A 288,358-nucleotide genomic window follows, 5' to 3' on the forward strand; every position below is an offset into this window, starting at 1 on the left:
TGGCAGCTTGGCACTGATCGCCATATTAGGCTGTTGGCTATTAATGTCCAGATGCCTGTGGTTTGAATTAACCTCCTTCTCCGAGCCCAGTCTTTGAAATAAAAAAGTAAATATTATAGTATTTTAAGTTACATTGTTAAATATATTTTTAGTAATATTAAACTACATTGTTTAATGATATTTAATCATATTTTATTATAGCTAATAGTATATCATATTATTACTTATATTTAAAATATTTGATTAAATTTTAAAATTTAAAATATTTAATGGTATAAATCTGTTAATAAGACTAAAATAATACAATAAATACTAATTATTTAAAATACAAAATTATATTATTATAAACTATTTTGGAGGAGCTTTGCAATCATTTTGTGTTGCAAAATGTCTTTCTAGCGAAAGATTCAGTTGGAATGTTTGTCTGAGGTATATGTTGCAATATTTGCAAATGCAGATCTGGTGATTAAACAAACAACCTTGCTAAGTCTGAAGTCACGGTTTCCTAGTTCATCATCTCTGAGTTTAAACATTGTGTCTGTCGTCCACAATAGCAATAAGAGCTTTTGAAATAAAGCACTTTGCTCTTGGCTCTAATCTTTGCTTGTAAGTGGTCAAAGTATTCTTGTTGAAAAATATATGAGAGGGATGGAGATGTCTTTTTACTAAACACAAATAGCTAAAGAAAATAATGTTTGTGCAAATGTTTTTAATTTGTGAGCAGATAACCTTGTTATATGGAATTAGTTCATATAATGGAACTAGTTCACTGTTTCAGTTAAAATCACAATCTTATATATCTTAAATAATAAACAAAATTATATAGAATTTCAGTTCAGTTCAGTTCAGTTGCTCAGTCGTGTCCGACCCTTTGTGACCCCTTGAATCGAAGCACGCCAGGCCTCCCTGTCCATCACCAGCTCCTGGAGTTTACCCAAACTCATGTCCATCGAGTCAGTGATGCCATCCAGCCATCCCATCCTCTGTTGTCCCTTTCTCGTCCTGCCCCCAATCCCTCCCAGCATCAGGGTCAGTGCTTACTCAGCGCTTACATCAGAGTTTTGCTATAATATCTAATATAGCAACCTACAAATTCAGCCCTCTATCCCCTTAAATCTGTTCTTTTTCCTCTTTAGAACTCATTAGCATATAATAACTTAGTATGAGTTTTACCTGTTTATGTCTACTGTGTCTTCTGGTCCCTACCCAAGTGATGACAGGGGTTTTGATCTTCTTGGCCCACTGGTGTCTTCATAGTTCTTTGCATGGTCTTTGGCGCATAGTGCCAAATAACTGTTCAAAGAGTCAATTCAGTAACTGTCAAAGTGTCAATGAACAAGTCATTAGAACTAATTTAACTTCAACTGGAACAACTTTTGTACCTAGAGTAACAAAATTCTTAAACGTGAAGAAATTGACCAAGATCATACCAAGTGGCAGGTACTAATACACTGTGATTGAATCTGTAATAATCTCCACCTACATATGAGGAAGTCAACTCAGACAGAACTGAAGTAACTCCAAAGCTCATAGGCGGAGCCAGGATCGGACACAGGCTAATATAGGAGTCCGTGCTCTAACTACTGTACTATTTCCAGAAGACCGGAAATGTGAGGGCTCTGACGTCAGAGACATGTTGGAGGTGGGGGACATAAGAGAAATAATGTGCTTTGAAATCTAATACCATGTCTACCATGATGGTAGTAATTGATCTTTCCATACCCGCTAAGGATGAAGAACTGTTTTCTGACATACCAAGAGCCTCTCTTTACCACTGCAGTAATTTCTGAAGCAAAGAAAAACCTGGAAGATTCCTTTTCTTCTCTTTCCTAGGTGACCTTTGGTGTATTCTTGGAAAGACATTGGTATTTAAAGCGAATTGGTTTTGTGCTCAGACTAAGTTGTAAATGGCAAACAACAATAAATGATGTAATAGAAACAGGAAGGAAGGGGGCAGGGCTCAACCATTAAAAGAATGACACAGCTATTTAGGACATAAGGAAAACTGGTTAGAATCTACTAGGCGCAAGACGCTGGAAGTTTGGACTTGCAGTAGACCCTGAGCCTCTCTGTACAGTCACTGCAGTACATCAGCAGGCTGAATGACACACGCACAGGCACCATGGCAGTTCTGAGGCTGAGCAGAAGAGGCCAAACAATGGGCAGTGCCCCTGTTCCTGGAAATCTCTACCCATTCTCAGAGATAGTTAGAATATTCCTCCTGCTCAGTAGCCTATGAAATTACCCAGCCCGTAAAAACTATTAACTACCACTACTGCACCCTGGGGCTGCTCTCACTTTCTGAGATGGACCTTATTGTGACTTGGGAATGTGTATCTCTCTAAATAAACTTGCTTCCATTTTACTATGGATCGCTCTTGAATTCTTTCCTGTGTGAAGCCAGGGACCCTCACTTTGTGGCCTGTCCCAGGAACTCGCTTAAGACCTGGGACAGGACCATGCTCTTGATCCCCATTTTCCTGCAACATAATTAGTTATTGGGTAAGTTTTCCTGTGTTCCCCCCTGTTTTATTTGTTTCTCAATATCTGTATTAAGGATGATGTTGAAGTTTTTCCCACATCACTCACAGCTTAATAATTACAGCTATAATCCCACATTTCTTAGGGTGTGCAACTTCATTACAAGATAAAAGTCCTGGGACTTGGTTCTCATGGGTCAGAGTCGCTGCCTCCCTCACCTGCTCCCATGTCCCATTGAGGTTCCCTGGCTCAGTGAGCTGCATCGGTGCTTTCCTGTCCTGTGACCACCTTCTGTCCTTTAGCAGTTGCTCTCTTTGTTCTGCTCATGTATTTCATGCCTGGAGTAGGGTTTGAAACAGCAGCGGTTGTTCCAGTGGGGTGCTGGTGCTGTGCATGGCGGTCTGCAAGGTGGTGCTGTGCGATACTGCGGGGTTCCTGGGCCCCAGTGCCACACTTAGAGATGCTTCATTAAGAACAAAGGTTGGGACTTCCCTGGCAGTCCAGTCCAGTCTTAACGACACCGCACCTCCACTGCAGAGAGCACAGGTTCTATCCCTGGTAGGGGAACTGGGATCCTGCATGCTGTGGGGTGTGGTCAAAAAGCAGAAAAAAAGGAAGCAAAAGTTGGGGGCACTTTTGTCAGAGGGGAACCATGAGAACCCTGCTGTAGATTCTGACTCCTCTGATCTGGAGGCTGGGAGAAGAGGGCCTGATTTGGCTTTTGAAAACCTCTCAACTTTATTACAAAAGCAGTTTTCACTTCAGGGCTGGCTGTAGGTAAAATGTTAAGTGGTCATCCAGTGTCTGGATTCAATCTCTGAAAGGATTTTCCATGAAAACGCAAGGCTTTTTAGTCTCAATTAGATTTAAAAGGCTCAAAAAGTGCAAATACTTTCAAAATAAAACCGAAAAAAAAATTGGTAGAAATATATCAGAATATTTTTTCTCTGAGTGGTGAAGAAAGAAAGGAGAAAGGTGTGAGGGAGGGTAGGAAAGATGGGCGAGGAAGGCAGAGAGGGAGCTAGTTTTACTTTACATACTTGAGACCAGTCTCAGAATACATACATAATTTTATACATTCCTTTCTACCTAATATTACAGCATTAATTTATTCAAGCCATTAAAAAACTCCTCCTGAGGCAGATTTTTAAGAACCATTAAGTACCTCATACAAAGAGCAACCACTTAAAAACCAGCCTCCTAGAACTTGATGAATCTGAGAAAGCTCCAAACTTGGAAGCAGCAGGTAAACAGGCTCTGAACAACAACAACAATAAAATCCCCTGAGCACTCAGAGGTAAATAAATGTATGAGAAGAGCTGGAAAAAAAAATGATGTCTTTCTATTGTGATTTTTATCTTTTGTTGTTCTGTGCAAAAGGGGTGGCGTAATTGATCCTATTTCCACCTTCAAGTCTCAGGGAAGGAGTGTGGAGGACACAAGTGTCTAATAACTCCTCACTTGTGCATTTCAGCCACTGAGGTCCCAGGCTAAAATACAACTTAAATTTGATAATAATGTAGCAAATCCAAATTGCAGAGCAGAAACTGAAATGTGTGTCTCTGGCCTCTGTTCCTCCTGGCGAGGACGTTGGCTGTTGAACCTGAAAAGCTAATAATTTAATACTTTCCTCCTTGGCATGCTGTAGCATCACCCCTTCCTTGAGGCATGGAGAGGAGATGCACTGGCTCTGATGAATGTCAGTGGGGGACCACACCCCCTCGATTGATACCCACCATAGGAATAATTATTGTCTTGGTGATGGCTAGTGTATCTGTCTTTTTAGCCAATTTCAAGGTTCAGCACATGTGCCATGGCAGACCGTGATCAGGCTTCTAGTGGGTCTGATAAAGTAGTAACGCAGGATGGCAAGGCCATGTGCTGGAGTAAGAATTTGCTTGCATGGCAAATTGTTAGGCCATGAATGTTGACATGGCCCTTCTCAAGCCTGGTAGTATGAAAGGTCCTTCTCTGGGGCTCCTTTAGAGGATTGTAAAATTTTATTTCCCTGTAAAATTTCATTCCCCATGTGGTACTGATAGACTGCAACTGAATTAGAGGATGTAGATTGTATATTTTCAGCATATATAATTTCAAAACTCAGATGTATTTGATCACATCAAATCTGTTGTTAACCATCTGTAAAGCTTATTCTAACGAAATAGGATTAGAATAAAGTAAAGTGAAAGTGAAGTTGCTCAGTTGTGTCTGACTCTTTGTGACCCCATGGACAGTAGCCTGCACCAGGCTCCTCTGTCCATGGGATTTTTCTAGGCAAGAGTACTAAAGTGGGTTGCCATTTCCTCCTCCAGGGAATCTTTCTGACCCAGGGATCGAACTCAGGTCTCCCATTGTAGACAGACGCTTTACCATCTGAGCCACCAGGGATTATAAAGGAACATTTTAACAATTTCTCCTCTCATAGTGCCACCTCACTGATTCAACTATGAACCAGGCCATTGTTTCAGAATGTGATCTGTTCATTGCAGAATTGATCCCATGGGAAAGTCAATTTATTCTAAGGGATTTGTGGGAGTTTTAAGTCTTATTTGTTAGGATAACATTTTTAATGCATGTACAAAAATTTTGTTCAAAGCCATCTTGGAGAAACTTGTTTGGTGTGAACTCTAGTCATGTGTTTCAAGTATCCTATTCTAACTTGAGATGAATTTGGAGCTTGCAATCGATGCTTTCAAATTCTCATTCAGAATATGTTAAAAAGTTATTAATTTTTTGAAGCTGTAGTGTGTACACATGGTACAAAACTCAGACATTACAAATAAATATTAACCTCTTGTCAGATATGTGATTTGCAAATATTTTCTCTCATTCTGTAGGTTGCTTTTTCATTTTGTTGATGAGTTCCTTAGCTATGCAGAAACTGCTTAGTTTGCTATAGTTCTTTTTGTTTATTTTTGCTTTTGTTGCCTTTGTTTTTGGTATCAAATCCTCCATTTACATTTGATTCAAATATCACTTCCAGTTTTATCAGTTCTTATTTCTCTGCTGCAATTTTATCTTTGTCGGCCAATTCCTTTTTTCAATTATCCATTTTTCTAAACATCATTTTGCAAAATGTCATGTGGGTTTATCACCGGGAGACAAGGAGGCAACATGCCGCCTTGCTTTGCTGTCTGTGTAAGAGCGGAATAACAGATATGCAGTGAGTGGCCAATCACTGATAAACTTTGAAAGAGGTGACGTGACTGATATCTGATCTTAATGTGCATCTGTTATATACATCTGATTTGTGGACTGCAGAGATAGCAGAGAAGTTTGTATTTAATGCACAATACTCACAGGTAATATATTGTGCTAACTGAAGTTTGAACTGTATTGTTAGTTAACTAAACTGTGGTAACTGAAACTTCTACATTCCAGTCATGACTGCCTACACGGTGGCAGATTTTATTCCAAAGATGGTGCAATAGTCTCTCCCATCCTACATGTTCTTCTAGGACTTTGCTATTCCCATCCCAAAAGGTAGGGTCTAACTCCCCTTTCCTTGAATCAGGGCAGTTTTGTGCCTTTCTGGTAACCAATAAAATGGGGAAAATAGCCTCATTTAAAAAAAATAGCTGAATGATTTCTAAAGATGAATCATGAAAGTCAATACACTTAACCCCAGCACACTTTTATCAAAGCTCTAAGTCACCATGCAAGCTACCCAATTGCTTGGTGACTATTGTGCTGTGAAGAAGTCCAAAGAAGTCTATTTGGAGAAATCACCTGGACAAGTTGTGTGAATTAATGGTTGATCCACTATTAGATTATAGATATTTTAGGTTAAGTCTTTTGCTAATATGATTAATTTTATAACAAACATCTTGGAACATACTTTATTTTTCACAAGTGCGAATCTATGTGCCAGTTAAATTTCTCAAATCAGAATAAGCACAAATCTTGATATTGAAAGGATATACCAAAAATTAGATTAAGTAAGAGTAAAGATTATATTTAGGTTTTCAAGGAAGTACTTAGTAGTCCACTTAGTGAAGTAACAGTTACAAATATTACTTGTGCTAATAAGACAGAAAGGGCTAGTGGCACCAGGAAAAGATACTTTTCTTTGGGAAGAGAAAATTCCATAGGCAATAAAGTTTATTCTCTAATTTAAACATGCTTTTGTAGAAAAATGGCTATATCCTCTGACCAAGTAATTGGAGAGTTGCATATTCTGTGATCTATGTTCTTTCAAATGCAGACAATGAACAAAAAATAGGCAGAGGGTGGGGAATTTTTTCAAGAGACCAGGTTTTAGGGGTCAATCTAGAGTCAGTTCATTCTTCTTCATGTTGGTCATCAGTTTGGTTAGCATTTACTAAAGGATGCTCAGCTCGAAACAAACCCTCAGGTGGGTGTTCCTCACAATGAGAACTTCATGTCATTAACACAAGGGTAAGTTACAACAGTATAATTTATTTAAGAAGACAAGGAAGTTGATTTGAAACTATAGATTGTCATGAGAAAAAATACCAACATGACAATATCTGGCCTTAAAGAGTTAACCCCTGGCGATCTAAAAAGTAGCTATCCAGAATGACTCACTTCTGTACGTTGCAAATATTTAAAATTCTTTGTTTTGGGCTTGAACTTTATCTCCATGCTGAGCAGATTGAAATTTGTACAATATTTCCTTTTCAAGACAATTACCCTCAGACATATCTTAAGTTTCTGTGGTGGCTAGTTCCAGTTCTCTGTCTCAATAGTCTTGATAAGGCAGTGTTTAGTTAATATGTAGTGAAGTTCTGAAAGTGCCTAACAAACTTCCTTGTCTTTAGCTGACCCTCAGAGTATCTGTCTATTAATTTCAGGCTTGTTTGCTTTTTTATTTTAAAGTATGTATGTTTGATTTCAAAGGGTTATGTTTTTCCTCTCTGCTGCATCATTTGATTTGGGTGCTTTGATTTTTTTTTTTTTTCTGATAATTCTTTATTAGAATAGTGTTACTGTTTGCTAAACATGCTTAAAATCCAGTTTCCTGCATAGCTGAACAAACCTCAAAGAAGTGAAGTGGTGGAGGGTCCACTGAGTCTGATCCGTCTCAGACTGTGCACGTGTCACATGCTTGCTGAAATGTAATTTGCCTTCTCCGCTTTGTTTACTTTCCTTGTGAAGCGCTCTCCTAAGACCTAACCTTTACTCTGTGGGTGACTTTCTTTATGAGAGTAAAAGGAAGCCTCGTTTTGAAATAGCTGTTATGGGAATGATACAAACTATCTAGTATTCAAAGTTCTGAACATTATTGAAAAGGCAAAGATATCCCAACACATCAAAACAAGACCAAAAAGTCCGCCAGCCACTCTTTCAACTCAAGTGATGAAACCCAAAGAATTCAGATAGCGAGATGGAGAAAATGAGAAGAAAGTTCATCTGAAAATCCGCCATCAGTGAAGTGATGAAGAACGTGTACTGGCTTAGTCTGAAACTTGTCAATTTTGCAACTCTTGGCTGCGTATGGATTTCTGTGGTCCAGTGTACAGTTTTAAACAGCTGTTTAAAGTCATGTGTAACTAACCTGGTAAGTTTTCCTGGTCTAATATTTGTCTTTATAGGAAGCAGAAGAGATAGAATTCAGCTTATTATATTGGTTGAATTATTTTCTCTTTATGAGAAGTTTTCTCATGAGAAATGATGGCAAGGCAAGAGTCCTTTTTCCAAAATAAGTTAGGAAAGTTAGTGATTATAGTAAGTAGGGCAGAGCTACTTTATTTCTTTCAAGTTGTCTGTTCATAGATTATTATTATTATTTTTGCAACAGGGGGCATGGGATTCGGGCAAAGGATGCGTAAATGAAATCAATTTGCACACCTTAAAAAATATCAGTTAAACTCATTTGTTACAAAATCATTTATATTTGTCTTGAAGCATGAAATAGGTTTGGCCACAGGGCAATACCTTGTCATTGCAGGCAAAAGTACTATTTATATTGTGGATAGACAATTGTATCGGGAGGGGGATGATGAGGGAAGCAGATGCGGATGCCATGTAGAACACTTTTTCTTATTATTAATCATTATGTATTTACATGTTATTTTATGTATTATATACTTATAAGATTATCATTATTAAATGATAGAATTGTTTGTAAATTCCTGTCTGTGCATTTATAATATTTTTGCTGAGTTTTTCTGGACGTTTATGATTTTCTCCTCATTTCTGGGTGTCATTCCTCCTAAATAGTGTTTCACATCTTTACAGTTATTGAGACTTATTTGTGCTTAAAACAGTCACTGAATCAACTTTAAAAGCCAAATACATTCTAGTCAGGGAAAGATACGCTCTTCTTATCTAAAGACCATGTGATAAGACTTATAGTCATATTTTTAAAATAAAAAAATACCAAATACGATTCATTATTAGGCTAAAGTATTAGAGATAGAAGTCTGTGGTAGAGTGAAAAAGGAAAGGTATTTGTGTTATACTCTTGGTTTAATTTAAACTATCATTTTAAACACTGCTTAAGCTTACTATTGTTTCAGCACTTTTTAAAAACATGGTTGAAAAAAAATAATAAAAATATGGTTGGTATTTTATAGAATTCTCTGCTGAAGACGTCACTACACGAATGTAGAAATATGTGCTTTAGGGTTTTATAAACCTAAATATCCAAATTTAAAAATGGAAAACTGGGACTATTAAATATTTTCTTTTTTATTACATTTTTTTCTCTGATTATAAGAACAATACATATTCACTGTAAAATGTTTATGATAGAGAAGAATAAAAGAAAAAATCCTGTACTTCCACAACTATTGACCTATAATTGTATTTTCTTTCAGTGACTTTTTTCCTCAAGTATGTATATAATTTTTCACACACTGTGCACCCAGCTCTTTCATTGAACATTACTTTGTGGATTTTCCTGTACACAGGAAAACAGTTTATTGCACTGTTTGAATGCTTGATGTTTTTATGGCAGTACAGTCCTTAATATATTGTAAATATTCCATCACATGAATGTGCCACTATACTTTATTTATTAATTTCCCGACTATCAAAACTGATGCTGGCTGTTTCTATTATTGGAGTCTCCATTTTGTGTTTTAGCTAAACTTAGTTTTATCTTATTTTTGTGTGTGGGCTCCTTGATTTCAGGGTTTGGCAGAAGGAGCAGACAGTCTGTTCCTTTGCTGAGTTGCCTTCCGTTCACCTCCTACAGAGAAAGGCACAGCTGATAGGGTGGCAACTGCAGAAGACACGGTCTGCCAGTTTGACTAGTGATTGTAATCATGTTCTCCATCTGTTCCTCCCACATCAGGGCAGGGGAGACAAAAGCTAGGTGAAGGAACAATGAATAGAGCCACGGATCAGAGGAACGACATGAAAAGTGCTGGAGTTTATTGCACTGTTTGAATTTTTTTTTTTTTCTATGCTATCATTTTTAGCTTGGACTTTGCTATGCAGGTCATCTTTGATGTCATTGGGTGGTTCTTTTTGTTAATTAATTTTTTGTTATCATGCTTGGTAAATAACGTACAACATACTCACTGTAACTGCCAATTCATGTATCTCAACATTTTTAGAAAATTATTAGTCATTATTTCTCAAAAGGTTGCCTCTACTATATCCTTTTCTTGCCTACTGATACTCTGTGCATGTTCAGTCACTCAGTCATATCTGTTTCTTTGGGCCCATGGATTGTAACCTGCCAGGCTCCTCTGGAATTTCCCAGGCAAGGTACGGGAGTGGGTTGCCATCTCCTCCAGCAATCTTCCCTACCCAGGGATCAAAACTGCGTCCCCTGCGTCTCTTACATTGGCGGGCAGATTCTTTACCACTGAACCACCTGGGAAGCCCTGAGACTCAGATTAGATGTATATTATATTATCATTCTCACTGGGTGATTCTTGATATTGAGGCATCTTTGCCTTTTAAAAAGAAACAAAAGTGTCTTGTAGAAAGGAATGTTAAAACTGCTGTCCCAAAATGCACAAATCATAGTTCTATGTTTGAGCGTGGGTTTTACACTAATGGAGGAATCTGTATGTATTAGTTGAATGTATTAACTGACCTGATATTTTAAGATTGTATGTGCCATGTGCTGCAGAGAACAAAAAAATAATTACTATTTTTCAGAACACTAGCATTGTGAGATCCTTTATGGAAAAAAAAAAGAGATTTATGGCCAAATAATCTATGGAAATGCTTTTTGCCCATACCCTCGTTTTGTACATTCAACAGGATACAACCTCATCTTGATGGCTTTGTTGAATCACAATTTTGTGATCTTCTTTGGCAATAAAACTTTTTTTTTTTTTTCGAGTAACAAATCCCAATAGTTGAGGACCTAGTGCTCAGAAGTGCTCTTTTAGAAGCCTCAAGTCAATTCAATATGATTGTCAGAAATAATGAGATTCAGAAGGTTGTCCTGTTTAAAAAAGTATATATATATGTATATATATAATACCTTTCTTATATATCAATATACAACTTTATAACATGTGGGCTAAGTTGCTTCAGTCGTGTCCAACTCTTTGTGACCCTATGGACTGTAGACCTCCAGGCTCCTCTGTCCATGGGGATTCTCCAGGCAAGAATAATGGGGTGGTTTGCCATGTCCTCCTCCGGGGACCTTCCCAACCCAGGGATCCAACCTGCGTCTCTTATGTCTCCTGCATTGACAAGTGGGTTCTTTACCACTAGTGCCACCAAACCGTAATTCCAAAATTCTATAAAATATCCAGAAATTAGTACAATATGTACCAATACAGGAATAGGCAAGCCAGTAAAACAGAATATGCTCCAGAAATTCTACTGTGTACATAAGGGAGTGTGGAATATGATAAAGATGATAATTGAAACCAAAGTGAAGCTATCCATTTAGAATGAAAAATAACTCCTTCCCTCAGTAGGTGAAAGAATAAGCAAACTGACAGTTCAGGTAAGGAAATATTATTCAAAGCTATTATAAAAAGAAATGAGCTATCAAGCCATGAAAGACATGGAGGAAACCTAAATGCCTAACTAAGTGAATGAAGCCAATCTGAAAAGGCTGTATGGCTCCAACTGTATGATGTTCTGGAGAGGGCAAAGCTACAGAGATACTGGAAAGATCCATGGTTGAGAGCGATGGCACTGGGCTGTGGGGAGATGAATGGGCAGAACACAGAGGATTGCCAGAGCAGTGAAAGTACTCTGTATGGTATTATATTATTATACTTTTGTCCAAATACCAAGACTGAACCCTAAGGTAAATTATGGACTTTGGGTGATTGTGATTATTCCACTGTAGGCTCATGCTTACTAAAAATGTGCTATTCTGGTGAATGGTGTTGATAATGGGAGAAGCTATGCATGTGTGGGAGCAGGGAGTTGATGGGAAATCTCTGTACCTTAAACTCAGTTCTGTCATACACCTTAAGCTAATCTAAACAAAATAAAGTAAAAAATAAAGTACTCCTTTCTTTGAAAAGAAAAGTGAAAAAAAAAAGATTCAAAAAGTTTCAACTCCTATTAACATATTACTACCAGATTAAAATAAATTCCATGAGGTATTTTAAAAAGATATAATTTAAATACAAACAGACAACAAAAACAGAACAAGACCTCATCCTATAAAATATTTTGATAAGTTAGGGAAGACTGTTTGTATAATCTTGGAGTGGGAAAGAAGTCTGTTTCAAAAACCTAGATTCACTAAAAGAAATTATTAATAAATTCAACTGCTTAGAAATTAACTATATGACAATAAACAGAAGACAATAAAAACAAAGTCAAAGAATGGAAAAAAGTTTTACATATGATAAACACAATTTTACCAACTCTTGTAAAGGAGAGTATTTAAATATTGTTCAGAACAAGGCGGCCTGCTTTTTAAAGAAAAGAAACATTAATGGCTAAAAAACACTAATGACTAAAAAATGTGATTGATGTTCAACCTCACAGCAACATAAAATTGCATAGGAAAAATGAATTATCAATTTTTATTCTATCAGATTTGCAGAGATAAAGACATCTTAAAAATTGGCCAAGTTTGGATAAGCTGGAACTTCCATGTGCTTTTCGTTAGGATGTAAGTTGATAGCATTCTAGAAAATAGTGGGTAAATAAATACCAAAATTAAAAGAGAAAGCTTACCTTTAACCCTGAACATCAAGAAATTTATCTGAAGAGATTATTGCATCACTAATGATATGTCTGCAAAAGGCTGTTTATAGCAAATTTGCACATAATATTAATAATAAATTTCTAAGTGCCTGGAACTGTACTATAATAATGAATGTATAATTTAATTTAATCCTCACAGAACTTTAAGCACTAATTATTATCCTACTGATGTTTCAGATGAAAATACCAAGTTTAAACAACGCAGCTAACTTTTAAAATGATCACATCAGGAGCAAATATATGTGGGATTAAAATGCAGATCATTCTGCTCTGTTTCATTAATAAGGTAGGAAGTGAAGAGTGAAGTTAGTTCTGCCTGAGGTGGGCAATATAAGGACACTTGTGCCAAGAAGTAGGAGTTGGGTTGAGGATTTAAGATCTGGGACTGGGACAGTGTCTTTCAAGCAGGTAATTGGAAGAGGTGAGCTCAGGTAAATGACGAGAACTCTCACTCCAAAGTGAGGAATTTGGTACAGATTAGAGGTGGCATCTGTGCTTTGGTTAAGGGCACAGGCTTTGGAGGCAACTAGGAGAAGGCGATGGCACCCCACTCCAGTACTCTTGCCTGGAAAATCCCATGGACGGAGGAGCCTGGTGGGCTGCAGTCCATGGGGTCGCGAAGAGTCAGACACGGAGCGACTTCACTTTCACTTTTCACTTTCATGCATTGGAGAAGGAAATGGCAACCCACTCCAGTGTTCTTGCCTGGAGAATCCCAGGGACGGGGGAGCCTGGTGGGCTGCTGTCTATGGGGTCACACAGAGTCGGACACGACTGAAGCGACTTAGCAGCAGCAGCAGCAGCAGTGCCCCATTAAAATCCTAACTCTTGGACAACTTACTAGACCTCCCTGTCTCTCAGCTGCAAAATGAAGTTAATAAAAGTATCTCCCAAATAGGGTTGTTGGGACGTTGAATGAGATTCAGTGTAGAACGCCAAGAAGAGTGCCTGGAACTTGAGACTCACTCACTAATGTTAGCTATGATTATGGGGAGGAGGGGGATGGAGAGGCAGTTGGAAATTAGGGAAGAGTGTTGACAAAATCATCTTCATCTGAACCCCCTAGACCTGACTCATGAAGCTACCTTGCCCAAGACCATTTGATGGGCACGCCATTAGGTTTATTAAACTTAATTTTGAGAACTGCCAACAGAAGGACTCAATACTATTACAGTGTGACTTAAAGGTCACCAAGAAACGTCTCTGCTGTTTCATTGTTTAAAAACTACCCAGGTATTCACCCTTTTGCTTTTATGAGCTAACACCAATTTTTGAAGGGATAGGAAAAAATTCAATTGCAGATTCACTCTCTTACATGTCATTGTATTTGGCTGTGTTTCAATCACATAAGGGGGAATCAAAAGCTTCATTTTGAACAAAATTATGAACACAAAGAACTAGGAAGCATTTGGTTGCACAATTAACCTAAAAGATACAGTTCTAACTCTCTATGTACTTAATTATCTAAAAACAAAAAATATTAAGCTTTCTTCTCCTTTCTCTACAAATATAAATGGTTAGGGAATGGAGATCAGAGGAATCTTTATTCACACACCAAATGAGAGGAAAAAAAGTCAACATTTGTCCTTTGGTTCCTATGTCTGATTACGTCTCAAGAAATGAGAGTAATCCCTCATGATCCTAGGCCACTGGGTGATGCTTCCAAGGTACTTCTGGACCTTTCCTGAATAGTAGGCCATCTTGAATTCTTGGATTTATTCCTTCAGCATATAGTTATGGAACACCATTATCTTTTTGGCATTGTTCTAGAGGTTGGAGAGAATGAGCAGCAAAGTGGATGGTGCTTACATGGAATGGAAAGAGAGGGCTCCATGAGCTCAGTGATGGTCTTCTTTTTGCTACCTTCTGAAAAGCACAGGATGTTCCAAAGGCCACAACAGATGCTTAAGCCACCTTCCAAGCCCTTTTAGATTTTCTGTTGTTTCTTGAAATGTATCTTGCTCGTAGTGCTGGGTCACACCAGGACAGATGGTGTGCTCCTTGCTAAACTAATCACCTCTCCAATTCAAAGGCTCAAATTCAGCAACTTTTAAGGAGAGGTTCTGGTCAGTACTGGACCTTCTAAGTGACTCAGTGGGAAAAGAATTTGCCTGCCAAGGCAGGAGTCACAGGAGGCACTGGTTCCATTCCTGGGTCAGGAAGATACCCTAGATGAAGAAATGGCTATCCACTCCAGTATTCTTGACTGGAAAGCCCATGGACAGAGGAGTCTGGCGGGCTACCATCCATAGCGTCCTAAAGAGTTGAACACAGCTGAGCGTAGGCTGGTGCTGGTTAGTGCCAGTTAGAGTTACTAAAAATATTCACTTAGTTTTCCTCTGCTTATAATTCTAAGTCAATGAGTAGGGCTGGTTGACAACAATATCATACTTATGTAAGGTCATTTGGGTGCATACCAGGTTATCATAGACTCAGCATTGCCATCTTTCATAAGCCTTCTGCTCATGAAGGACTCCACTCAAAAATGACCAGAGAGAGGATAAACAATTTATAGACTCTTCCTTCTTAGTTTCCACTTATTTTCCTTCAGCAAAAAAAAAGTTCTTAAAATTTGTGAAAATGTGAGAAATAAACAGAGGAATCTCTTGTTTCACTATATGCAATATTCTGAATTGGTATATTTCCCTTTGCTCTTAATAAGACTGCTTAAAAAAAAAATGCCATGTGCCATGAGATAGGGTTAGAAGATCTGACCCCTAATTTGTCACATGGCAGCTGTTGCACTTGCTTGCACACATGTATGCAGACACACTGCCTCTGTGTAAAGTCTCAAATGTGTTTGAAAACTAGGCTTTAAGAATGAATATCAATCTCATATCTATCTATGAGAAAAATGAGACTTTAGTTTTTGTTTTTTTTTTAAGAAAAGAACCCTGGGCTTCAATGAACCATCAGCAAAAAAGGTTGAGGCCATGACTATATGAATGAAAATAGGATGGTCTTCAATCAAAATGCTGTTAAACCTGCACCAAGCTTGACCTATTGTACTACTTGTGAACAATTTAGAAATTTCTGGGTTGTGATTGTATGCTAACTTGGTGATTCATGGGAAATCCAGATGGGAATCTAATAATTCTTTTTGCCCGGCATGTGGGATCTTAGTTCCCACAGCAGGGATTGAACCCATGCCCCCTACAGCAGAAGGGCGGAGTCCCAGGGGAGTCTGGTGGGAATCTAGTAACTCTTGACGACAATGGGTGGTATTCTGTTTCATTTTACAGTAACAGGCTCTAGTAGTCACGTACAAGTTGTTTTGTCTGTGAGATTTAAGCAATGTGAAGGAAGATGGATACAGATACTCAAAAGCTTAAATACTAAACAAGGTTGATGGCCCTTATATTTATGAGAAGCTGAGAAAGATGGAAAAAATGTTTATTTTTTTTTTAAGATTGGCATCCAAGTTATAGAGATATGAGTAGAGAAATCTTTTAAATAGGAGCACAATTTTAGACTCTGTGCCTTAAGTCTTCATGCAACTAGTTGAAAATGTAGCACTGCTCTTCATTTAACCATGGATAGTTGACATTTTAAAGGACTGGGTGGCAGAAAATTATGTTTATATAAAAATTGCTTCATCAAATGTGAACACTTTGCTAAGTGGCTTATCATGAAATTTGCCAAATCTCTGAAAAAGCAACAGTTCAAAATGAGGTTGAGAGTGTAATTTGAAACAGGATGTCCTGTTTTTTTGGTTTGGCCACTTTGATTAAAACCTTCTGTGAGGCAACTTTCATGATGGGCTGAGATGCAAGTTAACATGACAACAACATGTTGATCTAGAAAACAAAAAGCACAATGGCTCTGTAATCATGAACAGATACAGTTACTTCACTAATTAGTGAAAAGAGCACACCCTACCCCTTAAAAACCAGTTTCAGCAGTGGCTTCTTTTGGACATATATAAATCCCTTCATGGAAAAGTTACGAAACCCCAGGAAATCCCACTTGTGAATCATTGTAGATTTTGACCCAGAGGTTAGTTCCTATAATGCTCATTTCATGAAAAACTTCCCCCAACCCCCATTTTCAGTGGTTAGTTTGTATAAAAAAAGCTTAAGACTATAAACCTGAAAAACCATAATTTTCCCAAACAGGATTTTTAGCACTTAACAGGTTAAGCTCATTATTCAGACAAAGTCAAAGTCTCTGAGTATGATTGTATGTGTGTCTGTGCCTGCTTAGTCCCTTAGTCTTGTCTGACTCTTTGTGACCCCATGCACTCTAGCCAGCCAGGCTCCTCTGTCCGTGGAATTTTCCAGGCAAATATAATGGAGAGAGTTGCCAGGTCCTGCTACAGAGGATCTTCCTGACCCAGGGATCGAATCCATGTCTCTTGCGTCTCCTGCATTGGCAGGCAGCTTCTTTACCACTGAGCCACCTGGGAAGCCCCATGATGGTATAAGCCACAGATTAATGACTATGCTAATCACTATGCTAATCATGCATGTGATTATATATTGTTGTTGTTTAGTTGCTCAGTCGTGTCTCATTCTTTGCAACCCCATGGACTGTAGCACTCCAGGCATCCCTGTCCTCTGCCAACTCCAGGAGGTTGCTCAAACTCAAGTCCATTGAGTCAGTGATGCCATCCAACCATCTCATCCTCTGTCATCACCCCCCTCTCCTCCTGCCTTCAATCTTTCCCAGCATCAGGGTCTCTTCAAATGAGTCAGTTCTTCACATCAGGTGGCCAAAGTATTAGAGTTTCAGTTTCAACATCAGTCCTTCCAGTGAATATTCAGGACTGATTTCCTTTAGGATTGACTGAATTGATTTCTTTGCAGTCCAAGGGACTCTCAAAAGTCTTCTCCAACACAACAGTTCAAAAGCATCAATTCTTCAGCGTTCAGCTTTCTTTAGGGTCCAACTCTCACATCCATACGTGACTACTAGAAAAACCGTAACTTTGACTATATGGATCTTTGTTGGCAAAGTAATGTTTCTGCTTTTTAACATGCTGTCTAGGTTGGTCATAGCTTTTCTTCCAAGGAGCAAGTGTGTTTTAATTTCACAGCTGCAGTCACCATCAGCACTGATTTTGGAGCCCAAGAAAATAAAGTTTGTCACTGTTTCCATTGTTTCCCTATCTATTTGCCATGAAGTAGTGGATGCCATGATCTTCATTTTTTTGAATGTTGAGTTTTAAGCCAGCTTTTTCACTCTCCTCTTTCACCTTCATCAAGAGAATCTTTAGTTCCTCTTCATTTTCTGCCTTAAGGGTGGTATCATCTGCATATCTGAGGTTATTGATATTTCTCCCAGCAATCTTGATTCTAGCTTGTGCTTCATCCAGCCTGGCATTTTGCATGATATACTCTGCATATAAGTTAAATAAGCGGGGTGACAATATACAGCCTTGATGTACTCCTTTCCCAATTTAGAACTATGATTATATGTGTCATGTGGAAAAAATCATTCAAAGGACCCCCAAGGTGATGATGGAATAGGCCACCGAAACCTTGGGGTACTTTGAGTTTTTGCATGACACATATAATTGTATGTCTGATTAGCCTAGTCATTAATCTATTTCTGGTATGCATATTCTACATTTATGTTTCCCAATACCACCTTTGTCTCTGTTTGAGACAGTTTAAGTGACTTGTGTTATAAGGGCGTTGTGGCATTCTCCAAATCATGTGCTTGGCAATTTACTCAAGTAAAATTGAATACAATGTTTTTTCATTATTCCTCTTCTGGGGGGCTTCCAGGGCTTCCCAGGTGGCACTAGTGATAAAGAACCCACCTGCCAATACAGGAGACTTAAGAGATGTGGGTTCAATCAGGAAGATTCCTTGGAGAAGGAAATGGTCACCCACTCCAGTATTTTTGCCTGGAAAATCCCATGGACAGAGCAGCTTGACAGGATATGGTCCATAGGGTCGCAAACAACCCAGCATGACTGAAGTGACTTTGCACACAGACACTAATTTTTACACCATAGCTTTATACAAAACTGTTTAATCTGTCTTCTGGTTGTATAGTATTTACAACAGAAATGTTGTATGTTAAATGGTGTACTTTTCAAGCAACCCAAACACCTGGTTAGCATAAATCTTTTAGTGGTAATGCCATTCCATTAGCTCCTTTGTTTCCAGAACTTCTGAAAATCCCTTTGCTAAAGAGTTGGAGAGTGACTGGTCATATAAACCTCAAATATTGCATAGCCCAATGACTCAGCTGGTAAAGCACTTGCCTGCTAATGCAGGAGATGCAAAAGACGTGGATCTGATCCCTGGGTTCAGAAGATGCCCTGGAGAAGGAAATGGCAACCCACTCCAGTATTCTTGCCTGGAGAATCCCATGGACAGAGTAGCCCAGCAGGCTACAGTCTGTGGGGTCGCAAAGAGTCAGACATGACTGAGCATGCATGCACACACACACACATTGCCTAGCCATGAGAATTAAGAAACACTGTTCATATTAGTACATGAGACTTTATGAAGAACAAAATCAAGTGTTTCTGGGCTTCAGGTTATTAACCTCATGGTCAAATAGTCTGTTTAGCTTATGATTTTATTTTTCCATTTCTTAATTCTGGATGCAAGGGCACTAATGATATTTATATAGGAAGTACTTTCTTGGATGGAGGAAAATAGCTTTTCACATTATAAAAAAAAAATCCAAGATAATAAGCACAGAAACACGAGGAAGAAATACACCTTAAAAAAACCTTGCCTAGGGCAGCTGTTATTCACACTTTGACCTTGTGTGTCGTGAACAAAAATGTATACAGATTTAGGTTAGAATATGAATGCATTTTTTGTATGGTTTGTTATATAATGTTAATTAAATGCAGTCCATTGTTGTTTTAGTCTCTTTAAAAAAAAGAAAAATGCAAATGTAGTTCATCTCTAATCCAGGAGTCCTTGATTGACTAATGTCACAGGCTTATTTAATACTGTGTCTCCTCATTGGTCTTAACTACTTCTTTCGGCTACATGCTAACTCCCACTTTTATCATTTCTGCAGAATCTATAGGCATTGCATCTTATCCAGGCACACTTTGTTTTATTGCACTCTGCATATATTGTGGTTTTTTACAAATTGAAGATTTGTGATGACCTTGTGTTGTTTCATGATGGTTAGCATTTGTTAGCAATAAAACTTAAATTAAAGCATGTACTTTTTTAATAGTACATAATAGATTTTTTAATAGATCATAGTATAGTGTGAACGTACTTGTACACCCACTGGGAAGCCCCCAAATTTGTTGATTTCCTTTGTTTCAGTAGCCTGGAACCAAACTCATGGGATCTCCAAGGTATTCCTGTTAACTTGCAGAGGCATCTTGTCTGGTTTTATGACTGATTTAATGACTTTAAAACATTTGGCTCCTTAATTGACAGTTAGAAAACACTGGAGAGGCAAAAAAGGAAGCTCTTTTTTTCTTTTTTTAATGTTGTGGTGGTTACACCGTCCCTCCTTCTTCATTTCAGGGCAGACAGCTTGACGTCGGCACACCTCACAACCTGAGTGAACCGGTGAGTAATTGCTTCTACTGCCCGGGACTTTACAGTGTTTGCATTGATAAAAAAGGGACAAAAGTCAGGTTTGATTACTGTAATAATTCCTAAGTAAAAGCTCATTTAATTGTGCCCGATGGAGGAAGCTGGATGGAAAATAGAGAGAAGTCTGCATCACAGATTATTCAAACATGAGTTCAGGGACAGTGTGTTGAAGTGGAAAGAACATAGGACTAAGCCAAGACCATGATTTTGATTATACCTAGCTGTGTTCAGTTCAGGTCAGTTGCTCAGTCCTGTCTGACTCTCTGAGACCCCATGGACTGCAGAATGCCAGGCTTCCCTGTCCATCACCAACTCCCAGAGCTTGCTCAAACTCATGTCCATCGAATCAGTGATGTCATCCAACCATCTCATCCTCTGTTGTCCCCTTCTCCTGCCTTCAATCTTTCCCAACATCAGGGTCTTTTCTAATGAGTCAGTTCTTCGCATGAAGTGGCCAAAATATTGGAGCTTCAGCTTTAGCATCAGTCCTTCCAATGAATGTGGCTTTGGCCAAATTACTTAAAATTTCTGAGATGTAGTTAAAACTACTAAAATATGGGTATTCTAAGAGGGTTGGATTAGACAGTGTCTGCTCTTTTCTCTATCAGTTACATTTATAGTCTTCTTTCCTGAACCTGTATCCATTTACGCAATACGTGTTTGGTGACTCCAAGTATAGGTAAAAACCAGGCACTGTGCTGGGTAGTAGAGACTTAAGAATGAGTAAAATAGGGTCTCTGTTTCAAAGGACTCACAGTCTTGTAGGAGAGACAGACATGTACATAAAATCATAGCCAGACAGCATTGTGAGAGTCAGAACAGCGGTGGGTGGGAGGAGAAAGAATACACAGGAGGAAAAGCAGCTTGCTTGCCTGCAGGTCTTGCATGGCTAAAACTAGAAAGATGAAATGTTTTCTAGAAGGACTAGAGGGGAAAGGTACACTAATCAGAGGGAGCCCTTTGTATCCGGACCCAAAAGTTTGAGACAGCTGAGTTGTGCAGAAAAGGAGGGGTACTTCAGCTTGCTTGGAGTAAGCAAGTAAGGAGTGTGCGTGTGCAGAGACAGGAAGTAGAAGACTGGGCTGACAAGCTAGTTGGGCTAGATGGTGGAGAGCTCGGTATACCATGTTGGGAATATTTGGTTTCAATGACACATGGGGTTTTAGACAGGATAAGTATATGATTAGGTTTTGTTGTCCCCTATGAAGCTGTTAGCAAGCAGTGGTGGGCCCAGAAAAACAAGGACAGTGAGTGAGCAAGGAACCAAGACAGAGTCCAGGCAACAAAGAAGTGAATCCATAGAACTTGGTGATGGATTGTCTGTGAGGATGGCGTGGGAAGGCAGTGAAAGGAGGAGAAGCTGCCCTGACTCCTGGCTCAGGCAGCTCAGAAGACTGAAGCATGTTAATAGAAAACATAGGAGACAGCAAATTTGAGGGTACAAAGGGAGGAATTTGATGTTTCATCTGCTAAATTTGGGGCTTCCCAGGTGGCCCTAGTGGTGAAGAACCTGCTTGCCAATGCAGGAGTTGTAAGAGACACGAGTTCGATCCCTGGGTAGAGAAGATCCCCTGGAAGAGGAAATGGCAACTCACTCCAGTATCTGAGGTGTTTGTCAGGACTCAAATGGAACTGTTTAACAAACAATTGAAATCTGGGTCTGGAGCTCAGGAAGGGGTCTCCGCTGAAGTTCAGATTCGGATGGTTGATACTGAGAAGGGAGATGAACTCAGTCTTGGAGAACCTGAAGAGTGAAAAGAGAAAAAGTTGAGGATAGGACATAGACATGAAAGGAAAAAGGAGGAAAAAAAAATAGAGATGGCAGAGCAGAAGGAACTGAGGGAAGGGGAAGGCAATTGAGGTGTTATTGCAGCCTGGTCCACGCAATCACTGGCGCAGACAAACCAGGCAAGGAGGCACAAACTGCATCTGTCCAGTGGGAGGTCAGGGCAGCCGACTTCCCAGACTATCCACCTACCCCGGTTTTGATGTGCTGCTTCTGCTTGAGTCTCCAGCTTTAGGTTTTGCCTGTTGCGTGACACACCCCAAGGACCTATATAATGTGCTCGACACCACGCTGTCCTGGACTTCCCCTGCACCAGGTGCCCAGTGGACAGTGTGTTCCCAGACATTCTGTTGCTCCCTGGGATCTAGGCCTGCCCGCCCCAGGCTAGACTCCATTCAGCAACCCTGAGCCACTCCAAGCCCTCCTCTGTCTGTGAATACGACAGCTCTGCTTACAATCTCAAAAGTCCTGCTTGCTGCCAAGGCCACAGATTCCTTGGTAGATAGATTTCTACTTCGGGAACACTTTGTTACTATTTGCATTTTCAGGTGACTAGAAAAATCACACTTCTTCAGTCATCACTGTCTCTTACTCTCTCTTACAGTGCATCCAAGGATGTCATTTCTGGAATTCGGCAGATCAGGAAAACTGTGCCTTAAAGTGTGTAAGTATTAATTATGTTTCTGTTTTGATATTAATGTTTCCCTCAAGAGAGACATTCTCCACGAGGATTCCCATGTGAGTTTCCATTGGCTTTTAATTAGCTTGCTTGACTCTAAAGCAAAAGTATGAGAAATACATAATGGAAATGGAGTAATGGAGAAAATGAGATCACTTTTGTTTTTTTAATGAATTTGGCTTTGTGGGGTCTTAGTTGTGGCACATGGAGTCTTTGTTTGCATCATGGGAGATCTTTCATTGTGGTGCATAGACTCTTTGGTTGTGGAGTGAGCTCAGTAGTTGCAGTGTGAGGGCTTAGTTGCTCTGTGGCATGCGAGACTTTAATTTCCCAACCAGGGATTGAACATGCATCCTCTGCATTGCCAAGTGGACTCTTAACCCCTGGACCATCAGGGAAGTCCCAAAATCAACTTATTAATGCAACTGGTGAACTGGCAACCAAAAGAAGTTAATGCAAACCATGGAAGCCAGAATGACCAATTGCTCCAAACTATAGTGACCTTTTAGTAGAATGTTAAGTATTTGTTAAATGTCCTAGTCCTATACTTCTCAAATTTTAATATGCAAATATCTGGGATCTTGCTAAAATGCAGATTCTGATTCACTAGGTTTTGTGTGGGGACTAGAAATTCTGTGCTTATAACATGCGCCTAGGTGATGCAATGCTGGGTGTTTCCAGACCACACTTTGAAAGGACTTAGATCACATTCAAGGTTTCTCTGTGGGGAACATGGAAACAGTCTAACCCAGAGGGCACACACACCTAGGTTTACTTCACTTCGTGTAGGAAATACATTCCCTAATACTTTTTCATTTATCCTGGCTTTGCCAATTAGTGTGTGACTTCGTTAAGGTACTTGGTACTTTACTTTCCTAATAGGTAAATTAAGATAATAAGCAAATCCGTGCTAAGGATAGTGGTTGTTACACTATAATTAATTACTTCAATCTCATGGATAAGAGTTTTGTAATTTAAAAATGGGTTGCTTTATTCAGTTCAGAGATTAAATTAGGATCATGATAACTTAAGGTAATATCATTTTCTTGAACTTCCTTGGTGTCTGAGATGGTAAAGAATCCACTTGCAATACGGGAGACCTGGGTTCAGTCCCTGACTTGTGAAGATCCCCTGGAGGGGTGCATGGCAACCCACTCCAGTATTTTTGCCTGGAGAATCCCCACGGAGAGAGGAGCTTGATGGGGTAGAGTCCATGCAGTCGCAAAAGAGTTGGACACGACTGAGCTACTAAGCACACAGAATATCATTTTCTATTAAAGACTCAAATTACAGCATTGAGATTTAAATAAGGATATTAACGTCTTCTTGTGTATAGTCAGTCCTCACAGCTTTTCTTGTACAGGTGTCCTCACAGATCTCAGCTCCAGGAGTCACTAACACCCACTCTCCTGCTTGTGATGGTGTGCTTCATAGACTGGAAGTTACCAAAGGTTGGAGCAGGTGCTGTTTGGACTTGTGAACAATCACACACTCTACATACACTTTTCCAGGGACTTCCTGGGTGGCCTGGTGGCTGAGACTCCACACTCCCAGTGCAGAGGGCTGTAGTTTGATCCCTGGTTGGGAAACTAGATCCCACACGCTGCAACTAAGACCCAGTGCAGTCAAGCAAATACACAAGCGAAAAAATAAAAACACTGTTCCGTGTCCTTGGTAGCACATTGTCCAGATGGTAGTTTGAATCATTATTTGCCTAGTCATGTGTTTAATATCCTTTGCCGACATGTAGGGCCATCAGGGCAGGACGCTTTCTGTCTTGTTCACACTGTCCCCTGCATCAAACACAGTGAGGGGCACGTAGCTAGTGCTCAGACTGCACTGAACAAGTGAAGGAATGAGAAGTACCATTTGTTGGGGGAATCAGTCCAGCAAGCAGAGTGGATGCTGGAGTGGCCAGTTTGGGCAGAAGAATCTGCTGGCCTTTCCTAACCAGACCTATTGGTGGCTTTTCATTTCCGATTCTGTCGCCCTGGGCACCTACCAACATCCCTTCATTCTCTAACCTGGTCCATCGCCGATTACTGCTTATTTTGAAATTTTCTAGTAGACATCGTGTGTCCTTTTTTTTTCCCCAGTGATGCAAAGAGCATACTTTTTATAGCAGTTTGTACAGTGGCCTTCCTGCACAGAAGGCCCAGCTCTGGAATCTTTTGCTTTGGATTATTCTTTATTGATTATTTTGTCATGTGCTCATGCCCCATTGCTCAGCCTTATCCAACTCTTTGTGACCCTTTGGACCATAGCCCACCAGACTCCTTTGTCCAAGGGGTTTTTCAGGCAAGAATATTGGAATGGGTTGCCATATCCTCCTCCAGGTGGTCTTCCTAACCCAGGGATTGAAGCTGAGTCTCCTGTGTCTCCTGCATTGAAGGTGGATTCTTTTACCCACTGAACCACAGGGGAAGCATTTTGTCAATGGTGGGGCATAAATTAATTTGGTAGAAATGCCTAGCTAAGTGTCATTAAAATTATTTACAACTCTAAAGGTTTTAAGTAATTTTTCTTTCCTTTTTCCTCCATGCAGAATGAAACCTATGCTGCAGTTTGTGAGGTGAGTGCCAGTCACTTGCGAAAAAGATGTCATTAAACCCCACGTCCTTCTCTCTTATCCTTAAAACACGATTAAAATAAGGATGAAGAAGGCTGAGTCATCCTTGGTGCACAGAAATGTTCTTCCTAGGAGTGCTCTAACTCTGGGTGTAAAAATGACTGTGTTTCTATCTTTGATTCAGGTATTTGCTGTGCTCCACATATCTATGTGCATATATAAAATGCATATATGAACGTACATAGATGTGTGTATGCACTCATACACATTCACACGTGTACATATATATTACTCTAATCTGGTTTGAAAGGTTCTTCTGATTCCTGAAGCCTGGGTGGTGGGAAGAGAGGAAAAGGCACAGTGGGGATACCCTCATATCTGCTGATTTCACCTCTTCCCCCTAAAGCCTGTAGGTTATCATTAAATACAGTGCATTCGAAGATAACCTTTTATTTATTTGTTTATTTATTTTCTCTTTTGGCCACATTCCACAGCAGGGATTGAACCCATGCTATCTGCATAGGAAGTGCAGGAGCTTAACCACTTGACTACCAGGAAAGTCGCAGAAGAGTACTCTTGGGTTGCAATCTTCTTCCTTATTCAGCAAACTCCTTTGGCAACACAGCTTTTTAAAATTTAAATTTCAGTTAATTTACTTCTTGCTATGATAATAAGGGACCTCATACTGACTCTGGCTGCCCAGGTATCTTCCAATTACTCTCTCCTCTAGCCCCACGGGAGGTGTCTCCCCTGCACTTGACCTTCTTTTCCTTCAGTCTTCTTCAATTAAAATTTCCTGTCCAGGATTCTATACCCTGCAAAATTTATTTTAGTTTATTTGACAATAGGTACTTATGATGAAACTGCATTATTTCTCAGTTTCACATCTATGCTGTATTCTATTTAAAATGTCCTTGAAACCGGAAAACAGAACTATCCTATCATGCCTGAGGAAGAGATACAGATGAGCATTCATTAGTAAAATAGAAAAAATTCCTTCAAATAGAAAATAAAAGCCAAAAATTAAATTGGGATATTCTCTCAATAGTCTGTGGTGACCCTGTATCTGAGTGATTTTTCCTTGGGAGTGAATGGTGGTTGAGTTAGCTAAGAAGAAATAAAACAAAGAGGAAAAATTGCTCCTTATGTAAATAGACAATTAAAGCTCATTCCTGGATGAGATTTAAAAAAAACAAAAACAAAAAGACAAGCCTGAGAACTCTTTTATGTGACCAAAACAAAAGCAGCAGCCAAAATAACAGTCCCGTAGAGGATTGCGTTAGAAGCCAGAGAGAGCGAATGTGCCTGAAGCATCCAAGCAGTTCAGGACTGGGTTTCATTCTCTTTTTTTAAACTTTGTTAATGTAAAGCCTTTTTTTTTTTTCAGTTGGAGGATAATTGCTTTACACTGTTGTGTTAATTTCTGCTGTACAACAACGTGAATCTGCAGAATGTATACATATATCCCCTCCCTCTAAAGCCTCCCTCCCACTCCCTGCATTGCGCCCGTCTAGGTCATCACAGCGCACAGAGCTGAGCTCCCTGCGTTATACAGCAGCTTCCCACTAGCTATTTATGTTACATACGGCAGTGTATACTCATCAATGCTGTTTTCTCAATTCGCCCCACCCGGCTCCCGCCCTGTGTCCACACGTTCATTCTCTGCATTGGCATCTCTGTTCCTCGAGAACTCGGTCTCTAGTGTGATAGTTCACTGTTCATCACTATGCTGCCCCGTCCTGCTTATGTAATGTGTACCCTTGCTCTCTATCGTAACATGTAATCATTCTATTCTTTCCTATTATATTTTGATACTTTATACATTAAATAATGTAGACCTGAACAGTCATACATGCTCGATAGAGGTGGAGGTAAAGAGAGATACAGAGAGAGATATTTTTAACTCAGCTGCTCACACCTTTAGGAAATTTGAACTCCTTGACCATCTCAACGCTTCCACCTAGAAAGCTTGGGATTTGACCACACGTTTCTTGGAGGGAATAGTTTTAGAAGTGGTAGCTTGCAAGGTGTAATTCAGAAACTGATGTGAGCAAGTGAGATGGCTTATCCCTGATAATTTAGAACACAAATTAGATTATCCTGATCTAGAAGTTTCCAAAAACCTTTCTCATTGCCATTTAAGAAAAAGTACAAACTACCAGTGTTTGCTGGCTCATCCACCTCATCTTGCCTCCTGTTCCTTGTTCTCTGCACCAGCCATACTGGCTTTTCCCTCATCTCCGAGTCTATGTGGCATATTCCTCCCTCAAGGCATTTGCCCTTGTCCAGATTTTTTCAAGGCCAGCTCCTTCTAATCACTCAGGTCTTGTCTTTAAGGTCACCTCTGCGTGGTTCTTTCTGACCACCCTAACTAAAGTTAGCCCCCTTCCTGTCTGGTCATGCCTTATGTCTTTGACTTTTATATTCCTCATGGGTGCATGCTAAGTCTCCTCATTCATGTCCAGCTCTTTGTGACCTTTGGACCATAGCCCACCAGGCTCCTCTGTCCATGGGATTCCCCAGGCAAGAATACATTATCCAAGTGTACTTTATTTTTTAAGTTAGTTACTTTGTTATTGTGTATTTTCTTCTAAGAGAACATAAATTCCATGAAGTCAGGGAACTTACTGATCTTATACATTGCCGTAGCCTTAAAATCTAAAACAGTGCTTGGCATGTAAAAGGTATCAGTAAATATTTTTTGAATGAATGACTTTTTAGGAGATGAAGCCACAGTTCATATGGAGACTCTGCAATAGAGGCATCCAGGGAGGGTGGCGGGGCCTATCCTTGAGCTGCAGGAATAACAAAAGACAGCAGATGTGACAGTCAGGGAAACATAGGAGTGGAGCCAGAGGGATGATGATAAAAGTGATCTTACTGCCAGGAGAACAAAGACAGCAGATGGGTGTAGCCCCTGGGAAGGATGAACTTGGCTTTCACAGTGGGAATGGCAGCTCAGTAGCCTGGAATATGCTGTATAAATGCCCCATCCAGGGCTTTCGGCTCAGATTCTGTGGACTTCTTAAACCCAAATTCCTTTAAGTTCTCTCCAGGACAACTTGAGTTTGAGAAACACTGGATAACTTCATTTGAAGTCTAATGTTAGATTAGAGAGAGAGAGAGAGAGAGAAAGCGAGATAGAGGGAGGAACAAAAGAAGGAAATCCTATTCAATAGCTTTGCCTCCACTCGAGATAACATTTAAACTCTTTGGAGTACAAACTTCTAGTTATAAGATTAACAAGTTCTGGGAATCTAACGTACAACATGGTGATTACAGCTAATAACACTGTATTATGTTCTTGAATGCTGCTAAAGAGTTGATTTTAAGTATTCTCATCACAAAGCAGAAATGGTAATTATATGATGGAATGAAGGTGTCAGCTTATGGTGGTAATCATTTATCTTAATAAAGCTGGGAAAAAAAGGCAAGCTTCATTGAAGTAAACAAAACATTTAAGCTCCTGGATAGGTCAGAACTAGCTGTGTTACCACATACTCATTATTCCATTTCCTTCCTTCTTCCTCAGTTTTCTTTCTTGAAAAGAAAATCCCAGGTTAATGATAATTTTGCTGCCACTTGGTACATTTATTCTCTGCAGTTAATGAATGTGTTGAGTGTATTTTACTGCAACCTCAAAGAAGATGTGAAAAGTATACTAGACCCTTAAGTTAAATAATCCTGAGCCCAGACTGAAGTATTTAATCCTTAACTAAGCAAACCTGGGCTTATCAGGCTCCACTTCCTTGGAGAGCACAGATCAAATATGGGATAGTTGAATATTTGCAAATTAAACAGCCCTTCTCTACCTGGACATGCAGAGTAAATGCATTGAGTCATGGTTTCCCCTATTATCATGAGAAACAATAGAATGTTGTCCTAGGTATTATAAATATAAACTGAAAGAGAGAGAGAAGATTGATCATGATTGTGTTGTAGTTTTATGCTGTGCACCTCTTCTCCTTGTTTTTTCTCCTCCTAACTATTGTTAATGTTAAAAGTCGCAGGAAATTTGTGTCTCAGCCACCAAAATGTTTACTCTTTTTCAGTTAATGAGATGAGATGTTAATCACCATTAGGTTTTTGTAGATCTTAAAATTTAACTTTGGCCCTAAGTCATTCATTGAAATGTTCAGTTGCTCTAAAGTTTATAGTCCACTTTTAATTTTTCAAGGAAGGCATGGATACATAAAATAAATAGGCTTCATTTTAGGCTAGAGTTTTAAGTAACTCACTAAACCTTTGACTAAGATAGTAAACATATAATTGCATTGTTGAGCTCAGTATTTTGTCACCTTGTGGGGTGTCACCCGTTAGAAGGTTATGAAATTAACTTATTGAATAAAGAGTCACAATAAATAAAATGACATAGAATAGAACATATAAGATTGCATCATAGCTCAGGATTCCTTTTGGAGATAAAAATGTTCTAAATTCAGATTGTAATGATGACTTTACAATTCTTTGAATATTCTAAAAACCATTGAATTATGTGCTTTAAATGGTAGATTTTATGGTATGTAAAATATACTTCAATAAAACTGTTTAAAAAAGGGGAAAAACTACCATTTCAGCAATCTTTTTTCCCCAACTTGTATGTGTGTAAAAAGTTGTTTTGTTAAATGTATTTTGGAATTTGGGACATGGTCAAAAAAGATTGAAAGGTGTTGTTCTAATCCCACTAGCAAATGGGAACTTGAGTATTACAGTTCACATTCTTGATATACAGGTATAGTTATATATCAGGCATTCATATTTCAAAATTTGGTTGAAGCTTGTGAGCAAAAGCAGTACAAAGGCTGCGCTGACTGACACGTTATCTGTCTTCCATAGAGAGAATCCTGTGAAGTCGGCTGCAGCAGTGGGGAAGGCGCATATGAAGAGGAAGTGCTAGGTAAGCAGACTCACACAACTATTATTGAAAATAATCTACACCACTCCAGGGACCTGTCCTAATGTAGGGGCAATGAGCAAACTCTTAAAATATCTAGACTTCTATGTCTCAATATGATATATATATATATATATATATATATATATATATACACATATATATATATACATATATATAGAATCGAATATATATATTTTTAATTAACTTCAAATGTGTAATCCATATTTAGAGACTCAGCAAAAGTCTTCTTTCAGAGAAAAATAGGGGAAACAGCATATGCCGTGTTTAGAATTTGAGATTTTGCCCTCAGTTCAGTGGATGCAATCACTTTTCTCTTAATATGAGGGACAAATGTGAATCCTGAGCAACTTGATTATCAGGAAATGCCACTGTTTTAATGAACTGAAAGTGTAGAAATATTTTATTTAATGTGAATTTCATCACTCAGCTAACTGTTATTCAATTGAGTGCCTTCTATAGTTATGGCTCCTTATAACATAGTGGGAAATTTGCAGAATGTATAGAAGTTATGCTTCCCAGTGTTAGATTTGGAGTAAGGAACTTGACTGTATATGTTTCCAGTTCCCTCTGACTTATTTCAGAGCAGGTTGGGTGTCTTCAAGAGACTTTGCCTGAGTGTTTTAATTCTCTAGTCATTTCTGAAGGATCAGCACTTTGATAAACTATAGCCTATGTTAGCAGCTAGGTTTTCCAGAATTCCCCAGTTTTCCCTCCCACTGGAAGATAAACAGTTCCTTCCAGAACAAGAGATGATTGGCTTTTCCATAAGCTGCAGTCCTTGTTTCAATGGTTGATGAAAATTGGCAGGTGGATCTTGCCTTGCTCTCCTGATTTGCTTCTGAATCAGAGTGGTGAAGAAACCTTATCTTCTAAGTTCAGGAAAAGATGCCTGCTTTTGCCACTTCTATAATACTGGATGTCCAAGCCAAAGCAAGTAGGCAAGAAGAAGGCATCCAAATTTGAAAGGTGGAAATAAAATTATCTTTGTTTGCAGATGATATGATCTTATATGCAGAAAACCCCAAAGATACCACAAAATACCCTGTTAGAACTAATAAACAAATTTGGCAAAGTAGCAGGAAACAAAGTTAAAACTAGAAAATCAATTGCATTACTATGCACAAATAATGAACCATCTGAAAAGGAAATTATGATGAAAATTTCATTTAGAATAGCATCAATAAAATACTTAGAAGTTAACCAAGAAGGTGAATGATTTGTAAAGTGAAATGTTCACAAAACATTTCTGAAACAAATTAAAGAAGGCAAGTAAATGGAAAGACATCCCACATTCATGAATTAAAAAACTTGGTATATTGTCAAGATGTCAGTATTATCAGAGCAATCTACAGATTTAATGCAATCCCTATCAAAATTCCAAATACATTTTTGCAGATGTTTTACATAGGATAGAAAGACCGATTCTGCAATTTACGTGGAATCTCAAGTGACCCCAAATTCTGAAAAGAACAGAGTTGGAGGATTCATACTTCCTGATTTCAAACTTATTGCAAGCCTATAATAATCAAAACAGTATGGTTCTGGCATTCAGAATTCTAACACTTATACAGCGTCTGGGAAGTAGTACCAATGACTGCATGTACCAATTGTAATGTTGCTAATGCTTAAAAGTCATGAAATATTTCACAATAAAAAAGAGCAGACTATAGGATCCTTTGGAGCTCAAACAGTTACTTGCACATATAAAAATAATATGTTTGACACAATGGGCTATAGATGTATAGTGTAAAATTTAAAAATATCTTGAGATATGTGCCCTGGGTCAGTGGATGGTTCTGTTGCCCTACACATACCCTTGGCACCCACCCCTCTAAACTATATAGAAGTGGTATGATGAGAGAAAAGCAGTCTCAGAACACTCCATTTTGCTGGCCTGTAAGAAAAACTATCTTCAAAGATTAGATGGCTCAGTAGGTAAAGAACCTACCTGCAATGCTGGAGACACAGGATATGCAGGTTTGATCCCTGGGTCAGAAAGATCCCCTGGAGAAGGAAATGGCAACCCACTCCAATATTTTTGCTTGGAAAACCCCATGGACAGGGGAGCCTGGTGGGCTACATCCAAAGGGTCACAAAGAGTTGGACACGACTAAGCAGGTAGGCAGGATGAGGGGAAAAAAGCTGCCAGACCAACTGGTTGATTTAAAGAAATAAACCAACTGAATTATAGGCATAAGTTACTGTGCAGATGAATAACTGTGGGAAGATGTAGCAGGAGAGTGCTGAGATGAAGCAGGGACACACTGTCCTGCATCAACAGACATGGGATGTGGTGAATGAAATCTTGTTTTCTCCCCAGAAAACGCAGACCTCCCCACTGCACCCTTTGCTTCTTCCATTGGAAGCCATGGTATGACATTACGATGGAAATCGGCCAACATCTCTGGAGTAAAATACATCATTCAGTGGAAATACACACAACTTCCTGGAAGCTGGACTTACACTGAGGTATGAACCACTGCCCATGTACCTGCGTGCCCATTCAGTCATGCGACCGCATGGATTGTAGCCCTCCTGGCTCCTCTGCCCATGGGATTCTCCAGGCAAGAATACTGGAGTGGGTTGCCACTTCCTACTCCAGGGGATCCCAATCCATGGATCTAATCTGTGCCTCTTGTGTCTCCTGCATTGGTAGGTGGATGCTTTACCACCATTGAACTTCAATCTTTGCTACTCTTCATGTTAAACCTTTTATTTTTGAGGAAAATATATTATTGGATATAGATATTATTCCTTCAGCTCAGCATCACATAACCAACTACTCACATCATTGGTCATTATCTGTCCATCCCATTGAAAATGATGCCAACTAGGGTGGAGGTCAGGGAGGTCATCCAGGGGGGGTCCCTATTAAGACAGCAAAAGCAGGTTCAGAGAACAGTCCCAAGACACCAAGTATTTTAACACAGAAAATTAAAGGAAAGCCTTGAGGTAAATGCCAAATAATTGAATCCATAATTTTGCAGGTTTGAAGACGGAAGGAATTTCAGTGTGAATTGTGTGGACTGAGATCAGGGTATCTCAGCTCTGAGCTCCAGGCCTCCTTTCCAGCTGGCCTGGCAGGCCCTGTGCTGTGTGTGCTTAGTCGCTCAGTCCTGTCTGACTCTGTGTGACCCCATGGACTGTAGCCCTCCAGGCTCCTCTGTCCATGGGATTCTCCAGGCAAGAATATAGGAGTGGGTGGCCATTCCCTTCTCCAGGGGATCTTCCCGACCTAAGGGATTGAACCCAGGTCTCCTGCATTGCAGGTGGATTCTTTACTGTCTGAGCCACCAGGGAAGCCCTGGATCACTTCATATCCGGAAGGCCATGCATCATCTACAAATGAATCTGTATTCTTGAGTTACAATATACAGAAGCGATTCCATAAATACTGATGTTTGATCTCTCATTGATTAGGCCGTGTCCAAGCTCTCCTATGTGGTAGAGCCCCTGCACCCCTTCACTGAGTATGTTTTTCGAGTGGTTTGGATCTTCACAGCCCAGCTGCACCTGTATTCCCCTCCAAGTCCCAGTTACAGGACTCATCCTTATGGAGGTATGGCATGCATACCTTGCTCGAGAAATCAGGGGTCATTCCAAAGCTTTGTTTAGTTCGCTTTTATTTTAAATAGTGAAACAGATTTATTCCTTTGTTAATCAATCCATCTAACAATGGGGTACATAGCTGGGTGTCAACTCGTCTTCCAGGTGCTCACCATGAAAAGTGAAAGTGTTAGTTGCTCAGTCCTGTCTGACTTTTTGTGACCCTGTGGACTGTAGCCTACCAGGCTCCTCTCTCCATGGGATTTCCCAGGCAAGAACACCGGAGTGGGCTGCCATTTCCTTCTCCAAGGGATCTTCTTGACCCGGGGATTGAACCCAGGTCTCCCGCATTGCAGGCAGATTCTTTACCATCTGAGACACCAGGGAAGCCCAGGTGCCCACCATACCTTTGATCAAAAGAAAAATCTCTGCTCTAGTGAAGCTAGAGCAGAGAAAGGAAAGGAAAGGAAATTTTGGTGGAAAGGAAATTCCCTCGACAGTAAATCTAATAAATAAGGAAAGTATACTGTGAGTAGGAAGACATGGGTTGCTATGGTAAGAAAAATGCTTTGAGCAGGGTCTGTCCAGGAAAAATGGGGAGTGCATTAAAGCAGTTGGTCGGAATAAGCATCATTATGTGATTAGGAGTTATGGAAGGTTTTAAAGGAATAATTGCTTCAAATGCTCCTTAAAAAGATAATTGGCAAATACACATAGAATGCGTTGAATGACATTGAGTGATAGAGACTGGGAAGTACAGAGGTAGGAAGACCAGCTGGGAGGTTATTATTGTACTTCAACTTTTGGTTAGAGATGATTTAAAAAAACAGTCGATACGTTGGAACATTTTCTGATTTATTCTTTCAAAGATTTGACTTCCATACTGGGAAAAGGATTCAAGCCTAGAGCCTTTCAGGGAGATAAATGCCAGGGGAAGACATTCAGGGAGAGTTGCTGGTGTTCTCAACATCTGAGTTAGCCGAGGGGACTTGGGAGGGCTTATTCCAAGCCAGATGTTGGATGTCCCTACCCCTCAGTTCTGGAGAATCAGCTGCATGCAGAGACCCTCACACTGAACTAGGCCTTGGACCAAACCTCAGCAGGACAGCTGATGAAGCTGGTTGGGGCATTTTCCCTCTCCCCTGATTAATGCCTTCTTTTTGCTTATAGATTTTAGGGTACATGTGGTCCCTCTGCTGATTATTCCCTGACCATCCTCAGGACCTCAGATTAGACACGGGTCTGGGGTGATATTTGAAATGTTCCAGATCAGAGTAGAATACCTAGATCCTTTTTGTTCAGAGCAGTGCCTCATGGACTCCAACACTATGGGAACATTTTCCAGTACTGGAGACATACTGTGGTCCAGGGCAGATGGCTAGTTACATCAAAGTAGCGAAGAAGGCAAATTTTGCTTTCCATTTCTGAGTCTTTCTCTGGATATGCAAGCCCCCAAACCCTCCATATGTTTCAGTTCTCATACTGGGTATCCTTTCCATGGATAACATCTCATGCTTCAATTCTGTCTCACTTTTTTAGCCACATCAAAACTTACAGAGTTATCCATTTGTGTTCCGTCACCTTGTGGCCCTTTTCTCTTTCAGCTATGGGAAATATATGACTTTAGATGGTTATTATCGCCTTTTAATTGGGGACTTTATGAAGATAATTTCTTAATCAGATGGAATAATCACCTTGCCTAACCTGACCAGCCTTTTCAGAGACGACTTTTGTCAGAGAGATTTGGACTACTCACAACTGGCCACGGAGGTGGCATGGAATGTACTTGCAGCGGGGTAGATCATGCCTGTCTGGGTGTGGACTAAAGGGTTAGGTTTTCTGACATCCTAATTCCGATTGGCTAGGAGATGATTCCTTCTTCCCGGTCCACCTGAGTCACTTAGTGCAGGGAGCTGAGGAGTGAGGCAATGATATCTGTGTTTGCTCAAGCTCAGTCTGAGAGTTGGGGAGGTACCCTATCAGAGATCAGTTGAAGAGCCTTTTTAAAACAGCCAGCAGGAGGGCGGCTCTGTCTTCCCTCTCCCCACTCTAAGGGGACAGGGGTGATGCAGTGCACCTCCCAAAGCCTGCTGAAGAGGACAGGGGTGATGCAGTGCACCTCCCAAAAACTGTTCAGAGGGAGAGAGCCTGCTGAAGGGCAAAGTGGTATCAGTCTGCCTTTCTATGAACAGAGGAAATAAACGGGTGGGGCTACAGGCACAGGAGGTAAGGGAAGCAGGTGCGGACTGGCTGTCAGATCATTTGTTTTCCTTTCTGTTCTTTGCCACTGGGGCAGATCCTACAGTCTGTAGGTGAATGCTTGGTTAGCAAATGCATGCTCATTTTCGTCCTTCATGAGGGAAGGGATGCTGCTAAGGCACAGAAAACCTGGATTTGGGGAACCTTGAGAACTTTGGGGAGGAGAGTACTGTCTGGGTCAGCAGAGCTGATGCCAGCAAAAGGGAAGCAGGCTGTTCTAATTCAGGCTTATCTAAATCCCTATCTTTAGCTAGAACTGGTCCAGCCACAGGACCCTAATGAGGGAAAAGGCCTCAGGCCTTACTTCTTTCAACTCATGTTAATCATTGACTTCAGTTTTGTAATAGAGTCTCTTCTCCTTCCTAACCTGGTTCCATCCCGTTTTTTAACTCAGTCAGGTATCTGGAGATTTTTAACATTTTTTTTTTCCCCTACAGTATTATCCTATTTGTATACTTCCACATTTAATTTTATGGCATAAATTAGAAGTGAGGAAAATAACACTTTCTTTAAAGAGTCCCTTAGAAGAGTAGCTAACTGACATTGTTTAGGGATCAAGAATTGCAGTTCATATATTACCACCTCCTACCACTTATTGTGACTATTAAAGAAAATATTCATTTATGCTGTTTTCAAAAAACAAGACTTTGACTCTACGCTGTTTACGTTTTTCTCTGTATATTTTCTGCTCACCGTGTTACCATTATCTCTTCTAGTTCCTGAAACTGCTCCTTTCATTAGGAATATTGAAAGCTCAAGTCCCGACTCGGTGGAAGTCAGTTGGGCTCCACCTCAATTCCCAGGTGGACCTATTTTAGGCTATAACTTAAGGCTGATCAGCAAAAACCAGAAACTAGATTCAGGGACACAGAGAACCAGTTTCCAGTTTTACTCCACTCTACCAAATACCACCTACAGGTAAGAATTTAGTGGTGCATGGAGAATGTAACCAGCATGGGTGCATTCATGATAATTATCTAAGAAATATGGCTACAAAATAATTTAAAATGTATTTTGAGAAGTCTCATTGACTTTGTGCTGCTGGTTTGAAGTTGTGGTTTCCCTCAAGTTTGTATGCTTATTAGATTACACCATCCTAGGCAAAAGCATTTTCAAGCCTTTCTATTATATTCAGAGAAAAATACAAATGTGAGCTAATAAATATGGGCTAAAAAAGACAACATAAGCACCATCAATATCATTTCTTCATTTAATCCAACATGAAAAAAGTAAAGAGGTAGAATTATGTTAATGGTATTTTTACATTAACTGTTAAGGGAATTATTTTATTATTGTTAGCTTTTCTAGCATTTACTAAGATCTCTGTAAATTAGGGCATGAGGGTCATGCAGATAGCAGAGTTCTGTTTTTGACCTCTGTGACCCTGAACTATTCTGTGGGGAATGCAAACAAGGACATGATTGATGGTCATTTTAGTGCTGAGCAGCAGCACCAAGTAACTAGATACACGCATTGCTACCTTGTCCTTTAAATAGAAACGTTATTGCTCCTTCTATTTTTATCCTAAGTTCACACCATGCCATGTAAAACACATCTCTCCAAATTGTTTTTGGAATAGGTTTTCTATTGCAGCAGTAAATGAAGTTGGTGAGGGGCCGGAAGCAGAATCTAGTATTACCACTCCATCTCCAGCAGGTATAGACTGGGGGTGTGCCTCCTGTTACTGGGAAGTTGATGGGTGGAAGGGTGGATTCAGATCTTACAGGTCCTGTGTCATCCAGTGTTCCTTAAGCCCCTACTTGTCTGCCCAAATAACTGTCTTGTGAATACTTGATAAGTTTCGATTTTAAATGAGAAATCAGTCCCAGCTGACAAACAGGAGTAAGTTGTCAGAGCAAAGTTTTCACATTGAAATTTAAAAATTAAAAAAAGGAAAAAAAAAGGAATTAAAAAAATGGCCCCAAGTAAACTCTTGGTTTCAGTTAAAGTCACTAGTGATTATGACTTTCATTTACATACTTAGGGAATACATATATCCTACTCTAACCTCCGCTTTATGGGCCATCATTTAATAAAGATCAGATATCTTTTTCTTCCAGTTTCCTTTAGGTTTTCAAATCTATCTGGACTTAGTAAGTTACATTTTACTATTCTGATATTCAAACTACCAAATTAGCTTTTGTTATTAATTGGCAAGTATCTTTTTTTTTTTTTTTCCGGCTTCAGCATTTTAACGTTTGCCTTGGGAGACTAAATATTTACTGCATGATTCCCACGTAAGCAAAATCTTAATAAAATAAAATGCTGTCTAAGAAGCACCAGAAATATTTTGGGGAAAGTTAGTTCAAAATGTTTGGAATAACACGCGAAAACTCAAAATACTAGGAGTGTGTTTTCTGTCTTGGTGGCAACCCTGTTTGCTGACTTGACCTCCCATTCCCTGAATCTGCCCCCAGATATGCCGGTGGGTGTTTATTGAATGTCATCCATTACCAACCTTTAGTTTCTTTGGCTGTTACTAGACTCTAGGAAAGGAGAGGTATTTTTGTTATGCAAGAAGCATCCAAAGGACGAGTTAAATATAGAGCAGGTTTAAGGTTGTTATTACTATGATTACTGCATAACATTTATTAATTACCCTAAAAGTGTTGATCAAGGCACAATGCATCAGTCTCCAGTCAAATAGGACATCACGCAGAGTTCTGCAGTCCTCAAATTTCATTATTACAGGCCTTTCTCCTGCCTCAAAGGGAGAGATAATTGAAGACAAAACAGAGCAACCAAAGTCTGTCTATATGTGTGTGTTATGCAACCAGCCCCTCCAGCCTGGGCTGGACTACCTCCACCAAGCAGTCAGATTCCCAGGGTGGAGGATAATGAGCCGAGCTCCTATTTGGGCAAGGCTGTTGAGAACAGTGATACTGCATGTGGTGTGATTTTGAGGGCATTCAGGGGCACATACCCAGAAATCCTACTTGGTTGACACAGTACTTCCCACCCCAATCATAGAATTGTGATTTATACCACAGTTGAAATACCCCAGTATCTTCAGAGAATATCTGGCAAAGCTCTTCCGTGTCCCAGTCCCCTTGTTTTTAAGGGTGATATTGATCTTTTTTGTGTCAATATGTATATGATTGGTCTGTCTGTCTATAAAGTCGTGTTGTTCTTTTAGTTCAAGAAGAGGAACAGTGGCTCTTTTTATCCAGGAAAACTTCTCTAAGAAAGAGGTCTTTAAAACATTTAGTAGATGAAGCGCATTGCCTTCAGTCAGAGGCCACACACCATAATATTACAGGTCAGTGTAATAGAGAAAAATGTTTCCTTAGTGTGTAAGGAAAGATCCAGGTTGGCTTTAATACCTTTGCTAACGATTAAATAAATGAGTTCTCTGTAGTGTCAGTGTTTTGTCTGGTTGTTACATAGTAACACGTGTATTTGCATCACTTTTCCAGGAATATCGGTTAATGTCCACCAGCAAGCTGTTTATTTCTCTGAAGGAACTCTTATATGGGTGAAGGACGTTGCCAACATGTCTGATGTGTCTGGCCTGAGGATTTTTTACAGAGGCTCAGGATTAATTTCTTCCATCTCCATAGACTGGCTTTATCAGAAAATGTATTTCATCATGGATGAACTGGTTAGTCTGAGAATTTAAAGTGAACAACTAGATATTGAAAATCTAATACATATCTCGACATATTAATATTTATAAGTAAACATAATTCTTTCATTCAATAATTAATCATTGAGTGTTTACTATGTTTTAGATACTGGGTTAGCAATGAATCATACATAGAGTCTTATAGGAGGGTCTAGATTTTACCTAGTACTAAGTACTTTATTTAGTCCTGATATACCATTAAATCATCTTTCTTGTGATTTTTCAGAGCTGTGAGTTTTCACTAATGATAATTTGACTTCCATGAGACAGTGGTAACCTGAATTATCACTGGGTAACAACTGCCAATCATGATTAAAATCAGCTGTGAGCATTTTAAATTATGTAATAACCATGGATAACTTTAGTAGGTCTCTGAAAATATTGGTATTATCGAATCAAGTTTCCTTTTTTGAAAGAGAGGCTGGGCTCAGTCACTGTGGCTGGAAGCCCATAAGCTTCAGTTCAGTTCAGTTGCTCAGTTGTGTCCGACTCTTTGCCACCCCATGGACTGCAGAGCGCCGGGCTTCCCTGTCTATCACCAACTCCCAGAGTTTACTCACTCTTGTCCATGAGTTGGTGATGCCATCCAACCATCTCATCCTCTGTGGTCCCCTTCTTCTCCCGCCTTTAATCTTTCCCAGCATCAGGGTCTTTTCAAGTGAGTCAGCTCTTTGCCTCAGGTGGCCAAAGTATTGGAGTTTCAGCTTCAACATCAGTCCTTCCAATGAATATTCAGGACTGATTTCCTTTAGGATATACTGGTTGGATCTCCTTCCTGTTCAAGGGACTCTCAAGAATCTTCTCCAACACCAAAGTTCAAAAACTCAATTCTTCGGTGCTTAGATAGGCCCATAAGCTTAGATATAGCTAAAATATTAATAAAAGTAGTTGAGTGTCTCCACAAATATGAAAAATATGTACTTGTATTTCATGGATACCAATAGAATATGAACTCATTAGGATATAGGATATAAAACTGTCTTTTAAGGGCTTTTTTATGTTTTCAAAAAGTGCTCTGCGACTAGTGAAATTCTAAGCACAGAACAGTTGCTTAAGGAATATTTGTTGGCCAAGTTGACTAGAGACACTAATGCTACTGATGTACTTTTCTCTAGGTATGTGTCTGTGATTTAGAGAACTGCTCAAACATTGAGACAATTGCACCTCCCTCAATCATTGCACCTCAAAAAATTGTGGCTGATTCATACAATGGGTAAGTGTTAGCCTTGTAAATGTGAATTCTCTTCCTTTTGGCAAGAATCTTAGGGAAACTTGCTTGCTAATAATATCATAGTGCCAGATGAGCCAATCTGATTTCATATTTAATTAAATCCAGGCAAAGTTTTCATTCTTATAGAGCCAAGAGGAAATTTCTTTCAAACTTCACCCACAACTTTTCTAGGTAAGCAGGTTTTCCTTTCTCCTTTGCAGTAGCTTATGGGCATATGGGAAAAATCTCTTCTCTGGGACTCAGGGACCTGGCTTCTCTTCTTGGGTTTGTCATGATTTTATGCATGACTCAGAGTTTTATTCCCCCTCTGCTCTCCCCATGAGAAGCCCTTCCTGCCTATCTTCTTTTCATTACACCATTTTCTCTTGCTGAGCAGTTCAGTGCCTGTTTGTTTTTCTGGTCTGGTTATCATGGGTTTAGCATTCTTCCACTGACTCCTTTCTGCTGATTTTGGGTGGTTCTTCCCAGCTGTTTTTACTCAATTTTGGGGTACTTCATCATGATTTTGTAAAATGCTAACACTATTGCCTCACTTAATTGTAAATATTTTTAAAAGCTTGTTACTGTTGTTCAGTTCCTAAGTCGTATCTGACTCTTTGTGACCCCATGAACTGCAGCATGCCAGGCTTCCCTGTCCTTCACTTTCTCCAGGAGTTTGCTCAAACTCAAGTCCACTGAGTCAGTGATGCCATCCAACCATCTCATCCTCAGTTGCCCCCTTCTTCTCCTGCCCTTAATCTTCCCCAGCATCAGGGTCTTTTCCAATGAGTTGGCTTTTCGCATCAAGTGTCCAAAGTATTGGAGCTGCAGCTTCAGTACCAGTTCTTCCAATGAATATTTAGTGTTGATGTCCTATAGGATTGGCCTGTTTAATCTCCTTGCAGTCCAAGGGACTCTCAAGAGTCTTCTCCAACACCACAATTTGAAGGCATCAATTCTTCGGCACTCAGCCTTCTTTATGGTCCAGCTCTCACATCCATACTACTGGATAAACCATAGCTATGACTATATGGACCTTTGTCAGCAAAAAGCTTCAGTTCAGTTCAGTTCAGTTCAGTCGCTCAGTCGTGTCCAACTCCTTGCGACCCCATGAATCGCATCATGCCAGGCCTCCCTGTCCATCTGCAACTCCTGGAGTTCACTCAAACTCACGTCCATCGAGTTGGTGATACCATCCAGCCATCTCATTCTCTGTCATCCCCTTTTCCTCCTGCCCCTAATCCCTCCCAGCATCAGAGTCTTTTCCAATGAGGCAACTCTTCGCATGAGGTGGCCAAAGTACTGGAGTTTCAGCTTTAGCATCGTTCCTAGTCTAATACAAATGCAGGATTAGTATTGCTGGGTAGCAACTGTGCAAAATAATACCATGAAGTTTCAAAAAATGGCTTAAATGTTTATGTTTTCTTCCGTTTTGTCATTCACAACGCATGGGAATATTTATTGACAGATTTTGACTAAGAATTTCTGTGTATTGGAGAAAAATGTTTCATAATAAATGACAAGTTCAGTCATGTAAGTTTTACATAATATGCTTTCCTTTAAGAGTAGACGTCATTAGAAAACCTTTAAAGACCCCTATTGTCCTTAAATTCTGATTCCTTAAGAAGTCACATGTAATAATTAGGAGATTAAGATTATAAGAGAGGCTGACATTTTCCAGGATTCCAACTTCTAACTTAAATGAATAGAGCATTTGTAATAAATGCCTTTACCAGTTTGCATCTTGGGAAACCCTGTACTTCCCCACTCTGGAGATACTTGGTTCTGATTGCCCAGCAGGATAAGACAATGGTGCTCCTCCTTCACCTGTGCACTGACTCACACCAGGCTTCTTTTGCTCCTGTGTCAGGTATGTCTTTTATCTCCTGAGAGACGGCATTTATAGAGTCGATCTTCCTGTGCCTTCTGGTGGGGGCTCAGAAGCCATGCGTATTGTGCAGAGTGGTACTTTAAAGGACTTTGCAATCAAGCCACAGTCCAAGCGAATCATTTATTTCAATGACACTGCCCAAGTCTTCATGTCAACCTTTCTGGACGGCTCCGCATCCCACATCATCCTACCTCACGTCCCCTTCACTAATGTGAAGAGCTTCACTTGTGAAAACAACGACTTCCTGGTCACAGATGGCAAGGCCGTTTTCCAACAGGATTCTCTGTCTTTTAATGAATTCATCGTGGGATGTGACCTGAGTCACATAGAAGAATTTGGCTTTGGCAACTTGGTCATCTTTGGCTCATACACCCAGCCACACCCGCTGCCGGGTCGCCCGCAGCAGCTCTCCGTGCTGTTCGGCTCCCACCAGGCCCTGGTTCAGTGGAAGCCCCCCACGCTCGCCATTGGAGCCAGTGAGTTCCCTGTCCCCTGCCTGGAGGCTGGCCTTGTCAGAAGGAGAGGAAAACTTAATAGGCTTGGCATGGCAACTCAGCTTTGAGAGCCCTTATGTGATTATTTAGCCATTAACCCAAAGCGCTACTTAGCACTCTGTCTCCTCTCTCTCACACATACACACAGTGTTATTACGTTTGTTCTACATTTACCAGTTTTGATAAATAAAGAGAATTTCTATATTTTATCATGTACATCCCAACAGAAGGGTTGGAACATTTATTGAGTGTCTCCTTGGAGCCAGGCACTGACATTCTAGTTGGAGGGAATGCATTAGCCAGGGGAATGGAACACTTGGGTTGAGATTTTGTATCCAGGGAGACCTTGCATGAATTTGAGCCTAAAACTCTCGGGACTTGAATTTTCATCTCTGGAGAGGCAGCATGTGTGGTGGGTATGCAGGTGGGCTCTAGAGCCAGCCTGCATGGATTCAAAGGCTAGTCTCATCAATTATTAGCAGAATGACCTGGGCAAGTTACTTAGCCACTTCATGCATGTTTCCACTGCTGGAAATAAAAATATTAATTATATCCTTCTAAGGGATTGTCATATAGACCGAATTAAGATGTATAGGTAGAACCCAGAACAGCATCTAGCATAGCAGTTGGCAATTTTTTTTTTTTTAATAAAAGAAGGACCAGATAATAAATATTTTCTGTTTTGTGGGTCATACATTTTCTGGGATAGCTACTCAACTCTGTCTTTGTGGTATGTAAGCAGCCATAGATAATACGTAAATAAGTCACTGTGACTGTGTTCTGTTACAACTTTATTTATAAAAACAGGCAGTGGGCCAGATTTGTGGGCTGCAAACTGTGGGCTGCAGTTTGCCAGCCTCTGGTCCCCTAGCAAACATTGTCTGCTGCTGCTGCTGCTAAGTCACTTCAGTCGTGTCCGACTCTGTGCGACCCCATAGACGGCAGCCCTACTTTTACTTTAAGACCGAGTTAGTTATGCCTGTTTGTTGTATATATCAAAGATGGCTGAAAATGAATCAGCAAAATTTTTTAATTTTTATTTTTTGGGCTTCTAGGAAGTGATATTCTGCTGACACTGGAATAATACTAGAGATTTGTCATTAAACGTTTATTAGGAGCTTGTATAGTGTACCCTTCTGATAGTTCCACGCAGCCAGTGACACAGCACAGAGAGGGACAGTGGCCTCCCACTTGTTGGCAAGACGTCTCCTTTGATGAGACAAAATGAGTGGGTAGAATGGCCACTGTCCTAATCGTATCATCAGGTTAACCCTGGCGATTAAGGGGTAACAGGCCCAATTATCCTTCCACTCAAGGTGAAGCTGTAGATAAGTTTACTGAAAATCCTTTGTTTGCCCTTGCTGATGTCATCCTGGTGAGTAATATTGTTTAACTCTTCTGCGTAGGTCCTTCTGCCTGGCAGGACTGGACTTATGAGGTGAAAGTATCAACCCAAGACCTTCCTGAAACCACTCACGTGTTCTCTAATATAAGTGGGACCGTCCTTAATGTACATGACCTTCAGAGTGCTACAAAATATGAGGTTTCTGTGAGAGCGAGTTCTCCCAAGGGGCCAGGCCCTTGGTCAGAGCCCTCAGTGGGAACCACTCTGGTACCAGGTGAGAGAATGCTCCTGATTTAGGGAGTGATTCTGACAAAAAAGGCTTTCTCCCTGTCTTCTTTAAAATTTCTCACCTTAGGTGTGGTAAAGAAATGAGCATGAGGGTGCATTGACCCTTGAGCATGTTTATTGTCTGAGATTAGGAAAGCAAGTAAAGCACAGTGTAATATTAATGTTTCTAACGTTCTATTTTATACTGTCCAAGATGTTTTTGAACAAACAATATAATTTTCTTCTTCTTCGTGGTTTTCTCCTTTCTCATGGCTTATTAAGCTGTAGCACTGCTTGGATGCTGAAAGTCTCGACAAGAGAAGTTGAGGGGCTGTGAATTATGTTGAATTCTGTCCTCTTGGTTGAAAGAAAACGGAAAGAACTGACCCATTTATACTACTGTTGCTTCTGAATATCACCAATAGCTAAAGCAAAACAACAAAAAAATTTGCCATGATGTGACATTGCTGTAGTGGCAGCATCAATACACATTTCTCTTCACGTTCAATTACAAATATTTACATAAAAATCAAAGTGTGTTTAATATGATAGAGTATTCTTCTAAGCAGATATGATTATTCGTATACTTCCAGTGTATTTTTCAAAATGCTGATTTACTTTATAAAAGAAATCTAACAAACAAGATGTGTACCTAAAAATGTGTGTTTTCTGTGATATTTCTTTCAATTTTTTTTTTAAACCAAACAGCTGCAGAACCACCATTTATCATGGCCGTGAAAGAAGATGGACTTTGGAGTAAGCCATTAAATAGCTTTGGCCCAGGAGAATTCCTATCCTCTGATATAGGAAATGTGTCAGGTAAACACCAAGTTCCCTGTACACTTGGATGGCAGGTTTCTAGTTGTTAGACTTCCTGAGATATTCGACCAATCAGAAGAATTGAGTGTTTTAATATTAGGTCAATAAGGAAAGGAAAAAATATTGACTGAATTATACTGCCCGTGACATGATGAAGAAAATGTCTGTCCTCAAGGAGGAGGGCCATTTATTACTCCACAAAATGTGAGGTTATTTAATGATGTATGCCCATTTCAGGAAGGCTTTGATACACTTCTCGTGTATTTTAATCTCTCAGTGTCATCTCAAACTAACAGCCTATCCTGTTCCATGAAGATAGCTATAGTTAAGTGATTTGTTATGAGTTTGCTATAAGACTGGAGCACAGAACAGCTATATGAAGTTCTAAATAAAACATAAGAAAGAATTTCATGGCAAAGCAGATTATGTAATAAATGCCTAAGGCAAAACTACCCATTTATTACTTAATGGCATCTTCTGTAATTATCTAATTATTTGATTTCTTTATTTGGTCATTAAAAATTACCGTAGCACTTCTGACCAAAATGAGCTGGACTTAGGACGTAGTGTGGTACTAATGGAAAGAATGATACTTTGAAGTTGGTTCAAGTCTGGGTTCCTCCTCTTTTCATCTGTGAGACCTTGGGCAAAATAGATAATTTCACCTAGTCTTGGGTTTGCCATGTCAAAAAATGGAAATGATTTCTACTTTAGAGCTTTAAGAGTTGAGTGAGATACATAAAAGTGCCCAGGACGATGTTGGCGAAGAGTAGATGCTCAATGAATATTAGTTCCTGTGTCTAGTTCCAGGGCTTAAGATTTTAGAATAATGTTATTGAAGCATTCTTGACACATCTCTGAAGCTCTAGTGAATATCCATGTTATTGCTGAGGTGCATGTGTGATTTGCTGACACGCTGTGTTTACACTGGCATACACGAGAAAATAACTGCTACCAATTCACTTTGTTTTGAGACATGGATTGGTATAACAACAGCCTCTACTACAGCGACATGAAAGGTGATGTTTATGTATGGCTGCTGAATGGGACAGACGTCTCAGAGAATTATCACATACCCAACATTGCAGGAGCAGGGGCTTTAGCTTTTGAGTGGCTGGGTCACTTTCTCTACTGGGCTGGAAAGACCTATGTGGTAAGTTAAAGCCTGACATCCTACATGCTCTCAAACAATGCCTACCCACTTCAGTGACTGGAATGTCATTTTCATGATTTTTTTCATACTTGTGTTTCACCTATGTTATTATTTACTTAATATTTGTCTCTAAGCCTACTCACCTTTTAATTAAAATATTCATGTAGAAAGGAAAGTCTATATCACTATTTGATTAGTTATGTATTTTCAATAATATCTTGAAATAAATATATTAAAATGTTCACCGGTGGAGTAGTGTCCTGGGGAAGATGGCACACCCCAAAGGCATAATGAAAAGAAACTAAGGGAGGGGACTATTTTCAACAGCATGGACAGGGCTAAGGAAATGAGCATCGGATGGTGAAGCACGCTCTGGGCTAGCAAGTGTGGGAGGATATTACTGCCTCTAGGCAGAGAGGACAAGGGAAAGAAGGGAAAGAATGGTGAGGGCTGTAGCTTTAGCAGAGTTGCCAACATGAAAACCAGCCATTGTCAAAAGGTATAGTCCAGCAAGGAATGATACGATAGTACACATGTACCTCCATCCCTCTTTTCTTCTGCCCTCTGATCTTCTGCTACTGCTTCCATTGGCTGCACCTCCCTGGAAGCCAGAGAACAGGGAGCTAGGTTGGTGCAGGCCATCACTGTCAGGCTCAGGGGGCACTGAGGAGGGCAGACAGGGTGGGATTTGGGGGCCAGATGAAGACATCCTGTGCATTGTGCACACTGAAGAAAAGAACGGTTGATGATGAGATCAACGGTCTAATAGATCAAGAAAAAGATTGCTTCAGTTTTACGATACAGAAGAGTCATTTTGGTTTTATGGTACAAAATTGTTTCCTAATCAGGAGGGCACATATCCATTTGTTTATTTATTCATTATCTGTTACCAGTATGTTTAGAGCCTTGACAATTGGCATAGTAGAGAATATGAGGAAAATAGTAGTCATGTCCCTGCCCTTGAAAAAAATATATCAGCTTTGTTGAGATATAATTTATGTACCATAAAACTCAACCTTCGATTATATAAAATGCAGTGGTTTTTAGTGTGTTTGCTGCACAACCATCACCACTTGCCCCTGCTCTTTTCATGACATAAAAATAAATTCATGGGGACTTCCTTGGTGGTCTAGTGGGTAAGACATTCCCAATTCCTGGGGGGGCCTGGGTTCGATTCCTGGTTAGGAAACTAGATAGCACATGCCACAGCTAAGACCAGTGCCAAAAAAGAAAACATCGTGAATCATTAGAAGAAGCACACAGGGCATTGTTGTTGTGTGTGCTCAGTCGTGTCCGATTCTTTGTGACTCCATAGACTGTAGCCCACCAGGCTCCTCCGTCCATGGAATTTTCCAGGCAAGTATACTAGAGTGGGTTGCCATTTCTCCAGGGACAGAGCATTGTATTTAGAAGCAAAGTAATATGATATAGTCTGAATTCATAAGTGCCAATGACTTGAAGGCAGAATGGAGCTGAGTGGGGTTAATCAGAGAATGATTCCCAAAATGGATTAGTATGAAAATAGTTTTGACGGAGGAAGTGGTAGAGTAGTATAAAAACTGGTCTCAAGTATTTGCTCTGTTTCTTATAAAATGATTTAACTTCTTGAAAAATCACTTCACCTCTTTGAACCCAGCTTTACTTGTGAAAAAGTAGGAAATGGAAATTCTTTACAGGCTTAATGTGAGGGTTATAATAACTAATATTTTAAAGATAAAAAAGAAGTACGGTGCCTGGCATATAATAGGCACTTAATTATAGTAATTAATATTAGGGAGATTAAACAGAGAGGAGCAAGGAGAGACATCACTATTTGGAGTATACATCTTTGGGAATCTAATCAAATACATTCTTATGTTTTGATTATGTGTTGATTGTCTAGGTGTATGATTAGAAACAGCAAGTATTAACTCAAAATAAGTGTATCTCCTTTCTCTTTGGAGACATGAAAAGGAGTAAGCTTCCTTGTAATTACATTCCCCAAGCTAGGCGCATGACTCAGCACAGAGTGCCAGTAAATATTTATGGTTGGAGAAATGAATGGATGAATGCAGTAATTTACTAACAATTGCAATAAACTATTCAGAAATAATGATGCCATTTAAAAATCACTAAAACTGAGTTATGATTATTTCATAGATTCAAAGGCAGTCTGTGTTGACAGGACACACAGACATCGTGACTCACGTGAAGTTGCTGGTAAATGATATGGTGGTGGACTCGGTCGGTGGATATCTCTACTGGACCACGTTATATTCAGTTGAAAGTACCAGGCTAAATGGAGAAAGTCCACTTGTATTACAGGCACAGCCTTGGTTTTCTGGGAAAAAGGTGAAAGTTCAAAACATAAGATCTGATCATTTAATTATACTAAATAATGCTGTTGTATAGTTATAATAATACTATTTCCACTTGTTGTGAATACTTCAGGTAGAATCTGAAAGGAAATACTACTATGGTAAGATCTTGGTATAACCAAATTTCTCTAGGTCTTATTTGATTGTCATAATTGATTAAATAAAATATAATATGGAGATTTTTATATTTTGCTTTATCTTGAATGGACTCACACTTTAAGAGCATCTTAATTTGTCCATTTTTATAGTCTTTAGGAATTCTATCAGATATTTGAGAACGTCTTCTTGGGTGATTATTAGGTGTTTTATTATTTTTAGTCAATTTCTGGTACTGACTGCTCTAATAACTATGCAGCTCCTAGGAAAGTTATTTGACTTCTCTGTGACTGCTTCATTAACTGAGTAATGGGAATATTAACAATTGTCCTCCTTCTTAGGGTTGTTGTGATGATTAAATGAGATAATTCATGGGAAGTAGTGAGAACAACCACTCAATAGTTGTTATATTTTGTAACTCAATCTAAAAAATGCACTAATATATTAAGAGAAATGATTCTAAGGCAAATTTTTTTTTTACTTCCTCAACTTCTAGAAGCAATATCTATTTTTTTTTGATCCTGTTTAGGTTCCCTCTAGCTATCCATCTATATTTTGAAATTTTATTTTTTCTGATGATCTTAAGAATATGTCTACTGTAGAAATTTTAGAAATTACTGAAAAGTATGAGGAAGAAATAAATCATTCATACTATTTCTATCTATATAATATTTCTTAAAATTTTTATCCCTTTTTGTTGTCAGTAGAGATAAAACATACATAGTATAGGTATACCAGATCATTTATAAACAAACAAACAAATTGTTGAGTCATTTGATCCTCAATTCCAAAAGACATGCTGGTTATAATTCCTAAGATTTTCATATACAGATTATAATACAGGTATTTAAAAGAAATAGAAGTTTACACACCAGAGATTATTCATTTCTGTCAAATAATGAAAAGATCCCTTAATTGTATTTTGGGGCCACTTGAGTCTGAATACAAAGTATATTTTTTATGTTTCAATAAAAAAATTTTAGGGGAAAAACTCTTTTTTTAAAGGCATATTAAAGATAATAGTATCTCAAGAGTAACTTCCTATTCATCCCCTTGACTTCGTCTGCAATCACCCTGCTGTCCTGATCTCGTCCTTTGGGAAACATCTAATCAGGATTGCCCTGGAGTGGCCCTGGGAACTTTTCTATAAATGAGTGAATTTTTAGACATCTCAGCATGTTTGAGGAAATACATTTTTATTTAAAATCCACTCCAGATTTCTCTCTCAGGCTGGCTAATGGTGCTGCTGCTTGTGCCAATATGTGTTCTGGTTCCGCTGTTTGATGTTTTATTCATCTGTCTCTGTTACTGCTAGTGAGTGTTTTGAAGGTAATATGTTTTACACTGAGTAAAGCCTTCCCTCTCATTGTCATTCCTTTACATGTTACTCACAAATTTATCATGGAGTCATAAGATAACTTTGAAACCAACAGGTATAATAAAAGTCATTTATAGAAAGACTCATTTGTATGATGAAAAGGGAAAATGAAATGAGATATTCCTTTAAAGTGAAAAGATGTAGGACTCATAGTATATAGTACATTTTACCACAGGATTAAACTTCAAGGTTTTAATTTAGATCAAAGGGATTATTTCCAAGGGATGGGCTTTGTTAGACATAATGATGGTTTCCAAAGGTTTAAGGAACACCCTCTGACACTCTTTAACCATGGGCTCCAATGGCTTGTGTAAAGGAATGGGGTAATGACCCATCCCCTGAATTTGACTTATGGCTGACATAGTTTGTCGTATTTCAGCAAAGGGAGTCATAGAATCTTCTTTTTTAAGAGATAAAGTAGAGTTAATCTGTGATTTATAAAACTCGAGGGCATCTCATTATAGATAAAAAGCAATATTAACTTGGTTTCACTTTAACTGGAAAAATTATCAATAAATCTCTTTTAGCCTGAAGCAAGGACATAATTCAATTCCCCAAAGGCTGGGAATTGCTAGAATAGTTTTCTACCTTTTGGAAAAAGAGTAGGTTGAGTTTTCTTAAAGACAAAAGGCTGTGATTCATATGATGACTGAAGGTTCTGGCAGCCATGAAACTTGAGATTATTTCTTTATAGCAAGTCTTGGGTAACCAAGTACTTTTAGTTCTTGGATACTTCATTGCATTCTTTTTATATTTTTCCCTGATTGATGTTTTTGTTTATATGCTGTTATATCTTGCTAAAGGTATAGTCATCAACTTTATTTTATCTGATACCTCTTAGCCTCCAGGTCTGCTCTAGAAAGACTCCACTACTCTGAGGTCAGACTCCTTGTAATCTCAATACCTATAAAGCCAAAGAAAGCAAAAAAGATCCCTTGGATTGTAAATTCTATCTCTTGCACTCTATTTCATAGGAGACTCAGTCTTTCCACAGGTCTCACCTAATCAACTGGACTTAAGACACAAATTGTAACAAGAAGACAAAGAGAGAGTAATAAAAAGTGGTTGTAAGATGTCAGCTGGAAATGGGACTAAAGTTCCATATGTACACGACTCTATCCAATTGTATCACGTGAAAACCATGTCTATATTGTATTTTAGAAAATTATCAGCATGTTTTCAGTTGTAATTAACAGATATTAATATAATTTAAAATGGCTTGAATGGTTGGTTCTCAAACTTGGTGACACATTGGAATTATCTGGGGAATTTGAAGACACACTGGAGACTGGGTACCATCTCCAGAGATCAAAATTTAACAGAATGCCAGACTGGAAATTGATATATTTAAAGAATCACAGGTAATTCTAATCTGCAGCAATGTTTGAGAACAACTGATTTAAACAACGATCAGATTCACTGACTTATGTGGCTGAAGAGTCCAAAGTTGTGCTAGCTTTAGACAAGGCTTGGCACAGTGGTTCAAAGTTCCTCATTCAGTAGGACCTGGAGTGTGGTTGAAAATTTGTATTTGTAACAAGTTCCCAGGTGATGCTGATCCTGGTAGTCCAAAAATCAAACTTTGAGAACCACTAGAGATAAGTATATAGAAGTGAATAATAGATAGTTCCTGCCATTTGAGGATTTTTAGGAAACCAGTGCTTATATCCAAACTACATAGTAATAAGCATATATACATGATATTTATACTCAGTAAAAGGTAAAAATCACTAAGTTTATTATTCCAAAGAGGATGCTAAAGAGAAATCTGTAGCTTAAGCATGATGTAATCACAAAGATTAAACATGTATTTGATTTGTTTTCTTTCCTTATTTTCTATTTAGGTAATTGCTTTAACTTTAGACCTTAGTGATGGGTTCCTATATTGGTTGGTTCAAGACAGTCAGTGTATTCACCTGTATACAGCTGTTCTTCGGGGTCAAAGGTGAGTAATACTGAAGGTAATTGGTTGAAAAAGAGAAAGTAACTTGCCCCTTAGTTATAAATGATAGTGCTTAAGAATTCATTTATTCTTTCACTAAACATTCACTAATTATCCACTGTGTTTGCAGACATTGTGCTTGCAAGGAAAGATGAGTTTGTAAACAACTAATTAGTGTAGAACATGGTGAATATTCTATGGCTTTCCTCTTAGCTCAGTTGGTAAAGAATGTACCTGCAATGACAGAGACTTGGGTTCGATTCCTGGGTTGGAAAGATCTCCTGGAGAAGGAAATGGCACCCCACTCCAGTGTTCTTGCCTGGAGAATCCTATGGACAGAGGAACCTGGTGGGCTACAGACCATGAGATCGCAAGAGTGAGACATGACTTAGCTGACTAAACTGCCACCAGGGTGAATATGGCAATGGGGTATAAAGAGAGTCCAGTAGAGGCACTGAGGAGCATGCCCCTCAAGAGCCTAGGCAATGAGTGGATAGGTTTCTATGCTTCTTAACACAGCCTCTAACTATGATTATAGACAGGCCTGTAGACATCTTTTGGAGAAGGCAATGGCAACCCACTCCAGTGTTCTTGCCTGGAGAATCCCAGGGACGGCAGAGCCTGGTGGGCTGCCGTCTACGGGGTCGCACACAGTTGGACACGACTGAAGCGACTTAGCAGCAGCAGCAGCAGTAGACCTCTTTAGTTGATCAATTTGAATGCTTTGTGTTTAGTATTCTTATCTATATACTTGATTATATTTCCTTTTGTCACTATAAAATATTCTCATTAATCTATGGTAATACTCTTAATCTTAAAGACTATTTTGGTATTCAGTTCAGTTCAGTTCAGTCACTCAGTCATGTCCGACTCTTTGCACCCCATGAACTGTAGCATGCCAGGCCTCCCTGTCCATCACCAGCTCCTGGAGTACACCCAAACCCATGTCCATTGAGTCAGTGATGCCATCCAACCATCTCATCCTCTGTCACCCCCTTCTCCTCCTGCCCTCAATCTTTCCCAGGATTATGGTCTTTTGCAGTGAGTCAGCTCTTCGCATGAGGTGGCCAAAGTATTGGAGTTTCAGCTTCAACATCAGTCCTCCCAATGAACACCCAGGACTGATCTCCTTTAGGATGGACTGGTTGGATCTCCTTGCAGTCTAAGGGACTCTCAAGAGTCTTCTCCAACACCACAGTTCAAAAGCATCTTTTGCACTCAACCCTCTTTATAGTCCAAATCTCACATCCATACATGACCACTGGAAAAACCATAGCTTTGACTAGACGGACCTTTGTTGGCAAAGTAATGTCTCTACTTTTTAATATGCTATCTAGGATGGTCATAACTTTCTTTCTAAGGAGCAAGTGTCTTTTAATTTCATGGCTGCAATCACCATCTGCAATGATTTTGGAGCCCAGAAAAATAAAGTCAGCCACTGTTTCCACTCTTTCCCCATTTATTTGCCATGAAGAGATGAGACTGGATGCCATGACCTTAGTTTTCTGAATGTGAGCTTTAAGCCAACTTTTTCACTCTCCTCTTTCACTTTCATCAAGAGTTCTTCTTCACTTTCTGCCATAAGGGTGGTGTCATCTGTATATCTGAGGTTATAGATATTTCTCCCGGTAATCTTGATTCCAGCTTGTGCTTCTTCCAGCCCAGCATTTCTCATGATGTATTCTGCATATAAGTTAAATAAGCAGGGTGACAATATACAGCCTTGACATACTCATTTTCCTCTGTGGAACCACTCTGTTGTTCCATGTCCAGTTCTAACTGTTGCTTCCTGACCTGCATATAGGTTTCTCAAGAGGCAGGTCAGGTGTTCTGGTATTCCCATCCCTTTCAGAATTTTCCACAGTTTATTGTGATCCACACAGTCAAAGGCTTTGGCATAGTCAATAAAGCAGAAATAGATGTTTTTCTGGAACTCTCTTGCTTTTTTGATAATCCAGTGGATGTTGGCAATTTGATCTCTGGTTCCTCTGCCTTTTCTAAAACCAGCTTGAATATCTGGAAGTTCACAGTTCACGTATTGCTGAAGCCTGGCTTGGAGAATTTTGAGCATTACTTTACTAGCTTGTGAGATGAGTGCAATTGTGTGGTAGTTTGAGCATTCTTTGGCATTGCCTTTCTTTGGGATTGGAATGAAAACTGACCTTTTCCAGTCCTGTTACACTGCTGAGTTTTCCAAATTTGCTGGCATATTGAGAGCAGCACTTTCACCAGCATCATCTTTTAGGATTTGAAAGAGCTCAACTGGAATTCCATCATCTCCACTAGCTTTGTTCGTAGTGATGCTTTCTTTTTTATTTTTTTTTTAAATTTTATTTTATTTTTAAACTTTACAATATTGTATTAGTTTTGTGATGCTTTCTAAGGCCCACTTGACTTCACATTCCAGGATGTCTGGCTCTAGGTGAGTGATCACACCATTGTGATTATCTGGGTTGTGAAGATCTTTTTTGTACAGTTCTTCTGTGTGTTCTTGCACCTCTTCTTAATATCTTCTGCTTCTGTTAGGTCCCTATCATTTCTGTTCTTTATTGAGCCCATCTTTGCATAAAATGTTCCCTTGGTATCTCTAATTTTCTTGAAGAGATCTAGTCTTTCCCATTCTATTGTTTTCCTCTATTTCTTTGCATTGATCTCTGAAGAAGGCTTTCTTATCTCCCCTTGCTATTCTTTAGAACTCTGCATTCAAATGGTTATATCTTTCCTTTTCCCCTTTGCTTTTCACTTCCCTTCTTTTCACAGCTATTTGCAAGGCCTTTTCAGACAGCCATTTTGCTTTTTTGCATTTTTTTTCTTCGGGATTGTCCTAATTCCTGTCTCCTGTACAATGTCACGAACCTCCGTCCATAGTTCATCAGGGACTCTGTCTATCAGATCTAGTCCTTTAAATCTACTTCTCACTTCCACTGTATAATCATAAGGGATTTGATTTAGGTCTACCTGAATGGCCTAGTGGTTTTCTCCACTTTCTTCAATTTCAGTCTGAATTTGGCAATAAGGAGTTCATGATCTGAGCCACAGTCAGCTCCCGGTCTTGTTTTTGCTGACTATATAGAGTTTCTCTCTCTTTGGATGCAAAGAATATAATCAGTCTGATATCAGTGTTGACCATCTGGTGATGTCCATGTGTAGAGTCTTCTCTTGTGTTGTTGGAAGAGGGTGTTTGCTATGACCAGTGCATTCTCTTGGCAGAACTCTATTAGCCTTTGCCCTGCTTCATTCTGTACTCCAAGGCCAAATTTGCCTGTTACTCCAGGTGTTTATTGACTTTCTACTTTTGCATTCCAGTCCCCTATAATGAAAAGGACATCTTTTTTGGGTGTTAGTTCTAGAAGGTCTTGTAGGTCTTCATAGAACTGTTCAACTTCAGCTTCTTCAGCATTACTGGTCAGGGCATAGACTTGGATTACTGTGATATTGAATGGTTTGCCTTGGAAATGCAGAGATCATTCTGTAGTTTTTGAGATTGCATCCAAAAGATGCATTTGAGTACTGCATTTCGGACTCTCTTGTTGACCATGATGGCTACTCCATTTCTTCTAAGGGGTTCCTGTCCACAGTAGTAGATATAATGGTCATCTGAGTTAAATTCACCCATTCCAGTCCATCTTAGTTCGCTGATTCCTAGAATGTCGATGTTCACTCTTGCCATCTCCTGTTTGACCACTTCCAATTTGCCTTGATTCATGGACCTGACATTCCAGGTTCCTATGCAATATTGCTCTTTACAGCATCAGACCTTGCTTCTATCACCAGTCACATCCACAGCTGGGTATTGTTTTTGCTTTGGCTCCATCCCTTCATTCTTTCTGGAGTTATTTCTCCACTGATCTCCAGTAGCATATTGAGCACCTACTGACCTGGGGAGTTTCTCTTTCAGTGTCCTATTTTTGCCTTTTCATACTGTTCATGGGGTTCTCAAGGCAAGAATACTGAAGTGGTTTGCCATTCCCTTCTCCAGTGGACCACATTCTGTCAGGTCTCTCCACCATGACCCATCTGTCTTGGGTGGCCCCACACAGCATGGCTTAGTTTCACTGAGTTAGACAAGGCTGTGGTCCGTGTGATCAGATTGGCTAGCTGTCTGTGATTGTGGTTTCTGTCTGTCTGCCCTCTGATGCCCTCTCTCAGTGCCTACCATCTTACATGGGTTTCTCTTACCTTGGATGGGGTATCTCTTCACGGCTGCTCCAGCAAAGCACAGCCGCTGCTTTTTACCTTGGACATTAATATTTTTGATATTAGGACATTAAGAAAGTCATAGCAGCATTCTTATGCTTAGTTTGCAGGGCATAGCTCTTTATCTCTTTACTTTCAATTTTTGTCTTTACCCTTAAAGTGTGTTCCTTGTAAACAGCATATAAGTTTTTGCTTTTTTATGCAGTCTGACAGTTTCTGCCTTTTAATTGGGGTGTTTGGTTCATTTACATCTAATATAATTATTTATTGATATGCTTGAATTTAAGTCTACCATCTTGGTGTTTGACTTCAATTAGTCTCATCAGCTATTTATTCCTCTATTCTACTTTACGCCTTTTTGACAGTGAATAAAACACTATTTTAGTATTCCATTTTATCTCCTCTCATGACATTTAAATTATGTGTATTTATAATTTTCTTTAGATTGCTTTAGAGAGTAAAATAAGCACTTTTGTTTTTTTTTATTTATTTATTTTTAGTCTCTTTTATTTTATTTTATTTTTTTTATTGAAATGAATCCGCCCCAGATATACATGTGTTCCCCATCCTGAACCCTCCTCCCTCCTCCCTCCCCATACCATCCCTCTGGGTCGTCCCAGTGCACCAGCCCCAAGCATCCAGCATCGTGCATCGAACCTGGACTGGCGACTTGTTTCATACATGATATTATACATGTTTTAACAGTAAACATCTTCAATTTACCATTGTCATATTCAAAGTGTTCTTATTTCATAAATGATTTTATTTTATTATATTTTTTAGTTTTTATGTTGCACTTTTATTTTTTTATTTTTTTTATTTTTTACTTTACAATATTGTATTGGTTTTGCCATACATCAACATGAATCCACCATGGGTATACACGTGTTCCCCATCCTGAACCCCCCTCCCACCTCCCTCCCCGTACCATCCCTCTGGGTCATGCCAGTGCACCAGCCCCAAGCATCCTGTATAATACATCGAACCTGGACTGGCGATTTGTTTCATATATGATATTATACATGATTCAATGCCATTCTCCCAAATCATCCCACTCTCTCAGAGTCCAAAAGACTGTTCTATACATCTGTATCTCTTTTGCTGTCTCGCATACAGGGTTATCGTTACCATCTTTCTAAATTCTATATATATGTGTTAGTATACTGTTTTTCTTTCTGGCTTACTTCACTCTGTATAATAGGCTCCAGTTTCATCCACCTCATTAGAACTGATTCAAATGTATTCTTTTTAATGGCTGAATAATACTCCATTGTGTATATGTACCACAGCTTTCTTATCCATTCATCTGCTGATGGACATCTAGGTTGCTTCCATGTCCTGGCTATTATAAACAGTGCTGCGATGAACATTGGGGTACATGTGTCTCTCTCCCTTCTGGTTTCCTCAGTGTGTATGCCCAGCAGTGGGATTGCTGGGTCATAAGGCAGTTCTACTTCCAGTTTTTTAAGGAATCTCCACACTGTTCTCCATAGTGGCTGTACTAGTTTGCATTCCCACCAACAGTGTAAGAGGGTTCCCTTTTCTCCACACCCTCTCCAGCATTTATTGCTTGTAGACTTTTGGATCACAGCCATTCTGACTGGCATGAAATGGTACCTTATAGTGGTTTTGATTTGCATTTCTCTGATAATGAGTGATGTTGAGCATTTTTTCATGTGTTTGTTAGCCATTTGTATGTCTTCTTTGGAGAAATGTCTATTTAGTTCTTTGGCCCATTTTTTGATTGGGTCGTTTATTTTTCTGGAATTGAGCTGTAGGAGTTGCTTGTATATTTTTGAGATTAGTTGTTTGTCAGTTACTTCATTTGCTGTTATTTTCTCCCATTCTGAAGGCTGTCTTTTCACCTTACTTATAGTTTCCTTTGTTGTGCAGAAGCTTTTAATTTTAATTAGGTCCCATTTGTTTATTTTTGCTTTGATTTCCAATATTCTGGGAGGTGGGTCATAGAGGATCCTGCTGTGATGTATGTCGGAGAGTGTTTCGCCTATGTTCTCCTCTAGGAGTTTTATAGTTTCTGGTCTTACGTTTAGATCTTTAATCCATTTTGAGTTTATTTTTGTGTATGGTGTTAGAAAGTGTTCTAGTTTCATTCTTTTACAAGTGGTTGACCAGTTTTCCCAGCACCACTTGTTAAAGAGATGATTTAAAACTTTATAATGATATGTTTCCAATTATTACCCTCCACTCTTTGTGCTCTTATTGTCATATATTTTACTTTTACCTATACTATAAAATCCATGTTTATTACTATTTTTAGTTTAAACAGCCAATAGTTTTTAACTTCAAGGAAACAGTTACATATCTCAAATTAAAATAAGGACAAAAAGTCATTAGAGAACAGCAGTCAGAGGGAGAATTTAGAGGTCATATTATTTCATAGACGAGGACATTGAAACAGAGATGTGTATAAATTTGCTGACTGTCACACAGTAAATTGGAGAGGTAGTCAGGAAAAGGTTAAAGTAAAGCAAAAGGTCCTGCTCTAGGGCAGAGATTTCTAATGCTGGGTTCTTGGACCCCCATTCATGGCTGGCGTTAGGATGTGTGTGAGTGCTTGGAAGCTGAGCATCCATCATTTCATCAAATTTTCAAGAGTCTAATCTTACAAAGGCCAAAAGTTCCTGTTCTATGAATACAATTTCAAGATTACTTTTAGATTAAAAAATACTTTTGTTTGGCTTATGGAAAAATTCTTAATCATAGAGAATATGAAAAAGGAATATGTATACATATATAAACATATAATGGAGTGTATATGTGTATATATATATATATATGGTGTATGTATCCTCAGTCACTCAGTTGTGTAAAACTCTTTGTGACCCCATGGACTATAGCCTGCCAGGCTCCTCTGTCCTGGAATTCTCCAGGCAAGAATACTGGAGTGGGTAGCCATTCCCTTCTCCAGGGGATATTCCCAACTCAGGAATCGAACCCAGGTCTCCTGCATTGCAGGCAGATTTTTGCCATCTGAGCCACCAGGAAGCTATATATATATGTATACCTATAATGCATATAAGCATATACAGAGCAATCTGATTAATCATTTATTTTATATCAGCTATAACGTATAGCTCTAGCTAGTTTCCCAGTTGTGAACCATAGAAAACTGGCTGTTCCTTTTCCTAGAAATTGTGAAGTACTGGCAATCTGATTATCAAAAGAATCTGTCTGTGTGATACAGACAGTGCTCAAATGACAGTGTCCTGAAGGATCACGATTCTCTGTACGCGTCTGCACATCTCAGAGGACAGTCTAACTGGCGTTGTTTGACAGTCCTGCTCTCAAGTGTCCAGAAAATCAATAGTTGGATTCAGCAGATAAGAGAAGGGAGTTTCTCCTTTAAAAATGCATTTCTTTATCTCAAGGTTAATTTTCCGTGTATGCATGCCCAATGGAGTGCAGCAGATCTTGACAAGGTTATACAAATGACAGGCATTTTGCCCTCCAAGTAAGTGTTGCCTTTTTATAACACCAGAAAAAAGAGTGGTAGATAAAGATAGGAATTCCAGAACCATCTTACAAGCAGAAAATTTTCCCTAATTTAAAACCAAAATTCCTTCTTCTGCATTTCAAGTTCCTTACCTCTAGTCTAGATCATCACTGCCCAATACAAATAATGTGAGCTACATACATAATTATAAACTTCCTAATTGCTTCATTTAAAAAAGTAAAAACATAGGTAAATTATTAATGAGATATTTGCATTTTTTTCACATTAATTCTAATTAATAGCCTGGGTGTATTTTACAGACATAGCACATCTCAATTTGCACACTAAATTTTTATAGGAAATATTTGATCTGCAGTTAGATTTTATAAAATTTACAGTTGAAAAAGTTGATTTATGTACCCAAGTTTTTCCAAAATACTTAAAATTTTCTAGTAAATCATATATATGACTTATAATGTATAAATAAAATATTAGCTTAAAATTTTAACCTAGGTTAACTAAGATTAAATAACATAAAAATTCAGTTCCTTAATTTTGGTAGCTAAGGGCTCAGTAGTCACCTGTAGCCTACCTTATTGAACAGTGTAATTCTAGCATACAGTAGAGATGAGATTGGGCTTCCCTGGTGGCTCAGTGGTAAAGAATTCACCTGCCAATTCAGGAGACGCAGGTTTGATCTCTGGGTCAGAAAGATTGCCTGGAGAAGGAAATGGCAATCCACTCCAATATTCTTGCCTGGAGAAATCCCATGGACAGAGAAACCTGGTAGGCTGCAATACATGGAGTCACAAAGAGTCAGATGTGACTTAGTGACTAAGCAACAATAGAGATGAGATTAGCTGTTTACTGTTTTTCAGCATACTGTGAACTTGATGACAACTGTAAGTGGCTTTTCAGACTGTTCTTCCCTCTGCTATGTACAACCATTCCCTTTGGTTTATTAAATAATGAATCTATTATCAGTATAACACCATATCTGTCTTGGAGGTTAAAAAGAGTGCATCTGTCATAAAAGTTCAGGCATATTTAGTCATGTCAGAACTGAGTATATTGCTCTAAAGTTGCCTATTCCTTGCTGTTCTCTCTGAATAAAATGGTCCCCAAACTTGCTTCTCTTGGTTACTTTGTGTTCAGACTGCATGGCTCAGCTTAAACATGGTTTTCTCTAAGACAGGCTTTCTCTGACCAGACCAGCCCATTCTGCCTTTCCATTTAAAGTGTCATTCAGTGATGTAGTTATTTGCTTCTTACCTGCCTGTTCTACTAGGCTGTATATTCTAGGAGAGCAGGAATTGCATTTGTCTTATTTACCACTGTATTCCTAGTGGCCACCACAGAACTGGCACCCAACACTTGCTGAATAAACGAGTAAACCTCCAGTAGAGTAACCTCAGCTGACCTCTATACGTATCTCATGCTTCATGGAAGGATTTACCTTTTAGTGATTTTTTTTGTTGAGCTTAGATTTAAATCCAGCTTTACCTGTTGCTGTGGACTGAAGGGTTTGAGGTACTGACTTCCTGCAAGTGAGGAGGTTGTGCTGAAATTGTGATGAACACCAGATGTCAAGAATTTTTAGATTGGCCCAGAAGATACTCACAGAATAAAAGTCTTCAGCTGGGCATGAGGGGCAATCCCAGCCAATGACAATTAAGGGATTTCCAGTCTCAGCCTGCAGGGAAGTCTCTGTCCTGGAGACTGTTTTGGGAATGCTGAATAAACCACTTGTGAACAAGGCTAACAGGAACAGATCTGTAGGATCTAGGCTGCAGCAGCCCTGTGCACGGTCCAGAAGTGCCGGCCTTCTCAGGTCAAGTGCATCCTGCTTGGTGATTTTCCTTCCATATGGAATTTGGTTTTATATATTTCACCAAGAGATATACTGGAAAGGTCTCATGAGAAGTGGAAACAAGAAAGTGTAAAATTAGAAGAGGTGCAAGTCCAAAAGGCAAGCCAGGTGCTGTCTTCACATCTGAATCGGTATGAATAACGAATCTTTTACGAGAAAAAGAGCTATGGGAATAGTACGCGTGAATGTAGTTTCTCTTTATAAGGCTCACAACTCCCAGGTCCTCTGAGGGAATTTCGGTTTTCTCGAGGAGGTATTATGAAACTCTCAAAACAAAACTTGTATTTATTTTTATTTTAAGTGCCATATTTTTCTAAAAGGGGAGTGTCAACACTTTAAAAGATTTAGAGAAATCATTTTTTTTAAATGAAATGACTACTCTAAAAGGCTGAGAATCCCTGAGGTAGTTATTATTGAGTACTAGAAAAGCGGAGTAATTAATACTAGAAAACTGGAGTAAACCAAGCAGATTTTTAAAGTAAAAATCATTATAAAATTCCTCATCATTGAGAAAAAACTTTAAAAGCAGTTTTAAATGACATTCTGTTTACTTGAATTCCCTGGTCTGAAACAGAGCATTTGGACTAAACTGTGGAAATTGGTAAGTATCAATGAAGCAACAGACAGTTGTGAATAGTATAAAGCGAAGGATCAAACAGCTTAGAATAAAGATTGGTGAGTAAATAGTATGACTAACCAAGAACAAGAGGAAGGCAGTGAGGAGAAACCAATCAGTGGGCTGTGCCTTCGATGTGGGGTTATTACGAAAAATCATGAGGATTTATTAAGATCTGTGTAACACTTGCTATTGCAATATCACGTTCGTAAGGAAAGCCCTGGAAAATCTACTTTAGGAATACTTCCTGAAAAAAATGCAAAAAGTCAACTTTACATAGAATTAAGAATAACGAGAATTATTGTCGCAAAGTTTGTTCTCAAACACACACACTAAACAAACACACAGTCTCTCCTCTTGAATTCTCTACTTGAATGTACCAACCCTTATCCCACTCCAGACACACACGCTAATTGGTGTCCTGTTTCAGCAGTGCTGGGGATACCACCATCACAGAATTCGCAGCCTGGAGCACCTCCGACATTTCCCAGAATGCACTGATGTACTACAGTGGTCGGCTGTTCTGGATCAATGGTTTTCGGATTATCACAGCTCAGGAAATCGGTCAGAGGACCAGCGTCTCTGTTTTGGAACCAGCCAAATTTAATCAGTTCACAATTGTTCAGACATCCCTCAAGCCTCTGCCAGGTACGATATTTTATTCCTGCTTACCCTCTCTTCTCCATACTTTCTGTTAAATAAATTTTAAGGTTGGGTTTTTTTTTTTCCTTTAAAATTATGTTTTAAGAGGGAAAAAAGGCTTTAGTAGTTTCTGTTGATTTGCTTGCAATCCTTTTAACTCCTAACCCAAATTTACAGCCTGAAACAGTCAGAAAAGGATGATTTTCAGAGTATATTAAAGGAAGGAAAAATTTTATTTTGGTTCTAATTATCAGTGATTTTTATTAATATTCCATGTGTCTGCAATAATTGATAATCCCCCCCCTTTTTTTTCTCTCTGTTCTTTCTTTCATCCCATAGGGAACTTTTCCTTTACCCCTAAGGTTATCCCAGATGCCATTCCAGAGTCTTCATTTATGATTGAAGGAAATGCTTCGAGATTTCACATCCTCTGGAATGCTCCCCCAGCAGTGGATTGGGGCATCATTTTCTACAGTGTGGAATTTAGTGCTCATTCTAAGGTATGGCATTGGTTCTAGTAACTTCTAGTTTTCAAACAGACTGTACCATCTTCATCAGGCCTGCCTATACTGATTTGCACTTTCTTAGCTGAGTCCATCTCCCTCGCTGTTCTGTAGCATTTGGTTATAAAGATTACTCCTGAGCATTCTGTTTTACAGCTTGTCTCTGATTGCTGTATGGTTAGTGTTAACCATTCGTGTGTTACATACACTAGTGTTGTGGAACAACATGGACTGACCAACATTAGCATTTCCAAAACTGCAAGGTTAACTTTCATGTGGACCAAAGTTTAAAGATTGTAATTTGGAAAAAAAAAAGGTTATGATTCTTTTCCTAAGAAAATAATATTTGTGCTTCTATTTTAGCTCCTGGCTAGTGAACAACAATCTAAACCTGGATTTACTGTGGAAGGGCTGGAGCCCTACGCCTTATTTAATCTCTCTGTCATTCCATATACCTATTGGGGAAAGGGTCCCAAAACATCTCTATCACTCCGAACACCCGAAACAGGTACAGGGGCTAAAATCTCTTTTTAGAAAAGGTAAAATCTTGCTTTCCATGATCTAGAATGGATAATTAATCATTTTTAACAATAATTTTTAGTTTTGTGTAGATGTATTTAGATTCAATACTCTTTCAGTCACTTTTTGGGGATTAGAATAGCACAATTAAATCTGCATAATTCATTTCGAAATAATATTTCAGATTCCTTAAAGACTGTTTCACTTGACTGTGATGATGTATGTATGTAATGCAGAAATATTAAAATTTCAGGTTATTTGTAAAATGCTTCATAAGGACAAAGGGGATTTAAGAATGTAAAAATTTCCTGGAAGGCAGGTTTACCAGGAAGTGTTCTTACAGATGGTAATTCAGAATCTTCTGTAGGTGAACAACCGATGTCTAAACTTTTAAAAAAATGTTTTTCTTTGGAATATATTTTTAAAAAGAAAATTAGCTACATCTTTACATGTGTATATCACTTAAAAATGTACAAAGTACATTTATATGTATCATTTCTTTATTAAACATTTATTACATCCCTATCATGTGTCAGAAACATCATTGTATCATTTATTTGATCCTTACATAGCTCTGCTGTAGGTAGAACAGGTGTTATTATCTCCGTTATGCTAAGAGATAACAATCTCTTAGCAGGTTATTATGTTATGTTAAGCCTAGAAGTTGCCCCATGTAAGAGTTGGTAAGTGGCGGGGCTGGGGCTTACTCTGAACTTTTCACTCTAGTTTCTTCAAATCTCCATTCAGTCATTTTTGTAAACATTGGCAAATGATCATATCATGTTAATTTAATTTATATAAACTTCCCAGCATGGGACCTGGCAGGCAGTAAGAGCTCAATAAACATAGAAATACATTTGCCATTGCATTTTTTTTTAACTGTTAAGATTTTATCAGCAGTATTTATTCATGAGTCTCATAACAGGAGCATAGTGGAACCTGGGCAGGTTCTGGAGTAGTTAGTGTTTGGATCCAGGTGTGCACTCTTTGAGATTGTCTTGGGATGTTAGCTTTGGTAGAATTCTTCTGTGGAAATGGACTTGACTGCATCCATCAGGGGATGCACTGAGACCAACGGATCTTCAGTACTCAGGAATAAGGAAGAATGATACGATTTGGCACTTGCCTTGGGGGAAATTTATAATATAGTTGGAAATTATTCAAATTGACAAATATTTATTAAGGACTTACCATGTGCCGGTCCTCTACTAGATTTGGGGGGATTTAATAAGGATCAAGAAAAGGTGCTTTCTCTCTTTCTCTGATGAAGCTCATAAAACAGTTATGAGTTCTGGGGATCAATGTACATCATGGTAACTGTAGTCAACAATACTGTATCATATACCTGAAAGTTGCTAAGAGAGTAGATAGTAAATATTATTGCCACATCAAACAATTATAATTATGTAAGTTGATGTGTTAATTGACCTTAATCATTTTGCAATATATATGTGTGTATCACACCATCACACTGTACACCGTAAACCTAAACGTTATATGTCTATTGAAAGTATTAGTCACTCAGTCGTATACGACTCTTTGCAACCCCATGGACTCTAGCCTGCCAGGCTCTTCTGTCCATGCAATTCTCCAGGCAAGAATACTGCAGTGGGTGCCATTCCCTTCTCCAGGGGACTTTCCTGACTCAGGGATTGAATCTGGATCTCCTGTATTACAGGAGATTCTTTACCACCTAGGAAAGAATTCTTTGCCACTGTCTGAGCCACCAGGGAAGCCTGTATATCAATTATATCTTAATAAAGCTGGGGGAAAAAGTTAAAAAAGACACAGAGAGAAAAACACAGATACTGCTAATAATAATAGAAATGAGACAGTGACAGTTGACTAGCAATAGCATAGAGCGAATAAACAAGCCACAAAACCTTCACCTCTATCAAGTGAAGCATTCTTAAGAGAGGGCCGTGCTTGTGGACTGGTGTGGCCAGGGAAAGCCTTCCTTCGGGGAGTGGAGACTTTAGCTGGGTTCTAAGGGATGAAGCAAGAAGAGGTTTATCCCATGTACGTACAATCTAAGAAGGCCTGGGGATTGGATAATGATGTGAGGGCTGAACATTAAGGAGCAAGGGGATTGGAATGACAGAGAGAAGACCTTGTGGGGGAGTCCTGAGAAAGAAGAGGACTGTCTTGGATGGCACGACTTGGAAAACGGGCAGAAGAGTTTCTCTTGATTGGCATACACACAGAGAGAGAAATTAATTAAAGGACTGTGAGAGGCTCAGTTGCTTGGTTTGGCTCTAGAATAAATGGCAACAGTCAAGCCATACTCTTAGAGAGGGTTCAAGATGAGATGACCTGGACCCAGGATATGCTTTATTTTATACCCTGAACTGGCTAAAATCTAGGTAGAGATAGTGTCTTCCTTCCAATGGAGACTGCCATTTCCACCTCCAGAATGAGAGTAAATATTGTATTTTATAAGGAGAACTAGCCAGCTTCCATGTACACAAACACAGACTAGAAAGATGAGCCTCAATCATAGTAAGCAGGATTTGGGTTGGAGAAAAGGAAGACTAGCAGAAATATCAGGATAGGTTCCTGAAGAAATCTATGGCATATTCTCTCCAGAAGATCTTTAAGGACAAGATAGATGCACCTTAACTGTCTGGAATGAGAAATATTTATTACTGTGTTGCTCCGTACCCTCATCGTGAGTGATAGAAGTTGACCTTATACTCTTTTCTGCCCTGTATCTCTGCTTTTCAGTTCCATCAGCACCAGAGAATCCCAGAATATTTATATTACCAAGTGAAAAACACCGTAACAAGAATGTAGTTGTGGTGGAATTTAGGTGGAATAAGCCTCAGTATGAAAATGGTGTGTTGACAAGATTCGAAATTTTCTACCAAATATCCAACCAAAACGACACAAACAAAACAGTTGAAGACTGGATTGCTGTCAGTGTCACTCCCTCAGTGATGTCTTTTCAACTTGAGGGCATGAGTCCTGGGTACAGTGTTGCCTTCCAGGTACGAGAGTGAAAATGGGGATACGGGGGTCTTAGTGTAAACAGAGAGTGGATTAAAGGACCAGGTTAAGAAGTCTGCTCTGTTAATAACCTGATGTATGCTGTACTCACAGAGGTCAAGTGGGCAGCAAATATAAAGCAGGGAGAGGGTACAGCTAGGATAAAGGACATCCTGACACTTTCTTGCTTCCAGATTCAGAACAAATCATTATTTTTGGCTCCATCACTAAAGGCCATGTATCACGGTAGGTGCTTTTATATTGATTATCTCATTCGATCTTCACATCATCTGTGAAGAAAAAGCCATGTCCCTGGGTGCATCGGTGAGGTACCAGAGCTGTGTGGTTGGGAAGTAGTGTGCTGTTTGGTCTGGCTCCTAGAATCCTCTCCATCACATCACATCACATCAATTCCTGGGAGGCATCCAGCAAGTGGGGATGCCCTTACTTCCAGTTATCGAAGGAAATAAAAGCTGAGGGTCTAGGTAGTTGACATCTCACATTTTTCACCTGGCTGCTGAGAGAGAAGAAAGTGAAAGAGAGTAGGAGTCAAAAGGAAAAAGCTACTGCCACCTGTTTGGGCATTTTTAATTTAATATGACAAAGCTTTCCCCTTATGGTAGATGGCTTGATGATTTTTACATCCTCATTATGTATCAGACTAGTGACAAGGTTGTGCATATTTAGAGTTATTTTCCATCCTTTTGGGGAGAGTTTTAGAGATTTGTGATTTCCAGAAGATCTATTTAATTTTTATAAAATTTTAATTCAACAATTATTTTTATAATAGGTTAATATATACTAATAAAAATTATACATAAAAGTGAGAGATAATACACATTCTTATTTGTTAAGAATTATGTGTGTTCCAATTAAACAAATATTCTGGTTAAGTGTACTTGCCTCTATGGTTTGTTGATGTTGTTTAGCCTCACAGTTGTGTCCGACTCGCTTGTGACCCTGTGGACTGTATCTCACCAGGCTTCTCTGTCCATGGGATATCCCAGGCGAGAATGTTGGAGTGGCTTGCCATTTCCTCCTCCAGGGGCTCTTCCCACGTCTCCAGCATTGGCAGGGAGATTCTTTACTGCTGAGCTATATGGTTATAGTTGTTCAGATCTCAGCACAGAACTTTGCAAAGTGACACACATGCATAGGCATGAGTTTTACTTGAATAGTCCAGTACAAAAGTGAAGCCTGCTTGATATATATAAAAATATGTGTATATATACATGCACCACATTACACACACACACACACACACACCAGGGATAGATAGTAATAAATAGAATACAGTAGAATTGATTTAATAGAGGTATAATAAAAATGAACCAATATTTTGTTGATTGAGACAACCCTTGAGGATCTGTCTTTTCCAGGTCATCATTATGGACGGCAATTTTCTCATAGGCTATAGTACACAGGCAAGGTTTGGAAGTGGAAATAATTATTATATAATAAAAGACATTTAATAAAAATTGTTAAAAAATGTTGCTATTGGAATGCAATGTGGCGCAGTGGGAAGAAATGCACACAGGCCTCAGAAGACTTAGTTCTCATGCCAGTCCCTCCCTGTGTCCTTTTGGCTGGGTTACCTACCCTGATGAGGATCTTTGTCCAGTTTCTACTCTCAGTAGTTGTGGAGATGATCTATGTAAAAGTGGTTTGAAACACACTATTCATTTTCAAACATGAGGGTTAATTACTATTTTCTTTTCATAAATCCCCTTTTTAAAAAGTACAGGAAATTTAGTTATCTGAAACTTCATGTTGATTTCATGATAAGTGGAAGTTTACCATAATCTATATAGTTTTGTTTCTGTTAAATATTCCATGTAACTTAATTTTGGAAATAGCTAAAAACCTTTTTAAAAAACTTTAGATCTTCTGCAATAGGGATTTGTGCCATTACTTTGTACTTTTCTGGACAAAAAAGCCCTAGAAATCATAGTTTAGGACAATATTTTTCCTCATAGTTTATTGCTGTATACTTAGATGTGACTAACTGAAACTATTCATAACGTATCCCATAACTCTGAAATGAAGCATTCAATAATTTATCAGTCTCAGAACTCAATTATTGTCACTCAGGACACTTCTGAAGGCACTGCTTTATATTCTTTTCTTTCTTTAGGTTCGAGTCTTCACATCCAAAGGACCTGGACCATTTTCTGACATAGTAAAGTCCAAAACATCAGGTATTTATTATCTGAAACCTGTACAAATGTTAATAACAATTAGTGATTTAATTATAAAATATCAATATTAATTTTTATAAAAGTATTAATAGTATATTAATTTTATATAATATAAATTTGATTTGATTATCAAATATTAATAACAATTAGTGATTTAATTATCAGGAACTTCCCTAATAGCTCTGGGTTTGATCCCTAGGGTTGGGAAGATCACCTGGAGAAGGGAATGGTTACCCACTCCAGTATTCTGGCATGGAGAATTCCATGGACAGTCCATGGGGTCACAAAGAGTCAGGCATGACTGAGTGACTTTCACTTCACTCTCTCTCTAGTGATTTAAAAACATTTTGACCCTTAGTATTCTCAGGGATACCCACGTACTATCTCTGAGCTGAAATTAAAGTCAAACAAAGTAATCGACTTTTATCATCACCTAACCTGCTTATATAAACCTAGGCTTAGAGTGCCTGGGCAGTCTCCACTGAAACAGGTATAGGTGTAATCCATGAGCCCAGAGACTCATGGGTTTCAAAATGGTCTGATACAAGGGGTTTTGCTAAAGTTCTTTTTCTCATACATATTATCTACATGTTTGTTTTTAGAAATTAACCCATTTCCATACCTCATAACTCTTGTTGACAACAAGATAGCTTTGTTAGATATGGATCGAAATCAGGTCACATGGACGTTTTCGGCAGAAGGCGATGTCGGTGCCATGGGCTACACAGCTGATGATGCAGTGGGGTACTGTGCTCAGGGAGACTCCCTCTTCCTCCTCAGGATGGACAACCGGTCCAGCACTGAGGTATTTTGCTATGTAATTCCTTTGAACGAAAGTGGAGTATCTGCCTATCACACAAACCTGTGATTAAAATGACTGGCCAGTGGTTGAGACATTAAGATTAGAATGGCTGAAAAAGACAGGTGTTGTACAATTATTTAGTTACAAATGATTTCAGGTTATATTTGGGGCAAATGTGATTCAGGCTTAATTTAGCAAACAGTGGGTTTAAGGCACTGTGTTACCTGAGATAGAGGTAAAAAAAAAAAAATAGTCACTGTCTTTGAGCAAATCCAGTCTTGCATTAGTCTAAGATAAGGAAGACAGGGTTGCATAGTGGTTAAGAGGGTGAGCTTTGAAATCTGACAAGCTAGAGTTTAATTCTGACTCTATTACATGCTAGATCTGTGACCGTCAGCAGTTTCTTTAACCACTGTGGTTGCATAGTCCCTCATCTTAGGGTGAAGATTAATGAGCTAAGCCTTGGAAGGCACTTGGCACAATGCCTGGCCTGTGGTAGGCATTCACTGAATTTAGCTAGTGGAGGGGCTAGGCAGAAGACTGTAAGTGCTGTGCCGAGGGCAGGATGCAATGGGACTGCAGAGAACGGATACTTAACCCAGGGTGGAATGGTCGTGATAGTGGCAGAGTGGAAAGACATCTTGGGTACAAAGATGATGTATCAGGTGAAAGTGGGGCATGGCTGAGAGATCAGCAAAGTCTGGGAAACCAGAGAGTCACAGCCTGTTTGGGGAGCTGTAAATAGAAGGAGGTCTTCCCTGGTGGCTCAGCAGTAGAGAATCCGCCTGCAGTGCAGGAAACGGGTTTGATCCCTGGGTTGGGAAGATCCCCTGGAGAAGGAAATGGCAACCCACTCCTGTATTCTTGCCTGAGAAATCCCACAGACAGAGGAGCCTGGCGGGCTACAGCCCATGGGGTGGCAAAAGAATTGAACATGATTTGGTGACTGCACAACAAGTAGAAGGAACTTGGAGTGGAGATGGAGGTGAGGGGGCACAGTGAAAGGCAGGTGTTAAAGCTGAAGAGGTGGGCAGGGGCCTGAATGTAATGGGCCTTCTTTACTGTGCTAAGGAGTTGAGTGTCAATTTTAAAGCCAGCATTAAGCTGTTCAAGACATTTAGTGGATTATTAATGCAATCGACTAGTGTTTCAGGAAGACCTCTTTGTTACCTGTCTCAATAACCTTAAAGAAGGTTAAGTCGGAGGCAGTCAGGAGGCTATCACAGAAATCCAGATGGGAAATGTTAAGCAGGAAACGAGAGACAATGAGTGAGAGAGGAGAGGATAAACTTGGAAGATATTTAAAATAGGACTAATTCACTATGGGTAGTAATGGGAGGAAGAAGTCAAGGGTGAATGACAGTTGTCAAGATTGTTCCTCAGGTGAGTCTTGGAAATCCATAATAATATAAAATGCAGGAGAAAAGGAGATTTGGGGGTGGAGTGATGCACTCTGTTTCCTGGGATCATTCATTTGAAGATTTTCAGTAGGTAGTTTGATATTTGAATCAGTAACTCAATGAGCCATCTTGCCTGAAGATGTAGATTTGTAGCACTGGTCTGTGGATTACAGTTGAAGCCATGGTGATTGAAATTAACCACGTGTGAAAAGAGGTCCAGTGTTACAACGGTGCACAATCCAGAGTTACCAAGATTTGATATTACAAAAGAGAAGTGCAGTTAATAAGTAATATGAATGTTTAAAAAAAGTCATCAGATTTGAGGAAAATGACCACTATCTTCTTGATTGTGCTTACTACCTGTTGTTAAGATTTTCAGAGATGCACTGGTTTTCAATATCACATTTATTACAATTGACTGGATTTCAAGGCACCTCTACTTTGTGCTGAAAGAATCACAGAACAGAATGCAAATATTTGATATGGATCTTGAGAACAAGGTGAAATATCCCAGGAAGCTGAAAGTTTGCAACAGAAATTCAACAATAACTTCTTTTTCTGTGTATCCTTTTTTAAGGTATGTGAAGTGTATCTGTTTCTATCGTGATGAAATAGACATAAACATATTTAATGTGATATCTTTGGTTTAATATCAGAGTCAATGATGGGACAATAAGATGCTTAATGTTCTTGATGTTAACTTACAGTAAGTAATTCTATGTATGAATAATGAGCCCATAACCACCAATATATAAAATTAATCCATACTGAGAACTACCAGCAGGAAACTGGAGTGTATTTTTAATCCAGTGAATTTAATAAATACCCCCAGTTGGTAAGGACGGGAAGGGGATTGAGACAGTGGTAGGAAATGAGCAGGAGATAGGCAGTTTGTTTTGCACAGTAAATGATATTCTGGGCTCATTTGTCTTTAATTAATGTCTTCATTAGATGAATTTTAAGACCTCCATTCAGCACCCGAAGGGAAGTTTTTCAGGCTGCTTATGTTTGTGCCATTACCATGGTTATAGTCTGTCTTGAAACTAGATTGGTAACTAGTATTAAGAAGTAGAAACAAACTTAAGAGAGGAATGGCGATGGTGTTGATGCAAAGTATGCAAATGTATTTCATATTTAGAGCCTTTAACGAACCATTTAATACAATACCTAAGATCATTAAGGCTTCCTTGGTGACTCAGACCGTAAAGAATTCACCTGCAATTCAGAAGATACAGGTCCGATCCCTGGGAAGATCCCCTGGACAAGGGAATGGCTATTCACTGCAGTATTGTTGCCTGGAGAATTCCTTGGATGGAGGAGCCTGATAGGCTACAGTCCATGGGGCCACAAAGAGTCGGACACAAATGAGGGACTAACACACACTTATAAGGCCATTATAGTCCAAGGCTTTTGTTGTAAACACATTTATTGAGAAATTGTTGGAAAATGCTACATACTGGACTTCATGTGACCTTTTCCATCAGAAAGTTTTTGAGCACTGAGACATGTCCTCTCTAGAGGTGGCATTTGTTCCCACAGTCATTAGAAATGATTTCTCTTCATTAGAAAGTGATATGTGTGATGGTAGGTTTAACTGATTAAATTGGAGGGTCTTTTTTTCCCCCAATAGTCGCCTATATTGGACAGAAGTTTTTGATTCTGGATCTCAGATGTTCTACTACAGTATTATCAACAAGACTGTGCACCGAATTCTGCAACCCCCAGTCATAAACCATCCAAACGGAAGCCAATGTTCTTGCAACGTGACTGAATCTGAGTTGAGTGGAGCAATGACTATTGACACCTCTGACCTAAAGAAACCACAGATATACTTTGTCAAAGGTCTAGAGATGTGGGCAACAGATCTAGAAGCATGTCAGTGTTGGCAAGTTTTCATCCTGCCTGTTCCACTTGGTAAGACACTTGTGTGTATGTAGATCTTCACTGGCGATGGGAAACCTTCCTATCCCATTAAAAAGGGGTTACATTCAACATATACCCAAATGGATATATATATATATATATATATACACATACAAATAATAGAATGATGCTAAAGCTGAAACTCCAGTACTTTGGCCACCTCATGCGAAGAGTTGACTCATTGGAAAAGACTCTGATGCTGAGAGGGATTGGGGGCAGGAGGAGAAGGGGACGACAGAGGATGAGATGACTGGATGGCATCACTGACTTGATGGACGTGAGTCTGAGTGAACTCCGGGAGTTGGTGATGGACAGGGAGGCCTGGCGTGCTGCGATTCATGAGGTCGCAAAGAGTCGGACATGACTGATCTGATCTGATCTTATCTGATGGTATTTCCTCCAAACCATGCCAAATGTTTTTGTGGTCTTCAAGTTGTGTTCAGGCAAATTGTACATAGGCATTCGCATAATTTTCTGGACCGGTAGGAAACCTTTTTCTTCTTGTCATTTTACAGTTAACAGAACTATTAATACAACTTATTGAGCTCAATTACATATTCTAAACAGGTTACTAAATGCATTATTGCATTTGATCTTCAAAATACTTCAGTGAAGTAGATATTAATATATGCGTTTTACAGATAAGGAAACTGAGGCTGAGAAAGGTAATGTCACATGTCGGTAGGGTTACAATTAATACAGGAGCTGGTGTTTGAAACTGGGCTTAACTACAGCATCCCTGATCTTCCTACCAGTACTTCACTTCCATGTTGATGATCTCATTGCCTCCACATTTAGTGTGACTTGGTCAATATTTGACAGGTCTATTTGCTGAAATTCACAAGCTTATGGAGGAAATATTTTAAAGTCATTTGGTAGTCTCCTAATTAGGAGTACTTGTAAAATTTTAAAAAATACCCTAAACATCCCCATATATTCTTAAGGCTCTAGTCCTCACCATCCAATATAGTAATCGCTCATCACATGTGGTGATTTAAGTTTAAATTAATTAAAATTAAATTCTAAATTTAATTCCTCAGCCATACTAGTCACATTTTAAATGTTCAAAACCCATTAAGTGGCTAATGGTTACTGTATTGGGCAGCATAGATATAAAATATTTCCATCACCAAAAGTGCTATTGGGCATTTTGAAACTGCAAATGTGTGTGTGTGTCTGTGTGGTATAACTGAATGTATGGTTTTGTTGACATGCCCCAGAGCATTCTAGAAACAATTGCAATGTACTTTCAGTGGGCTTCAGATTAGAGATAATGTTTTGAACTTCTCTTACTAGGAGGATAACTACTTCTGTTGAGTCTGTGACAAAAGATTCACAAAGACACTCACAAAGACTCACAAAGATATAAAGACTCCTTGGTCAAACTTTAATTCCTTTTTTTCATCTGTGCCTCGTGACCTGCTGGACCTTAATTCCTGCACCAGGAGTCCAGCCAGTGCTTCATGCTGTAGAGCATGGAGTCCAGGATCTTAACCACCGGACCACCAGGGAAGTCCCTGATTAAACTTCAGTTCCACTCTTGTGAGGAGTGTGAATAAACTAAGCCTCACACTTGACCTAGCACGTCCATCCTTGCTGAGTCCAAGAAGCCTGCCAAATCAGTTTAGAGAGAATACCTCCCACTCAGTATCTGACTCAATTCTTTATCCCCCACTGTTGATGTTCTTGGCTTGCCTTTAGCAAAAATCCTAGTGGGCCAGTTTAGCAGGAATTCCCCGCCCCGGCCCCTTGATGCTTCCCCTCCTTGTTGGCCACTGCTCCCAGTCATCATTGTTGTATTTGAATTGTGCACATCTCCCTCCCCATTGCAATATTACAACAGCCTTGATTAAAGTCTTCCTGACCATTTAAACAAGTGTCAGAATAACTTTCCTTATCATCTGATACACAAGAATTATCTAACGGGCCTTTATCTTATAGAACTAGTCAGTCTTTCATGAAGCCACAATTGAAAGCCATAATCCCAAAACTGGAAAATTAGAATGACTTTAGAGATCATTTAGCTGACATAATATTGGAAGGAATCTCCTTTACAAAAACAGCCTTGAGCTCTTTTTTATAAAGCATTTACTACCTTATAAAGAGATCTGTTTAATTTTTGTGCAATTCTAAATATTATATATTTTTCTTATGTTTAACCAAAGTTTTCTCCCATTCCTCTATTCACTGACCTGAATTCTGACCTTTAAATTTACAAAGAATAAGTCAGTCACTTTCCACATGATAGCCACTTAACTGTACAAACAGCTGTCATAGCCCATGCTAAGCAGTTCCTTTAGAGGAAAAAATTCAAGTATCTATAAATACTCCTTAGGCAGTGTGGCTTCTAGATCTTTCTTTGCCCTGGTCACCCTCCTGAGATTTTACTCTAGCTGCTTAATCCTCTTAAATGTTGCCCCATAATAACTCACTGAACTTTGAATGTGTTTTGGTCAGCGCAGAGGACCTCTGACTACCCAGGTCTTCTTTTTGCTGCAGCTGAAAGTGACATTAGGCCTTTGAGCTGCCTGCCATTTGAAGAACTCATGGCCTTCTTTATGTTTTAATGATTATTAAGCCAGATTTCTTTCATTCCTAATTTACAGACTTAATTTTAACCTTGAATTTAGGATGTTTTATTTGTTATTAAATTAAATGCTATTAAATTTCCATCCATTTCATGATTCTGCTGTGATATTTTTGATTGGTAAGCCAAACACTGAATGCACTAGCAACAGTATGATTCATGTAATATCTGCAAACTTGATAAATATGTTTGTTCTGCATTCATTCTCAATTATTGATAAAAATATTGAGCAAGGCATTGAGTCCTGAGCCTCTTCTCTTACCTCCCTTCAGTCAGTGTTGTTTGATGTGAAATGACACAGTTCAGTTCAGTCACTCAGTCATGTCCCACTCTTTGCGACCCCATGAATCGCAGCACGCCAGGCCTCCCTGTCCATCACCAACTCCCGGAGTTCACTCAAACTCATGTCCATCAAGTCGGTGATGCCATCCAGCCATCTCATCCTCTGTCGTCCCCTTCTCCTCCTGCCCCTAATCCCTCCCAGCATCAGGGTCTTTTCCAATGAGTCAACTCTTTGCCATGAGGTGGCCAAAATATTGGAGTTTCAGCTTCAGCATCAGTCCTTCCAATGAACACCCAGGACTGATCTCCTTTAGCATGGACTGGTTGGATCTCCTTGCAGTCCAAGGGTCTGTCAAGAGTCCTCTCCAACACCACAGTTCAAAAGCATCAATTCTTCGGCACTCAGCTTTCTTCACAGTCCAGCTCTCACATCCATACATGACCACTGGAAAAACAATAGCCTTGACTAGATGGACCTCTGTTGGCAAAGTAATATCTCTGCTTTTCAATATGTTATCTAGGTTGGTCATAACTTTCCTTCCAAGGAGTAAGCATCTTTTAATTTCATGGCTGCAGTCACCATCTGTAGTGATTTTGGAGCCCCCCAAAATAAAGTCTGACACTGTTTCCACTGTTTCCCCATCTATTTCCCATGAAGTGATGGGACCAGATGCCATGATCTTCGTTTTCTGAATGTTGAGCTTTAAGCCAACTTTTTCACTCTCCACTTTCACTTTCATCAAGAGGCTTTTGAGTTCCTCTTCACTTTCTGCCATAAGGGTGGTGTCATCTGCATATCTGAGGTGATTGATATTTCTCCTGGCAATCTTGATTCCAGCTTGTGTTTCTTCCAGTCCAGCATTTCTCATGATGTACTCTGCATAGAAGTTAAATAAGCAAGGTGACAATATACAGCCTTGATGTACTCCTTTTCCTATTTGGAACCAATCTGTTGTTCCATGTCCAGTTCTAACTGTTACTTCCTGACCTGCATACAGGTTTCTCATGAGGCAGGTCAGGTGGTCTGGTATTCCCATCTCTTTCAGAATTTCCCACAGTTTCTTGTGATTGACACAGTCAAAGGCTTTGGCATAGTCAATAAAGCAGAAATAGATGTTTTTCTGGAACTCTCTTGCTTTTTCGATGATCCACAAGTGAGTTTTAAATACTGGTTCTGCCCTTGGATAACTTTGTAGCCTTGAGGGGATTATTTCCCCTCCAAGCCTCAGTTTCCTAATTACAAAATTAGACTAATAATAATAGTATTTGCTTTGATAGGGCTTGATATGGCAAGTTGGCTTGATATGGCACTACGATGAGAAAATATCTGGAAAATGCTTAGGCTAAAAACTCAAAATAAAATTATTTTTTATACTGAAATAATACTTTCAAAATTGATCAGAAAAAAGATTTTCATATATTGCTTAGAGCAGAAAATGTCAGCTATGTATTGTGTTCTTTACGTTCTTTCTTTCACTTATGTTTTTCATCAGCAGGAAAAATGCTTGTTAGCTTGACTGTGGATGGAGAATTTCTATATTGGATCTCCAAAGTAGAGGACAGCACACAGATTTATCAAGCAAAGAAAAGCAATGGGGCCATCCTTTCCCAGGTGGAAGCCCCAAGGAGTAAACATATTTTGGTTTACAGTTCAGTTCTACAGCCTTTTCCAGGTAGGAAAGTCACATTTTTTTATAAGCTTGTTCTCCCAGTTTAGGGTCAGGAAAATCTCATAATGTCTCCTCCTCCAGGGCAGTCCTTCCGGCTCATCACTGTGCTCTCAGCATTGCTCCAAATGGTCAGGGTTTGGTGCACACAGCAATCGCTATTTGCCTGGGTCACAGTTTATCTCTATGTGTACTCGTGGCTTGGGCTGTGGCAGACCACTTTAGATGTGGGAAATCCTTGGCCTGTCAATCTCTCTGTTCTCTTTCTCTTCTCAATCACATAACTTCCCTTCTTTTTGTCTTGTGTCTCCCCTGATGGTATTTTAGACTTCCCAGTGGTGTCAGAAAGCTTTGCATTTAATTTCAGGTCTTTTTCAAGGTGAAGTGACTTATGTATTATAGTATTATATATGTCAACTATTTAACGTGTGTACATGTGTGCTACTATTTTTATTGTTTCCATCTTGCTTATTTCATGTGTCACTCATGAAGTTTTCTAGTGTTGTGCTCCTAAATCTATTTTCCCCACAAACCTTCTGGATTTTGTTTAATGCAATGACTTTTAGGAATGTATGTATCAAATTATCCGGGCTAGACCCACGAAGCGGAGAAGGCAGTAGCACCCCACTCCAGTACTCTTGCCTGGAAAATCCCATGGATGGAGGAGCCTGGTAGGCTGCAGTCCATGGGGTTGCTAAGAGTCAGACACGACTGAGCGACTTCACTTTCATTTTTCACTTTCATGCATTGGAGAAGGAAATGGCAACCCACTCCAGTGTTCTTGCCTGGAGAATCCTAGGGATGGGGTTGCACAGAGTCGGACACGACTGAAGTGACTTAATGGCAGCAGTATCATATTATGGTGGAACTGACTATATTTCTTGCTGAGAGTCATAATAAAAAATGTTTGAAATATAAAAACCAACCAACCAAAAACAAAAACAGCATCATATAGCCTTATGGGTGACATTCAAATCTAAAGTGGTTTTCTCAAGTTCTCTCTTCCATTAAAGTCACAATGTCATTCTAAATTCAGTATCATTCCCTCTTAGAGACAGACAGAAATGAATAAAAGAAACTCTCCTTGCTTAAATGTATTCAGTTATAAAATATGTAAGTTATACAGTATGAAAAATGGGAGAATTCATAAATAAGCTGAATGTATATTTTGGTAAATAATTCATTAAGAGATTCAAAAGGCACGTGCAATATCTGGTTGAGGTTGAGCACACAGGCATATCTGTAGAATCAAAGTCCTAAAGGTGACACCAGTTTTCATCCTAGGAGTGCACTGAAAAATGTGATTGATAGAATACTCTCATTGCTTTATTCAAATAAAAAAGGGTCCATTTTGCTACTGTCTAGGTACATAATTAGGGATTCCCTGGAGGCTCAGTGGTAAAGAATCTACCTGTAATGCAGGAGACCCAGGTTCGATCCCTGGGTTGGGAAGATCCCCTGGAGAAGGGCGTGGCAACCCACTCCAGTACTCTTGCCTGGAAAATCCCATGGACAGAGGAGTCTGGCGAGCTACAAGCCATAGGGTCGCGCAGTCGGACACATCTGAAGTGACTAAGCAGCAGCAGGTACATGATTAAGCGTACTTTAGCTCCATCTGCTGGAAATTGTAAGCAATTACCAGTTACTTTGCTCTTTCCCCCAGGCGTTTATCATCTTCAAAATACATGGGAAAAAAAAGTGTCTTCCTGTCCAGAATAACATTTCCAACACTCTAATATATCATACCTTATCAGTTAAATAAAAATGAAATGCGACATTATCCTTGATGTTAGATAAATCTGCTATTTCTCTCTTATCCATGTGTGTATATGTTTAATCATTTTTATTATTATTTTAGATAGAGCATTTCTGTCTCTAGCTTCTGATATTGCAGAGCCAACTATACTTAACACCACTAACACCAGCCTCACAATCAGATTGCCACCTGCCCGGACAAAACTCACATGGGATGGCATCATCAGTCCCACTCCCACATACCTGGTTTATTACAAAGAAGTAATTGACATGAAGAACAGCTCTGAACTGAGAGAGAAAATGCTGGTAAGGCTGAAGCCAGTTGTCTTGTCTTTTCCCAAGGTGCCCTATTTTGATATAAAATCCTCAGCTGAAGTATTTTCTGCATAATGTTCTGAAATATGCTATTACTCTGATTTTTAGAGCTGAATCATCAAACCATTCTGGATTCTAGTCTCTTGCCTAGGAGTAAGTTAAGCTCTAAGGAAGTACATTAACTCTAACCAATGGTAGATTGCCTTATAGTAACCGTTCCCTGAGTGTCCTAAAAGAGCTGGGTTTGTTGGCTCTCTAATTTTATATAATTATATGCAGAAATTGATAGAGACCTGTTTTTGTGGCCATCCCAACAGATGGAAGGGTAAGAAGTAAATTGGACAGAAAGAACATTATTGTGTACCTCGTATATAGCTAGTATACAAATTGTACATTATATTTTTATTTTCTATATGTTGTGAAATGTGCGTTTAGGCAGGGACTACCTTTTTATCCAGGCTTCCCTGGTGGCTCAGAGTTTAAAGCATCTGGAGACCTGGGTTTGATCCCTGGGTTGGGAAGATCCCCTGGAGAAGGAAATGGCAACCCACTCCACTACTCTTGCCTGGAGAATCCCATGGACAGAGGAGCCTGGTGGGCTACAGTCCACAGGGTCGCAAAGAGTCCGACAAGACAGAGCGACTTCACTCACTCACTCACCTTTTGATCCATCATTGTATTCCTAGCATAATACTTGCCATTGTATAGGCATTTACTAGGTATTTCTTGAATGAAAGAATGGACACAATTCATTCCATCACTGATCAATGATGGAACCCAGTGATTCCATCACCAATGTTCCAATTCCATGTGATGGAATCATGTATTTCTAGTATTTTTCTTTGTACTTATATTTTGATCAAGTCAAAAGGTGAAATTGACCATCATCTATTGGAGGTAACAAGCACTGTACTCTTTGACAGAAAGTACATCTGATTCTTGTTACTTCATTTGTCTATTTTAAAAAAATACATTATTTATTTTTGAATTTTGTCTATTTTAATCTTCTTTACACATTTCTAAAAGGAGTTGTTTCAGAGAGAGATTAATCATTTGGCTGACTAAGACTGGCATTGGAATTTCTCTTATTAGAGCTAATCTATCATTTTGGCTTCACAGTGATTAATAAGGATCAAAGGCAGTGAGTGGTTCTCAACCTTGATGGTTCACTGGAGTTTGTAAAGTCTCTGAGCACATGCTTCACCTAAGACTAATGTGATCAGATCTCTAGGGGTGGGACCCAGGCCTCAGTGTTTTCTTAGAGTTCCCCAGATGATTCCAAAGTATAACCAAAATTGAGAACCATTGGTTTAAGGAGAGCCTTTTCAGTTTCTTAAGTTTTATTTCTAAGAATGATTAGGTAACGTAGCTTACTGTATTAACTTATGTGTCACATTCTCACAATACCTTCCTGCTGAATTTCTAATGCAACGCTAATAAGACAGTTTTGTCCTCTGGGAATTTAACATCCTACATGAAATAATTAAGTCACAATTGACTGAGGGCTGCCAATCATTTGGCATTTATTCCTGGAAACATTAAACAACTCAGGTCTGGGCAGATTAGGACAATGAAGACCGTCAGTCATGATCCAAGATTTAAAAATAAATTAAAAAATATGAGTCTTTTCCTTTTTCTCTCTTTGATTAAATAATTTCTCCCCATTTGTACAAAAAATAAGAATAAGATATTGATTTTTTAAAATTAATTACAGGAATTTCAGGGGAGTATAGCCCTTATTGAAGGTTTACAACCATTTTCAACATATATGATACAGATAGCTGTAAAGAATTATTATTCAGATCCTTTGGAACAAATACCTCTGGGAAAAGAGATTTGGGGAAAAACTAAAAGTGGAGGTGAGTTATGGGCATGGTGTGGGTTTCTAGAGTGGGATTTTGCAATTAATGTGATGTATGAGCTTATATTCGGTTTTTATCTGGATGTTAAGAAATCTTTCTTATGTGAGTTTTTTTAAACTTAGTAAGAAAAATGTGTTTGTAGAAGAATATTCTGATGACATCCTTCCTCTCTAACACCAGAAGATGATGGATAACATTCCATCGAAATGAAAAGCAACTATATAGCAAAACATCATAACCAATTCTGTGTTACTGGAAACACATTCTTTGGTCTCACCACACAGTGTCACTCTCTTCCTGTATGTTTACAGACCTCTGTACACGTGGTGAGACCCAGGAAAGTCAAACTTTTTCTCTATGTGAATTTTAAAATTTTTGTTTATTTTTTAATTGAAGTTTTAATTTAGTTGCTTTACAGAATTTTGTTGTTTTCTGTCAAACCTCAACATGAATCAGCCATAGATCTATGTGAATTTTACCAAGGGCTACTGAGATACAAAGTCATGGAACCTCATTGCCTTAAAAAAATGGATTTAGAGTCTGAAAATGTGTTGTAAGAGGTGACGATTATGATGAGGAAATGCCATTTCTTTCACATGTCTCCGATGGCGTTCACAAAACTCACCAGCATTGGCCAGATCCTTGAGCTGGAGTCAGAGAATGATTTAGTCATTAGTCAAAAATAAGCGAGAGCCTTTCAGGCAGCCTGGTAGCTTACCGTTATATAAGAGGCTGGCTTTCCCTTGGAACATCTGTCATTCATTCTGCTCACATGATACGCTTATTCCTCAACCAAGACCCTATGACTTCTTTCCATCTTGCAATGCTGTTGCAACATCCTTTATTGTGCACTGCTATTTATTTCAGTACCAGAGGCAGTTTGGCTCATTAACACAACCGTGCAGTCAGACACCAGCCTCGTTATATCCTGGCGGGAATCTCACAAGCCAAATGGACCAAGAGAGTCCGTCCGCTATCAGGTGGCAATCTCTCATCTGGCTCCCATTCCAGAGATTCCACTAAGGCAAAGTGAATATCCAGATGGAAGTCTCTCTCTCCTCGTTACTAGACTGTCTGGTAGAAAACTCTATGTGTTAAAGGTACGGCCAGTGGATTGGGTACTTTAATTACCACTCTCGAGAGCAAGGTTCGAGAAAGGTTAAGCAATTGTTCTCTTTTACTAAAAGGTTCTGGCCTGCCATGCCGAGGAAATGTGGTGTGCGGAGAGTCACCCTGTCAGTGTGGAAACATTTGACTCGCCAGAGAAACCTTACGCCTTTCTTCCAGAGAACACTAGTTTGCAGTTACATTGGAAGGCTCCATCAAATGTTCACCCCATCAGATTTTGGTTTGAACTCCAAAAGGTACATCTCAATGTACCCTTTTAATGCAAATCTTTGTTTTATGCTACAGAATAAATCAAAAGGCTTTTTCCAAAAAATATCTTGAGGGCATTCACTTGTATTAAATGAGTGATATATTTGACGACATTCATTGGTTCAGATTTTCCAGGTGGATGTGGTAAGCTATCTAGACTGATTTCTGATGGAAAAAATTCCCAGAGAGATTAATTTGCTCTTAAAAGGCTCCACATAAAAGAGTATAAATTACGGTTTACTGGTTTCATAATGTTTTACTTACTTTAGATGTTATCAGCATGGTTCTCTGGTTTGAAGTCCGTAGCAATTTGTTTTATTCTATGGAAAAAAAAATGGAAAAAACTGAACAAGCATAAACCTAAAATCTGTTTATAAATGTTCTTTCAACCATTTAAGGACTGTATAGCAACAGGAAAGAAGTAAGTGATAAACTAGTTTATTGTAAAGTAGTTGGATCTTGGCTTGAAAACTTTAAATAGTTCTTCATTCAAAAATCTTCATGCATTAACCAATGTAAAGAGATCCACTGAATTTAAGCATCAATTAATCTAATTAATTCACTTCTAAGGAAAATCTACACTGATTTTTATATTGACATACTTAATAGATTATTGAGTTTTTATAATTGTGACATTGCATTTTTCACTACTATATATTTGTGTGTCCGTGTTTATAAAGACTGGTTAGGAGTGTTTTGTAAAAACAAATCAATATGGTCATGACTTCATTTTTTTAAAAAATGAAGTTGCTCCCCAGAGGTTTTAAAATTTTACTATATAAAATATTTTTTAGAGTCTTGTACTTTTAGAATCTTTGTACTTTTAGATAAAAACTATGAAAAATAAGAAACAGCAGTGATAAGTTGCTCTAAGTATTAAGTTGATAAGACCAAGACCATAGTTTAATTTGATTTTTTCCATTGAGCATGTTTATGATGATTTGTTACCTATTTAGAAAATAGTCATTTCATAAAAATTCAGTTTTAAATTGGAAAAATTGAAGGATCATCTTTTTGGGGGACATCTATTTAAGTAAGAGACATTACTTTGCCAACAAAGGTCTGTCTAGTCAAGGCTATAGTTTTTTCAGTGGTCATGTATGGATGTGAGAGTTGGACTGGGAAGAAAGCTGAGCGCCAAAGAATTGATGCCTTTGAACTGTGGTGTTGGAGAAGACCCATGAGAGTCCCTTGGACTGCAGGGAGATCCAACCAGTCCATTCTGAAGGAGATCAGTCCTGGGTGTTCTTTGGAAGGACTGATGCTAAAGCTGAAACTCCAATACTTTGGCCACCTCATGAGAAGAGTTGACTCATTGGAAAAATCTTGATGCTGGGACGGATTGGGGGCAGGAGGAGAAGGGGATGACTGAGGATGAGATGGCTGGATGGCATCACCGACTTGATGGACATGAGTTTAAGTGAACTCCAGGAGTTGGTGATGGACAGGGAGGCCTGGCGTGCTGTGATTCATGGGGACGCAGAGTTGGACACGACTGAGCGACTGAACTGCACTGAACTGAATGCGGTTCAGCTTGAAGTCAAGGGGAGGGATGTAAAGTTCATTTCCCATATCAAAGGTGTGAACTGACGAAGGACCTTAGAGGTGATTCCAGCCTCTCGTGTTACTGATGAGAGGCTAGACACTCAGGCAGGTGGCCCAATGAGTCAGAATCACAGCTGGGCAGGGGAGGACCCTCTGCCTCATTGCTGACTCATCGGTACAGAGGCTTTCCTTAGTCCCTCTGCAGAAGGAACATGAGTCATCACCACCCACCCCACTTCTTAAAGTTTAGGAGAGGGGCAGCAGACAGGGGCCACCTGGTTCTGTCCTCATGAGTTTCATATGATGCTTTTGTGTCAAGACCTCCTCTACCCTTGCTCAGAACAGGTTTTTAGATAGACCGCTTGAGAAACCATGAAGCTGAAAATGTAAGATGGTAACTTCTACGTGCATGATCACCTACAAGTACTAATGTAGAAGGCTGTGTTCTGAGAGGGTTGGTGATGCCATCTAGTTGGAAGGTCTATTTCTTTTGAGCAAGTTGAACCTACCTTATCATGGTAGGAAGTTAGAAATAGTCTTGTAACTCCACACGGAAACTCTGAGGGGTGAGTGGCAAAGGTGAATATGCATATTTTAATTAATCTTTTTTGTTCCTTTCCACCTCCGCCCTTCTCCTTTCTGAAAAGGGAGAAAAAGATAAACTTCCAGTCTTCATCTTTTCCTTACATGGAAAAATGAGAGTCTTAGAGCACAAGGGCTAACCTTTTATCTTGGTCTTTAGATTTCATAGATGCTTTATTATAATAATGCACAGAAAAAGAACACATTCAATTTAAGATTGAGGAGGAATAAATAATTTTGCTTTGGTAAATTTTTTTCATGAAAATTCATTAAAATTGTCTTTTTTTAGCTGTCCAGGGGAATCCCTACCAGAACTGGACATTTCCGAAATTTCTGTCTCTGAGACATAGTCTGCACCATTTCCCTCACACCCTTGCTCAATAATTTGGAAATCCTCTCTGGTAGCCTTCCCCCCTGCACTTGTTGGCCTATGATGAATGAAGATCCCAACTCCCTTGAGGTTTACTGGGGTAGCCCATGGCATCTCTACAAGTTAGTGATCGGCCCAGAACATTCATTGCTGTGGTGAGGTCAATACTCTACAGTTTTCTAGCAAAACCCTTGGCCAAATATCTCCCTGACATTCCAAGGAGTTCTTATGATTTCTGAGTGGTGTGGGATATTGGGCCATCTAGACTACTCACTGAAGGAGGCATTAAGGAGGCAGGACCAAAAAGGGCTAAAATTTTTCAGCCAGGACTCAACATCTCCCTTCCTCCTTCCCCCTCACCCCCCTCAGAAGGTTCAGAATAAATATTATTCTGCATCTGCATTATTTCATTAGGCTATATGAATCAGTGAGACTGAGACACTTAGGAGTCTAACAGGAAATGTCTCTGACATCAGCATTTCTGGTTTTTCTTTTCGTTCCTTCTGTTCCTCTTTCTTTCTGTAATAAGGTGATCTACTTCCTGAAGGGGCTATACTGAATTATTTCTAACTGAATAGAAAACTAATATAAAGTGCCCATCCAATGAAATGGCATGACCTTGTGAATGCTAAATGAAAAAGGAGATGTAAAGTAAGGTTTATTTATGGAAACTGATCTTCTTAGGAAACTGTACTGGGGAAAATACATGAAGAACCCTTGACAGAATGCCGTATCCTCTGTCTTCTCCTATTTGTGTGTTGAAAAAAGTCATCGTTTTCATATAAGATATTAAGGATCTTGTATCTTATTTAAAATACACAGATATTTAAAAACACACAGATTCTTTAAAAGCAGTGCTTCAGAGAAAAAATTTTAATATAGCTATAATTACAGACCCAGTGAAATGAAAGTAACATTTCCTATATTTAACTTCTAACCTTGCTACTTAGTGATTGAGTGACAATAGGCAAAGATTTCCTTCTTTTAGGGAACTAGGCTTCCTATGTAGAAAAATAAGGAATGTTGCTTAGATGCCTGAAGAGGGTGTGGGGAGGAAAAATTAAATGTTTTCACTTATAAGTCACTGTGGACCTCTTCAGAATGTGAAATATTGTGAAAATATTACTACTTTGAAATCAGCAAATGTGTGCACTTGAAAATATCACAGTTTTAATCCATCATTTCCCTTCAGCTATGAATTTGCATCCTTAGCCATCCTGATTTGATAAAGAAGCCTATGATTAGGGATACCGAGAAGCCAAATAATCCTCCCGATGATAAACAGTCAGAGGTGCACATCTCACCTTGGACTTATCCTCGGGACCATTGTTCAAGTAACTTACAGCTTGTCATAAAAAATAAAATTGCTGTTGGTGGAAGGGAATACTATCTGGGACCTTGCAATAATAAAGAAGTTCTTATTTTAGTATAAACTTTAAGCTTTAATGCTTGCTATAGGCTTTTGAATTTCTATGTTTAAGAAGTTTTTCTTAAAGAAACAAAAATGTTAATTGAGACTTCTTTTCCTAGTGGAAGCACAGTGAGTTTTACCATGTTAAAGCTTCGTGCAGCCAAGGTCCTGCTTATGTCTGTAACATCACAGACCTACAGCCTTACGCGTCCTATAACGTCCGAGCAGTGGTGGTGTACAGGACAGGAGCAAACAGCACCTCGCTTCCGGGAAGTTTTAAGACTAAAGGTGAGTACTAACTTAGTCAACACTTGGGAAACTCTGGACATTTCTCAATTCTTTTCTCATCGCTTACTTTACTAATCCTAGAGGTTGAGATTTTTCTTAAAAGAGTAAATGACTATCTTTAGAGACTGACTGAAGAAATTGAGAAGGGGTAGGGGTTTCTTACAGGCAGTAATGAGATAATACTCTTCTGGTTTTGCAGGATCCTAAACTGGGAAAAATTATTTCACCTTTCATTATTCTGATTTTCTGTCTAGCTATGGTATTTTGTAGTAAGAAGTAAATGAAAACAGTGTCACTGGGTGTTCAAATATTTACGTATAGACTACTACAACCAGATGTTAAAAATAAAAAATCTAACAAGTATATTAAATTAACCAGTGTTTTAACAGCTATACCATAACTCCAAGTTGATCCCTGTAAGAATCAGTGGAAAATGCTCCAAATCTTACAATCATCTTTTTTACTTGCATCACTTATTTTGTGTCAGGCTAAGATCTATTGTTGCTGCTGCTAAGTCACTTCAGTCGTGTCTGACTCTGTGCAACCCCATAGACGGCAGCCCACTAGGCTCCCCCATCCCCGGGATTCTCCAGGCAAGAACACTGGAGTGGGTTGCCATTTCCTTCTCCAATGCATGAAAGTGGAAAGTGAAAGTGAAGTCGCTCAGTCGTGTCCGACTCTTCGCGACCCCATGGACTGCAGCCTACCAGGCTCCTCCATCCATGGGATTTTCCAGGCAAGAGTACTGGAGTGGGGTGCCATCACCTTCTCTGAAGATCTATTGTTACTCCTATCATAAATCTATCTAATCCGTCACTAATAAAAATCTTCACGTACTCAATTAAACATATGCAGTCATATGAACGTATTTATGAATATTTCTTTAATGTATTTGGCTTTTCTCTTAGTAAATGTTGTCTATAGAAAGATGTTATGCAGAATATTTTATACTTCTAACATATCAATCAAATTTTCTTTTGTTTCCAAAGCTGGACTCCCAAGTAAACCAGGGATTCCAAAATTATTAGAAGGGAGTAAAAATTCAATACAGTGGGAAAAATCTGATGATAATGGAAGCAGACTTATGTACTATATCCTTGAAATCAGGTATGTCTGTTTACAAAAGTGCTTTGTAAATTACAAAGACCTAAGCAGTTGATTGTAAGGTATTATTAGATCAAAATTAACAATATTTATGAATGTGTATTTATAAGTAAACATAAGGGATCTTTAGTTTAAGGGTCTTGCATGCCTCATTACATTCTTTGCACAATTCCTAGTGGTCAGCCTTGGCATTCAGTTACAAGGCAGATAGTCATTCTTCTCAGAAATCTGCAACAGCTTGTCAGTGGAAACAACTCAGTCTTTTGAGCATGCACCTAATATTTACTTGATATCGATTCTGTTTAAGAAGCTAAATTGATGTTTGATGTTAGATGATGGTATGTATATAAATTTCTGAGACTGATTTGTTTTAGAAAGATGAATAAGATCTAGTGAGAACTGACAATGAGCTGGTATATTTCAGAAGGTAAAGTCAAGTCAAGACCCGAAATGGTCTGTTGTGTACAGGCAACCCAGGATTCTCTCTCCATTTTCAAGGTTACAGTTTGTAGTGTGTTCCCAGGGACTAAAATTGTGCCTTCGATGAAAACCTGATGAACATATGCAACCTCAGATCCGGCCAGTATGGGGAGCTCTGTGAATCATAACTGGCTCAGATGAGCTGATTTCGTGCCAGCTTGAGGAGAGAATTCCAAATTCCACAGACACTCCCCTCACGGGACTATGAAACCATCTTTTAAGAAGCTCCAAGGACAAAAGTCACTTCCATAATTATAGTCCTGGCAACTTGAGCTTTAGATCTATTTTTGCTTCATCTTGCTCTGGCATTCCCATAACCTTAAAAAAATTTCCTGCTCACACTAGAGAATTATGTTTGCTTATTTCTAACTGAAAACTTCTTGAAATGTCTGGTACTTTTTAAAAACAAAATGCAGAGTGAAGTACATTCTGACCTGTAGAACTGTCTTGGTGGTCTATGACTGTAGTTATGTTCACCAACCAGGCCAAACCATAGCCTTGCTAGGAGCACTGCAGTGTATTCCCCTAAGTAACATGTTTAGTGCATAGCTCCGTAAATACTCTGCATTTCCTTGCCCCCAAGTCTCTACTCTCAGGAGAGGGACTGTAGAATAATATAAAGTGTCATCTATCTCAGAAGATCTCATAGTATCTCAGAGTAACTTCTTCAGTCAGGACATTTGTGTGTATTTGCTCATGGTGTACTGGTGGTCTTAGTGCAAAGTGCATGCACTTGGGAGCTGAGTAGATTGCATGAGTTTCCCAGGGCAGCCAGAACAAAGTACCACCAGCTAGGTGGCTTAAAACAACAGATATATATTCTCTCACAGTTCTGGAGACTGGAAGTCTTAAGTCAAGGTCTTGGCAGGATGGATTCTAGGGAAGCATCCTTCCTTGCCTCTTCTCAGCTTTCGGTGATGGGCCACAATCCTTGGCTTTCCTTGGTTTGTACATGCATCGCTCCAGTCTGGCTCTGTGGTCTCATGTGTTCTCCTTGTGTGTGTCTCTTCTTAAGAGGGCACTGGTCATTGGATTTAGGGCCCACCCTAAACTAGGACCATCTCATCTTGGCTTAATTACATCGGAAAAGACTCTGTTTCCAAGCAAGGTCACATTCACAAGGTCTGGGTGGCATGAATTTTGAGGGGGATTAGCCAACCCAGTACATAGACTATTTAAAATCCTTGCTCTATTTCTTTTTTGAACTTGAGCTTTCTCATCTGTAAAACGAGATGATGATATCTACCTCTTCAGGTTGTTGTGAAGATTCAGTGAAATGATACAGCATAGGAAAAGCCCCTGTATGATGTGTTGTGAATAGAAGGTACTCAACCAGTATAAAAAGTCTTCCTTCTCTTCCTTAGTGGCCAATGTCTGTGAAGAGCCACTTTATACGTTTAAAAAATGTATTTATTTTTAACTGAAGGATAATTGTTTTACCACTTTATACATGTTTAAAGGTCTTTCTTTTGGATCAGAGTTGTTTGGGTTGAAAATTGAAATTGCCAGTTCCCAACATGAGGCTTCACATGATGCAGGAGAAACAATGTCCCACAGCTTTACTTAGGATGGTCCCAAGGACACTTAGCTGCTGGTCACAGTTGTAACCATCGCTGCTGTCTTGGTCCTCCTGATGTCCTAGCTCATCCTCTGTCCCTTGGAGGCTCAGCTCTTGCTGTCCTTGGTACTCTTTCAGGACACTCATTCAGTTAGTGGGAGCAGAACTGGCTTCCATTATTTATCTTCAAGCTGACTGTGGGTTGGTACCATGCCCTAAAACTGCTGTGGTCTGAAAAGTTTTAGACCTTCTCAGACTTGAAAAGGTCATTGTCAGAAAAGACATAATGGGAAGGCCTTGAGCTTACCTTCAGTCTATGATTCTGTTAAAAGTCATTTTAGTATGTCTTTTGAACCCAGCTCTGTTCTCTTCCCATGTTTCATTAGGGAGAGTAATGAGGACTGATACTGAGGTAGGGTGTAGGCTAATTGGAAGCAATGAGGCTCAGAATCTCAGATACAATGATAATTTTGGTAGCCGAACTATTTTATTTTCTTTTTCAATTTTATGTTCTGTATTTTATCCAGATATGGTATCAGTAAATGATAGGTAGCATAAGAGACTGAAAATTAAGAAAAATTTAAAAATTTCCAGTTAAAAAGTATGAAATCATTGTCTTATGTGTTTGGAGTTCTGAAGAAAGTTTGCACGCTCCAGTAGTAAGAAGAGGCTCTTCAGCTGTCTCTCAGCCATTGATTATTCGTCATTTTCCAGATGGGCTGAGTTGGTTGGCTCCAGGCATTGCTGGGATGACTTTATAAGACTCTGCTATGTTCTGTAGCCAAACCATGTGAGAGGAATGAGATCAAGGGCAAAGTGTGCAACAGGAGACGCTCTGGAGTTCTGTCATTAAAATGATATATGAGCATCTAGAAATAACACATATATTGTCTTGTATATTTCCTGTATTTATGATTCTGCTCTTTTTTTTTTTTTTTGCAGAAAGAGCACTTCAAATGATTCAAGGAACCAGAATTTAACATGGAAGATGGCATTTAATGGCTCATGTAATAGCATTTGCACATGGAAGTCCAAAAACCTGAAAGGAACATTTCAGTTCAGAGTAGCAGCTGTAAATCATCTGGGGTTTGGTGAATATAGTGGAATCAGTGAGGATATTACATTAGTTGGAGGTATGTTACCATGTCTGTCTACATACTAACTTACAAGGATTCAGAGATAAAGATAAATGTATTCTCAGCATTAGCAGTAATTGAGTGACTATATAACTTCACCAAACTACCATAGAAACTATTGAACTATTCATTTTATGTGATGAGAGCTTCCTGAAACATCAATATCAACATGTCCTTTTTCTCCTCAGTAACCGTCAGCTGATCTTTAATGCCTACTGCATGAAGTCCATGCTCCTAGATGGACTTCCAAGGTTGTTCGCAGTCTGGTTTTTATCCCGCCTTATTTTCTGTTCCTGGTTCTCTCATCTGCTACACAACACACCTGAAACTCAACTTTGTCTCTTCCCCAATATCTACATCTTCCACTGGGTAGCCTATTTTTGTTTATAATGCATCGTCTTTCTGATCACATAGGTTAGAAATCTCAGTACCATGTTTGATTTTCCCCTCTATTCAGTCACCAAGTTCTGTTGACTTTATTATCTTGATTTCTATCTACTAAGTTCCCTTCTTCCTGTTTCTACTTTGGCTTTCCTAACTTAAGCTACCACTTCTTGCCCGTGCTCTTGGCTTAACCCCACTCCTGACAGCTAATCCAGCTGAAGCACAAGCTGGATCACTGCACCGCTCTCTGAAAATCTTGAAATGGCTCTCCATTCACTGCCTTCAGAAGCTAGTACAAACTTTTCTGTGGCATTTAAGGCCTTCCATGATTTGCCCTTCGATTGTGGTTCCTCTTTCCCAATATTTATCCTTACGGCTATAGCCATACCAAACTGGTAAACAAACAAACAAACAAACAAACAAACAAACTTCCATGAAGTATGTTCCCTCAGCCTCAAATGCAGGCTTGTACCACCTACCACTTGCCCTTAACTGGGATTTTCTTTCCCTTACTTTGTCAATTGAAATTCTTCTCATCCATCAGTACCCATTGTGATGCTTATCTGCTGCTCCTTAGACACACACAGCACATTACTCTATGCAAAACTGAAGTCATTCTTATTTGTATTATAGTTAGTTACCTGGAGAAGAGCTCCACAAACCTTTTCCGAAAGAACCAAATAGTAAATATTTTAAGCTTTTCAGGCTACATTCGGTCTCTGTAGCATCTTCTTTTTTTCCTGATCATATTTTTAAAATGTAAAAATTATTCTTGGTTCATGAGTAGTGCAAAATCAGGTTACTATGGCCACATGTGGCCTGCATGCCATAGATTGCCTAGCCCTGGTCCCCAAGTCTTCTTTTCTCAGTGAAACTAAGAGCAGGTGCCATGTTTTCACCAGGTGGCGCTAGTGGCAAAGAAGCCGCCTGCCAGCGCAGGAGATGTGAGAGGTGTCGGTTTGATCCCTGGCTCGGAAGATCCCTTGGAGGAGGGCACATCAATCCACTCCAGTATTCTTGCCTCAAGAATCCCGTGGACAGAGGAGCCTGGCAGTCTGCAGTACATAGGGTCCCACAGAGTCAGCCATGAGACAAAAGTGACTTAGCAAGCACACACACACACACACACATCATGTTTTCATGTTTATATTCTTCGGTTAAATACTCATGGAATTAAATGTATATGAAGACGTTATAGAGGAAATGATATTCCCAACTATATGATAAATGAAAGTTGAGACTTCTTTGTCCCAAATTCATTAAAAAGATTATTCATGTTTTATCAACCATTTTAAAGTAGAAAATAGGGTGGGTATATCCCAATGATATATTGGAAACCAGATCACTGGAAATGAAAAAAGAGAAAAAAACCCTTGACTTTGATTACTCACAGTGTAAATATACTCTCTCCATGGATGATTTCAAGCTACTGATGGTTTAACTATTGGCTTGCAAAAATTCAGTAGGGGCTAACTTTGGCATATTCTGGCATAATACTGAGGCAGTCGAGTTTTACTCTTTGAATTATGTTCTTTTTCTCATTTATTTTATTAGATGGTTTTTGGATACCAGAAACAAGCTTTATACTTACTATTATAATTGGAATATTTCTGGTTATTACAATCCCATTAATCTTTGGTAAGTATAATAGATTTAAAAATACATCAATAGGTAATAAACTGCTTACTTGATCGTATTAATTGATTTATCTGAGTTTAATTTATATCTGATTAACTTTCTACATGAAATAGATTCATGAAATTCACAATGTTACCTTTGGCTATGCTTCAATAACCACTAAACCCTGTGAATTTTTTTTTTCTAATCTGGGGTAACCATTTTATGAAAAGTATATCCATATTTATACTTCACAGTATTCTTTAGGTAAAACCACTTGCTAAGGCACCAACTTCTAGCCTTTTTTAAAACAGAATTACAGATTGGCTATATAACAAGTGTTTGTAACTTATAGTTTGAAAAAAGTAAAAGAAAAATAACTCTGGGTATAAAAAAAGTGGAGGATTAAAGGGAGACCAGTGATACCCTTGTTCAGGATAGTCTGGGTCTCCAAGCAGACAGCCCAGTTTAAAATGAACAGGGCCTCTTGCAGAAGATCCATTTCTGGCTTGTAGCATTCACTCTCACTTTTGGATGTCTGGTCTATTTGTTTCAAATCTCTGCTCATTTGTAAATAACCAGGAAAGTAGAGCAGTTTGGCTAGATTGATAGAAAGCTAGCTATTTCTCATCACTAATTTTATACTAATACGTTAGTCTTAAAAGTCTTTATTTAAACATTTAATAATGAGAAAATACAGGGACAAGCCCCCAAAAGGTGATTAAACATTAGACCTATCAGGTTATCATACATCAGGCTTCCCTGGTAACTCAGTTGGTAAAGAATCTGCCTGCAATGCAGGAGACCCTGGTTCGATTCCTGGGTTGGGAAGATCTGCTGAAGAAGGGATAGGCTACTCACTCTAGTATTCTTGGGCTTCCCCTGTGGCTCAGCTGGTAAAGAATCCGCCTGCAATTCAGGAGACCTGGGTTTGATCCCTGGGTTGGGAAGATCCCCTGTAGAAGGAAAATGCTATCCAGTGTTCTGGCCTGGAGAATTCCATGGACTATATAGTCCATGGGGTCACAAAGAGTCGGACATGACCGAGAGACTTTCACTCTCAGGTTATCATAGTTGATTATACATCCTGCTTTATCCCCATCATTCCATTATAGTCATTACTACTACTTTCTTTCAGTCTCCTAAAATGTCCTGATTTGGATTATAAGATACACAGTCACTCTGTCATTAACATATGAGCCTCTGACATGCTGAAGCATTACAAAAAAGACATGATATTTACCAGAAACCAACACTCAAGCATATAGTCAGGAAATTGGGACTTCTTCTTTTTTTTTTTTTAATAAATAGGGAAAAGTTTAAGGAAAAGTTACAAACATAAAGTTGAACCCTCAGGATAAAGAAAGTTAATATTTCACTCCATGTCCTAAATCTGTATTATTTCCCCAAACTGATTAGAGTCATAGCTATTAGCATGTTGAAACTTGAATTGAGATTTCTTTTCAAACATTCCACAGCAGACAATATATGGAATATATGATTCCTTCAGCTAACTTGGAAAGCTAAAAATTTCATCTGACCCTGCCAGGATTTTAACCTGTGGTTCCAGGGAGTCTAAGTACTGCACAGCTGATGTTTGTGCCACTAAGCCAGCCCCTCCAGAATTATGCATATGACTGTAGTATATTTGGCAGTTGGCATATAGGCTTGACTATTTGTCTGCTTTCCTACTGGGAAGGAGTATTATGTGAAGGATCCTTCATCTGACCTTTGCCTGCCTACTTGTACATCATTGTCTAAACTCATGACTCTAGTGGATGAACGTGAGATAATTTCAGACAACCTATTGTGCTTTCAAGACACTTCATGGATATCTGACTTTCTCAGGACTTAAAGGTCTTTATTCTACGTGGAACTCATGCATTTTTGAGTAGAGCTAAGCTAATCTGGTTCTTTTGCTTTTAGTCATAGTGCATGTGGTTTTACTGGTAGAATTGTGTGAGTGCATGAGGAAAGATTGAGTTATTCAAATAATGAAAATACCAATTGTTTAAAAATTTTAATTGTGCTGAGGGTTCTCGTAAATACTTATAAATACAAAATTGAAACAAAGATTTTAAAATAAGCATCAACAGCCTACTCTTTGGTGAGTGGTTGTATCTACTGTGCAACATGAGCCTTACACTGGGAGCAAAGGAAAATAAGCTGTAATGGTGCTCTGTGATAACCTAGAGGAGTGTGATGGGGAGTGGGAGGAAAGTTCAAGAGGGAAGGGATATATGTATATTTATGGCTGATTCATGTTGTTGAATGGCAGAAACCAACACAACATTATAAAGCAAATATCCTCCAATTAAAAATAAATTAAAAAGTATAATTGCTGACCTCAGGAGCTTGTCGTTTAATGGGGGAGGTAAGACATATTGGTTTCCCTTGTGGCTCAGCTGGTAAAGAATCCACCTGGGTGGTAAAGAACCCAGGGAGACCTGGGTTTGATCCCTGGGTTGGGAAGATCCCCTGGAGAAGGGAAAGGCTACCCACTCCAGTATTCTGGCCTGGAGAATTCCGTGGACTGTATAGTCCATGGGGTCACAAAGAGTTGTACATGACTGAGTGACTTTCACTTTCACTTTCAAGATATATCCTGTGCAGAAAGTAAAATAAGACAGATGTGTTAAACAGCAATAAAAGGAAGTAGTAAATGGAATGTAGAAGACAGTGACACAGCCATTCTGACTGAGAACCACAGTTGGTCTTATAAGTTCAGAGATGAGATATCAACAGAGGTTGCAGAGGTCTTGGACAGCATCCCTGAGGATATGGAGTCTTGAGCTGGGTCTTTAAAAATGAAAGATGGGTGGTAAGAGCATTTCAGGTTTAGAAAAATTATATTAGCATAAGTACTTAAGATCTTTTCCTGTGTGGTCCCTCAGATGAAATTTCACTTGCGTAAAACTCTCACCTGTTGGGTACAGAAGCTACTGTGGAATAAAGTTCAAATTTTAAGCATCATCTTGCAAAGCATCCTTACTGTTTTCAACTTTTGTGTCAATATTCTAGTATAGATGGGCAATCTTAATGACATATGTATTTTAATCTTTGAAAAATATAACATGTTTTATGGTTATAAAATAATATTTGCCTGTTGTATGAAGAAAACAATACAAATCACCCATGATTCCACACCTAGGGAGGACCATTGCTAATACTTGGTAGATTTCATTCTAATAATCTTTCTATATACGTGAGTATGTGTATTATGAAAAACAATGAATATACACTCTGTACTCTGCATTTTAAAATAAAGCATGCCGTTATATAGAAAGCATCCTTTAGGTCTGCTGAGGAGAATAACCTGGATGTATCTGGATTCAAAAATGAATTTGTTCACTAACAATTATAATGCAGATTTGCTTTGGTTTATTTTGATTCTAGACTATGAGTGATTTTGTGAAATAAGTTCTGATAGTAAGATACTTCCACGTGTTTATAACAGCAATCGGAAATATATTAAGATTTACACTGAGAAGTGAGATAAAATGTGATGTGGTATAAATTATACTTTTTCATATGACTTTTTACCTGGATTTAGTTAGTTTTTCTATTATGGGCCTATTTTTTTCAATCAAATTTGGTTATTCTATCAATAATGTTGTTCAGTATAAACTTTAAAAATGTATTGTTAGCAGCCTTTTCTAAAGAAAAAGAAAGCAATATTTCATTTGGTAAATTATGCTTTTTTTTCTTGATAGTCTGGCATAGATTAAAGAATCAAAGCACTCCCAAGGAAGGGCTGACGGTTCTCATAAACGAAGACAAAGAATTGGCTGAACTTCGAAGCCTGGCCACTGGAGTGGGGCTGGCAAACGCCTGCTATGCGATACAGTATGTAACCTGTGCTGGCATTACGGGACACCTAGATGAAGAGTGTGTGCATGCTAGGGCGCTTCAGTCGTGTTGGACTCTGTGATCCTATTGTGGGCTACTCTAAAAAGAGTGTTCATGAGTGCCACGTTGCCCAGGACTGTCCTGGTTTATGCTCATTTTTCTGGCATATTCAAAAATAACATCCCCTTTCATTCTCAAATGTGACCTGGGATGGATGGCAAATTATGTTGTTATCCTATCCTAAGAAGCATGAACAAAAATCAAATGTTTCCTAGTGTTTTAGCACATAATTTAAAAATAAGTAAAACAAAGAGATAAATACTATGTGGAAGGGAGTAGATGGTAATATGGTTGATTCAATAAGAAGAGACGGATTCTCTTGTGTGTGCTATTAAGTCAATTTTTTTCTGTTTTCAGAAATTGTATGGTGATTGTCTACAAAACTTCTCTAAAATATATGAGGTTTTAACTTCCATTGTCATCATAATTTAAGACAATATTTAAATGTCTCATTTAAAAGACAGACACTATATTATGCTCCATGCAAAAAGGATTGTATATAGTCATAGGCCTTGTTTCTAGAAATTTATTTAAAGACATAAGAACACAGGACTTGGAGTAGACACAGAGGTGACTTAAATATGCTTTTCAGAGATGACTTTTCCTTGAGAAAATATGCAGTGTATCTGATTTTCAAGATTCTCTTTTAAAAGCTCAAAGCATTTTTAATGCTGATGAATTTTCTCCTGCTCATAATATTCCAAGTGAGAAACTTGACTTTCTAAAAGTTAATCTGATGGACAAGAAATGATGTTGCAATCATAGTAAATTTTGTATTACATGAGAGATTAGGTGTATGAAGTAAAGTAAAAGCTTTGAGCTCATGAGCCCAGCTGTATTTATTACTCATTTGCAATAGCTTTTTATACAAATAGGTGACCTGAAGAAAATACGAGCTGATAATTTTAACAAAACAAACTACAGTGAAAAATTTTGAGGCAATGAACTCACAGGCATGTTATCAAAAGGAAGCTGCCTAGAAGTAAAGTAATCCACTCTGTCTGGGTTTCAGAAGACAGAAGGAATATTCTAGAAGGTGGAATAGGACTGGAATAGGAATGTAGACACAACACCATGTCACACTGAAGGCACTACAGTGTTGCCAAGCCATGAGATTTCTCTTCCCTTTCTCCTCCTTTTTTATTCTCAAACACTAACACCCACATCCACTTATAAACCGTATGCATTTTGGGAGACCAAAAATAACGTTATTTTCCAGTACTCTTCCGACCCAAGAGGAGATTGAAAGTCTTCCTGCCTTCCCTCGGGGAAAACTGACTCTGCGTCTCTTGCTGGGAAGTGGGGCCTTTGGAGAAGTGTACGAAGGGACAGCGGTAGACATCTTAGGCGTTGGAAGTGGAGAAACCAAAGTAGCTGTGAAGGTAATGTGGCTCTTTTAACTCCTCGGCTTGTTATGTCTGCATTATTGACAGGGACTTATTTTAAATATAACAATGAGAAAAAAGGAGTGATCTTGACTGAAAAGATGACTAGGAGAAGGTAGAAGTCTATCCATGGCTACGGAAATCACAGTACTTTTTCCATTTCCTGCATAAGTTCTGTTATGAACAGTTACCTCTGAGGTTACTAATTCGCTAAGACCAGCAGAGAGTTTTCCCCTTCAAATATACTCTAAGAGAACTGCGGTGCTTGGTGCTAGAGCAGATGGTAAATATTTTAGACTTGCTAGCCAGATGGTGTCAGTTCTGGCTATGCAGCTCTGGCACTGCAGTGTGAAATCAGCCACAGTCAATATGTGAATGAATGGCTGTGGTTGTGTTCCAGTAAAACTTTATTTATAAAAATGGAAATTTTCATTTCACATGATTTTCATGTGTTATGCAGTCCTCTTATTTTTTTATAACTTTTTCCAACTATTTCAAAATGTAACAAGTTAATTATACCTCAATAAAACTAGAAAAATAAAAATGAAACACCTATTTTCAGATTATAACTATACAAAAATAGATGAGAGTCTAGAATTGGTCCACAGGTTGTAGTTTGCTGACCCCTGTACTACAAAATTATTCATCATAGTGTATTTGATGCAGTTAAAAGGAAGCACTGGATATACTCTTGTATTTTTGTTAAACTTTCTTTTGATCAACAGATGACGTATCTTTTATGTAATTGAGTATTATCCTGATTATTGTTTGTTAAGAATTTATTGCTTTGAGAAATTGTCAGAGAAGTTGCAAAATTCTCTCCATTTCCAGTTGATAGCATTTTAACATACTTTAATCTCAAGTGGTTTAAACAAGTGTTTCTTTTTCTTACATAACAAGATGACTTCTGGCTTTGGTATAGCGCTGTGTCAAGCCAGAGCGAGTGTATCTGAAATTCTCTCGACTTTGTACGTGAGTGGGGCCTCATGGTTCCAAGATGGCTGCCAAAGAATCAAGTATCACATCTTCATTCAGGATATGGAAAGGGGGAGGATAGTGTGAGATGTATATGTTCAGGAAAGTAAAAAATTTCCACACACCTCCTCAACAATTTACTCCTTACATTTCATTGATCAGGACTGAGTCATATGACCAGACCACCTTGCTTGCAAGAAAGGCTGGGGAATTGGAGAACATAGTTTTTTAAGATACAAAACAAAGGTTGTCTCCATTAACCTGCTTAGCTCACAGAAATGTCTGCTATACTGATTCCTGGCTTGTTTTATGTTATGCAGACTTTGAAGAAGGGCTCCACAGACCAGGAGAAGATTGAATTCCTGAAGGAAGCACATCTGATGAGGTATTAGGCAGTTCTGAAATAATTTCCCCTTGGTATGGGTAGGAAGCTTTTACATATGATTTGTGGATTTTTAACTTTCAAAATCAGCTGACATAACAGATTATGTTCAAAATAAGCATGGCTGAAATTTAAAAGGAAGTATGTCTGGAGTGACAAGTATTCTGTAGAATAGATTTTTATGATAGATTCTCTGAGTCTGGGCACAGGCAGTCCTTAGACAATAGGTCTTTTCTTTTACCTCCAATAAGAAGCATGTTTTGCAAGGGATTTCTGAGGCTGATAAGCTTTAAATATGCTTATGTTTTTCTAAATGTGTAATCATAAGTCAAGTATCCTTGGTCTTGGTAAACTTGTCTTCAAGTTAGAGTTAGTTGACAGTAATGAAAACGACTCAGGTACATTTTAATAACCCTGAGGCGGTGGTCGACAGGGTCCCAGGTTGTGGGTTCTGACCATTTGACTGGGGCTTATTTGCTTTGACCTCTTGAGAAAACAATTGTAGCCAAAACTGCGTGTCTGAATTGTTTCTCTAAAAGGGAGAGAATTATTTCATATTTGTCATGACCAAAAATGTAGTGTTTTTTAAAATGTCTTTTGAAGAAAGGTATTAGTTAAAGTTACTTTCCCCCCCCCAAACATAAAATACTTGATATAAATGCCACTTCTTCTGAAACTATGCCTATTCTATGCACATGCCTTGGCCACTAGGGGTTGCAATATTACCTCTGTAAGGCAGGCATGAAAAGGAGGCTTTCATTTATTAGAGGGAGAAAAAAATCAGGGGTTGAAAGGAAATCAGAGATAAAGATTTGCTGTTTCACAAAGGCCTTCACAAGACTTCTGTCGCTGACATGTCAACCTGCCTGTCTGTTTCCACCTTTTAGCAAGTTTAATCATCCCAACATTCTGAAGCAGCTTGGAGTTTGTCTGCTGAACGAACCCCAGTACATTATCCTGGAACTGATGGAAGGAGGAGACCTTCTTACCTATTTGCGTAAAGCCCGGATGACGCCGGTAGGAAGTGGGGTCCACACTATTGGTTTGGTAATGCAGATGACCTTTAAGTTCCTCTTAATCTTCTTTTAAATTCAATAGACTGCAGTTTTGCCTGATGGTAGAAATTTAGACGACTTTCATCAGAAAAATTCTTGTATTTACTTCATGTTGGATTACTCAAACTAGAACCCTGGGCTAATGTCTGGCCTTTTCTGGCTGATTGAGCCTGTTTTTAGTATCTAATGGAAAAATAGGTTCCCCACCACCACCATGCTGCCAGAATCATGTTCTCTCAAGAACAGAGACTGTGTGGAGTTTCTCTGTAGTTATTTTACCTGCCTTTATGTCACAACTTGAAATTTCCAGCCCTCATTTCTTTACCAAGTACTAGGTTATACGTTCCTCCCCAGCTGACATTTTCCGTATGGATTTTCACAGGCATCTCAAAAACAGATCTCTTGATGTCATGCATCCTCCTTCATGCCCCCCATCCAGCTCCTTACTTTCTCTTTTCCTACCATCATGCTAAGAGATCCTGTCTGCTCTGGGGTTCCTCTTACAACACGCAGCCCCAGTGCATCGTCCCCGTCTCCCCCAGGCCGAGAGCAGCACCCCGCACAGATGGTCGCTGGAAATCCTGTGACCTGCGTGTTGAATCAGGCTCGGGGACGGGGGTGGTGTCTCAGCTCCTATGGAATTTGCTTTAGGTCTCAGATGAGAAACACCTGAGACAAAACAAATAACTGAAATTTAAATCTGTAGTTTTAAAAATTCTGCTTTTTATTTCTATCAAAGTACATGTGCGTGCATGCGTGCTAAGTTGCTTCAGTTGTGTCCGACTCTTGCCACCCTATGGACTGTAGCCTGCCAGGCTCCTCTGTCCATGGGATTCTCCAGGCAGAAATACTGGAGTGGGTAGCCATTACCATCTCCAGGGGATCTTCCCAACTCAGGGATCGAACCCAGGTCTCCTGCATTGCAGGCAGATTCTTTACCGTCTGAGCCACTAGAGAAACCCAGCAAAGTACACATTATATGCGTAAAAAACTGAACTATATGACAAGGTTTATGGTGAAAAATAGGTGTCTGCTCATTCCTTCTGGTGTTTACCTCTGCGTTCCTAAGTGCTCTGCGTATATGGTACACAGTGAGTTTTCAGCCTTGGGGGAAATCTATTGACTGTCTACCATGAGAGGCGAAGATTTAACCTAAGAGTAGTCATGACTACTACTCTTGACTAGAAGTAGTCATGTACCAGCCCAGCCCCATCAGCTCTACACATAGAAAAACTTCATTTTCCCCATTCTTTGACAGTCACCCCAATTTGCAGATAAATCACCTTTGCAGGTTTACATTGCTATGCCTATTTAATTATTATTTGCTAAGATACTCAAATACTATGATTGTGATTTTTCTCGAGTAGTTTAATAAATGCCTCTTTCCCCCCATTTGCTTAGCTTTCTATATACCTAGACTTTCTGGCAGAATTGTAATCCTTTCTCAACATGGTTAAATGTATCAGATAATCCAGCTCCTCCCAATTTTTCCCCTGGACACTTCCCTCATGGAGTTGATACGGGCACTTTGTCTTCGGGTCTCTACAGTGCTGTTATCCAGGGGTTTCCTTCACATTTACCCTGGTAATTTCCACGTTGGGCCCTTATTTCCTCAATTCCATGACTTTATTCTGTTTTAGAAAAGAGAAAGCACAAGAGGCAAAAATCTCTTTTTTTTTCCACTTTGAGGAAATGTTCTTTTTCATTCCCTCACACTGGATTAATGATCTGCTGTGTTCTAGGTTGAGAATCCCTTTTCCTCAAAACTAAATCCTCTTTGTCTTTGTTTTCTAGCTTCTACGATTGTCTTTAAAACCTTTTATGCCATTCTGATTCCTGGACAAATGATCAGTGACCTGCTTTTTTGCCCTTCTCTTTGGAAAATTTTAGGAACTTCTCCTTATCTGTGGTACTTTTTACTCATCTGGATGCTCAGCCTGGAAAATCATGACTTTCAGTTCTGGGATTTTTTCATATCATTTCTTTGGCAACTAACTCTTTGTTTTCTTTATTTATTTGTTCTAAAAATCCCATTACTTGGATAATAGTCATCTTTGTTTTATCTTTTTATTAACTATTTTCTCCTATTTTCTACTCTGCATCTTTGCTCTCAATTCTGGTATATTTCCTCAGCTTTGAAATAGAATTTAAAAATTTAATTTTACACAGACTCATTCTTATATTTTGACTGCCTCTTAAAATAGTATTCTGATTTTTCCATACATGCAAAATCTTCTTTTATCTTTCCTAGGATACTAATTATAGTGTTTTTTTTAAAGTGTTAATTTGCTTCCTACATTGTCTTGACTTCCTTTTTGCCTCTTTGTTCTGGGATCTGTTTGTAATGTGAGAAGCTTTTCTCAAATGTGTGGTAATTTGTGGCCGGTCTGCATATTTAATAGTGAGCCCTAAGAAGCTGATTGGAGCCTATGTGTCCAAGCAGCTTCCTTTTGTTGTCAGGTGGGACCCTGCTGTTCTGTTGGGGTCCCCTAATGACAGCATCTGGATGTCTTCCCTGGCATATGCCAGTTTCCCCCAGAGAGGAGTCTGCTGGTCTCCTGCTTGGGCAGTAAATGCATGAGCCTCAGTTCAGAGAGTCAAAGCAGGGAAGAGAGCTGAGGGGTCTGAAGGCTCGGAATGAGGATGCTTGTTTAATTCCCTTCTCCATTTTCAGCACAGAGCCTCAGCATGACTGGTATCTTTGAACCTGGAATTGTTTTGGTTCTGTGTGTATGTGTGTGTGTGGGGTGGGGGTGCGGTTTGCAGAGGAAAGCCTCCTGATGCAGTGAGGGGCTCTAGTTAGCTCATAGACAAGCTTTTAAGTATTCACCCTGCTCTTCACCCTACTCTTCACCCCTGCATTCAGAGATACTTACTGCCTTCAATTCCAGAGTACTTATAGGGTTCTATAGTGAAAAAACAGAGAAGGCAATGGCACCCCATTCCAGTACTCTTGCCTGGAGAGTCCCATGGATGGAGGAGCCTGGTAGGCTGCAGTCCATGGGGTCGTGAGAGTCGGACATAACTGAGCGACTTCACTTTCACTTTTCACTTTCATGCATTGGAGAAGGAAATGGCAACCCACTCCAATGTTCTTGCCTGGAGAATCCCAGGGACGGGGGAGCCCTGTGGGCTGCCGTCTATGGGGTCACATAGAGTCGGACAAGACTGAAGCGACTTAGTAGCAGCATAGTAAAAAAAATAAATCTCTTAATTCTTGCCTTCTTCTCTGCAGGCAGCTAGCTTTCATTTCTATGGGCTCTGCTAAATGACCATGCCTCCATCTGCTTTCCTTCCTCCAAAACGTTGGCTTGTGCTCTATTCTCATCTGTTCATCCTCATGAGATTATAATATTCCCTTTACAAGGTCACTTTAGTAAGGTTTGGGAAGAGACGTTAATAAGAAAGTTTCTTGGTAGATTTCTTCGTTTAGTTTTTTGTTGGAGAGAGAAGAGACAACGAAGATGGGCTGAAGGAACTCACAGCGCTGCTTTTCTCTAATGAATCCTATTCAGCTAGTGTCCTAGTGGCTCCGATGATCGGTTTTCAAGTGCACGTTAGTCCTTCTGTTGTCTTTCCTGCTGGCTACCCAGGCAGCTTCCATGCTTGTCTCCCTTGCAGGACCCTATAGGACAGGATGCCCTTAGGTGCTCAGTGCTAGAATTAAGGTCTGGGGTCCGCAGCAGAGCACTATAGGCTCTAAGCTCTTACCAGCCTAAGTTCACGTGGGGCCAGCCATCTCTTCACAGAGGGTACTCAGAGGCACCTTTCTAGATTTGCACAAGCATCCTTCTCCCCATCCCTGCTCTGAGACTGTTTTGTTGAGTTGAATGCCTAAGGATTGACTGCAACTGGGTTTATAAACCTTAGGCTAGTCCTTCATTTTCAGGACACTCAGTTTCTGCATCTGTAAAATGGAATATTGAATCCAAAACTTTCTCAGCTCCTTTTAACGTTGACATTCTAAGATAGAACTAACATTCTAAAATGTACTAAGATAGAAAAAGTGGAAAAAAAAAAAGAGTGAAAAAAGAAAAAAAAAAAAGCTCTATCAAAAAAAGCTCTATAGATACAAATCTATTATTTGTATCTATAATACAAATCCATAGCCAGATACGATTCAATTCATGAAATTTCTGCTGCATATTTATTTCATTTAATACAGCAGTGGGGGATGTGGCAGTTGCTTTCAAGGACCTCGCCAGTATGGTAGGGTGGGTAAGTCACATGTGAATAACTCATTTAAGGTAGAATATAAGGTAGAAGGTTTATTAGAATGGAGTAGAGAATATGCTGCTGAAGCTCAGATAAGAGAGAGAGATGTCACCTACTGGGAAGATGCAAGAAGGGTGCATGATGGAGGTCTTCTATTTGGGACACTACCAAGGTGCGAGAGAACAGTTTCTGAAGCTACACCCGTATGAGTTATAAAAGGCTTTGACTAGCGATAGACTGAGATAGAGATTCAATACATCTGGAGAGTTGGCAGGAGAAGACAGATGCCCAGGGTAGCATCTGGAGTTAAAGAGGCCTGACATGGGGTGATGAGGTGTCCCAGTAGGTTGTCAGAGGGACTAATAGGTGTAAGTTATAGTTAGAGATCCAGGCAGGCAAGGAGCATCTGAAAATCCGTCAGCAGAGAACAAGGCACCAGCCATCAGACTGTCATTCAGGAGGAGGATTCTCTGGGAAGAATGTCTTCAAGAGTAGAGTAGGTTTTGCCAGGAGTAAAGCAGTTCTGTTCGTCGAGGAGCCAGTGAACCTGAGAGGACACCCAGCAGGACTCAGACACAAGGCTGTGAGACAGGCATGTGGTAGACCATGAAGGGGCTGCACAGACAGATTCTTGGGAGTAAAATCGGGTCGAGTTATAAGATGTAGGTGTGGTTGAGTGGGATCATGGCAATACTGAGTCCCAGATCATCAGGATTCTTCCTACTCTGGGGACAAGACATGAGCTTATCAGAGGCGGCAGAGGGAACAATATTTAAGAGCACCCGTCTATGAGGAATCAAGGGATTTCAAGGTTGTGAATCCTTTGAGATGCTCAGTGAAGGATGTTGATGGAAATCAAGCATAGGGAAGGCCTTCCAGAAATGAGAGCAGGAATAATGTACAGAGGTTGAGAAATGCAGAGCAGGTATAAGGAGCTGCAAATGGCCCAGTGTGACCGAAGCACAGATTGTGGGAGGAGAATCTATGGAAAATAAATAGATATGAGGAAAGGCTGGTGCAGCCTGGGGCTTCCACGGAGGCTGTGCTCAGGGGTCTCTAGTAGATTCTGCAGGCAGTGGGTCACAACAAAGTAAGCTAATTAAAGCACAGGGGGCTGGAGACATGGGAAGTTTGGGAAGCGTCAGATAGGGATGATAAAGGCTTGAAATAGGGTAATTTCAGGGAAATAGTAAGGAACAGACATATGAATATAGCCTCCAGGAAGGGACTTTGAATTTTTTCCATATGGTCCTAATAAAAACTCCAACTGGCTTTTTTCATGTAGAAATCATTGCAGCTAGTACAGGCTCAACTATGCATTTGTGCTGGTTCTCCTAGATGAGAGGAGTAATCTGTGACCTTGAAACAGAGGATTGCTCACAGTTTCTACGCGGCTTATCTGGAGAACAAGCCCATTCTCATGATGGACATTATTGTGTGACATTGGGCCAATAATTAAACTATCATAATTACTACTTATGAGAGCAGCTACTGTTTATTAAGTTCCTAGTATGTCTCACCAGATTACATATCTCATCTCAGATCCAGCACAATCAGTCTTATTGTTCCCATTTTATACATGAGAAAGTTGTTTAGTGCGTTAAGCCCTGTAAGCAAGTTCACACAACTTGTAAGTAGCAGAAATGGGTTTTAGCATAGTCCATTTGACTAACACCCTAAGAGCTTTCCAATGAAGATTCTACATTGCCTTAGCTTATTAAACATAGTCTTATTTATGTATATTTTGGTGGAAAGCCTATAAATATAGCTCTTTTCCTCTGTTTGAATTCCTTAACTGTAGCTAGAAATTCCTTTAAAACATCATATATATGCAGTCATATGAATGTGTGAATGCTAAGTCGCTTCAGTAGTGTCCAACTCTTTGCGATCCTATGGACCCCCCAGGCTCCTCTGTTCATGGGATTCTCCAGGCAAGAATACTGGAGTGGGTTGCCATGACCTCTTCCAGGGGATCTTCCTGACCCAGGGATCAACCTATGTCTCTTAAACCTGTCTCCTGCATTGGCAGGAGGGTTCTTTACCACTAATGCCACCTGGGAAGCCCAGCCATATTTATATATAGTGCAAACTGGAAAAGTGCCTATAATTTTTCTTTTGTTTCCTGCAGTTTCATGGTCTTTTACTCACCTTGGTTGACCTTGTGGACCTATGTGTAGAGATTTCGAAAGGCTGCGTCTACTTGGAGCAGATGCACTTCATTCACAGGTATAGTGACTTTCTGGATACCGGGTTCTTATGAATATTGACACAATAATCACCTTAGTTTGGGTGAAACTTAAGATAATTAACATTTTCATTCCTTCAAGACAGCAATACTTTCTACTAAAATCTCTCTTCTCTGCAGACCTACTAGTGTTGCTTGTCTGATCTCTGGAACTTCATTGTTATTATTATTATTAAATATAGCTTCTGCTCTAGGGATCTGGCAGCTCGGAATTGCCTTGTCTCCATGAAAGACTATACCAGTCCATCAAGGATAGTGAAAATTGGGGACTTTGGACTCGCGAGGGACATCTATAAAAACGATTACTATAGGAAGAGAGGAGACGGTCTGCTCCCTGTTCGGTGGATGGCTCCAGAAAGTTTGATGGATGGAATCTTCACTACTCAGTCTGATGTATGGTGAGCTTACAGGGCACCAGGAAACGTGGGCAGCACCATCAAATATCAGAGCCAGAAGGGACCTTAAAAGGTCATCTTGTTTCGTATGTGAGAAAACACAAGACCATAGAGGTTGAGTGATTTTCCTTAAGCTAAAGTGAAAGCTAGAGGGTAAGAAGGGGCTATTCCTGGGTCTCAGCGGTTTATACCAATTCTTTTTGATCCGTTAGCTTACTGGTGTGTGTTCAAGAGATCTGTTTACTTCAGCTATCTTACTACTCTTCAAAAATGTAGAGGCTATGACTAATAGGAATTGGCACCTATGAATTAATGTCCAAGTTTGTGTCCAAATGCCTACTATTTGGGGATGTTTGGTCATTAATTTATAAGCAGAATTTCAATCATAGATCTCAAAAGATTAGGACATGAGGGAGGTTTGGACAGCTCTTTATTATTTGAATAGAACCCCTCATTTTTGCTTGTTGACTCCAAACTTTTGATTAGAGCTGCTCAAAATGTAAAGATGTATCCAGTAACTTAAAAAGTGATTTTATTTATTTATTTATTTGGCTATGCTGGGTCTTTGTTAATGCTTGGGTTTTTCTCTAGATATGGTGAGTGAGGGCTACTGGAACAGGGGCTGCTACCTAACTGTGGTGTGCGGGCTTCTCGTTGCCGTGGTTTCTCCTATTGCAGAGCACAGGCTCTAGGGCGCTCAGGCTTCAGGAGTTGTGGCTTGTGGGCTCAGGAGTTGTGGCTCCCGGACTCAAGGGTGTCACAGACTCAGTAGTTGTGGCACACGGGCTTAGTTACCCTGAGGCATGTGGAATCTTTCTGGACCAGGAATTAAACCCATGCAAATCCTTGCATTGCATGGGTTTGCATTGCAAATTAAACCCTTGCATCGGCAGACAGATTTTCCACCAGGGAAGCCCTCCAATAATTTTTAAGCTAGACTGACCTCTGCAAAATCAGGGATAAGATAAAGTTGGCCCTTGGTTTGCCAGTTTTTATTCATGCCTTCCCTCTCCACTTTTGCTAGCACTCAAACTCAAGGAGATGAAACGCTTTCTTGCTCACCCCTAGTGTGTTTACATAATGAAGCTATGAAAGCCATAGGTAATGGAGGTCTGCAGTGCAGGTTCAGCCAGGGAGGAGGAGCAGAGTGTGTGTGTGTGGGTGTGGGGGTGTGTGTGTGTGGGTGTGTGTGTGTGCCCCTACTAAGCCTTCCTATCACCTTTGAAGTGTTGGTAGTAGGCAGTTGCTTGTTCTACTTTTTCTTGAGGTTGACTTGCTTTTAAGTCCCCCATTTGCCTTTTATGGGGCCAATAATGCCAATCACAAAGTAGACTCTTGATAGCCCCAGGAATAATTATGTTGGAAAAACTACTGTAAACATGATGTTTGTAATAAGTATAATTAAAGCAAACTGTTTAATATCCTTAGGTCTTTTGGAATTCTGATTTGGGAAATTTTAACTCTTGGTCATCAACCTTACCCAGCTCATTCCAACCTTGATGTTTTAAACTATGTGCAAACAGGAGGGAGACTGGAGCCACCAAGAAATTGTCCTGATGATCTGTAAGTTAATTATGTTCCCATAAGCATCTCAAAAACAAAAACACATGTACATGCATTCTTATGCTTCATTGGTATGGTATTTTTAAATAAAAACTGGAGTTCATGTATTTGTATATCCTATTTAAAATGTAAATTGTGACATTTAACTCATTAAATATATGATGATATCTTTTTATTTATATATATACACACACATAATACTTTACTTCAGAAGCAAAATCTAGAACAACAATATGTTTACTCTTGGTTAAGTGAATTCTAATAAGTAAACAAAAGTGCTTTGTGTGTTTGTGTGTGTATCACATACATACTCATTTTATTTTGGAACATCTGATTTGACTAACATCTTAACCTGCATATTTAAAGGTTCTCTTAAATAGGAGTATATTGTTTAAAAGCTGAATTGCTTTTGTTAATAAAGCTGATATTGGGATATACTACTACTAAAAATATATAACAACCTGTATAGGTTGTTATCTATTTATGAACTTAACATAGAGTAAGTGTTAGAGATTCTACCAAATTGGTCCTGGCAGCTCCTGAATTCCAATAGATTTGTGATCCTTGGAACAGTCGGTGATTTTGATCTAATTATAAAGGGAAAATACACCAGGTTATTTTGCTGTGTACTAATCTACCCTCTTGTGAACAACCTTTTAGCAGAAATAGGAAGTCTTGATACTTTTTCTAAAAGGTGTCTTACCCATGATGTTTCTGAAAGAACATAGAATCAACAAGTATAAACTCCTCTGTTGTATGTACTACACCATGCTACAGATTGTGTGGAATACAGAAGTGTTTCAACCAGAGCCACGGCTCAAATGTATTTTGAAAGGACAGACACACACATGGAGCAGTTGGATAAGAAGCCAACATGTAATAAAGTGCTAAACTGTGCGGTACAGACAAGTGCAAAAGGAATTAGCAGTATGCGGATACACACCATGGCTGCACGGCCTTGACCATGCTGTGTTATTTAGAGGATTATTCAGACTGGAGCCAAAAGATGATTAAGAACTGGGCACCTTGGTTGGATGTTCTGTGGGTGAATGTTTTTGTATTATTTAAATCTTCCAGCTTGAAGAAGATTGGAATCACTGTCTGTTTCTGATTTAGCTTTTATAGCCTCGGGGATATTTACAGAAGGATCAGTTATACACATATCTGAACGAGTTTGGTGGCAGTGCCTAAAAATATGATTCATGATCCTTTTGGGGCAGATGGAAAAACTTCTGTAAGTTAGGGGTAAGAAATTTATATAAAATTTTTAAAAAGTTAGTCTAGGGCTTGAGGGGAAAAAAAAAACAACCTAGCATTCCTAAGTATGAAATACATTTGTATCAAGTGGTTAGCAAACTAATCACTGTTTTGTACCTCTTATACATCTATTGAATACTCAGAAGATTTCCCCCAAATTTTAGTTGCACAAAATTTTCCTTGTGCTGTTAGAATTCTATTTGGCATATCTTCCCCTCTAGGGAGTAATGTATCTCATCATAATTATGCATTTCTTTTTTTGATAGGCACTCTAGGAATCACTGAATTATACATTTTGATTAATGTGTTCATTTATTCTGTTTGGGGAGGAAGAAGGTAGATAATTAATTGTCCTATTGTAAGGAAGAAAAATGCAGTTATGTTGAACTTTGCCCTCTCCAAAGGTATCCAGAAATTTAACTAGAAGGAGGAGGAAGAAGGAGTGCTAGAAAAGTTCTAGAAAAATATTCCTCATTACGAGTGAAAAAAGATAATGTTCTATATGATTTTATCTTGAGTAATTATTCATTTGGATATATTATTGCTCTAATTTTATGAAAGTATAGTTTCCTTGAAGCCAAAATTTCCATTGCTGCTTTTGAAGTTCATTTGAACATCAGTAATTAAAAAGCAAACAATGCTCTACACCCTCCAAAGGCCGCCTGCTTCAGATCCCCAGGAAGGGTTAACAATCCATGGCCGACTAGGGAGACAAACCCTGCTAAGGAAATGGAGCTCTCAGTGATGCCATTCATCTGGCCACAGCCTTAAGTTGTCATGATAAAGATTAACTACTCTCCTTAGAGTACAGAGGAAACTGATTTTTATTTGAAGCCTTTCTCTGAGATCACAGGCCCAGCTTAGAGGGTTGAAAGTCTGCGCTGAGCCGGTCTGCACCTTCTATTCACTGCTTAAATACTCAGCACCTGGATGCACTCTGGGTCAGGTGAGCCCATAGATGGCTACGCTGTGCTTAGCTATTAATGGAATGTGAAAGTTCAGAGCATTCCCGCCCTTCTTTCCATAGTCTGGGATGTATGGTGCAAAGCCCAGTCCTCAGTGTTCTCTTCAGCTTTTAGTTTGCACAACAACCTTAACACTCTCAGGAATAAATGGGATCAAAGGGCAATCTACATCAAGTGAGAGCTCTTTGGGGTTCTCGGCCACAGGTATCACAGGGAAACTGAAATTACCGGAGAGTTTCTCCAATGCAGGAGGTCAAAATAGAGAACATGGAGCCTCACCATCTTATTTTTACCCTGTAAGAATATGTGTAAGTGTTAGTTGCTCTGTCATGTCTGATTCTTTGGGATCCCATGGACTGTAGCCTGCCAGGCTCCTCTGTCCATGGAATTCTCCAGGCAAGAGTACTGGACTGGGTGGCCTTTTCCTTCTCCAGGGGATCTTCCTGACCCAGGGATCGAATCTGGGTCTCTTGCATTGCAGGCAGATTCTTTACCATCTGAACCACCAGGGAAGCCCAAGAATATGTATATCTGGATGTTAATTGCATCTTTCCAGGAGTGCATATAATGAGTAAGGGATTTTTTCAAATCTGAATTTTATATGATTTGCTTAAATGCCTATTAATTAACCTACCCTTAATTCTGAAAGATGCCATGGAGTTTTCATCTGTTAAATTTCAATTGCTTTATGAATCCAATAACTTAACTCATAAAAACTAATAATGAACATGGTTAATGAGTTTTGTGCTATTTTGGAAGAAATTGAAGCAAAGAGGAGTAAAAGGGTTGGTATGGTGAATGGAAGAATTTGAACTGAAACACTTAGCTAAATGAGATGTTTCAAGTATCAGAGTATCTGTTCAGAGGTAGAACCATCCCAGGTAAATTTTAACAAAATTGAAGGACCTGTCACTTTATTTAGACTAATATGATTGAGTATTTGTAACTATAACTTGGTAAAAGTATTTAATGCATGATACTGAATTGCGACAAGTAAGGAAAGACCCCTTTTTGTAAGGAAAGACCCCTATACCAAAGAAATAGTTGTTAATTTACAAGATGCAAGAAATGCATTTTGGGGGTTTGATAATATTTAAAAGCCTAGTCATTTATTCCATTGCCATTTTAATATTGTTTAAGAGCACAAGTTGTATGTGTGCTCAGTTGTGTCTGACTCTTTGCGACCCCATGGACTGTAACCTGCCCTGCTCCTTGGTCTATAGGATTTCCCAGGCAAGAATACTGGAGTGGGTTGCCATTTCCTTCTCCAGGGGATCTTCCCGACCCAGGGATCAAACCCACGTCTCTCGTGTCTCATCCATTGGCAGGCAGGTTCTTTACCACTGCACCGCCTGGGAAGCCTGAACAAGTTGTGCTCTTTACTTTTAAATGACTATTGCTTTATAGAGCGTGCCTCTTTTCTTAATCTAGGGCAGTCAGTACTCATTTGACCCTGGACAGTGGGAGAGAAAGGTGTTATATATTTATCAGGTCACTTGTTTTTGCCATTAGAGAGTTAAGAAGAATAATGTAAATTAAAGCCTCCATAGATGAAAAATTAGGAATATCTGCTTAGATAACTTACATAAATTAAACTTTTGCAGGAAAGTGGGAGTGGGTGAGGTGCAGAGTGGAGAAGGGGCAATTGTCTGGGTGCTTTCTCTCCTCTCTCCCTCCTCCCTTTTCCTCCTTCCTTCTCACTATATCATCTTCGTTAAGTGTCTTGAATACTTTGTAGAATGAAGTGTATTATAAATAAAGTAAAAACTTCATAATTGAAATATGACAAGTCTTGAGAGATTCCACGTATCCTTTGATAATATCTCAGAATTCCAACTTTGTTTTTAGAAGAGGTTAGGTTTCTTGTGGCAAGTTACACTTTACTTTCTCCTTTCACCTGTGTGCTGGTCGCTCAGTTGTGTCCAACCCTCTGTGGCCCCACAGACTGTAGCCCACCAGTCCATGGAATTTTCCAGGCAAGAATACTGGAGGTGGTTGTCATTTCCTACTCCATAGAACCTTCCTGACCGAGGAATCGAACCTGCATCTCTTGCACCTTCTACATTGGCAGGTGGATTCTTTACTGGTAGCACCACCTTAGAAGTCCACCCTTAGGTTTATCATTAAGATTCTATTTTAAAATTGGTTTAAATTCCATGATCGGGGTATCAGTTACATGATATTATTTCAGAGTCAAATTGTCCTTCTTTGAGTTATTTGTTTCATTCCTGTTGCTAAATGCCAAAGATTATAAAGCAATATGTAAAGGATTAGGTTCTTAGTGATGATTCTAACCTGTAAAAATACAGCCATGCTCAGTACTCTATATCCAGAATGTAAATTGTAATATAAATGAAAAGTCATCAGATCAATACTGAAAAAGATCAATATTAGGTTTCTCTATAATACTCTGATATTAACACTGACATGAGGTGCTTGTCAAGAAATAAAAGAGATAGAAGTGGAATTTTTGTGCCACATACAGATATTACTATTCAATCAATACCTATGATGGTTTCTGGGTCATTGTCACCTAGAGATTGAATGTATTTTCACTCCATTGTCATTGCTTTAGTCCAAACTACCATCGTCTCTCACCTGCTGCTGCTGTTGCTAAGTCACTTCAGCCGTGTCTGACTCCGTGCGACCCCATAGACGGCAGCCCACCAGGCTCCCTCATCCCTGGGATTCTCCAGGCAAGAACACTGGAGTGGGTTGCCATTTCCTTCTCCAATGCATGAAAGTGAAAAGTGAAAGTAAAGTCACTCAGTCATGTCCGACTCTTTGTGACCCCATGGACTGCAGCCTACCAGGCTCCTCCGTCCATGGGGTTTTCCACCTAGTCTTCTCGAATAACTTCCTTGCTTCCAACTTGCCCCTCTACAGTCAATTCTCTATATATATCAGCTAGAGTCATCCTTTAAAAATGTAAAGATCATGTTCCCTTAAAAATCTTTGACAGCTTCCATTGTGTTGCATAAAATCTAGCGCCTAGGCTGATCTTTGACTTTTGTGATCTCGCCTTCCTCTCCGGCCTCATCTCTTACACTCTCCCCCTCAGTGACTGCTCTACAGCTATACTGGCTGTCCTTCACATTCTAAAATGTGCCAAGTTCTTTCCAAAGTTAGGAATTTACACATGCTTTTGCCTCTTCTAGTGTGTTCCCTGACTTTCATCCCCACCCAGTTCCCATGGCTAGCATCTTATTTTTCTACAGAGTTCATTGGCTTAAACGCCACCTCCGCAGAAGTTCTTCTATAAGCAACTTACCGAAAATGTTCCATCTCTAATTAGCGTTCACATTTGTTTTCTCGCACAGAAGTCGGACATGACTGAAGCGACTTAGCAGCAACAGCAGCAGCAGTACCATTTTTAGAACTTATAAGTTTTAATTATATATTTATCTGTTGATATGGTAGTACTAAAATTTTTAAATACTTCCCAGTTTATGTTTCTTTATTAGCCTTTCTCTCTCTGCCCCCGGTCACCCTTCTAGCTCCAGAGAGTGAAAGAGGAGAGCAGGCACTTGACCTTTTTAGTGAGTCAGCAGACTTGGAAACGATGCTTAGAGCAGAGAGAGGCTTATGTAGAATCCTTTAGCTCCTTGTTAGTTTGCTAAATGGCAACTTTGAGCTACTAAACCTATAATTCTATATAATCTAACAAACAAGAAGAAGAGAAACTCCACTCCTTCTAAGCCCTGGACAAGGGTAGGAAGAAGAAACCTTGACAAGATAAGAGGGTGAAGATGTTGGATATTTAGGTCCTGAAACCTCTGTAGGCTTCAGTTAGATGAGGTGACACCAAACACAGGGAGCAACTGCCTACTCCTCCCAGTCTGGCAGGATGGCAAGGAGACCCCTGAGCACGGACCCCCTGCGTTGACAGGGACACTCAGCATCCTGAATAGGATGGACTCCATGTCCAGAAAGAGAACATGTAGCTTTTGCTCCCAAGCCTCCTTTGTTTCCCTGTGTAAAGTGAACATTTTGTTGAAAGCTAGAACTTTGGCTAGGGAGCATCCTGTAGGCATGCAGCAGAAACAGGAAAGGGTTCCCTGAGCCTTGTCAGCAGATGTAGGATGTGATGCAGTCTCAGAGAGGCCTGCAGCTAGAGAGAGAAACGGGAGGACCAGTTCCGTGAGAAGGACCAAAAGAGCAGGTAAAGAGATCATGGATTGCAGATAGCAGTCGATGCCTGCAGGAAGGACCAGACCAGTCGCTCCTTACGGAATTCCTCATCATTCCACTCTGAGACTAGAGAAGGCCTGGAGGGCACAGTGGGGCCCAAAGCATCCTTCACGGGGCCAGTACAGCTCATGCAAATCCTGACACCACCTTGGAGAGGAAGACAGAGGGAGTAGGAATGGCCTGAAGATAAGAGACAGCAAGTTATTAGCCATAAAAGACCAAGGATTACCCAAAAAGGGTGGTTTTCAGAACAGACTAGTTCATAACTGGCATTGTTCTAAATGAAGTTAATTTTCTTCTGCTGGGTGAGGCTTTGTGAATCAGTTACAAAGCTATCAAAAGAGCTACGTTTTCCCCCTGTTCCTGTGAGTTGTAGTGGGTAAATTTTGCCACCCTCTTATATGTGCTTTATATATCATATGAGGACAGGAGCCACACTGCCACATCACTTGCTCTTGATATCCTGCTCGTATATAATGTGTCCAACAGATCTTTGATGAATGAATGAATGAACACTCATTGAGAGTTCTGCACAGACATGTCTTAGACAATCATTAAGGAAAAGATAATATTAAACAACCAGCTATTTATGGCCAGGGGAACTGAGCATCTTATTTAACCTGGCACTGAAGAACTGGATCTGATTTCTGCTTCTGGTTCTGCCACTAAATATCTGTGTGGCTTGAAGTACATCTTAGATTTTGTTTCAGATATCAATGTATAAATGTAAAATTTAATCTCAGCTTCTTCAATAATTTAGCTGTTGGTTTTCTATTGGTTCGGTAAACATTTTCTAACCATATATTTATCTATCTATTTATTTGATTAATAACTGTTAAATGTTGGCCTTTCAGAAGGAAGATGTTTTCTAATAAAGGTAGTTATATTGTCTGCAACTGTTATCTTCCTGACCCGTGGCTCAGCGGTTAAAGAATCCACCTGCAGTACAGGAGACATGGGTTTGACTCCTGAGTCAGGAAGACCCCCTGGAGAAGGAAATGTATTCTTGCCTGGGAAATCCTACGGACAGAGGCGCCTGGTGGGCCACAGTCTGTGGGGTTGCAAAAGAGTCAGACTCGACTGAGCAACTAAACAACAACAACAAATTAAATAAATAAGAAACAAAAGCTTTTGTTCTGGTTCAGTTATATTAATTGTGGAAAACTGGCAATAACTCAAATTCTTTTCCGTCTGAAATGACCTTACGCAGGTTATTGGTAATGGCTACCTAATGATATCCAGTCACCATTTACTTTCATGTCTTTACTCATATATCCAGGTGGAATTTAATGACCCAGTGCTGGGCTCAAGAACCTGACCAAAGACCTACCTTCCATAAAATTCAAGAACAGCTTCAGTTATTCAGAAATTTTTCCTTAAATAGTATTTCTCAATGCAGAGGAGAAGCAAACCCCGGTGGAGTCATAAATGAAGGCTTTGAAGGTAAGTTTGATTCTTCTTCAGAATTTCTGGGTTTTCTCTCCAGTGTTAACTGAACAAGGTCAAAATGGGATGTACCTGGAAGATATCTTACAGTGCACAGGAGGAATAATACACTGGCACCATCCTCATAATTATTTATTATCCTCCTCTTTGAAAGTAATTTTGGTTTGTTCATTACATTAAAAAAAAAAAAGAATAATGATATGGCCCCTGGATTTATAACCTAAGATAGTAAGAAAGAGAATTAACATGTTAGACTATATTTCCATGGGGCCTGTTCTCTTCATTCTCCACTTCTCATGCCAGTTTCGACCTCAGTGGCAGAGCTGAGTTAATTACAGTTGATGGTGCATTATCATCATTGGTCTATGCAGGGTTTCTCTTTCATTTGTTTGTTTAGCCTCTTATTTCCATATTCCTCTTCTGTTCTAGTTCCTCTCTCTACCTGCCAGGTAGCCATTTAATGTGTCTCTGTTAATTTGTATGTTTTCTACAAAATGTGTATTGTATGGATGGATACTTTAGTGTTATACAGTGCTTCTTTTCTTCCGTTTTACATTAATACTGTGTTTTTAAAAGCCATCCATGTGTATATATCTAATCTAGTACTTCAAACTGCCTAGTTAGTTTGCTGTGATTATTGTAGTGGGTCATACCCTGATAAAGGCTAGTGTAATTCCACTTCAGTAGTTTGGTATTAAAACACAATAGTCACTTAATTCATTTCCAAAGACAGATTTATGATACATTTGCCTAATTGGCTGCAGAAAAATAAATTTTAAAATGATCCTTTCCAGCTGTTCTTAAACTCCATCCCATAATTAAAAGTTCATAGGACTTTTTTCTTTTTTTTTTTCAAATGCAAACATTCTTGCTGAGAAATAAACCTGGCAAGATGGACCATGACTCAGAATCCCTCAGAAATTAAGCCTCTTGGCTCAGCACTGATTGATTATTCAATGGCTGATTGTTGCCCTGGAGGCATCTCTCTACAGTGAGACCTTCACCTTGAGTGATGCACTTGACTAATAATAGCAGGGAAAAATAAGAAGCCCAGGATGATGATCTGCTTGTCTTGTTTGCAGTGTTTCTAACTACACATTTTGAGTAAATTTTGATCCCTGACATGAATGCAGATTAGACTCTGATCGTGACACATCTTTAACATGAACAGCTAAGCGACAATTTGGAAAGAGATGTGCTTTGAGCATACATCCCGATCCTCCTCAGAATAAGCCAATTTCACATTGGTGCTACCTGCTATCTCATCATGAGGCTGAGCTGATGATTCTCAGAGTGTCAGTGGTAGAAGACAGAAGACTGACTGACTTTTCTTGATGGGCACTGAGAGAAGTCAGAATGGGAAGAGGAAGGTTGTCATGGAAATTGAAAAGAGAGAGACTCACAGTCAGGAATGGTCAAATGCTGCAGAGAAAAAGAGTTCTGTGGGGTATGAGGAATTTACAGTTGACTTGTGTTATATTTCAAAATTCAACTCTGCTCACAGAAGCCTTTCCTTCTAATATGTATGGACATTTGTTAAAAAAAAAAAAATAGCAAAGGCTGCCATAATGGGTGTTAGAAGACCTGAGAGCTTAGCTTTACCTTAGGGTCTACCAGATGTCTCCATGAACCCTTACAGAAATCTTTTTACCATGTAGCATTACCTAGTTTCATCTATGAAGCTGAGGTAAGTACCAAACTGCTCACGGTATCTATAAAGGACAACCCCCTTTTAATGAATGGCTTTTAATTTCAATATTATGTAACTTTATTTCTAGCACTTTTGAATATACCACTTGTGCTATTTAACTCATTAAATCCTTACAATAGCCCTATGAAGTAGGCATTATAACATTACCATTTTACAGATGAAAAGACTGAGGTTAGTAACTTGCCCATGGTCATCCTGCTGGATGGGGCTGGAGCAGGATTCTATTCTAGAGCCTTTGCTCTCAGCCTTCACAGAGTGGTAGCAAAGGCAAGGAAACTTTGTTATCTTTAGCGTTCTGCATAGCTAGGGGTGGTGAAAGAATTTGCTACTTTTGGCCTGCTAGAAAAGATATAATAATCTTTCCTGGTTATATCTAATTTATTGAGGAGCCAAGTTGTTGACAGACTGAATTAAAATTCTAAAGGATATTTTTAAAAAATAGAGAAGCAGACATAACTAGGCAGAATAAGGATACTGGAAGAGGTTAACAGGGAATATAATAAAGCTCTAATAATTTTTTAGAAACAAGTCTGTGCCATGACATATATATGATTTTGGTAACAAGAGAAATTCACATTCTGAAATCTACAACAAATGTAAATTGTGACCATAAGGAATGGAAAGATATGGGGATCACCAACATTTTTGATAATTGGCATGTGTCTGAAAAAAAGTGACAGAGAAGCGAGAAGAAATAGAATGAAAAACAGAGTTTGAATATTTGCAAAGGATAGAAATCATAGAACAGTCACTTTAAGGCAAGCTTAAACTTAATTAACTTTTAAGTAAAAGAATGTGTTTAATAATAGTTTGCTGTTTTGCAGACTGGTAGATGTATTTAACAAAACAGTAAGAAGTCTTCTTTGTTATTGTCAGAGATATATAAGAAGACAAGTAAAGCCACTGGGAGGACTTTTTTGAAAAAAAAGAAAAAAAGGAGAGGGGCATTAGGATTAAGGGAGCAATAATACCATGCCTATGCTATGGTCCTACTGACCTAATGGGGTGGAGAGGGGATAGAGAGAAGATTAGTAACATATCTGGGCATCTAGTAAAAATATCCCAGTGACTTCATCCAAACATTTGTGTAAACATCACCTCATCAGTCCCAGAGAGTTCTACAGGAAACAAATCTAAATGCTTCTCTGCTGTTCTAAACATAGCCAGTCAGCCGGCATATGTCTCGTCTGTAAATACCCTGTCTTACTTGGAAGTCTTTATTTTAATATTTCCCTCTTAAACCAAGAGTTGCCAAGTGCATGCCGTCTTTGCTCAGGATCTCTGCTGTAAGGACCTGCAAGTTTTCTATTCAGTAGTTTTTAAATCAAAATAAACAACCTGCCCCATCTCTCATAAATTCCTTATGCAATAAGAAGATGTACTCATTGCTGAAAGCTTGCCAGGGTCAAGTTACTAAATATTGTCCTAAGTACTATGAAGCGATGAAATAGTGAGCTAATGATTTTTCTTTGACATTTTGCACCAGAATTTGTAAAAATAGAATTTATTTGCCTTATGGAAAAGAATTTTTTTCCAATGTAGGCAAAAAAATTAAATCATGTTTCCCAATATGGTATTTAATGAGCCAAAGTTATGGCAGTGAAGCGGCTGATAATGTGAGTACCTAGACCTATGTTGTAAGCATATGTTTTTGTTGAAATTTTAAACTCCTTTAGCCTAATTTCTTTAAGCCCTTCAGGAATATCATCCTAATTTCCTCAATAATCTGGGCCACTGGGCAATTTAATCCTATTTCTTCCTATCATTTTTTGATATTTTTATTGCTATTTTCATGCATAGCAAGTTATTCTTGAGTACATATTGACAATAATCATAACAGTTGGATTCTTCCATTGATATTCAGCTCATAGGCACTAACCAAACTCAACATCTGATAAGCTTATTTTTATGGGGGAGATATTTTAGAAAAACTGACTATTCACATGATAGAATGGTGTCGGTATAATGAAGAGGAACATGGAATGATACCAAAGAGCCTGCAGCCTGGCCTCTGTGTTATTCAGCAGTGGGTGAGGGCCTGAAAAACTAAATAAACACCTACTAAGACAGAGCAAGAACAGTGATTCATATGTTTTGATAATAACATAAGCTTTGTAGTTAAGATTTGGAACTTGGTAATAGGTGTGTGCATGCGAGCTAAGTCATTCAGTCATGTCTGACTCTTTGGGACCCAATGGACTGTTAGCCTGCCAGGCTCCTCTGTCCATGGGGATTCTCCAGGCAAAAATACTGGAGTGGGTTGCCATGCCCTCCTCCAGAGGATCTTCCTGACTCAGGGATCAAAACCGTATCTCCTGTGTCTCCTGCATCGCAGGCAGATTCTTTACCCCTAAACCACTGGGGAAGCCCTGGTTAATAGGTAGATCCATTAAATTCCATCAGGGAATAAATAGGTGCAATGGTGCTTCCCTTCATCCTTTGAAATTGTTTAAATTTTTCCGATATTTCAATTTAAATGCATTCCAAATAAATCCAGCCTGGGGTATGCACAGAAGCTTGGCAGCCAGACTGGTCTCACCCACACATTTGGACACTCTTGTGCTGGAAGTATCATTAGGAGAAAGGGAGGGACCTTCATCTATTGACTGAAATGTTTCTGATTTGTAAAATGTGATGCTGAGTGAAAGGACAGTTATATTTCTGACTGTAAACTTTTCATCCAGGCAGTAACACTTAGGGACTGGAAAACATGGATAAAAAACAAATAATTCCTTCAATATACATTTGTATGTTTATCTGGTAGAGTCCCTAGAATTTTGTGGAATGTTTCAGAATCTCTGCTATTAGGTTTCAATAGAATTCTTATACGTTTCTAAGTAAGAAGGTCAGCCTTTAAGTAGAGAAAGACAAAATAATATGAGCACAATTGTGAAGAAGGTCAGATTTCCCTCTATCTGTTTTTCTGCAGGCACCCCCACCTCACACATGTATGTCTGGAGTCAGTCCCTCTCAAGAACTCCTGTAGGGCACACTGCCCACCACCTCCTCTGCACATAGCATGGCAGCTCCTCTCTCAGCTTGGGGAGGTGAACGTGAGGACCGACTAGAGCCAGACAATTTGGGTTCAAATTCTAGTTGTGTGACCTTGGGAAAAGTATTAAGCTCCTCTGTCCTCAATTTCCTCATGTGTTGAAAGCGGATAGTGCCAGTACTTACTTAATAGGGGAAGAATGAGTTAATATATGCATATAGCTTAGAACAGTGCCTGGTATGTAATTAGCACTCTATACGTATTAATAACAATTATTATGATTATATTTCATGTCAGTGTTTATTGCCACCTGACATAGATTTAGTTGTCCACTAGTTTATTGTCTGTACCCCCCCATTAGAGTGTAAACCCCAAATAGAAACAAATGTGTTTCGTGCACAACTATCTCATCAATACCTAGGACATGGCCAGGTATGCAGGATGCAGGCAATAAATATTAGCTTAATAAATGACTGAATTCCTTGACTTAAAAAAGTACATCTTTAAAGGTAGATATTTTAGCCAATGTGGCAAGATGAAAGGGTAAGCACTTTATGCAAAAGGGCCATCCTAGGGCCACTTAATTCCTGTCACAAAGACCAGACCTGTGTCACCTGTTATGCAATTACCTCTATATGCTCTTACTGCTTTGCGTATTCCTTTCTTACATAAGCACACATAACCTTCCATCGCATTTTATTACTTCTGCTCTCCTACTAGCCTGTAGTGGTTATCAAGGACAGGGAACATGTCTTTTATCTTTGTGTTCCCTCAGTGGTCATCATAAATGTTTACTGAACCAATGAGCAAGGCTGGTGTTTTTCTAATTTTCATAGAACCTGAATATTACAAATACAGGAAACCAAATACATGCTAGAATAATGTTTGTATTTTTTTTCACAGATGAAGACGGTCATCCAATTTGTTTGAATTCAGATGATGTTACGTCGGTTGCTTTAATGGAAACCAAGAACCAAGAAGGGTTAAACTACATGGTACTTGCTACAGAATGCAGACAAGGTGAAGCCAATTCTGAGGGTCCTCTAGGCTCTAAGGAATCTGAATCTTGTGGTCTGAGGAAAGAAGAGAAGGAACCACATGCAGACATAGCTATCTGCCAAGAAAAACAAGTGGCTTACTGCCTTCCTGGCAAGCCTGAAGGCCTGAACTATGCCTGCCTCACTCACAGTGGATATGGAGATGGGTTTGATTAATAGCTCTGTTTGGGACATGCAGGGTTGAGATAAACACTCCTCCCATTAAGTGGTCATGGAAAGAAAACCTAGTAGAGTGATAGATGTTGTGGTGTGGTGGTCTGTGACTCCAAATTAACACCGGAAGTTCCTGTATTCTAATTTTGGTTCTAAGAGCCATTTGGTTTAGGTTGAGACAATCTCCATACCAACAGTCTAACCTTGAGCAGATTTCTGTGGTGAACCTCTGAGCATTTGAAAAGCTTAGAAAGACTAATGAGTCTGGAAATGAAACTGTGATCCTTTGCCCCGAGGTCTCTTAGGCCACTTCCCACCCTTCAGTCTGGGCCCTAAGAGAAACATCTTAGAAAGAAAACACGTACGTTCAAAGACCTGAAGGAGGAGAACAAGTGTGCTCAGGGGGCCAAGTGAACTACAGATTATCCCAAGCAGGACAAAGGAAATGACTAAATAACTCTACACATACAGAAGGAACCAGCACCCGAGACACGAGTCATTAAGAAAGCTATTAATACAATAAAATATTGTCCTTAATGACTACTCTACAATATTTTGTTTTTTGGAGTCTTGGAACAGCAGTTTCAATCATATTGCAAAGAGGACCATGAAGATCTCTGTGTCCTAAAGTTTAGCATTCCATGATCTTTGGATCATATACAAATGACTCTGTGATTTTTGTGCTATTAATATTATGGAAATTAGCTAATATAGAGATTTTTAATTTGCCATATCTATTTTCTACATTAAACGCTTAAGATTACATTTACTATGAAATTGTCCTTAAAATTAAATATAAATGACAATATAATGTTAATTCAAGCTATATGATTTTCAGCAACCATACAAAATAATAAGCACCTAAATGAGAACTATTAAAAAATTGATTCAGGGAAACACTGATTTAAAGCCAGTCATTCTTTGCAGTTACCCATTTAAATCTGGAAGCCTCAAGCGTTCTAACAACAAATCTAATGAAAGTATTCGATGTGTTATTTAGTTGCAGCATACAGAGTGTTCACAAGACACAAAGAACACTTTGATTATACTAATAACATTTGCTAAAAACTATTGTGGAAACAGAACATGGATCCGTTTCTGCTTTGGATCATTTAGTTCATTTTTAAATGTGTCCACTGCCTGGGAACTTGCAGAGATGACAGGCTGTATGGTGAGGTACACAGGGAAGTCGGTGTGTTTGTTCTGTGGTGAACAGCCCCCAAGTAAAGGTCCAGGATTTATGGCCACTCTATCATATCTAGTATCCACTGAACAAGGCAGAATATTTTCCCTCTGATCTTTAGACTTTTTAATGGGCATTAATCATTCTTTTTGTTGGCCTACCATATGACGCCCCTTCCCCTGTTGGGGAGTTCCTCTACCTTCATCTTCAGATTGGGAGCCGTGTTCTATTTGCTTCCCTAAGATCTCATGCAATACGAAGGCAGGCAGTGACCCTAGCCCCCACCTCTCAGACACACCCACCACAGGCTTCTAATTGAGAGAGAAGGAAGCAAAGAAACAGGGACCCCGGTGAGTCACGCCTGGTCATGGTGGCAAGTGCAGTTAGTCTGGCTCCCAGAACGCAGCGTCCAGGGCTTAGGGGAGCCGGGAGAGCAAGCCTGGAGCCTGGTGCCTCTGGCAACCAGGGCAGGCAGACTGGGGACTTGGTTCTGCTGTCTGCTTCTAGCAAGGGTTCCCTGCTCCATAGCCTCTGAGTTCGGTTCTTAAGCCCTCCCAAGGATTCTGTGACTTATCTCCATATCCTTTTAATAAATGTTTTTCTTTTAAGTCAGAGTCAGCTTCTGCTTTTTGCATCTATGACTTTTTCTCTGCCAAAGCAATACAGAAACTTTATTTTGGAATGCACAAAGAAATGTATTGGAGAATTGGATTTTCAGTACAATACACTTGCATTACAATCTGTATAATAGAGAAATTTACAGAATATCTGAGGAGAACAGCCCATAAAGTATCATGCTTTAGCTAGGATATAAGTGCAAATTATTAGACTTTTAAAAATAATTCATAATAAATGATATTGGTAGAAATATTTACTACAACATAAAATAGACAGTGGCTGAAATAGCATAGGAAAATTTATTATAAATCAAAGTAATTGATAAAAATACAAATGGCTGATAATATTGAAAACTGTAAGTTTATTCTGGAAAAATTAGATTTTGTAATCAAGAGGGAAAAATTGGCTATGGCTAAAATCGGCACTAGTTAAAATGTGTTATTCACTTAAAAAAAAAAAAAATACTGGGCTTCCCTGGTGGCTCAGACGATAAAGTGTCTGCCTGCAATGCGGGAGACCCAGGTTCAATTCCTGAGTTGGGAAAATGCCCTGGAGAAGGAAATGGCAATCCACTCCAGCACTCTTGCCTGGAAAATCCCATGGACGGAGGAGGCTGATAGGCTACAGTGCATGGGGTCGCAAAGAGTCGGACATGACTGAGCGACCACTTTCACTAAAAATTAACAGAAGAATAAAATCTCATTGACAAGTTTTTTTATCTGCAAAAATGACCTGGGAATATTAGACTTGAGAGAAATTATGGCGCCCAAAGGCAGAAGTTATCATTGGTATAAACAAAACAATACAAAGCCAATCAATAACTCTAACCTTAATTTTAAATTGTTCAAGGAAAAGAAACAGTCTGTAAGAAAAATATTTAGGTTGAAAATGAAAGACATTTTTTTAATGTTGCCAGTTGAACAAAGATTTACCTGGAGAAAATTAATATGTCGCTATAATTCTGCTGCAAATGCTTTATTCAAAATGTCCTGGAGAAAAGAACCTGTCCTTGATCTCAGATATTCTGTGTTGCTTATGCATCCTTGTTTTCCCTGGCCTATTGGAATGGTCTCATCTATTCTTCTCTACTTATCTAAATTCCAGACATCCTTTAGGGTCAGCTCATATTCCAACTTGTTGGAAAGGCTTGTCTCTAACTCCCTCCCCTCCTTCTTATCAGAATTACTGCTGCTCTTGTCTTTATGCCTTGTTAACTGGCAATTATGGTATTGTGGTATGGTATTTCTACCTTATTTCTATGTGTTTTATTAACTTGAATAAATTGCAAACTTTCCAAACTCAGGTGGTGTCTTTTGACCCTTTGTATCTTTAATATAAAGTAACTATTCATATGTAATGGGTGAATTGGCTTTCTCAGGACTTCCCTGGTGGCTCAGATGGTAAAGCGTCTGCCTACAATGCAGGAGACCCAGGTTCAATCCCTGGGTCAGGAAGATCTCTTGGAGAAGGAAATGGTAACCCACTCCAGTATTCTTGCCTGGAAAATCCCATGGACCGAGAAGCCTGGTAGGCTACAGGCCATGGGGTCGCAAAGAGTTGGACACAACTGAGTGACTTCACTTTCACTTCTGGCTTTCTCATCATCCTTTTCCAACACATTTCACAAGTTTTCACTTTTAGCTCATAAAAGAGATGCCAGAAGACTGGTATATTGCCGAGAGGGATACTTATGAGGATTCTTTTGATTCTGAGTTATCTGAGACCTAGATATATTACAGAAGTTTGTGGACTGCTTTGAGTTTCAGATCAGACTTAGATGAGCCTGAAATGCTGAAAGTCCTTGAAATGATGGTAAAGGATATTAGAGAAGACAAAAAACTATTTTTCTCCCTCATTGTAAACTCAACTTTTATCCTCAGAATGGCCTTATGGATGCGGAATAAATGTTAAGTTGTCCTTGACTTCTCTTTGATTTTCTCTCTTTGGTAAAGTGGAGCCCATTCAGTTTTGCTTTTTACAGTTGATCAAGCCTCTGGGTTGCCCAAACTAGAAGACCTATTGCAATCCTTCTAGGCTTCTTTACAACCAGAAAAAACAAAGGGCCAACATATACAACACAAATGCCATTGTATGTAATTCAGACTCCAGAAGTTTCCCCAGATACCCGTCCCCACTCGAGAGGAACACTGAGTTTCCTGCCACAAGTCAAGAAGAGCCCTGTTTTCCCCTTGTCAACTCTAGATGCGGGTTGATTCCCCTGCTTCGTCTGGAAAGGAATGCCGACATCACCGTCGCACTTCAAGAGGAGGATGGTCTCTACTTGAAACTGGAGGGGAACCCGGGGGTCTTGTCACAATTCGAAAGACATGAATTTCCCCATCCACTCGAGATAAGGCCTGATTCCCTTGCACCCATTCGAATGTCACCCGAGAATCAACTCACAACACGAAGGGAGGACTGATACCCCAGTTGCAAATTCGAAAAGAGCCCCAGGTTCCAAATTCAACTCGACTGGAGGCCTGAAACCTCTTTGAAAACTCTAGAGGAAAGCAGAGTTCCATGCCTCCACACAAGTCTAGACCTGACTCCCTGTTTGAAACGGCATACACACCCCAAGACCCAAGTCAGAACAGGAGAGGAACCCTGAGGTTCCCACCTAAACTCAAGATGAGGCCCTCTTCCATTGCACCGACCCCAGAGGAATCCCGAGACGCCCCTCCCAACTCAAAAGTATTCCTGACTTCCATAGGCACCATGAGAAGCTCCCTGAGGTCACCATCACAACTCGAGGGAACTCAAGAGAGTTCCAGAAAAACATCTATTTCTGCTTTATTGAATATGCCAAAGCCTTTGACTGTGTGGATCACAAGAAACTGTGGAAAATTCTGAAAGAGATGGGAATACCAGACCACCTGACCTGCCTCTTGAGAAACCTATATGCAGGTGAGGAAGCAACAGTTAGAACTGGATATGCAGCAACAGACTGGTTCCAAATAGGAAAAGGAGTACGTCAAGGCTATATGTTGTCACCCCACTTATTTAACTTCTATGCAGAGTACATCATGAGAAACGCTGGGCTGGAAGAAGCACAAGCTGGAATCAAGATTGCTGGGAGAAATATCAATAACCTCAGATATGCAGATGACACCACCCTTATGGCAGAAAGTGAAGAGGAACTAAAAAGCCTCTTGATGAAAGTGAAAGAGGACAGTGAAAAGTTGGCTTAAAGCTCAACATTCAGAAAACAAAGATCATGGCATCTTGTCCCATCACTTCATGGGAAATAGATGGGGAAACAGTGGAAACAGTGTCAGACTTTATTTTTGGGGGGCTCCAAAATCACTGCAGATGGTGACTGCAGCCATGAAATTAAAAGACGCTTATTCCTTGGAAGGAAAGTTATGACCAACCTAGATAGCATATTCAAAAGCAGAGACATTACTTTGTCAATAAAGGTCCATCTAGTCAAGGCTATGGTTTTTCCAGTGGTCATGTATGGATGTGAGAGTTGGACTGTGAAGAAAGCTGAGCACCGAAGAATTGATGCTTTTGAACTGTGGTGTTGGAGAGGACTCTTGAGAGTCCCTTGGACTGCAAGGAGATCCAACCAGTCCATGCTAAAGGAGATCAGTCCTGGGTGTTCATTGGAAGGACTGATGCTGAAGCTGAAACTCCAATATTTTGGCCACCTCATGCAAAGAGTTGACTCATTGGAAAAGACTCTGATGCTGGGAGGGATTGGGGGCAGGAGGAAAAGGGGACGACAGAGGATGAGATGGCTGGATGGCATCACCGATTCAATAGACGTAAGTCTGAGTGAACTCCGGGAGTTGGTGATGGACAGGGAGGCCTTGCCTGCTGCAATTCATGGGGCTGCAAAGAGTCGGACATGACTGAGCAACTGGACTGAACTGAACTGAACTGAACTGAAGCATCCATTTATAATTAAAAACTCTCAGCAAAGTGGGCATAGAGGGAATGTTGAGATCAACATAATAAAGACAGTATATGACAAACTCAGTTAACATCATAATCAACAGTGAAAAGCTGAAGCTTTTTCCTCTAAGGTCAGAAACAAGACAGGGATGACCACTTTCACCACTTTTATTCAGAATAGTACTGGAGTCCTGCTGCTGCTGCTGCTGCTGCTAAGTTGCTTCAGTCATGTCGAACTCTGTGCGACCCCATAGACAGCAGCCCAGCAGGCTCCTCTGTCCCTGGGATTCTCCAGGCAAGAATACTGGAATGGGTTGCCATTTCCTTCTCCAATCATGAAAGTGAAGAGTGAAAGTGAAGTCGCTCAGTCATGTCCGACTCTTGGCGACCCCATGGACTGCAGCCTACTAGGCTCCTCCGTCCATGGGATTTTCCAGGCGAGAGTACGGGAGTGGGGTGCCATTGCCTTCTCTGGCTGGAGTCCTAGCCAGAGTAATTAGGCAAGAAAAAGAAATAAAAAACATCCAAACTGAGAAAGAAGTAAAACTGTCATTATTTGCAGATACTATTATATATAGAAAACTCTGAAGACTCCATAAAAAGACTATTAGAACTAATAAATTCAGTAAAGTTACAGGATACAAAATTAATGCACAAAAGTCTGCCACCTTACTTTACATTAATAATGAACTATCAGAAAGAGAAATTAAGAAAACAATCCCATTTATGACTTCAACAAAAAGAATAAATCTAATCAAGGAAGTGAAAGAACTATATTTTGAAAACTATAAGACATTAACTAAAAAAAATTGAAGAAGACAAAAGACCTTGATTAGCCAAAGCAATCTTGAGAAAGGAGAAGGAAGCTAGAAACATCATGTTTCCTGATTTCATACTATATTACAAAGCCATAGAATTAAAATAGTGGTATTGATATAAAACAGAAACATAGCTCAATGGAAGAGACTAGAGAAGCCAGAAATAAACACAGGCATATATGGTTAATTAATTTATGACCAAAAAAATGGAGGCAAGAACGTACAATGGGGAAAGGATTGTCCCTTCAATAAATGGCATTGGGAAAATTGGACAGTCATATGCAAAAGAATGAAACTGGATTGTTGTCTTATTTACAACTCCCTTTAGTTAACAAAAGTTAACTTTAAATGGATTAAAGGCTTAAATATAAGACCTGAAACCTTAAAGCTTCTAGAAGAAAATAGGTGATAAGTTCCTTGACACATGTCTTAGCAATGATGTTTTGAATCTGAAACCAAAAACAAAAGCAAAATTGAACAAGTGGAACTACACCAAACTAAAAAGCTTTTGCACAGTAAAAAAAAAAAAAAAATCAACAAAATTAAAAAGCAATCTACCGGATGTGAGAAAATAATTGGAATTATAAATGTGATAAAGGGCTAATACCCCAAACATAGGCTTCCCTGGTGGCTCAGACAGTAAAGAATCTGCCTGAAATGCAGGAGACCCAGGTTTGATCCCTGGGTCGGGAAATCCCCTAGAGAAGGGAAAGGCTACCCACTCCCTACTCCAGCATTCTTGCCTGGAGATTTCCATGGACAGAGGTGCCTGGTGGGCTAAATATACAAAGAATTCATATAACTTAACAGCAAGTAAAAAGAAAGGATGGAGAGGAGAGTGCTAGTGGGGGTTAGACTATGCAGGCCACTGTATGGACTTTGGCTTTTTACCTGATAGGAAGACACTGGGGGGTTCTGAACATACAAAATGCATGATTTGACTTTGGTCTTAAAAGAATCTTTCAGAGCCTGTGTGAAGAAGGGACTGAGAGTAGAGTGGGACAGAGAGGTAAAAATAGGAAAATCAGAAAGTTATGATGATTAACCATGAGGTGATGATGGCTTGGCAGGGAAGGAGATACAGCAGTAAAAGTGAAGAGAGTGGTTGCTTCTATGTTTCTTCTGAAGGTTCTGCTGATGGATTAGATATGGAGTACCAGAGAAGAAAAGATTTAAGATTTTTAACCTGAGCAGTGGGAGGAACGTAAGTTACTGCTTATCAGATGGGAAAGACCGAAGGAGAGAAGATTCATCTTGAGAGGTGAGGTGGCAATTAGAGGTTCAGTTTAGGATGTGTTCATTTTGAGAGGATTCTTAGAGACCTAAGGGGAGAGGCTGAATATGCAGTGGGAGAGGGGGTTAAAGAGGGGGTGCTGGCTGCAGAGCTGTCAGCGTATTGACTAGCCACCAGACTGGCCCAGCTCAACCAGCAGTGCGGATAAATAAGAAAGAAGGGCTGAAGGCAGAAGCCAAAGTCTTTCCGTGTTTAGACATTCCGGAGCTGAGGAGAGACTAGCAAAGAAGACTGAGAAGGAGGTGTCAGAAAAGCAGCATGAAAATCAAGAGCCTGTGGAATCCTGAAAGTCAAATAAACACAGTGTTTGAAGAGGGATGGAATTATGAACTGTGTCAAATATTATTGGCAGTGACGGTGACCATATGTCTTAGTTTGCCTGGATACTCCCAGTTTATGCCTTTGTCCTGGATTATTACCCATGTTCATTTCACATTACAAGTGATCTTGTTCAGACCATAAATTACATGGTCCCCTGTGGTTGGACACGGAGGTGTGCTGTTTAGATCATCTTTCAAGAGAACCTGCCTTGGGGAGCATGGCTAATTGACACGTCCAGCTGCTGTACCTTCAGATCTACTGTGACATTCATGCCAGGTCAGGCTTCCCGTGGGCCATTTCCAGCCACTGACTAAACACAGGAGAGTACCAGAAATGGGCCATTCCTGCCTGATCTGGACATTATCTGGCCACTGTCAGGCCATTCTGACTTGGGGACTGACACCCGCTCAGTCTGGCTGACACCTACCCAGAACAGCACTGTAGTTCCAGGCTCTCCTCATCCATTCCTCCTGCCTCTCTGTTCTTAACAGGTTTCAGGCTTGAATTGCAATCTGAAGGTGTTTTTGGTTTTTTTTAAACCTACTCTTTCTCTCCCTCCCTTTATCTTTCCCAAACATTTATCCCAACAAATCATTTGCACATCTATTCTTCTTGGCATCTGTTTCTTTGAGGCCCTTAACTAATATAGATAGTAGCAGGAAAAGCCAAAGAAAACAGGTAGCAAGTTGGGGTTTGGGGTCTGGCTCATTCATCACGGGGCTAAGAGGACCGCATCATGAGGGATATTGGGACGTGGACAGTCCTGGGCACAAAGTGGGGGCCCCAGGAGCTAAGGACTTCACCAGTGGTGAATAAGAAAAATGTCCCGTGGAGGGGAACCTCTGCCAATGCGATGATTCAAGCTTTTGAAAGACACAGAGGTGATGATGTCTATGAGAACAGTGGAACTGGCTGGCTCTTATTAAGTTGCCCTAATTCCCTGAAGAAGGATCATGAGAAATCAAGGTTATGTAGCAAACAAAGGCTAAGTGTGAGAGCTAGAGGACGTCTCTGATAGGTTAAAAAGAGACGTTTATAAACTGTCAAGTAAGAGCAAACACAAGTAAGGGGGAATCCTTGCATGTGAGAGTTACAGAGCTCCAGAGAGGTGGGACGGATCGGTCAAGGTAGGTCTGTTGAGAAAACCTACGACCCTGAAACTCTGGACTGGGGAAAAAGACTGGATGGATGCCCCCAAGGAATTTGGCTCAGCAAACCCCTCCCTGCTTGTCAAGATGGCTCATAGCTCTAATGTAAGAGCCAGCATTCTGTACAGGAAGATACTCCTGTGGCCTCTCCACAGCAAGAAACATGGGCCCCCTCAGGAGCTGCACACACCTCCCCTGGACACTACCAACTTGATAACCAGGTTGAATTCCAAACTAGCCTGGCTTGGGATAGACTGGATCTGATAGAGGAGGAAGAGACTACACCTCAAAGGAACTACATTAATTAACTAATACCTAATGGTGGGAGCCCAGAGAAGGCGATAGCACCCCATTCCAGTACCCTTGCCTGGAAAATCCCACGGACAGCGGAGCCTGGTAGGCTGCAGTCCATGGGGTTGCTAAGAGTCGGACACGACTGAGTGACTTCATGTTCACTTTTCACTTTCATGCATTCGAGAAGGAAATGGCAACCCACTCCAGTGTTCTTGTCTGGAGAATCCCAGGGACGGCGGAGCCTGGTGGGCTTTCGTCTATGGGGTCACACAGAGTCAGACACGACTGAAGTGACTTAGCAGCAGCAGCAGCAGCAATGGTGGGAGCCCGGCATCCCTGATGGCTTAGTGGTGAAGAATCTGCCTGCCAATGCAGTGGACACAGGTTTGACGCCTGGTTGGGGAAGATCCCACATACCTGCCATGGGGCAACTAAACCCATGTGCCACAATTAATGAAGCCCGTGTGCCTAGAGCCTGTGCTCCACAATGGGAAGCCACCGCAATGAGAAACCTGAGCACTGCAATGAAGAGTAGCCCCCACTCGCAGAAACTAGAGAAAACCTGTACAAAGCAATGAAGACCCAGTGCAGCCAAATAGATAAATAATTTTTTTTTAATGTGTAATAGGGATTGACATACTTGGTGGTTGGCCCACTGCATCTTTGACCTGTGGGGTGAAATGTATCATGGTGTGTGGAGGCCAAACAGACAACTCTGGAACTGTGCCTCTCCTCTCTTCCTTCCCTTAGCCGATACAGTAAGTTAAAAATACAATAGGATCCCGGGGAATTACAATGATTAGCACCAGCATTTATGTTAGAAGGTCACAGTGTTCATGGCTTCTGTCTTATTTCCTTTTATCTCACCAGAGCTCCTGAAAAGACCACATGGACTCGGGAGAATAGCTTTAGTGTACCATGAGGCAAATCAAATACTAACTCCGATTGCAGCTGCCATGCCAGGTGTAGTATCTTTGCTGTGTGCTGTGCTTAGTTGCTCAGTCGTGTCCAGCTCTTTGCAACCCCATGGGCTGTAGTCTGCCAGGATCCTCTGTCCATGGGATACTCCAGGCAAGAATACTGGAGTGGGTTGCCATGCCTTCCTCCAGGGGATCTTCCCAACCCAGGGATCGAACCCAGGTCCCCTGCATTGCAGGATTCTTTATCATCGGAGCCACTGTCTTTGCTAGAATAGATTAATAATGCCTCAAGTACATGGTATGTGTCTTGACATCTGCTTATCAGAGGTTCTTAACTGATGCATCATCCTACTGCTGAGAGAAGTAAAAGGTTATTGAGAGCTGATCTTCAGGTTTATCTAGAACTAGCTGATGACCTTGGCAAGTGTGTGTAGTAGAATCTAAGCTAGAGTTGGTACAAGAGAAGATGTAAAAGTTAGTGGAGAGAGCAAAAAGATGACTCATTTAAGGCCTGTTGCCACTTAAAGGGACAGAGAAATGAGTTACTAAGTAAAAAGTGATGTGCTAAGTCACTCAGTCATGTTGGATTCTTTGTGACCCCATGGACTATAGCCCTCCAGGCGGCTCTGTCCATGGGGATTCTCCAGGCACAAATACTGGAGTGGGTTGCCATGCCTCCTCCAGGGGACCTTCCCAACCCAGGGATCGAACTGGGTCTCTGACATTGAAGCTGTATTCTTTACCAGCTGAGCTACCAGGGAAGCCCAGTAACTAAAAGGAGATGGGGTCAAAGAAGGTTTTTTTTTGAGGCAGGAAATATTGCAGCCTGTTTTTATATTAATGGAAATGATCCAGTAGAGGGGGAGAAGTGATGGTGCAGGAAGAGAGAGGACAATTGTTGAAGGGACGTCCTTGAGCAGAAGACCCAGACTGAGGATCCGGATAGAAGCACAGAAAAAGGATGTGTGCATGCATGCCTGCTCAGTCGTTCAGTCGTGTCTGACTCTTGTGGCCCCATGGACTGTGGCCCACCAGGTTCCTCTGTCCATGGGGTTTTCCAGGCAAGAATACTGGAGTGGGTTGCTATTTCCTACTGCAGGGGATCTTCTCAACCCAGGAATCGAACTTGCCTCTCGTGCATTGGCAGGCAGATTCTTTACCACTGAGCCACTTGGGACACTAATTCCCTCCTAAAAGTGACAGAACCTCTCCCCACTCCTTTTATTAAAAGGATTTTTTTTTTTAACTGAAGCAGGCTTTTAGACTATTTTTTTTCAACTTGTACATAAACCTTAGACGAACCTATATTTTTAAATTGCTTTGCACATAATAAAATAAAACAATTAATGCAATAATCTGTGTATTTTTCTCACAAGAGTTGGTGGTACCTGCTCAATGTACTTAATATCTAGTTGCTGCTGCTGCTAAGTCACTTCAGTCGTGTCCGACTCTGTGCCACCCCATAGACGGTAGCCCACCAGTCCCTGGATTCTCCAGGCAAGAACACTGGAGTGGGTTGCCATTTCCTTCTCCAATGCATGAAAGTGAAAAGTGAAAGTGAAGTCATTCAGTCGTACCCGACTCTTCGCGACCCCATGGACTTCAACCTACCAGTCTCCTCCGCCCATGGGACTTTCCAGGCAAGAGTACTGGAGTGGGTTGCCATTGCCTTCTCCGAATATCTAGTTGAGGGGGTAAAGAACATTGAAGTCAAGAGAGAATGAGATAATCTTTAGGGTTATTGCAACCTTTTAACTCCTGAACTCGTGTCAGAAGATGTTAAATAATAAATGGAAAATACATGGCATAGACATTAGGTAGCAAGAGTTCTGATACAGGTGAGACCATTCACTGCGTCTAGTGTGGAGACAAGGCTTCACGTAAGAGGCAGAACTTTAGTGAGACTTCGAAGAATTGATAGCATTTGGATGAGAGGGTAGTTAGGTTGAAGGTTTCCTAATAGCACAGGAAGGAGGAATTTACCAGGAAGCTTCTGTAGAATATAAGAAAGACATTGCTGAGTGTGCTAACCCAGAGGAGCAGTCTAGTAGAATTGTTAAGATGATGTACCCTTGAGCTGAAAGCATCTGATGGTGAGCTGGGTGTCCTCCTGGGAACTGTCACAAGACAGATCTAACCTCATTCTGAGCATCCATATGGACATAAGGGCTAGGAAGCATAGGAACTAGATCAGGAAATGAGCAGACAACATGGAAAGCATTTTTTATAATGTCACTTTTAGAACTTTTCTGTTTACAGTAAGTAAGAAGAAGGAGAATAAAGCTTGTGTAATTGAGTTTAGAAAGTCCTCTAATAAAGAAGTGACAAAATTAAATTTGCACTCTAAAGTAGCAGTGAAAATGTAGTCAGAAACTTTCATGATCTAAAGAACATACATTATTAAGTGGTATAATTTTAACTTAATGTCTTGCCCTCGTTGTTGTTCTGTGACACATGGAGAGTCAGTGGTACCTGTACTTTCTACCTCAGTCTCCTGAGACCCAAAGCCTATATTAGCCTGCAGCCCTGGTATTTTATGGTAATGAAGCATTATTTATTTTTTGAGTTTTTATACATTTTATTTTTTATCTTAATTTTTATTGGAGTATAGTTGATTTAAAATAGTTTCAATACAATTTATATCACAAATAAATATACAAACAAACAAAAAAGGAGATGGTAGTAACTTACCGGTGGATTTAAAATTTTTTCAGTCCTTAAACATCAAATACCCAGATGTCCCAAACTTCAGTGAAAGATGATGGAGCCTATATTATCATTTTTAAAATTTATTAGAGAGTTTGAAACAGTTAAGTGCAAAATTGTGAATAAAAATTTCCTTCTCATCAATCCCAAGTAAATATGACTGTATCATGGTTTTCCCTTAGGATACAAGTCTGACACTTCCCTACACTCTTTTCTTATTCCTTTCAAAAAGTACAAGAATGTGTTTTTAGAAGAAGCCTTTGAACAAGGAGGAACAAATATCAAAAGCCCTGTTCTTTGTGTTTCTTACCAAATCTGTCAACGGCCTCTGTCAGTTTCTGAGTGTGGAGGAGAAACTTCCTGAAATAAAAACAGGATTTCACACTCCACAAAGCAAGGTGGAAGAATACAAATAATACAGAACCTTTAGATATATGGAAACAACCTTCCAGATATGTCAAGAAATTCCCCCCAAAAGTTGGTACTATGAAAAAAGTGCTGTTACCAAATGAGAAAACATCCCATTGTTTTCTGAGATGTATTACACAGTGGGTAAAATGCGCTAGAAGAAAAAAAAAATAGGATCGTGCCTAGTAAAAATAAAAAGCAGTAACAGAAAGTTTTATTTTTTGTTTGGTTTCCCCTGTTTCTTGATAATACCATGACTGGCACAGGGAAAATAATGTCGTTGCCCAAAACAAGGGCAAAGCGGTAATAATGAGAATTAGCAGAAAAATAAATAAGTTCTGACATTCCCATCAATTATAATGCATATCTTAAGCAATTGTGAGTTTATATTTTTAAGATACTTGATTAGTTCTTCCTAAGTGAAAACTATTTTTATGTGAAGTATTCTAAAGAAGCTTCCAAATTATGAGGTAAATAGAGTGTTTTACTAAATACATATAAGGACTATAAATACATATATATGTATTTGTACATCTATAAGCTATAAATACATATATGATGTATACCTGTAAATACATATATAAACTATGTACTCGTTAAATAAATGTTGGTAAAAATCTCTAAGTGGTAACTAGATCATTAGTCATACAACTATTGATTAGAAATAAAAAGTTAATATTTTAGTTTTGTTTTTCAAATTTTAGCCTACCTTTCACCTAAACTTCTTATAGGTAATAACAATTGTATACTTATTAATTATACAGTTTTGATAGGAAATGGAAATGATAATGACAGAGGAGGATAGTTTTGAACAAAATCACTCTTTAATGAACTAGAAATTTTGGGAGAAAAGTAGGACTAGGGCTTACTAGGAGATTCTAAGGACAAAACGAACAGAAAATATGCTGCTGTTGTTTTTCTAGATGAAACAAGTGAATTCAGTATGATAAAGGAAATTGGCTTCTGTTTTAGAGGAGCTTAGTTCCATAAGAGTTCACTGGTAGATGCCTGGAAACACTGTAATTTGAGATAGAACATGACACCATGTGTGGAGAACTTTAGATTTTTCTCTTACTGAGTTAAAAGTTATAAAGTGAAAAAAATCCAAATAGAGGATGATGTTTTACCAAAGTATTAATTATTCAAGTAAATTCACTATATATATTGCTCTGAACAATGTTTCCCTAAACATTAATTCTTCAGTCAAATATTTAATTTTTTTTCCCCAAAGGGGATTTGTCTATTTTCTTAAAGTGAGTTTAGATTAGCAGAATCACCTCTGCCGACTCTCATCGGCCACTCTGCCTGGATGCAGTGTCTCCACTGGGGCGGAGGTCAAGGCTGGAGACAACTGCGTGCTCCTCCTGAAGGCTGCCTTGCCTTTTTAGGGTATGAGGGTCTCTCTGTGTTTAGGATAACATGATTGACAGCTCCGTTCCAGCTCCAATTAGCACCCTATAATTTATTAGCTTCTGCTTTCAGATTATGCGTTAACTTTACAAATATTCCAACCATGGAAACAGCAGCTATCAAGTGTCTCTTTCCTGATCCAGCCCTCTGGGGCTGGAGTGAAATACAAGGAAAGAGTGATACAGTTGGTCTGTCAAGTGAGAATAATCATTTGTGTCTGTGTCTGTCTGAGGGCAAGGGGTCTCTGATTTCTCTTTAGGCCTGCATTAGTGATGTGTGTATTGGTAGATAAATAGATTTTATCATGTGTGCGTATACGGTATTTGTAGATACACAGATTCTATCGTGTGAGTGTGTGTATGTGGTATTTGTAGATAAACGGATTCTATCGTGTGGATCCTGTATTTGTATTATGAATTTCATTTACTTATGGGACAGGAAGTAGAACTGGTAATGAGGAAATATGAAATTTATGTTTGCTTTACCCTGTTGTTTGTTAAAAACATCAGTTACGTGCAGAGAGCAACTGTAGTAATGACAGTGCCTTTAGGATGCTTTTTCCTTAACTCCAGATTTTAGAAATATGCAACAAATAATGAATGATGATAAATCCTAAAACTCTTGCAAGGAAGAAGGGAATATAGAGAGCAAAGACTTTCACAGGTATAATCAAAACAGGAATTATCTGCATGCAAATGATCTACAGATTGTGAAAGCAATTTTATAAAGAAATCTTATGTTTTCTGGTTTCGTTTAAAGTCTTTTCAAATATCTTTCCATTTTTCCTCCATGCTTTGATACCTGGTGAGTTATGTTTAAAAATGCAGCTTATGGAAATGGCATTCATATGGAAAGCAGCTTAAGTTTTATTTTAAAAAATCTCCTCCAACTCTGAAGTAACCAATCACTAAGTGTTTAAAAAAAAAAAAAAAAAGCTTGTTTATTTTGACAGAAGGTATATGGGTGCCTGCATATAAGCACAGGATTTATGAATCTAAGTATTAATAAGTGGGAGGTTAAAATTACCTTACGAGTTGTGTCTCCCAGTTTGAAAGGGCACAGAAATGCAGTACTTACCCAGGAAGAGTGGCCAAGGAAGCTTCCAGTCAGGCAGTCTGCGTTCCCAACACCCACCACCTCTGCCCTCCCTCCCATCCAGGCCTGAATCAGTCTTAAGTCATTGCTAGAATTTGCCACGCATTGAAATAGAACTTCAAAGGGGAAATGAGACAAGACGGCAACTCCTATTAAACCAGAGGAGTAGAACAGATAGAGTTCCCTGCAGTTGGGTGACGGAGTTCTCAGCCAGAGGGCAATCGGCAACAGGATTACTTGGTAGCGGAGAGCTGTCTCTCCCCTTTTCGTCGCCTCTCCCTCAGCGGAGGCCAAGTGCAAAGGGAAAACCGTGGGTAAGGAGGGCACTGGTGCCAACTGGGATGATTAGAGGAGAATCTCATCTCCCTGAGACCCCCAACCGGGTATAATATATGCAGATACATCATGGTTACCTTTCTCATGTCATCCCTCCTTTCCTTCAATGTCTTTTTTTCAGCTACTAGGGCCTCCTCTAGTCTCATGGTTTCACGAATACTAGCAAGACAAGCATGAGAATTCATCCTTTACATGACCGGGTAGGCCTACAAGAATGTTGAAAAAATGTCAGTTAGGGCTACGAATTCACCAAAGTTCCCTCTGAAACTATTACGCAGATCTGAACGATGGGAGTCCCAGGGCTTCTTGCGTTTCTACTTCGGGAACGTAAAACATGGAGGGAAGCGCTCTGCTCTGCATGTTCCACGCGCCAGGTCACTGGAGCCCTGCTCGGCAGTCTGGAAGGTCTGTTTAGGACTGCCCCGAAGGCCAGTTCCAGTGAATGAGTCTCCTCACCTGCAACCTGATGTTCAGGTCAGATGCAGCTCAGGAGAGAGGCTTCAGTAATCAGAACCTCGTGGCTGAGAAAAGGCTCCCTGTGGGTTCTGATCAGAGATCTTGAGTGCTAACATAGGTGGAGCTCAGGGAAAGCTTCTGAGAGAGGGAAGAGACTACTAGGAAAAGATGTCCAGCAGAGAACACACTTGCTGTCTTCATCTGTACACTCATTGGCAAGTTTTTAAAAGTGCGCTGAAAGGGAATGCATTTTATTTATGCTTGTATACACTGGTGATCCATGCCAATGGAACATGGATTTAAAAAATCACAGAGAAGTCCAAAGTTAATTTTAGTTATTGCTTCAGTGTCCAAACCTCAGACTAACATGCTTAACACGACTTGGTTAGTTTGGGTGTGAAGAGCTTCAGAGCAAAGAAGGCTAAAAATACTGAAATGAATTAATAAGAGATGCAATAATAAGTCCTTCCTAGAGATGAATGGAACTCTGCATCTGGTTGCATGGTCTGCAGGTGGGAGTCTGGACAATGTCCTGTGATACTTCCTTTAAGACCTGGGATTCTATACATTCTAGAATGCCAGTCTTCGCCGCCCTGCCTCTTTTCTCTTCTTTATTCATCTTCTGTGGAGGAGAAAGTAAGCCCAAAGTTGAGCATCTCAAGACAAGTCAGAAGTGGATCAGCAGTTAGTGTTGTGGGTAACAGTGCAGTCTCTGCCCCCTGGATGCCTGGGTTGGTTTCCTGGCTCTGCCACTTACTAGCTATGTGACTGGGCAGATTATTCCTCTTCTGTGAGCCTCTGTGGTAATAAGTACCACACAGAAATGTTGTGAGGTTGAATTAACCTATATATAAAGCCCTCAGACCCGTGCCTGGAAAAATGATAAACAATTAATATTTGTTATTGCTATATACAATGCATGGAGAAGGCAATGGCACCCCACTCCAGTACTCTTGCCTGGAAAATCCCATGGACGGAGGAGCCTGGTAGGCTGCAGTCCATGGGGTCGCTAAGAGTCGGACACGACTGGGCAACTTCACCTTCACTTTTCTCTTTACATGCACTGGAGAAGGAAATGGCAACCTACTCCAGCATTCTTGTGTGGAGAATCCCAGGGATGACGGAGCCTGGTGGGCTGCCGTCTATGGGGTCGCAGAGTCAGACACGACTGAAGCGACTTAGCATAGCATACCATAGCATATACAATGCAATTATTATTAGTTATTACTGACTGCTATCACATCTGGGGAAATATAATCATATAGTACCTTCCATCTGAGCAAAACCAGTAGCAGGTTCTTTAATGATCACAGTCTACTTAACAGGTACCAAAATGACAGAAAGAAGAGATGGGTAACTCTGCTAAGCCATGCTCTGAATAAGGTCCCTAACTGCACCCAACTCTTGAGAATATTATCCAAGATAAATGGTATTTGCCTCTTGTGTTATAATGAAGGAGGAGGAGAATCCCCATGGGCAGAGGAGCCTGGCGGGCTACAGGCCATGGGGTTGCAAAAAATCAGACACATTATAATGAAGATCAAGATTTGAATTAATATTTTATGCTTTAACAGCCTTCAAGGGCAATTTGGGAACAACATTAACTCTCTCTCTTTAGGGAAAGAACACAAATAACTTTGGCATCAAGGGAACATAAAACCATTAAGTTCTTAATAAATTCTTTTTTTTTTCTGGCCTAGTTGTACGTTTGGTTTCTTAGCCTAGCTGATCAAAGTATAAAACAACCAAGATTTCAAAAACATTTTTAAACTGAGTACTTTACTATCTTAAGAGTGTGGAATCTAAGAAGTAATGATAATTCTCTTTTGGAGAATTATGTGTGTATCTGGCTGATGCACAATGGTGCACAAGCCGGTTTTCCTATGCATCTCTTTTACTTGATGAAGGCTATCAGGTAACCTGGGCTTCCTTGGGCCATGATTTTCTCATTTATGAAACAAGGTGAGAATACCTAACTTGTCCATCTCCAAGGTTGATACAAGGTGGATTGGAGTTCTCAGATTTCATGGCATGGCAAACACTTTGGAAAACCAAAAATACTTATACAAAGTGAATTTACTTACTGACATCAGGTCATACTACTATAAATTATTTTATTCTATTAGAGAAAAACTAAGACATTTGTTTTCCTTTGAAGAAATAACACAGCAACCTAGTGGTAAACAAACATCTTTAATGTTCGTTTCTTCTTCCTCATCACCTTCAGTTTTGCCCACACATGAACCCCTTCCCCTGTCCCAATACTAAAGTGATCAAATCATGACCATAGAGACAGAATATTTGAGATACCCAAGACTCCATGGACATCTCTTCCCCTGTGGTGATTCCTAGTTCTTCTTGGAGACCACTGGGGTCTCTAGAGGCTTAATTTTTTTTTTTTCCTTCCATCCAGAGGAGGATAGAGGGAGGGACAGAACTTGTGGGAGAGAAGGCAGAGAGAGTTTTTTCTTTCATCATAAAATGTCCTTTGTAAAAAATATGATATACACACACACATGTATAAAACATATCCAGTGCAATTGCAATTGTTGTGCCAAACACTGGGAAGTGCCACCTTGGTCGATGTATTTCTGGAGTTTTAAACAGTTGTCCTACGACAGCTGCATTTCAGTAAGACTTGGGCAGGTGGCTCCAGATAAGCCACTTGCCACTCACATTCAGGCCGAGGCTTCTATGTTCACAGTCCGAAGGAAAAGGTGTATCTTTGTGTCTGGAGTGGGTGTTGCAGGGAGAGAGTGGGCAGGAAGGGAGCTGGAGGCTACAGGTGAGGAAGAAAGAATTGGCTTCTTTTGACTTCTCTACCATATAGTCTTCGATGCAAATACAAAGACATTTTCAATGTGAGGATATTGACGTCAGCAGTGCTGTGATCCCACTACTTAATGAAACAATTCACACCAGCACAAAAAATATTCACACCAAAACGTCTCTTTTTCTTTCCTTCTTTCCAAGAAAACCATGATATCTTGTCACCTGAGTGATCTCACCACGGATAGTTCCAGTGATTTGCCCAAAAGTCACTGAGCGTCATTCAGAGTCTTTGGGTCTGCTCTTTTGGCAGAAGGTGTTCTTTTTAGATGAAAACTCTGTCGCGTGTGTTTTGGTTCTCCCCGATACACGGAGCAGTTTGAAGTCTCTGCCTTCCCCCATGTCCTCATCCATGAAGTGAGAGGCACAGATGCTGAGCCTCCATGGCTGGTCAGAAGGGAAGGGGCAAGGGGAAGGTCAGCAGATCAGCTCAGGAGGGATGCACCACAGAGGGAATAACGACGAGCTGCAAACCAAGATCAGAAGCTGTTACAAACCCACTTGATTTCAGCTCTGAGTGTCACCAATTGCGCTATGCAGAGACCTACAGGGAAGAAGGTGGGCTGTCTAAAACCAGTACAGATCCTTGCTTTTGTCCTGAGGCTGCAAACCTGAAAACAGAGAGAAAATAAAAGGGAGAGAGAGAGAGGGAGAAGAGACAGACAGAGGGAGAGAGAAGGGGGTGGGGAGGGGAAGGCACAAGATATTTAAAGAAAGAGAAGACAGACACCACTGTTTTATTGTGAAAGTCACAGAATTCATCTAAAGAGCATGAACGAAAGTAAAAGCAAAGCAAACAAATGTCACATCTGCACCTGAGGGAACAGAAAGCGGGGCAAGACTACAAGCCAATTTATTATGCAATTTTTTTTTCATTTTGCCCTAAAAATAAAGCAAACAAAAAAGTAAACCCTTATTTGAATGTACCTTTCAAATTCAACTCTTTAAGCTAGGGACGCAATGTTATCACTAATAACGTATTCTTGTTAAGTTTTCTGTTTTCAAGAGACCTATGTCATTTAGCAATTAAGTTGTTATCAGTCATGGGTCATATTTGTATGACTTGTAACTATCACTAGGTGACAAGACCCTCTCCGCCCCTCAAGTTGTAGAGGATTTTAAACTACATTCTTAGCAGGTACTCTAGATCAGCGCTGTCCAATAGAAACAATGGAAGCCATGGGTATAATTCTAAATTGTCTGGCAGCCACATTGAAAAAAAAAGTAAAAAGAAACAGGTGAGAATTAATTTAGTAATATATTTTATTTAACCCAATATATATTTAGTATGCAATGTTGAAACATGCAATCAATATAAAATATAATGAGATGAATTTTACATTCTTTTTGGGGACAAAGTCCTGAAATCCAGTGTGTATTATACACTTACAGCACACCCCAATTCAGCCTGGCCACGCTTCATGTGCTCAGCCGACACACGTGGCTGCTGGCTACGGTACTGAACAGCACAGAGCTAGAACCTCTCCGACAAATTTTATTCTTAAAAAATCCTCTGTAATATTAACCGGCCACTTTCTCATTTTGTCCACACCGATGACAGAGTCATCTGTCTGCTGAAACACAACCCTGCTACGTGCAGACCTTCGCGCCTCAGGGTCACTGGGGTCTCCAAGGAGAGCTAAATGGGGTCCCCGGCTCAGCCCAGTTTGGGGCACAGGGCAGGAGGGGCCCGGGGATGCCACATCCCCTCTCCCGCTTACCTGAGTCCACGCTGAGGCCCAGACCCCCGGGCACGTCCCCCGCGGGGCTCGCGAAGGGTCCCCCGGGCGCGGCCCACGCCGCGCTGGCCGGCTCGCCCTTGGCGGAGAGCTCGCAGGGCGGGCTGCCGGGCGCGGGGGCCGGGGCCGGCGCGAGGCGGGCCGGACGCCCGGAGGCGGCGGGCATCAGCAGCGGCCCGTAGCGCGGGTCGAAGTGCGGCGCGTAGACCTCGTGCACGGCGGCGGGCCGCGGGTAGGCGGCGGCCTGGGCTCCGAGGGCGCCGCCCAGCGCGTACGGATGGTGCGGGTGCGCGTGGTGCGGGTGCGCGTGGTGCCAGGGCTCAGCCGTGCCCTGGTGCAGGTGGCCGTGCAGTGCGGCCGGCGAGTAGGGGTCGGCGGCGGCGGCGAAGGGCAGCTCCGAGTGCGCGGCGGCCAGTGGGCTGCCCAGCGGCGCGGGCACCGGCGTCTGGTAAGCGCTGTTCCAGAAGGAGGCGGGGAAGCTGCGCTGGCTCATGGGGTAGGAGCCGTCTTCGGGCGAGCGAGGCGGAGGGAAGGGAAGAGAGAGAGGAGCGCGTCACCGTCGGGAGACGGTCGCCGACCGACCCCGCGCGGCAGCCGCAGAGCTGATCGCTCCGGTTGGGCGAAGGGCGGGAAGGGCGCTTGTCTCGCGGGGCTCCGGCCTGGGAACGCGAGGTCGGGGAGTGCCGCTCCCTCGCAAGTGGCGGACGTATTCCCGCTGCGGGAACCCCGCGAGTGGTGGGGAGAGGAACTGCGGAGCTTCCTTCCCCAGCCCCAGTTTCGGGGCGCGGGGAGCTTCCCTCGGACTCCTATCCGGGCCACCTCGGGCAAGAAGCGGCCTCGCCTTCCCGGCCGGCAGCCTCTTCTCAAGCTAAAGCTACCTCTTCCCGCTCTTGGTTGGTCGCCTAGCGATCTCACTACCCCCTCTCGCATTTCAGCCTCCCTTGCTCCAGAAATCGTGCCCCTCCAAGGCCTCTGATAGACTGGAAGTCCATCGACATATTTCGGAGTCTTGCTATTATTGGCCTCCTTTCTAGAAACTTTCTTTCAAAAGGCTTTTTTTTTTTTTTTTCTAGAAAGTAAACTTGATATGTTAAAAGTGTAGCTGTATTATTTGCACAGAGGGACACTAACGGACAGGTCTTTTCCGTTTTAATGAACAAACTTTATGCATCAAAGTGTGGGAGCCAGGAATAATATAATTATAATAATTATTATTGTCCGTGTCATTGTTGACCCCTAGTGTCTGGAAGCATTTTAAGTGAGAAGCATTTAGATCAAATTTGTTGCCTTAGTGGGGAGGAAAGGAAGGAAAGGCATTTAATGAAAAGGACCTTGGAGAAGGCATCTGCACTTCATAGTCGATAATTTAAAATGCTTCGAAAATGCATTCTAAGTAGTGAGCAGTCTATTAAAAACATTTAGGCAACTGGAGAATAAAAGGAATGTTTTGTTTTTGGATCTTGTCTAGGCAAGGCTTGTACAAATGATCAGATTTAAGAAAAAAATGGAAGGTCGATGGTTGTCATTTCCCCCAAAATGTAATACCTGTTTTCCTTTTTACAATAAAGTCCTCATTTCTCATCTTGGTACACATCAAAAACTAAGATTAGTGAGAAATTTTACCAAATAATAAATAATACCTCCACCCTTGTCTCGGTAATAAAGGGAGGTGGAGGTTTCAGAATAGAAGGGAGAGCTCCTTGACTTGTCCAAGAAGCCATTGCCCCAGGGTAGCTAAAGCAGGGTTTTGTGAGAATGATAAAGTAATAAAGAGGGGATGTGTTTGGGGAAAATCTTTAGAAGTGTTTTGGCTACCCTTAAAGTCTTATTTCTTTTTTACTTTACTTGCTTATTGAAAGACATTCTCTGCTTCAAGATTTCCCAATTAACTGAAATCTGGCGAAAGGCATAAGTAGGTTTTAGGAGACATTCTTCAGCAGGTTTTGCTTGCAATGCATTCTCAGACATTTTTCTTTGGAGATATTTTCAGAAAGGGACTAAGGGCCCTGAAAGCTATTGTACTTGAAGATCCACCTCCCCCAACCCCCACCCCTGACTTGGGAAACCTCATATTTCCACAGCACATTTCCATATATTTTCTAGTTGCCTTACTGTCATCTCCAGGGGTAGTTAAGAGGGCAAGTGTTATTCTAATTTTAGAGACCAGTAAATAGAGTGACCTCCAAGAGGTTAAGAGACTTGCCCAAGGTCATATTGCTAGGGAGTGGTGGAATCCAATGCACAATCCAAGGGCTCCCAATTCAAAGCTATTGATTTTCCTAGGCCATTGCTCTGCTCTACCTCCTCAAGAAGAGATCTTATGCCTGCCTGTATTTATTCCTCCCCCGATGCCCCATCTCACCTCTTCTCTAACACCTATAGTTCTTTCAGCTGCCCCTGCAGGTGGACCCCAGGCTATGCGAGCTCTCAATCCCCTCTTGTTGGTGAGGCCCGTACTTACCCCGCCAGGGCCCGGAGCTCCGCGGGGCTTTGCTGCTTGTACAGCTTGGGGAATAGCTGCTAGGCTGGCTCAGGGCCCTGCTGAAGTGCTCGTCTACAACGGAGCTGATGTCTCCTTGGAAATAGGTGAAAAGGACGCAGCGGGAGTTGATGTACTCCGCCTCTGGTGGGCGCTCTTTCTCCGGGCTGCCTTCTTCTTCTTTTATACTAGCTGGAGTTTGGCTGGAGAAGGAGGAGCTGCCACTGCCGCTGCTGTTGCTGGGGCTGGCGTTGCACTCCTGGGCTTCTTGCATTTTGGAATAATAGGCTAGTTTCTGCTCAAAGGAGAAATAATAGAGAAGTCAATTTCAAAAGACATAACAAGTTGGGCTCTGACTGCACTCCCTCATCCGGATCCCTAAGGTAACCAGGAGCAACTGCCTTCTGTGAGTGCCTATGCCGGTTCTCAATAACCTCAATAATGTGGGCCGCAGTCCGCAGGCCTTTCAACCTGCAGCTGAACAAAGGTGGGGTTCCTGAGAGGTGGGGTCCTTCTTGGAGCTTGTCTCCCCAGAATTGTTGCTAGGACACAGAGAAAACTGTCTGAAGGTGTCAGGGTGAAGGTCCTGGAAGAAGCCTAAGCAGTTTGACCGCAGAGGCAGGCTCAAGGCAGATATATTTTTAAAATCAGGCTCCAAGGGTAAAGGGCACCCAAGTCCAGTTACAGCCTGACTGTTCCTTGCTGAGAATTCAGGGCAGACGTACAAGATGCAGGATTAAGCATCTTCGTGATAGAATATGAAGGTAACAAAATCCACTCCACACAACCAGGATGTAAAGGAAGAACTGCTATGGGGTATAAACATGGAATAACAACGTGATATGGATCAATTTAATAAATGGAAGTTGGTATGTGGTCATCCATGAACTGGCTATTTTAAAAATCTCAGCCTCTAGAGAGACCTTCTTTTGAGAAAGGAAAAGCCAGTGGGCTATTTCTACCCTCACCATCAGTGTGTATTGAGGAAAAAAAAAAAAAATGAAAAGCAGCAGAGGATGATCTTGGCTGTGAGGTTGAGTAAATCATGACTGATAGTAATTTACGAAACCAAGTGTGGTTGCTGAAAACATTTTCTTAGCAATGAGCAATGGACAATGCAATGCTAAAGCAGTATGCAGACAGAGGTGTCCTTCAAGGGAGACCCTGATCATTCAAAACTGAACAGAGATCTTGGTGATATAGATTGGCTGGGGCTCAGGGAGGAGAAAGGACCAGATAGAAAACCAACCCACCTTTTTCTCTTTGTAATACTCCCAGCCTGGGAAGAAGCTCATCTTAGACACTGAAGCTAAAAGACTGAAGTTATTTAGCTACATCACCATTTCTACCATATTCCCACTTGGCTTAAAATGAGAGACTCTGGTGGTTCCTAAAGTTAACATTGAGACTAAATAAACTCCTAGTTGCAAAGTTTTACAAACGAGAGGAGGAAGGGAAAAAGCAAAAACCAAAAATGCAAAATCTACCCATTCCATCATTAATTCATCAGGAAATTTTCAAATATATATTTTGCAAGCAAAATTTGGCAAAAATGGGCTCAGGCACCGGGGTGTATTTCAGTTTTCCCAAAACAGGAGTCCAGACTCTCACTTTGGAACCTGCTCAGGACTCCTAGGGGATCCCCCCTCCACCCACTGGAGTGTGTGATCTTATTCATTTCCTTGACTACTGTCACCAGTTTCAACTACATCAGCTGAGGACTGAAAGAAAAATGTTCAATCAGAAAATTCCCAGAGAATAGAAAAACTGGAATAATTAAACAAAATTTGAAGAGTTTGCAGAACCGGGGCCAGGGGTCCTCTCGAAAGTGAGTTTGTTGATGGCAAGGCAGCCGGATTCAGCTACTTAGGCTAGCGAAAGGCGAAGTATTAATATTATCTATGAAACTGGTCCCTACAGGGTCAATCATACCCAGAACTTTGGGTCAATAATATTCCCCAGAACTTTGCAAAGCAAAGATTGTAAAGTTAGCGAGTTTCGTGCGGTTCTCTTTATAACGAATTCGCTGGTTCTGAAATTAACTGCCCTGATCGCCTAAGAATTGAGACGGGGATAAAAAAGGCTTTGATAAGCTTGCATGGATGAGAACGCGAGTCTTTACATCTCAGAAAGACAGAGGCAGACCCTTGCCTTTGTTTCGTCGTCACTCTCACCTTTGGGACCAAAGTTTGGTTTTCTCTGCGTGAGCTTTGCTGGCATCTCCGCGAGCCGGCACGGGGCTCGGAACAATCTGGAGTCCAACAGACTCCAAAGAAACAACGCGGTCCGCGAGATCCTGGACTGATTATTCCTAGGAAATCCGGGGCGCGCATTAGCAGGGCTTAGCTGCCTTCCCGAGAGAGCAAAGGGGTTACCTCAACCTATTGGGTGGCAGCGCAGGCAATCCCCGCATCCGAGGCGCCCGCGGCTGGTCGGCCTCCCTTGGACCTGCGCGGAGGTACGGGGGACCTCGGAGCACTGGCAGTACTTGGGGAAGCTGGGGCGCGCCACCTGTCTACACGGTCCGGACGAGAGGAGACACGTACCTGGTGGTAGGGGGTGTAGGCGGCTGCGAAGTAAGGCTGGGGAGGACCATAGACTTGGTACATAACATCCAGACAGCTCATGGCTTCCCGCAGCGGAGACTTTTAAGTGTTTTATCGTCAACTCTCCTCGGACGGCTGAGGGCAGGGATGCTGCCTGGGCGCCACTTGGACCCGAGCTCCCGAGTCATCCGCGGCGGAGCGAGGGTCAGCGCGCTCCGCGGCTCGGGATCCCGCTCGCACGCTGCCTTCCCACCCCTGCAGTTCCAGCCGCCACCGCGCTCCGAGCTGGAAGCGCCCGGGCTCCGGCTAGTGGGCATTTAAACCCCACGCGGGGCAGGCGTGCTGACGCCACTCCTGAGCCGCAGAGGCGGGGGGAGGGGGGCGTCGGGGGCGGGGACCGGGGGGCCAATGGAGTGAGAGGGACTAGGGACCGAGGGGCTGCCGGTGCGTTTTCCCGGGACACCCGGCGGCGAGCCTATGCCCAGGGGTGAGGCGACCTGCGCAGCCCGGAACTTGAGCGCTGAGACTTCGCACCGTTGAGGACTAGGGATTTTCCAGGCTAACGCCGGAGGGGCAGGAGGACTGAGAGGAGAGGGAGGAACCGGGGATCTTACATTTGGAGAGAGGAAGTTGTGGCGTGGTGGGGAAGGGTCTTTGGGGAGAGCCCCGACCTCACAGTGGAGAATTGAGCGTGTGCATCCGGGGTGACGAGGTGAAGAGTCTCTGCGCTCGGCTCCTGGGGGGAGGAACGGCGCCATCCCCAGGAATACCCTAGGAGATCCGGATCTTCGCAGATAGGATGTCAGAGTCCGGGAACTCCTCTCCGCGCGGAGGAGCTCCCTCTGTGGGGAAATGGCTGCGGCCGAAGCCAGTGTAACCATCGCCCTGGGGCACCTCCTTTGCGCCCCCTCGGAGCCGATCCACTCGCCGTCAGCTCCCACACCTCTCTTTTCCATTCACTGAGGCGGGTCCCTACTACCCTCTAGAGTAAGATCCCCGCCCCTTTCTCCTGGATGTCCTCCATCCGAACCCGCTGGGTCCGCGCTCTTCGCGCCCCGCCTCCGGCTCCTCCCGGTACACTCTGCTTTCGAGGAGTCCAGGAGCCTTACCCAGCCCCCCGGCCGCGCCGAGTCTCCTCGGCCGGCATCCTTTTAAGTTTCAGTAACTTTTTGGAACAAGGACTCGTTGGCTGCAAGAGGAATTATCTTAGGCACTGCAGGGAGATCAGAGAGGGCTTTTGCTGACTCTTCAGTCGGTAGTAACAGCAGCTGTGAAAGAGGATATACTCCAATTGTGAAACGCCTTGCGCCTCGCCGTTCTCTTTACTTTTCAGAGAGCTCTCCCGGCTCGGACCGGCTTTCTGCGACGCTTTCTTCCTTTTCAAGCACCCCTCCCCCAGCTCTGGTGTGCTCGGTCCTTAAAGTTTAGGAATGTATTGAGACGAGGCTTTTTATACATCCGGTCAGGCGAGGGAAACCACGTTACGGAAATACCTGTGGGGCGTACTTGGAGAGTAGAGCGGGTAGCGTTTGCGAGCTTTGAGAGCCCAGACCCAAGGAAGTGACCGCGTGGATTACTGATAGAAATGAACTCTAGTGAATAACTAGAGTTTAAATAGTTTAAATACAACAGAAAGTCCCACAGTGATTCACAGGCTATTAAAAACTGCGAACAAATGCGCCTTTAAAGATACATTTGTATTTACAACGTATTTTAAGCCAAATAGTTTTGGGGTTGAATTTTGGTTTTGCCCGATTTATAAGTTGGCTTCATATCTCCAGTTCGGTTTATAAATGGTGAGAAGTCCTCAGTGACTGAAATGTTTTTTTCTTTTTTAATTAACTATAATGCAGTTCATTAAAGAAAATTAAAATAAAATAAAGACACCTCTGTGGTACAGTTTCAGGCAAGTCTGCTTTTAGCGGCCGGACTGTCTTGTGGCTGAGCTCCACGGTTTCTGCAGCCTACCGCGGTCCGGGCGCTCAGGTGAGGCAGAAAGAACATCCCTCCCACCGTTACTCAGGAGGGCAACAACCGCTTTATCCGTTTCTCTTCTGGGGACAAAAAAGCGAACACTCAGGGAAGACCACCCTCGTTGCTGGGACCACTCCGCTTCGCACTGCCCTAGGCCCAGGGTGGGCTCGACCCGCAAGCCCCGGGTCAAGTGTAAGGGCAGCGCAGCGCTGCGTGCGGGAACGGATCACCACCAGCCGGCGCAGCCTCCGTGAGTCACACTCCCCGCTTTCGCTCAGGTCCCGCTGTCCATCCTTGAACATACGAGTTTCGACTCTGGCTTCCTTGGGTTAGGGCATCTCTAGGCCCGAGCATTCGTCGCCTGAGCGCGCTCCTTGCCTCGCAGCCTGGGCTCCGCAGCGTGGCCAGAGGCTGGCAGTACTGAGCTGGGAAAACCGGTAGGAAGCGGGCACCGAATCGCAGGTCTAGCCAGTGCCAGGAAGCTGGAAACCTGTCCCTGACTACTTCCTAGTAACCACCTCCTATCCCCCGTACGTCCTCAGGTTGACATTTTAATTCTACTTTGGCCATGAACTTTACCTTTCCCACAAATGCAGGAAACACACACACACACACACACACACACACACACACACACACAACCAAAAAAACCTTTCAGACTCAGCAAGGCCCAACGAATTGTTATTTTTCACAAGCATTATAGGAGCAACGATTTCCCACATCTTGAAGGAAGGAAGAAAAGAGAATGTGAGGCCAGCTGCCCCGGGCTGGTTTCTGTTCACAGTTCTCAATCCTCTCTTAAGGGAAACAGGTTTTAAAAACATCACTGAACCTAACTAATGGTCCAAGGGACTCTAAAGAGTCTTCTCCAGCACCACAGGTAGAAAGCCGTGCTTTGGCGCTCAGCTTTCTTTATGGTCCAACTCTCACATCCATACATGACTACTGGAAAAACCACAGCTTTGACTACACAGACCTTTGTCAGCAAAGTAATGTCTGGGCTTTTTAATATGCTGTCCAGATTTGTCATAGCTTTTCTTCCAAGGAGCAAGCGTCTTTTAATTTCATGGCTGCAGTCCCCATCTGCAGTGATTTTGGAGCCCAAGAAAATGAAGTCTGTCAGTGCTTCCATTGTTTCCCCATTTATTTGCCATGAAGTGATTGGACCTGATGCCATGATCGTTTTTTGAGTGTTGAGTTTTAAGCCAGCTTTTTCACTCTCCTCCTTCACTTTCATCAGGAGGCTCTTTAGTTCTTCTTTGCTTTCTGCCATAAGAGTGGTGTTATCTGCATATCTGAGGTTATTAACATTTCTCCCGGCAGTCTTGATTCAGGCTTGTACTTCATCCAGCCTGGCATTTTTGCATGATGTACTCTGCATATATGTTAAATAAGCAGGGTGACAATATACAGCCTTGACGTACTCCTTTTCCAATTTGGAACCAGTCCATTGTTCCATCTCCTGTTCTGACTGTTGCATACAGATTTCTAAGGAGGCAGGTAAGGTGGTCTGGTATTCCCATCTCTTTAATAATTTTCCACAGTTGGACTGCAAGGAGATCAAACCAGTCAATCCTAAAGGAAGTCAGTCCTGAATATTCATTGGAAGGACTGAGGCTGAAGCTGAAGAAGCTCCAGTACTTTGGCCACCTGATCCGAAGAACTGACTTATTGTAAAAGACTCTGATGCTGGAAAAGATTGAAGGCAGGAGGAGAAGGGGACAACAGAGGTTGAGATGGTTGGATGGCATCACTGACTTGATGGACATGAGTTTGAGCAAGCTCTGGAAGTTGGTGATGGACAGGGAAGCCTGGTGTGCTGCAGTTCATGGGTTCGCAAAGAGTCTGACCCGATTAAACTGAAGTGAACTAAGGGTATTGACTGCACAGGAGCTTAAAGGAATACGGAGAATTGGGCCAGTGAGCATCAGTCCTGAATTTAGGCAAGAAAAAAATCTTCCTCCAGATCCAAAGTCAAGAGAGGAAAGGGAAAAGTCAGCAGTACATCCAAAGCATATTCAGTCTTTTCTGTATGTCTGAAAAGCTGTTTATTTACATGTGGGTGGTATTTATCAATCTAATGAGGTCGCTTCTTGTTTCTGTGTTGAGGCAGAAAGTAAAACAAGTAAATTTAACCCTTCTACTCTCCCAGCCATTCAAACTGCCAAGACATTAGCAGGGTCAAAAGAGTCAGGTTTTGATACAGAACCTTGGGCATAGGTTACAGGTTGAAGGAGAAAACTGGGAGAAAAGTTTCTCTCCTCTCTCTCTCTCTCTCTCTCTCTCTCTCTCGCTTCCTCTTTCACAGTTATTTTAGGAGAAGAGACTACAAACCAGAGTTGAATGTCTCAAAACTTGGATCCTGAGGAAAAAATGTACTAATATCCCCAGAAAAATCAGCTGTTTTGAATTGCATCTAATCTAATTGTCTCAATTTCCTAATTGGGCTGAGGGAATATAAAACTACTTTTAGAAAGGAATTCAACTTTATGATAGCTTAATGGTAATTTATTGAGCTGCCAAGGTTGGGATGGGGAAGTTGCTATATGAAAATTAAATTAATTCCATCAAAATTCCCTTTGAGTACCCTAGTTCTCATGTACAATTCTAACAATATTTATAACTGTGAAAATAAAAGATGTCTTTACTCTCAAAGTTAATAAATGAAGCCAAGTTACCTTTGAGTGAATACATTTCAAGGTAGCATCACAATGAAATTTCCTCTTCAGAAGACCTGCCTTTCATTTTTTAATAAGCCAACTGACTTCATTACCTTCTGATTTTTTTCTGTCCACCTGTATTATCTCTTATTCTGAAAACTGCAAAGAAGCTGCTTTAAGGGAAAGATGTATGGAATAGAACTAATTTACAGCACTGACCTGCAGCTAGCCCAACCCCTCTCTTGGCCATGGTTTATTTGAATCATTGAGCGCTGGCATTTTATGCTGCCTTATTCTGCTAGCCAAAGAGGATGAACACATGGTAATCTCACAGGCTGTTCCCCCCCTTCCTGCCCCCGCTAAACCCATCATTGCCTGTTTTACAGAGCAGGGATGTGTTTGGAATTTGGAGAGTAGCTGACAAGATTTTGTGGATTCAACTTATTATAGTATTAGTTGAAAACATATCTGCAGAAGCCAGCTTTTTCAGTGTTACTTAGTAATGATACTGTAGTGATTAATGGGACTCTGAATGGTGGTTTTATTTTAAAGAAATAAAAGAAAAAGAAATTCCTGTTCTCTGAAATCTCACTAGACTGCTAAGTGGAGGAATTCCAGTTTGCCTAGTGAAAAACCAAGAGAAAGAGTGTTCAATTATTTTCATATAAATTAAAGTAGCTCTTAATAGTGTTTTCAAGTAAAAATCCTCCATGGTCTATCCTGATGAATAGATGAGGCTACTTTGTAATGATTAACATATATTTGATTATTATAAGAATGTTAAACTTTTCCTTCTTTATATTTTAATGACTATTTTCATGTTAGGTGTAAGAAAACTTTAGCTTGGCTAAATAATCACAACTTTCTGAGTTTCTTGTCTTGAATTCATGTTGACAATCAACAGTTCTAGGACTTTAAGACCAAATTCATCTTTCAGAAATGAGTTCTTTTTACTGGGTCTCTATGAGATGCTTAGTATAAAGGTATTATTATACAAATATAATTGACAAGACCCAAACCTTTAAAATGATAACAAATGACAAAAAGGTAGATTTGGAATAGCTGTGTGTAAAATACTTTGACTTGTTAGATTTTTACAAGAGGACGAATATTAGAAGGAAACTTACATCCTCTGATAGTTGTTTGGACACAAAGAGTTAATTTAGAGAGTATGTATAAGTTATTTCTTAATGGGAAGAATTTTTCATCTTTTACTTAACTGGAAAAGTCACCTTACTTGTCTTTTATTTCTGACTATAGTCTATCTGACTCACTGATAGGAATTTTTTTTTTCTTTAAAGACTCACAGTCTGAAGATAACAGCCTAGACACGAACATAGGCTGGAAACTAACATGCATGTGAAGCCTCTTTTGTAAGATGCAGAGACATAGAGGATTTTGCACATTCTGAAGGTGTAAGTAGACTGAAGGATTTAAATTGTTGACTTAGATATTTGACAGTATTGGTGTTGATCCATCCCCAAACTTCTGTTTATAAACTTCATTTCAGCAGGATGCTAAAGGGATTAAAAGGAGACCACAGAAATAACAGACAGAAGGTGAAGATACCCATCTGAGTGTGATGCCCTGTCACATGCCTCAAGAGGGCTTGAAACGGCTTCTTAGAAACTCACTCATAGCAAGTTTCTCTTGGCATGTGTGGAAGAAATTTTAGCACTGACTCCCAGGCTGGCAATTTTCTGTTTTTAACTTCTTTGGTTATCATGATTGATTTTTGAGTATATTTCATCGTGGTATAAATAAGTTGGCTTAACTATGTTTTAAGTATAACATGTAGAAAGAAGATAGATGGTGCACATAGCCTAGCAGACCTCAAGGCAGACTTCACATTTAATTTTGTTCTTAACTTTATGCTATAAATACTGGGCATCATATTTGAAAGTAAAAGTTTAGCTATTGACCATGACTTTTTTATCTTTCTTTATGAGAGGAATGAATCAATTTGTAAAATAACCTAACCCATGACGTTACCTGAAAAAAATTGAAGTTTTAAAAATTTGAAATGTACACTTTAAGAACAAACAGTACATCCTATTCAATTTATATGCCTCATGCAAGATGTTGCCACACAGTGAATCGAAGTGAAAATTTGGGGCTTCCCTGGTGGCTCAGTGGTAAGGAATCCCCCTGCCAGTGTAGGAGACACGGGTTTGATCCCCAGTCTGGAAAGATGTCACATTCTGTGGAGCAAGTAAGCCCATGTGCCACAATTATTCAACCTTTGCTCTAGAGCCTGGGAGCTGCGGCTACCAAAGCCCACACAACTAGAGCCTGAGCTCTGCAACAAGAGAAGCCACCTCAATGAAAAGCTCGAATACCACATCTAGAGAGTAGACCCCTGCTCACCACAGCTAGAGAAAAGCCCCCGCAGCAGCCAAGACCCAGCACAGCCAGAAATAATAAATAAATAAAAGTATGTAAAAAGAAAATTTGGCAGTCATCCGCTAATTTGGAGTGAAAACCAGCTAAATATGACCATGTCAGAAATCAAACTGAGAAATTCAAATCTCAAAGTGGGCTTTCACCAAGGAAGTTTCTTATTCTTCTGAGTGCTTATACTCTTGAGCACAGCTAATTCTCCAAAGAAATCATGTACTCGGAATGTGGCCATGACCTCAGTAGTGTCTGTTGGTGTTTGCAAATAGTTTAAGAAGATGGTGATTCTGAAATGGTTCAAAATGAACATGTATTTTTATCTTTTAGCCTTCTTTTTCTCTGCAAGAATTCAGTGGTTAAAATAAATTTGAATCCCCGACCTACATCAATGTGTGTAGCTTTGTTTCTGGGCGTATGAGGGAGTAGCGAAAAAGCAAGGCACTGTATTATTTTTGTAATGGATGTGGTAAACAGCTTTTCAGAAATGGTCTAGGATAACTCTGTTAGTAAACAACTATTGGAATGGTAAAGAATCTGCCTGCTAATGCAGGAGATGCAAGAGACATAGGTTCAATCCCTAGATCGGGGGAAAGATCCCTGGGAGAAGGAAATGGCAACCCACTCCAGTGTTCTTGCCTGGAAAATCCCATGGGCAGAGGAGCCGGTGGGCTACAGTCCATGGGGCTGCAAAGAGTTGGGCATGACTGAGCGACTGAGCATGGTCACAGGCACTTGCTATTAGAAAAATAGGCTGCAGCTGTACATTTAAAAGAAAGGCCTGTCAATAAATTAGGGACTTTCCCGGCAGTCCGGTGGTTAAGGCTCTGTACTTCCAATGCAGGGAGCGTGGGTTCCATCCCTGGTTGGAGAACTGAGATCCCATATGCCAGAGTGCAGCTGAAAAGTTAAAACATGAAATAAAACCAAATGCTAAATTAAAGAAACTCTCCCAACAAGTTAAAGAGAAACCAAGATCCTTTCCTCCCATTTTTTACCCTGGATAGTAGACCTGAAAACTACACAGAGTTATTTCAGTAGAGAGAAAATTCCAATAGCTGATGTCAAAAAGAAGACAGTGGGCTTCCCTGATGGCTCAGTGGTAAAGAATCCACCTGCCAGTACAGGAGACACAGGTCTAATCCTGATCCCACATGCCTTGGAGCAACAAAGCCCATGCATCATAACTATTGAGCCTGTGCCCTAGAACCCAGGAATCACAACTATTGAGCATGCGTGCTACAGCTGCTGAAGCCTGTGCCCCAAGAGCCTGTGCTCCTCAACAAGAGAAGCCACCGCAATAAGAAGGCCTCCCACTGCAAATGAAGAGCTGCAACTAGAGTTGCAAGTTGCAATGAAGAGTTGCCCTGCTCATCACAACTAGAGAAAAGCCAGTGCAGCAGCGAAGACCCAGCACAGCCAAAAATAAAATAAATAAGTGAATACTTAAATTAGAAAAAGAAGACGTTTCAGGGCACATGTCAAATAGTTATGTGAACAAGCAGTTGAAGAGCTGGAGAGACCCCTTAGCTCTTAAAAGGAGAGGGGAAAGGTGGAAGGGCATGCTGCTGATTGCCACCTTTGAAGCACAGAAGGCTGCAGACTTAATCCCTGGGTGCATGTAGCTGCAGAGGTCACATACTTTGGGATCTCGGCCCAGTGGCCACATTTCATGGGACATTGCCCTGTCTTCTCTCTGAAAGTAATACACCCTTAACCTGATGACACCATCTTAGTTACTTTCCTAAGAATGGAGGAGGCTAATGAGTAGCATGGAAGGAGTGATGGACTGGATATCAAGACACTGGGTACTGACCTGTGGTGTGAAATGTTGTCACCTCTTAAGCCCTCAGTTTGCTCATGTCTACAAAGTAGAAACTGGACTAGGTGATCTCTATCGAGGGATATTTATGATTCCAAACTCTGAAATGGGAACAAACTCACATTTGATTTGAAAATAGTGTATAGTAGTTTTTAAAAAATTTCTACTATGAGTGTACTTCCAACTGAAGATCCTGTTTGAAGATGTAAAGATCAACTTTACTTGAAAATGTCCTGTGTTTCCCAAATCTCACCAAGCAAGGGCCTGTTCTTAAATGTTGGACAGAATTAGTTAGCCAGGGATCCTTTAGAATTCCAGGGAAATGTAATACAAAAGGGAGCTGTGTCTTCCAAGCATCACATGAGTAAAGCTGAAATCTCTGGCATGCAGTATTGGAAGGAAACCTCTCATTACATTTGCTTTCTGTGGGCCTGAGTACATGTATGCATATAGTGTCTGTTCCTTGGGAAATAAAAGTACAGCCTTTCTGAACTTCAGACCAGGAGCAGAAGATAACCATGTTTTGTTTAATCTGGTAAAGCTGAGACTTTGAAACTAGAACTTTTTCAGTAATATGTAATTACCATAATTTCAATGTGCAGTAATATGTAACTTACTTAATGGAGGAAACAAATTACTAGAATTATTAGCTGTAATATCCAGCTTAGTGAGTACCCATGAATGCCCTTTCTCAGGACAGGTGAAATGATGAAATGGTAGATTACTGGAAGAAAACAGGCAATAACACACATTATGTTAGGAGTCTTAGTTTAGATAGAAATTGTGTTATTTGGTTTTTCCTAAAGAATACATGAAAATCACTTTCTGGAGAGATGAGAGTGAATTAACCATTAGATCCACTCCTTTTGCTTCAACTATATACAGATAATAAAGAAAATGTAAAAAGAGATAACCAGAAAGCACAACAGGACCCCAAAATGCATTCTAAGATAAAAAATAAGAAAACTCAAAGCTGTGAGCCAGGCGGATGCCCTGGGCGCCTCCTAGTCTGCAACCTGGTCTTAAGTGTGTTTTTCAGAGCTCCTGCTGCTCTTGGATAACAGACACCGTGGGTCTAGGCACTGGGTCAAAAGCCATCCGACCCAGTGCTTGTTCATGAGGCTGTTGCCTGTCTCTCCCTTCCCCCGCCCAGCCAGGATGAGAGCTTTAATAAAGATATAGCCATTTCTCCTTTCAGCTTCTTTGTGGGTATGAAAGCCCTAGAACAAGCCAAGCCTTGGTTTAGGTAGAGAGGCCAGCTCAGAACTTTTCATCTGGTTTCCCTTCAGGAATCAGGCACCTGTACATTTTTATGGGTAGGTAAGTAGTACAGTTGTCCCTCCGGAGCCTTTGCGGGATTGCTTCCAGGATACCCATGGATACAAAAATACATGGTGCTCAAGGCCCTTATCCAAAATGGTGTATTCTATAACCTACAGACAACGTCTTGTATACTTTAAATCATCTCTTTGTTGTTGTTCAGTCCCTAAGTTGCCTCTGATTCTTTGCGACTCCATGGATTGTAGCCCACCAGGTTTCCCTGTCTGTGGGATTCTCCAGGCAAGAATACTGGAGTAGGTTGCCATGCCCTCCTCTAGGGGATCTTCCTGATCCAGGGATTGAACAGCATCTCCTGCAGCTCCTGCATTGCAGGAGAATTCTTTGCCACTGAGCTACCAGGGAAGCCCTTATAATACATAATATGATGTAATTGCTATGTAAATACTTGTAAATATAATATAAACGGTTGCCATCATATGAAAAATTCAAATTTTTGTTTTTGGAATGTTTTGAAATTTAAAAACATTATTTATTGAAATAGTTGATTACAATATTATTTTAGTTTTAGGGGAACTACATAATTATTTGACATTGCATATTCTGAAATGATCATAAAGATAAGGATGGTAACCATCTGTCTCCATACAAATGATCACAATATTATTAACCATAGTCCTTATGCTGTATATTACATTCCTGTGATTTAGAAGTGTGCCTCTTAATCCCCTTAACCATCCCCTCTCTGGTAACTGTTCCTTTGCTTTCTGTATCTATGAGTCTGTTTCATTTTGTTTTGTTTTCAGATTCTACATGTAAATGAGATCATGTAGTATTTATTTTTCTGTTTCACTTATTTCACTTAGAATAATGCCCTCTACATCCGTTCATGTTGTCACAAAGGGCAAGATTTGATTTTATTTTTCATGGCTGAGTAATACTCCTGTGTGTGTGTGTATAGAAATTAGTGTTTTTGTTTGCTTTAGGTAAATACTCAGAACTGAAATGGATGGATCATATATCAGGTCTTTTTAAAATTTTTTGAGGAAAGTCTGTACTGTTTAATCATAGTGACAGTACCAATTCACAATCCCACCAACAGTCTATGAGGGTTCCCTTTTCTCCACATCCTTTCAAAAACTTGGTATTTTTTGCTTTTTGATAATAGCCATTCTAACATATGTGAGGTGGCATCTAATTGTGGCTTTGAATTGCACTTCCTTGATAATTAGTGATATTGAGCATCTTTTCATGTGTCTTTTGGCCATCTGTATGTCTTTTTATTTTTTCATCTGTATGTCTTCTTAAGAAAAATGTTCAGGTCATCTGACTATTTTTAAATCAGGTCATTTGCTTTTTTTGATGTTTAGTTGTGTGAGTTCTTTGCATATTTTTTGTATTAACTTAATATATATATAGTTTGGAAATGTCTTCTCTCATTTGAGATATGCTGCCTTTTCATTTTGTTGGTAGTTTCCTTTGCTGTGCAAAAGCATCTTTGTTGTAGTCCCATTTGTTTATTTTTGCTTTTATTTCCCTTTCTTGAAGTCGCATATCCAAAAAAATATTGCTAAAACTAAAGTCAAAGTGCATACTACCTATGTTTTCCTGTAGGAGTTTTATGATTTTCGCTCTTACATTTAAGTCCTTAATCCATTTTGAGTTGTGTATGGACAACAGAGGATGAGATGGTTGGGTGGCATCACCGACTCGATGGACATGAGTTTGAGCAAGCTCCAGGAGTTCATGATGGACAGGGAAGCCTGGGGTGTGGCAGTCTATGGGGTTGCAAAGAGTCAGACGTGACTGAGGGACTAAACTGAACTGAAATTGTTGTCCTGCTTGATTTATTTGCACATAGCTCTCCAGTTTCCCTGGCACAATTTACTGAAGAGGTTGCCTTTTCCCCACAGTATTGGGTTGGCCAAAAAGTTGTTTGGATTTTTCCATAAGATAGAAAAACCTAAATGAATTTTTTGGCCAATCCAATATATTCTTGCTTCCTTTGCTGGAGATTAATTGACCATATAAGTGTGAATTAACTTCTGGACTCTATTCTGTTCCATTGCTCTATGCATCTGTTTTTGTGCCAATTCATACTCTTTTGATTTCTGTAGCTTTGTCCTGTAGTTTGAAATCAGGATGCTTCCATTTAAATGAGATAATTTTTTCTCTTAACTATTAAATAAGATTTGAAATGCATCTTTCTGAGAGATGGCCAATAGATCTCTGTCCCTTGGAGTTTCTGAAAACCTACCACTTCAGGATATACCTGCACATATCAATTTTTAAGGAAGCAAAAGAAACAGTTGAATTTTCCAGCTAATGAATATATTGATTTAGACCTCTATTTTCTTTACATAAGGAATCTTTAGGCCAATGAACTTACTTAAGAAAAACTTTCATAACTCAAACAATAACAGAAATATCTTGTGACCATTCTAAATTGTCAGGGCCCCAGATAAACATAGTTGTTACTGATGTAATATTTTAATAATTGCATTAATAATAGATAACATTTTGAATACTTAATAGGCACTTTGCTTATATTTTATGTAAGTTTTCTAACAGTCCTCTTATTTAATTTTATTTATTAGGGAACTAATAAATAAATTACTGAACTCCTTATTTTTAGGAGTTCAGTAATCCTTCTGACGGAGAAGGCAATGGCACCTCACTCCAGTACTCTTGCCTGGAAAATCCCATGGGTGGAGGAGCCTGGTAGGCTGCAGTCCATGGGGTCGCTAAGAGTCTGACACGACTGAGCGACTTCACTTTCACTTTTCACTTTCATGCATTGGAGAAGGAAATGGCAACCCACTCCAGTGTTCTTGCCTGGAGAATCCCAGTGACAGCAGAGCGTGGTGGGCTGCCATCTATGGGGTCGCACAGAGTCGGACACGACTGAAGCGACTTAGCAGCAGCAGCAGCAGCAATGCTTCTGAAGTCACAGAGTAAACAAATGAGAGAGCCAGAATTCATATTTGCATTTTACTGATTTCATGACCTTTTCTCTGAAAGATGATTAGCATAGCTTTTCCTGCTGAGTCACAAGAAGGATTTATGTAGATTTAAGTTTTATTTATTTTATTTAGGGAAATTCTCTGTAAATGCTCAGTTAAGATCTTAATGGTTCTATAATTATCCAATATTTACTTAGCAGGGCCTCAAATTTAAACATCTATTAATATCTTACCTCGTAGCTCAGTGGGTAAAGAATCTGCCTGCAGTGCAGGAGACCCGGGCTCAATTCCTGGGTCAGGCTGTAAGAGTTAGGGCTTCCTTGGTGGCTTAGATGGTAAAGCGTCTGCCTGCAGACGCAGCTTGTGGAAGACCTGGGTTTGATACCTGGGTCAGGATGATCCCCTGGAGAAGCAATGGCAACCCACTCCAGTACTCTTGCCTGGAAAGTCCCATGGAGGGAGGAACCTGGTAGGCTACAGTCCATGGGGTTGCGAAGAGTCAGACACGACTGAGTGACTTCACTAGCGACCAAACCACCACCATTAATATCTTCTATCTTGATAAACATTGAACTGTATGAACAACTTAAGGTATAACTAGATTTCAACAGGTTTATCATAGCAATCTTCTTTGTATTTATTTTCTTTTTGTGTTTGACAAATATTGTTTAGTCGCTAAGTTGTGTTTGACTCTCTTGTGACCCCATGGACTATAGCCCACTAGGCTTCTCTATCCATGGAATTCCCCAGTCAAGAATACTGGAATGGCAATCTTCCATTTCCTTCTGCGGGGGATCTTCCTGACCCAGGGATTGAACCCTCATCTCCTGCATTGACAAGCATATTTTTACCACTGAACCACCAGGGAAGCTCCTAACAATTATGTCCTCGTTATAAATTTATAAATTATCTCTACTACATGAAGTTAGAGGCTACTGGCTATTTTTCTTAAGCTTCTTTTGAGATAAATATTCTTGTATTGTGTAAACAATAATATGGATCAGAGTTCTGTGGTTTTAGTGTACAATTTGTAACTAAAGTCCTGTCCACTGAGGAAATGAAGAACTGATCTCTAAAAATTAAAGATTCAACTGAGTGAGAAAAGTATTTAACTCAGTGTTTAAATAAAGCATTTTCTTGTTTTTTTTTTTTACCCCAGTTTTACCCTGTGTGATGCACATGGTTAAACAATGTATCATTTAGTTTTGTCTCTCTATGACTTCATGTAAATTGACTCATACTGTGTGTGTCCATGCTGCTTTCACTCAGATTTACGTTTTTACTATTTAATCAGGTTGATATCTAAAGCTGTAGTCCGTTTTCTTCCTGTTGTGTGTACTACTGTATGTAGTCTGTTGTAGAGAATAAAACTACACTTCTATTCATTCTATCGTTAAGGGGCATTTCAGGCATTCACAGTTTTTTGTCTGTCTGTCTGTCTTTTGGCCATGCCACTAGGCTTGCACAATCCTAGTTCCCTGACCAGGGATTGAACCCAGGCCCTGGGCAGTGAAAGTGTGGAGTTCTAACCACTGGGCAGCCAGGGAATTCCCAGTGTCCACAGTTCTCTGATACTGAAGAAAATGCAACTATGGACGTGTCTCCTGGTACATACAAGTACAATAATTTCTCTAAAGTGTGTCATACTTGGGAGTAAAATGGCTAATCATAGGGTTTTTGCATGTTTAAGTAATGCCAACATGTATTTCTAATTGACTGTAGCTGTCATTGTTGTTCAGTCACCCAGTCATGTCCAACTCTTTATGACCCCATGGACTGTAGCACGCCAGGCCTCTCTGTCCCTCACCATCTCCCAGAGTTTGCCCAAGTTCACGTCCATTGCATCAGTAATGCCTCCAGCCATCTCATCCTCTGGTGTCCTCTTCTCCTTCTGTCCTCCATCTTTCCCAACATCATCTTTTCCAATGAGTCAGCTATTTGCATCAGATGACCACAATACTGGAGTTTCAGCTTCAGTATCAGTCCTTCCAGTGAGTGTTCAGAGTTGATTTCCCTTAAAATTCTGTTTTGATAGCTTCATTGAGTTACACAAGCCCCTTTGCCACGACAAGGGAGTGATCCGTGAAGCAGGTACCTGTTTATACTCCCACAAATAAAGGATGAGAGAGTTTCCATTCCTAAACATTTTCACCAGCACATGGTCTTGATTATTAAATTGGCCAATATGCTGTGTGTATCAGAGTCCAAAATATCCATTTTCTTTTTCTTGATTACTTATGACAATTAGCTGTTAATGTTTTATCTTGATTATTAAATTGGCCAATATGTTGTGTGTGTATCAGAGTCCAAAAATATTCATTTTCTTTTTCTTGATTACTTATGACAATTAGCTGTTAATGTTTTGTCTTTCATGAAATGTTATGTATTCTGCACACTTTTCCTATTTGGTTGCTTATTTTTTCTTTTAGATTCATAGAAGTTTCACATATATATATGGAACACTAGTCCTTTGTACTATGCAATGTAAATATCTTCTCCCATTTGTGGCTTGCCTTTCCACTCCTTTATGGTAGGGTGTATTCACATACCTTGTGGTTTCTCTTTAGAGCATCCTGGATATATTTCTATTTTGAATCACCATATAAAATTTTAAATTAGCTTGCTAGGTTCCACGAAAAATCTTCTAGATCTATTTGGGGATCATTGACATGTTTTTGCCATTGGATATATTCTGTGCGAATACACGAAATAGCTCTCTATTTATTTAGTTCTTTTAAAATGTCTTTCAAGATGTATTCCTAGGCATTCTCCATTTATTGTTCCTCTTTTTAATGATATCTTTTTAAAATTAAAATTTCTAATTTATTGTTGATGGTAAAGACAGATAGTTGTGCATTGATTTTTTTTTTAATCTAGCCAACTTGCTAAATTTGCTTATAAATACCAATAATTTACTTATAGATTTTTCAGTATATTTTATGTGGACACTAATATCATCTATAAATGGTGATGACTTTACTTCTCACATTGAATGAATTGAAATGACCAAACTTTCTCCTTAATCTGTTAATGTGGAGAATTCCATCAGTTGATTTTCTGTTGATAATATTAACCAACCATGGTGATGATGTCTCATTATTTTTTCATAATTTTTTGGATTTGGTTGTGAATATCTTGTTTAGGAATTTGTATATATATTCATGACTGAAGTTGTATTTTTTCTCTTTTGTAGTATGTTTAGCTGACTTTGTTATCAAGACTATGCTAACTTTGTGTAAAGAGTTGGGGATGTTCCCTCATTATTTTCTAAAATAATTTGCTAATGATGGAACACACATGCAAATATTGCTTGCAAAGATCAACACGAAAGCATCTGAACCTGTTCCTGAAGTCTCGTTTTTAAAAGATAATGTGTATGACTATTTAAAGAAAATTTAAATCCTTTCAACTTTAAAAGATTTTAGTTTGGGAAAATTATAGCAGTAGAGAAATTATATCCTGTTCATCTAGTACTGCCTCTCTTTGTTTCTGTCATCTAAATTCTTCTTTATGATGAAAAGAATTCACATCTATGCTATGGGGTAATTTATACTGGTATATGAAATCTAATAAAAGTTAGATACAGGAAAAAGAGGAGATACTAATTCACCATCTCCTAACTGGTCAGTAGTCTTGGAAAGTATCCAGCAACTTGAGAAAAAAAGTTGCTTGTTAAAATTTGGGGATTTCCTTGCTGAGGAGGGTGGGTAGACTGACAGACTGGAAAAGTGGCCTGGGAAAGTCACAATAACACTTCAAGCCTTAAGATTGTCAGCTTCTTGAAAAGGAAGGAAATCTACTTTAGTTTATGTAATCAAATACACTTTACTCTGAAAGTCAGAGAGCAGAGTATAATTATCTTCAGGAACATGTGTTCTTTGTTTAACTATTGCATGGTTGAAGCCCGTGTTTGTTAAATTGGGTCACCATACCAGTTGATTCCAAAGGATTATCTTGGCAACTGATTCCAGACAATTTTCTCCTAAACCGTTATTGTAAAAGTTCAGCTCCTTTATAACTGCCAGAAGATTGGGTTACTGCTTATAGTAACTGCTCATTTATGTTCTTCAGTCTCAAACCATGGACTTTCAAAACATTTTACTTAATGCATTCCATTTCTACATAAAAAGGCTTCAAGTGAGATACCTTTTTAGTCTGGGTTACATTTGAGATATAAATATGTCAGCACTTAAATGGAGTGGAATAAATAAGTGAATTGTGCATTTTTATCTCCAGTCTAACTGCCGAGTTTTGTCAAGACAGTCTGAAGATACATCAATAACTTATAGATACTCTTGACTTCCAACTGGCAGTTATGATCTAAGATTCACAGGTAGTGAGTGGAGTGTCAAAAACTGAAGATGCAAGAAGCTGGAGAAAAATCGCCAAATTATAGCATTGTAACATTTTAACATTTCCTTATATTTTTCTTGCCCTTTGTATTCAAAGAATTAGTCACAAGAACAATCTATCATTATACTTTAAGAAATACCTGAATACTTTTTTGTTTTAGTTTATTTACTTACTTTAGTTTTTTTGGTGTGTGTGAACATTTTTTGCATTCATTTTATTTGTTTACATTAAATTTTTTTTATGATTGTTGTGTTAGTTTTTGCCGTACAATGCAGATCAGCCACCATTGTACATACATCCCGTCCCTCCTCAGCCTTCCTCCCTTTCCCCTCCCATCTCTCCAGGTCATCACAGAGAGCCAGACTGGGCTCCCTGTGGCACTCGGCAACTTCTCACCAGCTGTCCATCTTACACCTGGTAGTATATATATGTTGGTGCTACTTTCTCAATTCGTCCCATTCTCTCCCTCCCCTAATGTGTCCACAAGTTCATTCTCCACCTCTACATCTCCTTTCCTTCCCTGAAAATAGGTTCATCAGTATAATGTCTCTAGATTTCACGCATATGTGTTAATACACTATATTTGTTTTTCTCTTTCTGACTTACTTCACTATGTATAACAGGCTCTAGGTTCATCCACCTCACTAGAACTGACTCAAATTTGTTCTTCTTTATTGATGAGTAATACTCCATTGTATGTATGTACCACATCTTTATCCATTTATCAGTTGATGGACATCTAGGTTGCTTCCATGTCCTGGCTACTGTAAACAGCGCGGCTATGAACATTGAGGTACGTGTGTCTTTTTCAATCATTGTTTTCTTGGAGTACCTGCCCAGCAGTGGAGTTCCTGGGTCATATAGTAGATTTATTCCTAGTTTTTTTTTTTTTTTAAGGAATCACCATACTGTTCTCCATAATGGCTATATCAGTTTACATTTCCACCAGCAATGTAGGAGGGTTCCCTTTTCTCCACATCCTCTCCAGCATTTATTGTTTGTAGATTTTATGATGATGGCCATTCTGGCTGGTGTGAGGGAATACCTTATTATAGTTCTGATTTGCATTTCTCTGATAATTAGTGATGGTGAGCATCTTTTCATGTGTTCATTGCCCATGTGTGTATCGTCTTTCGAGAAATGTCTGTTTAGGTCTTCTGCCCATTTTTGACTGATCTTTTTGTACCATAGTATTATAATCCCATTTGTTCCTTAGTAAGAGAATAAATGATACAATTAATTCAATACATTTTATAGTTTATTTGTGCTTGCAGGAGATGATTAATTGCTTGAAGGCTATAGTTTTTAACTTTACCTTTTTTTTCCTATTCTTTTTTCTTTTTTTTGTTTTGGTTCCTAAAACTTAAGAGGTAGTGGATTTGAGGGAGGAAGACAGGTCTGTCTTGGTATCACATTTGGGAAAGATAGACGATTTCACTGCTCTTTTAGTAGAGAGAATAATTAGGATCTTAGGGAAATTTCCATTTTTATACATTCATGATGATTTTATCCTGTATTCCTAATCTTTCTGACATCATCTTATGTTAGCTAAAAAACATCAAGAATTGTTATTCTTATTCTTTTTTTTTATTCTTCTTTCTTAACTGATGTTCTTTGTGGATGGTTTTTGTTTGGTATCATGGTTTTTCCAGTAGTCACATACAGATGTGAGAGTCGGACCATAACGAAGGCTGAGCACCATAGAATTGATGGTTTCAAGCTGTAATGCTGGAGAAGACTGTTGAGAGTCCCTTGGACAGCAAGGAGATCAAACCAGTCAATCTAAAGAAATCAAGCCTAAATATTCATTGGAAGGACTGATACTGAAGCTGAAGCTCCAATACTTTGGCCACCTGATGAGAAGAGCTGACATTGGAAAAGACCCTGATGCTGGAAAAGAATGAGGGCTGGAGGAGAAGGGGATTACAGAGGATGAGACGGTTGGATGGAATCACCGACTCAGTGGACATGGGTTTGAACAAACTGTGGGAAATAGTGAAGGACAGGGAAGCCTGCCGTGCTGCCGTCCACGGGGTCACAGAGTCAGAGCAACGTGCGACAGAACTGAGCCACAGAACAATGTGTAGTCTAGGGTTTATGAATTAAAGTTTGCTAAGAGTTACTGTGAAAGTTTCTAAGCTTCATCGTCTAATCCAAATCACTTAATTTGGTGTGGAAAGTCAAAACACAGAAAAGATTGTCTTCAGAATAATGAGATCCTGCTTGGTCATGCTGTTTTACTTGTTTGGTTTAAGCTAGCAGTAGAATCTTTCTTTTTATTGCATTTTTTGAGGAGGTAAGGAAAAATATTTTATTGTCATTTTTATGAAAAGAGGAAAAGGAAAGGGACATTTAAAAATATTGATCCTAAGGAAGGGAAAATGAAGCATGTCATTTATTGGAACTTGACAAATTTGAGGACAGCTCATTTTCTGCACTGTGTATGCACTACCGTACATGTTTTCCTGCATGAATTCTACTCTTAAATGTTAAGAATTGTTTTCTGTAGGTCCAAAAAGCGAATCACACTCCTTTCTAAAATACCCACATGCATAAGCACACACGCATAGAACTTTACCTTTCAGATTTCAATTTAAATCAACCGACTTTGTCAATTAATTTGTCCCTTTTTTCAGTTCCCAAAGAACTGAGAAAATGACACCAAATCCCAAATGAGAGGGGATAAAAGAGTTCATAAAAGAACTGAGATTACTCAATGGCTCCATTTCAGCTGTCACTGATTGGTGAGTGAAATGATTATAATTTTATAACATACGCATGTGTGCGCGTGCGCACCACCCCCCCGCCGCGCCCCCCCCCTCCCCCGCGCCCCCCCCTCCCCCGCCGGTGGCATGGATGTAACTTCCTTCAGGGCAATGACATCACAGCAGAAGCATACTTCAGATGAACTCACCAGGTGCTATGTATTTCACCTTGCCCCTACTTGTGGATCACAGCTGACTAGTGTTACTTGAGTTGTGGACAGGGCTGATGTAATATAAGCCATGAGTGTGGAAAGAAACGTGGACTTGGAAATGTAACGTCTGAGGTCAAGTTCCACACTGACCTCTTACCAGCTTTTTTACCTGAGATTGCTTGCACCTTTTCTGACCTTTCTGGCTTTTGCCTCTAAAAGGGGCACTATACCACATATCTGTCTTCCCTAGGATTTCAGATGAAATCATGAAAGTGAACAATCTTTGTAAATGCTGTGCATAATTCAAGAGAAAGACAGTACTAATATTATTCTATCACTGTTAACAACTATAAAACTTTTGAGAATCAGGGTGTGAAAACAGTGATGAAGGGCAACCACGGAAGACGTACACATCCTGAGTACAGAGAGAATCATATCACACTGAGGACATTTGAAGAAGCACTGAATGATTGCTTATCTTGTTTCTTTCTCACTTTCTCTAAATGATATTCATGGCGCCTAGGAACCCACGTCTCCTCCTTCTGGAACTTCCTGAATTAATCTCAAAATACTGAGAAAACTTTAAATCTCTTTTTGGGTTGCCACGATAGCTCAGTTGGTAAAGAATCCACCTGCAATGCAGGTAGACCCTGGTTCAATCCCTGGGTTGGGAAGATCCACTGGAGAAGGGATAGGCTACCCACTCCAGGATTCTTGGGCTTCTCAGCTGGTAAAGAATCCACCTGCAATGCAAGAGACCTGGATTTGATCCCTGGGTGGGGAAGATCCCCTGGAGATGGGAAAGGCTACCCACTCCAGTTTTCTGGCCTAGAGAATTCCATGGACTGTATAGTCCATGGGGTCCAAAGAGTTGGACAAGACTAAACAACTTTCAGTTTCTTTTTTTTTTTTTTTTTCACTTTTCGCAGTGCTTTCTCTTTCTCAAGACTTTTCTATCCCTCTCTTAAAGACTGAGTTATGCTGGGATGTTAAAACCTTGAACTGCGCCCCACCCCCTGCCTCCAGTGAAGGGATGGAGAAAGTGGCTGCACACTGAAAAATGCAAGGCATCTGGAAAGAGTGCCCAAAGGCTGTAATGTGCCCTGATGACCAACTGGCTGCCTGTATCCTGTTCTCTCATTCTTTTATTCCCTCCAGACATCCTTGGTTTCTTTTCCAGCCCTGAGTAGTAATGACTTCTTCATCTGGCACAGCCACTGGAGAGGGAGAACGAGGGCCTTCCCAGGCCTTGGGGACCATGTCCCGCTTCTATTGGCCGGAAGAGATGATGGACGAGCAGCAGATGCTGCTGTCAGCTCATCCCCATTGCTTTGCCTCCGGAGATTATTGATACACAGTAGAGGCTGGTCAGCTGTTTGGTGGAGGAGACCCAGGGTCAATATGAGTCCCCAGTCTAGGAATATTGGAGTTCTCAGAAAGCAACTGCTTTTTAGCCGTACACATAGAATGGCAGTGTCCAGAAAAGTGAAGTGAAAGTCGCTCAGTCGTGTCCGACTCTTGGCAACCCCATGGACTGTAGCCTGCCAGGCTCCTTTGTCTGTGGAATTTTCCCGGCCAGAATACTGGAGTGGGTAGCCGTTCCCTTCTTCAGGGGATCTTCCCAACCCAGGGATCGAACCCAGGTCCCTTGCATTGCAGGCAGATTGTTCAACATCTGAGCCACCAGGGAAGCCTGACAGCATCACCTCAAAACTTGACACTTAAGTGTACTCCCCAAATATACAGTCGCAAAAAAGCAGCCGTGGAAAATTCACTGATCTGTCCATTCCAGGGTCCTTGGATGTTGCCTCTTTCTTGTCCCACTTCTCCCTACCACCTTACTCTAGTTGCAGATTTAGTGACAGTGGCATTGCTGAGACACGCCTGACAGTGCCGCCAACCCCGATCTGTAAAACACTACCCACCGATTAGCGCTGACCCAGTATTAGACTCCAAGTGCCTGTTCCAGTCCCTTTGCTTTTACCTCGTTTTCTCTCAGGAACTAAGGTTGGCCTGTTAATTGCCCGTTTGCACCTAAGTCTTTGATAAACTTACAGCCCGAGTCCCTGGTTTGTGCTGTGTTTGTAAAGGGAAAAGGGGATGGAGACACTGGTTTTTCTCTGACCCAGACCTCTTAGCTTCAGGTGAAAGTGCACAGGTTGCTGGCCCTCTACCTGGTCTCCATAATGCACAGCTGAGTGGCCTCCTGATGTATTTCAGTCCGAGATCTCTGTAGGGTGGAGGTGAAGCCTGGGACTGACTGAGGCAGCAGCTGCTGCCGTCCATCACTCTTTGTCTGGCCAATAGGCAGAGGGGAGGACCTGCCTATAGGCAGGATAGGCTGAGTGCTAACGCACAAATGAAGGATCGTCATTCAGGGTTGTAAGAGAAACCTGGCCTGATGGGATGTAAGTCTTTGATAGTAGACCTTTGCTCCAGTGCTCCTTTGATAGGTCAAATACTTTTCAGATTCAGAAATGTCTGTTGACAATGTGTCATTGATATGAATTCCTTATGATCGGATTGCATGGTTTAGGGGCAGGATGTTATTTTGGGAAAAATGACATGGCTCATAAGGCTACCTAAATATATCCTTAATGCTGAAGACTTGAAAATATGAAACATAAATTGTTACAAAGTTAGCCTGACTGGCAAAAGTAGTGCAGAATTAACTTACACTTCAATGCATAACAAATAGTTTAAAGCAAATATTTTTTTAAATGAGAGAGACATAAAGCATTTAATTTTTTCTTTCTTGCAGTGACCTTTCTGGTATTCTTGCCTAGAATGAACTCGTATTCTGGGCATAGTTTCTTTGCCTGCCCGTGGGACCTCAGCTAGCACCACTATCCAAGGCCACAGCACCCCCTCTTTGGGACGGCCTGAAGTCCAGGACTTGTCAGTGGGGTGTGTAGTGCCTCATGCCTTTGCCAAGTAAGGTCTTGGCACAGTTCGACTTCCCCCTCTGCCCGATCCTGCTTCCTTCTCTTCACTTCTCTTTCTCTCAGCAGGTATTGATCTAATGAACACTCTTCAGTGAACTTCCTGCATACAAATCTGATAATCAGAGTCTGCTTCTTTTTATTGAGAAACCCAATAAATGACAAGGAAAGAGTTTTTTAAAAAATTATTTATTTTAATTGGAGGATAATTACAATATTGTGGTGGTTTTTTCATACATCAACATGAATCAGCCATAGGTGCACATGTGTCCCCTCATCCTGAACCCCCAATCCACCTCCCTCCCCCACCGTATCCCTCTGGGTTGTCCCAGAGCACTGGCTTTGAGTGCCCTGATTCATATATCGAACTGCACTGGTCGTTTATTTTACATATGGTAATGTACATGTTTCAATGCTATTCTCTCAAATCATCCCACGCTTGCCTTCTCCCAGAGTCCAAAAGTCTGTTCTTTACATATGTGTGTCTTTTGCTGCCTTGCATAGAGGATTGTCGTTGCTATCTTTCTAAATTCCATATATATGCATTAATATACAGTATTAGTGTTTCTGTTTCTGCTTACTTCACTCTGTATAGTAGTCTCCAGTTTCATACACCTCATTAGAAGACAAGGAAAGAGTTTTTAAAAATTAAAATATTAAATTCCTGAAGTGTAGACAATTAAATAGAAAGACTGGTAGATGATGTCAAGAAAATCTCCCAGAACTTAGAATAACTAAGTGAGACGTGAGAAAAAAATCTGATGTTCCTCCAAAAGGAGTTTTGAAGAAGGAGGGAACAAGGAAAAAGAATAATTAAAAAGATAGAAAAGAATTCCCAGACTTAAAAGGACACAAATCTTCAGATCGAAAGCATTCACAGAGTATTCAGCTAGATGGATGGAATGAAGATTCACCTTTATTTATTTATTTTTAATTATTTGGCTGTGAGGCACAGCATGTGGGGTCTTAAGTTCCCTGACCAGGGATTGAACCTGTACTCCCTTCAGTGGAAGCACAGAGTCTTAACCACTGACTGGGCCACCAGGGAAGTCCCAAGAGTCATGTTTAGACACATCGTCATTCCATTTTAGAACATTGACAATAAAGAGAAGGAAGAAGAAGGAAGGTTTAACTGCCACTTTTAGGGAATAGGTCTGGGGAGGAGGCAGGGAGGGTGTAGGAGTTTTTTATTTTTCGTTTAATACCACTCATATACTGCTTGCAAGAATTACTTTGTAACAAACATACAGATGAGTAAATAAAATCATCCATCTTTGATTCCATGTAATTTAATTGTCTAGGAAGTTACAGGGCTTCCCTGGTGGCTCAGACATTAAAGAATTTGCCTGTAATGCAGGAGACCTGGGTTTGATCCCTGGGTCAGGAATATCCCCTGGGGAAAGGCATGGCAACCCACTGCAGTATTCTTGCCTGGAGAATGCCATGGACAGAGAAGCCTGGCAGGCTACAGTCTGAGTGACTAACATACAGGAAGTTACAGAAGATTTTTGAGTTCAGGCTCTGGAGTAAAACTGCATTGGAACCCTGACTTTCCTGTGTTCTTCCTGTGTGGACTTGGACAGTTTCCTTAACCTCTCTATGTCATCCATCCCCTGTAATAGGGATAATAATAGAACCTATTCATAGACTCTGTGAAGCTTAAAGGAGGTAATATATGCATTTAGCTCAGAGACAGGCGCATAGTAAGAAAAGCAATGAATGTTAACTGTTACTTTATGAACATAAACATAATAAAGGTACAGATAAATTTATATACAAGATATTTATTCCAGTATACTTTGATAATAAAGACCGGAAACAATTCAAATGTTTAACAATAGGCAAATGTTTAAATGGTATGTGGTATTTATAAGACAGTAGTCAGCTGTTAAGAAAAATCTCGTTTCCTAAGAGTGTTTATCGACATGAAAAAAGACAGGTATAAATTACCTATATCTGCATGCAATACACATACATATTATGTATATAGATGTACATTCTAATTTCGTCAAGGAAAAATTCTAGGTATATATCGATAATAAAGCCTGAAAGAAAATAGCTACAGTGTTAATGGTGATAGTCTCTAGGTGATGGGGTTACAGGTAATGTTTACTGTCTTCTTCATGGAGCTCCCAGGGGAGGGGAGTCTTTTGTCTTGTTTGAAGAGAGTACCTCCCTAAAGTGGAGGCTCTCCACGCGGCCTGTGGTTGCCTCTCAGATGCTGCTGGAGTTCTGCTGCTGTCAGCTTTGTCTGTTTCTCACGGAAGCACCGGACAACGGACGGGGAGAGGAGAGAAGAGGGAGGAAGCGGATGGGCAGAGTGGGAAGGTTGGCAACTGACTGTCTTCAGGGCTGTGATAGATCAGCAGGGACAACTATGACACCATGTGGGATCTGAGATGTGAGGAAATACTCTCTATCAAGATCCACAAGGTTTGGTGAGCAATGAGGAGTTAGGAAAAGTGAGTAGAGGCTGTGCATCTAGATGTGTGGCTTAGAGGACGTTTGAAGAAATACGTATTCGGGTTCTTTGCTCATTTTTAAATTGAGTTGTTTGATTTTTTTGCTTTTGAATTATTAGCCTTTTGGCTATTAGCCCCTTACCAGGTATATACTCTGCTAATGTTGCTTCCCATTCCATGAGTTGTGTCTTCATGTTGTTCGCTTTGCTGCTTCTCACTACTTTCTAGTTTCATTGCCCACGTTTCCTCAGCAGGACTCACATTCCTACCAGCCTGGCTGGTATACAGACAGACCTGTCATTTCCCACACCTCCTTCCCTGGGTCATTCACTGTCTGCAGGGTTCCTGGTGGCTCAGTAACGAATCTGCCTGCAGTGTGGGACACCTGGGCTCGATCCCTGGGTTGGAAATGTCCCTGGGAGAAGGGAATGGCTACCCACTCCAGTATTCTTGCCTGGAGAATCCCAGGGACAGAGGAGTCTGGTGGGCTACAGTCCATGGGGTTGCAAAGATTCAGACATGACTGAGCAACTAACTCACACACTCCACTGCCTGCAGTGCCTTCTCCTCCTTCACCTGATGAAACACTAGGCTGTAAACATTTGCTGGTGGAAAACCATGTCTTCATCACTTTCATCTACCCTAAGCCTCATATAGTGTTTGCACTTAGTGAATATTCAATAAATATGCACAGCCTCCCGTCCTCTTTGCGAAGGATCCACCAGGTATCCTTTGGCTCGGTTTCACCCTTCAGGTCCTTGGTGGCCGAGCACTTATCCCTGCACAGGACACACACATGTCTTTCAGTGCTGCCCTCTCCTTCCAGCCCATGCTTGCCAGCCCTCCTTTAATCTCCTGCCTTCCAGCAGCCTGCACACCCAGCGCTCCACGCATTCCACCGGGTCAGGACTCGGCTCCCAGGGCTCTGTCATCATTGGAAGACCGGACGGTTGTTGCTAAGCAGAGTATACACGGCACAACTGTAGCCAACTGTTTAACTCAAGCTAATTCATGGTATTTCTCAGTTTGCCTGGATTATCAGTGGGGGAAGCAATGATTTCCCAGTTTACTGCAAAGTTGATATACCTCGATGACCTGTTATGAAAATGATAGTTATGACTTTAATTTTACTCAGACCCCAGGAAACAAACATTTATTCAGTTTACATTATTTGTGGCCTAATGGTTAGCTCTGCAGGAAAATAAGAAGTCACAGGAGAAATAAGTGACATTGAACCTGGGTTAGACAGTAAGACCTCATTTTTGAATCGGAACAGATTGGCATTTATGTGGTTGCTTTTTCTTCAGTTTTTTAAAATTGAAATACAGTTGAATTGCAATTTTGTGCTTGCATTTTGTTCCATTTAGCCAAGCGGCAGAGTTAATTGTGTATGCCTGCACAAGTTCTGAACTCTGACACGTGGAGATCGCTTGAAATTAAAGAGGACTAAAATCAAATTCTGGTTCCACCTTGTACGAGCGTTGTGATAGGTGGCCAGTTGTCTAACTTCTCTGAGTCTCTGGGCTTCCCCAGTGGCTCAGATGGTAAAGAATCTGCCTGCAATGTAGGAGACTGGGGTTCGATCCCTGGGTCAGGAAGATGCCCTGGAGAAGGGAATGGCTACTTACTCCAGTATTCTTGCCTGGCAGATTCCATGGACAGAGGAGCCTGGTGGGCTGCAGTCTATGGGGTTGCAAAGAGCAACCAGACATGGCTGTGTCCAGTTGCCCCAGACACGGAGCGAGTAATACTTTGACTTTTTCTGAGTCTGTGAAGAGGAGGTGATAATAGTCACTGTGAAAGTGAACAAATAGTCAGTGTGAAAGTAGACATGTCTGTAAAGGGGCTTCTCTGTGTGCACCTACAAGGTCACTGTGCAGCAAATGAGTGCCCCTCCCCCACCAACAGTGTCTGTTATATGGACTTCAGTGTAAAGCTGAACTTTGTTTTAATCCTGAAAAACTGCTAAAATAGTCGATATTTACTTATTAAGGAATAATAAATACTATGAGGATTGGTACAGTGGGAAATGGAATGATCATTTGGAACTTTCTGTCCTGACATAATTTCTGACTTAATTCAAACTGAATGTCATTGATTGTGGAGAGCTGGCTGGAGACCTGATGAAATAACTCCATGGGTCTCATTTTCCTAGTTTTTACATCTATGATAAAATATCATACAGCCCAACATTATCAGATTCCAAGATCTTAACAGTTAAATGGATGGGAAATATCAAGCCTGGTGTCTTTATCAATATAGACGAACATTTTGTTGTTGTTGTTGTATGATGAAGGCATAGTGATGTTCAGGCTGGAGGCTGTGACTGATTCTGTGTGTGGAGTCGAGGGATGTTCACTGTGGGAGAGCTCTCACCTGCTCTGGGGTAGGTAATAGAACAGCCTTTAAACATCCTCCTCCTGTGACTGACAGACTGTTGACATTTATTGGATGCTGCTGGGGTGCTAATCACCTCACTCATTTACATCCTTATCTCTTTCATTTCTCCCAACCATGCCTCCCCATGGACTATTACTGAACCAAATCAGAGCAGTGTCTCCACAGCTTGGAAAATTCACACATTTCCCAAAGCCCTCTGGGCAAATTTATAGTCATCGACACATAGAGGACAGTTAGGTGGGGGTACCAGTGTAGGGGAAGAAAGCTAAACCAAACCAAATTAAACTGGAGCATAGTGAGAGCGTGACTGTCAGAGAAGTAGTAAGGAAAGGAAAGGAATACTTGTGTAGTGCCAACTGTGTATTTGGCACTCTGCATACACGACCTTGAAAGAATCTGTTGCAATGTCTTCCCTTTTAGATCCCAGCCCTCTTTATTGCATAGGATCTTTGAAATAAACATGGACAAGCTGGAGAACTTTGTAGGGTGTAGGATAGAGAGGGGAAAATGTCAAGGGAAACTGCCTCTTTCCTGTCCCTAAAGTTGGCATAAATCTGTCACCATACTCTGGGGTGTCCTTCTTGAGCTTAGAAGTGATGCCTGATGGGGAGAGCATGATCTCAGGGCTTAATTCTGGCTCTGCTCTTCTTACTGTATGACTTTAGGAAGCTGGACTCTGATGGTTTCAGCAGCCTCATGTGCAAAATGGGGATAATATGTACCTCAGAGGGTTATTTGAGGATTAGAAACAATGTCATTAAAGTGCCTAGCACATATTTAGCACTCAAAATGCTGTGGTTATTACTTGAATCTATAACTATCCCTATATCCAGTGCCATATAATCACTTGCTGAGATTATATAAATTTTTTATGTTGATCCACTAGTATTGTTACCTGATTCAGCATCAGAGTGATCTTTTTAAAATACAAATTTAGTGTTCTTTTTCCACTTCCGAATCTTAAGTGCCTCAAACTTTAGTGTTCTTTCTTAAGGCATTTAAAGAGCTTTAAAACTTGTCCCCATACTATTTGAAAAAGCTTTCTTTGTATCCTCCATCCCCAAGGCAGGCTTCTCAAGCACGCATTTGTACAGTTACACAGGGCCCTGCTTTCAAAAGGGACCCCATCCTTGGTCAAATGCTCTGCTATGCACTTCTTGAAATTCTTGATGATTTTATCTTTGAAGTTCTATTCTGTGAGCTACCACCCAAGTATCAATAACAATAGAGCATGGGCATAAGCAGTGCAGACATGGTAGGCTGTAGTGTACTCGTGAATGAGCTCAGCTCTGGTGCAGCTAATGTCTGCATTGCCTGGCCTCCTGGCATGTACCTCGGACAGTCTGGGATGACTTGGGTTCCCCAGGGGGCATCCAGATTTAGAAGCTGGACCGAGATTGGCAGTGGCCATGGCGGCGCTGGAAGCCGAAGCTGTAGCAGTGGAGGCAGTTATGTCCCTGGGACAGAGGAGGGCTTTTGTATGGGGTGAGCACCTGCACTGTGGTGGGAGACAGGCTTCTTGTCCATCCCTGGAGCCCATCCGTGTGCATTTGCACAAATATGAGCTGGATCTCCAGCCTGAGTGCAGGGTCAGGAACTCTGGAAACCGGGCAGTAAACTTTTGTTTGTAAATAATTACAAAGTCAAGGCATACACACAGATATTGCAATAAAGCATATCAGGAAGTTATTAGAATTTTTCTAAGAGTTTTGAATTTCTGATTTTGAAAACTGCTGCAGCATTATAAACCAAATATCCACAGGCTTAGAAGCAGAAATTAAATTTAAGAATGATCACATTTGACAGAAAAGAATGCTATTTTCATGTGACACTTCACATGAATCATTTTAAGGAGACAATTACAAAATCAGGTTTTCCTTGTAATTGAAGATACAGAGATGGATTGCATAAACAGGTGTTTTGAATTATATGCAAATCATGAAGCTACTTTTAGCTTCTTATACAACCTCCACTAGTTTTAGGAAATGTCAGAGGAAACATTAAAATGTCATTGTATAAATTTACATTTAAAATTAAATTGAGATCTACACGAAATTGATTCACAGGAAAAGTCAAATCTTTAAAAAAATTGTCCTGGAATTATTGGCTCTAGATGTACTAAAATTCATATTATGAAATAATTTATCAGAAATGTATCTCAGTGTAGCCACTCCATATGGAATACCCTTAACAATTTAAGTAAATTTGTGTCAGCAGAAAGACCATTAGGAATTATCAAAAAATATTTGTGGTCTATTTGTGTTAGCAGCTGACATTGCTTTTAATTATATTGTTTGAAAACTAAGTTCCTAAGAGTACACATTCTTTGTTCTTTGTAAATGAATTTGTAGAAAAATGAGTTAGAAACCAAGATACCACATTAATAAATATTATTATTCATTGTGTTACATAAAATTATGACACAAAATATTATCTTTTTTTCAATTTACAAGTATATATTCATATATTACTATTATGAGCCTATTACTTTTTTTTTAAGGAAAAAGCTTTTTTTAGTACCTTTAATTGCACTTTTCCCCCTGGTTTTTGAAGTAAGGCCTCACAAATATATAGCTGCCCATCCCTCCTACCATTGTAGGTGTGGTAGTTGCTCAGTTGTGTCTGACTCTTTGCAACCCCATGAATTGTAGCCTCCAGGCCCTTCTGTCCATAGGAATTCTCCAGGCAAGAGTACCGAAGTGGGTAGCCATTCCCTTCTCCAGGGGATCTTCCCTGTGGCACAGGGATTGAACAGGGTCTCCTGTATTGCAGGCAGATTCTTTACTGTCTGAGCCACCTGGGAAGCCCCCTTCTCTGTTGCCCCTACCATTGCTCACCTCCTATTAGGCACTGAACAAACTTCTTTCTAACATTTGAATCCACAGTGTTCTTCCATATTGGCATTTCTTTGGTTATGATGTTTCTCCTGCTGAGAATGACCTCCATGCCCTCTCTCCTGTACAAGTCCTACCTATCCTTTAATTCTCAGTTCCACCTGTAGACATATTCTTATAGCACTTTTACATACATTAGCTATAGCCTTACTATTTTGTGATATCATTAGTTGTTTGTATGTTTCTTACTTTTGCTAGATTCTGATCTCCTTGAGGGCAAAGACTCTACTTCTTTAGTGGATACTGTTTCTTAGTACCTAATAACTGGGCTATTCATATTTTAGGAATTTAATGAATATGATTAAACAGAGTACTGAGCAGAACAGCAGTCAGCATCATTAATAATAAGGAGGTACTGATCATTTTGCTGAAGCATTGATGCAGGTTTGTCTACCTGATCAGCAAACATCCTTGCTTTTTCGATGCTGTATTCTTGGAGAAGTGGCATATAATCCAAAGTCTGACAAAAGGGAGGAGATGAGAAGAAGGCAGCCTCAAAGCAGAAGGGATACCAGATGTACAGACCCAGAGACCATGGTGAGTCCCAGGAACTGAAGATGCTTTCTTCCTCAAATACATCCTTGTCCTGAGAAGGTGGCCTTCATGAAGAGAGAAGGAATGTTTTTTGACCAAAAATTCTAGAAATATTTTTGTCCCTCTCCAGGACCCCCAAATAAACTTTTAGAATTTATCTCTAGGTCAAAGATGATGGCAGTCAGAATATTTAACAAAGTATTTAATGTAATGGGTGTGTGCTCAGACGCTCAGTCATGAACAACTCTTTGCAACCCCAGGGCTTGCACGAGACTCCTCTGTCCATGGGATTTTCCAGGCAAGAATACTGGAGTGGATTGCCATTTTTCTCCTGCAGGGGATCTTCCTGACCCAAGGATCAAACCTGGGTCTCTTATGTCTCCTGTGTTGGTAGGTGGATTCTTTACCACTAGTGCCACCTGGGAATCCCAATGTAATGGGTAGAATTTGCTTTATCCCTAAAGTTTGGGCTTCCCTGGTGACTCAGATGGTAAAGAATCTGCCAGCAATGTGGAAGACCTGAGTTCAGTCCCTGGGTTGGGAAGATTCCCTGGCAGAGAGCATGGCAACCTACTCCAGTATTCTTCCCTGGAGAATCCCCATGGACAAAGGAGCCTGGTGGGCTGTAGTCTATGGGATCGCAAAGAGTTGGACATGATTGAGTGACTAAGTACAGCACAAAGTTTGAATCATTAGGTGTGTCCCTGGATGCTTTCCATCCACCAGCTCATTAGCTAATCAGTGATGTTATTGATCCAATTGGATGGTCTCCTGAATTAATTAGCCTTTGTCACAGAGGTTCACTTCTGGGTATGGGATGGATAAGGATGACTTAGGTCTGTAGTTAGATATGGTGTCCCAACCTTCTGTGTCCAAGTCACAGTAGGGAACAGGTAAGAAGAAAGGATGATGGCAAACACAATCAGCACAAGAAAAAAAAAAAGCTTCTTAAAAGTCTTTGCATACGAAGAGGAACTGAGTGTGGTTTTCTAAATCCAGTGTGAAGGTCGTATGTCTCCTTGCATGGGACACATACCTTAAGAGTTTCCCTAGGGTAAAATGCTTTTCTTTCTTTCTTTTTTAGTTCAAAACTTTAATTACATCTTAAAATATTGTAGATGTAGATGTAGATGGTTGTATTATTTGTTGATTCCTTGATTTTGCAGCTATATTTTAACTAACAACTAGAAAAAAATCTGAAAAAACCTAAAGATTTTATGCTAATTAAGGTCACAGGCCTTCTTTGTCTTTTCTAATCCTTGAGACTTTTGTTTTTATGTGTCTTTCTTAAGTAGTCTAGGGAATCAGTCCTAGAAAAGGCATTTATAAATACGATATTTTTGCATTTGTCCCATAGTGTCTTCAGTTCAGTCTTTCAGATGTGTCCGACTCTTTGCGACCCCATGAATTGCAGCACGCCAGGCCTCCCTGTCTATCACCAACTCCCAGAGTTTACTCAGACTCACATCCATCGAGTCGGTGATGCCATCCAGCCATCTCATCCTCTGTCGTCCCCTTTTCCTCCTGCCTTCAATCCCTCCCAGCATCAGAGTCTTTTCCAGTGAGTCAACTCTTCGCATAAGGTGGCCAAAGTATTGGAGTTTCAGCTTCAGCATCATTCCTTCCAAAGAAATCCCAGGGCTGATCTCCTTCAGAATGGACTGGTTGGATCTCTTTGTGGTCCAAGGGACTCTCAAGAGTCTTCTCCAACACCACAGTTCAAAAGCATCAATTCTTTGGCACTCAGCCTTCTTCACAGTCCAACTCTCACATCCATAGATGACCACAGGAAAAACCATAGCCTTGACCAGACAGACCTTTGTTGGCAAAGTAATGTCTCTGCTTTTGAATATGCTATCTAGGTTGGTCATAACTTTCCTTCCAAGGAGTAAGCGTCTTTTAATTTCATGGCTGCAGTCACCATCTGCAGTGATTTCGGAGCCCAAATACATAAAGTCTGACACTGTTTCCACTGTTTCCCCGTCGATTTCCCATGAAGTGATGGGACCAGATGCCATGATCTTAGTTTTCTGAATGTTGAGCTTTAAGCCAACTTTTCACTCTCCTCTTTCACTTTCATCAAGAGGCTTTTTAGTTCTTCACTTTCTGCCATAAGGGTGGTGTCATCTGCATATCTGAGGTTATTGATCTCCTGACAATCTTGATTCCAGCTTGTGCTTCTTCCAGCCAGTGTTTCTCATCATGTACTCTGCATAGAAGTTAAATAAGCGGGGTGACAATATACAGCCTTGACGTACTCCTTTTCCTATTTGGAACCAGTCTGTTGTTCCATGTCCAGTTCTAACTGTTGCTTCCTGCCCTGCATATAGGTTTCTCAAGAGGCAGGTCAGGTGGTCTGGTATTCCCATCTCTTTCAGAATTTCCCACAGTTTATTGTGATCCACACAGTCAAAGGCTTAACATATGGTAAAAGTTTCTGTAAAAAGGGTATGAAAGCCCCAAAAAGTAAAGGAGACATGAGCATACAACTAAATTTAGGTATTTATAAATACAAGTTATGTTTATAGGCTTATAAATAATTTTCTTATTAAATATGCTTCAGTTACTACTGATAATCAGCAGAAGGAAAGATAAGAGTGAGAATTCATATTTCACTTACAAAAACAGCAAGTCCAAACGAAAGTCAGTAAGTGAGAGAGGAAGAATGTGTTTGTTTTGTATAGTAAAAGATGTTAAGAGTATATATTTTAAGCTGAGGATGTCTTAGGACTTTAAAGATGCACCCTGTGAAATTTTAGAAGTTATTGATGAAATAGTATACCAAGGTGAACGATATTAAAATACTTTTGCCAGCCATTCCAGAAATCGTGGTCCAAGCTGGCACAGCAGTCAAGGCTGGTAGGTCATGCACTTTTGACTGTCGCTTGGATTGCTGGGAGACACATCTTCCTCATTAGTTTCGGATGACAGCTCAGTTCACTGTACAGGAGAGAGCCACTCGTAGAGAAAGAGAGGAGAGGGAGAGGAAGATTTAGCACTGCATTTTCACAGGGCAAGAAATTCCACCCCAGCTCCAATGTGTGTTGGCTCATTGCCTGGGATCTCGTTAAGCACATGACCATCACTCTCCTGCCTATTTCTGGCCTGGATTTGGAGCTTGGTGGCTAAGCAAACTCTAGTCGGAGCTAAAATTAGGCAGCCACATTGTGACAAGACATACTTGTCTTCAACAAAGAGGAGAAATCTATTTAAGAAAAAGTGGGGACTTCCCTGGTGGTGCAGTGGATCAGAGTCTGCCTCTGAATGCAGAGGACATGGGTTTGATCTCTGGTTTGGGAAGATTCCATGTGTGAGCGATTAGCTCAGCCCATGTGCCACAACTGCTGAGCCCACGTGCTGCAACTGCTGAAGCCTAGGCACCTAGAGGCCATGCTCTGCCAACAAGAGAATCTACCACGGTAAGAAGCTATACACTGCAATCAAGAGTAGCCCCTGCTCACCACAACTAGAGCAAAGGAGCAGCAATGAAGACCCAAGGCAGCCAAAAGTGGATAAATAAATATTTTTTTTTTTAAGAGAAAAATTGGATCTATCCTTGGGTCAATGTCAGTTGCATGCATCTTAGCAGTCTGTCTGTATTGTGCAAAATCTGAACTAAAATAAACCAACTAACTAGACTGCATTCAGATTTCCAACCCTCTAGTACTACCACAGTAGCCCAGTTGTGTTATAAACAGTCTGGTTTAGCTGGAGAAGAGTTTAAGGAGTGCAGCAATGTAACGAACTATTGACATGGATGGTGAACAATTGTAGGAATAGTTATAACCCTATCCTTTGGATTAAGGTAATTTTGTGATTTCAAAGATGTCAAAAATTTGAAGTCATTTGCATCATAGCAGAAGTGTATTTAAAGTCTGAGAGTTACAGCATTCTCTTTCACTTGATGAGCATCTAATAGAAGAGGGATTGTCATCAAAACTAAAGCAAAGTATAGTAACACTATGCCTTATTTAAAACATATTTTTACATATACTTTTCTAAACATCTCAGCCAAGATCTTTTGATCATCCACTTTATGACTGATTGACTGAGATGAATCAGAGATTTCTCTGGCTTTCTAGGAGCATAGGCTATATATTTAGAGGCAAGAAATAAACACGGAAAATAGAACAGCCATAAAGAATTCAATAGCAGTTTGAGATAATATAGAGGCAATAGTTGTTATTGTACAGGAGGTACAGAGCTGTACACTTACTTGAGAGATGAAGCCACTGTAAGTCCAGAGGAAGTCTAAAGACAGCTCTTTAGCTGTTTTGTGCAAGGTCTCAAGCTCGAGGAACCAGACAACTAAAGATTGTTACTCTTTACACTACACAATATATAACTCTAGGGCCAAAATACAAACAACAGCAACAAAAATGAGCCAAACTGAATCACCCTCTTCTCTCCTCCAAATATAACCACGTTAGGGCCCCTGGTAATGCTAGGTTGATACCTCCTTTTCTGTCATTGAAGTGATTCATCCCATTTCTCTTAAGACAGCTCACGTATACTACCTCATTATGATCACACTCCCATCTCTGTTCTTGCAGGGTATCTTAGCTCTGTGAATTGTATTACTATCCATCCAGTCTCCTAAACCTTTGTGTCAGGATTAAGCTTTTGTCTTATTGACTCCTTGTCATGTCTAGTCCTTCTGTCTAGTGGGGAGGCAGAGATTTAGCAGAATAACACCAAAGTTATACTCTAGTGGAAGGGGGATCAAATTAGGAAGGGAGACATGTGCTTATACTATGGGTGCTGTATTCTGAGAAATACCAGGATCCCCTACTGCTTTCCCAGAGTAGAGGCAGAACTGAGTTTTGCCAGCTTCAGACAAAAAGGGTTGGAATCTTGCTGGCCTCAGCGACAAGGGGAATGCAGTTGCAGGCTGGAGCCTGGACTGTCAGGGTAGTACGATAAAGGAAGGAGGTTCTAGGCATCTTTATGAGGCCAACTATTTGAACTGAAATAGGAAAAAATTGTTTTATACCCTGCCTTTAATCCTAACCCAATAACTAACTCAGTAAAGGTAGTTTCTGTTTGGTGACAGATTAAGTCTTCCCAAACACTACGGAGCATGTAAGAGCAAGGTTACATTGGAAACCTCTGGGTCATCATTGATCCATTGGATTGCCTTGAAAAAGTTCATGATATTTCACTTCTTCCTTATTTCAGGTATCCAATTGCCTTCTAAAATCTATAAATTCTTTCTCTTAAAGATTTTTGGATCAGTCCAACTCTTTGCAATGCAACTAACAGTCTCTTAACATCAGCTCCCACTTGGATTCCCATCATGACATATTAAATGGCTTCACTACCTTTAGCTTTGATCTCTTGAAACCTTCCTCCAAGCAGTGGCCACCACTTCTGGTCAGGCCATTCCCTTGCTTAAAATTCGTCTGTAGTTTTCCACTGCCCTCTGGGTCAAGACATGTTAACTCCTTTTAGGTTGTCAAACGTGCTCTACCTCTTCTCAGAAACTTTCAACATTTTCTCTTTCTAGCCTAGAAGACTATTCCCTCTGTTTTTACTTCAGGAATTCCAGCTCCTCCATCAGGTCTTTCCTACTGCCTCCCACTTCTGTCCTGTCTTAGGTTATGTGTTCTTGTTTCTACAGCATCTTGTACTCACCCTCCCCCACAACATAGCACCCATGATGTTTTTTATAGTTGGTTTTAAATTTAATTTTTAAAGTAGTCTTCCCCACAAACCTATAAGCTTTGTGAAGTCAGGGACCATGATATTTTGCTCATGGCGGTATGACCTGACTCATAGTTAATCAATGAAAGCTTAATTAAAATTAAAGGTGCATTAATTTTTTTAAACACCATCCTTGTAGAGAAGGGGGACAAAAAGAAGCAAATGTAGAAAAATATGGGAAACCTATTGAAAATATGTCCATTTCGCCAGTACCCCTCTACTCCCCCATCCTGCAACAAAAAATTAGTGCAGCCCATATTTTCATCAAAATTCCACTGTAACTCAGAAAGCAATATGGCTGGAAGTCTCCTGGTCCCTACATGGGAGTGCAGTTTTTATAGATATTAAACAAAATCTCTAAATTAAATTTGCCTTTATATATTCTTTTAAAACATAGAAGCCACGGGTCCCCCAGGCAGCCGCCCTCCAAGGCCTCCAGTGTCGGTAATGTGACAGTCTACTTTTGGTTCAAGTTTTAACAAAAATAAAACTCTAGTTTTAATAAATCCAAGAGAGACCCCTCTTATTATACTATCAACCAAATATAAAGCATTTTGCATGAGGTGAGATAACCTTATAATGACTTCTATAAGGTATTTTAAGCAGCTGCACAATAATTAAAACAATCAAATCAAAGCATCCAAGGAAAGTATAAACTTCTACTGATCTTGCTTATTTCATGTCACACTGAACAGTTGTATTCATTTAATCCAGTTTTGTTCTAGGTATTGGGAAACAAAAGTGACCTCAACAAGATTTTTCAGATGGCTATTATCTGTGCTTTCATGGGGCTTCATTCTAGTGGGGATAGACAGACAATAAAGTAATAAATATCAGTGAGATAATTTTACTTATAAAGTGTTAAAGCAGACAATGGGAGTTGGAAGGCAATTAATCATGGAAATGGTATTGGAGTTGAGACATGGATGAAGACTAAATATATGGTCCTTTGTTGGCAAAGTACTGTCTCTGCTTTTTAATATGCAGTCTAGGTTGGTCATGGAGAAGGCAATGGCAACCCACTCCAGTACTCTTGCCTGGAAAATCCCATGGTCGGAGGAGCCTGGTGGGCTGCAGTCCATGGGGTCGCTAAGAGTCGGACACGACTAAGTGACTTCACTTTCACTTTTCACTTTCATGCATTGGAGAAGGAAATGGCAACCCACTCCAGTGTTCTTGCCTGGAGAATCTCAGGGACGGGGGAGCCTGGTGGGCTGCCGTCTCTGGGGTCCCACAGAGTCGCACACGACTGAAGCGACTTAGCAGCAGCAGCAGACTAAATATATATATTTATTGGAAATATATATCATAGAATATATATATATATATTCCTTATTCTATGATACAATATCATAGAACCCCAAAGAACTTCTGTTTATATAGTTATATCTATTGAGATTTATCATATTAGAAATTAAAACTGAGAATTAAGTAATATTTGCTTATTAATTTACTAAAAATAAATCTATTACATGTTAACATATTTTTTATAAAATATAACTATATTTTCCAAAACAAAATAATTTTGGTGAGAATAGTGGCATTGTTGTTTAGTTTTTCAAGTCTCTTTAATATCTAGCTTAACAAAAGAGTTGGATTCTCATATCTGCTTCTGTATTTAATCTGTTGCAATATCACATGTCCTATACCCTCTGGAAAACTCCACTGTTTACTCATACAAGAGTAAGAGAGAAAAAGACAAATAGCATCTTAGTAATATTATGAAAATAGTTCATGGATTTTCCCTGAAATGGTTTGAGAGCCCTAGGGTTCCCTGAAACACATCTTGAAAACCATTTCTTTATACTTGTCTTATTTTTTCCCAGAGTGTGGGGCCTAAAGTAGATGTTCAATATATATCAATATTTATTTACACATAGAAATTGAAATGTGGTTTAACTCTTTTTCTGCTTGCAGTTTTGTTTATTATCCTTGCATATGAAAAGATACAGAAATCCACCAGTTTTCAGCCAATGCAGAATTATAACTGTTTATGTGGTGAAGTGATGCAATGTAAGCATGTGGAGGGGTGGGGAAGACATGTAATGCACACACTGCCCTGTGTCACCTAGAAATGTGCACACGTGGGCAAGAGAAAGCTGGGACTGCAGGAGTTTCAGGAAGCTGAGAGAGTGCAGGGAGAGATGGATATGGAGCCAGTACTTGGTGCATTAATACAAGAGGTGCTTAGTCAGTGTGATTTTAATGCTCAAGAGAATGGAGTAGGAGTTGGTGAGGTCTCATGGGTCATGAAAGATCCACTTGCCAGGCTAGGGTGAAACCTTGTGGATACAAATTCTCTCTAACCATTCATAAATCTCAAATGGCTTGTATGTGTGCGTGGTAAGTCGCTTTAGTCATGTCTGACTCTGTGCAACCTCATGGATTGTAGCCTGCCAGGCTTCTCTTTCCATGGGGATTCTCCAGGGGATCTTCCCGAACCAGGGATCGAACCTGTGTCTCTTATGTCTTCTGCATTGGCAGGCAGGTTCTTCAGGTTCTTTACCACTAGCACCACCAGGGAAGCCCTCAAATGACTGGACTTGTTATTAATATTAAAGTACTTTCAAACTTTGTATGGCACTGACTGTAGCATCTAATCAAGTTTAATAAAAGTCATAAAGATGCTGAGAAATGGGCACCCTCAACCTCCTTACAAATGATCTTTGCAGAAGAGCTTACCAGTAAGGTTTGCAAATGAGAGAGCGCCATGTAACCAGGGGTAATGATGGTTCTCACAGAGGAAACCTCTCAGCATGGACATCTAACAAGCCAGATGACAGATTGCTAACCGAGTAGATTGTTTTGAGGGCCTTTTCTCTAAATTCCTGGGCTTCCCTGGTGGCTCAGATGGTAAAGAATTTGCCCAATTGCAGGAGACCCAGGTTCAATCTCTGGGTTGGGAGAATCCCCTGGAGAAGATAATGGCTACCCACTTAAGTATTCTTGCTTGGAGAATCCCAGGGACAGAGGAGCCTGGCCAGCTACAATCCATGGGGTCGCAAAGAGTCATACACAACTGAGAGACTAACATTTTCACTTTCTCTAAATTCCTATAGGAATGAAAAGCTCCATAATATTTTATGGAGTATGTGATATTTCTAAGTCTGGAGGGTTTTAGTTACACTGTACTGAGGACACGTGAAAGCAAAGACCCTTCTGAAGCTTTTAAAAAATGTAGGAAAGTACCAATTTACTCCCCAGAAATCTAGTATTGTTACTTTAGAAAAACATCACAGAAGAATAGAGGAAAAACTGAGGGACCAATGATATTTCTAGTGAAATTGGTGGCCAGCCTTTGTGCAGAGTCACAGTAGTGATGATAATTCTTTGGTTAAAATTCAGACATCAGAAGATGTAACAGGAAGAGTGTAAGACACTGAATGAATCTCTTAAGGATTTATGTATCAAGTATTTTCTAATAAGTATGCATGTTTGGCCTTTTATAAGTGAACTAGAATGCAAGTGAGCTTTTCCCCTGAAGCACCTCTTGTGTTGCTCAATTCAGGCATGACCTTGACACTTGAGAAGCCAGCCATTCTGTTTCTTTCCTGAAGTCATCTGTTAACACCAGAAGTGTCCAGGCTGAGGGGAAATGAGATTTATGGTGGGCCAAGAAGATGGAGGAAGAGATGAAAAGTTTTATGAACATCTTATGACTTAATTTTACATCGCTTTCCGTAGACTGGAAGTTCAATTAGAAAATAAAGGATGTTTAATTGACTCTTAAGACACTGTTGAAAAGTGCAAAATTTATGAATCATACAGTCATTCTAATGTGACTGATTTTTTCATGTTGACTTTCCCCCTCTTCATTGCATTAACCTAACTTTCCACTGGTCATGTATGGATGTGAGAGTTGGACTGTGAAGAAAGCTGAGCGCTGAAGAATTGATGCTTTTGAACTGTGGTGTTGGAGAAGACTCTTGAGAGTCCCTTGGACCGCAAGGAGATCCAACCAGTCCATTCTGAAGGAGATCAGACCCGGGATTTCTTTGGAAGGAATGATGCTAAAGCTGAAACTCTAGTACTTTGACCACTTCATGTGAAGAGTTGACGCATTGGAAAAGACTCTGATGCTGGGAGGGATTGGAGGCAGGAGGAGAAGGGGACAACAGAGGATGAGATGGCTGGATGGCATCACTGACTCGATGGACGTGAGTCTGAGTGAACTCCGGGAATTGGTGATAGACAGGGAGGCCTGGAGTGCTGCGATTCATGGGGTCGCAAAGAGTTGGACACGACTGAGCTACTGAACTGAACTGAACTATGTGAATTAACTTGGAGGTAACCTTAAGATATTCAGTATGCCAGCTGGTTTTTACAGAATATCTTAAAAGACTTTAAATCCGGTACTCCATAGCAGGATGAAGGCCAATATTTTACAGGCATTGTGCTAAATAGAAATTTCACTGTTGTTCATGAACAAGATAAGACTCTTTCCTGATTTGGGGTTTCAAGGAATTCCTTCGATGTGTTCCTTGAGTCATCAACAAATTAAAAATATAGAAAATATCTGTAGAAAATGAAACAACATTCCATCCCCCCAAAACCAAACAATGAAGGACAGCTGCGGACAGGGAGATTGGATTAACAAAGGAGCAAGTGTATGAAATGCAGCGGTATTTGCCCAGACACTGAGTTTCTTTCAGCCTCTCGGGCTGGCAGTGGTGACAGCCATCTGTCCTATCGTCTTGCCCTCTGCAGTCAGCCATCAATTTTCCACAAGGGCTCTCAGTGACAGCTCCCTCATAGTGACCATACTTGGACACGGGGTGTATGATACGTTTTATGAGAGTAGCTTCAAAGATTCGGGACGTAAGATACTGAATCTGTGGAGAAGGAGGAGTAGAAACATTTGTAGACAAGTCAAAGGCAGATGAACACTTAGACATTTACTTATTTGAGGAAGCTGCTATATTTCTTTGTTATGTTTGATCTTGAAATCTCATGCTGTATGGGTCTGACTCTTGGTTCACATATAGTGGGGCTTGTTGTCTGAGTAAATCTAGAAAGATGCTAATAGGTTGTTCCTGAAAGTCAGAGAAAAGGTAAAACACAAACTTTCCTACATCTCACTTTGAGATGATTTTCCTTTTTTGTTTTAATAGCAAGGTCCACAAAATTCTCCTCTACTTCCCAGTTCTCTCTCTCTCTCTTGCAGCTGTTCTGCCCTCACTAGAAATAATATGCATAAAAGAGTATTCTACAAATATGCATCAAAATTGGCATGCTATTTTCCTCCTGCTTGCACTGATGCTAGAGAGCACTCAGGCTTGGGTTTTAGAGCTCTAGGTTTCATGAAGAAAGATTTCAAGGATACATTTAAAATAATCTCCTTGAAATATTATTCTGATAAAAGAGCATGAGGTCATTGTGAATAGCCCTGGAAAACCAACATTTCATTTCAGGGAGAATTCAATAACTACTTGGAATTGCTTTTGGTTGTTCTGAAGTTTTATCATCTCCAGTGCTGTTCATAATAAGTGAACTCATTTTCCGGGTAAATAAGCATTTTTGTGATTTGAGGAGATACAAAAATGTAGGAATTTGGGCTAGGAATTCTATTTTTTTCTGTGTGTGTGCTGTAGAGGACAGAACTTTATATGTCTGAGATCATTTGCAAAATGTCTTAAGACTTAGGCTAGAAATTAGCTTAAACTCTATAGAGAAGAAGTTTACTAATCAATATGCTTGATTCTAGTTGGTAAGAAACAAATTTTAGAACAAAGAGTTTTGGATGACTAATATAGTATCAGCAAATGTCAGAGGTCAAAGAGGAGAAGATTAAAAGACACATAGAAATTAAGAAGTTAACAAAACAAAGAGCAGATTAAGAGAAAATGCAATGCAACAAAATATGAAGCTCTCTGAATATAAGGAGCTCCTACAAAAATGTAGGATGATGTAAACACAAAAATGAGCCAAGAATATAGTCAAATAATTCACAAAAAGAATAGTAAAGGTTGAATAAATAAATGAAAATATGTTCAACACAATCAATAATTGGAGAAATACCAATAGAAAAAAGAAAGATAATTTTGCCTATTTTTTGGAAGGTAATAAATATATCCAGTGTTCGAAAGAGGGTAGAAAAAGAACAAAATGTATTAAGAGGACCTTTGATCTAACTTTACAAAGACACACAGCTATACTGAGACAATTGGAGAAATTTTAAATATGGGTTGGTTATTAGAAGGCATGAGGGGACTGTGGTTGAAAGATCAACCACAATCAATCACACAATTGGTGTGATATAGCTTATAAATTGGAGAAGGCAGTGGCACCCCACTCCAGTACTCTTGCCTGGAGAATCCCATGGACGGAGGAGCCTGGTGGACTGCAGTCCATGGGGTTGCTAAGAGTCGGACATTACTGAGCGACTTCACTTTTCCCTTTCCTGCATTGGAGAAGGAAATGGCAACCCACTCCAGTGTTCTTGCCTGGAGAATCCCAGGGACAGGGGAGCCTGGTGGGCTGCCGTCTATGGGGTTGCACAGAGTTGGACACGACTGAAGCGACTTAGCAGCAGCAGCAGCTTATAAATATGTAAAAAGTTCTTATTAAGATGTAAAGTAAAATACTTACAGGTGATACTGCATGATGGTCTAAGATTTGCATTAAAAACACTCCAGAATAAAAAATATGTGGGTGTGGGATAGATGAAATCAGATTGACAAAATATTGGTAATTTTTAGAGGTGAGTGTATTAGTTTACTACAGTTGTAGTAACAAATACCACAGAGTCGTTTAAATAACAGAAATTTATTTTCCACAGTTCTGGAGACTAGAAGTCCAAGAGTAGGGTGTCAACAGGTGTGGTTTCTTCTGAAGCCTCTCTCCTGAGCTTGTAGCTGACTGCATTGTTCCTGTGTCATCATATGGTCTTTCCTCTGAACATACACATCCCTGGTGTTTCTTCTGTGTGTCCAAATTTCCTCTTCTTATAAGGACTCTAGACAGATTGGATTAGGGTTTACCCCAATGACTTCAGTTTAACACAATCACCTCTTTAAAAGCACTATCTCTAAATACAGTCATATCCTGAGATACTGGGGGTTAGGGCTTCCACATGTGAATTTGCGAGGGATAGAATTCAGTCCATAACAACAGTAGAAAATGAGTTTATATGGATTTATTATGCTTTTCTCTCTACTTTCGGTACTCAGTGGGTGAACATTTCCATGACATATTTTTTTAAAAGCACATTTGCTTGTACTATTTAGAAAAAAGAGGAAAAGAAAAAAGTGAACTAAAACCTATTCCCTATCTACCTTCTAATCCGTCTACGTAATTGCAGAAAGGGCTTCCCAGGTGACACTTATGGTAAAGAACCAATCTGCCAATGCAGGAGGCGTAAAAGATGCAGGTTTGACCCCTAGGTCAGGAAGATCCCCCGGAGGAGGGCATGGCAACCCACTCCAGTATTCTTGCCTAGAGAATTGCATGGACAGAGGAGCCTGGCGGGCTATGGTCCATAGGGTTGCAAAGAGTCAGACATGACTGAAATGACTTAGCGCACACAATTGCAGAAAAAGCGGGTGGCAGTACATAGACCAAACTGCTAACAGCTGTTACTTCTGGAGAGGGTAGTGGCATAAGGGGAGGTAAAGGGGTCTTTTATATTTACTTTATATTCTTCTATACGTTCACCATATGTTTTTTGTTCTTTGCTCTCTCTGTTGAATTGACAGTTTGCTTCTTTTTTAAACACAAAAGAAAATTTAATCTTTTATTATAATTTGGTAGCTTGAAAGTGATTTTTGAAAAATACATACCCACTTAGGTAAATATATTGAAGTCTTCCAAACAATAAAAGATATATTACTTTATTATTTCACTTACTACTGTATAATTTTTAAAAATATGTAACTTTTTATATTAGTTTTACGGCTTCCCTAGAGAAGGCAATGGACCCCACTCCAGTGCTCTTGCCTGGAAAAGCCCATGGATGGAGAAACCTGGTGGGCTGCAGTCCATGGGGTCACTGGGAGTCGGACCCGACTGAGCAACTTCACTTTCACTTTTCACGTTCATGCATTGGAGAAGGAAATGGCAACCCACTCCAGTGTTCTTGCCTGGAGAATCCCAGGGACGGGGGAGCCTGGTGGGCTGACATCTATGGGGTCACACAGAGTCGGACAGGACTGTAGTGACTTAGCAGCAGCAGCAGTCTGGTGGCTAAGACTCTGTGCTTCCAATGCAGGAGGTGGGAACTTGGTCAGGGAACTAAGATTCCACATGCCATGTGGCGTGGCCAAAATTTTTTAAAAATTAAAGTAGTTTTAGGTTCATAGCAAAATTGAGCAGAAGGCAAAGAGATTTCCCCTGTGCTGCTGCTGCTGCTGCTAAGTCGCTTTAGTCGTGTCCAACTCTGTGCGACCCCATAGACGGCAGCCCACCAGGCTCCCCCATCCCTGGGATTCTCCAGGCAAGAACACTGGAGTGGGTTGCCATTTCCTTCTCCAATGCGTGAAAGTGAAAAGTGAAAGTGAAGTCGCTCAGTCATGTCCGACCCTTAGCAACCCCACGGACTGCAGCCTACCAGGCTTCTCCATCCATGGGATTTTCCAGGCAAGAGTACTGGAGTGGGGTGCCATTGCCTTCCCCCATGCTACCAGCTCCCATATGTACACAGCCCACTCCAGTATCAAAATCCTACACCAGACTGGTACATTGGTTACAATTGACAAACTTACACTGACTCGTCATTATCACTTAGAGTCCTTAATTTATGTTAGAGTTTCCATTCTGTGGATTTTGACAAATGAATGATGACATGTATCCACCATTAGAGTATCGTACAGAGTAGTTTCACTGCCCTAAACATCCTCTGTGCTTCACCTGTTTATCCTTCCTTCTTCACCGACCTCCGATGAGCACTGATTCTTTAACTGTCTGAATAATTCCTTTTTCAGAATGCATTATAGCTGGAGTCATACAGTATATAATCTTTTCATTTTGTAATATGCAGTTAAAGTTCCTTTGTGTCTTTTCTTGGCTTGATAGCTCCTTTCTTTTTAGTGCTAGTAATCTATTGTCTGGAAGTATGACAGTTTGCTTATCCATTCACCTGCTGAAGCACACCTTGGTTACTTCTAAGTTTTGTTAATTATAAATATGCTGCTATAAACATTCATGTGCACGTTTTTGTGTAGACATAGGCTTTCAGCTCCTTTGTTAAAAATCAAGGAGTACAATTGTTGATCATGTGATAAGAAGAGTATGTTTAGTTTTATAAAAAACCGCAAACTGTCTTTCAAAGTGTCTGCACCAATTTGCATTCCCACCATTGTGATTGAGAACTCCTGGTCCTCTGCATTCTTGTCATCATTTAGTGTTGTCAGTGTTCTAGATTTTGGCCATTCTATTAAATGTGTAGTGGTATCTCACTGTTATCTTGTTTTCAATTTTCTAGATGATATATCGGAGAAGGCAATGGCACCCCACTCCAGTACTCTTGTCTGGAAAATCTCATGGGCGGAGGAGCCTGGTGGGCTGCAGTCCATGGGGCCGCATAGAGTCGGACACAACTGAGCGACTTCACTTTCACTTTTCACTTTTATGCATTGGAGAAGGAAATGGCAACCCACTCCAGTGTTCTTGCCTGGAGAATCCCAGGGATGGAGGAGCCTGGTGGGCTGCCATCTATGGGGTTGCACAGAGCCGGACACGACTGAAGCGACTTAGCAGCAGCAGATGATGATATATGATGTGGAGCATCTTTCCATGTACTTATTTGCCATCTGTATAGCTTCTTTAGTGTGGTGTCTATTCAGGTCTTTGGTCCATATTTTAATGGTTGTTCAGGTTGTGAATTTTCTTATAGTTGAGTTTTATTTTTGCTTCTTCTTTTTTTCTCTGGTGCTATCGATCTTATTATCCTTTATTTTAGATTTTTTGGCTCTTTTAATGATTATCCTTAGTATTTTAATATGTCTTTTAAAAGCTGATGTCTGAGAATCATCTGAATCTGTATTTTCTCAACGAACAAACAAAATGTTTTAGCATAGTTTTACTGTCTATATACATCACTGTTTTTGTCTCACATTTTGCAACCATTTGGATTTTTAGATTCAGTTAGTTAATGATTTTATTAAACATTGTTAATCAACCATTGTTTAGACTTGATTATATGATTGATTTATGTCTTGGTTCACTACAGTTTCTTTAATCCTATATCATTCCTTCTCTGTTTTTTTTTTTTTTTCTCTCTCCAGAAAAAGGTTTGCAATGAATAAGTATTCTCAATTCTTACATGTCTGAAATGACTTTTGCCCTGAACTTAATGCTAGTTTGGCTGGGTATGGAGTTGTAGGTCAAAGTATTTTCCTTCAGGTCTTCAAAGTATTGCTGTATTATCTTCTAGATTCCACTGTGGCTTGTTTAGAAGTCTCATACCAATTGGAATCTTTTTCCTATTAAAATAACTTTCTCCTTCTTTCTGGAAACTTTAAAAATATCCTATTTATCTTACGTATTTTGAAATTTCACAATGATTTTCTCATCTATAAATCTTTTTTATTTATTATGACTAGCATTGATGGAAACTTCAAAATGAAGGCTAATACTTTTATAAAGTTCTAGGAAATTTTCTTTGATCAACTGTATTTTCTTTTCTTTATAAAACTTCTATTAATATGTATACAGAGAATGGAACTTCTAGACCTACCCTTGTATGTCTTAATTTTATTCTAAAACCTCTTTGTGGGTTGTTTTTTTTTTTTCCTCTCCATAATGTTCTGGAGTAATTACGAGATTTGGTGGGGCAGCTTACTGATTTGTTTTACTTTTTGATTGTTATGCTAGTTAATTCATGCATTGAGTTTTAAAAAGCAACAGATTTAAAATTTCCAAGCTCTTTAGTAGTTTCTTTTTCAAGGGGAGGTGTACTACCATTTCAGATCTCTCTGAGGATGTCAGTAATACTTGTTTTCAATTATTGTTGTTTGTCCTGTTTTTTAAAAGTGTATTTATCTTTTCCCTTGAGTATTAGTCATTTCTGCTTTCTTTAGACACTTGGTACTTCCTGGTTGTACACTCAATTTTGTATTTGATAATTCTTTTTCATGTGTTTATAGAGCCTAGTTCTGTGTAAAAAATAATAATTTGTGGATTTGGCTAGATGTGCTATCAAATGTTTGTATCTTTCTTGAGTGAGGGTTCCCTGTTCTTCTAGTTCTATCTGCTAGTTGGAGCGTCACCTATCTAGGCTAAGTTCCCATACTTACTTTTACTTGACAATGGATCTATATTACTTAGTAACTTTAAAAGCAATAAAAATAAATTTTAAAGCATTAAAATATTTAAAAGATGGAATATCAGTGTTTTACTGCAATGATTTCTCACTGCCTGAATCTAGCCAGTGCACCTTTAAGTTTACATTTCAAAAAAATGGTTAGGGTGTGATTACCTCTTAATAAACAGTGTGACAGTTGAGAATCTTTACCTTCTAATAAAACCTTTTAGTGAGAAATAAATATATATGATATTAAATATATATATATAAATTTATTTTTATAATAGTTTGCATATATTTGTGTTAGTATTGTCATTTCTTACCATTCTTTGATGTTGTCCTAGGGAAAATTCTTACTAACTTGAGTTTTATTTGTCAGGGCAGGAACTAAATCTACTATACTATTTGAACAAGCACAACTCTGAAAGGTTAACCACTTAAGGATTATTAAAAGTAAGTCACTCAGAATATTTTGTAAGCATAATTTTGGGAGGAAGGTAATGAGACAAAGATAGAAACTGAAATTATTTTCCTTACCAAAAATCAGCAATAGATGTATAATCATTTCTATATCATTTCTGTAGTGGGAGTTTTAAATAGTGATAGTCAGGAACAAATATAAACTCCCAAGCATTGCAAACATAGATTGTCCTTAATACCATACCATTTATTCCAGTTAGTTTGAAGATTATCTGAAATATGTCACTATTGATATCCTTAACTGATAACTACTACAGCAGAGATGGTCAGTCATTTTACAACTAGAAGACTTAAGGCTCAGACTTAACTATCCTTATCAAAAACACACACAATTAAAAATGTCTGAAAAGTAACTTGGATTCTAGATGAACAGTTTTTGTTATTCTCTGCACTAGATTGATTTATTTATTCTTTTATTCATATAACCACACTCCACTCAACTATCTGATATTTAACAATAAATACTAAACAATGTAGTTCTGCACATGTCTGTTGGCTGTCCCAAGTCGTTTATGTTTTGAATAAAATTTGAAAACCTACTAGAATTGATACTTTGATTCAGCATGTGCTAAAATGAGTTATGTCAATCAGCACTTTCATGGAAGTTTCCTTTTAAAGAGTAATGTTAAGTGGAAACGAGTTAAACAGAGTTTTTACTAAAGGACTTTTTCAGAGCTTTGACTAAGCTAATGGTCACTGTTCATATCCTAGTAGGAATAGTATACCAAGTTTTTCAAACTTATTTTACCAAGAAGTACTTTTTTATTCTCCCCAAAACATTTTGTTCATTGATGTTCTGTGGGATACACTTAGTGTTACTGGGTTGAGAATTACTTTCTTCTTTTTGTCTTATGTAACATGCTTTGCTTTTTTCTTTTTAGATATTCTAATAATATTGTGAGTAGAATTAATAATTTTCACTTTAATTCTTTTTCTGTAAATATGCCATTCTATGACCTATCAAGTGAATGCAGAATGATACTGATATATTGGAATCCTGGTGTAGATACTGCTGTGAAGGTGATTTATCTCTAATTGAAAACAATACTTGTCTTTTTCCTTGGTGGCCACATGAGGGAGCTAAAAAGAATTAAAGTTTTACTTTTTTTCTTTAATAGGAAATTTTTTTATCAACTTTAAAATACTTATTGATGTGAGTGACTTAATATCAGATTTTACTTTCTTCAAGTTCATTTTTAAAAAGTATGTTAACAATATTATCTCAGAGAAGAGAAAAGTATCAACAGAGGAGCAGTACTCTATATTGCCACAAAAATTCAGGTGAGTATGTATGTGTATGTGTTTGTGTGATTCTCTCTCAGTGGACCAGAGGCTAAGGTGGTATAAACTTTCAGAAGGAAATCTGTACATTTATATATTTAAGATTTAAGGTTGTATTTTAATATGATACATATTTTATGTTTTAAATTACTTACAGTTAGTCTTCTGAGCATTTTTTCCACAATATAATATTATATCTAAAATTCATCCAAGTTGTGCATGGGAGTGTATTTCACTTGTTTTCACTGGTATATTAACATTCCATTTTTTTTTGTCCCTGCCACAAATTGTTCACCAGTTTTATGTATGTTTTATGTGTGTTTCTTGGATTTTATTTTTAATTTTGTTTGAATGGAGATTACATTTTAATATTATGTCTCACGGTGCAAATTCAAAGTAATTTTCCAAGGATAGTCTGAATTCCTTGGAATAGAGTTGTGCACATATTTGTATTAAAAAGATAATTCTAGAAGTGAATAAGAATTCCTATTGCTCTATATCTTTGCCAACACTTGTTTTTTTCACAATTAAAAATTTTACTAATTGAGTATATTTCAAGTCTTATTTTATTGGTCTTATGAACATTGCTTTAATCTCTATTGAGATTTTTAATATATATATATTTATTTTTCAGTTTTATTTATTTATTTTACTTTACAATATTGTATTGGTTTTGCCATACATTGACATGAATCTGCCATGGGTGTACATGTGTTCCGCATCCTGAACCCCCCTCCCACCTCCCTCCCCATCCCATCCCTCTGGGTCATCCCAGTGAGTGCACCAGCCCCGACCATCCTGTATCATGCATGAAACCTGGACTGGCAATCCGTTTCACATATGGTAATACACATGTTTCAGTGCCATTCTCCCAAATCATCCCACCCTCGCTCTCTCCCAGAGTCCAAAAGACTGTTCTGTACATCTGTGTCTCTTTTGCTGTCTCGCATACAGGGTTATCGTTACCATCTTTCTAAATTCCATATATATGTGTTAGTATACTGTATTGGGGAGAAGACAATGGCACCCCACTCCAGTACTCTTGCCTGGAAAATCCCATGGATGGAAGAGCCTGGTAGGCTGCAGTCCATGGGGTCGCATAGAGTGGGACACGACTGAGCGACTTCACTTTCACTTTTCACGTTCATGCATTGGAGAAGGAAATGGCAACCCACTCCAGTGTTCTTGCCTGGAGAATCCCAGGGACGGAGGAGCCTGTTGGGCTGCCATCTATGGGGTCGCACAGAGTCGAACACGACTGAAGTGACTTAGCAGCAGCAGCAGCATACCGTATTGGTGTTTTTCTTTCTGGCTTACTTCACTCTGTAAAATAGGTTCCAGTTTCATCCGCCTCGTTAGAACTGATTCAAATGTATTCTTTTTAATGGCTAATACTCCATTGTGTATACGTACCACAGCTTTCTTATCCATTCATCTGCTGATGGACATCTAGGTTGCTTCCATGTCCTGGCTATTATAAACGGTGCTGCGATGAACACGGGGGTACGTGTGTCTCTTTCAATTCTGGTTTCCTCGGTGTGCATGCCCAGCAGTGGGATTGCTGGGTACATATATTTATTTATTAATGACTGTGCTGGGTCTTTGTTGCTTTGCATGGGCTTTCTCTGGTTCTCGAGTGAGACCTATTGTTTGTTGTGGTACGCAGACTTCTCATTTGCGGTGGCGTCACCTGTTGCGCAGCACGGGCTCAGGGTGTGCAGGCTTTTGTAGTTGCACCTCCTGGGCTCTAGAGCCCAGTCTCAGTAGCTGTGGCACGTGGGCTTAGGAGCTCCTCAGCATGTGGAATCTTCCTGGATCGAACTTTTGTTTCCGGCATCAGCAGGTGGATTCTTACCACTGCCCTACCAGGGAAGTCCCTATTGAGATTTTTTAAATAGGCTTGTTGGGCATTTGTGTTTCCTCTTTTGTGAAACGCCAATTTATGACCTTTGTCTATTTTCCTTTTGGAGTGTTTGTGTTCTCATTGTTTCATGCAGTTTTTATCTTCTACATATAAATCTTTTATGGCTATATGTACGTTTTGCCTTCTTATTCTCCTTATGGTATATTTTGATAAAAAGATCTTAATTTTAATTTTTGAATTTATCAGTTTTTCTTCACGGTTTGTGTTTTTTTGTGCTCTTTTTAAGAATTTTTTTAAAAAGATTTTTTGATGTGGACCATTTTTAAAGTCTTTATTGAATTTGTAACAATATTGCTACTGTTTTATGTTTTTGTTTTTTGGACCCAAGACCTGTGGGATCTTAGCTCCTCCACCAGGGATTGAACCCACATCTCCTGCAATGAAAGGAGAATTATTAACCACTGGACTTCCGGGGAAGTCCCTGTGCTCTGTTTAAAAATCTTTCTCTGTATGTGTGGGGGAGGTCATTAAGTTGTTTTTCTAAATGTTTACATATTTTGATTTTCACATCTTCACTTTTTTTAAAAATATAAATTTATTTATTTTAATTGGAGGTTAATTACTTTACAATATTGTATTGGTTTTGCCATATATCAACATGAATCCACCACAGGTATTCACGTGTTCCCCATCCTGAACCCCCCGCCCTCTTCCTTCCCTGTACCATCCCTCTGGGTCGTCTCAGTGCACCAGCCCCAAGCATGCAGTGTCATGCATCAAACATCTTCACTTTTTAAAAAACCTAAATTGATTTTTGTGTAGAAGATGATAAAGGGATGCAATTTGATTATTTTTATATTGTTAATCAATTTTAACAGCTTCACTAGTTGAATAGTTTATCCTTTCTTATAACTAGCCTCCTACATTAAACTCTCATTAATTCTAATAATTTGTAGGTTATTTTGGAGTTTTGTATGTTAATCTGAATATTATGATATTTCTGTTTCTTTCTTTCCCAATAATTGTACCCTTCGGTTCTTCTTATCTTTACATATTTATCAGGTATCTTGTCTCATTCCTTATTTTAAAAAGAATATTTCCAATATTTCACCATTAAAATAATTTGATTTTTGGAGGTTAACCCTTTGCCAGCTTAAAATATTTCCCTCTATCTCCAGTTTGGTTAGAATATTTACTAAAAATGGGTGCTGAATATTATGAAATCTATCCTCTACATTTATTGGGATTGTCATAGGTTTTTTCCCTAAACAGTTAACGTGATAAATGACATCAGTGGATTTGCTAGATTTGATTTACAAATATTCTAAATATTTTATTAAGGATTTTGTGTTCATGTTTATGAATGTCCTAGGAAAGTAATTTTCTTTTCTTTTTTTTTTTTGGTGTCAAGCTGTATTAGCAACTTAGAATTGGTTGGGATGTATTTCCTCTTTTGCTCTTTCTGATAGAAATTGCATAAGGTCAGAGTGGTTTATTCCTTGAAAGTTTGACAAAACTTGTCTGTAACTTGCTTAAAAGTTTGATAGAATTAGATGCTTCCTTTGTAGAATAACTTTCAAGTGTGATACAATTTATTTAGTAGGTCTTTCTTTTGAAGACTATACAAGCTTTCTATTTCCTTTGCAGTTGATTTTGGTAAGTTTTAAAAATAAGAGTTTAGGTATTTCATCTTAGTTTTCCAATTACATGAAAGAATTTATAGTAGTAGTTTCTTAACTTTTTAATTACTACTGTATCTGTGACTATATCTTTTCTTTTAACTAGTATTTTATATACTAGTAATTTTGATTTTTTCCCCCTTTGCCCAAACTTGCTAGAGATTTGTCAATTTTATTAGTATGTTTAAACATTCAAATTTTGGCTTTATTGGGCCTCTCATAGTTTTATTTCCTTCCTTTAAAAATAAAATTTTGCTTTATCAAAATTTTCTGAGCACACAACTTAAGCAGTAAAGTAATTTTAAAAATTAGTTTTAAGAAAATCGTAGGCTTCTGACTTCTTTCTCCCATTCCTTCCTTCTTGGACACATCACTTTCATTTCTTTTAGCTGATTATTTTGATATTTATTGCCAAGACTCTAAATGACAGGTTTTTACTGTTACTTCCTATTTTTTTAAGGTCAGTGTTAACAGTTATAAATCTCATTCTAGTCTCCCATCCTTGTTTATTTGTAAGTTACTAGTCCAAGAGTAAGAATCTGGCTCTTATTTATTTAGTTAATTGCTTAATTCTTATATATATACATGTATGTATATGTTGGTAGAAATATCGGAATTGTTAATTTGTACCTTCATGGGAAATGACTTTATTAACTACAGAATACTGTTTATGTGCTGTTTCTTTTGCCTTTTGATTCACAGACTCCACTAATTTTTAAGTTACTGAGGGCAGCGTACCCCCCTACTCCCCAACTTCAGGGGATTGTTTCATACATTTGTAATAGATCGTGTCACATTCTGCCTTCCATTCTGTGATTCTCCTCAACCTTCTAAATAATTTATAAAAATGTGCATTCATTAATGTTATTCTTTGTGCTGTAAAGTTCTATAATAGTAGTCGCTCAGTTGTATCTGGCTCTTTGAGACCCCATGGACGGTAGCTCTCCAGGCAGGAATATTGGAGTGGGTTGCCATTTTCTTCTTCAGGGATCCAAACCCAGGTCTCCTGCATTGCAGGTAGATACTTTACTGTTTGAGCTACACGGGAAGCCCAAAAAAGTTCTATGGATTTTGACAAATACATACTATTTTGTATCTTTAATTACAGTATCATATAGAACAGATATCATACAGTATCATATAAAAGTCACCTGTGCTTCTCATAGTCAGCTCCTTCTCCTTATCCTGAAACCTCTGACAACCACTGGTGTTTTTACTTTTGCATTTTTCAGAATGTCATAGAGTTGGAATCATACAGTATGTAGACTTTTAGATGCTCCCTTTAACTTAGCAACATGCATTTAAGGTTCATGTATGTTTTTTGTGGGTTGATACCTAATTTCTTTTTTAAAAAAATATTTATTTGGTGCGCTGGGTCTTATTTGTGGCACGTGGGATCTTTAGTGGTGGCTTACTGGATCTTTTCTTTTAGATGGGCATGTGAATTCTTAGTGGCCATGTGGGATCTAATTCCCTGACCAGGGGTCAAACCTGGGCCCCCTGCACTGGGAGCACAGGGTCTTAGCCACTGGACCACCAGGGAAGTCTTGCTAACTTCCTTTTAACATTGAATAATGTTCCATTGTATGAATGTGACATAGTTTTTTTTAATCCTTTCACCCATTGAAGGACTTCTTCATTGCCTTTAGTTTTGGAAGATTATGAGTAAAGCTATTACAAATGTTTGTGCACAAGATTTATGAAAACATGTTTTAAATCAATTGGGTAAATACCCAGAAGTGTTGTTGCTGGATTGTATGGTAAAACTATGTTTAGTTTTGTAATAAACTACCAAACTGCCTTCCAAAATGGCTATGTCATTTTGCATTCCCAGCAGCACTGAATGAAAATTCCTGTTGCTTTTCACCCTTGCTAGCACTTGGCATTGTCGGTTTTTTGTATGTCAGTCATTCTAATAAGTGTGTAGTGGTATCCCATTATTGTCCTAAAATAGTTTTAAATAGTGAATTAAATCAAAACCATTTGTATTAATTAGTGATTTGGATTAGCTAATATATCTGATTAATTTTTAATTGTTTTTAAAAATAACTTGATTGCATTAAAAAATATTACTTATTTCATTTTTAAGATCTGCACATATACCTCAGATATTTAATGGAATGTAAACACTTGAGAACTAAAGAAAAAGACATGATTCTTCTATATAAATATATTGAGATCATTTGCCTCCTTATAAAATGCAAGATTAATACAAAGATTGATTTTTAAATTTTCTTATATGGCATATTGATAATTCAATTTATTTAAGAACCATTTGAATTATTATTTTTCAATTTTATATTAAAATGTTTAATGTTTTAAAAAGACCAAACTAATGGGGGAAGAGACCAAGGTATTGGCATATCCCCACAAAAGGAAAATCCTATAGAAGTGAAATTGCACAATAATAAGAGAACAGAAGGAAACAGAAGAATGAGAGAGCCTGTGTACTGTATTGTTTGTTAAATGTTTGCTGAATTATGAATGAATTCATCCATTCAATTCAACTATTTTTTGAGCCTTTCCTATATAGTAGACAGCTGGGAACACAGCAGTGAATAAAAACAGGCAAGATCCCTACTCTTATGCAACTTCTAGGCTAGTAAATGAATTTGGAGGATGAATGAATGAGTAAATACTACAACATTCTTTTATGGCCATGTCATAAGCTCTTGCAGTCTTAAATAATTTGAATGAAATATTTGAAATTTCATCTCACCAGATGCTACTTGTGCTGTGACTGCTTATCTCTTTGCCCATTTTTAGGTTAATTTTGCTCTAGAAATCCCCAGGCTTATTCATGTGCATGGTTGCTGTCTGCAAGGTAACATCCAGAGAGCTTATTACATCCATACGCTGGGGGGATAGGGAACATGTTTCTGGGATGGGTGAATGATTTTTCGCTTCTGTCAGAGAGATCAAATTATCAGCAGGGCTGCTAATCTGCCTATCTGCAAAAATAGCCAGAAATATGCACAAATGTAAACATAAAAGGAGACACTCATAATTTGCATAGCTCTCGTGTTTGTCCATCAGTCACCCTAAGTGCTTGTAAGCTGTGAGGCTGGACACAAATGTGCTGTAGCTTGAGGAATTGTCGTTTTATCTTCCGATGAGATACTTTATTATCACCATTAATTGATTAAACATTTTCAACACTCTCGGAGTAAAGCCGTCACGCCGTCTATTTCTACCTTGGGCTTCTGTTGATGGTCAGAGTGTGCCAAACATCCAGACTAAATGAAAATATACCCTCCAGGAACCACGCGCGGCATCCTCATAACAAGCTACAGCACCTCTCTGAAGCACGGCTGCTATGTCGTGGGGAATCCCGGGAATCTTTAGCTTAACTCACGGTGCTAGGAGGACCGGACCGTGAGTGGCGCTGGAGGCTTCATGCGTGCGGATGATTGGCATACTTAAGTCCCTCATTTTGAGGGCAAAGGAGCAGTGTCAAGGCACAGATTAGGTACCCTGGGATAACTGGGATTTGTGACGATCCCTCAGTTAACAATGTGAGTTCCAGCCAGATCTCTGAAGCTGTCCCAGGGCTGAGCTTCCGTGGTTTGGTGGGTTAAGGGAGGGTGCTGATTTCCCTGTTGCATGTGCCTCCCCTTTAAAATTCTCTATCAAATCCAAGTAAAGAGAGAAATGATCCTGCTCCATCTCCAAGATGGTTCTAAAGCCTGGGAAAGAGAGTGGGGGTGGGGAACGGGAAGAGCTTGGCTAAATGGAAAGTGTTGAGATGATTCAAAGGGCTTGTGCTGACAGAGCAGGGGTGGCTTGACCTTCTGTGGGGGCTGCGGAGGCAGCTTCCTATTGGTGGTTATTTTGGGTGCTGGAAAGCCTGCCTGCCCTGAAATATCTCTCCGTGCCATCTTGCCAGGTTCTGAAATTCCCACAAGAGTCAGCCACCACTTAAAGGCATTGTGTCTCCAGGAGGCCCGGCCAGGGGCACAGCCACCCATAGGGCCACTGCACACAATTAACCCGTAATCGCCCATAAACCCGGAACCTGGATGCGGAGAACAGGTCCCAGCTGTTGGTAACCCAACACTGCCTTGCTAAGAGAAGCTTTTCGACAGCCTCTTCACATAAGTGGGGGAAATGGGTGCCGCAAAGCTCTGGATCGGGAGCGTAATGGCTTCCATGGGAGCAGCCAGATCGCCACAGTGATGGTGTCTCCATTCCATCCTCCTTGGGTAGGGAACGCTAGACTGCAGCTACTGAGAGGAATGTGGAAATGCAAACAGCATCCAGGCAGTGCACGTACGTTCATGGGTGATGGATCCTATGTGGAATCAGGGAGCGCTTGGGTCACACCCTTAGCTGGTTAACTCTGAGGGAAGAAGACCACTGTCTACCGTGATTTGGTGTTCATCCGCCCGCCCGCCCCCACCCCCACCCCCAATATCCTGTCATTGGTCAGTAAATATGTCTGAAAGTTTCGCTGTGGTTATTTCTTTGGAGGTTATTTCTAAGAGGCACCTGTTAAAAGGTAAACATGTTCTCAGAGAGGGATAACCTGGCATTTTTCAGAATTGAAAGCATTCACGAGAATTAAATCATCTCATAGGATAGTCTGAAAGAAAGCTTGGAAGCTTGGTATGCTGCTGCTATGCATGAGAAAAACATTCTTCGCAAAGTACTGGAACCCGCCAGCCAGCTAGCGGGGGGAGTGACCCCCTTCCTACTAAGGGTGGTTAGAGGGTCACGTGCTCTCTTCCTAAAACTAAATTCTTAGGATAGTTATTTAGGGCTGCCTTTCTCTCTTCTGGCTTTGCTTCTCTTCTTTCTTTGTCTTGGTGTCTCTTTTTTAATTCCCTCCAGGGGATGGAAAGCTGCACCCGCATAGCCCCCTCTACTTTCCTCATTTTCTCTTGGGCGCTCTTTGCGAAACCCAGCACCTGGTTGGACAGAAGAGCACCACCGCAGGCGCAGGCAGGCTGCCCTTCCTTAGAGCATGCTTCTGGGAGCTGGCTATGTACCTGTGCCTCGCAGGCAGCCTACCAACAGTGTGGCAGTTTAGGAGCAGACTCCCTGAAGGGGCCCTGCTGGCGACTCTTCCCTAAAAGCACAACTGTGGGTCTCAGTAGAGAAAGGGTAGCGAGCACGCTCCCCCAGGGGACAGACAGGAGCCTGCAAAAGAGCATAGAAACAAAGTCAAAGAGTACTAGGAATGCCAGAGAGAGAGCAAGTAGAATTGGATGTGAGAAGAAGTCAGATGGACTTGGGTTTAAAACTCAGTAAAGTTTTTAAGTGTGCCTCCTTGAAGTTACTTAATATCTTTAAGCCTTTATTTTCTTTTACAAATGATAGATGAATAGTAATATCTGTTTCATGAGGTGTAATTAAAAGCACATGGTTGATCAGCACTGAGATTCTGGCTCAAATAGGCATTTAAAATATTCATTGTCAGGCTGATTGTTAACAGCATTTTCAGTAGAGTGGTGGACTGAGTGTGAATAGGAAGTTAGGAAGTGAAGTCCAGTTGGAAAGTGAGATAGAGTTACAGGATTAACTTTTGGCTCAGGTGGGGTTGAAATAATGATTTTTTTTAGGTTGAAGGAAACTTGAGCATGGGTGTATATTCAAACAGAAGTTAGAGATGTGATATTCAAGAAAAAAGGATAGTTTATAAATCAATAATAACTAAATAATGCTGAATAACTCAATAGGAAGTAGATGTGATCTCAAGACAAGGATTATTATCCTAAAGGAGCAGGGACATATTTTACTTTGAAAGAAAGGGAAGCTTTGTAAGAATGGATAAATATTTCATGAATTTTGAAGTGGTGGAAACAGAGGGAATTTGAGAGATTTGTGCCTCATGGATTCGAATCTATAGAAAGCATTGGTAGTAACTATAGGATCATGGCCTTTGGAAGAATAATAAAGCCTTGCAAAACCACAAATCTACAAGCCAATACTCTTCATGATCCGGGGGCTATTACTGGACTTCAATGTGAGACATCATAAGGGGATTATACCAGAATGTAAATCAGTTGTATGGCTAAGGGCATTAGTTAATTCAGCTGTTTTTTTTTCCTTAGCAAGACTTTCTCAATGGTGGAAAGAGTGTTTTCTTTTACATTCTGGTGCTAGCTTCTTGCCTTGTCGTAGAATGGTAACACATAGTCACACATAGCCATGTAGACTGGCTACATAGAGTTGCATTGCTATAAGCCACTGAATTTTGGAGGGTTGTTTGTTGTTGCAGCTGAGACTGACCCAGTCATTTGCTATGGTCTGAATATTTGTGTCCTCCCAAAATTCAGACTTTGAAATCTTAACCCCCAAAGATGATGGTATTAGGAGGCAAGATCTGTGGGAGGTGCTTAAGTGGAGCCCTCAGTGAGTGTGTGTGTGTGTGTGTGTGTGTGTGTGATCTAAGTTGCTTTAGTCACATCTGACTCTCTGCAACCATACGGACTGCAGCCTGCCAGGCTTCTCTGTCCATGGGGTTTCCCAGGCAAAAATACTGGAGTGGGTTGCCAGGCCCTCCTCCAGAGCATCTTCCTGACCCTGGGATTGAACCCATGTCTCCTGCATTGGCAGGTGGATTCTTTACCTCCAGCGCCACCTACGAAGTTCTCAGTGAGTATAATTAGTGCCTTATAAAAGAAGGTCCAGAGAGAGACTTCCAGCCAGCCTCTTCTGCCATTTGAGAACATATGGTGAGGAGGCTCTGGTAGGACCGGAACACCACCATGGTGGTGCCTTGATCATGGAATTCATGGCCTCCAGAACTGTGAGCAAAAGCCACCCAGCCTATGGTATTTCATTGTAACAACCCTAACAGACTAGAACAGCTAACACAGCAGGTTTGGGGAAATAGAAGAAAAGGCAAGGATAAGTAGATTGTAGTCAGGGAAGGAACATCCAGGATTGCAGATGCCAGGGGACTTGTGGAATGCTGTGTGTGCCTTAGGTGTAGGGAGGCAGAAAGATGGGTGCTAAAGAGAAAGCCCATAAATGGAATGTAATGGCTTTAGAATTCCAGTTGGAATTTGGTGTAGCATTCTGTCATCATTTAAACATTCTTTTTCCATGTATGGTGAGGACAGTTGGAGGACAGTTGTCTATGTCTATGGAGATTTTGGAGTTAAAACTGCCTTGACCTGTATCTCGGCTCCATCACTGTCTGGTTGTTGTCCTTGAGCATGACATTTTGCTGAAATTCGGTTTCCTCATCTGTGATCTTATGGACAACCCTGTGTACTCTACACTGTGGAGTACAGTTCATGATAACCCAGGATAAGACATGTAAAGCAAATGGTATCTGACTGAGCTCTTATTGAGCCCCCAACGCAAATGACTTTCTCTTGTTTCTGTCATAGCCAGAGTGGAGGCCTTCTTGATCTTGCTATATGGTCACTCTCCAATACAACTTTTTTGAAGTTATAGGGATGCCTATAATCTATACCTTCCAATGTGGTAGATGTTACCTCTATGTGGCTGAATATTTGAAATGTTTGCTAGTGCAGCAGAAGATTGATAGTTTAATTTTGTATCATTTCAATTAATTTTAAATTTGACTTAAATAGCTACATGTGACTAGTGGGTACCATATTGGATGGCATGGCCTATAGGCATTATTGTTCTAATCTGTTCCAATCTGTCTTTTTCTGGTCCATCTTCTGTACTGCTGTCTGGGTTAGCTTACTGAAGTACCTCTCTTGTCATATGATTCTTTCATCTCAAACATCTTTAGTAGTTCTGTGTTTCCTAGAAAACAAAGAGTCTGAGCAAGAAAGGAAGAGGCCAAGAAAAGAGAAGTGAGAGAGTCAGTCTTCTTTGGAGAAACAGAAGCAACAGAATATGTACATATATGTATGTGTAGATAAATAGATATATAGATAGGGATTTATCTTAGAGAATTGGCTCATGTGGTTGTGGAAGCTGGCAAGTCTAAAATCTGCTGGGTAGGCCACAGGCTGGAGACCTGGTAGAGAGTAGATTTTGTGGTCCAAAGACTGACTCCTGACAGAATTTCCTCTTCTGTGAAAGACCAGTCTTTTTCTAGAAGGCCTTTAACTGATTGGATGAGGTCCACACACATTATGAAGAGTAATCTATGTTACTGATTTAAATGTCAATCTCAATGAGAAAACTAACCTTCAAAGTAACATCTAGAATGATGTTTGACCAAATATCTGAGTACCATGGCCTACTCAAGTTAACACATGACATTGGCCATCATACCTAATAATTCCTCTGTCTAGACAGTCATCACCCATCCTTGGTATCAGAGAAAAAACAAAGTCGGGCTTTCCACATGGGGACAGCATTCTTTCTGCCATACTAGGCCAGGCATTTTAAAGCTTTGTTTTTCCTTCAAAACCTTTACCCCCTGTCTCTTTGACCATCTCTGTGGACCACACCCAGGTCTTTGGCCCTTTTCTTGTTTGCAAAAACCCAGCATTTGGCTCGGAGAAGGCAATAGCAACCCATTCCAGTACTCTTGCCTGGAAAATCCCATGGATGGAGGAGCCTGGTAGGCTGCTGTCCATGGGGTCACTAAGAGTCAGACACGACTGAGCAACTTCACTTTCACTTTTCACGTTCATGCATTGGAGAAGGAAATGGCAACCCACTCCAGTGTTCTTGCCTGGAGAATCCCAGGGACGGGGGAGCCTGATGGGCTTCCGTCTATGGGGTCGCACAGAGTTGGACACGACTGAAGTGACTTAGCAGCAGCAGCCACAGCAGCAGCAGCAGCAGCATTTGGCTCTGCTCTCTCCATGTGGGTTCTTATCAGACTGATTCTGGAAATGACCCCTGACACTGGGTCTGCAGGGTCTTGGCCAGCAGCATGTGCACTTTGGTCTCTTCTACACTGGGCTTGGCCTGATTAAAACCAGGGACTTGGAGGGGAAAAATTTTTATATCTTGTTATCAGTTCACTGAGTCATTTAGCCTCTGCCTGACTGTAAATATGATGGTGTTACTAACAGCTTGAGCCCAGTTTGATTTATTGGTGAAATTAAATTCTATACTTCCACAATGATGTCAGTACTTCCTGGGTCTTAAAAACACACACACACACATAAGGCAAAGCAGCAACTGCAAGCTTAACTGGTTAATCCATAAGTTGTCCAGGCCAGTTGCTCTCTAGATGTCAGGAGAGCAGTGCACTGCCCATTTGGCTCTGGGGAACACAAAAAGAAACCTCACCTTCAAATTTCCAGTGCAGTCAAGCTGTTAAAATAAAATACTAAGCCCTCTCTCAATATATTTTGGGGAAAGATTGTAATTTGCACTTCTGACTTTTAATGACATCTTTTAATGATGGGATTATTATGAAAGCAAGTTTTCTTTCTCCCAGTATGTAACAAGATTTTTCAAGGAGATAAATATGTGAAGCACAATTTATTATTATTATGGAAATTAAGCTGGCAAATGTGGTCTACTTGACAATATGAAGATGACAATCTGTTATAACTATGAAGATCAGTAAATTATGTGAGCGTTTCTATATTCTGCAAAATTATTTCTGTCATTCTCACACTGTGCTTTAGGAAAACCCAGCTGAGGAAAAAGCTGTTATACAGTTAAATAAAACACAATTGACACAATTGCTATGTTCATCTCAAAAATACTGACATTGGGGAAAGAATTTGGATAGTCCATTTTAATAGATGACACAGCCCACCCGCCTGGTAAGTGTAACTAATGGGGAAAGACAGGATGGTGAAATCTGAGCTCCCAGCATCTCCAAAAAACAGGTTTTTACTCATGAAAGTAAAACGGGACTTATAAAAAGTAAACCTTCATGTAAGTCTATTATTTCTTTGTGGACGTGTAGAGTGTGACTCTATTAGTCAGGTCCATGTTTGTTTGAATTGAAATTGAGCAGCCTGTTTGGATTAAGGGATTTTTGGGGGTCCTAGAAGATGGGGGTAAATTGACTTCAATCTTGTACAGACACCATTGTTAAAAAGATGCGATTTCAGTGTTATAAAATGGTTTTGTATAAAGTGTCTGGTTGCAATTTGGAAAAGATTGCATGAACTATGAGCGCACAATAAGGATGAACAAATCCAATTAGTGCTGTATATACATACATGACTGCTTCTGATGAGGAGCTGAATATCACGGGGTCCTTGGCTGCCTGTTGCCCAGATCTCGAGAGAGAGGCATTTGAGACACAGGAAGACACTTCAGTCCACCAGTGTTTGACCTGAGATACTGTCAGGCCTCCTAGCCATGTCAAGCATGTTCTTCAATCCCAGGAAACTGTAATTATGATCAAGTGATTTAAACCAGTGTATCGTAGACCAGAGCTCTACGATGCAAAGGAAATCCATTCTTAAGAAATCTGATGGGAATGGTGTAAATGTGAGCATGCAAAAAGTGAGGCAGAAGTTGAAGCCAGAATAAGTGAGATAAAATATTGGATTGGATTCAGATGTGCATTTGTTTGAGGAAATCTGTCCTGTCCGGGTGGTCTGGGCCTTTTGTCCTTCTCCAAGCCTTTGCTATAGAACAACAATCACTCTTTGAGGTCAGAGTCAACTTTTTATTTTCCTTTCATGACATTCAGGCAATTGTACATGTTGTTGTTGCTGTTCAGTCACTAAATTGTGTTCAACTCTTTGTGACCCCATGGACTGTAGCACACCAGGCTCCTCTGTCCTGCACTATCTCCCGGCGTTTGCTCAAATTCATGTCCATTGAGTGAGTGATGCTATCTAACCATTTCATCCTCTGCCATACCCTTCTCCTTTTGCCTTCAGTCTTTCCCAACATCAGAGTCTTTTCCAAGAAAACCATTTCCCTGGGTGTTATGCTGTTGAACTGAGTTGCCTTGTTTATGGTATTTAGAGCTCCCTCAGGCTTGACTGTTGGAAATCTCCAGTAGTGTTTGAATTAGGATTTAAAACTAGAAGCTTAGCATTTTAGGAAAGAAATAAAGAGAATGTAGTATACATGTGTCTGCAAAACTACAGATGGTGAGGCCACACGTTATACGTGAGCACTATGCGTGTGTGTGTCTAGCACTGAGCATTTGTTTATATTCTGGGAAGTAGTCATTTTGGAATCTGGGTCCAAGTACATAGATTTTCTCAAGGCACATCTGTTGGGCTACTTTAAATATAGTCATAAATTAAAGGAACTTAAGATAAATTTTCCTTTATTCTATTTCCTTGCATACATTTTCCCCTGATGTTTTCTTTCTAGATGGTAGAAGCTTTGTACTATATCAGTTCAGACCAAGTTTGGATACAAGTAATGTAATACTTCAGAGAGATTTTTTCCTGTGGTATGAAGGATTCTTGAAGTTAATGGTGCAGGCATGCATTCAGCTTCTCAATGATGTTATGAAGCCATATGTTTATCCACATAATTACATTCTAATTTTTTTCTCCTTTATGATAGCATATCATTTTGAAATGTTGCTTGGTATTTACTTTTCCTTTTTGGAAATCCCTTTTTCTTTTCTTTTTTTTTTTTAAAACAACTCTGTAGCTCTTCCACCACTACAATAGACAATGATTAAGTATTTTTGGTTTCAGGAAGGGAATTCCTGAAAGCAGCAAAGAGCCAAATTATTGGCTTTTGAGCAATTAAGTAGACTTTATACCAGAGCCAATATGCTTGAAAGATATGACTTTCAAATGGAAGAGTCAGTTGTGCCCTAGATAAGGTTATTTTGGAATTCACTTAAAAGTATTTGTTGAGTACTTACAATGTGCTGGGTGCTGTAAATATTAATAAAAAAAATACCCTACTCTCATAACACTTATATTCTAGCCAAGAGAAGAAGACAAGAAATATGATAGGACATAAGCAAATTATTAGGAGGTATGGTGGATACAGTTTTCCAGTTCCACTGGAAAACTCCTTCTAGAACGAAGGACTTACTTGGCTTCTATCTTGGCTGCTGATAGAACCTGACCTTCAACTGTTGGTCTCCTCTTGGGATTGCCTTTAAACAAAACTCCTCACTCAAGGTTGGGTTTGTTCCAGAGGTAGCCCACATCCAGACACAAAGGCCCAACCTTTCGTCCTAACTTGGAATATCTGAGCTCCATAACTCCCAGAAGGCCAGCTGAGACCTCTTCACTGGGATCATATTACTGTTCAGCCTTTCCCCTCTCTGCCCAGCCCTGTTTCCCTGCCCTCACTTTCACAGGTACCTGGTCACAGGTACTCTCTAATGAACATTCTACTTGCTTTTCAACATCTGAAAATCTGCAGCTCAAGGAAACTATCTGAGATAGCAGATGATAAACACGATGTTAAGAGAGGTGGGGAAGAAGATGGGCAATTAATTTGAGGTGGGGCAAGGTAAGAGATGGGAATACCAGACCACCTGACCTGCCTCTTGAGAAACCTATATGCAGGTCAGGAAGCAACAGTTTGGAACTGGACATGGAACAACAGACTGGTTCCAAATAGGAAAAGGAGTACGTCAAGGCTGTATATTGTCACCCTGCTTATTTAACTTCTATGCAGAGTACATGATGAGAAACGCTGGGCTGGAGGAAGCACAAGCTGGAATCAAGATTGCCGGGAGAAATATCAATAACCTCAGATATGCAGATGACACCACCCTTATGGCAGAAAGTGAAGAGGAACTAAAAAGCCTCTTGATGAAAGTGAAAGAGGAGAGTGAAAAAGTTAGCTTAAAGCTCAACATTCAGAAAACAAAGATCATGGCATCTGGTCCCATCACTTCATGGGAAATAGATGGGGAAACAGTGGAAACAGTGTCAGACTTTATTTTTTGGGGCTCCAAAATCATTGCAGATGGTGAATGCAGCCATGAAATTAAAAGATGCTTACTCCTTGGAAGGCAAGTTATGACCAACCTAGATAGCACGTTGAAAAGCAGAGACATTACTTTGCCAACAAAGGTCTGTCTAGTCAAGGCTATGGTTTTTCCAGTGGTCATGTATGGATATGAGAGCTGGACTGTGAAGAAAGCTGAGTGCTGAAGAATTGATGCTTTTGAACTGTGGTGTTGGAGAAGACTCTTGAGAGTCCCTTGGACTGCAAGGAGATCCAACCAGTCCATTCTAAAGGAGATCAGTCCTGGGTGTTCTTTGGAAGGAATGATGCCAAAGCTGAAACTCCAGTACTTTGGCCACCTCATGCGAAGAGTTGGAAAAGACTCTGATGCTGGGAGGGATTGGGGGCAAGAGGAGAAGGGGACGACAGAGGATGAGATGGCTGGATGGCATCACTGACTCGATGGACATGAGTTTGAGTGAAGTCCGAGAGTTGGTGATGGACAGGGAGGCCTGGTGTGCTGCGATTCAAGGGGTCGCAAAGAGTCGGACACGACTGAGCGACTGAACTGAACTGAACTGAAGGTTGTAACATGAATCAAAGTGTTCAGAGTAGGCAGCATGGAGAAAGTGGGATTTGAGCAGAGATAGGAAGGTGTTGAGGGAGTTATCGAGATTTTGGGGAGCAGAAATTCCAGGGAGAGAGAACAATTAGAGCAAAGGCCATCAGGCATAAGGTGCATGCCTGGTGTGTGCAGGGAGCATTAGGAAGGTCAGGAGGGCTGGAGTTAGGGAGGTCAGAGTTAAGAGGGTTGAAGACATACATGTGGGGCCTTGGAGGCTATGGTAAGGTCTTCAGCTTTCACTGAATGAAATAAAGAGCAACTTCTAGGTTAGAAAAGTGTATCAGAATCTGACATGTTTTAGGCAGATTTCTCCAGCTTCTTTGTGGAGAACAGATTTTGAGAAAATAAGAGTAGAAGCAAGGAGTCCAGAAGGAGACTTAATGCATTTGAGCTGCTATAATGGAATGCCATCAGTTGGGTAGCTTACAAACAACAGACATTTATTTCTCACAGTTCCAGAGACTGGAAGTCCAAGTTCAGGGCATATGGCAGTAGTCCAGGTGAGAGGTGATAATGACTTGGAGTAGAATGGCCGTAGAAGAGACAGTATGAAGTTGGGTTCTGAATACATGGTGAAAGGCCTCAGAGCCAGTAGGGTTTCTTGATGATCTGGAAAAGAGAGCTGGCTTACAATTTTAAATAATCTGGCCTGAAAGATCAAGTGTCAAAAATGGAATGAGGATGCCATGGAGTTTATTTCTAAATAATGCACTATGAGAAGAATATACCATGAACTCTGAAAGAAATGTAAAGGCTGACCAACTCATGGCAAGGAGGAGATCTGGAGAGGATGTAATCAATTTGCAGTCTGTCTTTGAGAAACGCCCAGTATCCTCACCCTTCCTGCTCTGAAACCCTGGGGTTAACTGGGCAGTGAACACTCTGGACACGCTGAGGGGAAGGTGAGGACCATTGCCAGGCTTCCCATACAGCCTGGAAGGTGGAAAGAATAAGGGAGAAGATCCTCATCCAACACAGTGTTTGAGCAATGGTTTATCTGTGAGTGAGGGGGGCATCTGGGTAGACGGGCCTGAGAGGAGCCTTAGTGGCCTGTGCCTCAGAGTGGTGTGCGGGAGTGTCTGAACAGAGAGAGCCATAGGCAGGTTGCACATAGTAGGGACCTGTATGAATGAAGGAGACCCAACGCCCAGTGAGCCCCAGTGAGTAGAGGTTGTGGTGAGACCAAGAACATCAGTGATGGACACCAGTACATGACAAGATAAGCTGAGGCAAGCTGTCCCTCAGAGGTTTGTTTAGATGGAGGAGAGCAGTGGAGTCATAGACTCTACCTGGGTGCCACAATGACACACAAGGCAGAGGTTGATGCTGGGAGAGAGTGGTCTACTTTGCATTGTCCACTTTGAGTTTTCTATTGTAAAACCTTCGATGGACATGAGATCTCAAGAGCTAAATTAATTCCAGTTAATATAAAAGGAAGAAGAGTGCATCTTGACTCCTGAACTCTTATGACTTGAAAATTCATACCTAGTAGATATTTATTCGTTATCCAAAATTACAGTGTAAACTGAAATCTTTGGCATTTTTAGTGTCTAAAGATATTTCTTTGGCCACCTGATATGAAGAGCCAACTGTTTGGAAAAGACCCTGATGCTGGGAAAGAGTGAGGGCAGGAGGAGAAGGGGATGACAGAGGATGAGATGCTTGGATGGCATCACTGACTCAATGGACATGAGTTTGAGCAAGCTCTGGGAGATGGTGAAGAACGCGGAAGCCTGATGTGCTGCAGTCTATGGGGTTGCAAAGAACTGGACATGACTTAGCAACTGAACAACAACAACAAAGATATTTCTGAATTAATTTAGTGCTAACAGTTATATATGTATAACATCCTGATGACATGCTGTTTTTCACAATCTACACTGATTATCCTAATCTCTTTAGCATCTTCAGGGTTGACACTATAAATTAGAAGTATATCAAAGAATGCTGTTTTTTTGTCCCCATTTCTTCATTAGTTAAATCTATAGTTAACCCCACCGCCCACTTAATTAGGGGTTTCCCAGGTGGTGCTAGTGGTGAAGAACCCACATGCCAGTGCAGGAGATGTAAGAGGTATGGGTTCGATCCTTGGGTTGGGAAGTTTCCCTGAAGGAGGGCATGGCAACCTGGAAAATCCCATGGACAGGGGAACCTGGTGGGCTACAGTCCATAGGGTCGCAAAGAATCTGACATGATTGAAGCGACTTAGCACCACTTAATTAAATTCCCTGTAGCTAAAACTTAGACTCCTTCATTTGAAAAGAAGCCCAAATTCTTTTTTTTTTAAATTGAGGTATAATTTACATCTAATGAAGTATACACATTAAAGTGAATATTTGAAGTGTTTAGATGAGCCCCTGGTGGCTCAGAGGGTAAAGAATCTGCCTGTAAGGCAGGAGACCCGGCTTCGATTCCTGGGTTGGGAAGATTCCCTGGAGAAGAAAATGACAACCCACTCCAATATTCTTGCCTGGAGAATCCCATGGACAGAGGAGCCTGGCGAGCTACAGTCCGTGGGATTGAAAAGAGTCAGATACCACTGAGCAACTCACACACACATACACGAAACCAAAAACCATCACCACAATCAAGATGGTGGCCATTTCCATCATCTCCAAAAGATTCCTCATGATTCTTTGCTCTCTCCCTCAGCTGCTAAATCCAGGCAGTCACTGATCTGATTTCTTTCACTACATATTCACATTTTCTAGAATTTTACATAAATAGTCATCAGTATAGACTTTTTTTGGGCCCAGCCTTTTTCACTTGGCATCACAGTTTTGAGATTCCTCCATGTTGCTAGCTAGGTGGAATCCCACTGTACTGATAAAACACTTGTTACTCACTCACCTGTTTTTGTACATCCCCACCTGCCATGCGAAAATGAAAATGTTAGTCTCTTAGTCGTGTCTGACTCTTTGCGACCCCATGGACTGTAGCCCACCAGGCTCCTATGTCAATGGAATTCTCCAGTCAAGAATACTGGAGTGGGTAGCAATTCCCTTCTCTAGAGGCTCTTCTTGACCACACCAGGTAGTGGGTTAAATTGTGTTCCCTAATCCCATGTGTTCAAATACTAAGCTTTAGTACCTGAATATGTGACCTTATTTGAAAATAGGGTCTTTGCAGATATAATTGGCTGACGTGAGGTCATCCTGGATTAAGGTGAACCTTAAATCCGTTCACGGGTGGCCTTATAAGAAAAGGACAGACACATAGAGACACGAAGGGAAGAAAGCTATATGATAACAGGAGAAGAGCTCAGAGAGATGCAGCTGCAATCCCAGGAATGCCAGGGATTGCTCAGCAACCCCCAGAAGCTAGGAGAGAGGCATGGAACAGATTCCTCCCTGGAGCCTCTAGAAGCAATGCATCTGCTGACACCTGGTCTCCTGAACTGTAAGAGAAATCAATTTCTGTTGTTTAAGCCACTTGGTTGGTGGTAATTTGTTACAGCAGCTCTAGGAAACTAATATATCCAGTTTTCAGCAATTTGACTTAGACCACTATGAATATTCTAGACTTCCCTGGTGGCTCAGATGGTAAAGCGTCTGCTTGCAATGCAGGAGACCTGGGTTCGACCCCTGGGTTGGGAAGATCCCCTGGAGAAGGAAATGGCAACGCACTCCAGTACTCTCGCCTGGAAAATCCCATGGACAGAGGAGCCTGGTGGGCTACAGTCCATGGGGTCAAAAAGAGTCGGACACGACTGAGCGACTTCACTATAAATATTCACATATCATGGTGTGGATGTATGTTCTCATTTCTTTGGGATAAATACCTAGGAGAGGAATGGCTGGAACATAGGTTTAACTGGCATTTTAGTTCCCCAAACAGGGATTGAACCCCTGTCTCTTCCACTGGAAGGCAGATTCTTAACCACTGGCCCACCAGGGAAGCCTCAGGTTTAACTTTTAAAGAAACTGCCAAGTAGTTTTCCAAAGTGGTTGTACCACTTTACATTTCCACCAGCGAGGTATGAGCGTTCCAGGTGCCTACCTCTTTGAGGAATTGTATTACAGCATTGCCAGTATTTTAAGTTTGTCATTCTAACATGTATGTAGTAGTAGTGTGTGTGCTTTAAAATTTGTTTTGTTTATATATTTATGAAATTTAATCAACTTACAATTACTATATTAGATTCAGGTGTACAATATAGTGATTCATTATTTTTACACATTATAAAATGATCACCCCAATAAGTTTGGTTACCATCTGTCACCATAGAAAGATATTACAGTATTATTGACTATAGTCCATATGCTGTGCATTGCATCCCTGTGACTTATTTTAAAACTGGAAGTTTGAACATCTTAACCTTTTTAACCATTTCACTCATTCCCCCTACCCCTTCCCTCTCCTCTGGTAACCACCAGTTCATTCTCTGGACCCATGAGTCTGATTCTGTTTTGTTATATTTGTTTATTTTGTTTTGTAGGTTCCCAAAGAAGGGAAATCATACAATATGGGTCTTTTTCTATATGACTTATTTCACTTGGCAAAATATCCTCTAAGTCCATCCATGTTGTAACAAGTGGCAAGATTTCGTTCTTTTTATGGCTGAGTAATATTGCACTGTACATATGCACCACATCTTCTTTATCCATTCATCTATTGATGGACACTTACATTGCGTCTATATCTTGGTCACTCAGTTGTGTCCAACTCTTTGTGACCTGTAGCCCATGAACTGTATCCCGCCAGGCTCCTGTGCCCATGGGATTTTCCAGGCAAGAATATTGGAGTGGGTTGCCATTTCCTTCTCCAGTGGATCTTCCTGACCAAGGGACTGAACCCGCATTTCCTATAATGGTGGCAGGTTCTTTACCACTGAGCCTCCTGGGAGCCCTCCTTTACATTATTGACTTTCAATGCTGCTACCAGAAAAACTGTATTCAGTTTCACATCTTGCTTCTGTGATTGTTCCTTGTTGTTAGAGACTTTAAAAGCAACATCTACTAATTGAGAAGGATTCATTTCAAATACAACATCTAATTTCTATAATTTTTTAATCTCTGGGGCACTTTGCCGATGAAGGTCATATTTATCATCCTTACGTTCTCAGGGGCTTCAGGGTCTATATCTGGGTAGCACCTACAAGTTTGATAAATCCTTTCTAGAAACTCTGATGGATCCTCAGTTCGATTTTGTTTTATCTCCTAAATTTTGTTTAACCTCTTTTATCTAGGTTCCCTGTTTTGAGTTTTTCTTCAGACCTCCACACCATATGGTGGTAGTCCTCTGACTCTTTTTTCTCCTGATGCAATGTTATAAATGCTTCTGCATATGGTATCTCATCTCTTTTCCCTGATCTTTTATAAAACACTTCTAACTGTGAGATGGCATAATAGTTGAGTGAGCCATTCAAAGGCCATTGCTCTTCTGTTCCTAACATATATTGGGTCCACACCCTATTACAGTAGTGTAGTCACAGGCTTACAATTATATTTTGTCCTTTTATTCAATATATGCTCAAAAGGGCTCTCTTTCGAGATAGATGGAGTAACCCCCATTTATAGGTGGAATACTTCCCATTTTTAAAAGTATGACCATACCACATGTATAGCAACTCCAATATAAAGAATTCCACAAAAAAATTGCAGCCTCGAAACACCAACAAATCGGCTCTCAGCTCCCAAACTTACCGTACAAGCCAAAGGATAATTCCAATTAGGGTAGACACCCCCACAAGAACTAGTTCCCCAATAAACTGGTTCCAACCGAACATGTTCCCAACTCAGGTAAATAAACTTACCCTTCTGTATCTTGGCTATTTTAAATAATGCTGCAATGAACATTGGGGTGCATATGTCTTTTTGAATTAGTGTTTTAATTTTCTTCATATAAATACATAGAAGTGAAATTGCTGGATCATATGCTAGTTCTAGTTTTAATTTTTTGAGGAATCTCTATACTATTTTCCATAGTGGATATTATGGTTTTAATTTGCATTTCTCTAGTTCCATTTAGCCTTTTGTATATCTTTTCTCTGTTCAAACCTTTTGGGAGTTTTGTCTTATAATTCTGAATAAAAATGTTTTTATATGCATGTGTATGTATTTTATATATATATATATATATATATATATAGCCTCATTATATCCTGTGTTCACCCTTTTATTTTTTAATGGTATCTTTTAAAAAAGTATTTATTTATTTTTATTTATTTGCCTGAGCTGGGTCATAGTTATGGCACGTGAGGTCTAGTTCCCTGACCAGGGATTGAATCTGGGTTTCCGCATGGCGAGTGTGGAGTCTTAGCCACAGGACCACCAGGGAAGTCCTTTAATGGTATCTTTTGAAAAGAAAAAAAGTTCTTAATTTTGATTATGTAGCATCAATATATCTTCTGTGTTTTCTATCTTTTTTGGCCTTTCTAAAAAGATTTGAAGTTCACTTACACCCCCAGTGACAAATACTTGCTGTGTTTTCCACAAATGTATGTTTCATAACTCTGCTTCTATGCTTTGGCATGCACAATGCTTTTTGTTTCAGTGTTCTATCATGTCATAATATTTTAAAGATATTTTAAGCACAATTACAAATTAAAGATCCACATTGAGTTAAATCCAAATAGCTCAACCAAGGTGGCAATTGAATGAACTGACTCATTTGGCAAATCCGTCAGTAAGTTCTCACGTGCTTCGCATCCTCCTATTAGTGGATGGTATCAGGAGGTGCTGACATTCATCCACTCACCCACCTTCCTTCACTGCCGATGTGTATGGACATTGACATTACAGCTCTAGCCTCTGTCTGGGGAAGGAGAGAGGAAGGCAGAGACAAAGAAGGCAGATGAGGAGCAGCAAAGAGTAGTGAAGGGCTTTTTGCCCAAACCACAGCCATGGAAAGAGCCAGTTGCAGTTTTAATATAACTGGCTGCTGTGGTCAAGACAAAGCACTTTCCCTTTAAAGAAACTTGACTGCAACAGTTGCTCTTTTAGAGTGTTAAAAACTGGGGATGAGGAAAACATTAAAAAAAAAAAAACACCCAAGTTGTGTGGTGGTGTGAGGATGGATGGAGGGTTTAATTTCATGGGATGGGAGAAAATATGAAGTTAAAAATCTAAAGATGCTTCCAAAAAGTTTTCATCTGACTTATGTTGATGTACAGTTGGATTCTAATTAAAGCATGTTAATTCTGTAATGTGGGCTTCCCGTCGTTCAATGGTAAAGAACCTGCCTGCCAATGCAGGAGATGCAGGAGATGTGGGTTTGATCCCTGGTGGGGAAGATCCCCTGGAGGCAGAAATGGCTGCCCACTCCTCCACTCCAGTATTCTTGCCTGGAAATCCCATGGACAGAAGAGCCTCGCAGGCTACAGTTCGTGGAGTCACAAAGAGTTGGACATGACTGAGCAACTGAGCACCCACGGATGCAATTCTTTAATGTGGCAAGCCTACAGGAATGATCAAAATCTAAAGTAACCATAAAACTGAATTAAGGACATGTAATGTAATTGTCCATAATCGGTTATTTAAGTTTATACCACAAGCATAACACTTTCACTAATTACAGTTTCATTTCCATATGATGCAGCTCATTTCTCTCTCCTTTTCACACTCCTTGGCACCCCTTGAAGCTGGATTGAAGGACTGAGTGATGGAGTGGGAAGAGGTGTTAAGAAGTTTACATTTTGCAGCTATAAAAGACAGCAAATGTGGTAGAGCTGGGAGTTAGGGAACTGCTGCCTTATGGAATTCCAGAAGGATTTAGTCAATTTGATTTTCTGTTTGACTCCCAGTAACGGGAGACATTCCAATCCCACTGCTTTTTGTGGATCAAATGTATTGTTTTTTGGCCACCCAGCTGGGTGACTGGAATTTGGCAAGAGTAAGAAATAGTCTCCTGAAGAGTTGTGAGCGCCTGGAGGAGGGGTGAGTGCTCCCACCGGAGTCTGGGCTATAACGGCGTTGCAGAGAAACGTTAAAGACGAGCAAAGACACCTGCTCTGCCGTGGTCTGCAGAAGTGTCAGGCTCTGAGTGTGACTTTGGATTTAAAATGTCCTAGGCAACTGAAATGGGAATCACATTGGAAACAAGGAGGTAACTCGTGTTTCAATGACACCGTAACTCACAGTGTACAAATGCAGCAGCAGCAACCAAGGATAGACACTTGATTGCTCATCTTTTGTGGTACCCATGCTCCTCTCCAATTTCTACCCATTCATTCAACCGGTATTCACTGGGAACACGTAGTGCATCTGGGCACTGTTGCAGGCACCAGGCGTACAGTTGTGAACCAAACAAAACCTCTCCTCTAGGAGCTACCATTCTAGGTGGGGGAGACAGGCCACAAACAAACAAGCAGATATTCCATGCCAAATCATGAGAAATAGTATGGGGGAAAAAATACCAGGTTAAAGACAGAGGCAGTTTTAGGGTAATACATTTTGGAATGTGAACAAGCTTTCGTCCTTGTTAAATTGATGCCGCTTACAATGTGTGAAGGCCAGGCAAGGTGCCTGACAGACACATTTGTTGGGCACCATGTTATTTAACGATACCTATGAATATTGTGTTTTCACTTGTATTTCCTTTCTGGCTGTCACAACCGCCCCCACGTGGGAAACAGGATAGGTGTGCTCCTCCTGGGATACTGAGACATGGAGAGGTTAGTGATCTGCTCACTGATATGCACTTGGTTAGAAGCAGACTTTAGATTTAAGTAATAAGTGACTTATACCATGCTTATATCACACTTAATTTTTCATTCACTCAGCAAATATTTATTTAGTGCCTGGAATTTTGTGGGTCTGGTTTTGATTTCTGTCTCAGTGGCCAAAGACATAGATACTGATCCAGACTCATGGAGTTGAGAGTGTTGTGGGGAGACGGATATTAAGCAAATGATTAGATGTGACATAAAAGTTAGGAAGAAATGTTTTGAGCTGGGGAATCTAGACAAGGGAACCTGACCTTGTCTGGCCTAAGAAATAGTCATCTGAATAATCTAGTTATAGTTAGAAAACCATAATGTAATCTTGTTACATTAAAAATTCCTGAATATGGCATAGTGGAAAAAATGTTCGTTGCTCACTCGTGTCCGACTCTTTATGACCCCGTGGACTGTAGCCTGCCAGGTTCCTCTGTCCATAGAATTCTCTAGGCAAGAATACTTAGTGGGTTGCCATTTCCTTCTCCAGGAAGGAATGACCTAGGGGTCGAACTGGGTCTCCTGCATTGCAGGCAAATTCTTTACCAACTGAACCACCAGGGAAGCCCAAATATAGCATATTTAAAGTTAATTGGTTGACCGAAATTGTAATTTTTGTGTGCACCATTAAAAATTGAACTTCTACCGTCATATATTTGTGTATGTATGCAGTTCTCCCTTGGCCATTACTGAATACCTCTAGCATCACAGCACCTTGGAGATAATATCCAGGTCTTTTCTTGGTGTATCGTGAAGAAAAGACCACTGCTTATTTATTAGCTTTTTAGTGATGGTAATTGCCCTTTGTGATGGTTGTAAAATGGTAAAGAGCTACTCAGAATATTTTATCATTATTCTGACTTATGCAAAATTTTGGATACTTGAAATTTTACCCATTTACCCATCATGTCTTCTCAAATAAATAGTAATGATTAGCTTCAGTGGAGCCCTTTACTGTGTCCTGGTCACTGAGTGAGACAGTATTCATGTAGTATTCACCTATGAGGCAGGTTCTGTTAAAGCCCGTGTTTACTTGTGGTTAAATGGAAGCACTAAGGAGTTAATAAAGCTGCTCAAGGTTATACGGCTGGTAAGTGGGGAAGCCGGAATTTGAATGCTTAACTTTTATGCTATGATGAATGAGTAAGAGCAAAGCTGTGAGTGTAAATGAAGTTTGATAGTAGCCACAACTGCTTTTGTAGAAGCAGGTCCCAACTAATCTGTGCTCACTGTGGGACTGAAACATATGCTGAGATTATGTGGACATCACTAGGGGACATTCACTGAGAGACTGAGTTGGCAATGGAGGAGGAAGTCACCCAAAGGGAAGCAAGCTTCAGGAAGCAGCAGTTTGGTTCAGGGACAGCGGTCAGCATTGGAAGGCGGTCGTAATCCCAGCCAGCCCCACGACTGTCATCTGAGTGCTCTCTGACCCTCTGGCCTGCCCCTGTGCCTTCATGCATGAATTCTGGGGCAGGAGTGCGGATGCTGGGGGGCTATGGGGAGAAGGATCAGTGTGTGTCAGGGGAGCAGGATAAGAGTGTAAGAACTCTAGAATCCCTGTGGGAAGCACAGGTTGAAACAAGAGCATCAGTATCTGTGCTATTAGGGATGGAGAATGACATTTTAATGTTAGGAGAAACATGGAAACACTGACCATGATAATGTGTGGAAGAGACTTTTCTACACTTACCCAACTCTAAGCCTCAGCTCCTCTCCAATCCTACCTCAGTAGGCTCAGAGATGGGATAAAAAAACCCTCTCTTGTTTTGTATCATAAACTTTTAAGGATGTATGACATATGTGCAGAAGAATGCACTAGTTATAAATGGACAGCATAGTGAGTTTTCATGAAGTGGACACCATGTGAAGACCAAGAGGCAAAACTTAAATGTATCCCCACAGACCCCTCACTCTCCACCTCACTGTCTTGACTTCTTACAGCGTATGTTAGTGGAAGATACTGCATTTTTAATATTTTTAATAAAATTAGTTCAAAGACCAATGAAAGTCTCCCAACTGCAAGCCTCTTTTTTTTCTAGTTGATAAAATAATTTTCAGCAACCAAATTACTTAGTGATGGAAACTTTTCCAAAATATTCTTTTAGACGCATGAGTGTCTTTCAAAAAGCAACTACTTTCCTCCCTCATCTCCCTTGTAAGAAACCCATTTCTGAGTTTCTGACAGGAAGCCTGGAGTGGGGCCCTAGAATTGGTATTTTTAACAAGGTCCCAGGTGAATTGATGCTTCTAGTCTGCCTTGAGAGCCTTGAGCATGACTGCTTGAAGCTAAGAGCTAATGGGGAAAAGATGAATAGGTTTGCAAGACTCCAGGCTGGAAGCCAGAATTTATTTTAGCTGATGGGTAAGGAGTCACTTCGCCCTTTCTGGGCGAGGAATATGGAGGCCTGCCTATGCCAAAGATCGCCACACTTGGCAGTCTCCTTCCAGAAGCTTCAAGTGTCTATGAGCAGTGCCTCCGTCACACTTCCCTTTGAGACCAACAAGTATGTCACATGCACATCTTTTTTTTTGTTGGTTTCTTTTTTTTTAAATTTTTTAACTTTACAATATTGTATTGGTTTTGCCATATATCAACATGAATCCACCGCAGGTATACATGTGTTCCCTAACCTGAACCCTCCTCCCTCCTCCCTCCCTGTACCATCCCTCTGGGTCGTCCCAGTGCACCAGCCCCAAGCATCCAGTATCATGCATTGAACCTGGACTGGCGACTCGTTTCATATATGATATTATACATGTTTCAATGCCATTCTCCCAAATCATCCCACCCTCTCCCTCTCCCACGGAGTCCAAAAGAGTGTTCTATACATCAGTGTCTCTTTTGCTGTCTCGTATACACGGTTATTGTTACCATCTTTCTAAATTCCATATATATGCATTAGTACACTGACCCAGCAATCCCACTGCTGGGCATACACACTGAGGAAACCACAATTGAAAGACACACGTGTACCCCAATGTTCATCACAGCACTGTTTATAATAGCCAGGACATGGAAGCAACCTAGATGTCCATCAGCAGATGAATGGATAAGAAAGCTGTGGAACATATACACAATGGAGTATTACTCAGCCATTAAAAAGAATACATTTGAATCAGTTCTAATGAGGTGGATGAAACTGGAGCCTATTATACAGAGTGAAGTAAGCCAGAAAGAAAACACGTGCACATCTTGAGAAACTGTTTAGAGGGTCTCTTTTATTCATCGTCTCCTAGGTGCAGATGACAATAGTTTATGCCAAATTGTTCCAATTTTTTTACTTTATATCTGAGATATATATGATTTATGGAAATATCACATTGATTAAAAATTAAAAAAAATTCTATTTATTTATTTTTGGCTGTGCTGGATGTTTGTTGCTGCTTGGATTTTCTCTAGTTGCAGTGAGTAGGGACCACTCTTTAGTTGCAGTGCATGGGCTTCCCATTGTGGGGGCTTCTCTTGTTGCAGGGCTCTAGGGCTTTCAGGGGAGAAGGCAATGGCACCCCACTCCAGTACTCTTGCCTGGAAAATCCCATGGACGGAGGAGCCTGGTAGGCTGCAGTCCATGGGGTCGCTAAGAGTCGGACACGACTGAGCGACTTTACTCTCACTTTTCACTTTCATGCATTGGAGAAGGAAATGGCAACCCACTCCAGTGTTCTTGCCTGGAGAATCCCAGGCACGGGGGAGCCTCATGGGCTGCTGTCTATGGGGTCACACAGAGTCGGACACGACTGAAGCGACTTAGCAGCAGCAACAGGGCTTGCAGGCTTCAGTAGTTGTGGACCTGGGGTCAGTGCAGCTTCCAGATTCTAGAGCACAGGCTCAATAGTTGTGATGCATGGGCTTAGTTGTTCCGAGACGTGTGGGATCTTCCCAGATCAGGATCGAATCCATGTATCCTGCATTGGCTGGCAGATTCTTTACTGCTGAGCCACCAGGGAAGCCCTTAATTTTTAACATATATAAAATATCCTATATTTTCCTATTTATTCTTATTCCTAAAATTACTTCCTATTTATGTTGTAAATCTCATTAGGAGACAAGACCATTATGCTTGAATTTTAAAAACTCTATTGCCATAACTCCCCACAGTATTTTAGAGCTCTTATCGTTTACTTTTCCTAGGCACTTGTTTTCATCAGAGTTCTGATTGATTAAATACTGCAGGGTGTTGTTTGCTTATGATACATCCACATTGAAGATACAAGTTATAGATCTGTAATTAAAGGGAGCAGACATTTGAAATGAAACATCAGTATTGATAAAAGAGAATTATATGATGCTGATAAGATTGTGTGTGTGTGTGTGTGTGTGTGTTTATCACTTAGTCATGTCCAACTCTTTGTGATTCCATGGACTGTAGCCCGCCAGGCTTCTGTGTCCACGGAGTTCTTTGGGCAAGAATACCGGAGTGGGGTGTTATTCCCTTCTCCAAGATTGCTTATATACTACATCTAATATTTGGGCTGAGTCAGAACTAGGGTCAGACTCTTTTATCCTGTCACTGCAGTGACTTGCAATCTAGAAGAGGCTCTCTCAAATGTTACCCAAAGTTGACTTATTGCAAATGAGCTGTGAGCAGTTAGAATTCAATCTTGGAAACAAAGTTTTTTCTCAATGATAGGGTTATATGGAAAAAGGCTGTGTGGAGCACCGTAACCTCTGCTGTAAATATTCTTTCAGTTTTAACGATAGGTATTACTCTGGCCATGAAATCCTACCCATTATCTACAGCTGTTCCTCTTGTTCTCACCTGGTGTGACAGAACGGTCACTGGGAACACAAGGCGAACTACTCTGATGCTCTCGGAGGGTTAAATACTGCTTATCCACATCTGCTGGGATCTTATGCTAGACTTTACTGCAGGCCCCGGTTCCTTCCACTGTGGAGTTTACTCCTGCTGGTACTCACGCTCTTTGCCTTGTAACTTTCAGTGACCGTTAACTATGGGAGGAGAGTCTCTCTCTACACCTTGGCTTTTGCTTTAACATGTGCCTTGTTTAGGCTAATAGGATGGTCGGAAGTAATGATTTGCCTCTTCCAAACCTAGGCCTCAGGAGGTCTGACATGTTTCTGTCTGTTCTCTTGTACCTCCCGTCATCATGAAAGAACATCTGGGATAGCCTATAAATCCCAGCATTAGAATAAGACACATGTATCTTAATTGCCCTTTCCAAGTTGTACTGGCCAAATCCAGCTTAAAGAAGAGTCACCATTCAATCCTCAGATACAGGAGCAAGCTAAGCCTAGTTCAGTTGATCCCCCGCTGACCGTAGATGTATGAGCAAACCTGGCTGCAGTCAGCAGAGTCATACAGCTGAGCCACGCCTGGATCAGCCAATCTGTGGCCAGCTCACAGATTGCATGAGCTATAATAGATGATTGTTGTTCTGGAAGCCACCGAGTCTTGAGGTGCTTTGTTATGCAGCTGTAGCTGATTGATATGTTTTCTGATGCCAAAGAGATCAACAAAATGTGACAAAAAAGGAAATAGAAACTGATTGTGTGGAGAACTGAAAGCTAATGTCATACATTTCTGTGTAAAAGATACATCAGTAGTAAAAGGAACGGGATTTCAAAATAGGAAGAAAAGCAAAATGAACAAAATGTAAGACAAGGATTAGCCAAAGGTATGATAAGATTAGATATATCATTGAACAAAAACATATAGAATAAATGCACAGTGGATGGTAAAAAAAGTGCTGTCTGAGGATTCTGGAAAATCTTCAGGCTTCCCAATTAAATGACCAAACTATATACTTTCTGGAAAAAAGATCTACTTGAGGAGACAGAAGGCAAAAATGTTGAAAATTTTACTTAAATAGTAACTTTTAAATAGTAAATCATTTATTCAACCCAATGACTGCTAATTTCTAGGCATGAAATGTTCATAAAACTGCTGTTAATTGAAGGCATTTTGCTCCAATAGGGTAAAATTTAATCTTAAATCCATGGCATTTAAACTTATTTGTATGAGATTCTGGTAAACGCTTTTTGGACAATGTCAATCCTTAGAAATGTGTGAGCTTTTGTTTGTTTTTGCTCAATATGGATACCATGAGGGAAAACATGAGCTCATTGGATCAGTATGACTAAAACAGCTTATATTTTTGTAGTCAATTCCTAATTTGCAGTGTATTTTCTTATTGACAATGTTGGTGATGTTATTATCATCCTTAATTTATAAGTAAAGTAAATTACTTGAGACTCAGAGAACTTACGTGGCTTGGGATTCAGTTACTTCTGGCTCTGGTTTCAGGTACTGACGTGTCCATCAGCATTGCTCTTCTTTATAAATTTATTATTTATTTATTCATTTTTGGCTGTGCTGGGTCTTCGTTGTTGCATGGGCTTTTCTCTGGCTGCAGCGAGCAGGGGCTGTTCTCTAGTTGCAGTGCACAAGCCTCTCATTTCCACGGCTCCTGTTGTTGCAGAGCACAGGCTGCAGGGTGCATGGGCTTTAGTAGCTGCAGCATGTGGGCTCAGTAGTTGGGGCTCTTGGGCTCTAGAGCGCAGGCACAGTGGTTGTGGTGCACGGGCTTAGTTGCCCGGCGGCACGTGGGATCTTCCCAGACCAGGCATTGAACCCATGTCTCCTGTACTGGCAGGCAGATTCTTCACCACTTAGGCACTAGCGAAGTTCAGCATTGCTCTTTTTAACATAAATGTTGGAGACAAGCTTGAAGCAATACTTCAATCTGAATTATAGGAGTTAAGATGAAAATATTACCATTCTGACATAATTCTTTAAAAAAAATTATTTATTTATTTTAATTGGAGGCTAATTACTTTACATTATTGTAGTGGTTTTTGCCATACGTTGACATGAACCAACCATAGGTGTACATGTATCTCCCATCCTGAACCCTCCTCCCACCTCCCTCCCCATCCCATCCCTCAGGGTTGTCCCAGTGCACTGGCTTTGAGTACTGTTTCATGCATTGAACTTGGACTGGTGATCTATTTCACATATGGCAATATACATGTTTCAATGCTATGCTCTCAAATCATCCCACTCTTGCCTTTTCCCGCAGAGTCCAAAAGTCTGCTCTTTACGTCTGTGTCTCTTTTGCTGTCTCACATACAGGGTCATCGTTACCATCTTTCTAAATTCCATATATATGTGTTAATACACTGTATTGGTGTTTTTCTTTCTGACTTACTTCACTCTGGGCTCCAGTTTTGTCCACCTCATTAGAACTGATTCAAATGCAGTCTTTTTAATAGCTGAGTAATACTCCATTGTGTATATGTACCACAGCTTTCTTATCCATTCGTCTGCCAATGGACACCTAGGTTGCTTCCATGTCCTGGCTATTATAAACAGTGCTGCGATGAACATTGGGATACATGTGTCTCTTTCAATTCTGGTTTCCTTGGTGTGTATGCCCAGCAGTGGGATTGCTGGGTCGTATGGTAGTTCTATTTCCAGTTTTTTAAAGAATCTCCACACTGTTCTCCATAGTGGCTGTACTAGTTTGCATTCTCACCAACAGGGTAAGAGGGTTCCCTTTTCTCCACACCCTCTCTAGCATTTACTGTTTGTAGACTTTTGGAGCAGCCATTCTGACTGGCATGAGATGGGACCTCATTGTGGTTTTAATTTGCATTTCTCTGATAATGAGTGATGTTGAACATCTTTTCATGTGTTCGTTAGCCATCTATCAGAGAAGGCAATGGCACCCCACTCCAGTACTCTTGCCTGGAAAATCCCATGGGCAGAGGAGCCTGGTAGGCGGCAGTCCATGGGGTCATGAAGAGTCGGACACAACTGAGCAACTTCTCTTTCACTTCCATGCATTGGAGAAGGAAATGGCAACCCACTGCAGTGTTCTTGCCTGGAGAATCCCAGGGACCGGGGAGCCTGGTGGGCTGCCGTCTATGGGGTCACACAGAGTCGGACACGACTGAAGCGACTTAGCAGCAGCAGCAGCAGCCATCTATATGTCTTCTTTGGAGAAATGTCTGTTTAGTTCTTTGGCCCATTTTTTGGTTGGGTCATTTATTTTTCTCGTATTGAGCTGCATGAGCTACTTGTATATTTTTGGGATTAATTCTTTGCATTCTGACATAATTCTGAGAGAACTCTTTAAACTCTGAAATAAGATGTATTAGAAATGGTTAAGGGTGGAAGGAGGCTCAAGAGGAAGGGGATGTATGTGTGTGTATGTGTATATATATATATATATATATATATACACACACATATATATATATAATATATATATATATAAAAAAACTGATTCTCATTGTTGTACAGAAGAAACTAATGCAATAAGACAATTATACTCCAATTAAAAAATAAAAAAAGGAAATGGTTAGGAATTCTGGGGAAATATTCAATATAGACTATTCTGAGATAGCTAAAAATTTGTCATATATTTAGAGTGCTAGATTGAATAACACTCAGCATTTAAATTGTTTGGTTTTGGCACTTGGGTGCACACTGCCTTTTACAGTGTGTTTTATGGATATGTCTTATCTACCCATATGATTATTCCACTCATGTATTTCCCCAATTTCTTAGAAGGAGCCAGAAATTCTCCTGGGGCCTTTCACTAATGTTAGTTTTCTTTATCCCACAAACTTATTTTAAAGGATGTCTGGCCCACTGCAGGTAGGAAACAAACATTTGTAAAATCAGTAAGCGTGGCCATGCTAAGGGGCTGCTTGCTGCCAGCAATAATTGTGAATCTGTGTGATAAAAATAGACTGCCATTGTGCTAGGTGCCTCGCATATGTTATTTCCATTCATCTTTGTAACAATACCATCCAGTACACATTCTTTTCCCTATTTGCAGATGAGGAAAATGAGGCTCAGAGAGATTAAGCTGTTTGCCCAAACTTGCACAGCGTTAAGTGGCCAAGGCTAGATTTATATCTGTGTTTGAAAGACCAGAAGCCTAAAATTGTTTGTCTCTAGCTCTTTTCCTGGGTTGGGAAGTTTTCTTGGAGAAGGGAAAGGCTACCCACTCCAGTATTCTGGCCTAGAGAATTCCATGGACTGTATAGTTTCATGGGGTCGTAAAGAGTCGGACATGACTGAGCGACTTTCACTTTCACAACTCCTTTCCTCAACAAATCAAGAAACCTGAGCTGTTTCCTTATCATTCCTGTAAAAGGGAAGAAAATAATGAGCTGTAAAGGCAGTTTTTATTGTGTTCCTTTATGTTTAACCTGAAGTAGATCTTTCAGGTGGGCCCCAGAGATCTTAGGTCTTGGTCCAAGCTCAGGGCTTTCCCCACCCATCTTCTACTCTTTCTTCTTCTTCTTTTTTTTTAATTTAGTATACTTGCTTTATAATGTTGTGTTAGTGTCTGCAGTGCAACACAGTGAATCAGATATATGTATACATATATCTCCTCTCTCATGAGCCTCCCTCCCACCCCCACCATCCCACCCCCGTAGGTCATCAGAGGGCACTGAGCTGATCTCTCTGTATACACTTGACTCTTTCTTCATGCCCATGAGCTGATACTTCTTGATGATTGCTCACAAACATGCATTCTGATGAAACTCAGAGCTTTCTCAGATGCTTGCTTGCCCATGGCTCTTTAGAGATTTTCTAGCAGCTGAGTGCTCTGGACAAACCTCCCCTCCTCACTTCCCCCTTAGCATGTCACACTTCCAGACTTGGCCCGGTTTGTGGGATGGTGTAGCTGGGTGGGAAAGGGGAGCAGCAGTGGAGGAATATAATTTCAGAGGACCTTCCAACAAAGATCAAGTTGGTGGGCACAGTAGCTGAGCAGGGATTGGATGTGAAATATTTGGTGATCCCCAGTTATTTTAGTAGACCTTTTCTTTAAGCTTGTGAACACTTTGTCTTCCCATGAGAATATCTTCTGTGATACAGCTGAAGGGGCAAGCTGGAAGTGACTGGGACCTTGCTGATGTGAAACCCAAGCTAATATATAGATTGTTGATTGCTAGGATTCTGGAAAGAAGAAAAAGGCCAGCTGATGGATAATCCTGGACTTCCACCAAGACTCTATTTTCCACTGATTAAAAATAGGAACTAAATTTGGTATGAAACCACCAAACAAAAATCGACCAAAGAATGCAGTGTCCGTGTTTTTATACTGGCATTGCAGTCATCCCACAAGCCAATGATAATAATTTCCCAAGTTGCCTTTGGCCAGGTCTAGGCCCTTTGCCTTAAGCATGTTTCCCTCTTGATGTCATACTGTCTCCTCTTTGGCATCTTACTAGATCTTGTGGGTCTCCGCCAAGGGCACCAGACAAGCTTTCTGTCAGGAGTTTTTCCAGGCTAGGAGCCAAAAAAGTGGCTTGGGGTTGTCCAAAACCTCCTTAACTGTTCTTTTCAGCCTCATCAGTTATAATAGACGTGAGAGGGTGCAGGACACAATGGCTTATGTCATTGAGTAGGTTTGCTGACTGTTTATTAATTGGCAACATATAGAAATCTGTAAGAAGAATGTGACTTGTTACTACCAGCATGCAAGTTATGTCTGGCAGGAAGAAACTAAGAATTGGAAATGGGAAACATCTTCCAATTCGATCTGTCTTCACCAAAGGAAGGAAAATCTTCTGGTTTCGCCAGTGTGAAAGCTCCAATTGCAACCAACAATCAGCTTGATATTTGAGTCCTGTGTTCATTGTGGTTTTCACGTTGTGTGAAGTCGCCCGGACTTACATTGTAACACAGACATCGCACTGGAGCTTTCAGACCCCAGGTGGAAAGTTGAGCTGCCTATCAGTAAGCAATATTTTTAAAATCTTGGAGCCTTTTCATCATGACGTCATTTGGGTTCACAGCTCAGATTGCTTCCTAGCTGATATTCTTTCCATCCAGAATTGCAACGTGCGCCTTGTGGTGCTTGGGAAATGCCTTGAGACTTTCACTCTGCTTTTACTTATAAATAGATTTCCACCATTACCGTATAAATCAAGTTAAGATTAAGTCACCTTGTATTAGTATCCAGAATATTACCATAAATTGGAATGTGGAATAAGCTGTAATGAGATCAAACTCAGTTAGTGGACACAAAAATATGAGCAGCTAACATACAGACTCACAGTTTATTCAGTTAAAAATATTGTTTTAATTAAAAATATTTTTTTAATTCCATTTCATCTAGCTCAAGTTAACTTGCTTAGGTTTCCATTTTGTATCATTTCTTTTAGGGAGATTAGAAAATCATCATCACTTGCCTCCTGGGGTTATTTAATTTGAATTTTGAATTGCCTGTTTATTTACAGGATACCTGAAGTTGATAGTTTAGACTGCAAAGCACAGTTCAAAAACAGGCAAGCAGCCTCAGAATAAATACTCCAACTTATTTTTTTCATAGATTGCTTAAATTCTGTTATATTCAACTGTGTAGAGACAAACAGAGAGTGCCTTTAGCAAGATGAGCCATCGCTTTATTTTTAAAGCTCGCTTATGTCAACGCTTTCTATCCATGGCTAGGTTAGCCACCATTATTCAGGGGTGAGATCAGAGTCCTTTTCTTTCCTAGAGCTGCTTGCCATTTTCTCCACACCTGCCTTACAAGTGACAGCTCTGTGGGTGTCCTCATAAATTACAAATCATGTGCCTTGGTCCTGATGCCTTGGGACAGGCACAAAGTTAGAAACTGTCCTGTAACTTTAGAACTGTAGCTGCAGGATGGGACAGCTGAGTGGAGAACAGAGATGCACAACAGCAGGGGTTCTGTTAAGACACTCTCAAGCCCCCTGCCTGGGGCTGGTGGACAATTTGTCCAGTTTGTACTGGAAACTCAGTAGAAGTTGTAAAAGGAAATGGGATGGTCAGCAGGCAAAGGGGGATGGGAGGATGCATCTGAAAGGAAGGGTTTTTCCTTTTAGGGTAATAATCAGGTCTGTGATCATGTGGTAAACATATACTCCCATTCAGCATCCTCACTTTGTTTAAAAACTTACTGGATTTACTGAGACCGATGACATTCTGATATCTGAATGGAATAAGGATTTAAATTTCCTCCTTTAAGATTTCTCCTCCCATAGATTTCATAATACAAGCTTGAAGTAGGCCTAAGAACAGCCAAAAATGTGGATGTATATAATGAATAACTTTTTTTTTATATCTAGGAAAAAACATAATTTTTCCTAGATATACCACATAACTGACGCACCTATAAGGAAACACAATAAATCAGTTAGCTCTAGCTGTGTAACAAATCACCCCCAAAGCTTACTGACTTAACAAAATCATTTATTATTTTTCATGGGTCCACAGTTCTGATGGTCAGTTTTCCTAGTCTGAGCTGCAGTCAACTGAACTCATTCAGGAATCCATGATCAATACCAGGTCCACTAGGCAGCACTGTTAATCTTGGCCAAATCGTCTCATATATCTAGGGCTTCAGTTAGGACAGCTGGGCAGATCTGACTTTGTTCCACATATTGCAAACATACCTGAGCATATAATCATTGTGAAAGTTTAGGAATATAAAGACAGTAGATGTGCAATAAATGTGCAAAAGCTTTATAAAATCTCTGCTTATGTCAATTTTCTACTGCCCAATTGTAAGAAGATCCAACCAGCCCATCCTAAAGGAAATCAGTCCTGAATATTCCTTGGAAGGAGTGATTCTAAAGCTGAAACTCCAATATTTTGGCCACCTGATGCGAAGAACTGACTCATTTGAAAAGACCCTGATGCTGGGAAAGATTGAAGGCAGGAGGAGAAGGGGATGACAGAGGATGAGATGGCATCACTGACTCAATGGACATGAGTTTGAGTAAACTCTGGGAGTTGGTGATGGACAGGGAGGCCTCGCGTGCTGCACTCCATGGGGTTGCAAAGAGTCGGACACAACTGAGCGACAGAACTGAACTGAACTTGAAGCAAATCATATGGCAAATCCCAGAGTTAGTGTGGGAGGAAAAGTGTAGATACATGAACACATAAAAAAGGATTTTTTTTTTTTTTGGTATTCAACACATGGCAAGCAGCCTAACTCTTCCAACTGAATTATTGATGTAATAGAATGTTATGATTAGAGCTGTACTGACCAAGAATGGTGGAGGCAGTCTGAAAGACCTCTCCACTCTCCCAACCCCTACCAACCTGTCAGGTGTTATTCTTCCACCTAGAATAAGTTTATTTATAATATTAGGACTAAAGTATAAAGGTCATGTCTTTGAAATTCCGTGGTTGTATTACAACAGCAAATCTCGATTATTTCTGCCTTTTTAAATGAAGAAAAAGGTTAGAAGGAAGGTTAAGGGACTCTCTTCTCCCCCTGCCCCACACCTGAAATATGTGTTTTCCAGGAATGGAAGCTGCAGTTGACCTGCACTGATATTTAATAGTTCATTCCTAGGATAAATCAGGCGCTTTGCTGATGCTACGCTTAGCAAGGAAAAAATTAATCAAGTTTTGTGACATATGGGTTTTACCAGGTGTCTAGTTTGGTCTTGATGATAGAGGATTTTCTCTTTTGCCCCCTGCTAGGGTGGAACCAAGGCTTAGGGCCACACAGGCAGACATGCTGTATGTTCTGATTTAGAAGCAGACCTCATCTTCTCCAAGACAGAGCAAAATTGTTCATGGCCTTGATGAGCTCCACCTGCCCTGTTTTTGTAGTGTGGTGGAGGCAATTTCATCTACTGACCACCCAGTGTGTGTGTGTGTGTGTGTGTGTGTGTGTGCACACTTGTGTGTGTGTGTTTAAACTAATAATTAAGTAATGATCAGTGTTTCTCTCTCTGGGACAACACTCTGTCCTGGGAATCTGAAAGCTGGGTGACAGTTTGGTGCTCTCAGCGTGTGGACCAGCAGCCCCAGGATCATCTGCCAACTTGTTTGAAGTGCAAAGTCTGGAACCCTCACCCCGTTCCTACTGAATCTGAAACTCTGAGTGGAGGAAGAGATCAAGCAATCTGATCTGTGTTTTAGCAGACCTTCCAGGGGATTCTGATGCTTGCTAAAGTCCAGGGGATTCTGATGCTTGCTAAAGTTGGAAATCACTCATTTGGAGCTTCCGTAGCTGTGCTGTCCAGTATGGTAGCCACTACCCACCTGTGGCTATTTACACTGACATTACTTAAAACTTAAAATTCAGTTTCTCAGCCACACTAGCTATGTTTCAAGTGCTCAATAACCACATGTGGCTAGAGGTGATTACATGGTGCAAATCTGGAGAATTTCATCTATCACTGCAGTTCTGTTGCACAGTTCTCTCCTATAGCATTTCAAGTCTCCAGCTAACACTCTGGGACTTTCGGTCCTTCAAGTACTCCTCTCCAGGGTGCTTCCCTTTTCAACTGGGAGGGTCTTGACTCTTGTTAACTCTGGGGTCTTTTGTTATCTTGGGTATCTTGTACATATGATGGTTTCCTTTCCTCCTTGTCTAATGTTCTAATTGGCACATGGTGGCGCTAGTGGTAAAGAACCTACCTGCCAATGCAGGGGATGTAAAAGAGACGTGGGTCGGATCCCAGGGTTGGAAAGATCCCCTGGAGGAAGGCATGGCATCCTACTCCAGTATTCTTGCCTGGAGAATCCCATGGATAGAGGCACCTGGTGGGCTACAGTCCATACGGTCACAAAGAGTTGGACATGTCTGAAGCGACTTAGCAGGAACAGCATGCTTAACAATGGAATTAATTTCCATCACTAGAAATTGGGATTATTTCTTAAACAAAAATTTTCATTTATCTCCAAAAAAACTGGAATATCTGACCACCAGACTTCTACCTGCCTGTAATCTGCTGGGCGGGGCAGCAGTTTCCCTCTCTGGTTGGGTGTGTGCACTTCAGTTTGCCCCAAGCTTCTACCCAATTCATTCATTTATGGTCCCTACCTCACACCTCACTTGAATTTTGGATTGCCTGATATAGGCTTCCCATCTTCTCTTCCTTAGTTCCTCATTTCAGGGGCCACTGGGATTCTCAAAATCTCTGTAAAAGTCTCTGACAAGTTCTCTGATGACAGATTGGATTGTAGTTCCTCGATGAAATAAGTTTTTTTAAGAGAACTTTTAACAGGCCACCCAAAGTAACTGAAAGAAGCCGATCAGTTAGTATTCACGGACACCATCTCACTTCTGAGGCAGGATCCATGACCACTAACTTCCGTTTGACTCAAGGCAAGGCTATCCGGGTTGCACTGAGGAGTCTTTAAGACTTTTCAGGCAGGGCCTGCCTCAGGAAGCAAGAGCACTTTACAAAAACCCTGTAGAAATCTTCATATGTCTTTATAGAGAGCAGAAAAATCTGAGATAAATGTGTATAATGCAAATGGAAATCTTGAATTACGAAAGAAAAGCTGGGGATGTATTTTCAAAAATTGAAGTATAGTTGATGTACAATATGATGTTAGTTCCAGGTGTACAGCATAATGGTCTGGCAGTCAGATACATTAGGAAATGATTAGCACCACAAGCCTAGTAACCATCTGTTACCAAACAAAATTATGGCAATGTTTTTGCCTATATTTCTTATGCTATATATTATATTCCCGTGATTTGTTTATTTTATACCTGGAAGTTTGTACTTCTTAATCAGCTCCTTCTATTTTGTTCACCCCCCAACCCATACCTCTCACCAGTGGCAGTTACCAGTTTGCACCTCTGATTCTGTTTTATTTGTTTGTTTGTTTTGTTTTCTAGATTATACCTGTAAGTCAGATCATACAGCAGTTGTCTTTCTCTGCCTGACTTATTCGCTTAGCATAATACCTCTAGATCCATCCATGTTGTCACAAAAAACAAGATTTTATTCATGTTTATGGCCAAGCAATGTTCCATTGCATGTATTAATATATAGCACACCTTCTTTATCTTTTTATCTATCAGTGAACATTTAGGTTGCTTCCATATCTGGCAACTGTATGTAATACTGAGATAAGCTCAGAGGTACATATATCTTTTCAAATTAGTGTTTTTGTTTTCTTCAGTTAACTAACCAGAAGTGGAATTGCTGGACCATATGGTGCATGAATGCATGTGAAGTCACTTCAGTCATGTCCAACTCTTTGCTGCCTTATGGACTGTAGCCCGCCAGGCTCCTCTGTCCATGGGATTCTCCAGGCAAGAATACTGGAGTGGGTTGCCATTTCCTTCTCCAGGGGGTCTTTCCGACCCAGGGACCAAACCTGTGTCTCTTAGTCTCCAGCATTGGCAGGCGGGGTAGTTTTATTCTTAATTTTTTGATGAAGCTCCATTTTGTTTTCCTTTTCAGTTGCACCAATTTACAATCCCATTAACAGTTTATGAGGGTTCCCTTTTCTCTACATTCTCACATACACTTGCTATTTGTTGTGTTTTTTAATGATGGTTATTCTGATGGGTGTGATGTGCTATCTCATTGTGGCTTTGGTTTACATTTCCCTTATGATCAGTGATGTTGAGCACCTTTTCATGTGCCTGTTGGCCATTTAAATATCTTCTTTGGAAAAGATGTCTGTTTAGGCCTTTGACCATTTTAAAATTGGAATATTTCATTTTTTGTGGTATTGAATTGTATAAACTCCTTATATAATTTAATATTAACCTTTTATCAGATATATCATTGCAAATACTTTTTCCCATTCAATAGATGGACTTTTTATTTTGTTGATGATTTCCTTCACTGTGCAATGCATCTTAGTTTGATGTTGTCCAGTTTTTTATTTTTGCTTTTGATCCCCTTCCCTGAGGAAACAGATTTAAAAAAAAATACTGTTAATACTGATGTCAAAGTTTACTACCAATGTTTTTTTTCTATGAGTTATGGTTTCAGTTCTTAGATTTAAGTCCTTAATCTATTTTGATTCTAGTTTTACACATGGTGTAAGAAAATGGTCCAGTTTTATTTTTTGTATATAGCTATCTAATTTTCCCAACAACAGTTATTAAAAGACTGTCTTTCCCCACTTGTATACTCTTGCCTCAATCAGTAGGGACTGATTGACCACAGAGGCATAGGTTTTTTTTCTGGGTTTTGTTTTCTGTACCATTGGTCTATGTTTCAGTCTTTGAGCCAGTACCATACTGTTTTGATTACTGTATTTTTGCAGTATAGTTTGCAAACAGGGAGTGTGATGTCTTCAACTTTGTTCTTTTTTAAGATCAATTTGAATATTCAGGGTATTTTGTAGCTCCATACAAATTAAAAAATTTTTTGTTTTGGTTCTGTGAAAAAAAATGCCATTGGCATTTTAATAGGGGTCACACTGAATCAGTAGATTTCTCCGGCCAAGGTCAGAGTCATTGCTGGAAGGCACTACCATAGGTTGTGGATACATGAGTGTAAACAATAAGGAAATCAATCCATAGTAATGTTTAAGAAATATATAGAATAATTACATTTTATACATTGAAATATAGTAAAGAGGAGATGATGCTTTTCTCCAAGGGCATATTATAAACTCAATCCAGTTTAGTGAATCCTATTTGATCACTATTTTCTCTAGGCTGTAAAACTGGGATAGTAATTCCTACTGCATAGTATTTTTTTGAGAACTATGTGAAATAATTAACATTCAGTCTTTTCACCAGGCTTGGCACAAAGTCATCCTCAGCATTCACTTATTTCTTTTTTCTACCTTCCTCCTATCTCTAGACTCCTTAGTTTTTCACTATTTAACTATGTTATATGAGGCTATTGAGAGATATTTCAGTGGCAGAATAGATGTATTTCAGAGATGAATCAACTGACTTAGACATACAGAGGTAGTATCACCTTGAAATGCCTTAAAAAGAAAATTCTCGTATTGTATAACATCAGTGAAAAGCACAACTCATCATTATTACATATCACAGTCTTTGCCAGGAGTTGTGGTCACATTCTGATCCCACGTACTTTGTTTTATGTGAAGATGTTGCTTAGTAACCTTGTATTAAGGGCAAATGGGCAAGAAAGCTGTCTCAGGCATTTCTAACTCAAGTCAATACCACTATATCCTTGGTGTGAAATTGGGAAATTCTACTCAAGGTCAATGGACTAAATAACATTCTTCCTTGCTTCCAGCCTTTTTCTCTGTAACGCATGATTTAAACTTGAAACATTAACTACTAAGCAGGTCTAAATCATCATTAAACTCAGGTTGAATATCTTACTGTTCTTTGGGACTTTGCACTTTTCTTGAGACATAATAAATGCTTAAAATGGATGGATTGTTCGAACTTTAGCAACTATTATAGAAAGTCCAGTTAAAAAAGATTTAATTTAAAAGTCAAAGGGGATGACATTGCCTCTATATTTGTTTATAAAGGGTATTAGCATTTATTCAAGTTTATAAAATTTTGTACATTCAGTGTCATTAATATTTATTGAGTGTCTTTTGAGTGTAAGTTATTGTGCCAGCACTAACTGCTGAAACTCACAGGGAGGTCCTCATTGTACAGGTCAGTTAAAACATTAAGGACAAAACAATGCAGTGACAGTGAACTAGCAAACCCCTAACTCACGGTTAGTATGTTGAGTGTCACGATTGCTTTATGTCCTCTGTTCAGGTATTCAGTCTCCACACCAGGTCTGGAATCAGCTGGGATTTATTTCTCAGTTAAGAGAAGGGTTGATTGATTGAAAAATGTACATGTCTTTGTTTCAGAATACTCATGAACGACTGTAATTATTGACTGGTCAAGATTAGGTCTCATTTCTATTCTGCTGGTTTGTGATGGTAGGAACTGGCCAAGGTAGGACCCAGGACTCCCTTTTGTTTAGGATGGCAAATAATCTACTATGATTATTATTCCACTGTGATGACACAAAATGCTGCTGCTGCTGCTGCTAAGTCGCTTCAGTCGTGTCGATTCTGTGCAACCCCATAGATGGCAGCCCACCAGGCTCCCTCGTCCCTGGGATTCTCCAGGCAAGAACACTGGAGTGGGTTGCCATTGCCTTCTCCATGACACAAAATGGGGGTGAGTAATTTCTCAAATTAAAATAGGAATGAGAGGATATAGAAATGGATACTGGTTGGATAAAATAGGACATGTCTAGTTTTCAACCATATGGCATCTAGCAACCTCAATGATTTGTGATATCTGTGACTTTCAGAATATTGTGTTCTCTTTCAACATTAGAGATACAAAAATCTACTCCTCCTTTTCGACCTTCTCAAATTTCACTTTTCTCCTTGATGACCTGCCCACTTTTCTGAAGCAAAATAAGGAATTGGTCATATACTATCTGACAGATGCTTAGCTCATAGAGGCCATATCTCACACATCTTCAAAGCTGCAATAGCAGGAAGACACCATCCCCACACTCCAGCATCTCAAAGGCCTCCAGTCTTGGCTTCTAGGCAATTAGACTTTTGCTTCTGTCAATGAGAAGGGATTCAGCCTACCCTGATGAAGGGGTCCAAGAAAATCTTCCCAGGGCAGAGGCATGAGTTTCCCACCTCTCCTTTCAAAGGATTTTTCCTTCCTATTTCCACGCCTGTTTACATCTCCTAATGGATTTGCAGAGATGTAGACTTATTCACCTCTTCTAACTAGCTTGTTCATCTCACTAAATTCAGACATAAAACTTGAATGCACAAGTGTCACTATAAGGTGCAAATTAGAAATCAACAAAGGAAGAAATATTTTCCTTTGGAGGGTAAAGTGCTGATCTCTTAGGTGGGTTCTTATAGAAGCAGACCTTGAGACAAAGATGTGAGTGCAAGTAGCTACTTGTTTGGAGTCTAAAAAATAAAATCCCTTCTCTTGCAGAAGTGGAGAAAGACAGATACTCAGATGTGTGATTGGCAAACAAAGAGGTCAAGGCAAATTCGACTGATACAAATAATTAACAAAATTCTCCAGTTTCAACCCCACCCTCACATATATTGCCTTCCCCAGCTCCAGTCCCTGAACCTTTCTTGGGCTTGTGTTTCATCTGCATTTCACCTTTAGCACTTCAGTTAGGCTTGCTTAGCTATAACTCAATGCCCATTTGTCCACTTATTTTCCATCTTTCAAATGTTGTTGGCACTTATTAAATATTTTTGTCTCTTTTCTCATTTGCAAACTAATTTATAAATCCTCTGTATTGTTCTAAAGTGTGGTTTAAGGAGGACACAGAGATAGAATACATAGGTACAGCTAGATATAGATACGGATACAAATATAGATATAAGTGACTTCTCTTGTCACTCAGTCAGGAAAGAATTCACCTGCAGTGCAGGAGTCCACATGTAATACAGAAGACCTGGGTTTGATTCCTGGGTCAGGAAGATCCCCTGGAGAAGGAAATGGAAACCCACTCCAGTATCCCTGCCTGGAAAGTCCCATAGACAGAGAAGCCTGGCAGGGTACAATCCATGGGTTGCAAGAATTGGACACGATTTGGTGACTAAACAAGCACTGTAGATATATAAAGAGGCAGAGAAGAGTTTGGCTGTGGTGCTAAGCTGGGGACATCTCATATTGTCTAAAGTATGCTTCTAAGAAATAGTGGACATCTTTAATTCCTGTGATCTAGTGGACACAAATGTTTGGATGACTATATGATATTAAGAGAGCATATAGTCATACAAGTATTTGTGGCCACTAGATCCTGGATTATGTAGTCTCCTACTTTCTTACCAGGTAGAGTAGAAAACAGTTTTGTTAAAATTAAAAGAAGGAACTATTGAATTTCTGTTCCCTCTGCTTGAAACATAGACAAACAATAAGCTGTGGTTTTAGTGGTATTTGGGAAAGGAGAGGGATGTACACACACATATACACACAAGTATGCATATACACTATTTTTTTCTGAGAACTTAAACATCTTTGTAGGTTCTGTGCTTTACACAAGAAAGTTTGGTCTGTAAAAATAGAATTTATTGAATTTTTCAAAGAAGTCACTATTTCTGGTTTCTTCTCTATTAGTGAGATAAGGGAATAGGGGCATAATGAAAAATTCATCTAGAATGAAAGTCGAAGCCTTGAGCCAGGGTACGTGTCTTTTCACGGACCCAGCTGCTCAGGAAACATCAGACTGAGATATGTCCAAATACATCAATTTGGTCTCTCATCCTGGGCTTAAATTTACTAAGCGTTAGTAAATGTCACTGCAGTTCCCAGAGACTAAAGAAGCATCAACTTCTCTACGTAGCCTGTAAGCCTCCTTGTAAGAAAACCATTATTCTGCTACTCAATTAACTGCTATGGAGACAGAGAACTATGTGCCCAGAAGAGAAAACCTTCCTTTGTGGGCTAATCAAAATCCAATGGCTTCTGAAAAGGGCTTGAAAAGATCTTTAATTAGGAAGGAGGACTAAATTTGGCATTCAAGGAAACGGTATACAAGTCTAACAATAAAGGCGTAAAGAATAAAGTCTACAGACTATCAGGAGGTCTGGGCTCTTCCTGACGTACCCACTAAGGCTTCTGAGCTCCATATGTATCTCTAATTACTGTTTAACCATTTGAATTTGATGGTGGGGTTCTTAGGATCCTTTATATATATTTATCCCTCTGATTTTTTTTTTAACCACCACACCCCGCATCAAACCAGGAATGGGAAACAAAGGGGCAATTTATGTATTAAATTGTTATAAGTAAACAATTTAGAGGAACATGGGATGTTTGGTATTTTAACAACCATTTGAAGATGACTTTTTGACTTCAGCCTCTAGGTGATAGATAGACCATCAATGTTACTTATAGAAATGATCCAAATATTACTTATTTCCTGTGTCAAAATCATTCTAATTATCTGTGGATTGGACAGATCACTTGTGTGAAAAGATGGAAAGAACACAGAAGTTGAATGCAAAGAGTTTGAAGCTGATGGGGTTGCATAATCGTATGCAGATTCCCCTTGGATTTCTGTTCTGCCTATATCCACAGAGTAACTGGAAGGGTCTCTGTTAAAACAGGGTGTGAATCTGATCTGTAAAAGCCTCTATGAAATGCAACTAAGTATAAGAAAAAGCTCTTTTGCATTTTATAAGTAGGAGCTTCAGAGTAACATTTAATCACAATTTTTGTTTTTGTGCTTTTTTTTCACCCCAAAGATCATTTCCTGAAGACTTAAACTCCCAACTTCACCTACCTGAAATATAAAAATAATGAATTGGATAGGGATTTTTGTTCTGCGATTAATGATTAGTGTTTTGATCAACTTGTGTTAGTTTATATATTTTATTGGCAGTTCAAATTGTGAAGCTATCTTAGAATAAAACTTGATTGCCTTAATAAAGAAACTACCACTGTTCCAGTAGTATAATGTTGATAGTTTGTTTGCCTTGCATGTGAGAATCCAGGGAAGGTGACCCAAATTGGTGGATCTTTCTGCTCCATGGTCATTCAGCCACCATGGTCCTATGCCTTTTATATTCTGCTATCCCTTAAAGCATTGTTTGCTTTAGTCAAAACTAAGTTATTGTTATAGTAGGGTGCAGCTGGCAAAAGAACAGTTCTTTATTGTCCCAAGAAGCCAGTCCTACGTGGCACATGACTTCCATTCACTAGCAAACTTTAGACCATGGCTAAACTTCTCCAATGGCTCAGCAGGTAAAGAATTTGCCTGCAGTGCAGGAGACATATGAGACACAGATTTGATCCCTGGGTCAGGAAGATCCACTGGAGAAGGAAATGGCAACCCACTTCAGTATTCTTGCCTGGGAAACCCTATGGACAGTGGAGCCTGGCGAGCTACAGTCCAAAGAGTTGCAAAGAGTCAGACACGACTGAGTGGCTAAGTACACCATCTTAACTACAAAGGAGGCTGGGAAACATGGCCTAGAACAGTAGTCAAACTTTTCCTAAGGGTCAGATAGTAAATATTGGCCAGACTAGTTCTGCTGTTGTAGCTCGAAAGCAGTCATAGGCAAAACGAAAAGAATGGATATGGTTGTGTTTTTATAAAACTTTATTTACAAAACAGGCTATCAGCCTGCCAATCCCTTACATGCCCACCAAGCCTATTGTGATGGAAGAAGTGGCAAAGACCTTTGTACAAAGCCAGCAGCTTCTGCTGTAGCAGCAACAGATTTTCAAAACCAGCCTTATGTTTCCTATCTAAATAGAACTTTTGTTAATTCTACATATAGACCCATACCAGGCTAATATTTGGTTTGTAAATCTCCTTGTAGATTAGATAAAGAGAATAGGAACAAATAGCTAGACCAGAGTTGTGATATTTAATGAGACTCAAAACCTTTATTTATTGTTTCCTCAAACTGCACTGAATTTGGAAGTTGGAGAATATTTTTATTCTCATGAGTTTTTCCAGATGTCTTTATGCTGAATAAGAACTGGCTGATTTTTGTTAAAAAATTTAAAAATTTGTATTTTTTGATTATTTGAATGTCTTTCACGCATTCATGTGCATGCATGCTTAGTTGCTAAGTCATGTCTGACTCTTTTGTGACCCCATGGAGTGTATAGCCCATCAGGCTCCTCTATCCATGGGATTTCCCAGGCAAGAATACTGGAGTGGGTTGCCACTTCCTTCTACAGGGGATCTTCCCGACACATGGATCAAACCCAAATCTTCTGTATTGGCAGGTGGGTTCTTTACCAGTGAGCCACCAGGGAAGCCTGGATATCTTTCATAAAAATACCTCCAATAAAGCTCCTGCAAATTCCTATCAATGAATAATTTTAAAGTCTGTACTGTATTAGCAGACTCTTGAAGTCAATGTTTTGTGTATCAAAAAAAAAAAAAAGTGGTTGTGATAAGGTTGTCACAAATCCACAAAATCTTTGATGGCATTCCCATTAAAAATTTCTCCTCCCATCCAGTCTGGGATGAGTGTGTGACTGTTGAACAGTAGAATATGGTGGAAGTAATACTGTGCCAGTTTCCAGGCTCGGGCCTTGAAATATCAGTGGCTTCCATTTCCTGTCTCCTTTGGCACTCTCGGGAAGATCTGAGTCACCTTCTTGAAAGTCTGATGACCCTGGGAATTCCCTGGCAGTCTAGTGGTTAGGGCTCCATGCTTCCACTGCAGGGAGAACAAGGTTGATCCCTGGTCAGGGAACTAAAATCCTGCATGCTACCATGAAGCCAAAGGAAAAAAATGTCTGATGATACTGAGACCTTCATGTTTGAGAGGCTAGTGTAAGATGCATCAGTTGACAGTTCCAGCCTAGCCCTGCCCTCCAGCCATCCCACCTGGACCCAGGCAGAGGGAAGCTGTCCTGGAGCCTCGGGCTCAGCCAGTCGGCCAACTGAATCCTGCCCAGTGACTTCAGTCAAAGCCACGTGGGGCATAAAAATGGACCGGTTAAGCAAGACCTACTCTAATTCCTGACCCACAAAAATAATGAGATATAATAAAACGGATGTTGTTTTATAGTGCTAAGTTTTAGAGTAATTTGTTCTGCAGGAACAGATACCCAGAAAAAGAAAAATGGAAAATAAAGGGGAAAATCTCACCATTTGGTCAATTGTTGCTGTATGATTTTTTTCTTAAATTTCACGCTAATGCTAGTTGCAATTAATAGCAATTTAAATTAGATCCAAGATATTTTCATAGTGACAATATGGTCTAAAATTTTCCGTAAGGAAAGAAAATTGTCTCCCCAGGGATAAAAGTGCCTTAAGAATAAAGTTTAAAAATGTGAAACACCAAAAAGGATCCTGATTGAAGATATATATGTAATTCAAAATGGAAATCTATGAACAAGGCTAAAATAGCAGAGTGAAAATAGAAAATGTCTTGCCAAGTGTTTGCAAGTGGGAGATGACATGTTTTGTGGAAGGATTCGGTGCTTTGCAGTTAGACCCAAGGTCATAATCCATCCAGTGGTTGGGTGACCCAGGGCAAGTTACTTATCCCCCCTGAGCTTGGGTTTCCTGAGCTATAAAATGGGGATAAAACTGCCTTCCTCATAGGGTTACTATGAGGATTAAGAGAGATAATGTATACAAAGCACTCAGCAAAACACCTGCCATGTGGTAGGTGCTTAATGAATGGCCATTCCCTTCTCTTTTTCAACAAGAAAGTGAAAAAACTGAATGCACTGGTATTACACAGGGTAGTTCTGCATGGAAAACCTCTTCCACTTCTGATTCTGCAAATTATGGTGAGATCCAGTTTCTTAATATGTGACTATCCTGAATATAGGCCAATAAAAAACGGAGAGAAGGATTTGAGAGGCAAATGCATTGTTTGTTAATGCAGAAAACGTAGGACTTTAAACAAAAAAAAGTTTGAAAACAATAGATTTTGGAAAATCTATGCTTTTGAAATGCTGTGTTCATCCAAACTTATATAATTTTTGTTTTCAATTTTAGAAAGACAAATGTCAAATATTAGCTTGGATTTGGTAAATTGGCGGAACATTAATATGTGGTAAAAATACTGGAATACTGGCTCCCTAGGCTTGGTTTCTATGGAGTAACATGTCCAGAGCAAAAATAACAGGACTTTTCAGAGCTCACTCTGAAAAACCTCGTCTTCTCAGACAGGTTGTTGAAAATTACTCTTTTCAGATCACTGTTCTCATGATTACCTCCTTCTTTAAAGTTCTGTTAGGTGTGGTAGAAAGCTGAAGTTGTAGCCGTGAGGAGTCAACTTTTAACCTTACATTTTCAGTTTTGCTTATATTAGAGTTATAATAGCTGGCATCAAGAATGTGAGGTGCTTGTATTTAAAAATTTCTCAACAGCTGGGCTTAAATCAGGAATTATATCTCTTCAGTTTTCCTAGACAAATATGATTTAGTTGAATGTAGTTATTTTCAATAAACATGATTCATTACTTATATGTACTTTTAGATATATACTTTTTCTTCTTTATTCATTTCTATTCCACCCTTTTCAAAAAGGATTCAAAGATTACATGAAACTGCAAATTATGCAAAATTAAGATCAGTAAGAAAGAAAAGGAGAAACAAGTATAAGTAAAATGCAACTAATGAGCAAAATGCAACTAGGAGTGTGACTATCACAATGGGGATAGACTGTAGCATGTTCTTATTTAATTATATCCTTATAGATTTTCAGAAAAAGAATCTCATAAATCTGAAAAAAGTCATATTACCTGTCCCGATTTTGGGGTCAGGAAATGTCAGCAACATATACGTAAATGAAGTGATTTTCTGAGATTCCTCAATGGAGGAAGGCAGCAGGTGAGGGAAAAGTTGGCTCAGCTGGCGGGGTCAAAGGCTGATGGTGAATGTATCATCACTCTCACGGTCCATTCACAGGGAAAAATGGTGGGCTTGCCCATCTGCTCTTCCATACACACCTCTCAGGTCTCCACAATGTCTTTCATCCGCTAGAATCCTCCTTATGCAAGATTCGTTTGAATTCCTCATCTCCAGAAGCTTTCTGTAGCCCCTTTCACTTTCCCTTCCCTTTGCAGGTAGAATTTATGCTGCTGTTCCCACTGGTCCTGCAATACTTTGTTTACAGAGTCAGCACAGTTTAATAGTATTTTAGAGTTGTGCAATGTATCTCCAGTCTCCTCCCTGTCCATGATTGTGAGTTTTTAACAGGGAAGGACTGTGCCTTTCCTATTTCTTATTCTGTTTCCCCTTTCCCATCGCAACCCACTGTCTAGACTCTAGAATATCATCTAACCGTTCTGCTGCTAAGTCGCTTCAGTTATGTCCGACTTTGTGCGACCCTATGGACTGTGTAGCTCACCAGGCTTTTTTGCCCACGGGATTCTCCAGGCAAGAATACTGGAGTGGGTCACCATTTCCTCCTCCAGGGATCTTGCCAACCCAGGGATTGAACCCACACCTCTTACATCTCCTACATCGGCAGGCAGGTTCTTGAACAGTTAGCAGCACCTGGGAAGCCCTAGAATATGCCTAAACATAGTAGGCAAATAAAGAAGGTTGTACCGAATCATCTTCCTTTCAGAGTCTTCCATGGTGTACAGTTCAGTTTAATCAGTTATACCAATAGAAGTGTTGAGATGAGGATGGCAGAGGGGGGTGATTTGTTCTAGCTGTTGCTGTCTTGGAGAGAGCCCCCATTCCTTGGGTATTTATTGTAGAATTCTGTTTTAAGATTCTAGCTTGGCTCATGCTCTCAGGAGAGTCTGGCTCAATCCATGATGTTTGTGCAAGGTAGCTTGTTGTTCCATATAAGTTCCGTGACTCTTGTTCCATATACCCCAGATCTGGTTGATTTCACTGAGCATCATGGACTTTACATTTTTGTCATTTTTTAAAAAAATGTATGACTTGCTTAGCACCCTGTGCAAAGCTGTTAATACAAATTAAAAGCCCATGGAAGCTTTGCTAGTTTACTCCTCTCTAACTGGCAGGTGTATGGAAGCTGCTTGTATGCAGCAAAGCTTCCGAAGCTGCGGCTGTTTCCTTTCAATGGAAGGAGAATGTTGGGCTTTAGTCTTGTCTGATGAAAGAAGATGAAAAGAAGCCTAAAAAACGTTATGGAAAGGGAACAGACCCAGAGAATAGCTGAGAAGTCACAAAAGGAAGATGTGAGGGAGCAGCAACCCTGACTGTTTGCTAAGCAGTTTCTAAGCAACTTTTAATGGAAGGTCAGACATAAGCAAGATAAAGAGAGGAGGAAACAACATTATTTGACACAATAAAATGACTGTGAATGCTGTCAGTTAGAGGGAAAAATAGACTGATCACTCTTGGCACTTATTTATGTGTGTAGGTTTTTTTTGTGTGTGTGAATACAAATGAAAATCTTTCATAAAAGAGCCTATCTAATTTGAACAACTGTCATAATCCTGGCAACATGTATATATTATGATTAAAAAAAGGATTTTTGTGAAACACACTGGGATTTACCAACAGGCACTGACACTCTCCTTGCTCCCCATGCCAGTCCACAGGCATTTCATTCACTCATTTTTCTTGTCTGGATTGGACACTGTGCTAGATCCAAAGAGAGAGGTGATCCCCAGGCTTTGACTCCGGGGTACTCAGAGTCCAGCCCAGTCCATCAGTGAGTACAGGGCAATGTGGGAAATGGCTCAGGGTCCCTGGAGAACAGGCACTGGGGTGTCCCTGGGGATATCAGGGAGGACTTCCTAGAGAAGACAGATCAAAGCCAATTTTCAATCAGTTTTCTCAGCTCTGGCTTAGTTTTCTTCATTCAGGTAACTTTGGAATGTTATTTTTTTCTTTCATGGGAAGAATAGAAAATGACCTTTCTTTTTCCTTCAACTTGTCTGTGCAGAAGAGAATGTTAAGTGAGTACTTGTGAATGTCAACACTGAAATTTATATAAAGTCATTAATGGTGTCCCAACTACTACATGTAATGGCCTTTTGGAAATTGTCTTATTTGACATGGACTAATTCTTTGACAGGTGCTCTCTTCTCTAGGCTGCAATTACATTGGATTTTTCTAGTCATGCTCCTACCTCTCCAGGTGATCTGTCTCTCTTCTAGTCCTTTTCTCTCCTCCTATTCCCAGAATCTGCTCTTTCCCTCATCAATTTAATACTTTCTCATGCCTTGAACTCATGAGTTTATGCTTATACTTCTCAGAACTTTAGCTCTGTCTTCTCACACAGGCTCCAGCTCCATATTTATAGATATTCCAGGGTATTTTCAACCCATTCCAGTATTCTTGCATGGAGAATCTCATAGCCTAGACAGAGGAGCCTGGCAGGCTGTGGTCCATGGGGTCGCAAAGAGTCAGACATGACTGAAGTGACTGAGCACAAGCACAAGGGTATTTCCACTCTGATATTTCATCATCACTTATAATCAGCCTTTTCAAAGCAGCAACAACAGCCCAAGATCCATAAAACATGCACAAGCACCCCAGTAATATACAATCCCCAGCTGGCTTGCATGCGTGTGTACTAAGTCATGCCTGACTCTGCAACCCCATGGACTGTAGCCTGTCAAGCTCCTCTGTCCATGGGATTCTCTGGGTAAGAATACTGGAGTGGATTACCATGCCCGCCTCCAGGGGATCTTCCCAACCCAGGGATCGAACCCACGTCTCCTGAGTCTCTTGAGTCTCCTGCATTGGCAAGTGGATTCTTTACCACTGAGCCACCTGGGAAGCCCCCAGCTGGCTTGGGGAATCCTGTATTGTCCATCCAGGAGGAAGGGATGGATGGTGGTGGGCAAGACACGGTTGAAGTGTGAAGGTGGGTAGTGTAGATGGAGTACAAGGTGTGTGCAAATCGTATTGTTTTCCTAAACCATGCTCTGAGGAATAGTGAGGAGAAATTTAATCTTATCATTGCTCACTTTCACTACATCGAATAGAAATGGAACAAAGGAATGTTATTCTGGTAACTTTGGGCTCCTGTGTGGGAAGCTGAAGGATATACAGACATAGGTAATACTTTCATTTCTTCTTCTAGGCATGATCTCAGTGAATTCTTAGATTTATTCCAGAAAAGATTTGAATCAGAGAAAATATGGACTTGTTTCTGGTTTATTCTAGAGAGGTGATCTCCCATAGAAGGCTGAAATGAATTTAATGAAGTTTCTGAAATTTAACCAGCCTAATCCAGGGTTTAAAAACTAAAATTTGAGGTTTTAGGAGAATATCCAAATACAGTCAGATACTATGAAGGATAATATACATGACAAAGAGAGATAAGCAGCCATGAATAGTATTTTGCCAGAGAAAATAAGAAGGGCAGCTATTACAATCATGTTCCTAACTGGAGTACATATTTGAAGTAAACTCAGAAAGTTCTTTTGACCAGGGTTTCCCAAGATGTTGAATGAATGAAAGATTAATATTATGGTAGCATTTTCATAACTTTTTTCTTAATGAATCCCTAGAAAAAGCCCAATGGACATGAGACCCTCTGACATCATCCAGCAATAATTTGTCCTTTTCATGGGAAGTGAGCTCCATCCAAGAAGCTTTATTTCTTAAAGAATAGGCCCTATACTACAACAACAGATAAAAAATGTTATGTTTGCAATTTTTGTAGTAGGAACAGCTGTTTGTTTAGCAATTGTGCTGGCTTAATTTTCGTGCATCATGATAGAATAAATTTTTTCTTCTGTGTCTTGAGTGCTAAATTAGATGGATACTTAGGGCACATAATATCTGCCTCAAGAGGACAAAAATAAAAGGAATTAGACTACCTCCCCCTTTTAGGAATAGTGTCCATTTTCCCTTACAGAGTTTGGCTGTGAGTTGCTTCAATTTTATTTGGGTTTTCCCATCATTGGACAGCCATGTTAGTGGGAGGCCTGGAGGTGATCAGAAATTGAAGAATTCCGCCTTAGAAGAGGACTGGAAACAGCAAGGGAATATTTTAATGTTGATTATGATTATATATTTTAGGAAATAAAAGGGATTATGATATCCTGTTACTGGCTTCTGCCTCTCAGTGATCTGAAATCTTCATTTCATTGTAATGAACAGAACCAAGTTAAGATCTAGCCTAATTCTAAGATTTAAGATAGTCTTTGAAGGATAATATGTGATCTATATTAAGTGAACTATGACCTAGCTTTTTGACATTCATTTCAAAATATTTTACTTGATAATGTAGATTTTCAGATCTGGTGGGGGGAATAGGTTCCAGGTGGGGACTAGCAGTGAAGTCCATGATAAGCAAGTGAATTCCTGACAAAGCATCCTAGATCAGTTGCTCTCAGAGTGTGGTCCCTAGAAAAGCAGAATCTGCATCCTTTGGGAACTTGTTAGAAATGGAAATCTTCTGGTTCCACCTCAGATTTACTGAATCAGAAGTGTATGTGTGTGTGTATGCGTGCACACGTGTGTGTGTGCACATTCAAGGCAGAGCAATCTTTGTTTTCATTTCCACTAGCACTCTAGGTGATTCTGATGCCCAGTAAAGTTTGAGAACTCTGCATATAATCCAAATACTCAAAGATGAAGAGTTTATTAGGCAGATTTTTGGTGCCAGTGCAATGGACCATCATGTTCTCATTAAAAATAGCATTTTTTGTAGATAAACAAAAGAATAAATTCAAAACATAGAACTCAGAATTACATATAAATTATAATATGAGGTAATTAAATTGTGTATAACAGGAAATCGGAATCCCAAATTTGTAGAATTGGAGATAGAGGATTGCTTTGATTGCACACATGTAATCATTTTATTGTCATTTTGTTGAGTAGGAGTTTAAGGTAAATACACATTGAAAAGAAAGAAAATATGCCTACCACTAGAAATAACTTATTTAAAATAAATAATAAAATATAATTATTTGTTGACTATATTTAAAATGCATATTAATTGCTAAAAAAGCAATATTTAAAGTTTCTCAGATTGAAAGGCCAGTTACTTTGGGGTATCTTTGTTGTTTTTAAGTGAAACACACACAGCTGGGAGAAGCAGAGGCTTTCTTGCCAATACATCTGCTTTCTTTACACTGTTCATAAAATACTTCACACTCTCCAGTTGGAAAACAGCTTTCCCCAGGGTGCCACAACTGAAACATTCCAGTTAAAATACTTCATAACACTCAGAGGTTGGAATCCCCCCACGCTCTTTTTTCTTTTTCTCAACCTCTGACTTGCCAAAGGGGAAAAATCCATATATCCTGATTTCATGGATATAAATGCAAGAACAGAAGCAAACATATACCATTTGATTCACTAGTATCTGTAGATTATGGATGATTCAATTTTTAAAAGTTCATGATGTCTGAGGATTGGGTTATTTGAGAGCTTTCACTTAAATTAAGGGCCTTTCACCTCAAAATCATCATTTAGAATCTAGACATGGACAATGACAAAGTGCTATAAACTCCTGACCCCTAAGATTTGTTCCAGTTCTAAATGCTTGTTGATTCTATGATTCAACTGGTGTTTCATGGCTATGAATATTTTGCAGTCTCAATGTGTTTTGTGGAACAGAATATACATTATGTCATTTAGGAAGATATTACAACAGTCCAAGAGCAAGGCCATGTTTTTCTGACTGGAGAAGTGACAAGTCTGAACAGATAACAACTAAGTGTTGAAAGAGATGCTGTAAGGACTCATAATCTAGTCACATATATACCTTAGATCCCTATAGAAGAATGTTCAGGGAAATAAATTTTCATAAGCAAAAATAGATGGACAGAAGGCCCTCCCCTTCAAAATATGACCTCATCACACTCAAACTGATCAATGTTCTAGCATATCATAGAGTGTTTGGAGCATATATATTTTGTTTCGTGGTTTAATCTAATGGCATCCAATATATCTGGAAGTATTTATATGGCATCCAATATATCTGGAAGTATTTATATGGCATCCAATATATCTGAGGTGTGGAGAGAATATATTTACATTAAAATTGTACCTAGAAATAAGAAAGAAATATGCTTTACTTCTCCTTCATTGACTGTGCTAAAGCCTTTGACAGTGTGGATCACAACAAACTGTGGAAAATCTTTAATGAAATGGGAGTACCAGACCACCTTAACCTGTCACCTGAGAAACCTGTATGCAGGTCAAGAAGCCAACAGTTAGAACTGGATGTGGAACAACTGACTGGTTCAAAATTGGGAAAGGAGTACATCAAGGCTGTACATTGCCACCCTGCTTATTTAATTATATGCAGAGTATACCATGCAAAGTGCCAGACTTGCTGAATCACAAGCTGAAATAAAGATTGCTGGGAGAAATATCAACAACCTCAGATATGTAGATGATACCACTCTAAGGGCAGAAAGTGAAGACAAACTAAAGAGCCGCTTGATGAGGCTAAAAGAGGAAAATGAAAACGTGGCTTGAGAGTCAACATTCATAAAATAAGATCATGGCATATGGTCCCATCACTTCATGGCAAATAGAAAGAGGGAAAAGTAGAAACAGTGACAGATTTTGTTTACCTGGGCTCCAAAATGCAGACAGTGACTGTAGCCATGAAATTAAAAGACATTTGCTCCTTGGATGGAAAACTATGACAAACCTAGTTAGCATATTATAAAACAGAGATACCACTTTGCCGACAAAGGTGTGTGTCAGATCAGATCAGATCAGATCGGTCGCTCAGTCATGTCTGACTCTTTGCGGCCCCATGAATCACAGCACGCCAGGCCTCCCTGTCCATCACCAACTCCCGGAGTTACCCAGACTCAAGTCCATCGAGTCAGTGATGCTATCCAGCCATCTCATCCTCTGTCGTCCCCTTCTCCTCTTGCCCCCAATCCCTCTCAGCATCAGAGTCTTTTCCAATGAGTCAACTCTTCACATGAGGTGGCCAAAGTACTGGAGTTTCAGCTTTAGCATCATTCCTTCCAAAGAAATCCCAGGGCTGATCTCCTTCAGAATGGACTTGTTGGATCTCCTTGCAGTCCAAGGGACTCTCAAGAGTCTTCTCCAACACCACAGTTCAAAAGCATCAATTCTTAGGCGCTCAGCCTTCTTCACAGTCCAGCTCTCACATCCATAAATGACCACAGGAAAAACCATAGCCTTGACTAGACGAACCTTTGTTGGCAAAGTAATGTCTCTGCTTTTGAATATGCTATCCAGGTTGGTCATAACTTTCCTTCCAAGGAGTAAGCGTCTTTTAATTTCATGGCTGCAGTCACCATCTGCAGTGATTTTGGAGCCCAGAAAAATAAAGTCTGACACTGTTTCCACTTTTCCCCCTTTCTATTTGCCATGAAGTGATGGGCCCATATGCCATAAAAGGTGTGTATAGTCAAAGCTATTCTTTTTCCAGTAGTCATGTATGATGTGAGAAAATGTAAAGTGAAAGTGTTAGCTGCTCAGTGGTGTCCGACTCTTTGTGACCCCATGGACTGTAGCCTGCCAAGCTCCTCTGTCCATGGAATTCTCCAGGCAAGAATACTGGAGTGGGTTGCCATGCCCTTCCCCAGGGGATCTTCCCCACTCAGGGACTGAACCCAGGTCTCCTGCATTGCAAGCAGATTCTGTACCTTTTGAGTTACCCGGAAGCCATGGATATGAGAGTTGGATCATAACGAAGGCTGAACGCTGAAGAATTGATACTTTAGAATTGTGGTGCTGGAGAAGACTCTTGAAAGAGCCTTGGAGTACAAAGAGGTCAAACCAGTCAATCCTAAAAGAGATCAATCCTGAATTTTCATTGGAAAGACTGTTGCTGAAACTGAAACTCCAATGTTTTGGCCATCTGATGTGAAGAGCCAATTCATTGGAAAAGACCCTAATGCTGGGAATGATTGAAGGCAAAAGGAGAAAGAGGCAGCAGAGGGTGAGACGGTTAGATAGCATCATGGACTCAATGGACATGAGTCCATTTCATGCTCAAATTCCATGCTCAGATGGAATTTGAGCAAACTCCGGGAGATAATGGAAAACAGAGGAGGCTGGTTTGCTACAGTCCATGGAGTCAGAGAGTAAGACACAACTTAACAACTGAATAACAACAGCAATGCTTTACTAGTATTTAACATGTAAAATGGAACACATGCCTTCGCTCAGTCCATATGCTACATTAGTTATGTAAGGTATCCCAAGGAAAAGGTGAAAGTTCCACCAATAAAGAGGTTGACAATACAGCTTCCCTCATTCACTTGTAGGTCATTTTTCCATAGTTCAGTTAAGTGAATGTAGGAACTGTATTATTGAATTATCACTAAGTAAAGAGGACAAAGATTTTAAAATAGCCCTCTCCCCAGCACAAAACCCAAAATATGGAGTGAAGATGATACTGATAAGGCAAGTACAAGTGGCAGAACTGATATGAAAATTATATTCAGTTCTGAGAAATTCTGACAGTCATGAAAACCAGAGTATCAAATGAAATGTGTTGAATGTAGAAGAGAACTTTGAATTGTTGAATCACAAAGTATTACACCAAAATTCTTCAGAAGTGATGAAATATTTTCAATCAGCTTGTTCTTATTAGTAAATTCCATGACTGGATGGTGGTGAAGTCCTGACTGTCCACCAAGCCTTCTCTGACAACTTACGGCAGCCTGTTGAGGGTGAAAGTCTGGGCTCTTGGCATTTGTTAGCATGGGTAGAGACGAGACCAAGGTTTCTTCTAGGTGTCTGATTGGAATAGACCATTTGTTGTCTAAAATCTTTCTGTCTTGCTAGGCTGCCCCTATCCCAGCTGTTTGGCTAAAGTAAACAGGCTTTTGTCGGTGGGAATGTTTTTGAGAGTCATTTTTGTTGTATATATGTTGATGCTTTCAAATTGTGGTGCTGGAGAAGGCTCTTGAGAGTTCCTTGGATAGCAAGGAGATCAAACCAGTCAATCCTAAAGGAAATAGGGGATATTCAACCTGAATATTGATTGGAAGGAGTGACGCTAAGTACTAGTCCATTGTATGAATGTACAATTTGTTTATCCATTCACTGGTTGATGGACAACTGAGTTGTTTGCAGTATGGAGTCACATACAGGTCTTTGTGTGGGGATTATGTTTTCATTTCTCTTGGATAATGCCTTGTTTCATTTTTGAAGACCATATCAAACTATTTTCCAAAGTAGTTGTGCCATTATGCATTACCTTTAACAGTTTATGAAAGTTCCACTTATTCTACATCAACATTAGGTATTATATCCTCATCATATGGTATTGTCAATCTTTCTATTTTTAGCCATTTTGTTAGGCTTCAGTCCAAAGGGTCACAAAGAGTAGGACACGACTGAGTGACTGGGCACACACATAGGTGTGTAGTGGTATCTAATTGTCTTTTAATTGCATTTTACTCATAATTTAATGCTGCTGAACATCTTTTCATGTGCTTATTTGTCATCTGTATCTCTTCTTTAATGAAGTATTTTTATGCACTTTTTGAATTAGTCTTTATATTGTTATTAATATTTGTTTTGAAAGTTCTTTATGTGTTCTGGATGCAAATTCTCTGATACACATATTGCAAATAATTTTTATTGTCTATTATTTCATTTTTATTTTTATTATATAAATATGTAATACATATCAATAATGTTATTTGATATGATACACTATGTTAACCCTGTTTCCTTTTCACTCATTCTCTTTTCCTGTCTTTTTTTTCCCCTAGTAATTACAGTTGGTTCCAACCAGCCTTTCTCACCACTTGCCATGCTAGTTTTTATATTTTCCTTTGTGGTGGGTGGATTAGGTACCCCAAAAGTAATGAGGGTATATATGAAGGTTGGGATAGAATTAACCTTATTATATCATATATCTATAACATATATATTGATTATTCAGAGAAAATGTAACTACTTTACTTTTATTTATTTTTAATTGAAGTATATAATATTGATGTATAATATTATATAAGTTTTAGGTATATAACTTTTTAATACTTTTTAATTATACTTTTTCAAGTATACTTTAATACTTTTTAAAGATTATATTTCATTTATAATTGTTATAAAATATTGACTATATTTGCTGTGCTGTATCATATGTTCTTGAGCTTATTTATTTTATACATAGTAATTTGTGTCTCTTAGTCCTCCACCCCATCTTGATCTTGCCCCTCCCCTCTCACCTCTCCCCACTAGTAACCACTAATTTGTGAGTCTAGGTCTTTTTGTTGTTGTTGTTGTTATATTCACTAGTTTATTTTTTGGATTATACATAAGTGATAGCATACAGTGTTTGTCTTTCTCTGAGTGACTTATTTCACTCAGTGCAATTCCAAGTCCATCCATATTGTTGCAAGTAGCAAAATTTCATTCTTTTTTACGTCTGAGCAGTATTCCACTGTGTATATATGCACCACATCTTTGTTTAACCATTCGTGTGTTGATGGACACTTATGCTTCCATATCTTAGCAATTTTAAATAATATTGCTATAACATTGTGGTGCATATATCGTTTCATAATAGTGTTTTTTTCTTTTTGGGGAGATATATACTCAGGAGTAGAATTGGTGGGTCATATGGTAGTGCTATTTTGAGTATAAACACTTTTAATATATTTTATTCATTGATCATTAAGTGATTCTAGATAACTAAAAGCAGGCAAGTGGTCTGAATGGAGAATAAGAATTTTTCTCTCTGTCTTCATTTATTCTCAAACTATATTCTTCCTATTGCCTGAATCCTGACCCTTCTAGTCTCTTTTCAGTAAGTAGTACCACTGCAAGGTGGTCATTGCAGCCAAAAACCTGGGAGTTAGCCTAGCATCGCCTTTTCTTGCAAACGACTGGCGATTACATCTTCCTAAATGTTTCTTTATCTTTTCTCTCTCCTCCAGCCTTCCTTTCTCCTACTGTCCTATTAAGGGTAACCTATATTGCCTGATCCAATGATTCTTAAATTTCAGTATGATCAGAATCACCTTAAGATTTGTTGAAACATAAATTCTTGGGTTGTTAAAACATAAATTCAAACAAAACATAAAATTTGTTAAAATATAAAAATTTGGAGCCCTCCGAGTGTCTGATTCAGTCAGCCTGGAGAAGGGCCAGTGAATTTCTATTTCTATCAAATTCTCAGCTTTTCTTCTAATGCTCATCCAACCTTTCCATGATGGTTGAGCCTCATCAAACTTCACTGACATTCCACTGCTCTTCACTAAGCAGTGATGTTGGTAAGAATTTTAGTGAGAGGCTTTGACCATGAGTGCAGAAATTGTCTTCAGTGCCTGAAAGAATATTTGGGCATGCCACCTGATAGTAGGTTTTTTGGAGAAATTCTCAACTTTGTTGAAAACCAGGGATCCTTGTGATACTTACATTTTTGTATTGAGAACTGAACTATAGGTCTGCCACCACCCAGCAGCGGTATCATAAAATCCCCGCACGTTAAGCTGGGAGGGGTTGTAAATGTCAGTAATTTATCATCCCCAGTCACTGTCCATGACTGGATTCTAAATAGGACTGGTGAGGTAAAAGACTTGCCACCAAACAAGCTCATCCTCAGGTATCATCTTTCTAACCTTGGGTCATCTATAATTTGTTTTGAACTCATAAAGTCACAAAACCTGAGAATGTCACGGAAACTCGTGATGTTCTTCCTGCGAACAGTATCTTTAGGCCTCTATGAGAACAGCACCACAGTACCTGTCGAAACCCAGAGATGAACCTGGCATAATGCTGTCCGCAGAGTTAGATCTTCATCTTTCTTTGGCTTTTGCCCTTTAGAAGTCTTGTTTTTATAAAATAAATAGTGAAATACCACTGTTTATCATGTGTGGAGTGTGTGTATATGTGAGGGGGCGAGGAGGAGAGGAAAGACAGAAAATGACAGAGATACAGAGAGAGACAGAGATACAGAGAAGAAAAGAGGGGAGAGGGAGATATGTATATGTGAATATTAAAGCCTGATTGTGTGATTTAACATTGAAAACCTCACATTCCTCCTATGACTTGAGGGAGTAAAAAGAGCCTATTATCGTTTTCAGGCCAGATGTTTTACTTAACTGAGCCAGTCTGATCCCTGCACCTGTCTGGGACCAGCAGTTGCAGGATTAGTGTAAGAGGCTGAATTTTAAAATCTGGACAACTGTTAGTGAACGAGCGAATGGTGTGAAAATGAACAGGCTTTCAGCATAAAGGATTTACTGTTTATGACATAAGGCGGTGCATCACTGGCCGGGGAACGTGAGCAAGCCCTGTTACCTCTGTGTCCACGCTCGCCCGGATCCATTACCAAGTGACAATTACAGGGACTGTGAGTGAGGGGAGAAAACAGAAGTAGGGGCTGGGGGTAATGTTGGAGGAAACAGAGACATACTATACCATCCATCTGTGAGACAGCCGTAGAGCGACATGGAATTATGTATTATTTCTGGTGGATTATGACAATTATAAAAAAGAAAGCAGGCCCCACCCCTATAAAGACTTTTTTTTTTAACCATAAAGCCTCAAGGAAGCAATGACTTGTTACCCAAAAATAATTCCTTCTTAAAGAATAATTTGCCTTCCTCATAATATAGAAGGTAAATATACTAAGTTTTACAAAAGCAAAATGAAAATAAACATCATTTTCATCGGGGTAAGACTAGATGTGAATGGGGAATTCTGACCAATCTCAACAGCTAAGTAGCCTTTTCCTCTCATTTTAAAGCAACACACACACACACGAATGCATATTTGCTTTACTCATCTGGCTAAAATATAAAATATAATGCTATCCTTTAGAGTAAATGAATTTTAGCATGTTCCTTGTTTTTCAGCTTTCTGTCATATCTGATTTCATACACACACACACACACCCCCAACATATACAGGTTTCAATAATACTTACTAATATTAAAGAATAATTAATATGGATCACATGCTTATTATCTTCGGAAGAATTGCACTAAATTTGGAGACAGAGACTGGGGTTTGTGCTTGGCTTCAACTCGCCCTGTGCACACGTGTGACCCTGGGCAAGGCACTTAGCCTCCTTGAGCCCTGGGTCCTCTGCTCCAGGATTTCTGTAAGGATTAAGGAAGCTAATGTATATGAAAAGCACTTTGTAATTCATAAAGTGGTTTACACGTGTCAGCTCTTACTTTCAATTAAATTTATGGAAGAAAATCTGAAATGAATCTGTATAAAATTATTTCAGGAATGGTGATGAGGATGAACAACAAGGTCCTACCATATAGCACAGAGAACTATAATCAATATGCTGTGACAAACCATAATGGAAAAGAATATAAAAAGTATACATGTAGGTATAACTGAATCACTTTGCTCTACAGCAGAAATTAACATTGTAAATCAACTATACTTCAATGCATTTTTTAAATGATGATGAAACAAATTCACGAATGATAAATACAACTAATTTATCTTTCAAACACATCTGATATACACAGTTGCTCTCAAATAGGTTTAAAAAGGAGAGTTTTTCTTTCAAGCATCTTGTCACTTTAGTGTCCTCTTATTCATTCCAGTAATGCAATGGGACACCGGCCGTGTGGAAGCCCCAGGGACAGAGTGAGGAGCAAGACACGGTTCTTTCTCTTATGCAGCTTCAGGCATCTTGAGAAAGGAGACGGCAGACAAGCAGTTATAGAAACAAAGTTATATGAGACAAATATATGGTGACTATCATTGAGGTGTTCTATGGAAGGGGATGCGTCAGTGACAGAATATAACAGGTGTATCTGACCCAGTGGGAGGTGCCACACAGGCTTCCCTGAAGTGGTGTTTAAATATTATAGTCTTTTGTATAACAGAAGCCACACATGCTTATCTTTAGTTTCAGGCATGGTTTGTATTTTTGAACTGTGGCTTATTATATTGTTTTTTTCAGACACATGCATGTGAGATAATGCAGGGTTTGCATTTTTTAAGCTTTGATAAGGTTGTAAGATGTCCTTTTCCCAGGCTTCTTTTGATTGCAGACCTCTCTTGGTTGCTCCTTTTGAGTCTGGAAGTTGAATTAAAGATAAAGGGGAATGTGTTGCCTCACATAACTGGATAGTACTAGGACTCCACATTCAGGTATGGTTGGATATTGGGGCAGACTATATAATCAGGATTAGGGCTTACTCTATCTCTTATTCTCTTCTTCCTGTGACAACTGTATTCTATGATGGGCTTTCTCCTTAATCTTCTCCTTCCCAACGGTTACAAAGGAAACTCCAGAACAAAATCCTTTTGGCCAGATCAGGTCATGTGCCTGCTTCTAGAGGTGAAGTGTAGAATCAACCCCATACCAGTCACGATGAGAAAAGGGGAGGAGCATATGTTTGTGGCTGTTAAGGCTGAGGTCATCGCTTGCTCCTCTCAGGTCCTAGAGTCAGCCCTGTTCATTGACACACCAAGGGGCTCCCTCTAGCAACAGAAACTTTCTCATGCTTCAAATCTCTGCCTTTCTTTTCTGTGATCTTTACACATATATTTAAAAGTTGTATATATTCCATGTATACATATATTTATTTACTTTCTCTTTATAAGGAATCAGCTTATGTAATTGTGGGACTGGCTAGGCAAGCCTGAAATCCTTGGGACTGATGGCAGACAGGAAGGGAAGATCACAAGCAGGATGGTATTCAATGGACACAGGTCAAAGCAGACCACTTGGAAAACACAAACCAATAAATCTCATTCTTACTACCCAGAGAAAGCTGTCTTTATCCCACATTCTTCTCAGAGAACTGCATAATGTCAAGATTGGTTATCTGTGGACTTGAAGGCTGAAATTTGAATTTCTTCTTTTTGTTTGCCCATAGTTTAAGTTTTTACAATGAACACATAACATTTTGTAATAAAAACCAGTATCTACCAAATTTCTTCTTTAAAACAACTTTCACTGTTGCCTCTATTTCCTTTAGTATCCATTTATATTTAACTTCCTTTGAAAAGGCGATTTCTCCTGTTTTATCATTTTTATAATCTGACTATAGAGCATATTAATGTTATTATATAATATATATTGCACCATATTGATCACCTTTAGCATTTTTTCTTTTGATGCTCTTCTCTTGTTTGTTTCCCATTCTGGGTTGAGGATATAAAGAAAATTCAAACTAATTTCAAAAGTTTTATTCATTTTTAAATAAGTGAATCCTGTGTTTAGAAAAGAATGCAATCCCTTTCAATGGAGTTTCTCATTTAAGTTAACTGCATCCGAATGTTAGTGTCAGGAGAAAACCTTGGCAGACAAAACACAGAATTACCTGGTTAGCTTTGTCGCATAACTCAGCCCTGCTTTACCTAAAGATCCTCAAGGAAAAAAGACTTTGTTTTTGTTACCATGGCCTAATTCAAGCCAATAAGGAGAGTGGCTTTGAGAAGCAGCAGGGAAAGGATTAAGTTGCCAGGTTAGGTAACGTATTCCTAAGATTCTTGTGCATTCAGTACAAAACAAAGGAACTGCACCATATCTTAGGGTCATTCCATTTCTCAGTGACTCACATTTATGTACAGAGTTTACTTTTTAATTAAAATGTATTCCTTTTCCTTTTGTGACAAATATTCTAGGTCACCCACATAACACAGACCTCTGCAAAATACATTTCTGTTATCAATAGGTGTTTAGAAATGGTGAAAACACATAAAGAAAAGTCCACCGTTACTTCTAAATAAGTCTTAATATGCATTTTCTTTGTTCTTCTTGTTCTTAATTTTATCAATAAAATTTGTAATTCAGAAATTCTTAATTAAGCACAATTTTCTGTCATTATTATATGTTATTCTGTAGGTAAGAAATATACTGGCATCTTTTAGAGCAGGAGTCAGTAACTCTTTTTTGGAAAAGACCATTTGATAAATATTTTAGGCTTTGTGGACCATACCCATCTCTTTGGCAGACGACTTGACTCTGCTGTTATAAAGAGAAAATAGTCATATATAACACCTAGATGAATGGGCACAGATGTGCTCCAATAAAACTTTGTTTATAAAAAATTGGTGTCAAGCAAGAATTTCTTATTTAGAGTAATAAAAGTCTGTCATTCAAGGCCACTCTACCCTTGTCCAGCCTGCCTTTTCAGATTCAGTTTTACAGTTCTCCTGTATGAATTTTTTGCTTCTAAAATCATTATTAACTTGCTTGTTGTTCCCTGAACCAACGATTAGATTTCTGTGTCACTGTCCTTCCTGGAAGGTCATTTGTTTCCTCTATGCCCTTCTGCATGAAGCCTACCCTGACCACCTCTCCCATGAGGAACTCCTAAAACTAATTCCATGAATCTCTCATTTGTCATCCAAGCTTCAGTTCTCTTTTGAGGGCTCTCATAAGTTTACTGTGGCCTTTGGACATTGGCTCAATTTATGCCCCTGTAGCTAAACTTGCCTGCAAAATGCTGCATTAAAAAGCTAGAAAAGTATTGGAAACAAAGTGATTTACTCCCAAATGTGGAAAGTCTCTTACCCCTAAAGGAGAAGACGGCAAGTGAGGAGGAAGCACTGTAGCCTGGAAAAGTAAAGGTATCAGGTACAAATACTAATGTGTCTTAAGAATCCACAAACACAAACAAAACCAGGAGAAACCCATCGAGCGTTTCTGGGGCCACTAAGGCAATAACCAGGAGGACTGGAAAGAAGAGTGGAGAATGGAAACAGGGATAAGTTTGCCTGCTGGAAAGACCACAGGGCACAGGTCTAGGAGTGGAGAAAATAATAACATGGGCATCATAAAATGGTAGAGCAAGAGGCTGAGACCAAGCTTATTTCAAAAGAGCTTCACAGAGATGTACATGGAGAAGAGAAAGAGAAGGAAGAAAGATACCAAGGCGTCCTTGGTAAGAGCGCGGGTTTTGGAGTTAGATCTGGATTCAAATCCTAATACTCTATTTGTTTGTTTAAATATTTACTATTTCTTTCTTACTGTTTTCTTATTAGTAAAAATGAGAACAATAATATCTACCTTATAGAAGAACTAAAGAGCCTCCTGATGAAGGTGAAGGAGGAGAATGAGAAAGCTGGCTTAAAACTCAGCATTCAAAAAGCTAAGATCATGATATCTAGTCCCATCACTTCATGGCAAATAGATGGGAAAACAATGGAATCAGTGGCAGACTTTATTTTTTGGGGCTCCAAAATCACTGAAGATGGATGCCTGCTCCTAGAAAAGACAAACCTAGACAGCATATTAAAAAGCAAAGACATTACTGACAAAGGTCTGTCTAGTCAAAGCTATGTTTTTTCCAGGAATCATGTATGAATGTGAGAGTTGGACCATTAAGAAGGCTGAGCCCCGAAGAACTGATGCTTTTGAACTGTGGTGTTGGAGAATACTCATGAGAGTCCCCTGGACAGCAAGGAGATCAAACCAGTCGATTCTAAAGGAAATCAATTCTGATTATTCTTGGAAGGATTGATGCTGAAGCTGAAACTCCAATACTTTGGCCACCTGATGGGAAGAACTGACTCACTGGAAAAGACCCTGATGCTGGGTAAGATTAAGGGTAGGAGGAGAAGGGGACAACAGAGGATGAAATGGTTGGATGGCATCTACTCAATGCCTACTCAATGGACATGGGTTTGAGCAAGCTTGGGGAATTGGTGAAGGAAAGGGAAGCCTGGTGTGTTACAGTCCGTGGGGACACAAAGAGTCAGACACGACTGAGCAACTGAACAGCAACAACAACCTCATAGATCTATACTGAGATATCAAAGTAAGCAGTTCTTGACACACAGCAGAAGATTTGCGCTACTATATAATAGTAATGATTACTGTAATGCCAAGTCATGTCAAGACTGTTGTGCCTGACACAGACAAAAGTGGTTAAGGAAAAGAAAAAAAGAATTTATTCCATCAATAGGTCATGAGTGTGTCTGGAACATTATGCTTTTCAAAGATTTTTTCCACTACTGTTTACCCATTATTCACATTCATAATTTTAAATTCTTTTTACAAATGCATTTCATTTCTATGGCTATAACTTGGGATTCCTAGAACATTCTCTTGATGGTTCATGATGTCTGCATGTTACAATGGAAAAAACTTGGCCAGTGAGAAGAGTGAGTTCCAATCCTGGCTTTGACCACCACCAGCTGTGGGAGCAGGAAGTCATCACTTACCTCTCCTGGCCTTTTTTTTCTCATTATTGAAACAGAAGTCTTTACTTTCTTCAGCTTTATTTTCTCTTTTTTAAACCATTTCTTTTCCTCTGTTAATACTTAAGAGCACACTTTCATACTGACCTGCAAAAAACCTCATGGTCTCTGCCCTTAGGAGATGTTCTGTCTCATGGTCCTACAATCACAGGGTTGGTGTGTGTAGACCCAAGAGGGAGCCTCACTTTCAGCTCTGCACCCCTCACTTGCTTCACTTTGGTTTCATTTTGACCACCTCTTCACTTGTCTACAATTTCCTCCCTTGGAGGCAAGGGACTTTCCTTACAGGGGAACTGGAGTGATTCCGGCTTGGTTCCAAAACCTTTCCAGTGTATTTCAGCTTTTGGTGGGAGTCTTTGGCTGCAGGAGTAGAATGAGACGGCATCTCTAGACTATGGCTTACAGAACTTCTGGATTCCTTTCTGAATCAGGGGCTCTCATTTTGTTAATAGGATTCATTTTAAAATTAGCTACTTAGAGTTCACTTGACTCTTTACTGGCTCCATGTTAGAGTCTCTGTGGTTTATTCCATTGACCAGGACAGTCCATTCAGTATTCCGAGATAAAATATTAATAAGGGCTAACAATAATGAAACACTTTTTGTGTGTTGGAAAAGGTACTAAGCACTTCACTTGGGGGGCTTCCCAGGTGGCACTAGTGGTAAAGAACCTGCCTGCCAATGAGGAAACAAGAGATGCGGATTCCAATCCCTGGGTGGGGAAGATCTGGAGGAGGACATAGCTACCCACTCCAGTATTCTTGCCTGGAGAATCCCATGGTAAGAGGAGCCTGGAGGGCTACAGTCCATAGGGTCGCAAAGAGTCGACTTAGTATGCAAGCACTTAACTTGGATTATCTTATTTAATGTTTGCAGCAACTCCCGATGTCAGTATCTAGTTCTCCCACTTTACAAATAAAAGATTAAATTCTAAAGAAATTAGTTTACTTTCCCAGGATCAAAAAGAAGTAATCAATTATGTTGGAATTCAAATCTAGGTCATAGGACCCAAGTTCTTATTAAAATATGGTTTTTTTGGTAGACCCCAAAGTTTCTCTAGTTCAGTAATTTTCATTTTTTAGGGATTTTTTTTCTTCAAATGAAAGCTTGTGCAAAACCCCCATATGTAAACCAAATAAACTTAGAAGTGCTTTATTTTGAAATGTGTGGGGCTGGGGCAGATAGGAGGTACAGGTTAGAGTGAGATCTAACTAAATTCTCTTCTTCACCATCTTCCCCCAGTTTTGAATTGCATTGTGTCCTTCTCTCTCACCCCTTCCACAGCAACTAAAAAGACATCTTAAAGTCCTAACCCCTAGTCCATCAGAAAGTGATAGAATTTGGAGGTAGGTTCATTCTCTATGACTCTAGGCAGAAATGCAGTCAACAGCCATCATGCAGAGCTGTGACCTCAAGAAGTACATAGATTTGGAAACCAAGGGATGGAAGCAGGAATGTCCCAGCAAATACCATATTTCCCAGTGATTGCCTTTGGGAATTGGTGCTTGCTGCCTGTACAACTCTGGGCTCTGTGGGTTTAAGATCCTGGTTCACAAAGAGAGAATGCTTCCAACAGAGGACTCAGCAAAAAATCCCACTGAACTTTAAGCTGTGGCCTACGCCCAGGCATTCTGGGTTCCTCCTGCCAGGGATTTGCAGATGAGGAGTCACCATCCTGGCAGACACCATTTACCCTGATATCAGGAGGAGGCACAGGCGTGGCAGGAGGGATGTATTTGGCAGCCTAAGGTTCCACTTGCACATCTTTAGATGCTCTTTTGCCTAACGTTGATAATAAGTGGACAATTGCAGAACCTCAGCCTGAGTATAACATGGGGACCAAGAATTCAGACACCTCCAATCTGAAGGTCTGGTTCAATCCTCCCAGTAACCCATCAAGACCCAGAGGCACTACTGGTGACAGGGAGAATCTGGAATGAATATTGGAGGAAGGAAATGAGGAGTCTCATTTGTGATCCTGAGAACAACTGCAGGACTATACAGCTGCCCACTAGCCTTCCTCTCATAAGTTTCCTTCAGATAAAGAAGGCCTCCAGAATTCTAGAGATGCTGCTCTCAGAACTTCTGGAAAGACTTGAGTCAATTTGCTACTGGTTCCCACTCAGAAGTGCTACCAACTGATGACCTTCAGCCCCCTTTTTTGCACAGCTGACTGGGAGCTTTGTCCCAGCTCTTTCATCATAGCCAGCTCTTCCTTCTGTCCGGTCCTGCTTCTTTTTCTCCTCTCACAGGCATTGATCCTAACAGCACCTACTATTGAACTTCCTGCATGCTCATCTCCATGCCATAGTCTATTTCTCAAGGAATCTGACCTATAGTCAGTTGTTCCTATTATGCTTAAATACATGAGATGACTTCATTCATTCATTCAGAAATATTTACTAAGTGCCTCATTTACACTGGTTCTGTTCTAGACCCAGACTGGTTGAGTGAATCAGGCAATGTTTCTGCTCTTATGAAGTTTACATTTAGAAGCAGGAGGAAAGTACCAAGCAGATAAACTAATAATGAAGGACTACCAGACAGTGATGAGTGCTATGCAGAGAATTTAAATGGTGTGTTCTGATAGAAAGTGACTGAATGGTTACTGTTAAACGTGGCTAGGAAGGTGCCTCCAGAGCTGAGATCTGAATATCCAGGACCCAGCCACATAGAGATCAACGGCAAGAGCCTTCCAAGTAAAGTGGATGGCTTGTGGAAAGCCTCAAGGTTGAAATGGGGTTGGTGTTTAAAAAGCAGAAAGAAGGCCAGTGTGGCTAGACCTTAATGGTACCAGTAAAGCATGAAGATTCTCAGAGGTAAACAGGGCATAGGGAATGGAATGCAGGAGATTTGAAAAGGAAGGTTATGATAGGAAATAGTTTATTTGGAGCGAGTAAAATTTAAAAATTCTAGCCAAATGTGGCAGAATTGATAGGCAGTGTTGAGGGCTCATTTGGGATATGGGTCCTGGACTTATGAGAAATCCAAACTCTTCATAAATGGGAAGAGTTGTGTATTTTTTTCCCAGCAGTGTTCAGCCACTGATGCTCGCAAGAAATGGGCAGATAGGATTACACATGTTTAGCCCTTTGACACGAGGAGAACATGGGAGGGAATGAAAAGTGTCCTGGGAGAGAAAATCTAACTTGGAAAGAGGGAACTAGGGACACAGTGCTAATGCCTATGAACTGAGGATCCAGATGAGAGTTACTTGAGTAGGAGTCCTGAAGCAGGTGGGTAGAAGGCAGGCTGGAGGGTAGCTAGAATGGGATATCAGAAATGACTCTTTTGGAGACTGTGCTGTTGTTGGTTATGGCAAAGTCAAGGGTAGGAGTCTAGAATGAGGTGGAATGAGGGAATAAATATTTTTGCTGGTCAGTTTTGTTTTTTTTTTATCATGAACATGAAAAGTTATCAGATCTCATTCTGTGCCTTGAAATGAAAATAGATTTGTTATTCTCTCTCTTTAAGCTGTCCAGAGTCATTTGAAGCAGGTCTGCCTACCTTTAACTTGTCCCTGTTATACTAACATGTGGCAGCTTCAAGGGGCTTCCCAGGTGGCAGAGCGGTAAAGAATTAGCCTTCGATGCAGAAGATCCAGGAGACGCTGTGGATTCGATCCCTGGGTTGGGAAGATCCCCTGGAGGAGGGCATGGCAACCCACTCCAGTATCCTTGCCTTGGAGAATCCCATGGACAGAAGAGCCTGGCAGGCTATAGTCCTTAGGGTTGCAAGAGTCAGACACGACTAAAGCGACTGAGCGTGCACACACACACGCAGCTTCAAGGCAAGTCCCAGATCATTGCCCTTAGTGGGCAGATTTTTCTCAAGATATTCTGGGCAGACTTGGTTGCTGTTAGAAAATTACCTGTGATCTAAAATTTATGCTAGGGGTTACCCTCTGGGCTTCCCTGATGACTCAGTGGTAAAGAATCAGCCTGTAGTGCAAGGACATGGAGGCTCAATCCCCAGGGCAGGTTAGGAAGATCCCCTGGAGGAGGAAATGGCAACCCACTCCAGTATTCTTACCTGGAGAATCCCATGAGGAACCTGGCAGGCTACAAATAGGTTGCAAAGAGTTGGACATGACTGAGTGACTGAGCACACAGCACCCTCTTTCTAAGACTGTAACTTGAAAAAGACATAGCAAAATTATAGCCTTACAAAGGACAAATAGATGTGAAAACAATCTCAGAATATGAGCACTACTTATATGGCAAGGAAAATTCTGTGACTTCTGTGAAGTCTATTAGGAAATTCTTTTCCTTTCTGGCTAAAATTTCTTCCTAGAAATTATAAATAACACATAACACAAAAGAGCAGGATTTTTTTAAAAAACTGGTAATTAATTAAACTCAGAGTTATGATATTCTTACTTTATATAAAATACATGTGGGGTGGGACATAAAAAGAAAAATATTTTCCAGAAAAATATGCAAATATTTAGAATATAAAGCGATCAATGCTAAGAGTAATGTGAGTAACTCAGATAATAACTTTCCAAAGGAGAAGTTTTTATAAATTACATTACACATTCTTGGCTTGCTTTATACCCTACAGTGCATCATGGTGATGTAGGGATAATGTTTTTGAACCCCTGTACAGCTAAAAAAGGAAAGTGATTATGCCAAACAACATGCCTTAATAAGAAAAAACAGGACATATTTTCAATAAGGTCTTGCTAAAATGCAGTGTAATATTTGCCCAATATGAGCTTCAGGTCAGTGTTTTTTTCTCTCTGGCAAAGGCTGCTTTGGTAGGAAAATCAAGGAGGACTATCCACTGCACTTGCTTTGAACAATGCTTCCATTAGGAGAACTGTCACCGTTTGTAAGTGGTTTCCTTCCCCTTGCATATTGCCACTGGGTTTCATAGCCTTAGGTCTTTCAGAACATGAAAGCAACAACTTTCAAAAGTAAAGGCTGCCTTGAACTTTGTAGTCTATCAAATGGAAACTCATATGTGTATTTCTGAACCATCTTGGCTTCTACTTCTTGAAGGAAAAAGAGGATGAAGACACTGGTCTGCTACTCAGATGTTTTTATTTTTATTACTTTTAACCCCATAAGTTTTACAGTTCTCATGATAAGCCTCTGGGTCTTCGCTAAGCAGTTCTGAAAGAGGCCATTGCTGAATTTTGGATTTGCTTTCATTCCCTCACATTTATGCTGTACAATTTGCTTATCTCAGCTCCTAAGGGCTTCCCAGATAGCACTAGTGGTAAAGAACTCACCTGTCAATGCAAGAGACATAGGAGACCTGAGTTCAATCCAGGGTCAGGAAGATCCCCTGGAGGAGGAAATGGCAACCCACTCCAGTATTCTTGCCTGGGAAATTCTGAGGACAGAGGAGCCTGCGGGGCTACAGTCCATGGGGTTCCAAAGAGTTGGACACAACTTAGCATGCACACATGTACAGATCTTAAACTAAGCAAGAAAACCTCTTCTATGATCTCTGGGGTGCTTCTGATGAGGTATAGAGAGGTTTCTCATCACTCCCTCTGACCTTGGGTCATCTCTCTATTTCTTTTCCTATCAGTATTTGTTGTTATTTAGTTGCTAAGTCGTGTCTGACTCTTTGTGACTCCATGGACTGCAGCTCGCCAAGCTTCCCTGTCCTTCTCTATCTCCCAAAGTTTGTTCAAACTCGTGTCCATTGAGTTGGTGATGCCATCCAACTATCTCATCCTCTGTTGTCCCCTTCTCCTCCTGCCTTTAATCTTTCCCAGCATCAGAATCTTTATTATTTATTATCAGAGTCTATCAGTATTTAAATATGTTCAATTACCCCTAAGTTACAAAACAAAAGAAAACAGAAACTCTTCCTCAACCGTATATGGTTACTCCCTATGAAGAATGATATCATGTCTCCTCCTTAATTTCTCAACTCTCCTTTATTCTTTTATTCCTGATAACTGCCCTTCTTCTCCGCTATACTTAAAAATACCAAGGTCAATGCTAACTTTCTTACTGCCAAGTCAAATGAACCTTTTACAGTCCTTATGGAGTTTGACCGATTAGCAGCATTTGAAACACCCACCGACTCTCTAATTTTATTGAAATACCTTTTCTCTTAACTTGAACTATATCACATGAAAATGATTTTTTTGCAGAGATTCAGAATGCCTGGTTTTAGACTCTCCTCCTTCACTGAGTAGCTATACAACCTAGACATGTGACATAATTCTTCAGCCCCACTCCACCCCCGTTTCATCTCAGTGGGGAATATACTAGGGTTGTTGTGGTGATTAAAGAAATTAAATCTAAAAGCACTTAGAACAGTGCTCACCAGGCTTATTATAAAGTATGCGATGAATGTCACCTGTTATTATGTTTCATTATTTGATTTTTTCCTTTAAAACTTGTTCCCTCTGCAGCCAGAGAGACTTGGTACTTGACACTTTCACTTTGAAAACCAGATTTGGTGTCCAGACCACAACTAACATAAGAGCAAGCCCTGGCAGGAAGAGGAAGTTAAGGAATCCCAATTCTGTCAAAAAAGAGGATTGACACAGAGTCAGAAGTAGGAGAATAAAAAATTAAAGATGTGTTCAGATTTCAGAATTGGAGGACTGTTAAGTAAATTAAATGGAGAACTCCTTTAACAGGGCATGAACCCCACTTTCTGGCTACTCTGGGTTCTTGGGTAGTGGGGATGCAGGGACAGCTGACCCAATGCTCCAGGAGAAGTAAGAAGGAGTTAAGTTGGGAACCATTGGGCTGGTTTTAGTGAGGGCTCATAAGCCCTGCACAGAGGCTGGGGTGGACCACTAAGCCTGGGTTGCCATGAGAAGGACCTGGAAGAGACTCAGGGATTTTTAGTGGCACCAAGAGCCCTGGGGAGGGCTGTCAGTCCAGGTGTATTATCATCTCTGACCAAGCTAAAAAGAATCAGATACCAGATTACACTAGCTGCTGACTTTAGCACTGGACCCACTGGAATGCCAGCTGTGGGAGGCCAGAGGGCAGGATGGGGACATTGCTTGGATCTGAGGACCTTTCCATCCTGAGGTCAAAAGGTCCCTTGAGACTGGATGATTTTGCCTCCAACATACTTCTTGAGTCTCTCTTCTTTATGCCTAGAATAGGAACCTTCTCTTCTCACCTAGATTCCTATAGTAATAATTAGTTCATCTCTCTCCCGCCTTGCTGCTGTCAACCTGTTTGTAATATTATAGCCAGACTGAGCTTTCATTTTTCCTCAGGCTGATTTTTTTGAACCCACAAATCTGCTTGTGTGGCTTTTCTACTGAAAACCCTTCAGAGACATCCTCAGAAAGCCAGAAGAACTTGCGCTGTCTTTAGCTTCACCACCTGGTCTCTCGTCCACTCTCTCTATGCTTCCGTCCTCCTGCACTCCCTCCTGAATTTCTGCTGACCCTGCCACATGGCCATGTTGCCCCCAGTGTCTCTGTGCGTGCTGTTTTCTATTCCAGGAATGGTCTTTCCACACTTGCTTGTGCTTTTACCTGGATAAATGTATAATAGTTCATAATTTTTGCTACTAGCCTTTCTGACTCTTCGATTCTTGGTTAAGATCCCCCTCTTGTGTGTTGTCACAGCACGATATACTTCACAATGGGTTTACCCTCTGGGGACATTGTTGAGACTTTGATGGGACCCAGTAATTAACACCTCTCTATCCTTTCTTGGCTTGGAGCCACAGAGAACAGAAGACAGAGGAGACAAACTTCTCTGTCCTCAACTTTTTAACCTTTAGAACTATATTCTGAAGGCATGGCTTACAGGAGGACAAATAGTTTTTGAACTCTCACTCAAACTGAATATATCCTGCAAAATGTCATTTGTTCTCCTCAGTGAGGCCAGTCATCACTTGAATGCCCCAAGACAGAGAAGGAGGAGCCAACTTGTACTTTCCCAGGTCCTTCTGAGCAACTCACCAACCAGGGAAGTCACTCCTACTCCCCTGGGAAAAGAGAGTGAGGGGATGGGACCAGAGACAGAAGAGTTATGCAAGTGAACACCCAACCCTTCCACTTGGAATCGTAAAGCTGTGCAAGAAGATGACTTAAACCCCAAGCTCTTCAAAAGAGGGAGCATTGCATCCTGTTCAATGCCCTATCTCTATCATATAGCATAATGACTGGCATGAGTTGGCATTTACAGCAAATGCTCATTGAAAGAACATTTTCTGTAGTTTTTTTTTTTTTTAATTTTATTGGGGTGTAATTGATTTACAATGTTGTATTAGTTTTAGGTGTACAGCAAGGTGAATCTGTTGTGCAACAGTAGTTCTGATACAGGTCTACCTTCATAGAAAATCTGGGCCAAACGTCCTCTTGAGATTTCCTTTCATTGCCATGAGATAAAGGGTTAACTTCTGAGTGGTTGCCTTTTTCAGAATGTGTTACATTCTGAATTAATAGCAGATGTAATTACATTCTGATGTAATAGGAGAATTACATCGTAGTGTCTTGTAGTTCTAATCTAGACAGCAGACATTGGTCTATTTTTCCTGTCCAGTGATTTTAAAAGATTTTGAATTAGGATATCAAGAAGTTTCACTCTTTTACAAGTGGTTGACCAGATTTCCCAGCACCACTTGTTAAAGAGATTGTCTTTAATCCATTGTATATTCTTGCCTCCTTTGTCAAAGATAAGGTGTCCATATGTGCGTGGATTTATCTCTGGGCTTTCTATTTTATTCCATTGATCTATATTTCTGTCTTTGTGCCAGTACCATACTGTCTTGATAACTGTGGCTTTGTAGTAGAGCCTGAAGTCAGGTAGGTTGATTCCTCCAGTTCCATTCTTCTTTCTCAAGATCGCTTTGGCTATTCGAGGTTTTTTGTATTTCCATACAAATTGTGAAATTATTTGTTCTAGCTCTGTGAAGAATACTGTTGGTAGCTTGATAGGGATTGTGTTGAATCTATAAATTGCTTTGGGTAGTATACTCATTTTCACTATATTGATTCTTCCAATCCATGAACATGGTATATTTCTCCATCTATTAGTGTCCTCTTTGATTTCTTTCACCAGTGTTTTATAGTTTTCTATATATAGGTCTTTAGTTTCTTTAGGTAGATATATTCCTAAGTATTTTATTCTTTCCGTTGCAATGGTGAATGGAATTGTTTCCTTAATTTCTCTTTCTGTTTTCTCATTATTAGTGTATAGGAATGCAAGGGATTTCTGTGTGTTGATTTTGTATCCTGCAACTTTACTATAGTCATTGATTATTTCTAGTAATTTTCTGGTGGAATCTTTAGGGTTTTCTATGTAGAGGATCATGTCATCTGCAAATAGTGAGAGTTTTACTTCTTCTTTTCCAATTTGGATTCCTTTTATTTCTTTTTCTGCTCTGATTGCTGTGGCCAAAACTTCCAAAACTATGTTGAATAGTAATGGTGAAAGTGGGCACCCTTGTCTTGTTCCTGACTTTAGAGGAAATGCTTTCAATTTAACACCATACACAAAAATAAACTCAAAATGGATTAAAGATCTAAACGTAAGACCAGAAACTATAAAACTCCTAGAGGAGAACATAGGCAAAACACTCTCTGACATACATCACAGCAGGATCCTCTATGACCCACCTCCCAGAATATTGGAAATAAAATCAAAAATAAACAAATGGGACCTAATTAACCTTAAAAGCTTCTGCACATCAAAGGAAACTATTAGCAAGGTGAAAAGACAGCCTTCAGAATGGGAGAAAATAATAGCAAATGAAGCAACTGACAAACAACTAATCTCAAAAATATACAAGCAACTCCTACAGCTCAACTCCAGAAAAATAAACAACCCAATCAAAAAATGGGCCAAAGAACTAAATAGACATTTCTCCAAAGAAGACATACAGATGGCTAACAAACACATGAAAAGATGCTCAACATCACTCATTATCAGAGAAATGCAAATCAAAACCACTATGAGGTACCATTTCACACCAGTCAGAATGGCTGCGATCCAAAAGTCTACAAATAATAAATGCTGGAGAGGGTGTGGAGAAAAGGGAACCCTCTTACACTGTTGGTGGGAACGCAAACTAGTACAGCCACTATGGAGAACAGTGTGGAGATTCCTTAAAAAACTGGAAATAGAACTGCCTTATGATCCAGCAATCCCACTGCTGGGCATACACACTGAGGAAACCAGAAGGGAAAGAGACACGTGTACCCCAATGTTCATCGCAGCACTGTTTATAATAGCCAGGACATGGAAGCAACCTAGATGTCCATCAGCAGATGAATGGATAAGAAAGCAGTGGTACATATACACAATGGAGTATTACTCAGCCGTTAAAAAGGATACATTTGAATCAGTTCTAATGAGGTGGATGAAACTGGAGCCTATTATACAGAGTGAAGTAAGCCAGAAGGAAAAACATAAATACAGTATACTAACGCATATATATGGAATTTAGAAAGATGGTAACAATAACCCGGTGTACGAGACAGCAAAAGAGACAGTGATGTATAGAACAGTGTTATGGACTCTGTGGGAGAGGGAGAGGGTGGGAAGATTTGGGAGAATGACATTGAAACATGTAAAATATCATGTAAGAAACGAGTTGCCAGTCCAGGTTCGATGCACGATACTGGATGCTTGGGGCTAGTGCACTGGGACGACCCAGAGGGATGGTATGGGGAGGGAGGAGGGAGGAGGGTTCAGGATGGGGAACACATGTATACCTGTGGTGGATTCATTTTGATATTTGGCAAAACTAATACAATTATGTAAAGTTTAAAAATAAAATAAAATTAAAAAAAAAAAGAAGTTTCACATACACTTATTGCTTTCCGTTGTGCCTTGAAAACACTGAAGATATGGTGAAATAGGGTTGTATTTTCAAATATCGCACACAGGCTGTTTGAGATCCAAGCAGCAGTCGCCTCTTGGGTCAGGCCTAGCCCTCACATGCGGGCTTGGTGCCCCACCCCCACCTCTTGCCCTGTACTTAGCCTCATTCTATTTGGTTATGTTTCCTACCTGAGCCTATAAACCACTGAAATTTGTGACTCTTGTATTCTGTTTCAGGAAATTGCAAATTTAGGTTTTCCCTGGCACAAAGTGAATGTTTTTCTCTTAAATATGTAGTACATACTTTCTCTTTTTTGAAAACCCAATGACTAATCAAACTTCATTGCTATGGAATAAGTCTTTGGATGCCTTAAAGTTTGATTTGACTTGGAAACAAATCTTCATTTATTAGAATCTCTTCATTTCTCTTCATTTATAAGAATCCTTAAGGAAGCATCTATTGCATAAAGCAAAGCATATTTGATAGTAGAAAAATTACGTGATTTCCAGAACTTGGACTTCTTGCTGTGTGTGTAGCTTGTCTCTAGGTGTGATTTAAGACTTTTCTTTGCCTGACAATTTGTCTGAAAGGTGGTGTTGCTATTCTTATAAAACGAGGGCAGTGATTCATATTGGCTGTGGTAAACGGTGTGTTTGCAAAACACTTGGAGTTTCTCTTATCAAAGGGGCTATACAAATTCTTTGAAAGGAGTAAGGAGATAATTGTGATCCTATGATCATAGAAATTCATATCACACATGAGGAAGCAAGATGAGTATTTATAACAAAAGCATTCACAAGGATTCATGTAATTCAGAACCAAGGTAAAAGGGTCTCATGTCAGAAATAGTACTATTAGCAGCCAGATCATTATAGAGGTTGTTTAATTAATTCTTTACTGTGAAGAGAAATGCCATTGACACTTCATTATTTTGATACTGAAACTACAATTGGGGGCTTTCAAAATGTGTATGTGAAACCACAAATAGATCCCCTCGGTCCTTTGTGAAGGGAGCTCCTGTTTCTGTATTCAAAAGCACTATCTTCTGAGGATGTCCTTGTAGTTCTTTCCTAATATATTTTCACACTTTGTCCCTGGGAGTCGATGTTTGGGTGAATTGTTAATTGTGGTTTTCATAATTTAAGAAATCATATCCAAGGAATAGTATGGATGAAAAATAGGATGAAGAATAGATTGCTAGTAATTTATAAAAATAGTTTTATTCAAACCACAATGACTCATAACCAGAAAAAAAATTCTTAAACTATTATTTTATAGAAAGCAGAGTAAGCCCAAATTCAAGGCTTTTGTTATTTTACACTTTGTACCTGCTTATTACTTAAAATATTTTATATGATTGATACTTAAGATGGTGATTTTCCTATAAATCTTTTATTTATTTATATATTTTTAATTGGGGGATAATTGTTTTATGATGTTGTATTGCTGTGCTGTGCTTAGGCACTCAGTTGTGTCCAACTCTTTGTGACCCCACGGACTGTAGCCCGCCAGGCTCCTCTGTCCATGAAGATTCTCCAGGCAGGAATACTGGAGTGGGTAGCCTTTCCCTTCTCCAGGGGATCTTCCCAACCCAGGGATCAAGCCCAGGTCTCCCCCACTGAAGGTGGATTCTTCATTGTCTGAGCCTCCAGGAAAGCCCAAGAATACTGCAGTGGGTAGTGTATCCCTTCTGCAGGGGATCTTCCCAACCCAGGAGTCCAACCAGGGTCTCCTTCATTGCAGGTGGTGGATTCTTCACCAGCTGAGTCACCAGGGAAGCCCACAGTATTGATTGATTTCTGCCATACAACTTGAATCAGCCGTTAAGTATACATATGTGGCCTCCCTCTTGCCGTTCCCTCCCACCTCATCCCGCCCCTCCAGTTGTCACAGAGTGCTGGGTTGGACGCCCTGTGTTATGCAGCAGCTCCCCACTAGCTGTCTGTCTCACACATGGTGGTGTGTGTGCAGGGCTGCTGTCTCAGTTCCTCCCTCCCTTTCCTTGCCCTGCGGTGTCCACTATGTCTGCATCTCTACTCCTGCCCTGCAAATAGGTTCATCGAAATCTTTCATTTAAAAGATGGATACTTAAGAAAGTGATTTAAAAATTATAAATTTATTGGGCTTCTCTGGTGGCTCAGTGGTAAAGAATCCACCTACCAATGCAGGAGACACAGGTTTGATCCCTCATCTGGGAAGATTCTACATGCTATGGAGCAGCTAAGCCCATGTCACAGCTATTGAGTCTGTGCTCTAGAGCCTGGGAGCCACAACTACTGAGCCCAGGAATTTTCATAAGGTCTTTTTGTTTTTGGTTTTTTCCTCTTATTTTAAAAAAGTAAATTATTCACTAGTCTGGTCATTTGCATGAAGTTTTTTGGATGTATTTTTGGTTTCATAATTTAGGAAGGCATTTAGGATATAAAGTGTTGTTTCTTTGCATTTATTATTTCTTCTCATTTCCTTTAGATCTAAAATTGCTCTTAAGTAAATGTTTAATTGTTACATGACTGGTAGAGATAAACTGTAAAAGTATTGCTTTAATAAAGATATGGGGAAGTATTAATAAATGATAGTAAAAAAAGTAATAAAGATTTTTGGCATATATGAACAAATAATTCAACCATGAAATATTTTAAAATTTTACATTCTGTGCTTAGTGTTTGAAAACTGGAAAGTGTTATAAATAGCAGTAAAGGCCTGGCAAAAACCAAAATAAAAAGTAAATCAAGTTCTTGAGTAACTTTTGTAAAGTGTTCTATAAACTGTAAGTATAGTTCAACATGGGCTTCCCTGGTGGCTCAGCAATGCCAAATCTGCCTGCAGTGCAGGAGCTGCAGGTTTGATCCCTGGGCAGGGAAGATCACTTGGAGGAGGGCATGGCAACCCACTCCAGTAATCTTGTCTGGAGAATCCCATGGACAGAGAAGCCTGGTGGACTACAATCCACAGGGTTGCAAAGACTCAGATATGACTAAAGCAACTTAACATAGCATATAGTTCAACATAGTGTAAGATGAAAATAACTGTGTATGAAAAAAATACTAAAAAACTGAAGGAAATATATATAATTTCAAGTGCTATATTCTATAAATACATGCTATATTGAATTTATCTGGATTTCCTAAAAACTTACTGTACCATTGTCAATGAAATTATACAAATTAACAATCCACTTAACATTATTCAGAAAATTCTGGAGACTGTGAAAATCCTAAACTGATAACTAACTTACAAACTGCACTAGATCAAAAGTCCTGAGCTATGTTCCTTTTCCGTAAACAATTATCTGTATTTTATATATGGCACAGCCTTGGGAACTTCATTAAATCTAATTTAACAAAAGCCCACTTCCTCCTTCTAGATGCAAATAGTAACTCAATTGTGTTAAAATTCAGCACCTCCTATGTATATAGCCATGTAACCTATATTAGGATACAAGATAAGACAAAATGCCTCTCTCAAGGTGATTTGGGACCTAGGACAAAACAAGCCAGAGAATAAAACAAAACGATGTGTTACGGTAGCAGCTTACCTGTCTTTCAGAGACAATAAAGTCTTCCACACAAGGAACCGCTGAGTGACTCACAAAGGTTATGAGGAGTTAAAGAAAAGGCAGAGTGAAGAGCATTAACAATACTCAGATGTGGGAGAGCTTGTCACCTGTCCAGTGCAGGAAATGCTGGTATTTCAGAGCGCTTGGGGGTGATGAGGTTACAGTTTGACCAGGTCATGAAAAGCCTCTCCCTCCTGCATCCTCTGAATTACGAGGCAGTGCAAATCTCACACATCTACCGATCTGAAACTATTGAGGGAAGGATTGTCTTTATCTTTATATCCCCACTACTTTTAAATATTGCATTGTTTATAGTGGAAAGGCAATATTCATTGAATGAATGACCAAATTTCCACCAATCTGTCTATTCCCACTTACTATTTTCTGTTGATTTTTTTTTATAGCTATCTGATAATCACCCGATGATTTGTAGACTCAGATTGCTCTTTAGCTAGATTGGCTGATTCTATTTGATATAGTTAATTCAAACAATCCATCAGAATTCAAATATATCTTGCTTCTGAAAAAACTGTAAATCTGGACCCTTAAATCTTGCATCCTATATGAGAAACAGGTAGACTTTATATACAACTCTTTTGCTCTTGACAATTGTTATAGCCTATTTGATCTAGTTAGTAAGGTCGTTTAAACAATTTCAATTTTTGCACAATTTGTTCATTTGTTGTGAAACACTACCTCCTTAGAGAGGAACCATGTATAAGTTGAGTTTAATAGATCTCATTATGTTAGTGATCCTTCAAGATCATTTTTTGTAATTTTTTTGTGAGAAATTATAGTACAAACATAGTTTCAAAGGACAACTTCTGATTCTAGAACCTGGAAAATGAAGCCAGATATATTCCATTCCGCCAGTGCCCTTGGATCTGCTGTAGTCACTACTGAATTCCCAGAACTGTCCACAGAGCTTATCACATAGTAAATTCACAGTATACTTTTGTTTAATTAATGAATAAATCAAGGATAAAGTATTGGATACAAGCCCTCTAGTCATTAGCACAGTTGAGATAAGTCTTCCTCTAAATTGTAAGCATTATAAGATTATCAAGAGCCTTGAAGAGGCAACTGCACAGGATAGACAATTACTTTCAGATAAGAGTTTAGTATGGATTATAAAGTACTGTTTTAAGCCTATAAAATTTGGGATTTTAGACAATTCCAAACAACTTTATTTACTATGCTATTTCATGTTTTAATCATATTCCTGTTCAAAAATTAAGCTGTCTGGAGATACCATACCAGAATTTTTATGGTGGTGTTAGTTCATTGTTTATTCTGGCCATCATAGTTTTCCAGGCCACGGTCAAGTATCCTATGCTTTCTGGTACAAAACTTTGGAATTTCAATAGAGCATTTATTAAAATATTTGACCGAGTGAACGCAAGTCACTCAGTCGTGTCTGACTCCTCGCGACCCCATGGACTGTAGCCCATCAGGTCCTCTGTTCATCAGATTCCTCAGGCAAGAAAACTGGAGTGGGTAGCCATTTCCTTCTCCAGGGGATCTTCCTGACCCAGCGATCGAATCCAGGTCTCCTGCGTTGTAGGAAAATTTGTTACTGTCTGAGCCACCAGGGAAGACTAAAACATTTGAAAAGATCCCTAAAGAAATATTCCTTAGAAATTTAAAAAATCTATTCTGTAACTCGTTCTCTGTAAAAATAGATATGAATCAAACTAGTTTATCTTCATACAAAATTTCAACTTTTCCTCTTAATCACCTGGAATATGACAGCTATAGATATCTGTTCAATGAAAAGCAGAACACCTTTCTTGCAAGCACTTAACCATCTCGCTGTCAAATGCAGGGCAGATGCTACTGATGGATGTTGGGAGTGTTCAGAAGCTGGGCATCACAGTAACCTGTGCAGCTTGATATCAACAGATTCTCAAGCCTTATCTGTTGAGATTCTGATTAAAGATTCCACCAATTTTTACATATTTAAAGCACTCATCTAGAACAGAGATTTGAAAACTACTAAAATCATACTGTTGAAGAGGACTTATATAAATTTAACTCAAACTTCAAGTTGAACAACAGCTAGGCCATCACAGAGAGGTGAAGCTCTTCCCCTTATGTAAATTTTATAGACACTCATGAATCAATTTCTCTTTACAGTATATCTTACTGTCCATTGCTCACTTATAAGGTGCAGATTATCACCTTATATTTGTATATTGTACATTGCATGTTTTCAAATGAGGACAGAATACTGGAAATTAGAAGATCAAAAATCTTTTTTTCAAATCAGTTCAGTTTAGTTCATGTCTTTGGAAATGGTAAATTCTGATGTTTTAGAAGGTCTGTACATAAACATCCTCACACATGTGTCAGCTGATAAAGTATAGATTTGCAAAGAGCTTCTTCTCTTTGTTACCAGTAGTTGTTACTGTCCATTGCAAACCTATGAAAGCATTTGCTCTTTACCTTGTTTACTGTGAATTCTCAATGCCTACAAATGCAAACAGACAGATTAGGAAAGTAGGCAGCCATTGCTTTTAGCAGGGCTTGTAAGTACCACACAAATTGCACCTCAGATGCCTTCAGGTGTGGAAAGAAGCGCATCTTCTTTTGTGTAATCGTGAGGCCAGTAATCAGCTTCTAGCTAAAAAGAACTAGTAAGACTTCCTCTCTGATCAGACAGAGAGATAAGAGTGAAACACTACCTAACAAAGTTTGTCCATGGTCCTCAGATAAAATGACAATTTTAATGGACTACGGTAAGCTCATTTGCCTTAGAGGTGAAGGAAAACTCCTCATGATGAAACTTTCCCAAGAACCAGGAAATTTAAAGCAAGTATCAAACATATTTATTACACTTACTGAATGAAATCGGTAGATAGGGGCAATGAGTGAGCACTGATACATAACAAAAAGGAATGCTTTTCTCCCCCCTCTGTTTTGAAATACAGACAGAGGGGAAAGCCAGGCTCTGGAGTTATGGTTTAAGAGGGTATGTTGGAAAAGCCGTGTGGAGAATATATATTAAACAAACTCACCTGCTGACTTCCTTCATTGGAGCGTGTCTACAGGCAACATTGGAAACTTACATGTGGCAAGAGGCTCTCTTGAAGCTGATGTCAGATACTTAAAAAGGAGGCTCAAATGGCCAGGATCCTGCCTTGTGCTGGTGATGTCTTGTTGAAGCTCTATGCCACTAAAGAGTAGTTTCACATCTCAGCGACTGACCAACAACAACAAAACAAAAGCTTTCTTGGTCTCGCACTCAGAAACCTATGGTGGAAATAGAATGCCTCTGCTCTTTTACTGCACACATGAAAGGAACAGAAAAGAGGTAGGAGCATTCTGATCCTTTAAAACAAGCTCCTAAGCACTTTACTATCTTTTGAAAACCCTGTGAATTTTCTTCCTGACACACAGGTCTGAGTCGCATTGTGTGCAGTGCATTAACCCAGCACTTGTTCTGCACTTTACCTGCCGCCTGGTTGAAATGTCCACCTTCATGAGCTCTTTGTGCCAGGAGTCCCATCGTCTAGCCTGGCAATGGCATGGCCTTGGGCAGTGACAACTGAAGCCGCACTTAAGGTGCGTTGATGATAGATGGTAGTCAGGGGTCTTGGTTTTCTTCCCTGCCTTTCCATAAATAATTTTTTGTCCCAAGCAAGTCACTTTGCCTTCCTGGACCTTTGCTCCTATATCTGTACTTCCTGGTGTTGAACTGGTTGATTCTAAGGT

The 288,358-nt window shown here is 40.0% G+C and overlaps 2 protein-coding genes, 1 long non-coding RNA gene and 1 other non-coding gene across 8 annotated transcripts; 2 read left to right on the forward strand and 2 right to left on the reverse strand.

Moving 5' to 3' along the window:
• The first annotated feature begins 7,247 nt into the window (after positions 1-7,247).
• ROS1 (ROS proto-oncogene 1, receptor tyrosine kinase) lies at positions 7,248-125,575 on the forward strand. Of its 2 annotated transcripts, XM_024996960.2 has the most exons (44): positions 7,253-8,002; positions 20,049-20,093; positions 22,511-22,570; positions 25,131-25,157; positions 29,991-30,051; positions 32,393-32,541; positions 33,493-33,631; positions 36,594-36,795; positions 37,457-37,533; positions 39,014-39,136; positions 39,294-39,478; positions 40,618-40,715; positions 42,583-43,079; positions 44,504-44,716; positions 45,418-45,528; positions 46,503-46,681; positions 48,821-49,012; positions 52,357-52,457; positions 63,025-63,239; positions 63,573-63,733; positions 64,100-64,244; positions 66,980-67,242; positions 69,375-69,438; positions 70,041-70,243; positions 72,012-72,217; positions 73,271-73,554; positions 77,926-78,105; positions 79,958-80,160; positions 81,884-82,028; positions 82,899-83,131; positions 83,219-83,395; positions 87,436-87,604; positions 88,594-88,711; positions 91,689-91,879; positions 93,821-93,904; positions 97,597-97,729; positions 99,012-99,174; positions 100,473-100,537; positions 101,422-101,551; positions 107,933-108,030; positions 108,244-108,447; positions 109,873-110,007; positions 117,700-117,863; positions 123,473-125,575. In XM_024996960.2, the coding sequence occupies exons 1-44, from the start codon at positions 7,880-7,882 to the stop codon at positions 123,781-123,783; spliced, it is 7,026 nt and encodes a 2,341-aa protein (XP_024852728.1). In that variant the 5' UTR covers positions 7,253-7,879; the 3' UTR covers positions 123,784-125,575. The 2 variants fall into 2 exon arrangements, with proteins under 2 accessions (XP_059746127.1, XP_024852728.1); XM_059890144.1 differs by lacking the exons at positions 93,821-93,904; positions 97,597-97,729; positions 99,012-99,174; ... (5 more) ...; positions 117,700-117,863; positions 123,473-125,575 and adding an exon at positions 93,169-93,797 and having other exon boundaries at positions 7,248-8,002.
• On the reverse strand, positions 18,952-60,946 carry LOC132346216 (uncharacterized). Of its 2 annotated transcripts, none has more exons than XR_009495998.1 (4): positions 60,698-60,946; positions 48,869-49,001; positions 47,221-47,282; positions 18,952-21,864 (listed from the first exon to the last, which is right to left on the reverse strand). It is a non-coding gene; the product is annotated as an uncharacterized lncRNA (long non-coding RNA). The 2 variants fall into 2 exon arrangements; XR_009495997.1 differs by lacking the exon at positions 18,952-21,864 and adding an exon at positions 44,839-45,134 and having other exon boundaries at positions 60,698-60,940.
• A 1,388-nt stretch (positions 125,576-126,963) lies between the features above and the next one.
• On the forward strand, positions 126,964-127,036 carry TRNAC-ACA (transfer RNA cysteine (anticodon ACA)). Its single transcript has one exon. It is a non-coding gene; the product is annotated as a tRNA-Cys (tRNA).
• Positions 127,037-142,858: 15,822 nt separating this feature from the next.
• VGLL2 (vestigial like family member 2) lies at positions 142,859-150,570 on the reverse strand. 3 transcript variants are annotated; one of them, XM_005210750.5, is made up of 4 exons: positions 150,278-150,570; positions 147,714-148,026; positions 145,235-145,759; positions 142,859-143,979 (listed from the first exon to the last, which is right to left on the reverse strand). In XM_005210750.5, the coding sequence occupies exons 1-4, from the start codon at positions 150,356-150,358 to the stop codon at positions 143,939-143,941; spliced, it is 960 nt and encodes a 319-aa protein (XP_005210807.1). In that variant the 5' UTR covers positions 150,359-150,570; the 3' UTR covers positions 142,859-143,938.
• Between the last annotated feature and the right edge of the window lie 137,788 nt (positions 150,571-288,358).

Source organism: Bos taurus, chromosome 9 (assembly GCF_002263795.3).
Source record: "Bos taurus isolate L1 Dominette 01449 registration number 42190680 breed Hereford chromosome 9, ARS-UCD2.0, whole genome shotgun sequence".
NCBI classification, from domain to species: Eukaryota; Metazoa; Chordata; class Mammalia; order Artiodactyla; family Bovidae; genus Bos; species Bos taurus.

What these genes read in the sequence shown, in the direction of transcription:
- ROS1 (XM_024996960.2), top strand. Translation starts at nt 7,880, where the DNA reads ATGAAGAACGTGTACTGGCTTAGTCTGAAACTTGTCAATTTTGCAACT. An exon ending in AAAACTGTGCCTTAAAGTGT is followed by an intron (nt 22,571 to 25,130) that starts GTAAGTATTAAT and finishes TCCTCCATGCAG; the next exon opens with AATGAAACCTATGCTGCAGT. An exon ending in AAACCAAAGTAGCTGTGAAG is followed by an intron (nt 99,175 to 100,472) that starts GTAATGTGGCTC and finishes TATGTTATGCAG; the next exon opens with ACTTTGAAGAAGGGCTCCAC.
- VGLL2 (XM_059889829.1), bottom strand. Translation starts at nt 150,358, where the DNA reads ATGAGCTGTCTGGATGTTATGTACCAAGTCTATGGTCCTCCCCAGCCT. An exon ending in GAGCTCCGGGCCCTGGCGGG is followed by an intron (nt 145,760 to 147,713) that starts GTAAGTACGGGC and finishes GCTCGCCCGAAG; the next exon opens with ACGGCTCCTACCCCATGAGC. An exon ending in GGGCCTCAGCGTGGACTCAG is followed by an intron (nt 144,125 to 145,234) that starts GTAAGCGGGAGA and finishes CTCTGTTTTCAG; the next exon opens with GTTTGCAGCCTCAGGACAAA.